Raw genomic sequence first — 209,261 nt, 5'->3', positions numbered from 1 at the left:
TTTTGCTGAGAAAAGTTCTTTGCTTTTTTTTTAATTGAACAACCAAATTTCTCTGGCGATTGGTAGATAGCTTTATCCTCAGGCTGTTTAGATTTTATAGCCACCGCTTTGAGATGGGACCTTATCATGATAGCCTTCCTGAGTCTTTTGTGACATGAGGTTTGTTATTTGCCCTGAGAAATTTGGTTTTCAGTGGAGCATGCCTGTTTACAATATATTAAAGACATTTTCAAACTGATCGTAATTTTCAAAATGTTACTGGAAATGCAATGTTCTAGTTCATATAAAAAATTATTTTTATTAAAATTTTTATAATCTCTATATTTGATAATTTTCGGAGATAATTTCGTGTACTTGGTCTTAAGCACTGCATAAATTAGCCGATGGAAATCACTAAGCCCCGTTTCTACCGTGCCTGAATTTTTAAAAAAAAAAATCTTATTAAGTTTTGAGATTTTTCTAACCCCCCCCCCTCGGCTATTAGGCACCCGAGAGTATGCTCGTCATAATCTCCCGAACATACCTGTAGTTATAAAACCATACAACTCGAAATGAAAACAAAAAATTAAGGACCAGATCAATACAATGATCCTTTACAAGATTGGACTTTGACATGTAAACGTTGTTTGTCCTCACGATTTTTTAAAGCGAATTTCTGTGAATATTTTGGAATTTGAATTGACATTGGTTTTATCCTGTCTGGAAAATCAATCAAATAAACTACCACTGTGCTACGTACATTTCAAAAGAATCCAAATGACTAATTTACGTAACTCACGTTCTAATAGACAGATTGACGTCCTCAGAAAATAATATTCACCCCCTTCTTTACAAACCCGGTGGAGCCATCTCCCAAAATAAGAATTGGCAAAATATCGTCAGCAAACGTTCGGATCTTCACTAAAATATCCACTTCAGTAAAATATCACTGTTTCATAAATTTGTTCACAACAACAACAACAAAAATAGCATTTAAAATATTGACACAAAGAAAACGATTTGATGCCGCGATTCATAAAAATCTTTCTGGTATCACATGACAAAAGTGTCATTTTTTGTAAGCATTATAAGCAAATCCAATATCTCCGATTACTGCAGTGTTTTCAGTTATTACCGAGTTCGTGTAGGTGTATTTTCTGCGATTTAGGCAGTTAGCTTCTGATTTTTTGACTAGACTGAGGACGACGGTAAACAACTTTTATTGTCCTCGATTTAGTGGGCTAAGAATGCGTGTTTTTCCAAATCGCTTCAGTCACTCCGCCGTCCTCAAAAGCGGTCTTGACTGCATATCCAAAATTTCAAAAAAGCGTGCCTAAAATGTTCTAAAGAAATTACACAAATGCGTAAATCAGCAGATATTTGATTTGAAATTACTTTTAAATATTTATGACTGTTATGAACGGTATGCTTAAAAAAATTGACCTAAGGAACATGGCATCAAATTCTGATTAGTCCCGCCGTAAAACAAGCAACAAAGATCATGTTTTTTATTGGGATAAGTGGCTTTCAGACCAGTTAATCCTCACACTAACAAAACAATATTCTTAAGTTACTCAACGGAGACAAACAACCTCAGAAACCTTTCAATTTTTACGCATTTCATGGCTAAGCAAAGCTAAGCTTTACTAATACCTAAACCGACACTTACAAATAGAAATCATCTTGGACCCAACCCAGAGCCGTTGACGACCAATATAAGTATCAAACAATTGTACCTCAATTTGAAATAAATATTTGCGCGCGCGTGCCTCAGAAAGAGCTCTCAGTCAATTAAAATTACACATTTTTTATAAGAACAGACTAAAGGCTTCGTTGGCCAAAACATTGAAAACAAGTTGGGTATACTTCAAGGTTTACAGACTCTAAAATGCCCAATTCCTTAGGAAATTGCACAAAACTACTTAAAAAATGGCGAAATTAAGAATATTTTGAGAACATTTTTAGGCTTAAAACCCAAAAAATCTAGTACATCCAAAAGGCTTCAAAAATTTTTGGATGTTCTTATAAAAAGAAAAACGTGTATGTAAGCTTCTAAGCCCTTTTTCACTTCTGTTAGAGATCAATAAAATAATTATTTATACCTAATTTCAGCAAATATTTACACACGCTTCAAAAAGAGTATACTTACTTAAAACTCGAGTCCGACTTTATTTATTTGAGCAGCATCTAAATAAATAAACGAAGGATCTAAAGTACCGTCACAGGTCTTTATGTTGCAATATTTAACGAGACTCAAATATCTTACAATCCTATTTCATCACTTTAATCACGTGTCAGAGAGTATAACCAATAAGTTTCAATTTTTTCCAGGCAAGTAAAAGCGATGTCCTAAAATTTATGCCGCATTTCGAATGACGGACAAAATTTAGCACTTTGTTAGTTTTTGCGTTTTTAAATTTTGGTGGTAAATGTTACTTCCAATCCAGCGTTTGTATAAAAACCACCTGGACCACGCACTTATGTAGGAAGAGTGGATTCAAAGTTCTGGATTTAAGAGATTCCATTATAGGCTCCAGCTTTACCTTGTTGAGCATAACCAGAGTATCTCAGCTCAGGTCTGTGGGATTCTCCCGTTTTAGTGCAATGGTTCCAAATAATAAAAATTTCAAATAAAATTCCATAAAAAATTATTCTCAATTATAGAGTCACAACAATTTTTCACTTGTTTTTTTTTACCGCGATTGGGCATTAAAAACATTTTCTAAAATTTTATCTTTAAATATGTTAAAATAATGTTGATTTTGAATCAATTATCCAACCTTTATTGCTCCCACAAATCTATGGGGATTCTATTCAGCTTTCATGAAAGTGAATGAAAGTGAATAAAATCTCGCTTCAGCTTTCTTCTGAATTGCAACAAAAAACTGCTTTGACAGGTCAAAACTGTAAACTTCTTATTTTTTGCATGTCAGTCCTTTGGTCAAGACCACCAAAAAAATGTTAAGTTTTTAAGGAAAACTCCAAAATTCTTCTTTTTCCTTCATTAAATCCTACTTTGTGACCATTGGAAAACTAATCATATTTACCCATGCTGGAAATATTCCAGTTGGACCCAACATTGCCCGCAAACAAGGGCTTCGGTTCAGTCCTCCCGCTGAGGTCCGGCGTAATCCAAACCTTCCAGATGCTAAAAATTCCCCGACTTTCAGGTGTCAGATAATATTTTCCACAGCCCACTGTGTAGCCCGAACGGTACAGAAACAAACACAGGGTTTAATTGCCATTTTCAGTATTGACAAAAAAAAAAAACAACAAACTAATAAATACCAATACAGTTGATGCTCTCTAATTCGACGTTCGATAGGCTCCCTTGTTCGATGAAATTTAAAGCCCCCCTCAACAAGAAACTCTCATAAACAACGCTCCCTTATTCGATAAGCTCCCTTATTCGATGAAAATCCAATTACCCTTGAAGACCGAATAAGAGAGCGTTAACTGTATATCTCAAAGAACGACTTGAAAACCTTAACAAAAAGATTGACTTTTTCCCTTATCTCTTTGATTTCGTTTCCAAAGTCTTTCCTGTGGACTTTGAAGGTCTCTAGCACAAAACATGAAAGTATGAAATGAAATGTTTGAAAAACACTCCACTCCAAGTTCATATGAAAATTTCATTTATAAACCATTTCTGATTCTAAAATAATATCTAAGGCTGTTTAAGGATGTCTAAATCAAATCAAGCTGAATGTCAAATCTTCATTCAGCCAAGAAAAAGGATCAATAAACAATTGGCTATCCTGTTTAATAGAATCCCAGCTGGCACAGAACGGTCTTTCAACGTTTATGTAATGTTCACAACGTCCATATAACGTTAGATGAACGTTGAAACAACGTTCTGTGTCAACTGGAATCACATTCATTAGTTTCATTATATATATTTCATTTATATTTCAGATACTAAACTCAAGTGTCACAACATTTTCTTAGCAACGAGAAATGGGTGTCAGTATTAAAAAAATATTTTAACTGCTCGTAGAAAAAACTTTTATTTCTCATCTGCGGTCAGATCACTGTCAACATCTAGCATCATAATATTTCTCCACTAATGAAATAATTCCAATGATAAACAAGACCCTTGAATTTGTCTCTAGCATCCCTCTCACACCTCTATCACGCTTCGCCGCCGCATTAAATAAGAAATACAGTGCTTAGCGATGCTGAAGAGGAGAAAAAAATGTGAATATTTTGAAAATAAACTAAACGACGATGTAACTCTTTCTTTCGTCACATTATATATATATGTAAGCGTTTTATCTATTACTACAAAATCCAAACCTTGAGAAGTCTTAGACAATTTAAGGCTGGCGGTTCTACCCAATTTTACCTGCATAAAATCTCATCTCATTTCTTGACGGCAATTCTTTCTAAAAGTTTCGATGGGTTAGTGATGTTTTCCGAGTAAATTATTTTCTTAAGAGTACAGCATTTGCTTGAGAAAGTTAAGCAGTTTAAAACAACATTTGATTATTTTGAAGGTTAAAAATAGGTTAAGTGGATTTCTAGAGGACCATGGTCAAATTCCTCTTACACTGAATCGCATTTGTATTCAGCCTGGATGGCAATTTTCAAATCAACTACACGTTTTTTTTTATTAGGGGGGGGTTTCAGGGGGTACCCGATTCCGCAATTCCGTCAATTTTTTCCCCAATTTCCGTCAAACCGTCTTAAATTGAACCAAATTTCCGTCACCGAAAATTCCTTTGAAATTCAATATTTTTGTCGAAAATTCCGAAATTCCGAAAATTTTTTTTGCTAAATTCCGTTTTTCCGCAATTTTTTTGCTAAATTCCGTTTTTCCGCACTAAAATTGTCTTATTTTCCGTCTCCGTCAGAGAACCCAATTTCCGTAATTCCGTCTTAATTTTCGCCAAATTCCGCCACTCCGTCCGAAAAAAGGGCCGATTCCGCTCCTCCGCCAACCATGAAACCCCCCCCTTTATTAGAGCACCTAAAATTTGACTGAGCCTGGATGTGCTTATATTTTTAGCAGTTTTCAGCCTAAAATGTTCTTAAATGCGTACTTAATTTTTCAAACTACTCTAAATCGACAATATCATGCAAAATAAAGAGCACTTAAAATTGGTAAAATTCGGACAATACTTGGCTCTCGATTTTAGAAAATCCATCCCTAAGTTTGGTTAAAACTGACTGAAAATTTCTTGTCATTTTTTTCCAAACTGAGACTGGGCATGTTCTTACGATGTTCTTAAATAAACTGGGTTCTAATAAAAAATAAAACGTGTAGTAGAGGGGAATTAGGGATTGACAGGAACATCCCCTACTGACAGACCCAGATCAGGATAAATGTAGCTGTCCAAACTACATATCAATCTCAAAAAGAAATCTTAGCAAGAGAGTGGAATAGGGAGACAATTCTTAAATTGCAAGGACATCATCACTCTCTAACAAAAAGGAGAATTGAAGGTTTTGTTTTTAAATAAGTAAGAGTGATATCGTTTGCTTACTCATCAATTTTAATTTACAAGCTTTTTCACATTGGATTGACACGGATGTGGAGCAAGATGATCAGAATTGATGATCAGGAAGAGGGAAAGAAAATCATCTTTTTGTTTTTATCAGCATAATATAACAATAGGCAGACACTACCCTGAAATGGAATACTGTATGTGTGTGATATGAAACGGAACACTTATGTAAAAATAAAACCTTTAAAACATACAAGTTATTACTCCGATGAAGTTACAATCATCTGTTTACCAAAGTCAAACAAAACAGCACAGTGGGCAAAGTATAATTATCCTCAGGGGACCATTCAAAAAGTACGTACGCTCGAGAGGGGGGAGGGGGAGTACTCCCAAAAGCGTACGAAAGAAGGGGGAGGGGGTCCTTGAGGAGAAGTACGTACGCTTGTAATTTTTCCTAAGCTGTCTTTTTTGAGAGAAAAACGCAATATTTTCACATCAAAAAATTGTTTTTGCGATTGTTATTTTTCATTTCTCCTTTGGTATTTTTGTTCATCTTATAGATTCTTTTAGTTTCTTGAGACTTTGTTATAAATACGATTGGATACCTACATATTCTACTGTTACTAGAATTATTAGGGGGGTGTACTAAAAAGCGTACGTACACTGAAGGGGGGGGGTACATATAAAGCGTACGAAAGCGTACAAGGGGGAGGGGAGTCAAAAACTTACCATTTTCGAGCGTACGTACTTTTTGAATGGTCCCCAGCCTCAAAGTTACACAACAAATATATTAAAAAGCATGATAACTTCCTCACTCTCATCATGTGTTTAAGTAGACGCTAGCATCACTATATTACATGAAGCAAGGTTCTAATGATGTTTGAAATTGTCGCCATTGTTTAGTGAGCCACGACTTATTGGCACTCAGTTAGTATAAAGTCTGTCGTTAATACCAAGTTTATGTATGTGCCTTTTCCTGCAGCGGAGACGGTAAGGTTCTAATTTGTCTACATCTTAAATGACTGAGGACGACGGTATATCAGCACTTTTACCGTCCTTGATTTTGCGGGTCAAAACTGTGGATTATTCATAATCGCTTCAGTCACTTTAACGTTCTCAAAAGTGCAAATACATAAACTCGCTGATGATGCTTCTTTATGACTGTGAGATCACTAGTCTGGAGTCGTCCCTTATGTTAAAAATCAGACACACCGAGTGACTTCACTCATAGAGTACTATCTTCATAATGAAAAGCCTAAGGAAAAATTACACACTTCACTACAGTAAAATAATTAGTGACAATTAAAAGGGCAGCCGATGTAAAACCCCTAATGGAAATGACATCAGCTTTAAACTAATAAACAAAGCAATTAGCAGAAAAAGTTAAGACATACAGATAAGTAAGTAAAACGTCATGTTTTCAACACTCCCACTTGACGTTTTACGTATACAAAATAAAATCTAAATAAATTTCAAATCCGTTAGTCATTAAAGTCATTAAACCTTTTTAACATTAAGTCCCTCTCTAAGTTTTTTCAAATTGAGGTCTTGGGAGTCCTTTGGTTAAAAGGTCAGCAATCATTTCATCAGTAGGGCAATACTCCAAGTCAATTACTTTCTTGCGACAGCATCGCGCACGTGATGAAACTTAATGTCAATGTGGTTTGGTTCTAGAGTGGTGAGTTGGGGTTCTTTGCCAACTCAATAGCTCCTTGATTGTCTTCAAACATTTTTGTTGGATCAGTTTGCTTGAAATCCATACCTTTGAATAAAGTTCGTAACCAAATAACCTCCTGCGTTTGCTTGAGATAAGGCTACATATTCAGCTTCTGTTGTCGAGAGTGCAACGATCGATTGACGCTTGGATTTCCACGATACTGTAGAATTTCCGACTTTGAATACGTAACCAGAGGTGGATTTTCGTGTATCAATTCTCCAGCCCAATCAGCATCTGCAAAACCGTGAAGCAGAATATCTCCTGACTCAGATCCTTCGTAGATCAAGCCATAATCAAGTGTTCCTTTCAAATAACGCAGAACTCTCTTTACGCCAATCCAATGTTGTTTGCCAGGTTTTGACATATGTTGGCTCAAAACTCCCACTGCTGCAGATATGTCTGGGCTGGTACCGATTGATGCATAGGTCAAACATCCGATCGTTGATTGGTAATCCTTTAACTTTACAATCTCCTCATCGTTGGCCAACTTTTCGAACTTCATACTTGGTTCCAGAGGTGTGGCGACTGGTTTGCATTCATTCATATTAAAACGATTAAGCACAGATGAAAGAAATGCATTTTGATCAATAGTCAATCTGCGATTTTTACGATCTCTCTTGACTTGCATGCCAAGGATGAAATGTACCTCACCTTTGTCCTCCATTTCGAAACGTTCCCCGAGTTTCTGTTTCTGTTCTCGAAGAATCTGGATGTTGTTGCAGGCGATAAGTAGATCATCGACGTATACAGCAACGATAAGGGTAAAGGATTTGTCTCCTTCGGTGATTTGTTTTGTGGTAGATACAAGGGTCAGCGTCGTTTCTAGTGAATCCTGATTCTTTAAGGAATTCGTCCATCTTTTCGTTCCAGCATCGGGCAGATTGTTTTAAACCGTAAATGCTTTTTTGCAACTTGCATGCCATATTCGGATTGTCCCTGTTAATGAATCCTTCAGGTTTTTTTTCATGAGATGGTCCTTCCTCAAGATCTCCATTTAAGAACGCTGTCTTTGACGTCCATTGATGCAGTTTCTAAAGTCGAGTTTTCGTTTGTATTGCAAGTACGGAGCGAATTGAATTGTATTTTGCGACAGGTGCGAATACGTCGTTGTAGTCTATTCGGATTTTTTGCGAATATCCTTGTGCTACAAGACGAGCTTTGCATCTTTGAATTTTGCCATCAGCTCCTCTCTTATGTTTGAAAACCCACTTACTTCCTACTAGGTTTTTGTCAGGTGGCATTTCAACCAATTTCCAAGTTTCGTTTTCGATCAATGAATCGTACTCATTTTGGATAGCGTCCTTCCAAAGTTCAGCATTCGGGCTGGACAATGCCTCCTCAATGGTGGTTGGTTCCTCTTCGTCAACTATGGCGATCGATGCCGCATCCATCAGATTCCACCATTCACCAGTCAGGACGTTTAGTCTCTCAGGCGGTCTCCTTGTGCGTACAGGTCTAGCATTTGGGCGATTTTCCGGGTTGTCTTCAGGTTCGTCTGGTTCGGTCGATTCAGGAAAGAATTCAAAGTTTGAATTAGTACCGTCAAACTTTTCGATATCGAAATCCTTTTCCACAAAGGTTACGTCTCGGCTTCGGAACATTTTTCTGGTTTGTGGGTCGTAAAACTTGAATCCATTTTCGTTTGATGGGTAACCGACAAATATACATGAAATCGATTTCTTGTCGACCTTTCCTTTGCGTTTGGTATCTGGAACGTGTACGTAGGACTTACATCCGAAAACTTTCATATTACTCACATCCGGTTTCTTTCGGTGCCATATTTCATAAGGTGTGGTCTCCTTCAAAAATGCTGTTGGACTACGATTCCGGACGTAGCAAGCAGTCGAAATAGCCTCAGCCCAAAATTTAATCGGTTTCTGAGCGTGATGCAACATCGAACGTGCAGTTTCTAAAAGAGTTCGATTCATACGTTCGGCAACTCCGTTCCGTTGAGGAGAATACGGTATAGTCGGTTCACGCGAGATTCCACGGTCGGTGCAAAAACTTGTGAATTCGGTCGACGTATATTCACCACCATTATCAGAACGTAAACGTTGGATAGTTTGGTTCTCTACGTTCAGCCGTTTAACTTTCAGTCCCGTTCGATTCTCGACAAGATTTACAAATTCGGTAAATTTAGCCAACACTTCTGATTTATGCTTCATCATATAAACGGTCGTATATCTGGAGTAATCGTCGATAAACGTAACGAAATACCTGGAACCTCCCACTGAAGGTATGTCCATTGGACCACAAACATCACTGTGAATCAATTCAAGTAATCTCTTTGTGGTGTTCGTCGATTTCTTCGGGAACGGTTGTCGATGTTGCTTCCCCATCGCGCAACCTTCACAGTTTCGATTGACTGTCTCCTTCAAGTCGAAATCAAGGCCGTTGACCATTTCCTTCTTGTTCAGTAATTTTAAGTTGTCGTAGCCGAGATGACCATATCGTTGGTGCCATAAATTGATTTCGTCCATTGCGTTTCCAATATAGCAAGTCTGATCAGAATTTATCGTGTTCAGTTTATAAAGTTTACCGTGTTTCTTTCCGACGCTATAACGTTTTCCTTCGATGGATATTCCGCAAGAGTCTCCCTGGAAATCAACGATATATCCTTTTTCGGTAACAGCCGGTAGGGAAAAAAGCTTGTTTTGGATTTTCGGTACAAAAAAAAAACATCTTTTAAAACAATTTTAACTTTCTCAGTCGTATCCTTAACTGTCAAATGTACATCGCCTTTTCCATAAGAGTATAAAATGCTCTCATCAGCAAGTCTCACTGTTATAGGTTCTTTAAAAGCAACATAATTTTCGATACTTTCTTTTTGGGGCGTCATATGTTGGGTAGCGCCAGAGTCTATCCACCAATTTTCGTCTTCGATTCGATTCGATGATTTTAAAGCGAGTTCGGAATTTGCTTGTACATCAGATACGGCTTCATCTTTTGCGAGTTTGGCTTGACCTTCTTTCCTTTTAAGATCATTTTTCTTCTTGTAACATTCTCGCGCAAAGTGTCCAGTCTTTTTGCAATAGTGACATTTCAAAGTCTTTTTGTCTAGCTTTGAGATCAGAGCTTCAGGTGATGTTGGGCTTTTCTCCGACTTCTTCTCGCTTTCGTGGATTAAACGGTCGCGAACGTAATCCCATGTCAAGTTATCATCCGCGATTGTCTCTAAAGCGGTAATTAGATAATTGTAGTCATCCGGTAAACTGCTGATCAAAAGGATCACAAGATCTTTCTCGGCAATTGCATCGTCGATGGCTTCCAAATGCTCCCCTAACGTTTTGATTTGGTTAATGTGGTTCGGTCATGTCTTGTCCTTTCTCCATCCGTGCGGAGTATAATTTCCGGCGGTAATAAATCTTTTTCGAAAGAGTCTTTTGCTGAAAATGTTTCTCAAGATTTTCCCATGCAGCTGTGGCGGTTGCGGCGGATCGAACATAAATTTGTAAGTTCGTTGCAATCCCGAGACAAATCGCAGCCAGAGCTTGGTTTTCTCGTTTTTTTAAACTTTCGTTTGTCAGCCTCAGTCGCATCTCCATTCAAAGTTTTCTGTACCGTTGACTATATCCCACAAGTCTTTTCCGATTAGATACATTTTCATATTAAACTTCCATGAATGGTAGTTCTCAGTGGTCAATTTTTCAACCTTAAATGAAAAATCTTCAGACGCCATGTTTGTAAAACCAGATTACAAAAATATTCCAGTACTCTAAAAAAACTGTATTGTGTCTGGGCCCATAACCTGTTAAAAATCAGACACACCGAGTGACTTCACTCATAGAGTACTATCTTCATAATGAAAAGCCTAAGGAAAAATTACACACTTCACTACAGTAAAATAATTAGTGACAATTAAAAGGGCAGCCGATGTAAAACCCCTAATGGAAATGACATCAGCTTTAAACTAATAAACAAAGCAATTAGCAGAAAAAGTTAAGACATACAGATAAGTAAGTAAAACGTCATATTTTCAACACCTTATTCATGCTAGACAGTGATATAAGTGATATATGATAATTGTTCTGGGGTATATACTCTCAGGTGCCTTAAAATGGTGCTGAAAAAATTATGCTTCTTCATATCCCCGAAAACTTGATAAATATAGCCATAAATTAGGTGACTTTGAGCAAAACATGGAACTTTTCTTTCGACACCTAAAAATATTTTCAAAAATTAATAAACATAATATAAGGTTCGAGAGTTGGGAAAAAGTCGAAAAATAAACCATGCGGGGATATAATTGTTATCATGTGATGGAACATGAAATTCTGGCCAAAAAGTATACTACAATAAGTCTTATACACAAACACACAAAAAGATATGACCATTTAAAGTTTGAAATCCTCAGAATTTCAAGCTTTATCCGATGATAACAATTATCAGTGTAGAATTCGACTTTAAATATGGTCAATTCTTAGCCTATTTTTAGGGTTAGTAGTTTTGCCTACAAAGTCAGTTTTTTGGCCATTAACTTTTGTCAGGCCTAATCCGCGAACATCCATCTCCATCTCCTTTCAAACCAATCACATGTGGTTGCTTCCCACAAAAGATGCTACCGATCCTAAGGTTCCTGAAGGTTGCCACATTACTTCAAGGGCTGACTGGTAGAAACTGACTGGTTAGAAAGAGACTGCGGAAAAGTCAAACCCTACCTGAAAAATGTCACCCCACCTACATAGGGTTCAACCTGACTTTTTCTGATAATCTGAAAAATCGTCACTATTCCACAGAGGGTGCCAACTATGCCACTACAAAAAAATGGAAATACTCAAATAACTGACGAAATGCATCAAGGAATTTAACGTCAATGTTTTGACGTCAATGATGGGTTCTATGGAGAGGGTTTAGCGCTAAGGGCCCTCAACGGAAACTACAAGTATTTGATCAGGTAAGAAAGCATTTTTTTTGAGCTTAGTAAAAACTCATGACGTATGTATACGTATGCATTTGTTTGAATTGAAATGAGGTTTGTAGTTCGATAAAAATCGAGTAAAATAAAAGTCTTTCTATTGTTTCAGAAAGATCAGAGAGTGGAGCTTGTGGCTAATGGAACAAGGAATCATTGTCATGGAGGAATGAACAACAAGAGCTACAAAACAAATCTTACTATTTTGTTAAAAGTCTTTCTTTTCATTTGATCAGAAGATTTCAATTCCCATAAATAAATGACGTAATGCAATGACGTTGTCTTCAGAATTGAAGCTTTTGATTGGATGAACTAACCACGTGGTATCAATCCCGTCTGGTGATTGGTCGTTGCAGAGGTAGCTGACGAATTTGAAAATCAGTTTCTCAACACTAGTGCCAGTTTCCTGAGAAAAACAAAAAAAATATATTCTAAGTTTGGAATTTAATATACAGTGTAAAGCTATCTTTTTCCAATAACATGGTATAAAATTTTGTCTTTGAAAAAGAAAATTCGAATTCACCAAAAGTAAATGCTAGCCTAAAAATGTAAGCTAGTTTGATTCAGTCACTAGGATAAATCTGATGGTAAGTTGTTAGGGTTCCAAAGCAAACTTAAAATCCGTGAATATAAAAAATATTGAAAGCGCCAAAAATGTTATATTGCCATTAGCCGTGTGTCCTAGCCTTGTGAATACGGGCTTAGTTAACTAGGCTAAGTAAATGCCAGATTGAATGTATTATCGGAATGTTCAGCAGACAGCATATGTTGTAAAAGGTACAGAACTTTGACGTGTATCTTTACAACCTCAAAGTAAAATGCCTCCACCTATCAACCTTTACAATGTAGTTTAAAGTCATGTTAAACCTATTCTCAAGAGCTAAACGTTTCGTGTGTCACAAAAAATAAAGCCAAATAAAGCCTACTTTGTCATCATCCAAGATAAGTCGTTGCTTCATGTGAGCATGAAGTTGATGAAGCGTCGCCATCTTTTTCTCGCTCCCTTTAAATGAAGCTATTCTTGAAAGGAAGTTTGCCAACAAATCTGAATGCTCACCTAAAAGGGGAAAAGTGATACGGTTTTAAAAGTGAGAATTCCAACAAATATATTTTGTTGGACAGATGAAGAATATGTTTAATTCAACTAATGACGTCCCTTCCTCAAAGCGCAGTGGTCCCTAGTAGCGGATTTAAGAATAATGCACCTTTAAATAAACCCTGGAGGCAGTTTCTTAATCCTGGCCAAACAAAAATTTGATCGAAGCTTCTTTGGAAGTGGTACACGCAATGAATTCCCTTGGTGGGTAAAGCTTTGGGTTTATAAAGGTCAGCGTTTGAGAGTGATGGAGTGTATATAGAGAAATACTTCGCATCTATTGTTTCATTTTCAAAACAAAGTTAAAACGCATGCGCGTATTTATAAACTGTTAGTCGTTATTATACACAGTACACAAAGAGGAATGAATACGTAGAGGTCACTTTTCAGCCAGGGTAGTGGATGGTGAAATTTGTCGTTCTTTTTAATGTTGCCTTTCTCCCCCTCACTGACGACAGCGTAACACATTTATTCAATTTGGGAAAAGCTATTGCAAAAAAAGCAATCAACACTTCCAATTGATCTCTGAATTCATGAGTGTCCACTCAAACCAAGATTAAAACTCCAAAAAACTTTCAAAAAGAATCATCTTAAACTTGCCAATCGATTGAATGATCAAAACCAGATATTCCATTTCGATGACGTCGCGATATTCAAGGGTTCTGATCATGACTTCAATCTTCAAGTTCTCGTCAATCTGAAATGAAAAAAAAATTAAGATTCAAAATCGAGCACATAGTATGACCTTTATATACCCTGGCAGACTTTCTCGATCCCAACTAAGCAAAATCTTTGATCGGTGTTTTTTTGGAAATGTTGGTGAAAACATTTTTAAAAAGAAAACTTTATTGACCCATGTCGAGTAGTGCTACCATTAGGGTACCACTTTTCTAACAACTCCGATCAAGATATGGCAGATATAGTTTGGTTTCTTTTCCGGTATATTCATGATATGCACCATTGCAAGTTTTCTCAATGCATCACTTTTTCTATTGTTTAAGTGACGTATTGGGTGGAAAATTCTAAAAGTTCTCAGAAGACTCTCCAGTGGTGCATATCATGAATAAAGGGCAGTGAGTCAGACTCAAAATAGGACTTTGAGTCAGCTCCAAAGTTATCTTGAACCCTCTTATAATTTTTATATGAAATGACCAGACCAAATTCGAATAGTTAGACGTTTGTGTGAAATATTGTTGACCAAATTCTACTACACGCTTTTGAAGTAATCTTTACATCTCCGATCGTGTTCAAAAAAGAATGACATAATTCAACTTTTTAAGTGATGATTTTAAAAAGCCTATAAAATGTGATATTTTGTGGCTACAGTTAAAAAAATTAATTCCCAGGTCCCAAAATGACAAAAAAAATTTTTGCATTTGAAACGAAATTTCTAGTGATCTTCAGTGGCTAGTAATTAGCCTTTAAAGTGTGTGAAAGATTGTGGCTAATTTTTTGAGTGGCTATTTCTACCAACTAATTTCAAAAAGGTGTAGCAACTTCAATTTAAAAGATCAGTCACCCAAATTTTGCAAAGGTTATATTGAATAATAAAGTTTTGAGATTATGTGAAAAAATGAGGGCTATTGATCCTTGAAAGTGAAATAATGTGGTTAATAGACTTAAAATGCACCCAGAGACAAAAGTATTGAATAAAAAAGTATAATCGTGGAATTTGAAATTTTTTGCTTCAGATGATACTTATTGAATGGTTTTGTTTTCATTTTCTAAGGATACAGCATCAGAAATGTGAATTTAAGTGGCTAAATACTCCTTGCAATTGTGATGTTTGACTTGAGGAAAAACGTTTCAACAGGCATTTTACGTACTGACTTTATTCACCATGTAAAAAAGCTGTAATTTTTAAATTTTGGGATATTGTGCTAAATATGTGGCTAATTCCATAGAAACACTTTTTATAATACTTCCTGTATGATTTTGTGTTAAAATGTGTGGTTATTTGCATACTTAGTAACTAGTAGTTTTTCTTCATTTTAAGCCTAATTTATAGATTTTCCCTGTCATTTATTGCCACAATTAATCACATATCAAATTTAAAGAAAGGCATGCAAGGTATCAAAAGAAAGCCAATGAAATTTTCGAAAGTTTCAACAAGGTTATTTTTTTCACTCATGATGTGAAAAAATGTGGGTAGCCTTTTTAACAATCCGGAAATTTTAGCAAGTCTTTTTAGCCACGTAGAATCACAGGGCAACTATTAGTTGATACTTTTGAATTCAGAAAGTGAAAATTTGATCATCAAGCTATAGTCTCATACAATTCAGGTCTTTGGAATTCTTTTGTGAATGGGTGTGGCTACCATTTAAAATAAGGACCTTTTTTCAAAAAAGTGTGAATATTAGCCGCATGATTTCACAAATTAGTAAGTAAATACTTCAAATATGTTCTATTTTTTACTAATTTTTCAAGGGCACCAGATTCATTATTCTCATCACTACTATTTATTTGCTATATTGTTTTTTTAATTACTTAAAAAATATCAATACAGCGAGTTCGAGCCACAATTTTTCACATTTATCACTTGAAATTCTTTCACATAAGTATATCTTAGAAAAATTCAATCTGTGATCTTCAACTTTGAACCAGTTCCAAATGTGGATATTCAATATGTGCTTAATTGAGGCTATTTCAAAAAATGATAGAAAAAGGGTAATATTAGCCTCAAAACTACACATTTTGATAAAAAAGAAATTCCAGTGAATTCCTAGAGTCCTAATCCACAATCCTGTATTTCCCCCTCTCTCATGAAACATTTGCTAAGAAGTTACAAGACATTATCTAAAATCAACAAAAATTGCATTTCTCCAATGTGTCATTCTTTTTTGAACAGAATCCTCCATAAAATTTATGAATGGACAGAGGGCTTTGTTTGAAATAAATGCTAAAATTCTCCAATATGGCCATTTCCTGTTTCTGTAAGGGGCATTTCCAGAAAAAACGTACATATATCGTCTAGAGGGATGTTTAAAGAACTGTGAAAAACTGCCATGTCCATAGGGATAATTTGTATTGCCGAGGGATAAATTTTGTGTCCAGGATGACAATTTGATGAAATTGAAGAAATAATTTATCCTCCACCACCTGACAATGAACAGGAGAGAAGAGCCTTCTAGAAGAGCCAAAGGTATTACAGGTATCACAAAGTATTCTATAACAGACCTTTGAAAGGAGGATATTTTGATCAAGTGATAATTTCTCCAATAATCGAGCAAACAAGTCTTGTGATGTTTCGGTCCAAACCTACAAAATAAATGAATTTTCGTATTGATCAAGGAGAGGATTTTAATCACTCAGAACAGGATTTATTGGATTTGTCTTTCATACTTTGCATGTTGGATAAGATAATGAAAATAGTTATTTAGGTGTGTGGTATTGGCTGGGTGGATGTGTTCGAAATAGCAGTTCTTATACACGGGCAGTGGCAGTACTGGAGCATTTGGTTTTTCCATCATTTGATTTTTAATATTGATTTTGTAGTATATTTTTACTTTTAATTTTAGCTATTTTTTGGGTTCAAACATTTTTTATTGGAATGGTTTTTTCAGTCTTCATCAACAAATCTATATTGCTTCTTCATGTTTAGTATTGAGCGCTAATATGAAAAATGCCGTTGAAACTTTGTAAGCCTTTCCCAGCTGGCACACATCGTTGTTTCGACGTTTTTCTAACGTTCACAGCGTCCATATAACGTTAGAACAACGTTGAAATAACGTTGTGTGCCAGCTGGGTTGTAAACACTAAATGTAATATTTTTGTCCCTAAAAATGCATACCTGTGGAAGTTGTTCAAGTGAAGTGATCATTTTTCGCACTCCTTCGTTGAGGTGAGTGAACGAAGACTGAATAGGTTCTTTCATCTCTGCAACGGAGAGCCAAGATTTCAATACACTCTCCAACATGATGCTCCTATTGTTCTTATTTTTCGTTAAAACAACCAATGGAATCTCTTCTAACAGAATCTTTTGCTTGCTATTGGGTAATACGTGAAGAATGCGTGACACGTGATCAAAAATACGACTCTGGATTGGATAATCGAGACGATTGAATGCCGAAGGTTGAATAAGCGAGGAAAGCCACAACGATAAATCAACACAAGAAGACGCATATGTTAAAACAAAATCAACAACTGCTAGACGAACCTCTTCTGACATACTGGGCTCGTGTAAACGATTCATGACAGGTGTCCAAGAAACAGGTGGTAGTTTCGGACAGCCTGTATCTACAAAAACATCGAGGACAGTTTTGAAGATGTTTGTATCAGAGCTTTCTTCTTTCAGTAAAATTTCAAAAAGGGCAGACAGGTTGCTCTTCTCTCCGATGTACATGTAAGATGATGGTAGTTGACTGGTGAACTTTGAGGACGCATTGGTTGCTAAATGCAGTTCACCGAGTAAGCGAGCACTAATAAGTGAGACCAAGACATCTTTAGAAGTCTCAAGATTCTTGACCACTTTCTTTAAAGCACTTTTCATCTCAGAGGTTTCTGGTGCAGACTGAAAGTCTCCATCACAATGAATATTCAAACAACCCAGGGTCGACAAGACTCCTTTGACCATACCAAGACGGTGTAAAGTTGGTGTTTCTTTTTGGGACATTGATACTTCCCAGGTCTTTAAGAGTTGATTGACTTCCTTCTTGCTGGCGTCGTCACCTTTGCGAAGAACGTGATTATTTAACCAGCCAAGTGATAGATACAAATCTGAAGCCTGGAAAAACAACGCAAAGGCAATAGTACAGCTTCATACTTTATATGAAAGCCTATTGGATGACACCTCAACTTTATAGAAAAGACAACGTTTACAGATAGAGTAATTCAACGTCAGATAGCATGTTTTTAGTAAGTTACACTTTGTTTAAGACTTGAATGAGAGGGAGTCATTTCTACCATTCCGCACCTCCGCCAATCATGAATCCACCCCTATATGCAAAAACATCATGATTCCGGGTCTTGTAATCATTTACGTTTAGCGTGCAAATTTTACGTATATAAACCAAATCTGGATTAACAATACTTTATGGTATTGAAAGGTGAAAATTACCTGAGGTGCAAGTTCAACGTGTTTTTGTAAAATTGCTCGAATTTCAAAAACTTTATTTGTCTTGATGGCTCCAACTCTCTCCAAAGCAACCGTTAGACTCGATAGTCCAAAACAATAACACTGCGCTTGAAGGGCAGTCAATTCCTCCCTCTGAAGATTATTAACTTGCTTTATCAACTGATCAAATTGAGCGAGTATCTCCTCATCGGGTGTTTTCTTGTCGTTCTCATACACCAAAGAGGAGAGCGCTATAAAATATCCAATGATCGCTCCATCTTTCTCGTATTCTTCATCGCCATTTTGAGTGGCAGCTTTCTTTAAGATTTTCATGTATTCCACCATGTTAAATTCTGGGAATGTTGCCATGACACCGGCTGATTGAATTTGTGATAATCGAGACATTAACATGCCGTAACCGATCCCAGTGTAGAAGTGAAGAACTGATGATGTACCTGGGTGAACAAAGGGGGACAAAAATTAAATGCACTTTTTTTTATAAACCAGTAAATTAGTGATGAAGCTCGGCTACTTAAAGGGACATTAAAGTAGTAAAATGTAAACATTGCGCGAATCACGTGTCATTAAAGAGAACAATTAAAATCACGTGTCCAAACCAAACTTGTAAAACAATTGAACAATCAAAATTAGCCATATTTGGTTTGATTTTTTTATTTTGACATGTGACATTTGTTTTGATTTTGTATCCGCTGCATAGTTTGTTTACGAATTTCGCAAGTACTGTTATGTCCCTTTAATATTTGGCTCTTTGAGCCTCAAATTGTTCTAATCCTGTTCTTTTTTTTTTTAAAGCAAGAATTAAAAACTTTCTACACTCAAGAGCTGCAAGAAACCATAGGTTACAAATTCTTCACAAAAACAAACTATTTTACATATACCCTTATTTACAGAATTTGCAACCGAGAAATTTTAGAACAAGCGATATATAAACCCATGGGAAAGTAGTGTTGCGGGTAAAATCTAGTCACTTAGCTAGCTGAAACACATATTTCCTTGAGTTCATAGAAATACTACCATTCGATATTGGAATTAAGAGTTCAAGACCCCCCAGGATTAGGAGAAAGGAAAAAGAATGCTCATACCAGCTTTACTTTGACCAGGACATCTTTCCTTTAAAGTGTTGATCATCTGCAAAATACGACCTGCGTCCAGCGCCAATAGTGGACGAACCATCTCCGAGAGACTGATAGCTGCCGCACAACGTGACACAAATGAGCTAGCAGACGATTTGTCTGAAGACACCTGAAATAGAGAAACGGAGAGAACATCTTTCAAACCGTATGTTCTCCTATCTGCATTTTCATAGGGAAATAAGTTTAACAATTTCTTCGAACAACCGACGGTGAACAACCCAAAGATGTATAGCCGAAGGCTACAGTCAAATCGCCTATAAAAGGATTTAAATCCACGCGATTCGGGTGGTTTTCATACAAACGCTGGATTGGAAGCAGCATTTACCACCAAAATTTGAAAATAGTAGAAAGAAAAGTTAGAAGCCAGACGAAAAACAATCGACTGATTGAACCAGAAGTAGACAATTGAAGTGATAAAGATATATACTGAACCTGTTGGCACCATTGGAATGGTTTCCCATGAATCTTTGCGTTACCATCGAAAACCACGAGGACAGTATCGAAGACTTTCAACATCCAATGACGCATAGAGACGTATTGATGACTTTCTTCTTTCCCCACATTCTCATCCTCCATTGAACTGACAGCGTTGGCAAGCCCCACCAATGCAAAGATGGAGTTTCCTGAGAACGGAAAGAAAAATCAAAGATGATAAAGAAGAAACTTCATTCAGGTGATTCTTACTAAGCTGCTTGTATATCCATACTTCCAGTTTAATTGAAAAACATTATTTTCTATTTTCTCATGACAATAACAAGGCGAAGAGCCCGAAAAATGTTGGGGGGGGGGATAAATGTTTCGAGAGGGACAACTGGACAGTACAAAAGCTTATATATACAAAACTTAAAAATAAAGTTCATCAATTTCACCAACTGTAAGTCATATTACCTTGAACTTTGGGCGTTCCTTTAGCGGCAGTTTTTAATTGGTTAATGATTTGGTCACGTGCCCAATATTTTGCAACACTCACTTCTTCCTCAAAAGACTCTTTGTCTGTGATTTCCCCCTTTTCTAGCTGGATATCCAAGTCTGCTATACGACCCTAAAGAAGAAAGGCAGTAAAAAGAGACTTTAATTATAGGACAAAGCTATACGAATTATGTGTAAAGTTCATATGGTGGAGGTTATTAACTCCTTCAAACCATATAGCGTTTTGAATGAGTTCAACCTCTGTTATTTCCACAAATCTTCAACTGAGATTGTATCAAAAATGTTCAAGATTTCCATAGGATGACGTGTTTCAACAAAAGATTCACAAACCACACGCTTCATATAACACGTAAATTACATGATAACTAAGCCAGATCTTGGTTGGTCCCGATAACAATCCGAAAGTTTTAGAATTCTCTGTTTTTTTCTCGTCTTTTTAATCCAAAAAATTTCAGGTTTTCGGAATCAGCAAACATAAGCGATTTATTCTGTGTTTTTCTGCGACAGGGAAGGGTTAGTAAATTAGCACTTTTACCGACCTCAGTTTTGCGGGTCAGAACTGCGGGTTGTTCTAAATCACTTCAATAACTCCGCTGCCCTAAAAAGTGTAAAAACATAAACTCGCCAGCCCCACCCCACCCAACCCGGCCATACGGTAGACAAAGTAATTATTAAAGTCAAATAAACAAAGTAATATACCTCGATGAAAACTTGATACACTTGATTCATGAAAGATGTCCATAATTTTGATGTGTTGATCACATGAGACCAGTCGTTTGAATTAATGGTGTAGTCTTGAAGTATACTGTTTAGCGTTTGCTTATATCGTTCCATAATAGCTTTCACGTGAATAGGTGATGGCTTGTTAGGGTCCAGACCTCGAATCTTTGGCTCGTAACACGATAAAAGGCTAGCTGTGGAATTAAGATAAATGATAAGAATTTATTAGAAAAATTTATTACAGTATATAGTTCTAATCAATGATGTTGTCCAGGGGCATATCCAATTTATTAGATATTTTGTTTGACGTTTTCTCGAATCAATGCAATGACTAAATATTACGTGTTCTGAAAGAGCTTTCCTGCACTTGTGCTTTTGCAAGATTTCGACCCAGAAAACTAGGAATAAAAGAGAAATAAAACCCCTCTAACCCAAAATCACACCAAGATATTTCAAATCATATTAAATAACTGCCGGTGGACAGGATGGTACTATACGGCTTATAATCAAATTTCGTTCAATAATCTAGACGTACCGGCTAGACCCGGCAAAACTCCAGGTCGAGTTGAACTTTCATAAAGATGACGTAATACATCGGGTACAAATGACGTCATTGATTGTGTTGGCTTCATTAAACTGCGACGTCCAACACCACGGGGGAGTGCATTGATCTCCTCCCTCAAGACTTTCGTTAACAACTTTTTGAAACCTATGATAAAAAGAAGGGGAATGTTAAATGATTGTAAGCTGGTAAAGATTTAATTTTCCAGTTAAGTGTTCCGAGGACTGTTCGATTGTTAAAGACAAGATATTGTCTGGTAGATTAACACCGTCAGTCAATCCCAAATTGAGGAAGATTTTTGTTTTGAAAGTCGATTAAATTTGTATGGTAAAAAGTAGCCCGGGGTCCACTTAAAGCTATTTTTATAGACTGGATGGCGCGATTAAGTGGCCCGGTGGTATATCGTAATATGCTTTTGCTTAGGCGGACTTAAAACTGTCCGCCAGATTTTAGTTGTTCTTTGCAGAGTAAAAATAGGATGAAGCAATGTTTTTATTTGAAAATAAGGGATTGCAAATTGATTAACCTTTACCACGCCGAGGCCGTAAATTTACGTTCTAATATATAGCCGAGGCCGTAAATATACGTTTTTCATGGGGTGTTAAGAAAAGCCGCCCTACCGCCTTAAAGACGCCTTTAAATCCCGGGAAATGTCTCATATGACGGAGAGAAAATGTAAACAAACTATTTTCAATAGTTTGAAACCACCTACTTTCGATTTTAACTGTCAAAACAAACTGGAAAATCAGGCAAAATATTCTTTTGGAAATTATGAGCTCATTGACTGCTGTAACTAACTTTTTATGTTTATTTAGTGGAAAATGGTTTGTTTTATTGGTTGGAAATGTTATGTATTGCTTGTTTGTAGTTTAGTCAGTGTTTGAGGTAAGTTTCTGCCTCCTTATTCTTTAGTATGACGGTACATTAAGGGTGAGGACTGGAGGCTTGTCGGCCGTCATCGACCGTCACCGAAACCCAAGTTAAGGCTTCTGATAAGGCTGCAAAGAGTTTCAAAGTGTATATACTATGTTATTTCTATTGCTTTCATGCTGGTTGATGATAGGATAAGTCATTTTTAGCTGTTTTTAGTGATATTTCCCATAAAAATTACCTCAAGGGGACTCTGCCTTACGTGCCTCTGATTTACGTGGAAATTTTCTCGAAAACCAAGGTTTTCTAAAAATGAATTCTGCCTTTTCTAGTAAAGGTATGATTGTGATTTTTTGGCTAGCAGTTGTAGTTATAATGGTGGAAACAATGAGCCAGAAAATTATGGTATCGCAAATGTTCTCCCCACTTTTTTTTTAATCGGAACTTAAAATTTTGAAAAATATGACAAATTGCGTTTTGAATTTTTTTCAACTCTAAGGCAGAAGACTACTGTGTCACCATTGATAGAGAAAAATCCTTTATTTTAACATTTTTAGAAAGCAGGATAGTTGGGCTTTCCAGAATGGGCTTATTTTTTTGAATCGGTTTAGTAGATCAAAAGTTATGACGGAAAGCGTAAAACTGTCATTTTTCCCAAAAAGACAAGGCGTGCACGGGGTGAAGTTCCCAAAGAGAAGGCGTGGTAAAGGTTAATCATGTTTGTTTCCCATTCTTAATTACATTTTCCACCTCCAAGTACTGTAATTTTTTGTTATTTGGATTTTTAGTGTTTTTCTTTCAAAATGGCGACCTTGTCAAATGCTCCTAGTCTACTTCACTCGACTCAGCGTCATCAAAAATTATCAAAAAGCAAAGCTCAGCTAGAAGTAGACTCTAGTCTAGGTAAGTTGGCAAAAGGTTTTTGACTAATGAAATGAACTTTCATCAAGTTTATGCCCATTATTCAGGCCTTCACAGACAACATATAGATCTTTATACAACATATGTTATTGAAGACTTCGTATTCATTAATTTTCAGGATGAGAGGATTGATTAAAGTATCAAGGTGAGACAAATTTAATTATTATTTTTTATGGGCCGACCGAGACCCAAGGGGGGGGGGTAAGATATGTATGTAGGTTTGTGAGAGAATGAGGTTTTTGCACCTTTTTGACGTTTTATGCCCGTGCAAGACACTGTTTTTCCCACTTTTCAGCCAAAATTTCCAAACTTTGGTATAAATTACGACAATTTAGGATCCTGTGAGGGACATATTTCTTAATTTTGGGACACTATTAGAAACTCAATTACTGTTTTATGTTTTTAACCCCTTTAGGAGACTTTCGAGGGTGTAAAAAAGAGACCCTTATTGCTCGCACATTCCGAAACCCATTTTGCCTAAGTACGAAACAGCACACAAAAGCTTGAGGAACTTTTTCCTAAAAAAGTCCATATTTGTAGAAAATGTCCTCATTTTCCCTACGGATAAATTATTTTGGGTTTTGCACATGACCAATCGTGTGAAATCGACTTGAAAGTCACGTAGGAAACAGGTTATTTTGTAACAGTTTCAAGATCGACCTCAAAGATGGCTTAGGTGACGCCATAAGATGGAAGATCTTTTTGTAAAGTTTCTTTAATCTTGTAAAACAGAGAAAACTATTGGAAAAGATCTCAAAATATTTGGAAACGTATTTCTATGGTCAATTACTCAAGATAAGGGGATGAGGAAATACGAAATTACGTCGACGACATCTCAAATTCATCCCTGATTTCTAAAGAGAGATTCCTTAATTAAAAAATATTTCTGCGTTTTTTATATTATTGTGATAAAAAATAGACGCAAGAAGGGGGATGATTCGTTTGAGGGAATTCTTCAAAAGATAAGTATCATAATAATATGGGAATTGATACCCTGCGAAGATTTTCATGTTTTTTCATTTTTTCATTCAGCGTTTTATTATTTCATCATGTTGGGAAGAAGAAAGCACTTGGGTGGTTTGAAGGTAAGGTTTTCAATGCTTGATTGATTGGTGCAAGGATTTTTAAGAAATTCGTGTTTTTCTACAAAATCCCTTGGATTGGATTAATGTTCACTCCAAATTTAAATCTTTCGCGATTTCGGAAAATTAAATTATCCAAAAGCATAGATGATTTGCAAAATTGAACTCAGTTAAACTTAAAGCTCGCGAATGACCAGAATTGCAAAACAAAGTTACTTTTTTAGAAAACACTCTTTTTTTATAAGAACAATTTGAACCTGAGCCTGGCATTGCTGAATTTTAGTTCAGTTTCATCTACGAATAAGAAAATGGAATACTTTTAAGATCATTATATTGAAAATACCTTTAATATATAGCAATCATTATACTGTAAGCTTACATCGGATCTGATATTTTTAGAAAATTTCCGCTCAAAAGTTTTCAATTCCACGGAAAACATTTGTAAACATTCTATATAGCCACATCTTAAAGTAAAAAGTCATTCACATGTTGCTCTTAGCTAGCCTGCAGAAAAGAATCTTGGGTTTTATAAGGTACAAGATACAGAGGTCATAAAGTGAGATCATACGAAAAAACGAAACAAGAAAACAGAGTGTTGCTCGATATGAATAAACTTGTTTTTATTCATAAGTATAGCATTCTACTTCTAAGCATAGCCAGACTGAGATTTTGGCTTGAAAACAATAGATCTATTGTTATGGAACAATAGAAGTTTAAAGGATATGCCCATGCTTAAGTAAAAAACGTGTATTATTCGGAAAATCCAAGATAAACGAAATCTTGGTAAAACTCAGACAGCTCTTCGGCCAAAATTGGGCAACGCTCAGGTAGAATCTCTTTTAACTAACGAATGGCGCTTCTAATACTACCCATTATTTGGGATGAAGTGTTCCTAACCGATTCAAAAGAATGTTCCAAACACTTGTGGACATTTGTGTATGTCACAGTAGACTTTCGCTATTTGGAACTTCTATTATTCGAATCTTTCTATAATTCCAATCTTTCATGTATTCGAGCAAGTATGATTTCCCATTGGAGTTCGAATAAACGAGGGTCAACTGTAAGTCAACATAATCGGCCTGGAAAAATACTATTGGAAGTTACTTAAATCATAACGTTACATTTAAACCTACTGTTATGCATTTACACGTAACAATACCACAGGCCATCTTGCCAGTATAAGGTTGAAGGCTTTCCTGATGTGCTGAAGAAATTTCATGATAGAAACTAGAAAATTTCGTCCACCATCTGGATAAAAGAAGTATGGGAACGAACGAATAACAAGTAAATATTATCACTAGTCACCTAAAATATATAAATTTTGGGGATTCTGTTCTGATCTTTACACAAAAATACCGCAAAGGGGTAATTTTTCCTGTTTCGAAATGACAATGGTCACGTGGTTTCCCTGTGACCAAGAGCGTTCTACGCTTTTTGTAAACTTTGAGCTTCTTATATCAAATTGGTAAAAGAACATCCGCGACCAAAATTTCTTTTCCCTGCAAAAAGCGCATTAAACTTTCACACTATAAACTAGGCTGCTGGCATCCACTAACGGGTACATGCTCCTATACTACCTGCAGTTTTGTAGAAGTCTGCGATTCAGACTAACTATAAACACGAATAGGAAGGAAATGTCACCTGTAATTAGTTTTTAATTCGAAGTAGAAAGTATCCGTATTTTATTTCCTAAAAAAGATTTCGTAGACGTAAACATACGGCAATTTATTTTGTCGGGTTGTGTAAATCAGAATTTGTACCGAAACGACTTGTACTGGCACCAACTTTAGGTCATTGATCATTTGCTAGGAGTAATTTTAATGACATGTTTTCCGGCTTACAAAGGGTTCCGTGTGGCTTGGCACAATTATTGAAGTAGACAACAACTGAAATTTTCAACAACCGGTTTGCTATTGTCGTTTCTATTTATAAGGAAATACAAAAATAAAAAGTTTATGATGACTTTTTGAGGTTTTTTTTCGGAGGACCTCATTTACATCACTAGACTATTAAAATTTTGTTTGATTTCTAAAATTATTACCTTTGATTTGAAACGAGGCTATCTTTTTGGCCTTGCGTGATAACGAGGCCATCAGGAGAAATGTTGATTTCTTTTTTAGGAAAATCGAAAGAAAACCAGATGGAAATAATTTCGCAATTAAAATGTTGTAATTTTTTCTTGCCTTGCATCCTCTGCTCATTAAATCTTAAAATGAAACATACGAGCAATGTGAAAATGCGGGATTTCCTTTTGCAACGTGTGGCGTGTAAGAGAATTAACGTGTGGTATTCTTGCAAAATAAACAAAAACCATTTACTTTGGACCTTTTATATTAAGAAAGTATATCCAGGTTTTCATTGGTGTCAAAGGATGGTGTTAATAAATTACCAAGGAAAAGACAGTATGTATGTCTGATCATGTTCTTAGTGAAAAAATATCTAAAACGGAAAGATCAGGAGAAGATATTATCTCCCTTGTTTATATTTGAACCTAAATCTTTAGTTTGGCAAAACTTAAAATCAATAAAAATATATCAATCTAGATCTGAATTAAAAAATTCTGAAGCTTAAATGTAAGAAGTGAGTCAGTTGAAGGAAATTTGTTGTTGCCGATCATATCCACAACAAAAATCTCGGGTAACGTTTCCTTCAAATATACGTTTTTTTTCCTTACATGAATATTCATTGTCCTTATACCAAACGGAAATTTCTGAATAAGAAAACTTAATAGATGAAAGTAAAAATGATGAAGCGTAAACTGGTTGTTCACAATAAATGAGAATTTTTGAACTGTCAGGGCGTCAGGAGTATACCAGTATGTATCACATATCTTCCTGCCGTCCAGATTTTAGAATGTTCGATTAATTTTCAAAGCGGAAGAAATAAATGATATATAGAGTAGCCAAGGTAATATTTTCAGCCAACATTAATTTCACATTAATTCTTTTGGCGGTTATTTTATGACGGGAAGAAGTAAGGGCGACAAAAAAATAGAAATATGGCGGAATCGAAAAAAGAACGCCCGGAAAAACAAATTAATTGCCGCTTGACGTTTGTGAGAGAACGCCGGGTAGAGAATTAAGTATATTGCTACTTTGATAAATTTCCTTAAATAGGAAAAATAATCGATAGTGTGATTGCTTTTTTGGTTTGATGGTTGGAAATTTTTGGTAAATCAAAAAAAAATTTCTTTTTAACCCTTCTTAGGGATTTGAAGGTAGGTGGGTGTGTTAAAACTTTCGATTGACATTTTTAAGCTTTGAAGAATTAGGAATCGACTGCTACTCTTAGTTCAGTCCATTGCATAACTGGGAATCTTAAGCTGAGAAACCTGGCAATACATAACAGTCAAGAGTCCAAAGTTCACAAATATGACCAGGATTTGACCCAGCATTTTCACGAAAAAAGTATTAGTGTTAAATATCCTCTTTAACCAAAGGACAAAGGAGGAAGCGAGCGGTTTTTTTTTTTGAGAATCATAACGTTAAACGCTTGCAAACTTATTTCAACCAAACCGCACAGGGTTTAAAAATAAAATCAAAATCTTGTCCATAAAAATATCATGTTTTTGAGATTCCAGAGTGAAGAGAAAAATAAAGAAATGAATGAATAATCTTACATAACTTTTGAAAATTTTTACAGGATTTAAAATCTTCCCTGGCAAAAAAACACAAAAGAGTGTATTCGCCTAGAAATATCTTTTCTTAAAGGAATTGGTTTAATTCGAATACTCGGTCTTCGACTAGGGACTAAAGAGGGGCTTTTAGTCTAGAGCTAGGATTGTTAAAAGAGTAATCCAATTTGACAGGAAGGCTTTCTATGGATCAACGCTGATATCAATTTGAATGTTCTCATAGGGTATAACAAAAAGTGTTTGTTTTCTTTTGGACAGTGTTTTGGTCAGGTCACGCACACCAACCACGTATTAGCTTTGGCCAGGTAGTTTTGAGCCGATAAGATGACAGCCTCAAAGTTGAATAAAGCAGAGCTAGAAATGTAGAATGATATTTTAAGAGGTTAAGCTGACATTCTTAATTTTACAAAAGTTCGTTTTTTTTTTTAATCTAAAGAGAAAAGCGCAAATCAATGATTTCAATGTTGCAATGTTCGAATGAGTTCTTTCAGGTAAGGTAGCTTATTTCTATATATTCACCCTCTCATTAGGCACACAATTTGAGGTTCAACTTTCTTATGGCTAAAGACAGACCCTTCAGATTACTTTCTTAGTTTGGACAAATCAATGATTTTCAAAGTTTTCTCTTGTGTAAGTACCTATTTATAAGTCATGCGCCACAGTAATCACATAGTTTTTCTGGCTTCGACTGTTTGTGAAACTAGAATCTATGGTTTAACGACCGTAGTGCAGTGGTAGAGCATCCGGCTACGGTGCGCAAGGTCGTGAGTTCAACCCCAAAATGGTACTTGATGTCTCTCTGCTTGATGCTCAGCAGTTAAGAGAAGGATCAAGGGTAAGTGGAGAAATCCATAGAGAAAGAGTCGCGCCCTCCCCTAACTTCGTGTAGATAGCTATCGAAAGAGGAGCCTTCGGGTCGCCTCCGACTGCGGTTGCAGTCTTACTTACTATCTATGATGAAGTAAGAAATATGGATGTAGATAGGACTAATCCATAGATTTGTTGCATTAAGTTTGCTACTATTTTAGTTTATGTCCCGGTACCTTAGAATTTCCCCTTTAACAGGTCGCATTTACCGAACCAATCGAACCGGCTTTTTGTTTAATTGGACTCCAAATAAAACCAGTAGTCAATTTAATCGACTTTTTGTCGTTCAATTAATTTCGATTAGCTCAATTTTCGAACTGATCGATTATTGTGTCCTGGAACAAGTAATTAAAAGTCTGTTCACGATAAGTTTGCACTCTTTCTTCTTTTATCTTTTCACAGTGACGACGTTTGAGGATCAAGGATTCACTTCAGTGAAAATGATAGTTAAAGCACTTTTCTACTTTCATTTTTGGATTTTTTTTAAAGATTTTTTTATTTCAAATTTTTCCACTCATTAATATCTTTCCAATGATACCAAATTTGTAAAGATTGAAGAATTCCTTTAAAACTATGGGTAAAAGAAAAAAGAGTGCACACTTATCGTGAACATAGACTTTAACTTGTATTTAACGGACGAGATAAATTTACTTGATGATTAATAGATGCATGAATTTGCTCATCTAGTTCCCTATAATTTGACTCATTTGCAATGCTGACCACAAAATTTGACCACTAAATCATAAATCTGACATTTTTGAGAAATTTGTTGTTTGTATTATCATTTGAAAAATAATTAATCGAGGCGACATTCATTTAATCGAGGCGACATTCATTTAAAATTTCTTGCCTAGAGCCTACCTGTAGAAATTTGATTAATATTGACAGGAGAGATGGAATTTAAGAAGCTGTCTGCGGCAAGTTAAGTTTGTTTTGACTGCCAAATTTTAAACAGTAGAATGCTGTGGATGTCTTCTAATAATTATTCGACTTACGTCGGGAAATTCGCTAATCCATCCCTCACTCTTCAACTCATCATCGTACACGCCAGTCTCTTACCATGGGTACCAAGTTTTCATCAGAGAAAATATTGATATTTATTCGAGCTGTGATACTCACGGTAGCAGTTTCTATATCTCGGTTCCAATCTCTCTCTTCAATGTGCCCAAAAGTCTTGATTTCTCATAGGGCAATTAGAAGCTCGAAAAAATCTTCGGTAAATTTAGTCTCTAGGGTAGTCTAGCAAGCTAGATGACTAATTAAGACATAGTAGAAATAAAGCAAAAAGTAAGGGAGGGAACAATTTTAGTCGTCTAGAAACCTTTGTGCACTATTGTGTCACTATTATATTATACAAACTAAAGTCCGTAACAATAATCGTATCATCATGTAACGCCTATACTACTGTATTACACGCATTATAAATGACTTCAGCCCATCTCAAGTGCAACAATATCCCAAGAACAAATTTTTGAATGAATTTTAAATGAAGTTTAGAACCCGAAGGGCTAGAGTGGAGCTTTTAACCTTTTCCAATCATGAAAAAGTGAATTCTTAGAATTTGCGCCGCATTGGAATAACAGCTTAAATTTACAGCTTTCTTTCTTTGTTTTCACGCATAATATTTCTTACCAGGGAGTTCAGTAGGCTCCAGTGTCTTCAAAAGCGCCACATATCCGTACCCAGGGCAAGCTTCAAGCAAGGGATCGAAAGTTTCATCATCTTTATGTTCTTTCATGGACAACAATTGCTGACAGGTAAGCTCTTGTATCTGAAAAATAAAAGATAGGTGAAAACTCAATAAAACGTTGTTAAATTGCACGAAAAGTTAGTGTCCTCGATATGATAAATAATTGGCGCACGAGAAAAATTAGCACGGGCCTTTTTTCTCGTAGAACGATGATTGAAACTAATGGCGAACCTTTAGAAACCGTATTTTCTTGGGAACTGCCTATTTTTACCAATATATCTAAAGTTATGCGTCATTGGAAGAAACACTTATTTCAATTGTGAAAAAAAACAACTGCTTGTGGTTTGAAGTAAAATGGCGTTTTTAGTATTTTAAGTTTTTCCACTTCCATCTCCTCAGGACAAAGAAGCGTGGGAAGAAGGCTTTATGAGATAAGTTAGATAACTTAAAAAACACAGTATCTCCCGCAAAGCAAGCCTAATATTTTATTGTACCCAAGAAATAGTACTGGGTACGGTGTATTTAGCAACGTTGAAACAACACTTTATATATGTTAAAATCTTAATAATAGCGAGTTTAGGTATCGGAGGATATCGAGGGTGACGTTAGGTGAAGTCGACACAAAACAAAGTCGATAGTTGGTGTATGGCTCTATATCGCCTTTGCCTCAACTAAACGAGATTTACGGCTAATTTCAAAATTCATTGCCATAGACGGTCTGTTGTCATTGTCTTTTCTTATTTGAGATTTTTCTAACTAACCACTGCGATGGAGTGCTGGCGAGAGAGGGGAGACGATGAAAGAAGCGTGCTATTGATAAATCATCGCAGAGGTTCCCGTACGGGAATTTTTTCATCAAACAGACAATGCTCACAGAGTGTTACGAAACAATAAAACGTGACCTAAACAGACGACAGTATTTTGGTGTTTTTACCGTCGTCGAGCAAAATGGACGGCGATTCTTGCGTCAAGTCTACTTTGTTTTATACCGTCTTCTTTGCGTTATCTTGAATACATAAACTCGCTTACATCCATAACAAAGGTCATCGAGACTAAAAATCAAAGCTATTGAAGTTGCGCCAGAATAACAGACACCATTTTTCTCACGGTGACAAAACAACACTTTTACTTGCATTTTCTGTGTGGTCCAACTTATGCAAGGTTAGACTGCAATTTTAACTGAGGTCGGGGAAAATTTGCTTTCATCTGGTTTTCTATACCAAACAGATTTGTAATGGGCTTTCAAAAAGAAATACCCAGAAACAATCGGGGGCTGTCCTAATGAGGGCGGGATGTTTCATTTGGATTGTTCCATTTTTAACAATCATAGTTTTGAAATGTCAATGTTTTTTTCTAAAAACCGCAACATTTTAATGGTCCAATTTTATTTTATTTTTATGACTAATTAAGGTTCAAACATGTGCCGGCAATTTGAATGACGATAGAAAATTGGTCACAAATAAAAAAATAGTAATTTTCTTTTGTTTTTTTTCTTGTCTCTTTCTCTTATTTTTCTTGAAAAGGAAAGGAAGAGTTGTCAGTTGGTATTTGAAATTCGATTGGTTGTGTATAAGGTGATCAATACAATGTACTCGTCTATGTATTCCTGGAAAACTTGGACAGTTGTTAGCTTCCATATCAAGATCAGGTAAAATGTGTTGCATTCAAATTACACTGGTTCCATAGCATGTAACCTTTCTGAGAGAATCTACAAGAACTGGGATTCGATGGTTCATAACCATGGGTGGTTTTAAGTATTGTGTAATCTGATTTAACAGTTTTTGATTTGGTTTGTATATTAGAAAGGGATTTTTGCAGTGAAGGCAATATTTTCACCGACCTTTATATACCCTGGAAGAAGCCATCTTTGGCCTAAGTTTTTTGAAAAGTGGTACCCTAATGGTAAAAACTACTCGATGTAGATCAATTTATAATTCAATGAAATTTCCGTTTCCAAATTTTTTCACCCACATTGAATAGTGCTACCACTTTCAAAAAAACTCAGATCAAAGATTTTGCTTGGCCGGCATCGAGAAACGTTGTTCAGGGTATGTAAAAGGACAACACCAGTACGGAAAAGCTTAGTAAATTTAGCAAGTTAGTAATGTAAACAAACCATCTCGAAATTTTATCTACATCTTGATCAATCTTTTCTCACTAAGCATTTAATGTCTGATCATGGGTATCTTCCAATTATGCTATGCTATATTGAGCTACTTGACATGTACTGGAATGGAAGTCAGGATTTCGTGTGAAAAATTCCAAAACTTAACCTGACAAAGATATTTTGGATTTAGTCTTTAATGTTAATGGTTTTTCAGTTTTATAAATACGATTTTCTTAAAGAGTTCCTCCATTTTCTTCTTAATCTATTGTAAGCCTCGTGGGTTATCGTATATGTAATGAAAAAGAATTTGAGTGATTGCGAACCAGGAAAAAAAACTACATTTCAACCAAATTAAGAATGTTATCCACCAAGGTTTTGTGAACAAGAATTGTTTGTGGTTTATGTATTTTTTATTCATCGATGGTTTTTTTTTCTAATCTTCATTGGTTCATATCCTGGAGAAGAGTCTCGTTAGATTCAATGGGAACAAAAAATTATTTATCATTCTTTTTGGTAACCAAATAATTTCGAAACGTTCACTCTCTCCTTGGTATACTGAAGGTAAAGGTTGGTTTTATCGAATGAATTAACTTCAGGGTTGTAGCGGCTGAAACACACGGAAGTTTAGATCCAGCACAGATATTTTAAAATCTAGAAATTTGTTCAAAGTTTGAATTTCTTTTTTTTGAAATTCTAAATGAAATTTGATTCATTTCAGCAGAAGATTTTTCAATTATCAATTTCAATTTCAATTATCGGTCGATTGTTAAGTGACTTTGCAAAGGAATTTGTTGGGTAAAAAGCTTATCAAACTGAAGAAATTAATTTTGATCCAAAATTTTATCTATTCTTTCATTTAGTATATAGGTGTGAAATTAAGTCTTGCAAAATTGTTCCGGTGGTGGAAAAAATCCTGTCAGAGGATCAAGTTCGGGAAGGTTTTTTTTTCAAATTGGGATTTTTGTTATAAAGTTACCTATGGTTGCTATAAATCTTGTGTTTAGTATTTTGTCTAGGAAAAAAATTTAGCATGTAATAAAAATCCAGGCCAAAGATACTAACTTCGAGTATGTGTAACTTTTTCTTTTTCTACTACTCCTAAAAGCTTGACCTTTTGTTTAAAAATTAAAATCTTTTTTAGTTGCAAGATTCTCTGAAAATTCTCATTTTGCAGTAACAAGATGTTCTCCTGCTGGGGGAAAGAATTGATTGATGCCAAACATAGTGCGCTACATATTGCAAATCAATCATGATATTACAAATCAATTTTTCTATTGTAACAAATTTTTGGCAAAAAAAAAAGCAAAGAGTTATTTGAAGACCAATTGACCTGCTAAAACGAGTCCCTTGGTCTATAGCTTGTCTTATCAAATACATTTTAACTTGCCAACCAAAATTGAAATGTCATGAAAGTTCTTGCTGTTCAAAATTGTATTACACTCAAATGGGATCATAAGTTAACGAAGGGCCCTGATAAGGTTACGAAGGGGTCTTAGATAAATGGACTAATTAGATTGTATAGCGTGTGTATATATTTCGGCCAAGTTATGGGTGTTCTTTGAAAAAGGGGATAATTTAGATAGAGTATCTTGCTGAGGTACCCCTGAAGTCCTCCTTACTCTCTTGTTAGCTTTGTTTATTTAGGTAAATATTTGAGGTTAATCGAACTTCCGAAAGATTGGAGTGTCAGTGCTATATCGAGATAAGCTTTAGCCGTTTGACAAACGATTGAGAAAAGCCCATCTATTTGATATGAAGTACTGAATCCAAAACAGTGAGATTTTTCTTCTTTCCTTAAATACTTGGATTAAATCTCCAAATATTTGAAGCCTTTTCCCAGTGCTTTATTTGATGACAAACTTCTCATAAGATGTGAGTTTAGGATACAACAAAGTCATATAAAAGTAGCATGATTATTCAAAGTGTAAATAAGCTATGTTACCATGCCTCTCTGCTTGATGCTCAGCAATTAGAGAGATCAAGGGTAAGTTTGTGGCAATTAAGGGAGAAGAGTGGCGTCCTCCCCTACCTTCGGGTGGATAGCTATCGATAGAGGAGCGTTCGGGGCGCCTCCGACTGCGGTGGCAGACTTAATTTACTACGAAACCAAGTATGTACCAGGGTTGGCGTCTGTTCCGTTTATTTTAGAACAAGATTGAAAGCAAAGTTTTACAAGTTTGTGTTTGTCTTTTGAGACCGAACGAAAGCCGGAACATCCCTGTAAGCGTCATCAAACGTAACCATCATCATCTCTTACAAATTTTGACGACTGAACTTATACATAAACTCAGTCCTTGACTTCAAACTAGTCATAAGGACTGACGAATTAAGTGGCATCTAAAAAAACAAGAGTCAACAAAATTAGACATGTCCTTTAAAATGGCACTTCATTGGAACAATTGGTGATCGAATAAGCCAGTTTCCTTTCTTGATTCAACTGAACACTGTTTACCCACTCTTAAACATGTTCGTTGGCAAAGAAGCAAAAAACCTGAAATATTTTATTATAAGAATCTAGAATTGATAGGTATGTACCGTGATTCTAAATTAAAAAGTCTCAAAATCAATGGAATACTGTATCTTCGCAACCTTTAGAATAACAGATGATTTACGCAAAACAAATGGCCCTCCCATAAACAGAGGTTCGAACCATTCTGTCAAGGAAACCATCTAATGGTTCCAATAATACGGAAATTCTTATAAAACATAAAACTGAAATTTCTTATAAGACCACATCAAAGCGACAAATCCGTGAAGAGTGCCGCGGGGCCGGTCAAAAGCAATATGTGAAAGGGTTCGTACGAGTTTTATATGATCATTGAGTGGCTTGGTTGGACAACCTCTCTGTACGTTCTATATATGTTGATTCTTGCGTCAAACATTGAACAGCTATAAATAGTTGTGCATGCGTGTGTAGTAAAGTTCATAAAGGTCATATATGTACATTCTTCAACATATCAAGCTTTGTAGTGGTTGCTACAAAGACATTTGGCTTCTATGAAATGTTTTTGTTGACAATTTGCAATTTTTTTTGTCTAGGGGTTTTCAAATCTTTATAGTTTGATATATACTAGAATTCAAGTGATTATCATACTTTGGTAAATCGAGGCAAAGTGAGGTAACTGAAGTTAAAAGGTAATGGAGACAGTTTTTCTAGCTACAACATTATTTGTGTAAACTGTAAAATAATTTTTTGTGCTCTGTAGCTTCAACTCTTAGTCACTATGACAGTGAAAGGAAACCAGTATCACGAAATCCTTCGAAAAAAAAATTAATAAAATCAATTTTGGTACTGAAAAGGGGTCCGAAGGGGGATAAACAGCAGAATCAACAAACAAATATTAATCATTTTATTTACGAGTTGATATCTGTTCACCTGCCTGCAAAGGCGTCCCCTGTTTATACACAATTTTACTAAAGAGTTGTTTCAAAGCATGTCTTTTATCTTTTTTTCATTTCTGTATTTGTTGGAAAAGATAAAAATTAGAGTAGTTTCCGATATATTGCATACGACGGGGGGTCATTGGTGAAGTAGTAGGTCAAAACTGATTTTTTCAAGGCGTGAGGAAATGTGAGGATTAGCCGACCCACGACCCAAGATCATAGTTTTTCAATTTTGTCTTTTTCTACATTCAATAGGTCAAGATGTTCGGTTGAAAGGTAAGCCAAGTTGTCTCAAAGTCATACCAAGGCAGATCAAGAACTAAGTTCTACATTCCAGTAGTGCAGTCCATTAGCATCAAATTATGCAAGTTTCAGAGCAGTGGTTTCCTTCTTCTGAGAAAAAGAACCTGATGTTTTATCTTTGGGTTTTCAGTCGATAACAGGTTCGAGGTTTTTTTATCAGCTAGTGGTCAAAGTTTATGAGGCAATCAGCAGACGTCTGGTTTCCTCTATAATGTAGAGGTCAGGTCATTTTGTTGTATAAAGCAGTATAGAGAAAGGCAGCAATCGGGGCAAAAAGGCGAAAGAGCTGTTCCAATTTGCCAGCCAGGAGAATATTACTAAAAAGTTGACATATTTAGCTTCTCCCGAGCAGCTTTTTCGTCTTTTGCTCTCGGTGGCTGCTTCCGTATAGAGTGGCGCCCTTTTCCGGAAGACTTCAAAAAGCTGGTTAGCGAGCACCTCATTAAAAATCGGGATTTTTCATCTCGTTTCTTAGTTAGTTCCACTTTTTGACGATTTTCGAAAAATAGAAGCCTTCAAGTGTTTTGACGCAAATTCGATTATTTTGCTACTGCAGGAGCTTCGAAAGTTAAAAGTGACGTCAAAATATCGAATATTTAGAGCCCGAAAACCTGGGCTCAAAACATTCGAAAAAGTCGGAAAGTGGAATAGACGTTAATTGCGTAAAAAAAAGCGGTCGACGTCTAGTATAGGCTAAAGGCTGGTGTGTATGAACATGAATGAACTTGCCAAGACAGAATAAGCTGTGAATCTACGTTTTTAAAATTTAGTGTTAGAAATATCTTTTGAGTTCTAGAGCGTGTCAGGAATTTCCTATACGTAGTTGATTGAATATTTTGGTGTCTTCAAAGAAATATCAAAATATATTTGTATTTTTAGTACGGTAGGAGAACTGTGCAGGGTTTAAGGGTGCAATAAAAAGAACTAAGATACGTGTAGGCGTTGCATTTTATCAAAATTAAAAATTAAAATAATCTAGAAAAGTAGAAAAGTAGAAACAAGCAAAATAGAGAGAAGTTCGGTAGCAAAATCATCCGAAAAATAAATTTAAAAATGTGGTGAAAAGGTATCAAGAATACACAACAAAAAGGTCTTTCTCGGGCCTATTCCCCTTCAGTTATTTTCCCCAAAAAATCTGAAGATAAATATTTTCAGTATAACATATGCTTTTCGAGCAAATACAGGATAGTCTCTAGTTAACAAAAGAAAGACCGACTTTTTGAAACTCTCTTTTCCCCAGTCCCATATATTTATCTTTACTTCGAAAATATTTGAAATCTTCATTTATGATGATGTCCAAAAGACATTCAACAAATGTTACAATTTTGAAATCCAATACTCAAGATTTACCCCTTATAAAAAGATATAAATTTCTTCAATATTTAGCCAACTTATTTTGATTTTTGAAAATAATATATCTCTATTATATTATTTTTGAGGCAGATTAAGAAATTGACCAGGTAAAAGAAAAGGAGTGCTTTGTGTTTGACCAGATGGTTGTTCAGTCAATAGAGAAGGAATTGAGGCTGGTCGAAGGAGGGAATGAAAGGAATCCTTTACCACAGTGTAAGATTCTTCTGGTTGAAGGGACATGGGACTTTCCACCGAAATAGTATCGAAGTGAAACCACTCTCCAAAAGGAACAAATTGAAAGTCGTAATAACTTTCTAATCGTAAAGGCTTGGGGACACGAGAAGACTTTTCGCGTTGGTGGGATGGAGCATGTTCCATTGCACCAACGCGAGAAAAACTTCTCGTGTCCCCAGGCCTTAACTCGTTTATTATTAGGCTGATGGAAATTATCCTGATTAGAGTATCTTATTATTGGATTTCAACAATTAAAGACCAAAGGGGTAGAAGGAATATATATCAAACAACTCTTTGGAGGAGAAGTTGATATCTTCAAATGTCTAATTTACGCGTAAAATTTTTTTACCAAAAAGTGACCTAGCGATAAGGAATTTTTCAACACAAAAACTTCGAGAAAATAATCCTCGCTCAAAACTGGTAACGAGAGAATAAGATTTGGAGGTCTCGTCAAACCTCAAAGCAACACGCGATGAAGGGTTAAGGTGAAAAGAGAAAGGAGAGAAAAAAAAGAAATCGAAAAGAACAATAAGATTAAAGGGAAGTAGAAAGAATGAGTGGTCTCAGCCTTTATAAGGGAGTAAAAGTAAGATACAAAATAGAAGAAATGTTAATGGCGAGCGCGAGCAGTGGAAGAGCTCAATTATTCAAATCCATTGATTTTACTTTGGTCCAAATTGTGGTATATAAATTTTGAGTTAATTTTTCAAGAAAATAACATAGGTAGAGGGAAGTGAATAATGGGATATCTTTCTGTTTTTAGGGATTCGATCCGCAATGACGCAGTAAAAATTTGAATATGATTTCTTTATATTTTCAGAAAAAAACGAAAAATTTTAAAAACGAAAACAAGACAAACAAAATTCAAAAATTCAAGATGGTATCCTTCATTGCACCCAACAACACAAGCATGCTTCTACTTACAACATCATCAATATCCCATAATGCAACACACATGACACAAGGTATTACAAAACTTATAAACTTCAAAATTATGCTTCAAAAACAATAAATACCAAAAAAATCAATTCGCTCTGTGCTCAATGAGGACATTATTGTAAGGAATACCTTTATTGACTTTTTTTTAAGAAACCCTTCATTTATAAGGGTAAAAAATACAGTAAATTAGCGAATCAGCATATTTACTTATTTTTCATTATCATTTTCTTTTACAGATGTCGGAGGAATCGACTTGATCGCTATTACCGCCCCAAGCACAGTCATCACCGCCCTTATTATCATTATCAATACTTTTGTACTCGCTTTATTCCTCAGTAAAGCAAAATTAAGAAAATCCACCACGAATAAGATTTTGCTCAGTTTGGTTGTTTCTGACCTGTCAACAGGTGTCATCCTTCTCCTTCACATACTAGCGAGTGTTATTCCGACATTCGCTATCGCCCAAACACCCGCAACTCGATCCGTCCGTATTTGTCTCGATATCATGACGTCATGGATACAACTGGTCACAATGGGGAATCTTGCCTTGATTATTTTTGAACGTTTTATCACATTAATTCACCCGTATAAGCTAGAAATGTTATTGGGCCGAAAACGAATCACGTTGGCAATTCAAACTATATGGGGGATATCTTTACTTATACCGTGCATCCAACTATTCTGGGTGTACCCGTACATGTACCGTACCCCAACCCACGCCGAAGATGAGCAGACGGCGTATATCGATTCCGTATTCTCCGCTTTAACCATTTTCATTTTCGTTCTGATTCCGATGACTGCATTTTTCATCATTTTCATCCGGATGTTCCGGGAAATACAACGCTTCCCGACTATCGAGTTATTTAACAAGAAACAAGAGGAAAGACGCGTTTTGAAAATATTCGCCGTTATGTATCTCTTCTTTGCCATGTTTTCTTTGCCATACTTTTTGGTTCGACTGTTGATGGATCTACAAGAAGCTGGACACTACAAAGTGACTTATTTAACATATTTCATCGTGACACTAATGAAATCCGTGCCACCGCTTTTGAATCCGTTTGTGTACGTTCTCAATAAGCCCGACTTCATCCGAGAGCTCCGACACAAGAAAGACACTCTAACGAATGCCCTTGATAGACATACTCGTTTTTCCTCCTTTATTACGACATCACGGCGACCGAGTAACGACCCGTATGTTAATAAAACACTTCTAAATTTACAAGAAATCAACAACAATAACAGAGAAATTCTACAAGATAGTGATTCAACATCAGCGTTTCATTTAACGTCACGTCGTACGTCGAGCGATACGTCTGACGGATTATCCGTTAATAAGCTAAGTCCAAAACCAACTTTTATTTTGGTAACAAGCACATCATCACCTTCCGAAGTTAAGCTGGGAAACTTCTTGTAAAATAATTGACTTTTATTGATACTTAATATGTAAAATAGTGAAGTCTCTCAGGGTTAAGTCTTTGAGTCAAATATAATATTGGTACTGTCGTAAAGAAACCCAAACCAAGAAATTACACCAGATTTTTAGGCATTTATATAAAATCGCTTCCTAAAAAAGTCTTTTTCATGTAATTGTGGGAATTTCAAAGCAGTAAAATTAAATCTTTATTTTATTTATATCATTGTAAGAATTATGTTCATTTATGCACGAACACTCTTTGTAAATATCCATAAAATCATAATATTATTTATCAAGCAAAGAAAAACTGCTTTAAAATGAAAAGAACATAGAGTTTCTTCCAAACGTGAGTAACATTCGACTGTGTTGAGGTCTTCTAGTAGATAAAACAGGAGGATTTTTGAATAATTAAAGTTTAAAGGGAGAGAATTTAAGATTCGCGATTAACTGGAGAGGTTTCCACCTTTTTGAATCTTTAAACAATTTTCTTTCGTGGTGTTAGCGACGAGAGGTAACGTCTATAATCAAAACGATAAGTATGGGAAGGGATAAATACCCCTTCTCACAGACTCGGTGGGATTTTGTCAGCTAGTGGGGATAAAAATAACGGACCAAAACTCGGTGGGGATTGATATTCCCATGTTTTTTATGTCTGGGGATTTGAATTACATTGTTTTCTAGCCAGAAAATTCGATGGGGATGGAAAAAATAGCGCTATATTTTGCAGTCAGGATTTGCTTATCTGATTATTTTTAGCGGGACAAAAATAAGAGTATAACTCTTCACTGGAGACGATATTTTGGTCAATTTTTCCAGTGGGAACTTTCTTCATGTTACCAATCTGGTCCTTCAGTTAAGTTTCGCTTTTCCAAAATAAAACATAAAAACAAGTTTCGAAAGCTTAAAATTCTCGTGGGCTTGAAAAAAGACGGCTTTACTAGTAAACATGGAATACAATCCATCAAAAACTTACATGGGTAAATAAGAAAAAGGTGGAAACTGATGAAGAAAACAAGCCAAGTAAGACAAAGAAATACCAAGCGCATTCATTGGCTTTAAGTAGAAACCATGTCATTATAATCAGAGTTATTCCCTTTGAGAGTGGTTTCGACATGGAAGCAAAAAAATTACTGGCAAAAAAGAGTGCACGCTTTAAGCCAATGGACTGAAATCGGATTTCAAGGTTGATAAGGTTAGTTGGTTTAACTTCAAGGTTTACAAGGTCCGTAAACAACACATACTACCTGACAATCTGTAGTATGTATCAATTTTTGAAGAAAAAAGGCTTACCTGTTTTGGAAGATACTTGACTTTTTGCAATGAAGGACTGAAATGTGATAATGCACCGTATGAAAAACTGCTTGTTGTTCCACCCTGAAAAGATTTGCTTACAGTTAATTCAGGCCAACTGTTATCAAACATGATTGACAAACCGAAAATAAATGGTAAAAATTTGCTGTATCAATGTTCGGGCTTTGGAATCTTTTGGCGTATTTCGCACGATTTTTGCAAAACCTTTTTGTATCAATTTTCACTAATGAAGTATTTCATTAAAAAAAAACTTCACACGTATTTTTTCATGATCTTTTGAATTTTCGAGCACACTAACATATCACACATAATTTCCGTACTAAATGGCACACTTTTTCCAGCATCAGCGGCCTATTGCACGAAATATCAGTGTGCAAAATCTACAGTGCAGTCTCTATAACTCGAACACTGACAGGGAACACAAACTTGTTCGAATTAAGGAAATTTTGAGTTATGGAGTAAGGTTTATAAAGCATTGTTAATTGAAGGGACGAGAAAACTTGTCTGAGACATTCGAGTTATAAAGGTTCGTGTATGAGATGTTTATGGGACGTGAAAAACATGTTTTTCGGATACAAAGTAATCTTAGGGGAGAGGGTTTAAAAAAATTGGAGATGCTACTGTAGTGCCTTTATGGGACGTGAAAAACATGTTTTTCAGATACAAAGTAATCTTAGGGGAGAGGGTTTAAAAAAATTGGAGATGCTACTGTAGTGCCTTTATGGGACGTGAAAAACATGTTTTTCGGATACAAAGTAATCTTAGGGGAGAGGGTTTAAAAAAATTGGAGATGCTACTGTAGTGCCTTTATGGGACGTGAAAAACATGTTTTCGGATACAAAGTAATCTTAGGGGAGAGGGTTTAAAAAAATTGGAGATGCTACTGTAGTGCCTTTATGGGACGTGAAAAACATGTTTTTCGGATACAAAGTAATCTTAGGGGAGAGGGTTTAAAAAAAATTGGAGATGCTACTGTAGTGCCTTTATGGGACGTGAAAAACATGTTTTTCGGATACAAAGTAATCTTAGGGGAGAGGGTTTAAAAAAATTGGAGATGCTACTGTAGTGCCTTTATGGGACGTGAAAAACATGTTTTTTCGGATACAAAGTAATCTTAGGGGAGAGGGTTTAAAAAAATTGGAGATGCTACTGTAGTGCCTTTATGGGACGTGAAAAACATGTTTTTCGGATACAAAGTAATCTTAGGGGAGAGGGTTAAAAAATTGGATGCTACGTGCCTTTATGGGACGTGAAAACATGTTTTTCGGATACAAAGTAATCTTAGGGGAGGGTTTAAAAAAATTGGAGATGCTACTGTAGTGCCTTTATGGGACGTGAAAAAGCATGTTTTTCGGATACAAAGTAATCTTAGGGGAGAGGGTTTAAAAAAATTGGAGATGCTACTGTAGTGCCTTTATGGGACGTGAAAAGCATGTTTTTCGGATACAAAGTAATCTTGGGGAGAGGGTTTAAAAAAATTGGAGATGCTACTGTAGTTGCCTTTATGGGACGTGAAAAACATGTTTTTCGGATACAAAGTAATCTTAGGGGAGAGGGTTTAAAAAAATTTGGAGATTGCTACTGTAGTGCCTTTATGGACGTGAAAAACATGTTTTTCGGATACAAAGTAATCTTAGGGGAGAGGGTTTTTTTAAAAAAATGGAGATGCTACTGTAGTGCCTTTATGGGACGTGAAAACATGTTTTTCGGGATACAAAGTAATCTTAGGGGAGAGGGTTTTAAAAAAATTGGAGATGCTACTGTAGTGCCTTTATGGACGTGAAAAACATGTTTTTCGGATACAAAAGTAATCTTAGGGGGAGAGGGTTTAAAAAAAATTGGAGATGCTACTGTAGTGGCCTTTATGGGACGTGAAAAACATGTTTTCGGATACAAAGTAATCTTAGGGGAGAGGGTTTTAAAAAAATTGGAGATGCTACTGTAGTGCCTTTCTGGGACGTGAAAACATGTTTTTCGGATACAAAGTAATCTTAGGGGAGAGGGTTTTTAAAAAATTGGGAGATGCTACTGTAGTGCCTTTATGGGACGTGAAAAACATGTTTTTCGGATACAAAGTAATCTTAGGGGAGAGGTTTAAAAAAATTGGAGATGCTACTGTAGTGCCTTTATGGGACGTGAAAACATTTTTTCGGATACAAGTATCTTGGGTTAAAAAAATTGGAGATGCCTACTGTAGTGCCTTTATGGACGTGAAAAGCATGTTTTTCGGATACAAAGTCATCTTAGGGAGAGGGTTTTTAAAAAAATTTGGAGATGCTACTGTAGTGCCTTTATGGGACGTGAAAAGCATGTTTTTCGGATACAAAGTAATCTTAGGGGAGAGGGTTTAAAAAAATTGGAGATGCTACTGTAGTGCCTTTATGGGACGTGAAAAACTGTTTTTCGGATACAAAGTAATCTTAGGGAGAGGGTTTAACAAAAATTGGACGATGCTACTGTAGTTGCCTTTATGGGACGTGAAAAAGCATGTTTTTCGGATACAAAGTACTCTTAGGGGAGAGGGTTTAAAAAAATTGGAGATGCTACTGTAGTGCCTTTATGGGGACGTGAAAAACCATGTTTTTCGGATACAAAGTAATCTTAGGGGAGAGGGTTTAAAAAAATTGGAGATGCTACTGTAGTGCCTTTATGGGACGTGAAAAACATGTTTTTCGGATACAAAGTAATCTTAGGGGAGAGGGTTTAAAAAAATTGGAGATGCTACTGTAGTGCCTTTAGGGACGTGAAAACATGTTTTTCGGATACAAAGTAATCTTAGGGGAGAGGGTTTTTAAAAAAATTGGAGATGCTACTGTAGTGCCTTTTATGGGACGTGAAAAACATGTTTTTCGGATACAAAGTAATCTTAGGGGAGAGGGTTTTAAAAAATTTTGGATGATGCTACTGTAGTGCCTTTATGGGACGTGAAAAAATGTTTTCGGATACAAAGTAATCTTAGGGTGAGGGTTTAAAAAAATTGGAGATGCTACTGTAGTGCCTTTATGGGAGTGAAAACATGTTTTTCGGATACAAAAGTAATTAGGGGAGAGGTTTAAAAAAATGGGAGATGCTACTGTAGTGCCTTTATGGGACGTGAAAACATGTTTTCGGATACAAAGTAATCTTAGGGGAGAGGTTTAAAAAATTGGAGATGCTACTGTAGTTGCCTTTATGGGACGTGAAAAACATGTTTTTCGGATACAAAGTAATCTTAGGGGAGAGGGTTTAAAAAAATTGGAGATGCTACTGTAGTGCCTTTATGGGACGTGAAAAGCATGTTTTTCGGATACAAAGTAATCTTAGGGGAGAGGGTTTTAAAAAAATTGGAGATGCTACTGTAGGCCTTTATGGGACGTGAAAAAGCATGTTTTTCGGATACAAGTAATCTTAGGGGAGAGGGTTTAAAAAAATTGGAGATGCTACTGTAGTGCCTTTATGGGACGTGAAAAGCATGTTTTTCGGATACAAAGTAATCTTAGGGGAGAGGGTTTAAAAAAATTGGAGATGCTACTGTAGTGCCTTTATGGGACGTGAAAAACTGTTTTTCGGATACAAAGTAATCTTAGGGGAGAGGGTTTAAAAAAATTGGGAGATGCTCCTGTAGTGCCTTTATGGGACGTGAAAAATGTTTTTCGGATACAAAGTAATCTTAGGGGGGAGGGTTTAAAAAATTGGAGATGCTACTGTAGTGCCTTATGGGACGTGAAAACATGTTTTTCGGATACAAAGTAATCTTAGGGGAGAGGGTTTAAAAAAATTGGAGATGCTACTGTAGTGCCTTTATGGGACGTGAAAAACATGTTTTTCGGATACAAAGTAATCTTAGGGGAGAGGGTTTAAAAAAATTGGAGATGCTACTGTAGTGCCTTTATGGGACGTGAAAACATGTTTTTCGGATATACAAAGTAATCTTAGGGGAGAGGGTTTAAAAAAATTGGAGATGCTACTGTAGTGCCTTTATGGGACGTGAAAAACATGTTTTTCGGATACAAAGTAATCTTAGGGGAGAGGTTTTAAAAAAATTGGGAGATGAGATGCTACTGTAGTGCCTTTATGGACGTGAAAAACATGTTTTTCGGATACAAAGTAATTTGGGGGAGGGTTTTAAAAAAAATTGGAGATGCTACTGTAGTGCCTTTATGGGACGTGAAAACATGTTTTTTTATACAAAGTAATTTAGGGGAGAGGGTTTTTAAAAAAATTGGAGATGCTACTGTAGTGCCTTTATGGGACGTGAAAAACATGTTTTTCGGATACAAAGTAATCTTAGGGGAGGGTTTAAAAAAATTGAGATTGCTACTGTAGTGCCTTTATGGGACGTGAAAAACATGTTTTCGGATACAAAGTACTCTTAGGGGAGAGGGTTTAAAAATTGGAGATGCTACTGTAGTGCCTTTATGGGAGAAAAAGCAGTTTTTCGGATACAAAGTAATCTTAGGGGAGAGGGTTTTAAAAAAATTGGAGATGCTACTGTAGTTGCCTTTATGGGACGTGAAAACATGTTTTTCGGATACAAGTAATCTTAGGGGGAGGGTTTAAAAAATTGGATGACTGTAGTGCCTTTATGGGACGTGAAAAAACATGTTTTTCGGATACAAGTAATCTTAGGGGAGGGTTTAAAAAAAATTGAACTGTAGTGCCTTTATGGGACGGGAGAAAAAAAAAGCATGTTTTTCGGATACAAAGTAATCTTAGGGGAGAGGGTTTAAAAAAATTGGAGATGCTACTGTAGTGCCTTTATGGGACGTGAAAAACATGTTTTTCGGATACAAAGTAATCTTAGGGGAGAGGGTTTAAAAAAATTGAGAGATGCTACTGTAGTGCCTTTATGGGACGTGAAAACATGTTTTCGGATACAAAGTAATCTTAGGGGAGAGGGTTAAAAAAATTGGAGAAGATGCTATGTAGTGCCTTTATGGGACGTGAAAAACCATGTTTTCGGATACAAAGTAATCTTAGGGGGAGGGTTTTAAAAAAATTGAGAGATGCTACTGTAGTGCCTTTATGGGACGTGAAAAACATGTTTTTCGGATACAAAGTAATCTTAGGGGAGAGGGTTGAAAACATTTTTAAATTATAATAAGCAGAGGGGGTTCTTATGCTCGAGGAGAAATCAATAAACGGGAGGATGGTAACTGAGTGAAAGAAGATTTATAATTTCTCACCTCACTTTGCGCGATAAACCACAAATACTCAACAACTTCACATTGAAAATCCTAAAAAAGTGGATAAGACAGTGTAGCTTTAAATACTAATGAAATATGGCATGTGTTTTAAAATTACTAGAATGATTCTGTCGAAGTCAAAGAACCCGATTGATAAAGTTTCACTAAAAGGAACCTTTTAAAAGTAGGAGTGGGCTATACAGGGTCATTTTCATTTTTTTCGTCAAATCATGTCAAACTAAATCTTCTTTAGCTCCGTATGGCATATCTAGGCAGGATCAAAAAGAATTTTTGAGATATTTCAAATATAAAAACTGTAGGAGCACCTTTTCTGGCCCCCTATTAGACTCATATAAAGTATGATCCCCAATTTGACCTGGAAACCTTAAAAATCATTCAATTTTGCTGCAATTTGGTACAAGTCTTCCTTGAATAACAATAATAACATTTTGTCAGAATTATTTAAAAAATTTCATTATCGGACGTTTTAGGGCGTGGCCAAACCCCCAAAAGATAAAAAGGATTGGGTAGCTCTAGAAAACTTTGGAATGATATTTTTGCCCTAAAGTTTTGCATACCTACCCTTATCTATCTTGACGAATCCTGATAATATTTCCCAATTTTTGCCTGCGTAAAGCCTTTGGGCTACGTCCAAAATGTCCAAAATTATATTTCTCGAATAAATGTTTTGATATACTTTATTTCTGTCCCTGAGAAATGAATAATTTGGGTAGTTGGGTAGATGGAAAAAGATTGATTTGAGGGCACAAGCCTTAGTCTACAAAACACACATTTTCTTTCTTCATTTTTGTTCAAAAATTCTATTTGATCCTGTCTACACTTATAATTTACACCTCAAAAAAATTATAGTTTGACATTTTTTGAAAAATCACCCAGTATAGCCCACTCCTATTAAAAGGTGATTTCTTAATTTCATACAATTTGTTATCTTCATTACAGGACAAGGTACAAGAATAAAGCGTTAAGGTTAAATAAAAACAAGGCATTAAATTTAGATATTTCAGATATTCTTTTTACAATATAGAAAGTAGGCACGTCTCTAACTTTGTAATATAGTATCTCAAAGTTTTAGCCCGCACGGCGCTGCGGCGGCGGCGGGGGGAGGGGGGCTGGATAGAAGATTGTTATTGCTTTCCCTTAAGAATGACATGCAAGTAAACGGCAAGAGATACATTAAAATGATGTTCTTTAATATATGTAAAGCTATTATTTGCACAATAATCGTTTCCACCTACACACAAGTATAATCTTTAGGCACGAAAGCAAAGTTTTCAAATCGTTAAATTTCATTCCTCTCGCCAACTTTTGTACAGTACAACCAGTCTCTTTGGTATATGCTCAAATACAGGGTGTCCCTAATTAAAGTATCGAGTTTGAACATGCGATTGAGTAGAAAAGTTTGTGTGCGTTATCGCTAAAATATAAGAACGTTCTCCATTACACAGGCTTATTACAAAAGGTAGTTACAACGTATAAATTAATCGTAATGACAAAGAAAAAAGAGGGAGAGCTTAAAATACAATTTTGTGAACACGCACATAAAACTTTCTACTCATAGTTGTGTTTCGACTCGATACTTTAATTAGGGACACCCTGTACAAACCTACCTTACATATAATTTAGGTATGTTAAAACATAATGAGAATTCTTCAACTAGAATAGCAATTTCTTAATCATTAAACCATGAAGGTAATAAAGATAGATGGAGAGTCAATGCCTTTTGTTCTATTCTGATTTATCATCGGAAACAAACAGCTGTTTGGTTGCTTTGGGAATAAGATGATTAATTTTGGGTATACTCGTAGGAATATTTAAGATGAATGAAAAGACATTACATTTTTAACAAGTATATTAAAATATAATAGCCTTGTCATGAAAAATTGAAAAAAACTTCACATAATAAGCACAATACTCCAAACTTCTAGGGGAAGCTGCCCATAAAGCCATCGATAGATTTTAAAAAAATTACGTGTTACGATTAGGAACCTTGTATCGATCATTTTGTCAGAGTATGAAAACCGCTGCCCACTTTGACGTGGAGATTTTAAGATAAGAAACTTTCAATGATAATGTGATGCGACTCTTAATGTTCGCAAAATGCCAGCCCAAAAATATATCCTTATGAAGTTAATATATTCTTTTATCCTTAAATCAGTTGAAACTATTTCGAATCGCATTTTAACTAAGATTTCTCGCAAAATTAAGTTTTTCAAAATAAACGGACCAGCCTCTTTCTGTTCTTATAAAGTTATAAATTGATGTTTTTTGCTTCCAATGATGGTACATCAAAGAAAAGCCGCTTTGAAATACAACGAGGTGGTTAACCAGTCTGATTTCCTCTGATTTCATATGAGATTTAATTACCTGATCGGCCGCTAATCCACTTTTGAACAACCGGGCCAGTTCAACTGAGGTTTAAAAAGAAAACACTTACAATTCTGATCTCACCATAAATGTGTGCAATAGCATCAGAGAAGGAACAAAGACTTCTGTTGATCATCTCGTTCTTCTTGGGTTGTACCTTCAAAATGATGGCTTTCCAAATCGTTTGAATGTCAATCACCTGGAACGAGAGTTATTTCTCAGTTAAAGTCTCTCTAAAGCTAAGTCAAATGTGCGCAACCGGCTTAGACAGGAAACCCGTCCTGTATATTTATAATCTGATGTATAAAGGACGTGTATGACCTGTGAGTAGCCCATACCATGCTATATATTTCGCCATCAGTATATAAAATAAGAAATCATAGCATGGAACTCCAGGCTACAACCCGCTGGGCTCAACTTCAGTAGCTTCAAATAAAACAAGTGATACTTTTATGGACCTACCTGGTTATGCATTTTACACATATATAATTGATATCTACGTTAGCATAAACGTTAAACTATGGCGCGCCAAAAGGCTTTTTAATACTAACTTTTTTTTATAATATCAACTTTCTTTTATAATACTAAATTTTTTTTATAATACCAACTTTCACTTTTATAATACCAACTTTCATTTTTATAGTATCAACTTTTTTTTATAATACCAACTTTTTATTATAATACAAACTTTCATTTTTATAATATCAGATTTTTTTTTAAATAGCAACTTTTTTTTATAATACCAACTTTTTTTATAATATCAACTTTTTTTTATAACACTAACTTTCATTTTTATAATATCAATTTTTTTGGTCTCGCTTAGTCAATTTTCTTTTTTCACCATGTAGACAGGCCTTTACAGTTTTTCACCATGTAGACGGGCCTTTACAGTTCTTCACTGGAAAATCTACATGAGGCACATGGTCATGGATGTCCTGTCCTTGACTTGCCTGTTGGCTGCTTGGGTAAAGGGTAAGTTGAGTAAACGCTGAGTTGAGTAAAGTAGACGAGAAGGCACTTTCGATTTCAAGCGCAACTTTTTGTCGTTTCCATGGAAACTTTGAATTTCTGCTGAAAAGGGTCTGGATCGGTTGATGGATTTTGGTTGGCAACAAATAGGCCATTTCACACTCGAAATGAATCATGGGTAATCAGGACTGGTTGCGCTCTAGTAACGACTTCCGGTTGGCTAGACGCAAAAATCTTTAATTTTTTTCAAAACTTTGGACCAATAATAAGTCGTCATCAGCGCGCAGTGGCCCTGATTACCCATTACGCTTTGCGACTGTGAAATAGCATCATCCCAGTCTATCAAAAAACCTTAAGTGGTCTCCAGGCTAGGTGTAATCACGCTAAGACTCTTTCTACACTTGATCGATTATACACGCATAGTAAGCGAGACAAAAATTGGTGTTATGAAAACTAAAAAAAAAGTTGGTACTATAAAAAAAAAGTTGGTATTATAATAAAAAAAGTTGGTATTATAAAAAAAAGTTAGTATTATAAAAAAAAAGTTGGTATTATAAAAAAAAAGTTGATATTATAAAAAAAAAGTTGGTATTATAAAAAAAGTAAAAAAAGTTAGTATATAAAAAAAAGTTAGTATTAAAAAGCCTTTTGGCGCGCCATATTAAACAATCATTCAGAACACAAATAGTGACGATTTATTAACATTTAGTCGTTTGTTTCTTATTAAAAAAAACGTTTAGAAACCAAAATTTCATGCTCTTGAAATATTCTTTCATATTCAAGACTTCGTGAGCATAAAAAGACATTTATCTCATCAAAAAATTGAGTAATTTGGCTAGATAAACATGCGTTTTTTAAAACAAATAATTTTTTTTGTAAAAATCAGCTGGAGCCATCTTTTACCTATGATGATACCCTACTTTCATGCAAAAAATCAGAAAAAATTAATGATCCAATTTTTCACAAAGTCTAAAAAACCCGTTTTTTAACCGTTTTTCGGCCCAAATTTGCCCAAAAATTTTTTTTTTCGAAAATCGGGCTCCGTCAAATTTTGGCCACCACCGTTTTGCACCTTTGTACCAAAGATCAAATGATTCCTATGATTTAATCTCGAGAAAAGCTGGTAACGAACGGACGGACGGACGAACGGACAGAGTTGAATTTATAGGACCCCCACCCCACCGGGGTAGGTCCAAAAACTTATGTCCTTATGTCACCAAATCAATTATTATTGGAAAAATTAATAGTGCCAGACCCGAAAAATCAAAAATTTCCCAAAAACGAATTCGGCGACTTTTATCCCAAAAAACACCAAATCTGTAACTGGGTTATAGTTTGAATGAAACCAAGTGTTAAGCCCTTAAAGTCGACTAAAAATAATGAAAATAGGCTAAAATTGAAGATTTAATTCAATACAAAGTGGCATTATGTCAATTATTTCAGAAACAAATTCGGCAACTTTTATCGAAAAATACGCCAAATCTGTAACTGGGTTATAGTTTGAATGAAACCAAATGTTAATCCCTTAAAGTCAACTAAAAGTGTTGAAAATAGACTGAAATTGAAGATTCAATTCAATATAAACAACTCAAAATAATCTTTTTTTTAAATTATGCCAAAAACAAAATCGGCGACTTTTTCTAAAAATGATTCAGAACTGTAACCAGGCTATAGCTTCAATGCAACCAAATGGTAAGCCCTTAAAGAGAAATAAAAATGTTGAAAATACACTGAAAAATACGCCAAATCTGTAACTTGGCTAAAGTTTGAATGCAATCATATGTTAAACTCTTAAAAACAACTATAAATCTTGAAAATAGACTGGAATTGAAGATTTAATTCAATATAACCCATCTCAAAATGATCTTTCATCAAATTATGCCAAAAATGAAATTGGCGACTTTTATTTAAAAATAAGCCAAATCTCGTAACTGAGCATTAGCTTCAATGCAACAAAATGTTAAACCCTTAAAGACGACTAAATATGTTGAAAATAGACTAAAATTTAATATTTAATTCAAAATAAACAATCCCAAAGTGACATATTATCAAATTATTTCAAAAACAAATTCGGCAACTTTTATCGAAAAATACGCCAAATCTGTAACTGGGTCATAGCATCGATGCAGCCTAGTGTTAAGCCCTTAAAGTCGACTAAAAATAGACTAAATTGACTGAAATTGAAGATTTAATTCAATATAAAACTATCTCAAAATGATCTTTCATCAAATTATGCCAAAAACGAAATCGGCGACTATTATCTAAAAATAGGCCAAATCTGTAACTGAGCAATAGCTTCAATGCAACAAAATATTTAGCCATTAAAGTTAACTAAAAACGTTGAAAATAGATTAAAATTGAAGATTTTGTTTATAATAAATAATGCCGAAATGATGTTTTATTAAATCAGGCCATTTGGTGACGTTCAGCGCAAAAAACGCCAAATCTTACATTTTAATCATCACAATTTCGGATCACTGCTGATTTTTTTCGAAAGTCGGGCTTTATCAGATTTTAATACTACTACAGTTTGCAAAAAATCAGGAAAAAATATCTAGTCAATCGATTTAAATGCTCATTTTCCCTAAAAAAAGACAAAAGGAAATCTCCCCAAAAAGAGAATCTAATTTTTACGGTCAAAAAATCAAATGAAGCAATTTCACACGTCCAAAAAACCACCCTTTTAGGCATTTTTTTGGCCCAAATTTGCCCAACAATCTTTTATTTCGAAAATCGGGCTCCATCAGATTTCAAACATTAACGTTTTACATCATTGTGCAAAAAATAAGAAAAAAATACCATGACAATAAAAATACCAAGCCAATCACGAGAAATGCTTATTTTCCTTAAAAATTACAAAAGAAAATTCCCCAAATAAGAAAATCCGAATTTTACGGCTAAAAAAATTTTCCGGAAAAAACAGCTTCGGCCACTTTTTAGAGAACCTTGTCCTTTATCTTTATGCAAAAAATCATAAAAAGCTGATGAAGCAATTTCACAAAGTCCAAAAAACGTAATTTTTATCGAAAATCGGGCTCTGTCACTTTTTCGGTACTGTCATTTTGCATCCCTATGCAAAAATCAGAACAAAATATTGAACCAATCCCGAGAAAAGCTGGTAACAGACAAACGAACGGACGAGCGAACGAAAAAAGGTTTAATAAAAGAACCCCCGAGGTAGATCCAAGAATCATGACATAAGAAAACTTAAAAGTAAACCTTCTTGTATTGTTTCTGAGGGTTTCTGACACCATCAGTTAAAGGTAATGAGAATGAGAGTGCACTGGGTACAAGGTTGCGAAAAACCTTAGTTTGGAATACACTCTAAAATCAAATATTGTGTACCTTGGCGAGACATAACAAACGTAGAGATTCAATGACCAGAGACAAAGAGGAGGAGACACATTCCATCTTTTCCACCTGCAATGGAGAGACTTCAACTTGAACCAAACTCTCCATCATGTTGCTTAAAAGAACGACTAAGTCCTGACCGTATTGTTCAGGCCTAAAATAAAAAAAGACAACTTCCTCAAAAATTGAGGTTTCATGCAAAACCAACACAAAGAGGTTAAGATATGGCATGGATAATTTTCCAACGATGACGATATTTTGGCCAATATTTCCAGTGAGAAGAGGTCCCAGTGGGTCTGTGAGAAGAGGGTGTTTAATAATCTATTTATCATAATTATATATACTTTTCCTTATTTTAGAAAGGATATTAGATACTGTTCGACATCGTTCGATAAATGAGATCGACTTGTGAGACTGTATGACATGATAATGTTACCTCTTTTGAAGCCATCACATCACGGAAAGATTTCGTTAACATTCACGATGGTGATTTTTAGGGGTTTCACGCCAAATAAAACATTAAACTGTAACTGATGATACGTCTTTACTTACTTCAGTTGACAGATTTCCGAGATAGAAGTAGCTTTGGAGAGCATTAAATCAAACCATATTTGAGAATGTGGGGTATCGCTGATGGTCTTGTTTAGCATTTGTAATAAGTATGGAAAAATTCGTCGCTAGAAAACAAAGAATTGTATTAACTATTTGAAAGGAGAACGCATAACTTTTTCCAATTTTGAAAAGAAAAAACAAATTTTCCGTCGACCTTGATTTTCTTAGAAAAGATTTCCCGTTGACAAACTCGGAAAGAATCATTTTTTTTAGAAGAAAGAACTGCTGCAAAACTAATCCCCAGAGGCTACACAAGGATGATGACATTCCCAAACGTATGGGAATACGTTTACGTACGTTCCTTTACCACTTGTGATATAAAATTCTGAGAGAGGTTTCATACTAAAGTGTTGACTGTCAGCCATCTTAGAGTTAGAAGTACCACACTATCTACCTGTCTTTTCCAGAGACTTGTCATCAAACGAATAGATGTCGGTAACAACTCATTGTTGGTCGATATAAGTGTCAATAACTTCAATACTGGTGAAATAGTCATCTGAAAGAGAGAAATTGATTGCGATTTGAAAAAAGTCGTAGTCTTTTTAAATAAATTACGCTAAAAAGTTTGTTACTTAAGAATTAAGAATTAATCAAAATGGGCAATTTTGAAAATAGAGGCCCAGCTTTATATTAATTTTTCTTAGGTTTTGGACAAAGCTAAGTCTCAAGTTCGTGCAAAACTGTTACTTTTGTTTACCTTTCCAACTGCAAGTTTGGGGACAGTGAAGAGGATGGGAATTTTCATGTTGATGAATTTCTTGTTGTTCAAACAATACATAAACAATGGGAAAAGGTAGGGAACCTGAAAGGGAAATCAAAATTGATATAAAAGATTTTCTAACACAGAATGTCACGAACAGAACTTGGGTCCTTTGAGCATTCTATAGACTCTGTTTGAGAGCAATATCAGCTTCTCCACTCCCCACAAGCGACCCTAAGCATAGCTCCACATTTAGTGTTTTGAGAACTCTAGTGACAACAGCGGCCTATGCTTGCTTACCCAAGCCACATTGACGAGTCCTGAATTCTCAAAATTAGTGTCTGAGAAAACTTGCTTAACTTGACTTAAAAATTTGAGCTTGGCCCATTTCTTGTAGTGGAGAAGGATCTTAATATCTGCAAGGGAAAATGAATAATCTATAAATTCTGAGTTAGCAAAGTAAAAATGTCTTATCTTTGTCAGACACTAATTGACTTTTTGTTTCGATGTCAGCGATATGCGACCTACCAGTACAGAATTCAGTTTGCATTGTTCATTCAAAGCATCTAAACACTTCTCGACAACTGTTTGATTTCCATGGCTCTTCAGTAGAATGGCAACAATTATGTAGATAATGTTATTTGCCAGAGGTTCTTTTGACTCGCTTACGTCTGTTAACCAGTTAAGAGCAGAAGAATCACAGCTAAAATACATGAAATAATATCTCTAAATAAAAAAAACCTATGAATTGGCATTCACGTCGTAAGCATAGAGAAGGGAGCTGAAAAATCTTGGAAAGACTTTTTTTCTTACATTTCAAGAAATATCATTTCCAAATAGTCAATTTTATTTAAATTTTCAGCTAGGTTTGTAACTTTCGAAAGTCATGTGCTAATCATCAGTCATAAATAAAACTTAACAGATTCAGGTATCTACATTGTTTCATCGTTGTTAGACAAGCAAAACAATTATTGCCATAGTGGAATGAAACCAAAAAACAGTTCAAACCTCAACAAGGTCGACATCATTGTTGTTGTATAAGCACCAATATTCATAATTTCACTATTGGTCTTTTCAGCTTTCTCAGCTGTGTTTAGGTCAACCTGTGAGAGAAATATTTTTAAAACAAAAACGTTAGAAATTCAGAAAATTAAGCAGCTCAAAAAAAAAGTCGTACAATGTTAAAGATGAATTATTTGAAATGTTATTTTATTAAAATAAGTAAGATGACGGGAGAAGAATCTCGAAACGTAGCCAAACGTAAATCTCGTGATCCAAGCCATGATCAACTTCCAATATCAATATCACAATATCAATATTTATATCGATGAACTCAAACTTAGTTGAATAGGTAACACCATTAAACCTAGACCGGGGTCCACTTAAAGCTTTTTGATAGACTGGATGGCGCGATTAAGTGGCCCGGTAGTATATGGTAATATGCTTTTGCTTAACAGTACGAAGCAATGTTTTTATTTGAGAATAAGGGATTGCAAACCTGTTATTGATGTTTGTTTTTCATTTTTGATTACATCTTTCAACTCCAAGTAGTTTTTTTGTTATTTGGATTTTTTCTTTTTCAGAATGGCGACCTCGCCAAACGCTCCTAGTTTACTTCACTGGACTCAGCGTCATAAAAAAATATCAAAAAGCAAAGTTCAGCCAGAAGTAGACTCTAGTCTACATTAAACCTTACCTTTGAATATTCCACGCTTGCTAGATTTTCAACATTAATCAAAATATTTGACGCCAATGATTTTAATTTGGGCTGTTTCGTTTCATTATCGGAAAGTATTTGGAGTAATGGCAGCATCAACATCAGGCCACACTGTTGGCTGTGGTGTAGGTCATCGCTTTGGAGAAGGTCAGGTAAAACTGACAGAACTATAAATCGAATAAGCTAGTTTAGAGTAGCAGGTTAATGTTAACAGGGCTGAAACATAAGAAACGTCTGACATTTTATGATTTGGTGTGGAGTTTTTTCAATACATGATATTGAGGTCCAACTGCTAAGATTGCAAAATTACCTTTGTTTTTCTTCAATGTTACATTCAAAATCTGGCAATAAATATCATTATCGACGACTGTTGTGTGAAACCAAATGAGATTAGCTTCCGTGGTCCAAAGGCCATTTATTTAAAACTTTGTCATCTTATATTGACTTCTGTTCAACAAAAGGAATAAGTTCTTACCAATCTCAAGGAGAGATAGTTTTGCATCATCACCAAAAACATCAGTCAATAACAAACTGCATGCTATGATTACATTCTTCTTCAAATGCAGTGGGAGAGGCTGCAATCAAAAAGATAACAGATATAAATAAACATAGAAAGTATCTGAATAAGTGCAAGATAGTAAACGTAAATTATGATTGGAAGAGAAAGAAAATAACAATGCTTTCGTTGCCAGGAATCGTCTCCTCGTTTGATTGCAACCTGGTACCAGCAGCAGAAATATAGAGGCAATTTCAAAAATCACTACCTGAGATTGGATTAATATCTTGAGAAGATTCAAAGATTGCTCCAAATGGTTTGATTGGTTTGTTTTCACACAGTTCCATAGCATCGAGAGAAGGACACTGATCAACATTTCCCCAAGCTCTGGACCTTTAAAATGAAAAAAAATAATACCAATTTTGTTGAAATGTAAAATTAATGTCATGGAAATATTATTAATACTGAAACCAATACATTTAGAAATTCGGAAGACTTTTCTGTGTGTTGATAAGAAATAGTAATGAAGAGATTTACTTCAAAATAATAGCTTACCTTTGATTTTTTGGTCCAAATACCATATTGCCATATGAACAGTGACTTTCAAATATTCTGTTGAAATCACCTTACAATTTATCTAGTTTTGAAAATAAAGAGAAAAATATTTCAAGAAATTGATAAACTTGAAGTTATAGTCCAAGGTTTTCCCAAATAAATGTATGGCTTCAAAACCTGCTGTTTGAAGAGTTGTTTATTTGAAAAGTTTATTTCCAGTTATTTCAAAAATAGAAGAGTAAATTGATTCTAGTGCTCACGAAAATTCACCTCGGACAGATCAATAAAGCAAGCTTTTGTCAAATTTGAAATGCAACATCAAAAAGCTTGTAAACACAATTATATATCTAAATAATTTTCATTTGACTGAGTGTGTACCTTATCGTTCAAACAATTAAGAAGTATTTTGAATACAATGGGTTTTGATTTTCTTTTTAACTGGATGATGGATTCTGTTTGGAGAAGCATCAAAGTGAAGTTCATGCAGTGTTGAGGCTTTGATACAACGTAAACAAAGAATGGTTGCAATGCATTTAGCACTCTTTCAACGTCACTAAACAGTAAAAGTTACAAATAAGGCATATCAATTTATATACAATACAATTAATAGTCTTTACAATGATACAAAATTACTTATAAGAAAAAGTAACCTTCCTAAAAAGTGGAAGTTGACTAGGAAATAAATCTAGGCAATCACAATTACACAATGACATATAGCTAAATTTATAACTGCAAGTTTTAAAATATAATTCAATTAATCATTATTTACTACCTTGTAATCTTAAAGGCCTTGGAAGACTTATCTTTACATGCCCAGTTCCATTTTACAGTAATTTAGAGTTTCAATTTTCCTTCATTGTCAAGGAAAGAATCATTGCTCTCCAGGTTTTTGTTCATGTGAGTCTCAGAACCATCCTGATAGTACATTGTCTGGTAGACCTTCCCACACCCAGCATTAGAGAATGGTATTCAATTCCCTTGCAATGTTTTTGAAAAGTAAAGAATTAAACAATATATAAATCCATAAAAAATTGGATCCAAAAGTATTTCACACATAATCATAACATACCACCTTGTCGAATGGGATTTTTCTAAGGTGTCAATAATAAACTTCTGAATTTCATCAAAAAAAGCAGTTGTGTTGATGGCTTGATTAGAAAATATCCTTGTCAATGTTGTAAGTGTGGTCATACTAAAAAAGAAAAAGTTTGAAAATGAATTCATAGATCTATGTTTTTAAAGCCAGATTAACGATATTTAAATTGAGTCTCAACGTTATGAAAAGAGAGCTTGCAGAAACACTGCAGTTGTTAAAACACTCATTAAAACAAAATAGCATGGTTATGAAGACCATTTTAGAACACTTGGACATTAGAAATGGTGAATAAGATTTGAAGCAGATGTTCTACATTATTGATGGAACAAGTAAATATTTTGCATTGCTTTTGCACGATTTCTGACGATTTGCTAAAACAGCTTCATATTCTTAGCTTCAACGAATTTTAAAAAGATTTGTCTCTAAAAGCTAACAATTTACCAAATGAATATTATTAAATTATGTCTCAAAGTCAAAGTAAATCTGAAGACGAAACAAAATAGGCAGTATGCAACACTGTGGTTTTGGGCTGGTTGGTATCAAATAATTATCAAAATCGAACTGACCTGTTTTTTTCTTGTAGAAGAATCATCAAAATCTCTCCGATGAAGTTTTTGATTGGCCTAGATGTAAAAAGGGGAAAATGGTCAAAGGATTAAACTGGAGCCAAACAATAATTAAAGTTTGAAAAATTCCAGCTCATTTTCCTGATATAAAAAACATAGATTCAAACATTGAAAATAGGATTTTATTATCTAATACTTGAATTGGTTTAATCTTACTTGCTTAATGCACTTAAAGTCATTGCTGATGAGATTAAAACTGCTGGTGAGAGGACATTTTGATAGACCAAATCAAGTAACAAGCCACTGCAGATCTTTCCAATATTAAGGTTTTCATTACCCATAAGGGTGAGCAAGATATGTAACGACTGACATTCCTGAAAATGAAAACATTTTTTAAAGCAGCTAATAAATTTTAAGTAGTTCTTTTATTGGGAATCTTGACCTTTGGTTTGCTAGATAAAAGATGAGACTGAAAGTGGATAAAATCAAAAATACCAGTATTACAAATAATATTTACTAGAAACAAAATCTTTACCTTTCCTGTAACAGGGGACAGCGGGGCTCCGATTTTCTTTGAAAATTTCACAACATCATTGTAAAACTTTCTCAAAATCTGTAACAAAATAATTATAAGTAATAAAAACCTTCTGAAAAATGTATGTTCATTATCAATTAGGCAATTACTTTTTAATTTTCTGGTTTACGGAATTGCCGACGTTTTTTTTGCAAAAATAAAATTAAAATAAAATTGAAATTCATAGAAATTTTATTTATTTTTGCACTTCCGATTCTGTTTAATCTGCCATGAAATGGATTTATTTTAGAAAACTTCATTTTATAAGAGCAGGAAAGGAAGATAAAAGGGTATAAAAACAGTTATCTCTTTTTCCCAATATGCTTCCTCCAATGGCGCTCAACACAATTTTCCGGGTTGGTCTAAAAAGCAGGGTAGCCAATTGGGGTAGCCAATTGGGCTAGGTTGTGGGGTACCTAAATATTTTACAGACCAGGGAGCACGAATCTGATTGATACTTAGATTGATCATGTATGATTACAAAGATAAACAAAGATATAAATTACCACGTGTTAATGCACGAGGAGTAAGAAATAGAGCTTCATTATAATAGAGCTATTTCAAAAGACTTTTTGTACCTATTATAAGCTGCCACATTAAAAAAATTTGAAAGGAATTAATTTTTTGAAACATCTAAACATGATATAAATTAAACAATAGATTCAATAACAAAGGATTGTTAAGATATGACAAGATTAGAGATCATATGGCCCAAAGGCAATTCCAAAGCTATTATCATCGAATTACAGCTTCACGGAAATAACATAAATTCTAAATCTAAAATATTAAAAACTGTTTTGTATATATTTTTGATTCGGGTCTGTAAATTTTCAAACGAAGCCAAGAAGGAAGACGCCTGGTCTCTTGAGAAGTAACAAAGTTCAGTACCTTTGGAAAAAAGGCTATTGTAGCTGAACTTCGAAAGGAATCTTAAATTTTATTACATGGAATCATTAACAAGATGTTGTATAGTTATTTCCGCATGAAAACAGGTTTCAGATTTCAAAAGTTTAGGCAAAAAGAGGTACCCCATAACCTAGCCCAATTGGCTACCCCATTGGCTACCCTGCTTTTTAGACCAACCCCAATTTTCCAGCTGAAAAACTTTCTTTGATTTTCTGCTGTGTATGTAAGTTTCCTCAAAACACATTTTATTTTCTCCAACATTAAAGTTTGAAAACAACAATTTTATCTTTATTTTTTTTCCATCCTCCGCTCCAAAAGATCATCTCCAAATGTCCGTAAACCAGAAAATAAAAAAGTACTTGCCTTAGGTCAAAATAAGTAAATCGTTCAAAGAAAATCTCTCACCTCTCAGCATCTCTTAAAAAATAAAAAAGCTAAATATGAAAAATTTATCCAAAATTTGGAAGGATTTTGAGTAACCATACCAACAAGGAGTACCTAGCATGAAGGTCTTTGTATAGAAAAATCTTTTCATGTTTGACATGCTAGCAAATCTCTACCTTCCAACTATCCCTATTTCTAAGAAAGTGTGAAGGAATTAGCTGAGCTGGGGGTGTTGTTATTAAACCAACTTACTGTATAGTTTAGACTAATTGATCATTTCTAAGAATGTCAAATGAGAATATAATCAATAAATTAACCTGTTGTTGGGTACCAATATGATTAAAGTTGAGCTTTTCTGCTAGATCTTCTGATATTGCAACATCGTTTGGGATAGAACCCATTGTACACTTTAAAACATAAAGCAACTGTTTATTGTAAATTATAATATTTGTAGTTGAGGTTTGATTGGAGCTTCAGTTGCAAGGCTTATAGTTTATTGGAACAATGTTAAATTTTCTAGCAATCTGGTCTGAATGTATATAAAACTTAAAATATAGTCATCTGGGGTAATTACGGGACGATTTAAACGGGACAAATTATTTGGGCATTACTCTGAAAAAAGTATGACCTTTATATACAAGATCTAATACTTTTCCTTGAAATTCAGTAGATGTTCCTAAAATTTATTTTAAAGGTGTCCCTTAAATACCCCGCATTTTGGGGTAATTAAGGGACACCCTTGGGAAAATCTGGGACAGATAAGATGTGACTCCCCAAGCGATTTTAAGTACCTGAAAAGACCGACCCAGACCGATCGGCCAAAAAGCGGTAGAAAAGCGGCTTTTTAGCAGCCTAGATTTTACTTTTACTGATCCCAACCTCTTTTTCTATCGGCTGTGGATCGACCACTCTCGTTTCACTTTGAAGCGGCTTTCTAAGCGGCCAGTCGCTGCCGATCGGGCTAAAGGCCGGTAAAAAGAGCGGTCAATGAGTTTGCCGGCAACGAAAGAAACAAAATAAACTTTTTGGAAGCTTAATTGACAAACAATATCCAAAAGTTTTTCCCCAGGGATTTACCACCTTTTTCTGAGTTCTTCCTTTCTTTCTTTCTTGCTTTCATTCATAAAGATAAATTAAAGACCTGAATTATGTTACCTTTTAATAAAATTAGACAACTGTAATAAGTTCTGAAGTAAGGCCGTTCCTTGCCTTTGCTTTGTGGTCTTCATTTTGATTTTACTCTTTCGTTTTAACGAAAAGACTCCCTGCCCCAATACGACTTCCTCTAACTGTATTTTCCTCGTAAAAAAAGACACCCCTGCCTCAGTTTGACCTCTTCTATAATTATTGTGTCTCCTCTCTGACTAAGCACATGCCCCTGTCTCAATTTGACCTTTGTGACCTCCTCAAATTTTGATTTCTCTCGTAACAGAAAGGCACCCCTGTCTCTCTTTGACCTCCTTTATATTCTCGATAGTTCATGTGACCTTCGAAACTTTAAGCGACCCCTACTTCAGTTTGACCCGCCTGTTTAACCCTCTTCTATTTTACCAACTTTGTTCTTTATTTTCTATACCATTTGCTTACAGTCTTCTTTCCTCCTAACCAAAACAATATAGAATAAAAATTAACTATCTTACCTTTGTTCTATGTCTTTGACGAAAGTGCTCAGTCTATTTACTCAACAAAGTAAATTAATCTCACTTTGTAGCTAACAATAACTGGTTTTTTAAAAGTCCCACTGTATATAAACAAAAAAGATAAAACGCATCACTGCTTTTCAAACTTTTTTCTTCTTCTTTCTTTTTGTTTTGATTTAAAAAAAGTCTAGCCACAACATTCTTTAAAATTTCGAATGTTTTTTGTCTTTATTCGAACGTTTTGAAGAGATTCGAATGTTATGATAAACATTCGAATGTTATGTTAAACATTCGAATGTTATGATAAACATTCGAATGTCAATATTCTTGACATTCTCGACCGTCAATAAAAAGTAAAGACACCAGATAATAAAACTTTTTGCAGTCATACATAAAGGCGGCAAACGAAAACAGATTAAAAGCGGCCAGCAAAAACAGCAAACTGGTAACTTGGCCGATTTGGACGCTTTCTGTAGCGGACTTTCAACGGCCTTTAATATGGCACGAACGGCCTAGGGGCGGAAAAACCCGGTCACGGACCGATAAAAGAAAGTACGGTCTTTGGGCTGATCGGCTTTTCATGTACTCTTAGGTTCCAAATAAACGGGGGGGTTCGAATAAACGGGGGGGTTGGAAAATTTTCTAGATTTTAATAGACGGGGGAGGGCCTAATTGCCGGGGGGGTTGGAAATTGTATTTCTGAAACCCAAAAATAAGGTAAAAATAGGCTAAAATCAAGCTATTTAGAGCAAAATAAGGGGCCTTCTCTTTGACAGCTGAAAATATTCTTAGAGATTAATAAACGGGGGGGTCCTAATAAGGTCCGGGGGGCTGGAAAATTTTCGAAAAATTAACAAGCGGGGGGGGGCCGTTTATTTGGAACCTAAGAGTACATACATAAAATCGCTTGGGGAGTCACAAAAGTTATTGAAAAATCCAGATAGCTTTCCAAAAGATCATGATATTTGAGGTTTTGCATCTATTTGATGACTTCAAATCAAAATGCTAATCATTAAAGGACTTTCAACAAAATTAATGACAGTGTCCCACTTTTACCCCAGCTTTTTTCCCATTTGGGGGTAATAAAAATTTCTATCGGTAATATTTGTATATATAGAGCAATCTAGATGAAACTGTTGTTGAAACATCAAAGGTATAATGTTAGAACAATCTAACTAGACATTTTCTAGCAGCTAGAATCTCCAAAACCATCTTCATCTGAATTCAAATTTATTATAATAATAACACCGTTTTTGGGGGTGTCCTGTATTTACCCCTTTATTTTAACTATAGATCGTGTTCAAAAATAAAGGCCTGTTTTGTGACATTTTCAAAGTGGCTGATAATTATGTTAATAAAATGAGTATTTTTGGTGGCTAACAGTTTATTTTTTCACCAAGGATAAGTAGAATGATTAACCTTTCCAATTGTTTTGGAGCGAAATTAAGTGGCTTACTGGGTTACAAGATATTTCAAGATAAGCTATGAGTCGTTTATGTGGCTGACAACACTGGTGGCCTACAAAACCAACCAGTCTCAGAATGTTGCTCTTTTATCTGTTTTGAGATAATATGATACCTCTAGTTACCGATTCAAGTGTCATTTTCAAACAAACCATTTCCTCCTTTGAGGTGGCTGACAAAACACTTATTTGGACATATTTGGACCTGGAGCCACACATTTTACTCATTTTAGCATTTTTTTCATCAAAATATGTTTTTTTGTGTAAATACCGATCATAATATAAAATTTCAACGTTATATCTGAAATATTCCCCAAGGTATTCAAGAAATACTATATTTTTTTCAATTTTTGAGTTCACTAAATGTCACACTATTTTTGAACATGATCTATACCGTAATTACTCCAGATGATTTTAAGAATATTTTTTTCTCTTGACCATTGTAGTACCCACTTAGTCGATATTGCTTGGGGTTCAACAAACAGGGAGTGACACAAATAATTGACAAGGTAAGGTTTAGTTCTTACAACTATTTCTTTATCTTCATGAAAGATGTCTACACTCTCTGCCAAGCTTGCAACTAAGAGGCTTTTGCAGGGTAGGTCACTACAACCATAACAAAGGGGACACTAAACAAAAGAAGACTCAAGAGACATATGAAAACTAAAAGACTCTACAGAGAATACTACTGAGGGACACTATTAAACCAAATGTACAAGAAATGGCTTTTTTGCACCATTTTTAGCAATGTTTCCATTTTGAGCTGTAACTTATGAAAAGACATGTCTCTTGACTTCCAATATTGTTTGTCAGTAAGATAATAGTTCCAAAATTTAGATTGGGAAGGTCCTGTTGATCTAGCTTATCATGGTAGTGAGATAGATGTGCTGAGACACTTAGGTACCGTGAGTGGTCCTAAATCCAACAGCCCTTTCTTTTAATTTATTTTTCATTACATAACAAAATTATTAAAAATATATAAACATTTTTAAAATATATTTTTGATTAAAGAAGCTCTATTCCTGGTTGGTTTTATCGAGCACTCTTTGAATATGATCTCACCTTATTTGATTGAACATTTTAAACTAATTTACAATGTGTTATAAACGCAATCTGTACTTAGGTGGCCGCATCTTTTTGATTAGCTAGACTATAAGGCGGTCTCCTTCCATATATTTTTTGTGCATATCATCACTTGTATCTTTTCTGTAGTGTTAAATGGTAAATAAATAAATACTTACTACTTACTTACTACTACTACTGCCCTGCCTAAATCTGATGGGGTCTTTCAAAGATACAAACTAGAATAAAAACAAGCCTTTCGCTGTGACGCAATGAAGATACCAAAGTGTCAACTAAACTGAGAGATTTGATGCACTGAACCAATTGAACTAAAACATTAATTGCTTCTTAGGCGTCAATCACATATAAGTTGTGTTCGTTTCATTTCCAGCCCCAAAAAGTGAGTTGGACGGTCGGTCGGCACTAAAATTGTCGAAAAAGTGCGCTCTGAACCTAGGCAGTCGGTCAGCACTAGAAACATTGGAAAAATGCGCTCTGAACATAGGTTTTTTTTCATAGCAATTATTTCTGGGGTCAGATTTAGGCAGGGCTGTCAGATTTAGGACCACTCACGGTAGGTTCTACACCTGCAAAGACATACATTCTCCCATTTACTTTGAGTGTCATGGTATACCTTGAAGTCGGGTAACTTGCATCAGTGGAGGGAAACTTGCATAGCCATCAATTGACTGACCAATCAAAGCAGCAAAATTTCAAAACAAATGAACTACGCAGATCCATTTATTTGAGGGCTATGCATGTTTGCCCCACTGATGCAAGTTACCCGATCTCAGGGTACTATTTTGTTTTTGATTCTCAATATGGACTCATAGTTTGACCTATTATACATCATAAATAAATGCAAAGACAGGTTTTCAATACCTACTGTCTACTAGAAAAATCCAGGAGCATATATAAGACACATAAAATTGTGCACAGTACTACTTTTAAAGCAGACACCTCAGATCACAGATGCCCCTGACCCCCTGTCTGTCTTCTAAAAAATGTCCATAGGACCAAATTCAAACCAAAAGCAGATGTTGTTTTCTAGATTGTGATCAAATAAGAGAGAGATAACCCTGACTTCTTGTGTGCCAAGTACGCACACAATTGTACTAATTGTACTAATAACTTGTACTAATTGCCTGCTCTGCTTTGCATGCCAGGCATCAGCCAGGTCAGGACAGAGGGCTGCTGGTGCTGAAACAAATGGCCAGATGGTGTCAATCGAACGAATCGAACGCCAAATCAATCCAACGCAATTGAACGCAATCGAATAATTGCAATTCGATTGTCGAACGCAATCGAATCGCAATCGAATATTACCCAGGATTTACTGTTTGATTGCTTCGATTACGTTCAATTGTATTCGATTACGTTCGATTGATTCAATTGTGTATTAGATTTTATTTGCTTTGGTACCGGCCGCCCACGCTAAAAAGCTCTAACAGAGTGATCTAATTTGATTTAATCGTAATCAAACTCATTGAACATAATCGTAATCAAACATTAATTCAATGTAATTGACAATCAATCGAACCAATCGAACATAGTCAACTCAACTATCAATCGAACATTGCTCGAACGCAATCGAACACAATCGAATATTACCCAGTTCGATTAAATAAATTAATCGAACTCTAAGATTTTTTAAAAGATTGTGAGTGTTCGATCAAGTTCGATCAATGGGTTTCGGTTCGATCAGTTGTTCGATAAACCAATTTTGTTCGACAAGTTTGTGCTGCTCCGCCACCGTATATTAGCTTCTTTTCAAAGCAAAATTCGGAATGTAAATCGGGAAATTACTTCCGATAACGGATTCCATACTTTTTCTGTATCCTTTTAGCGCCAGAAGAAGCGGTTTGCCTGTGTGGAATCCATGCAACATAGTTCGCACCCCCCCCTTTATAAAGGGGGGGGGTAGCGATGTTCAGAAAATCTCAGAAAGCCGGGGGGTAAGAGAATTTTTTCTAGAAAGGGGGAAGTTTTTTTAGAAAGGGGGGGGTTCATCTAGAAAGGGGGGGTAATGTCAGTGGTATGTTTTTTTTTGTGTTTTCCCAAATTAGAAGTTTTATTTTTAATTTACAATGCAACGTCTTCTTTATTAATTGTTTAGTATGTTTGAAACATTCGATTCAAAATGATTCTATTTTTTTCGCAATGCAGTGTGTTCTATTTTCTTTTGTAGGATTTTAAAATTTTGAGGGGGGTAGCATCAAATTTTAAAAGGGGGAAGAACCTAGGGTAGGGGGGGGTAGCTCTAGGGTAGGGGGGGTAGTGACCCCCTTCCGAACTATGTGCAAAAGCCACGCCGAAGATATTTTGAGGATCAAGAAGGTTACACCCAATTGAGGACATTCTCACGCCGAATATATTTGGCGTACTGTGCATGAATTCCAGACTGGGCGGTTTGTTGGGGCGGGCGTAGTATTCCGCCACTCGGCCGCGCGCGAAATCGCAACAGAGGGGCTAGGGACTTTTTTTCCGGATAGACAAATATCCGGGTACAATAAACATCAAGCTGTTAAGTCCGGGAACTGTCGAAATTGGCAATCGCGTACCAGGACAAAGATTTTGCAAGCGAGGGCGGGAAGATAGAGGATTTTAATATCATCGAACTAATCGAACTTTTTACTGACCGAACTAATCGAACTGCTGTTGCTTCAAAAATTGTGAGTGTTCGATTAATTTTTTTAATCTAAATTTAATTGTTCGATGGAGTTCGATTAGTTCGATTGTTCGATTGGTTCGACAAGTTTGATTGATATCGATCACGACACCCTGGACACCGCCGTACATTACGCGGTGGAGTCCGGTGGTATTTTAGGCTAGATCGAAAACACCGTAAAACACCACCGTACAGAATCCCACCATACACGGAATTGCCACCGTACGATTGCCCGGTGGATGTACGCATGGATGTACGCACTTCCCACCGTACAATGTACGTTCATTCATTCACGTACATTCATTTATTTACTTCTTTATTTTTCTGCTGATTCAGCATTTCATCGTTAAAAAAATTGCTGTTTTCGGCAATAATTTCCGAAAAGAGCAATAATTGCAGTTTTTATCTTAAACACCCGACTGGTCCGGTTGGCAAACGATATCATCCACCGCACCAGGATGCATCCTCTCTTATTTTACCCCTATTTTCTACTTTCCTATCTTCTATCCTGATTTTCTGACTTTCTCTAGTGTTTCTAACTGTTTTCTAAGTATTTTTCTGAAATTTGCCCGTACCGGTGAAACAGGTCTCCGACCCCGGCTCGAACCACCAAATACAAGCAACCTTGGTTTACAAACCCAATGCCTAACCGCTAGCGCCAACGAGACACGGCAGAATACTGTCATTCACAAATACTTATAGTGTGTAATTTACAGACCTTTATTAAGAAAGCTCCCAACCCTACCGGTGCCCCTACAAGGATCCCTACGGGATCCTAAGTTAGGTCACAGGGTACGGATGCCCCTAAGAAGGCCTTCGGCCTTATATTGTGACTCTCGAGCTCCAACCCTAACCCTAACTGATAATAACCGAACCCCCGTCTAGGTCCGTAGATTGAAAAACTTCACTTGCATCCTGGTGGATGATATCGTCTGCCAACCGACTGGTCCAGGCAGGGTCGTGTTATCGATCGGGTCTGGCCTAATCTAATTATTGAGTCTCAGAATAAATTCAGGCAAGACAGTGCTTAAATTAGATACAAGCATGAACTTAACTTACCAATACTACTGCTTTGACAGTCTTTTCAAATCTAAACTTGGTATATTCACTGGTATTCACTTCCATTGACTTTCTTTGAAAAAAAAATGAAAATGTTGAACGATGAAATCGAAAGTGAAACTAATATTTTCGCGCTCTGTTGTTCCCAGTTCGCTCAAAACTGGATACCGACTCATTGATTTTAGAAATTCTTATTTCCAGAAAAGATGATATATTTGCCTGAATTCTCTAGCCCAAAATTACGAAATGTACTGAAATATAAGTAAAGACAACTCAAATAGCTTTATCTAAAAACTAAAAGATGTCAAATTTGCCATTTAGCTATAAGAAAAAAACTTTGATGTGGTAGCTGAGCATCATTCGGACCATTACAAAATTGATTCGATAAATATTTTGTCATCGCTTAAAATCACTTTGAGCTTGAAGCCTTTAAAATCAGGACCGAAATATCTGGCTAGGATGAATGCTGAACTTGTTGATAATAAGGATAAGACTTAGGTCTGTAGATTTTCTTAGAATTAAAGAATGCGTTTAACGGATGTTACCTACGAAGCTTCACTAGAAACAAATCACAACAACGAAAATATGACTTCTTTAAGCTGGAATGAATACTGTGTGTTTTGAAAGATGTTTGTTGTGAAGGGAAACTGACAATGAATTCATTAATTGAAAATGGCTGCTCCAGAGGATAATGATCATTTAATACCAGGTTTCTATTTTTAATGCACTATTTTTTTTTTTCAAGTACTTTCGACAACATGCTAATTTTTCATTTCTTTTGTCTTTCTTTCCCTAAAAAGTTTTATTCATATTAGTCATAGCATAGGCAATGGTCATTTGCAAATCACAAGTAGGGAAAATATTGAATCTACCCTTTGATTGCGGTTACTGTGATAGCCTGATTGGGTTCTTTCTTTCCGTCAGTCAGGCACATCCCCAGACGATGTCGATGTCAATCGAACAGAATCGAACGAAAATTCCAATCGAACGCAATCGAATGATTGCGATTCGATTGCCGAACACAATCGAATATCAATCAAACATCAAATTCTGGGTAAAATTCGATTACGTTCGATTGATATTTCGATTACGTTCGATTGATATTCGATTACGTTCGATTGATATTCGATTGTCATTTCGATTGATGTTCGATTAGGTTCGATTGATATTACGTTTGACAGGTGGTCGATTTAATTAGATTCCAATTTACCTCAATATTCCTTTCAATTTCGAGCGCCTCTTATCCAGACCCCCGCGCTCGATAGGATCGATCATCGGAACGGCTCGATGACGGATCGATATGTGATCGATGGATTACTTATCGATCCGGATAGGAGATCGATGGAAGATTCAGCCATTAAAAAGTCTTGAGTATCGATCCTTCGTTGATCCATTATCGAGCTAGTATTTCAATCGAGTATATCGATTCGTCATCGATCGTTAATCGATTCGTCATCGATCGTTAATCGATTCGTCATCGATCGTTAATCGATTCGTCATCGATCATTAATCGATTCGTCATCGATCATTAATCGAGTATGCATCGATTATAAATCGATTATAAATCGAGCTAGGGCTCAGGTGAAATTCCGTAATCTAAACCTTCCAGCAGATGTTGAAAGTTTCCCCGACCTTTTCCCAGAGCTTTCTTAGCGTGTCGGAAGAAAATTTCTACATCGGGTGCCAGATAAGTACCGATAAGTAAATCCGGTTTGACGCCATTAGATCGATTAATCAATATAAAAACGGTTGATATTTTGATTGGATCGATAGAGGTGTCGATAGGTAATCGATAGGTATCGATAGGTGTCGATAGGTAATCGATAGGTGTCGATAGGTAATCGATAGGCGTCGATAGGTAATCGATAGGTGTCGATAGATAATCGTTAGCAAGAAAGATCGATTATTATTATTATTAGAGCTCGATTTTTAGAAAGAGTCGATAGGGTTGATAAGATCGATAAAAGATCGATGATAGATCGATGATAGATCGATAACTAATCATAAGCTTAAAAAAATCTTGAGTATCGATCCTCTATCGATCTCCTATCCGGATCGATAAGTAATCCATCGATCACATATCGATCCGTCATCGAGCCGTTCCGATGATCGATCCTATCGAGCGCGGGGGTCTGGTCTTATTAGGGAGGTTAAGTATCGATACAATAGGTAAATCAACGCAACGAACGGGCTTTGACACACAACCTGCAGTAAACATGTGGGCCTGCATGACCTGCATTTTCTAGAATCCAGGCTAAGATGATTTATATCATCTCGTTTAACTCTTCAAATGTTGAACGAGAATCAACGTTAACCAACAGAATCAATTAGTCGAACCAGTCGAATGCATAATATAAGCCAACCGAACGTTAGTCGAACACAATCGAATCAATCGAATCCAGGCACTAATCGAACGCAATCGAATCAATTGAGAAAATTGCGGTAATATTCAATTGGCATTCGATTACGTTCAGCAATCGAATTTCAATCATTCGATTGCGTTCGATTGCGTTCAATTGATTCGGCGTTCGATTCGTTCGATTGGCATCGTCTGGACATCCTGGCAAATGAACCGGGTGAGCATTTGCATGGGGTATTCGCCACCCAGTGTAAATGAGATAGGACGTCTCAGGCTAAAAGCGTGAAAATGAATAAAAATGAACTTCAAACTGAAAAAGGGAAAAAATAAAAGGAAGAAAACTGGGAACTTTATTTTTTCGTTAAAAGTTTCTTCAATCTTCAAAGACAAAATTGACCCATGGAAAAAAAAATTTCATCTATGCAGTTCTTTGAAATGAAGCAAAATATTTCCAACCCGGTTCAATTAAACTGGGTATTCGGCGCTATTACGTCACTTTCATTTTCGACCCCGTTCATTTGCCAATGGTCGCAAGTGAAAAATACCCCGTTCATTTGCCAGGATGTGCCTGACTGTCCGTGAATGGTCCTAAGAAGGCGAGGCCGAGAGGGGAATTTTATGTTCTGTTTAGGCGAGGGGAATTTAATGTTCTGTTTACCGTCGCGTTGCAAAAAATATTTGATGCGGCAAAATTTCATTATTCATTATTCATTATTCCTACCTGGTGCTTCCCATCTCCAACGAAGTTGAATTCCACCGTGAAATCGAGCTGCTTTCACTTTCGGAATCAAAATGACATGCGCGAAAATTCAAACGTGTTCGAGACGCGTCTCTAAAACGCGAATTTCTACAACACCCTTTTAGCCGCCCACTGCTTAAAAAAATACCTGCCCCATTCGCGGACGTGATTGGAACCATTTTTTTACTTGAGGCGCACATTTTGTTAGCGAAGATGTTATTTTTTATTCACTTTGAGTGTTTTGGATAGCTTGGCACAGGATGCTGGCAGTTGACGGTAAACAGAACATCAAATTCCCCTTGCCTTACCGTCGACCGCCCGTCGAGTAAGAGTTTGGCCATAACGAATAATTGCAATTCGATTGTCGAACGCAATCGAATCGCAATCGAATCGCAATCGAATATTACCCAGGATTTGCCGTTCGATTGCTTCGATCACGTTCAATTGTATTCGATTATGTTCGATTGATTTAGATATTATTCGCTTTCGTACAATACTTAATAAGCGCTCGGCCGCCCACGCTAAAAAGCTCTAACAGAGTGATCCAATTTAATTTAATCGCAATCAAACTCATCAAACATAATTGTAATCGAACCAATAGAACATAGTCAACTGTTAATCGAACCAATCTAACCTTATTCGAACGCAATCGAACACAATCGAATATTACCCGGAAATTGGCCGTTCGATTGGGATTCGATAAGCAAATCACAATTATTCGATCGCGTTCGATTACGTTCGATTGGTTCGATTGCGATTTTTGTTCGAAGTTGTTTGATTGACACCGTCTGGCTTTACGTCTTGCCTATCCAAAAGAAAAGTACAAAAAGTTATTCAATTCTTTCTTGGAAAAAGTCCTTTTTAAGGATCTTAGGTTTACTCCCCGGCATTAAGACAAAGATGTTATGAAATTTCAACCTTTTTTTCACAAGATAAGAAAAAGAAATATGTTATATTCATTGGCACTCTGCTGGCTTTTTAAGCTCAAAAGTTAGAGGTTAGCAAGATTTTTGAGAAATCGCAAAGTTTTGTTTACAAAATTGAAACATCCACGATGGCTTGTAGAAATATGCTCTCCATCCGTGTTGCTCCATTTTTCAATCTCACCATTCTGGTCTGTAAAATGCATAATTTTGAGAAAAAAATAAATAAATAAAAACTTTATCTCAGGAACCTTCCTACCAAGTTTCAATGCTGCAGCATTAATAGAAATAAAATTAAATTAATAAAAGTGTGTTTTTTGACATAACACACAGATTTTTTGTTTTAAAACTATGATTTTTTCAAAAACCTTCAAAAATTGTTCTTAATAAAAGTGGTATTTTCATGAGATAAAAATTTTTATATCTCACAAACGGCTTGACCAATTTTGATGTTAATGACCCCTCATTTTTTTTCTTTTTTGAAGCTCTTTCAAATGAACATACTCTCAACAGGTAGAAAAGGTCCCTACTTTAATCAAATACTCTTAAATTCTTCAAAATATATAAAGTTCGATTAAGTTCGACTAAAGAAATCGAACTTAATCGAACTTTTTTACAAATCAAAATAGACCTTAAAATATAATAGTTTAATAATAGCTTTTATTGGACCTAACCCGGTGGAGGTCCTATAAATTAACCTTTGTCCGTTCGTTCGTCTGTTCGTTCGTTCGTTCGTCTGTTCGTTCGTTCGTTCGTTCGTTCGTTCGTTCGTTCGTTTGTTCGTTCGTTATTAGCTTTCCTCATGATTGGCTCGTTAGTTTTTTCTGATTTTTTGCACAAAGATGCATAACTATAAACCCTCGAATGTGACGGAGCCCGATTTTCAAAAAAAAAATTTTGGGGCAAATTTGGGCCAAAAAACGGCTAAAAAACTGGTTTTTTGGACTTTGTGAAAAATTAGGTCGTTAATTTTTTCTGATTTCTTGCATGAAAGTAGGTAAAAGATGGCTTAAGCAAATTTTTGCAAAAAAATTTTGTTGGCTCAAAAAACGCATGTTTATCTGTAAGAATCACTATTAATAAGCATACATCAATGTTCTTGGTTAAATTACTCAATTTTTTTATGAGATAGATGTTTTTTTGCTCATTAAGTTAATATTTCAGGAGTATGAAATGACGTTTTTTTAATAAGAAACAAACGACTAATTTTAATAGATCGTCACTATTTGTGTTCTGAATGATTGTTTAATGGTCACGCTCACGTAAATCAATTTTATATGTGTTAAATGCATAACCAGGTAGGTCCATAAAAGTATCACTTGTTATTAATGATACACCCATGCTACCCATACGCTCCATCTCATAAATTATTCAAATTGGCAAAACTTAACTTTTGAATAATGTTATTGTACACAACATGATATTGTATTTCTTCACCACAAATATAAAGAGAGTGTTTGTTTATTATACGAATGGCGCCCTGTCAAGTGCTAACCAATTCATCCCAAAACTAGTTAAAGCGATTGTCTTGTATTCAATTGAAGTTCCTCGTAGAAACACTCGCGAATTAGACCCCACTTGTAGAGTCCTACATTTTATTTACACGATAGGTTCCATTTGGAAGATTATTTATTTTAAAATCATTCTAAATCTTTCCAATTCACCCCGTCTTTAAATAAGGTATATATATTCATAGAACTCAACGAAAATGCTTTTTAGTATATAAAAAAAACAAAGCTCAATGATATTCATGGATTTCCATATTATATAATAATTTGATATTTTTGATTTCAAATTTATTAGCAGAATTTCTGTTGAAGCTGTCGAACTTGGCCAAACAGAATTTTTGTCGAATTTTCATTTGTTGAACGTTTTTGTCGTTGAACTTTGTTGAAAGAAGTTTTTGCCGACTTTGTCAAACCTTTCTTGTTTTCAACTTTGTCAAACGTAGATTTTAATTGAATTTGTTAAAAAAAATTTTGCTGTCAAACTTTGTCGAAAAGATTACTAAGTTTTTTTAAGATTGCAAAAAAATGCCACATAGAAGAATTCACTATGTCAATAGAGCAGTAAAAAATAAACTTTCTTATTTTTCCATTTCTTTGCAAAAGTTCCAGAAAGGAAAATAAAGGAATAATAATGATAATTGAATACTCACACTTATCAAGTGTTTGATTATTCACAGATATAATCGATTGATTAACAATTCAATTGGCAAGTTTGCTAAATTGTGTGTGTAAAGAGGGTGTACGTGGGTTGCATGGGTCAAAAAATCTTTTGTGCGGGTCAATTTTTTTTGTGGGTCAAATTTTTTGCGTTGGTCAATTTTTCATGTTAGTCAATTTTTTTACATGGGTTAATTTTTTTTGCATGTATTAGTATAGTTATTGAAAAACGTTTGCAGCAGGTATTTCACCTCATCAAATTAATTTGCAAGTTGGAAGCAAAAAGAGGATTGGTTCTTGGTGATCAGACGACTTGCTGCAACAGAATTCCTGAGTTAGAATACTTCAATTTGAAGATGAAAATGCCCAATATTAGACCTTTGGGCAAACGTGACGGTCTATTTAATAACAAATTACTACAGCATACATCCATTACTTGCCTTCCTTTTGACAAATATAATATATACAGGATAATTTTGTCTCCAGGTAACTAACCGTTGTCTCGTTAATTCACAGTTAGATGGCATTACCATTGAAAAAAATTATTTTTTTAGAAACTGGTGCAGTATTTACATTTGGTAGAAGTCGGTTTGCTGATAATTTAGCAAACAAATTTTGGATAAAGAATGATAAGTGTGTAAAGATAGCATGTGGTGACCAACATTCTGCTGTTGTTACAGGTGAGTCCAGCACTATCTTTATTTATAAAATTTCTCCTTATGATTTATGTACATTTCGCACTCCACACTGTATAGACAGTTTTGAAAAGAACTAAACAACTGCCTAAATTTGGAGTGATTTTATTTGCTTTTAAACTTTTCTATCTTTAAACCCTATTAGCCCCAAGCTTTTTTGACTTAATTGTATCCCCAGGGGGGGTAGAATCTACCACCCTCGATTATTTTCGATCTAGAAGAGCTACGGCCATGAAATTTGGTACAGATGTTCTCCATCATGATACAATTTTCCAGGAAGAAAAAAAAATTGATGACGTCATTCAAAAACTGATGACGTCATCACAAAATTTCCACCTGTCGGAAAAAAGCCCAAATATATGGTTTACAAAAATGTCTATTACAGACGAACCAATAAAGATATTTCGATTCTGTTTGAAGATTCTGAAAGGTAAAAGACTGTTCTTTAACATAATTGCCGGTTTTGCAATTTCCAATATTTCTTAAAATCTATGCTGAAGATGAGTAAAATTTTCAAAATTTGATGACGTCATAAATGATGACGTCATCATTTTCAAAAATTTTCTTTAGATTTTTTAAATTTGTATTATCAATGCCTAACACGTGTCAAAATTTGAAAATGATTGAATAAATAGTTTAGAAGTTATCAGCACTTTAAAATTTTGAGTTTTAAGGATTTTAGCTGGGTTTTATGTCATGTTTCACAATAAAGTCATAAAACCTGATCTGGACAACCTATGACCCTAAAATTTTGTACAAGTACTCTTAATAAGATTTTATTAAAAGTCAGAAAGTTTCAAGTCGTTTGAAAAATTTTTCTCCGAGATATAAACAAAAGAACTCCAGCGTGGTAGATTCTACCCCCCCCCCTGGGGCTAATAGGGTTTAAATGGATAACATGCGGGGTTCCGTTCAGATTTTTTGAAAAATAAGGGGCATTTATGGTGTCAAAGGTGATTGTATATTGCTTGTAAATTGTTGTTCTAAAGATATGATCAATTAAAGAGAATGTGTCAAGAAAGGTGGACACATACTTACCTTAAACAGCTTACTTTTTTGATTTTGAGGTACAAAAGGTTGTTGTTACTCGCTAAGGATTTTTGGAAATCCCTAAATGTTTATTTTGAAAAGATATTTGTGCAGTGGTAAGAATTACTTATAGTAGATAATATTATATGTTGGTGAATTTGAATTTAATTTTAAATTAAAACAAAACTTTCTTTTCTTTGTAGAACGTGGCAGAGTTTATGTATTTGGAAATAATGAGTGGGGACAATTGGGGTTAGGACACACTAAGGCAAGCAATAAACCATCTTTTATCAAAGGTAAACCGATTTTTCATGCATGGAAACACATCACTTGGGTGGATTTCCAGATCTTATTGTAAAGATCAGTACCTTAAAGGAAGAAATTTTGGCGAGAATTTAATTTGGCGGGTGGCCGAAAAAGTTTTTTTAGAGGGAATTTAATTTGGCAGTTAACTTGAAAAATTAAATTTGGCAGGAATTTAATTTGGCGGATGAAGGATATTTTTGTCCAAAAAACGCCATTAAAAAAGGAAAAACCTGCTTTAAAGCCTGGAATAGCACACATTTGGGGGAGTAAATAGAGCAATTTAAATTTGGCGGGAATTTCATTTGGCAGATGACAGAAAAAAATAAATATGGTAGGAACTTATTTTCCTCCTAAAATCTGCCAAATTAAGTTCCCGTCAGTTCCCGCCAAAATTTCTTCCCTTAAGGTATGCTTTTCATGATGTTTGAGGCTTTTTGGACGAATTATTATTTTTATGATTTTATTAAAATAAAATTTGATTGTCATTTTTTTAGTTTTGAAGCCAGAGAAATGTTTATCAGTATCATGTGGAAGAAGTCACACTTTGCTTTATACTCGTGAGTGAAAAATTATTGTAAACGTCTTCAATTAAAATTCAAATTTAGCCTCAAATATCAACATTAACTAAGCTTAGCCTTGATTGTACCTTTTAAGCCATTGGATGTATAATTCAAACCAGGTTCAAACACATAATATGAGACAATCAATAATCTAGGTGTTTTATGTTTTTGGTACTTGTCTCAAACTTAGTTGCTTTACTGTGTACTTTTAAATTTCTCTTAGAATCAGGGAAACTTTTTAGTTTGGGTGGAAACGAAGATGGCCAACTTGGACACGGTGACCGAAATGTAAGTAATTTCTTTTTTCAAGTCGCAGGGAGGATTATTCTTTTGTAAGCTCGGGTGAGCATTTTCTTTTTTATTTTGTTTGCCCACTCGAGAGAATGCTTTTTAACTTTTAGGAAACATATACATCATGTAGATTGTTGTAAGTATAGTGATATTGGGAGTATTCACATATTTCTTTTTAATTTTCTTTTTAGAATGAGACTTCACCCAAACAAGTTGAAGAATTAGAATCAGTCAAATTGAAAGAAATCTCTTGTGGAGCAAATCATTCTGCTGCTCTGACAGGTTTTTGATAACTCCTTTCTCTTTAATTCAAACTTTTTTAATTGCACATCAAAGAGTTAAAAAGCGTACCTCCCTGGACTTCTTTCAAACCCCCAGGCTGTCATACCTCTCTATTATAGACTCTTTCAATTTTGAAATGGCCAGTTCTTTTATCATCATAATATGATGAACATTTTTGAACCTATGATATTGATATTGTAAAGTTTTCGCCTTTGATTTTCAAAAAAGAACTTTTTGCAAAAAAATCATCTTGAACTGTGAAATTTTATTCCTTTATATTGTACAAACTTTTGAGATTTTCTTTTTTGCTTTCGGAAAAAAAACTATTGAGGTAATTTTGATATTGAAGTGAACATATTTTGACACTTTTGTTTCTTATATAAAACTCTATTCCCCTTTCAATGTATTACTGAGCCAGAATTTACTGACTAAAAGATACCTCTGATTAGGTCAAGAAATTTATGGAACACAACTACCTTATCCGCCAGATAACAGGCGACAGACAACAGATAACCAACCACTGCTCAAATTTGAACTCATACCAATTAGGGCTGTAATCTCAAAACATTTTGAAATGGTAAATAAAGTCAAGATAAACTAATTTTGTATGAATGTCCTAGCTTGTGAATCAAATCGATTTTTTCACGAAATTTTGGAAGTTGAGCAAAATCATCTTTTAAACATAGTTTAATCCACCAAAGTTGAGTAAAAAGGGTGAAGACGCTGCCTTAAGGTCAAAAAATGCAATAATTCAACTATTTATAATATCATCCCCTTCTGACACAGGCCCTTACTGCACCTCGTCATCGACGTCTTCGACATTCTTCTAATCAGTGCTAATGTACATTTTTTCTAAAGTTATTCTCTCCCAACAAAATATTAAATTGGTATTCCTAATGAAAATAATTGATAATAATTAAGATACAGTAGAGTTTATTCTGATCTTTAGTTTCAGGGAAAGCGTACACTTGGGGGTTGAATACAGAGGGGCAATGTGGTTGTGGTGAAGAAGATGAAATTTCCATACCAACAGAAATCGAATGGGACCAAAAGATTGTCTCCATTTCATGTGGATATTATCACACAGCTTTTGTTACAGGTGAAAGTCGTACTTGGTTAAAAAAAATTCTAAACTTTTATCCGTATTGGATAAAGCTATTGTTACAATTAATTTGATGTCTAAAACGGCCAAAAAATGACCAAAAATAGCCAAAATAGACTTGTTTCACAGGGCTGTAACATTTTATTTAAGAAAGATTATGTTAAATTTGAAGTAAACGAGTTTCAAATTATTCTAAGAAGTGCCTTGCCTTGTTTTTTAAACCAGTGGAGCATTCTGTATTTTTTTCATCGTCATTTTTCTTTTTCAATTTTCGATATTTTTTTCAAATTTCAACCTATTAGACAATTCTCTTCTATCATATCTTTCCAACGATGTATATTTTTTAAACATAGCATAAATGGGTGCTAAACGAATTGTTAACAAAGTAAAGATTCTATTTGAGATGGATATAAATTTTTCAGTCTGTTTTATTACAACCAATGGACAATGGCAATAGGACAATAGCATCTAGTCTATGATGGACTAGATTTTCAAATTTCAACTACAGTTGACGCTCTTTAATTCGACGTTCTACTATTCGATAGGCTTCCTTATTCGATGAAATGTAAATTCCCTGTCAACATGAAACTCTCATAAACGACGCTCCCTTATTCGATAAGCTCTCTTATTCGATGAAAATCCAATTCTCCTTGAAGATCGAATAAGAGAGCGTCAACTGTATTTATTTGATAAGATGAAATCAGAGAAGTTAACTCAAAACTAATCTAAGTTTAACCATTGCTAATATTTAATTCAATTTTAGGGAATGGTATGCTTTACACATTTGGAGAAGATGAGACTGGGAAACTAGGCTTGAAAGAAAATCAGTTATCAAACACCAGGCTCCCACAGGCTGTAGAGAAAGCACATGGTGATGGGTATATCAAAGTAGCCTGTGGTGCAAGACATACTGTAGCCATCACACAGAAAGGCAAATGTTTTTCTTGGGGTATGGTACATTGTTTGATCTTTTACCCATGGAGATTTCTCTTGTCTTGTGACCTGCATTTCTATTGGCTTTTCTTAAGAATTTTCCTTTATTACCGAGTGAACCCAGTATCCGAGTATCTCTGGTATAACGCTTTCATCCAAAGTGCTTCATACAGCATGAAGTCTCACATTGAATTTATGATCATCAAGTTGTAGTAGCTTTCAGGTGTCGTTTACTCACTAATTTGTAATTTCCAGGTGATGGGAGTCATGGTCAGTTAGGCCATGGTACATTTGTTCAGGAAGTGGCCACACCCAAATGTATCGAGTTGTTGGTCGATCAAAAGATTGTTGAAATTTCGTGTGGTGAAAGTCACACGGCTGTCGTATCAGGTCGAAATTCATTTTGTTTATATCCCATTCTGGATTTATTTTCGCGATTTCTTCAATGTCATGGAAAATGCAATAAGAACAACGAAACTTGGCTCATTAGACCTACTTACGCGTACAAACTTTCGCGAGCAGAATCTTTCGCGATTTTCGCGAATTTTGGCCCTTTTCGCGAAAGTAAATGTCTTTAAAAATTCTAGGAAGGGCCATTCGCGAAAGTTTATGCTCGCGAAAAATTCTTGACAAAATAGAAAATCTGTAAAACTTAAAACTTTGAATAAAATGTAACTTTTATGGCACTTTTTAGCCTGCTAAAAGACGGACAAAATGTTTCAAGCCAATCCAAGAAGTATTTTTCCCTCTCTAAGCCATTTTTTCCTGTGAAAATTCTCAATTTTACGTCTTGATTCGTGAAAGTTTATGCTCGCGAAAAATATTTTTCTGTTAAATTCGCGAAAGTAAATGTCGTGAATTTCGCGATTTCTCGTCCTCGCGAAAGTTTGTACGCCTAAAGTAACTAATATAGTCTAAAGATGAGATATCAGACACTCTTATATCACACGTGTCACATTGAAGTTCTATTGTTTTCGAACAGGACTTGAAGATTAAAACCTTGAATATTATGGCTTTAAGAACAATTAGCCGGTTAAGGTTAGAAGTTACACCGTTAAGGACAATAAATGGAATCTTTGAGCTCCATTTCATTGTTCATCGGACGATCTCTCTTTTTTAAACACACTTTAAGTAATATTTTGACGTGGTGCTTTTGCTTTACCTTTTAGAGAGTGGAAAGATATTTACGTTCGGTGACGGTCGTCACGGAAAGCTCGGTCAAGGGGACGAGTGCTTTTCCAATCTCTTCAAACCGACTCTCATTACACGCTTCAAAGGTTTCCACGTCACTCAAGTCTCTTGTGGGGGATGTCACATGTTAGTGAGTGCTGTACGTAGGGAAAATGCTGATGAAGATGAAGGAGAAGATGAGACTGACTCCTTAGCTAGTTCGATGGTCTCGAGACGTAGTATACAAGATGCGAATATGACATTGAAACCAGGTGCTATGACATTCCCGACCGTCTCTAAAAGAGATAAAAGAAGAATGAAAGACGAAGAAGGAGTAAGACATGTTTTCATTTTTTTGAAATTTATTCCCGAGTTTTGTGAAATCGGATTTATTCTTAGTAACTTTGCTGTCCTTTTATTCTAATTTTCTCCTAACTTGGTTCTGGGTCAGTCAATCAAAAAGATGATAGTCCGACGGGATGGAATCAAGCCGAAGCTTTCGATGACTTTTAAGTTTATTCAATTGAACGTTCTTTTTTCATTGAAGCTTATCAAACTGAACGCTCTTTTTTTATCTTTATCATTTTCATCACATGAGCCTTTTCCACAAATTTTCTAATTATCATTTCAGGGTTTGAACCAATCATTGAATTTAAACCAATCACTAAACAATTCGATGAACATGGCACAATTAAGTAAAACTGTTCCACAACTACCTTCCTCGCTGGATAAAAGTCGATTACCAAAGATTCCGGGAATGTCTCCAAGTAAGTCAACAAACATTTAATATATGATTATTTTTTTTGCTAAAATCAGGTATTTAAACATAACCTAATTCAACAACGAAATATCACTGTTTTTATTTCAGTCCTTAACACTTATAAGATTATCTATGATGAAATTGGCCAACAAATTTTAAGAACATGCTAAGAATATCACCAACATGGAATTCGGCAAAAGAGCCTAAAAATGTCATCTTTAAATAATCACATTTCGATCATAACCTAAGAATACCGTAAGAATATTATTTTAGAATGATTTTCCACCAAAAGGTATATTTTTAACCATGATGTAATGAGAAATACCAATCTTATGCGTGCGTTAAAAAAAGCGTGTAACAATTATTATTATTTTTATTATTTTTGACATTTTCAGGACCAAACAAAGAGGGTCAGGATATGCCACCTGTGGTAATTACCCATTATTTTCTCTTTCTACTTTCTAACGAAAACCAAACAACCATATCAGATGGTCTTATTTTGATTAAACCAAAGTTGCCTATTGATGATACTGTTGTAAGGAAGTCTGTATTGAATACATTTTTTTTGTACCGTTTAAAAAAAACTAGCCTAGGTTACTACTGATTATCCATGCGAAGTTTGAAGACCTTAGCATAAGTAGAAAAGGCTACGTCACATTTTCAATTTCAGGCCAGTTATCTTTTTTTTGAAACACTCGGTACTTTGAATTTAATTTTTCTTTCTCATCTTAGCCTGCAAGACGAAATTTGGATAATGGAGCGCCAATACCTGCAAAAAGAAACTTAAAACCGTTGAACAACGAAAAAAGCTCTGAACCTACGAACGATGTGCAAATGAAACAGAATAAAAGACTTGTTGCTGAAATCAGTTTTTCGCGTAACGCTCCACCGCCTCGTAAAAAAGTTGAACCTCCGAAACGGGAGGACTTGAATAGCAATAACGAGGAATTAGTTCGTAAAAACAACCAAAAGAATCGTAAAAAGGACCTTTCTGAAGAGGAGGATAGTGAATATGATAGTGTCGAGGAAAATGTAAATAAGCATAAAAAAGAACGGACTAGTAAACTAAAATCTTTGAAACAAAGGAAAGGGAAGAGTTTTGAGGACAGTGAAGAGGAGGAAAGTGACGAAAATTCTTCCAAACAACCTTCGAGTAAAGCATCCGTTAAAAATTCGAAAAAATCGAAATCTCTCGATAATGAGAGTTTCGACGATGACGAGGATGATGATGAAAGTGAGTTTGAGGAAAACTCGAAAGCGAGTAAGAATAGAAGTACGAAGAAAAATGATAAACTCCCTGCTATAAAGAAAAGACCTCTACCCCCGTCTTTAAAAGATGATGACGTCAGTGATTATGAGAGCGGTGAAGAGGAGAGTGAGGAGAGCGGCGAAGAGGAGGAGATGTTGCTGCATCAGAAGAGTAAGAAGAAGGACGACGAAACGAAAAATAAAGGAAAAAGTGTAGGGAAAGTGAAAGAAATACAAGTGAAGAAAACAACGCTGAAGAAAGTTCAAGAAGAAGAAGATGACAATGATGATGATGATGACGAGGAAGAGGTACCTTAAGTGGATTAATGTTTGCGTGGACTTTAATCGTGAATTGAGAAAAAATTGTCGCGTGGACAAAATTTCGCCCAATTTCTTTCATTCTCCTGGGGGTTTGGGCCAAAATTCGGATTTTAAGTTTCTCGCGAGAACAAATTTACACGAAAATGGCCGAGACTGTGCAATTTAAGCCTCCACCTGATCTTAATTAAACTAACTTACTTTCAAACGGATTTCAGTGTCATATCGCTTTTCAAGGGGAAATTCTAACTAAATTAATTTTTTTATTTAGTTCATTTTCAGTCTCGCATATTAAATTATTAAGGGTGGTAACGATCGGGAAGTTTTCCCTATGGGAGATGATGAATCCTTACTTTTATTGCGATATTTATATATATTATAATGTGCTTATGAAGCGAAGATAGGGAATTCTTTTGTTTTCACCATTCTGCAACAGTTCTTATTGATGTTATCTGGTACTCGATGTAGAAATTTTCTTCCGACACGCTAAAGCTCTGAAGGTCGGGAAAATTATAAACATCTGGAACCTTTGGATTACGGAATTTCTCCTGACCGTGTTCGTAAAATTTAGAAAGAGTCTGGGGACGGTAAAAAGTTACTAGTGCCCCGAACAAAGAGTACACATGCAAAAAAAATTTCCCGTGCGATTTCTAAATAGTGCTCCGAACTGAAAAATGTAAACAAAGCAGGACGGGAACTAAAAATTTATTGAGAGTGGCTCTAAACCCAAACCCAATTACAGTTCAATTTATAGCAATAAAATGCGAATTCTTTGCTGCTACTAGAATAAATAAGTTTGTCTCCTCACATCGAATGACAATTTCACCTATTCAAGATCTTTTACTGCCTAAAAAAAGTAAACAAGCAATGTCACGAACCAAACAATTAGAAGAGAGTGGCCATGAGCCAAATTTCCCTCAATCTAGTCCAATTTATACAGCAATATGTGAACTTTTTGCTATTTCCAAAATCACTAAGCTTGCCTCAACACACCAAATGAAAATTACACCTGCACTAGATCTTTCACTACCTGAAATATGCATGTCAGCCTCTAAAAATAGAGTTTGGCGAAACAGGCAAAGATGGTCCTATTACCAAAAAATAAAAGCTTTTTCCCCAAGAGACTGATACAATATATGGGAACCTCCCTCCAACTTTGTTATTGGTAAAGGAGGATTCTGGCTTTTCTAAATAAACAACACACAGGTCATGATCAACAAGTTTGTTGATGTCGGTTGGGGTTGGGCGGTCCGCTGCTGCTCTGCATGATGGAGGGCGGTCGACAGGCTCTAAAGGTCTAAATTGGAATGCAGCAGTTTAAAATTCCAGCATAAAAATTATTGGTAAAACTAAACAAAACATACCTGATATGCTTTCTTTGATTTGGCCTTTGAAAATATAACCAGTCAACCACCAAAAACAAATAAATAACAAAAGATAATAATCATGCAATGTCAAGCATTTTTAACTTGGTGCACTTACTAAGAAATTACACTAGGTACTAAATATAATACTGAAAAAGTAATGAAACTGTCAAGTTTCAATAAATCCACCAAAATAAACCAAAAACAGCCAACAATCGAAGGTTTGAATATTTCTCAAGCCTTCTCGCAGGCAGCAGAGATTTTCATGCTAAATTCAGTCGGGTGCAACCGATAGTCAAGCAAAAAGTGTAAGGACGGCTAGACACGACTGTGATGCGGTACATCAAACGATGACTACTATAGGTCTCCGATGGTATATTGGTCCGCTCCTTTAGAGCTTTAGCGTGGGCGGCCGCCAATACGCCATCGGAATATCAGATAATTATTGATGTTTTTCTTTGTATAGGACGAAGAAGATGAGGAAGAAACTGAAGATGAGGATGAAGATGATGAAGTAAGAACATTTTCTTTTGTTCTGTCTTTGTATAGCTAGATTTTGGTTAAGTTGTTAAACATTTTCTTTTTGAAAGGTGGCTTTTGGCATTCAGTAACATTTCTGAATTGCTTTCTTCATATCCTTCTGTCTGCCTGTCTATTTGTAGATCGAATAACAACGTTGTTTTTCTTTGTTGCGGTGTCGATGAATCAAGAGCAAAACAAAAAAAAAAGTTTGTTTCCATTATCATTTATCTTTAAATTACAACTTGAAAAATCTTAGGATGACGAAGAAGAAGAGGATACAAAAACAAAATCCAAAAAGAAAAAAGTTGACGAAAAATCTTCCAAGAAGAAAAATAACACTAAAGACGGTAAGGATCTCAGTTCTCTTTATAAGCATTACATCATTCAGAATCATCATTGCATTTTTAATTTCACAAATGTGTTGCCAATGGGTTTTCAAATTTAAGGGTTGTTTGTGCATCTGAAGTTTGTCTGGAATCATTGAATGCAGAATTTCTGTTTCTTCTCTTCTTCAGGTAAAAAGAAAGACAAAAAGAAGAAAACTGAGGAAGATGATGAAGAAGAAGACGAAGAGGTTTGGGTTTGAGAAACTTTATTCCATTGTTTTTCTTTCTCCGAGCCACCCTAAACGGGATGGACAAATCCTTTGAATTTATTCATCGTCCGGGTCTGATCAATTAGATTCCATAACTCGCACGGGGAACTACACGTTTTTTTGTTGTTTTTTTTAAACTAGTTTTACCAAGCAGCCTCAATGTTTTTTAAGAAATCGGCCTTTTGAGCCTTAAATGTTTCTTACATGTTTCTAAACTTTTTGACAAGGAATGCGGGTGAAGGAAAAAAGCTCTCATGCGGCCGGCCGGAAAAATTTTTTTTTTCTATTTTTGATAACTTAAGATCATTGAAATAGAACTTTAAAGATAACTTTTATTTACAAACAGTATGAAGTAAGCCCTGAATACTAATGCATCAACTAACTAACGAACAAAACTTTATTTACAAGTGGGAATATCTAACCAAACGACGTTTGATAGCGGTCAACTTGATTTTGAATTTCAATTTAATTTTTGGCTAATCAGCCTCAACATGTTTCTTAGATGTTTCTTAGTTTTTAGGCATTCTGAGCCTCATGTTACATTACATAAAAGTGTGTTTCTTAAAAAAAACGTGTAATATTTCAAATTGAGGAGATTCAAGTTAAAGAGACTCCTTTAAAGGGATTCGTTAACTTATGGTCGCATAGTTAGGCTTCGTAAAACTTTTTATGGCCCAACATAAAATCCTGTCCATTCAAGGGCAGTTTAGACGAAATTTGACATCAACCGTACTAAAAAAACTGATGATAAAACTGGCATGAATTTCAGGTCTAAATGGATGTATTTCTTTGTATTTTTTAGTAAGAGACATTCGTAATGTACTTTTTTGCTCAGAATTCCATGCTCTATCCCATGGTATCAATTATTTGTGACGAATTCAACTTTTCACCCATTTTTTCTCTTACTGCTTACCTATAACGTGAGGCCTTTGGCCATAAAAAAATTCCTGGCATAGCTCGCGGAGCCCCTCTCAATAAAAGTCTCAAATACATTTTTCTTTTGAATTCGTGATATGAATCGTTGCAAATATCTTGCATCACGGACCCAACAGCTAATTGGTTATAAGTGACGTAAAATCAGTCAATATATTACTTTCAACCAATCACATGTTGGGTTCGTATGACATTGCAATGGTTCATATTATGAATAGGCCAGAATTCGACACCATAAATTCATAAATTGTTGTAACGGGTCTTAGAGAATGCCCACTTACTATAGTATAATAATATTAATAAAGATTTACAGGTTTGCAGGCCACCGTGAAGACACATGGGCCTCTATAAACCGCTCGTACTTTTTACAATGATCTTTTTGAAATAGAGTTTTTTTCGTTGGCTCCCCCGGACTTTCCATTCTGTGTTGTCTTCCTTGATTTTAGCATTCATTTTTTCGGCTTCTTACACCATTCTTTAATTATCTGTCTTTCATTTTTGGTCAAATCCTCTGTCACTCGGTAAGGAAAGCCTTTTTCTTTTGTTATTGCTTGCAACACTGTGCAATAGTATTTCTTTCCTAAATAAGGACGAGGATGAAGATGAAGATGAAGATGAAGATGAAGATGAAGATCTTGACGAAGTGGATGGAAAGAAGAACAAGAGAAGCAAAGCAAAGAAAGACAAAGAGACGACAGGTAAGGGGAAGAAGAATTCCAAAGATAAGAAGAAGAAAAAGAAAAACGTAGATGGAGAAGAAGAAGAAGAAGAAGAAGAAGAAGAAGAAGAAGAAGAAGAAGAAGAAGAAGAAGAAGAAGAAGAAGATGAGGATGAGGAGAAAGAAAAACCTGACGAAGAAACGAAAGAAGAACCGAAAAAAGGAGGATTTGTAAGTTGTTTATATCGTATTCAAGGTTATAGCTGTGGTTCTCTATTTCTCACATTCTGTTTTGTTAAAGCTTCATACTGAACTCCTGTCACAGTGGTGATTAATTTTAGAGAGGGGGTATTCTTAATGCGGTTGTTAAGTTACTCTAGTGTAGTATAGTTTGTAAGTGTAAATTTGAAACGAAAAGAGATTATAAAAATTTGAGGTTGGGTAAACTTAAGTCTAACGCACTTCTCAAAACCTTTCCATTTCTTGTAATTTCAGTTCGGCTTCTTCAGACGTAACAAAAAGAAACCGGAACCAGTCTCGGATTCAAAAGACAAGAAATCGGAGAAAACGGATCCAGATGACAAGGACAAAGAAGGAGAGGAACCAACAAACCAGTCGAACTCTAAAGCTTGTGTTATTTTATAACATCAAATTACGTGAAGATCCTATTGATGGATTTGATGGTTTTAATGCGGTGGTTGAGCTTCGGATCAAGTGACATGTATGAGGAACCTGGTGAGAGTTTCTTGTAGAGATACAAATGTTATATTGCAATCCTATAGCCACTAGTTTGTGTACCTGGTATATTGTGTATTGTTAAGAGATTCATCATCAGTGACATTATGCGATAAACACTGTCTTATCAGACAAACTTGTGACTCTTAATTGTAATGTGTAGGCAATTTTAATAGTTGTACATATAAAAGAACGATTTTTCTAGATATTTCAATTTTATCCTTACTTTCAAAATAAAAACAATAGATTTATGTTATGTAAAACAGGTGAGTGTCATTACCGTTTTATAGCGACGCTGATTTTTTATCGAGACTTAGATTAGATTTGTATATGTGATTACATGATAACGAGTGCAATTCGAGAATAATTGCACGAGTGATTTTTTTGTTATTAATTTTCCGAGTCCGAAAGGACGAGGAAAATTTGAAACAAAAAAAATCACGAGTGCAATTTTCGAATTGTACCAGTTATTATGTGATTACGAGCTAATTGCACAATTTTTTCACTACTTTTTCCCCGTCAGGAAAATAAATTACACTGAAAGTTTTACATTTTTCTCTTCTCTTTATGTTTTTCTTTCATTGTTTGCTTAAAGATTTTCTTTCTCAAAAAATGAATTTCGAATGTAATTAAAACGTTCGATAAAAAATGTAAGAAAAAACATTAAAATCAATTTTGTAAACATTGGCGCGTCAGTGAAGAGTGTGATTAACGATTAATTGCTCTCTACAGGATACAATTAACGATTAATTGCTCTCTTTGAAGGCGCGCTAAAGAAGAAAAAATAACTCATCGTGCGATTAGATATTGAAATCATAACAAGCAGAACTCGAGGGAAGAATTGACTTCATTTGCGTATCATACTTTTCAGTTTCTTCTTATCTTGAAAATGAATTTTTAACATGTGAATATAAGATAAATCTGTCAGATATTTTGATATTACAATTTACTTTTTAAGAAGAATATACTGTAATTTTCAACTTATGAAAATATGATACTATATTCCATATCTGTGATACTGTCCAATTAAAGGTCTTTGTTTAGCAAGAAATGAGCCCGCTCGAAATAAATACCGTCAACTGCTCTAACTTGGGACGATTGGTCGAAACATGGGACTGGCTGATATCTGGCCTGTCAATACTATTGAATCTCTTTGACAACAAATTTGTTTTGATAACTCCACCAAGTTTATCAATCATACTTCTTCGTTCCTCTTAGAGTGCACAGACACTCGCGTGTGTTCCACTACGGATTTTTTTTCATATTTTGATTTAAAAGGATACTCGGTGCGAAAGAGAAATTGTGTATTTTTTAATACGCCGTTCATTAACTCAAATCAAATGACTTCGGAGGTTCGGTGAAATGGTGGCCGAATTGCCGTCCCATGTTTTGTCAGATAGTCCCAAGTGTTAGAGCAGTTGACGGTAGGTAGTAACTTTGTTGAAACTAATTCGATTAGTTCTTGATTTTTTTCTTAATCTTACTTGTCCAAATCTTTTGGCCCCAAAACGAGCATCTAGCTACAAATTTTCATTTTATTCTTATAAAACCTACATACCTAGTTTTTTGTTTGTTTGTTTTTCACTTTGGTATATTGCTTTTTGTGATTAGTGTAATGATTTTTCAAACCAGTGTAAATTATTCGAATGAAATTGATGAAATAATAAATATATGAATAGATTTATAAATTTACGCTCTTCCTTGTTAAAAATTTGTACCAAAGCCCCCTTGATAAGTTGTAGGAAAATGTCCGCCATTGTAGATTTCGGGATTTGGCGATAACTAATATGTCCCTCGATTCTAAACCGTATCTGTACTAACTCGACTTCTTATCATTTTCTTCTGGTAGCTACGCAATAACCCTTTTTCAATTTTATGAAATACAATTACCATTTTCGCGTCAGTGCATCTTCGATCCTAGAACATCATCATTGTGGAGAAAATATTCCAATGTATTGTCCTATGGTGAAGATAAGAGATCTTACCTCGAGAAAAGAAGTGTTGAGAGTATATATGTATTTTTGGGGTTGCATGTTGTACTCTGCTCCCCGTCATTCTGTAATAATACCAGGATTGTTGCTCTCGAGTTCACTATTCCATGATGAACTACAATCCAGGTCATAATATTTGAAAAAAAGAAAACATTTCCACAAACAGTTTAGAGGCGTTCTAACTTAGGTTAGAAAGGTAGAGTTTTAACTTTCAAGATCAAAAAGTTCACAATATAGCCTAGAATCTATAAACCCCTCCCAAATTGAAATAGTCGATTACATTTAATAAATAGCCCAAAAGCGACTTTCTCGCCCCAACTTTAAATTTCTAAAATCGAGGAATGTTGTCAAAACGGTCTCCCTAGTGACAATGATAATACGCCGAAAGCCAGTGCATCGTGTGAAAATTATTGAGTTCCTTGCTAGGTAATATATAAAGGATTAGCCTATCACACTTTGCACTCCGGCGCAAAACACTTGAAAAATAAGTTTCCGAAAATGCAATTAGTTCAACAAAAAAAATCAGAAGTTATGAATTTTTTGTTGTTAAAAACATTTCCAGAGGTTCTAAGAGTTTAGTCAACCTTTGTGTTTTAAGTTATCTTGTTAAAAATTGGAAAGTTTCATCTCCCCTTAGAATTTTCTTTCGATGAGTTCTAAGCATATAGTACCTGGGTGGTGTAACCCCCCCCTTGGTAAAAAATAGAGTTAAAGTAAAGTCCTACACAGCAAAACAAGAATTCTTCAAATTTTGGAGAAGTTATTTTTGATCTGTTTGATAATGAAGTTTCCAACTTCAAGAGACGAAAGAAATGGTTAGACTGTTAACCGAGTCGAACGGAAAGACTAAATGTTTTGAAATGTTTAAATATTTTTTGTAGTTTATTGCTGGCTTTCGAATAAAGAGGCACTCAAAGGTTCTCGCTGTCAAATTACTCATACTCGGTATGTACTTCCGTAGTTTGAGAAGAGATTTTGTTACTTTTTCTAAAGAACGCGTCATCTCTATTACTTCAAATAACCAATTAGTGAAGTCTCTTGTAAAAACTACAGCCCATCCCAGCCTTCGGGACCCCTTTTCAGCACTTATCCGATAGTTAGCCTGATTGGTCAACCTTGAGAACAAGACAAAGAGAAGTACGTTTCACAATGTTGCAACCAGGTTGACACATAGGTAGGCAAGTAGGATATTATATACTGTACACTGTTCACGCCAGCCAAAGACCAAATGCTCAAACAAAACAAATATGTGTGTTTCAATGTGTTCTGAACCTTTTGAGAAAGATAAGTAGGAGTGGAAAATAGGAAGGAATGGAAGATTGAAACACGGCATGTTCGTCAAGCTTCAAGTCAAGCTTCCAATATTCTATGGTATGGAAATTTGGAGTGAAAATAGTCAATAAGCAGACCAAGATTTTATTTGCTATTATAATATTGTTTCAACGATAGTAATATATACACAAAATGTTTGAAGTAGATTTGGAATCGGACTACACGCGTCTCGCGGATATATAGCGAGCGTTCTTATTGGAAGGTTCGAAATAATTGAACCATGTAAACACCTGAAGCAAATAGAGTTACTCAACTCCTCTCGACATTAGTGCATTATTAGCCTAGTTTTTAAAATGATTCGTTTGTTCGAGTGCTGGAAATAACTCTCTAAAACAGAAGGGAATAGCTTCTAAATGTGTCCCGTGGTATTTTAATATTATTCTTGAAACGACCCAAAAATGATTTCACTCATCTCGAAAATTGTGCATTAAAGACGCGTGTAGCCCAAAAAGTAAGTCCGGGAGGGGTCAATCTGTCGAGTCGCACAAAAACTGCGACAAAAAAATTAATGTACAATTTCAATTGGGATTTCTAGCAAAAATGACAATAGCAATAATATAATAATAGTACTAAAAATAGACTCTAATTGAGAAAGTAATATTTTGTGAACCAACAAAGTGATGAAAGGAGGAACTTCGACAAATGAGTTACAACGAACACAATTCAAAATGTTAGCTAAGTATTTGAGAAAAAAAAAACGGAAAGAGATTTGGCAAACGAAAAACAGAACAAAGAATCAGAAAATAATCTCCTTATATATATGGTGGATGAAACTATGAACCCAACTACAGTTGAGTCTCGATAAGAAGTACTACGGTAACGGATGAGAAGTGCACAAATAAGTAGTACCATTTTTAAAGGGTCAAGCTAGAGTTTTTACAAGTTCTTTGATGACTCTGTTGGTCGTTAAATGTTGAGACAAACGATTTTATTACTTTTTCTAAAGAACGCGTCATCCCTATTGTTAAAAAATAACCAATCAGTTAAGCATCTTGTAAAAACTCCAGCTTATCCCTTTTTAAACGATCCCCATAGAGTACTTCATATGAGAATTTTGTTTTGACAACTGTATTTGGCATTTTATTTTCTTACCGATAAACTATTAATTCTAATAAGCTGATGAAAATTTGTATGTGAAATCGGCCTAACAGCCCAGGCAAATCGGCTGCAAAAGTAAAAAGAAACAACATAGAAAATGAAAAAAAAAACTAAAAAAGAAACAAAAAAATATAACTCTGTGTAAGAAAATCTTTACAGTTCATTTTTATAATAGTCTTAGAAAGAAGACCCCTTAAAGTTTTCTGTAAAATTTATACAATAAAAAACCTAAGCATTACGTTAAAGTTAAGGGGCGCAATATCGATAGTGAAGAGAGCATTTTTCAAAAGAAACTCTTCCATTCTTGTAAAATTTCACGATCTAACCATTTCGAACTCGTCGATCATGCGAACAAAATTTAATCCGATTTTTCGTAAGAAATGTCTCAAGACTCTAACCACATTCAAAAACATATCTACCAACAACATAAACACCTTGAAATTGTTTTGGTCAGTCTTAAGCGTGATGAGCTAGTGATTCACATAATGGCACATAATAATAAGGAACTTCTGTTTTCATAACCCAATCAAAAACGGGTTGTAGTATTTATGGCTTCCACTAAATCACTACATTCCAAAGCCAAACAATCTGGGTAAAGCAGACTAGCCTTGAGGCGAACAAGGCCTTACTAGCCTGTTGATAGTGTACCGTCACACGGTTGTTAGGGACAACGACGACATCGCCAATAACGACAACAACAACACAAATATATAAAAAGGATAAAATCATTTCAAAATATTTTTCAAATTCAGCATTTTATACGATTTGTGTGTGTGTTTTGTAGGGTGACTAGGTCACGAGTTTGTGGCGTTATAACGGGCGGTTAAATTGTCTTGTTGTCCATCAAGAAAGTCCCATATGAGTATCGTATCATCGTGAGAACTACTTATTATCTGGAACTCATCGAATTGTAAACGAAATACTCTGCCAGTATGCTCCTGAAAAGAGAAAAACGGAGAAATGTGATGAAGAGCCAGTATTTTCTCTGAAAAAGGGACAGTTACCGTGGATGAGCTAAATGAGCTAAATCAGGGCGGTACGCGAGAAAGAAAATTTATTTTTTGATTTTTCTAACCTCTCTATTTATTAATCTTGAAAATAAATTCAGTAAAAAAGCTAATTCCCTTTGTTTAATGTATACTTTTCAAAGGACGTAGTCAGCGTTCGCAAATATGCCAACAATTACAAATTACTTTCTTACCATAAGTGTTCGAATACACAAAGCATTTGGAGGTTTCCTGGTATCTAACGCTGCTTGCAAGTCCCACACTTTGATTTTACCGTCATACGCTCCACTCACTATGTGTTTGTTATTGAATCGAATACATCTGAAAAAGGAAAAGAAACCATCAGTTAGATTCGACCTTTTTGCCCAGTTCATAGTAAGTCTTTTTATTATGATGGCGCAACAAAAAACCTGTATAACTGAAAACATATTCTGAAAAAAAATATTACTATACTAGCGTTACTACACTGCGTTGTCATTATCACATAAACTTTTGAGGGGCAAAAATCTGGACTGCTGCTTCTTAAAGGGGTTGAAATTAGATTTTATTAAAGAGTCTCCTATACCCCAATTTGCCTAAAATTCATGCAAGTGGTCAATCGTTAGATGAGAAAATCACTTTACTTGTAAAGTCAAAAATGAATCACGAAAAAAGGTACCTGACTAATTCTTCGTGTCCTTCCAGTGTTCGTAAACAATTTCCCATCTCGATATCCCATAATCGGATAGTAAAATCGGATGAACCGCTCACCACTAAAGTACCCCGATATTGAAGACATGCGATACCACGTCGGTGGCCACTCAACGTTCGAACGAACTCGCACGTGCTCGTGTTCCACACCTGTCAAAAAAGCAAACTTATTTCAAGTATTTGTAAGAAAATTAAACGTGTAAGCCGAACAATTGGCTTGTCTTAATTATCTTTCCAACTACGTTAAGGGAAGAACATTTGGCGGAAAGAAAATTTGGCGGATTTGGCCAAAATTCCAAATGTGAGCTATTTCAGTTCTTAAAGCAGGTTTTTTTTCTTTAATAGGTTATTTTTGGCTAAAATTATCCTTCATCTGCCATATTAAATTCCCGTCAAATTAAATTTTTCAGGCCATCCCCTAAATTAAAATCCCTCTGAAAAAACTTTTTCAACCATCCGCTAAGATTTCTACCTTTAGGGTAATGAGAAGACAAATTACTGTTAATATAAATTCCAGGCCAGAAAATGACGAAAAGTGACAGAGGGTTTATCTATAGTCGAGAAGTCGTTTTCCTTGAAAATGCGCCGCGTCACCGTCATTCTATCAGGGATCAAACAGGATGAAAATATAGAATTGTAGAACTGCAAGTGTAGGAAGACATTTCAAAAAATATTTGAGTTTGAGATATTTTTCAAAATTAGTACAGAAACAAGTGATACTTTTATGGACCTACCTGGTTATGCATTTAACACATATATAATTGATATCTACGTGAGCATGAACGTTAAACAATCATTCAGAACACAAATAGTGACGATTTATTAAAATTAGTCGTTTGTTTCTTATTAAAAAAAAATGTTTAGAAACCAAAATTTCATGCTCTTGAAATATTCTTTCATATTCAAGACTTCGTGAGCATTAAAAGACATTTATCTCATCAAAAAATTGTTTTTCGGCCCAAATTTTTTTCTCGAAAATCGGGCTCCGTCAGGGGGGGGGGGTCAGTACTAAAATGTAAGACATACATGAGTACTAAAAGGATTTTTGCTAATTTTTGACATACCCCCACCTATTTTTCGAAAATGTTATTTTAGTACACATGTACTAAAATTATTTTGAGTAATTTAACATAGATACCACCCATTTTTTGCCCTTTTACGGGTTTAAATTTACCAAAATGGGGTCATTGTTACAAACCCAGTCGAATTTAGCGCATCAATCTGCAAAATAATGTAATTTTATTACTAAACTGTGCTAAACTGTACATAAAAATATTTTCAAAAAATATTTAAAAAATTGGAAAAATTCTGAAAAAATTTCTGAAGATTTTTTCGAAAATTCCTGAAAAAAAAAAATCAAATTTTTTCCAAAATTGTTAAAAAAATGCTCCATTTTGGCTGATTTTAGAACAAAATACTAAGATTTTTCAAAAATTTCTTTAAAAAACCACCCTTTTTGGTATTTTAGTACACATGGTACTAAAATTATTTTTGAGCTTTTTTGCAGTACCACCACGTCACTAAATGTCATGATGTCTGAGATTTTAGTACCGACCCCCCCTGGCTCCGTCAAATTTTGGCCACCACCGTTTTGCACCTTTGTACCAAAGATCAAATGATTCCTATGATTTAATCTCGAGAAAAGCTGGTAACGAACGAACGAACGGACGGACGGACGAACGGACATAGGTGAATTTATAGGACCTCCACCCCACCGGGGTAGGTCCAACAAGGAGTGATTGACCACAAATTTTTGTGAGGAGTTTTACTAGGATTTCAAGCGATTATAGTTGGTCTAGTGAATGATTGGCAATATAACGAAATCAGAATTGCTAGCCCATAGCTGTAGTTTGAATGAAAAAGATTGCAGCCATTTTAAATGAACAATCGAGTTCAAATAGAAATTGTTGCCGCCGCACAAAAATTTCAAAATGTTGAATTTAGATTCTCTTGACGTTAAATAATTGATGTGTTATCTATACATAGTGTTTTGATTGTTGACGCGGGAAACTAAATATACCCCTTGATTCAGTTTTGCTTCCCTTTTTACTACTGAAAACAATATTTTTAGTAACATCCCACGATATGAATATTTTAAAATACAAAATGTTTGTTCCTTGCACCTTTTTCGAAGCAAATGAACAGTTCCTGTCAAAGTGAAATATGTCCCTGTTTTTCGAAATGAAAGTAAAAATTCTTCTTTGGTGGCGAGAAATTTTACAAACTATTTAATTTTGAAATATATTATTCAAAATAAAAAGAAAAGCCATCGAAAAAAAAAATTTTGAGTGCGAAAGTAAATTCTTTCAGCAAAAGTTTGGGCTTTTCCTTATCACACTATAATTCATCATCGTAAAAAAACTCGCATCAGAATTTGATTACTCCCCGATCGACGTCGGATATCTAGACCCATTACCGTCATTCCTCTGATAATCATTTCGGCGCACTAATACTAGAAGAGAATAAATTAAAAAGTTGGTTCTTCCATCGCATAACGATTAGAGAAAATTAGTAGTCTATCCGCACTTGGAGGTTGAGGGTATCAAAGCTAACATTTTACAGCCTTTCTGCTCAAGTGCGTGTTTATGGTGAGTATCAATCACTCCCTGAACTTGTCCGAAAAAAATAGATTCTTACCTTGATAGTTCGATCACCGGACGCAGAGACAATATATTTGTCATCGAAATCCACAACATTGACAGCTGCACGATGACCGACTAGCACCCTTCGCAATGAAATATCCGTCGGCGAATTCAGATCCCAGACAGCGATTGATCGATCTTTTGAACACGTGATCATGATACCATCTTGAAATCGTAAATGTAGAACAGCCTCACAATGGTGGATTAAAGTGTTCAACATTTCACCTGTGTTGACGTCCCAAATCCTACATAGAAAGAAATCATACATTAAATGTACTGTAAAACGTGGTTCTATCTACTGTATAGCTTCAAGGGAAACAAGTCGGTGCGTTTACTTCTAGTAGGGTGTAAAAGAGGGATTATTAATTCATGCTTGTACTTTGTAACCAATGCAACAGCCTAAAAATTTGAAAGGGTAAAGTAGAAGCCAAGGCAGTGTATAATCTATAAACTTAATCATAGTCAGTTTAAAAGGGCGAATTACAAACTTTCAAATAATCACATACCGGACAGTAGCATCACTTGAACCAGTAACAATAATCCTGTAATCGTATTGGAGACATAATACTGAGCCTGTGTGTCCGTGTAATACTTGTGTACAGTCTAGTGATTTTCGATTCCACAACTGAAGGAAAGTTAGAAAAGTCAAGGTTGAGTTTGGAAGAGTATTGTAAAGAGGACTTGATTCTTTGAAAAGAGAAACTTCACCGGGCAATATTTTCATGGGGATAAATTTGGGCAACCTGTACAAAAAAATATTGTCACTAACCCTTACAAATTTATTGAGTGAAGGTTTTAAGACTCTTGCCTTAAATCCCGTGAAGGAAATGTCCACCTATACAGATATTTGGGAGATTCCGTGAGCACGGGAAGGCAAGACGAGCTGGAGAGTCAGGAAATAAAATTGGTGTGTTTATGTGGTAGAAAAAAATTTAACCACAATTTCCAGGACATAGAATTAAAGTGACCGTGGAAAGAGATAAATAATATTTGTATAAATGAACAAGATCTGTCTACGTATTATTTTTGTCTGATTGGATTCTGTTTCAAAGCAAATTCGATTTCGAACTGATGATGATGATAATAACAATCTTATTTAGAGACAAAAAAGAAACCACAAAGATGCTGTGATTCTCATAAACTACAGTGTTTCGAGAACAGCTCATTTCTAATTGGGATAGAAAAAGCTATTTAGAAAATTAGGCTAAGTAGAGGATTAAAACGTAATGACATCGTTTTTTTCTTCGTTTGCTTTGGATTTCTATACACAGAGCGCTATAATGATATATCTGAAAAAAAACATACAGTATTTCTCAAAAAATAGTGACTGGTAGAAAGAAGAGCTTCACTGAAAATACAATTTTCGTTTTTAAATTTTCCATTTAGAATAAAAACACAAGAAAAATGTCAAGCTCGCGTGACAATATATTTAAGATTTTTAAAATTGTTTATCAAAACTTAGCCTTGACCTATAGCAGCAGTGAGGCGGGTTTAAACTAAGTCAGCATTCAAAAGTTTAGAGTAATCTGGAATAACAAAATGTTCTAGAATCAATATGAAAGATGAAAGGTAGCATTTCTGACCTCCGCCGGCACGATTTTCCCATATATTTAATACTTATTATAGTTGACCTACGATAGCTAAGTTCAAATCGGGAAAAAACATTTCTAGACTTAACGAGGTTCGAAAATGTCCGAACCGTTTTCGAAAAAAACCAAAATATTTTACCTTGATGGTATTATCTCGAAGTCCACTAACGATCTTGTCATCATCGTACTGCAAACAATAAACACCTTTGATATTCTCACTGCGACAATGAATCTTCAACAAGCCGTGTTTTCCACATCGCCAATTCGATTCCAGTCTCTGTAAAAAGAAACGCGATAAAATAATGGAGTTAGGCCGGAATCGTTGTGAAAAAGGTATCAATAAAAGTCTACTAAAGATTTCGAACAAGTTTGATTCGATAATCGAACTTCGATCGAATCCATCGATTTAAATAATGCTCAAATTAGAAAGTTTGCCAATTGATCGGCTTCAGATATAACACCCCTGTGTCACAGACCCGCTGGGGCTCCAGCCACACTGGAAAATTTGGCAAAAATTCCGTCCCTGGTGGGAAAGATACCCTAGAATTTCAGCCCAACTGAGAAATTGACTTTGATTTCATCCCCATTAAAAACTCATTGTTTAGAAATTGCACTCCCAAACCATCCCACTGGATTTTTTAACCTTGTAACAATAAGAATTTTTATCCCCATCGAGATTTCAATCGAAACTTTTATCCCCGCTGTAGGAAAAAGTTTCACCGGAGCTGTGAGACAGATATAACGTTGTAATATATTGTGTTATGTAAGAATACTGTTAACAATTTTGAAATTTTGCGCCAAGGCATAAATCAAGCTTGTTTGTTGAGAATTTGATACTAAAAAAAAGTTGTATGAATTATGAGAAATTCAAGCTGTGCCTGGAATGAGTCATCAAACCATGTCTCGCAGCAAAGTGTGTTTATTTAAAATGGACGATTAAACCACTTAAATTTGTTAAAGGTTAAATTCAAAGTGCTTGAAAAGTAGAAATGTTGTTTTTAGAAGAATGGGTTTCAGGGTATACAAAATGAGATTAACTTACGTTTATATCTGCAACAATTTTAGGATATAAAGTGCGAAAATATACATGATCAGTTTTTTGTGAAGGTTTGCGTAGAGAATCAATCCAGCCCCGTCGTTCGCCTAAACCACACCACAATGAATCGTGCATCACTTTACGTTGTATTAATTTTTTCCATAACATACCGTCCGCTATAACGCGACGCCATTCTCTACAAACAAGTTCTGCAGACCGTAACGATTTATCGTCTAAGTATGATAATATCTTCTCTGCCACTGGTTCTAAGCCTTTTCCTGAAACATAATAATACAATAAATAAAGTGATTTATTTCTTTACGCTTTTCGATACCATTTACACACAATATTGTTGATCCAGCGTCAGCGACGATAACACTTTTAGGTTATAATATTTTCAAGTATTCTCGTTAAAGGAGGTGTTGTGATTTCAGACTTTAAATGGATCAAAATATACCTAAGGCAGGATAGACCTCTAGCTCTGGCTTAGCTTTATATTGACACTGTTTTATCTGAAACGAATTTCTAAATAAACTCGTTGGCAAGGTAAATACGAGATATGTATTTTATATTTAGAGAGATTGAAAAACCTTTCGAGTTAGACAAAGAAATAACTTCCAACTGAGCTAAAATTGACATGTTAAAAACGTCAGCCAAATTAAATATGTTGTTTAAAGAGGATCAGAAATAACAGTTATAAAAGATTAAGAAAGAGCTACACAGCATCTTAACACATGGTATAGAGAGACAATCAAATGACTGATGAGTTCAAACAGAAAATTTACAAAAAAACATTTACACCAGGCAAAGAGTTTTTACTATGATATGATCAATAAATGAAAAGAAAGAAAAGTCAAAACTTTGAGAAGATTACATTCATTGTAAAATAGTAAGTTAAAATCCTCAAAATCGACTTGAAAGTAAAAAAAGGCTAAGGCTCTCTCAAGTAGACATAGAATCTTTGAATGACATGAGTAGCCAACTAAAATAATCCATATCCTGACACATTATCAAAGAAAAATCGAACAACATAAATTTAACACACGAGGTGAACTGAAAAACTAGAATTAACTCAAGGGAATTAACGTTGTTAAAACGAGTCAAGTTTATTAAATAAAGCTTTTTCACATAATGCTAAAAGGTTATTGATATTCCGTTTATTAGTGTAGTTTTCCAAGTTTTGTAACATGAACAATTTTAAAATTATTAAACTTTTTCAAGCTTGCTGAACAGCAAAATTTTTTAAATAAGTTTCTGGAGATTTTAGGTAACGATTAAAAACTAAAAACAATAAATATCTATCAAGTAAAATCATGTGCATTATGCAAATTCAAATTAAAATATATAAATAAATGTCTATGAAACAGTAAAAAGTGGCCTTATAAAATTTGGACCCTAAGCGCCTGAAATCTAAAAAAAAATTCGAAATAAGGCTGAGCAGAAGAAGAAGTTCTCATTAAACTTTTACCAAAAGTTTATTTACTACAATTAGTTTTAGCCATTAAACATTTCTGGTTGTGAGAATTCATGAATGAGCCTTACTTTTTTCGGGATATATGCGAAGGTGCAAAATACAGGCTAAAGAAGTGCAGAACCTGGGGGCTTTTAATGTTTACCCTTTTAAACCTTCAGATTCATGCAAAAAACTATGAGATTTTGCTTCACGATGCAAAACAGCACAACCCTCCATCATAAAGTTAAAAAATGCCTCCCTATTATTCTCTGAACATTTTTATACTCTCTCTCTCGCACACACAGAGGCTATAGTGTAGACATTCCACAAAATCTTAAAAATTGAGACCGTTCTTTTCATACAACCATCTGTATGCTGAGCCTAACAGTACAAACATAACCAGTAAGGTTGTAAAGTGAAATAATGTCATATACCCTGATGGTTGTGCATGTACTTTCTAGCTTAGAGGGATAGACATTTGAATAGCAAAATCACTAAAGATATAACTTGAGCCCTTCAAAAACGATAAGCTATAGGTTAGTTGCTAAGCTATTGGTGTGATTATGTGACTATTATATTTTTTGGGTAATTATTTAAGCTAGAAAATCTTGAAAAAAAAGGTCTATTGGTTGATTGTGCGTAATTCCATTGATTCCCTTTGATTGAAAGCATCCTGCCAAATAACTAGTGTAAAAAATGATATCGCTCAGTGCAAAAACAAATTGCCAGATATTGTTAGATTGACTTTATTTGGATACTGGTTCATTCAGTTAGTTGAATAATAATCCTATTATTCATATCTCCAAAAAAGAGTGTCAGAATTAGATGAGGGATGTCGATCAATTTAGGAATTTCATTGTAAAACCAGACAATCTCAAAATCAAACAGAATCAGCAATCATATCAATCAAATTTGAGCGCAATGCATGATTGAAATTTGTTTGCGAAACACAATCAAATATCAATTAAATTTTACCTAGTAATTTTCAGATTCATTTTCAGAGATTGGATTGCTTTTGATAATGTTTGATGTTCAGATCAATTATTTCTATTTCTTTTTTCATTTCTATAAATTTATTTGCATCAGCCTAAAAAAGCAAATATTGCAAATAATACAATAGACCTTTTGTAGGATGCAGCGTCATGTTAAATAAACCTTTCCAAGCAAATGCAACGGTGCAGAACAAATTACTACATACTACAGCATACATTGCCTACCCTCAGCCAGTACAAACAAGATAATAGTAATCAGCTATCTTGTAGAAGACAAATAAATTAAATTTTTTTTAAGTTGATTTTGCTACCAGTAGAGTGTCCACACACTTGCACACACCCAGATAAGAAGTACATACACAATGGCTAGGCTATTTGACTTTGTAACCTAATGTTTTTATGTGTACTTCTAAGCTCGGCGCACAGAGGATTATTGTAATTTAAAATCTAATGTCAACACTCTAACACCTTCTTTCAGTGCGGCTAGAACTTCAATATGCCTTGGTTAGAAAAAGCTATACCTGTTTTCTTTTCTCTTTACAGAATCAACAAGCCATCAACATCAACAAATTCCACACATTTCCTCATCAGAAACTTTTAAATTATCTGCTATTATGACTTTCTTGAAGCCGTTCTGAAATTAACCAATCAGGTTATCAGATTCCTATGGGAGTTCTTTTCAGTGATTTGTAAAATAGCTACTCTCAGGTACCTAATAGCCGTGGGGATTGGAATAAGCGAGGGGGTCGGAAAAAATCTCAAAACTTAATAAGCGGGGGTTGGAATAAAAATGTCCTGGGTGGAAAATTTTTGAAAAGGTGGCTAACAGCTGAACTAGGACAAAAGAGGGAACTTTCAAAAACATTGTCCCAAAAATCAATAAGCGGGGGGGGGGGTGGAATAGGAATGTCCTAGGTTGAAAATTTTTGAAAAATTAATAAGCAGAGGGGGGGGCGGCTATTAGGTACCCGAGAGTAAGTTGCCAAAAACATTTTTTCTGGGGGTTTGAGCAAAAAACAGAACTGCCATCATTTGCTTTTTACTTAGCCCTATATTTAAGTTTGGGCTAAAAAATACTTAAATAAATAAGTTGATTATATTCAATATACTACCGTCAACTACTGTAACTTTGGGACTATCTGACAAAACATGGGACGACAATTCGGCCACCATTTCACCGAACCTCCAAAGTCATTTGATTTGAGTTAATGAACGGCCTTTTTAAAAAATACACGATTTATCTTTCGCACAGAGTAGGCTTTTAAATCAAAATATGAAAAAACCCGTAGTAGAACACACGCGAGTGTCTGTGCACTCTAAGACGAGTGTCTGTGCACTCTAAGAAGAATGAAGAAGCATGATTGATAAACTTGGTGGACTTATCAAAACAAATTTTTTGTCAAAGAGATTTAACAGTAAGTGAAAATACAGGCCAGATATCAACCAGTCCCATGTTTCGACCAATCGCCCTAAGTTAGAGCAGTTGACGATATTTGTATCTCTATAAAATGAGATAGTTTATTATTAGTAACACCCCCATATTTCATTTGGAACCTTCTATCGTGGGCACAAAATAGGCAAAATCTAAGTAGCGCCCTCGGCGAGAACGCAAGCTAATCAGTTTCTCAAGGGGGAAACGAAGTAGCCTGGGAATCCATGCTATGATTTCTTCTTTGATAAACTGATGGCGAAATGTATAGCATGGTACAGGCTGAGAGTTTGAATTTACCAGATCCTAATAACGGTTGAAAACATAGCCAATCAAACTTTGTTATGATCAAACGTTTTTATTTGACGTCAGTTAGTCAACACGCATTTTGTGCAGTTCTTCAAAAATGGTTGAAATTTAGCAAAATCAAAAACATGAACGAAAAAACCGACAAAAAGCAAGAAAAACAACCATTTGAAGAAGCTATACAAAACCAAACATGCACTCCCACCTCCTGCTCAGATGATGATGACCAAAACCGTCTAAAATGCCGAAAATGCCACCGCATGGTACACTACGAGTGCACACAATTACCGCTTTATCAGCTGCAAATTTTTGCCAACACTTATAACGAACAATATCTATGTCAGAATTGCGTGCGGATAACACGATCTCTAATGAGTAAAATAGGTGAGAACTCGTATCATATGATGCAGAGGGAGATTGAGAAGAAGGACGACGTCATTAAAAAGCTCAAAAACCAGCTAGCCAAGAACCGCAGCCTTAAGAACGATATCGAAAACATCTTAACCAATAAGATGGCTGACTTTGAAATAAAAACCAAGCAGATTATAAAAGAAGAAATAAAGCAAACGACAAATTACATAGAGAAAACATCAGAAAAAACATACGCTGAAATAACTAAGAAACACAAGGATAATTTCAAATCAGCAGTGAGAGAACACCAACAAGAAAACAAGAATGAAGAAAGAGACATCGAATCAAGAAAACGAAATATTATTATACATGGAATGGTGGAATTAGAGGTAGACAACAAAGAGGAACAACAGGAACAAGACAATATAGATATTGAAGGTATACTAGGTAACATTGGCGTTCAAGATATCAAACCGTCCCACCATCATCGCATTGGACAAAACCGAAAAGGGCTACATTGGCGTCCAATCAAGTTGATCTTAAAAAGTATAGAGGAAAAAGAACGGATAATGCAAAATCTGCATAAGCTGAAACGATTCAATGAAATTGGTGGCTTTAGCATCACAGACGACTTCACCATCAACGAAAGAAAAATTATTAAAGATATGTGCCAAAAGGCGAAAAAAATGAATTCAAAAAATGACGATTTCGTCTGGCATGTAAGAGGAAGCCCTAGAACAAACCTTCGCCTAGTTCAAAAACCTAGGACAAAGACCAAAATAACGTCTTCTCTTCTGTCCATATCTTCACGACTGGACGACAGATGAAGAACTAGACAATTTATAAATCTAAAATTATTTCGTAGAGGTCGATAGACCTGTGAAATATAATTCTATGAATAAATGTTTTTACTGGTCACAATTTTGTTTTTTATTTTAGTAACTGAGGACAGCGCTAAATTCGAATTTCCCACTGTAAAAAATGTGAGTCCAATATTGGACTCACAGCTGCTCGAGCCCGTCTTGTGTACATCAAATTATAAAAAAACACACGACGGGTCTCCTGTCTAGAAACGAAGGGATTGATATTCCTTGAAGGAAGAACGTCAGAAAAAAACCGATTGACCAAAAGATGAATTTTGTTGTTGAAAATCGATCCTGTGAAAAGGAAGAAATTTCTACAATTACGGTTTTTTGGGAATGCTGAAAAACTCTAATCTTGATCTTCCTTTACAGTAAGGCAAAGAGGTTGGGAGATTTGGGTTTGCGAGGCAAAAATTGCTAAAAAGCTGGTAAAATTGTAATCCTCAAATATATTGACGTTCCAGCCGCACTGTCTTTAGAGATATGATCTTTTTACTTTCCAATCTCTAAAATAGGTGTCTGAATTAGATGAGGGATGTATGATGATGTATGATATATATAATAATCATCCTGTTCCATTGAGATTGTCTAAATTAAATTCCAACAAATATCAGTCAGATAAAAAAACAGAAACAAAGATGTATGATACAGTAGTGCATGGTGTATAAAATCATGTATAAATAAATCTTATGATTTATCTTATGATTTATCAAGAATTAACTCTTATTTACCTGGCAATACTGAAATAAAGTCTCTTTGTAGCATTGGTTTTAGAAAGGTATTTATATGTCCATGTTGAAAATGTGTCATGCGTAATAATATGTCCTCTATAAAATCTATTTGGTCTTCCGTTGACCAGCCATCAAAAACCCTAAAGCAATTCTTTTTTTCTTCTTCATACTGTTCATTGCTAACACTATTTAAATTTGAATTGTTCGTCCTTATATCTGCTAAATTTGTCATTGGTGGTAGAGTGTTGCTTTCAATTGGGTAAATATCCATGTCAGATGAATTATAACCAGAAGGTATTTCGTACTCCATTTCCTCGTAATAAATGTCTTTTAAACTAAAGTTAATTCAAATCTCTAACAATGTAACAATAAATCTAAGGTTCCAAATATCCAGCAAGGTTCAAACATACATATTTGCTTTCTTCTCCAATGTATTTATCAAGTATAATGTCAAAGTACTCTCAGTTTCTTTCTTGAATATTCACCTTTTTGTGATGATGTTTTAAATGGCCGGCAATATCAACATAAAAATTTGTCTATCTGACGTCATAGAGGTTGTTTTAAGGGGGTTTGCGTACATTGATTAAACTTTACTTTCATTAAGTTGGACACCGAAATAATTAAAAAAACAAGTAGAATATTATCTTTTTAAGGTTGAAATGACTAAAATATAAGTATAAGGGCTTTGAAATCTTATAAAGTTGTGTGTTAGAAGAAAAAAACATCGTGTTAGAACCCCCTCAAATTTCACAACTTAGTTTCTAGACCTCTAAACAGAAGTAAACAGTTCTGAACGCCGTTCCAGACGCGACGATATATATACGACATAGATTTCCGTCGCACTTGGGTGTCGGACTAAAACGTCGTGTTCTTGACTTATTCTATAAGAACAATAATCAACAAGGCTAGTTTAAAAATAAGAACAATTTAAGACAAGGAAAAGGCTGAGCCTGGAGTTGCTGAATTTCGTACAATCTTAGGGTCAAAAAGTAAGTAATAGGCTGACAGGTCTTGACAGGTTCTTACATGATTTGGTATAAAAATATACAGAAATTGTCGCATCAAATCAGATTTCATGTGCAAATTAATTCTCTTCTTCCTGTAAATTAGATCATAGATATATATTTTGGCGGAAGGCTAGATAAAATGGTGGTCAGAAAAAATGTTGGCATTTCAGGGTATCTTAGCGCCCTGTAGATAAAGTTCGGCTCGGGTAAGCGAGAATGACATTTTCCGGCTTTCTTTCTACTTTAATTCGGAAGGCAATGATGGTTTCAGGCTATATTCCCAGCCTAATATTAAACCCAGAGTTAAAGCACTTAAAAACAACGTTTGAAAATCTGGGAAATTCTTTAAAAAAAATTGCAATTGCAATCTAAAACCAGAGCAGCCTCTTGTACCAATTTTGATTCTACTAATGGACGTGACACAACCGTGAGTGCTATCAGAATCATAAAAAAACGAACTAACAGACTGGATACGAGTTTGCCATAATTATAGCTTATGCAGAGAGATTTGAATTTACGGCGAATAAAAGATATATTTTTGGCCCAAAATCATATATAACATAAGTTTTTTCCAAACGGAAAAAAGGTCCCCTAATAGAATCGGAACTTTTACTTCGGAAAAACTATCGAAAAGTAGTATGTATGGACAGCAGGAAAATCCTACAAAATTCCTCTTCTTGAGAATACAATGGTCCCATTTCAGCAGTCTCCAATTGATTTCATTGATGGACGAGTTCAAGGAGCTGGATATGAGTTCAAATTAAATGAAAAATTCCAAACTTTGTTTTATTAAAGTAAAATTTATTTTGGTAAAACCTAACTATCAAAGATTATATACAATTAAATCGCAAAATTGAATGAAAATATTGAAGCTTTATCTGGTTCGAAGAATATTTTTGGTTACATGAAAGTCGAATTACACGATTTTTCATAAGAATGTTCTCTCTCTATGAGAATATTCTTAATAACATTGGCCAAAAAATTGAGAATATACATTGCCAAATAATTGGAACCTCAGAATTCTATTTTTAGAGCATTTTTAAATGTAAATTGTCAATCATCCCCCAGTAAGGCTCAAAACTTTCACAAAAGTGCTACCTTCAGGATGTGTAATACATCAACGACTTATTATGAAGAAGTCGCTGATTACTGAACTAAAGTTGAAAGAAGATTTTGATCCTAACCTAAGAGTACCGTAAGAAGATTTAGAGGGAGTCTTCTTTATCAACTTTAAAGCAAAAAAAAAAACATAACTTATTAGATAGAAACTATCTATTTGAAGTCTCTCTTCGCAAACGTTTATCTTTCTGTGGTGTAGCGACACGGGTGGCTTTACGTTTACCGGCAACTGCCGCCACAGACGTTCTTTTGGTAGTAGATTCGTCGTCTTTTTTCAGTTCGGCGATGACGTAGTTGAGCGCAGAGGGTTTCGGGTGTATGGTGAGGAAATCAGAGATATATTCGAGGCGAAGAACCCACAATCCATCGTCTTGAAATTGTTGGCAATTCAACTCATATTTCTCTGCAAGTCGTGGATCTGAAAAACAAAATTCAATCAAAAGGAAGGCTTAATTGAAAGGTAAAGGGTGAAGCAGGATGGAAATAACAAAGACAATGAGCGTTATGTTTCATCCACATTTACTTCACATTTAGTTTTAGAATTCCAAAGACGGTAAGAACTATGAAACTTTAGGGTTTAAAGGCAAACATAGTCTCTTAACCAAAGTTGCTTCAATAATGAAAGCAGCTCAAAAAGCTCCAAAATTTGCCGTGACTTGATTTCTAACGCAATAGGTCAGAGTGCTGACCGAAAGCCATTAGTACAATTCAATCAGGAAATCAATCATTTTTTTAATTTACAACTAAAACTTCCCGTTCTATTAATTAAATTCATCATTAGCTTCTCCATTATCACATGAAACCTCTCCGAAAATAAACAACATGCACGTTCCGTCGAAATCCACGTCTAGGGACCGTTCAAGAAATAACTATCTGATTCGCAGACCTCTTTAGATATAACATACTATACTGTACTGTAAGAAACTTTTTCGTTAGAGGATGGACAGAAGCCTAAGAAAATACAAAAAGCGGAGACGAATCTCTATACAATCCGGTCTGTACTTTATCAACATGGAACAAATTTATTTGTTAAATCTGTTTTTGATCGAAAAATGTCTGAATGTGGTTAAACAAAATGGATATCTTATCATGTGCATTCGACAGCTTTTTAGGCAGTTAAAACATCGATTCTAAGAAGGCCCATTTGCATGACCTATTGCCCATCAATTATAATGACAGCGAGTTTGGATGCAGAGTCAACCTTTAACCGTTCATTTTGAATCTGATTAGGAGTTTCTGTTACACAAAGAATAAAGTGTTTATAACGTCATCGAGTGTCTAATTCGTGGATTTCGCAGTCAAAACAAACTACACATTTTTTTATAAGAACATCCAAAACTCTTGAAGCCTTCGGATGTTCTTGAGTTTTAGGCCTAAAATGTTCTTAGAATGTTCTTAATTTCACCATTTTGTGAGTATTTTTGTGCAATTTCCTAAGAAATTGCGTGTTTTAGAGTCCATGAAGCCTTAAAATGTTCGTAGCTTGTTCTTAATATTTTGGCCATCGAAGTCTTATGTTCTTATGTAATTTATTTTTATAAATAAAACGTGTAAACAAACAAAATCAGATCTGAAATCCGAGAAGAGAAAAGTAACTGTTTCAGTTTGGAATAGAGGCTGTTTGTGATAGAGAAATATTAAGATAATATGATTGAAAGAAGGAAAGTATAAAAAACATGCGCTTTCAAATTCACCCCCGGTTCAATCAGAGCTTTTTTATACTGTATTTGACGTCACATCACTTGACTCGAGGTTAAGAGAGGTTTTGTAAGAACAACAGATTCTTCCAAATAGTTGATTGCATTCTTAAAATGGTTTAAATTTATAGGTCATTCGGCAAAATAAATTCTCGCCAAATTTAAGTTTCTTTCAGTTTAGTCTCTATTTCTCCTAAAACCCTTTTTATCTCTTTTTTCAGCTAAAATATTGAACAAAAATGGGTTGTTCGCCAAAATTAATTCTCGCCAAATTTAGAAATTTTATTAAATTGCCAAAATAAATTCCGCCAAATTGCACCAAAATTGGCGAGTGGGCTCATTCGCCAAAATTTCTTCTCTTAAGGTACATCACAATCAATCAAAGTACATCAACAATCTTATAAAAAATGGTTAAAAGAGGAAAGGGTAGATCGGCGGTTAATGAAATCTGATACAAGCCAAGTGGTGAACAGAGAGAATGAAAGAAAAATTGTAGATAAGGGGTCATTAAAAACCGATAAAAGGTTTATATATGGGATTAATCGAAAACAGTTAGACCGAATTGTGGATTTCTAATCAACATCCAGGGTCATTGGTTAAGCTTATTTGTCAATGACAAAAGTTAAGTATATAAGTAAGAAGCTTATCACGTTGAAAATTTGAGTGATGTATAATTCAAGATCGTGACAGAATTAATAGCGCCCCGCAACACGAACGTCATAATTATTACTTTTCACTTTTTTTGACATTTGTACGAGTTGCAATCCCACAATTCAATGTGGCTCAATTAAAGATACGTGCAAGTTGTTATATATATTTTGTTAAATGATGCGATTAACGTGCAAAAGAGATAAACGCAAAGGTTGATGAGACTGGAACTCAATACATCGAGAGTAATGACTATGTCAAAAATAAAATCTATTTTCAGATTCGGCGCGGTTTTTGCATCATTATTATGGGCCGAACTCAGTGCTCTGTACCAGATAGCCTGGATATCCAAGCTCAAAATTTTAGAAAAAACAAAATTTACCTCAACATACAAAGTTCTAAAATTATAGAGCTTGGTCTCCCTAAAGAATGAAAGTGAAAACCCATGTTTCCTAGCCAACCCAGGGCAGCAAAACAGAAATTAATAAAAAGCAGTCTCACAAGATCTAAAACTATTTAAAACATCCAAAGATTACACCAAAGTCCATAAAAAAGTTTGCATGCATTATCATGACCAACCATGTTTTCTTGGAAAATGAACTTGGCTCTGTTTTCTTCTTTTTCATGTTTTCATGTAACAGAAAGCCCTATCTTCACTTCACTTGCTTTAGAATTTATTATTTTTGCTCCACGCCGTGTAGATTGGCCCTTACGGTTTTAGCGAAGTGAGCGCAAGCAAGCGGACTGCATTCTCTTAAAGAGAATGCAAATCGCTCTAGGGAGACCAGGCTGTAAACCAGAACATAAAATATCAAAAACTAGACTGTGAAATAGTTTACAGCCTGGATATCCAGGCTATGTACCATAGTGTACCTCGCGTATAAAAGTGTAACTTAGCTGGGTACGGAATTGATTTCAAAATCTCCGTAGATATCGGGTCTGATACAGACAAAGTTCATAGTGTCTGTAAAAAAAACTGAAGATGATCTAAACAAATAAATTCATACGTGATAACGAGTTTTAAAAGTAATGACATACATGTTTTTCAAAGATAAAAAACTATATAAGAGCATAAGGCTTGATGGCCAAAGTATTTAGAACAAGTTAAGAACATTTGGGCCTCTAAAACATCAAATTCTTTAAGTAATTACAAAAAAAGTGAAACAACGGTGAACATCTTTGGGCTTTAAACTCAAAAAGTTCATCTGAAAAATAAACGAAGTTATTGAAAACGACTAATGAGCGAAGGATGCACAAATCGACAATGCTTGCGCAGCATCATATATGTCTCATCCCTCAATGAGCTGTTCCATTTAATCTCCATACAGGGGTACTGGGGTGGACGAACTTTTTCATACCAAACTAAAATTCTTCAAAATGTAGATGCTCCTTGGGAAAAGACAAAGTTTGCAAATCCCTTGGAAAAATTCTTATTCAAACCTGAAATTCAGGGTGGACTCAAATCAGCATTTTACTTCCTGGAAGTTTCAGAATAGCTTTTTATCTGGAAATCTTCTTCTGATTACCCCCTGGAAATCCTCCTCTGATTACCCCCTGGAAATCTTCCTCTGATTACCCCCTGGAAATGTTTGTCCGCCCCCCCCTGTATGGATCTAAAATGGAATAGCCCAATAACAACACGTGCTAAAGATCAAAGGTTTCAATCAACATAATGGGATCTTTTTATCGACAAGCATGGTATGATATGAAAACGTCTTAGCATCATAAGTCAAATATCACTAATTTATGATATCGATGACGTCATTGATTACGAAAACCTTAATTGAAGTAACATGAATGAATCATTAGACTCAGCGAATGAAAATTACAGGAAGTCATTAATTAATTGATCTTGGATCGTGGTTGCGATGGGAGAAAAATGACTGAAGAAAAAAGACTGAAAGATGGTAAAAAAGAGGAATTACTTTCCCAAAAATGCTGAAATCCGCTGGTACATAAAATGTTAATGTCGTGTAAGAATTGAGTTTTTGATATCATACAGCAATGCTATCCCTTGAATTAAGTGCAAATGTCATCAGAAATTGAAATATGGACGAAAAAATTGGTCTTTGGAGAGATTTTTTGAAAGATTTCCATTAAATTAGCAATTCTATACACAAATTCATAAACGATACAGCTGATACTTCAGGGCATTGGTATTGTACTTCAAACTATACACATTGTTAAAAAACAAAAATTGAAAAATTAGAGTCTGTCTCAATATCATCTGCAGCGGAGACAAAACAGGCTAAAAATTTTGATAGAATAGCGGTTTGTACTCGTCAAAAAGATATTCCAGAGTGTTGAAGTTTAAAGCTTACCCGTCAGAAAAAGATGTGTTGCACCTTCTTTATTTTCAAAGGGTGGTCTTGTGGCCAATATACACCCTCCGCCCGCTTCGACAATTCGTTTAACGCCCGGCACTTTGGATGTTTCGATACACATCAACACGTTCCATCCTTTGAAAATGTTGAATTTCGGATCTTCAAGACGTTTTTCGATTAATTCCATTCGTAAACGTTTCCCAGACGATTCGAATTGTTGTAATTCTAGGTCAGCACCCCACTCATGATCTTCCTCGTCCACAAAGCGACCAGCTTCCCGGCTAGCTTCCAAGTAGGATTTATGCAAGATCCATTTTCCACTGGAAACGGCTGCTAGATATTTCTCACTCCTAAACGTAAATAAATTTGTAGTTCTCTCAAGGAATGACATCTTTTCCATTTTTTGATGGTTTTTCCTTTCTATTTCATTTATTGTTGCAAAGATATGAGCCGAGTTTAAAAGAAGAAAACAGTGAAGGTAGAGCTTGAATCTAGCCTTTACCAGACTAGCCTAACTAGCAATTTTGATCACTATGAGGGCGGGGATTAACAATTAAGCATAGTAAAGATTATTTTAGATTTTCATTTCCATCATCGTTTCTGTTTTACTTTTTCAAACGAAACCTCGAATAAAAATACTCTTTCTTTTACCTTGTGGGCGCGTTGACGATAACGTGTGAGCACTGCGTGGAAAAATATTGAACATCAAGAAATTCACCGCCCAACTGCTCAACCACCGCCCCATATTCAATCTTCTCCTGAACTGTTAATCCTGAGAAAAGGAATCGATATTTTCCGTCGGTTTGTTTTTGTTTCGTCTCTTTATCTTCATCTTCACTTTGTAATAAGTTTGTCGGTTTATTGGACGATGTGTCGGCTTTGTTGGATGACGTGGCGGTTTTCGTACCGACTTTTGTTTTGTATTCTGCACTATCTTTCTTTGAATTCACCTGAGGAAAAAAAGCAAGCTAGAGCCAACCAAGGAACAACAAACGGTGATAGTTTTTCAAAATAAGGAATATAATGAAATCAACATAAAAGGGCTTGCGGAACGAGCGTTCTGTTTTCGCAAAGCGAAGAAATTTCAAAATGTATAAGAAATCAACGACTCCATTATTAATAGAGAATTTAAAAAACAAACTAATAAGAACTTTACAATTCACCAAGAATTTATCGCCAGTGAGTCATAACAATAATGTCAAAGAAGAGGATGTTGGAAAAATTAAAAGACTGATAAAAAGTCATTTGTTTATACTCGATTTTGTAATACTTTTGTAGCAGTTTCAAAAAATCTTCCTGGAAAAAGTATAAAGATATCTGCTCAATACAACTTTTCGCATGGACTTAATAACATCACAATCACCCAATATTTGATAGCGTATTATGATCTTTTTCGTAGTAAAAGCGTTTACTCAAATACGTTGAACCGTGTATTGACAACATGACAAAAAAAATCATTGTTCGGCTGAATGTAAAGTTTAACCATTACATGACATTTCCAATAAAATTATAAAGTCTAAATGTTAAATTATTTCGAAATCCAAATGTTGCTTTAAATCTGACTTGACTGTTGCAGATATTTGGTTTGATCTCAAGCCATAAAAATAGTTTTCAATGAGATCAATTGATGTAATAGGAATGGTTACTCCAATCAATTGTCACAAAAATGTGCCATGCAGTATGGATGCCACAAGGTAAACAACCATCTGTCAGACCATTTATCGAAAATTTCAGTTGACAACAAAAAAAACAGCCACACACATTATTGTCACATTAGCAAGTGGATGGTAGGACAGCTCTCCTCTCCCAGAGGAAGTGGTAAAAAACCTCAAGAATGATACTCGAGTAAAATTTACAATAAGTACGAACAGCAGCAACGCTATTTTACAAGCAAATGATGCCTTCCAGCTTAAAAAATCAGCAGGATCATGCCTTGACAAAAATCGCCATTTTTGTTTCGCACAGTCTGTTCCTCTAAAGGATCCTGCATTGTAACACGCATGCGTAATTTGTCGTTCTTTTAGACCACATGTAGTTATTTCCCGTGATAAACAAAGAGGAATGAATCTCTAGGGGTGGTACAGTCACTTTCGGTCGGGGTTGTGGACGGCGAAATATGTCGTTTTTTATGAAATTTGTCGTTCTTTTTGTCTATTTTTAGAAATGCAGGATTCTTTAGTTAAACCCCCTCGCAAGTGTGCAAAAGTGAAAGTAGCAGCAACGACAAAAAAAACAAACATCTCGCACTTGATTGGATAGTCAAACTCGATATAATTTTAAAAACACTTTTATTTTATAAAAAAAAGAAAAGTCTACTTTGCTCGGGGTTTCTTCGTGAGCCAAATCGGTAGCATTTCTCGAACATATACCGGGTGACCCACGAAAAAGTTCAGACGTTTCTCGACGTCTTGAGGCCGAACAAATGTCCCAAAGTGCTTGGAGTTTTGATATTTAGAAAGTAGATATCCCAACTTAAAATTTGAGCCATCACTTTTTAAATTTGACCAACTTGTTCTCTACTTATGAGCTTTTAAAGTCAAAATTCACTTTTCGGAAAGTGTAAAAAACACGTAAAAAAGGGGTATCAAATTTGGTATTTTTAGACGTTTTTGATATACAGTTTTTGAAAATAATCTGAAAAATCTACAAAAGCGCCAATTTTTATAAAAACTAATCTTGTTTTAAACAAGGTGTTTTTATTAATTATTAATGTCATAAAATTCGTTAAATAAGTCAATTTGTAAGTGATTTTCTAATTGACTGCATAAATTTAATACCTCGTTTTTACGTGTTTTTTACACTTTCCGAAAAGTGAATTTTGACTTTAAAAGCTCATAAGTAGAGAACAAATTGGTCAAATTTAAAAAGTGATAGGTCAAATTTTAAGTTAGGATATCTACTTTCTCAATATCAAAACTCCAAGCACTTTGGGACATTTTTTCGGCCTCAAGATGTCTGGAAACGTCTGAACTTTTTCGTGGGTCACCCGGTACAAATTTACGTCCCGCGTACGCAGATCTTGCCAAAGGATGCGGAACGCGCGTTTGAGCGCGCTGCGCGCGCTCAAACGCACGTTCCGCAAATATATTTCTGCCAAAAGTGGTCTAAATTGAAATATCTTTCAGCAGAAAGAAGAAATGTTTGCGACTTTAAGAATGTTTCAAAGCCTCACAGGCCTTCTTTTCTGGCATTTCTTCCCCGAAGGCATTTTGGAAAAGTTAATTTTCACCATTTTAAGAGATCGTTGGTTAAACATTTTTTTGCTAAGAAAAGCCGAAATTCCGAAATAAGGGAAAAAAGAAAGTAACATTGGATGCAGGTATACAAAAGTCACATGGCACAATATCTGGAGATTAAACATGTTTATCATATCAAGTAAACATGATCTTTGTTTTGATACAAACATGACACGCTATCAAATAACTGACATAAAAATGAGCACTTTTTTAATTAGAACTATGAAAAAAGTTTAGGCTGATGGCTAGTAACTGTTCTAGTTTCGTAGAACATCAAGTGTTGTTATTATTAAGCTCTAAATTAAATGGCGATAAACATATACCTCTGTAACCTAACCCTGTTTCACAGACCTCAACGAAACCACGAGGCGACTTTGTCACGAGACAAAGAATCAAAAGATTCCAGAACGAGATTGACGGGTTTTTACCGGTTTTTTTTTACATCAAACGTGTTTGCTTGAGAAAAACATTATCTCAAGTGCTACAGAAACGTTGATGTATGTCCAATAAAAAGGGTATAACATTGAAGTTTTTGTAGTACAGTAATTCAGTTTGTCTAACACAATGAAGATTGGGTACCTCTCCAAAGATTTGATTTGGTTTTTGATACGGATTTTAATCCTTGGTAATAGTTTATAACATTTCATTGCTTTAACCCTATTCATACTAGGCTTTTAGTGGCGATTCAAAACTAGGGGGGGGGGCTTTTCCACTTAACTTTTGATCTAGTGAGTCTTTTTGGATGAAATTTGGCACACAAGATCCCTGTCACATAAGGTAACTTTTGACAAAATTTTTTTTTTGATGACGTCATTCATCATGCCCAAAGTGAGCAAAAACCAAAAATTTCCTTTGTTCTTATAAATAGCTATTGTATTCTAACAAGGGCTTTAGAAAAAAGTTGCCTGAGTTTAAAATTGGCCAGTACACTGACTTGGTACCCTCCTGTTTTGGTAAAAAAAATAACGCAATTAAGGTTGTTTAAGGCTTAAAATAGCACACATTTGGGGTATGATTACAATAATTTAAATTTGGCGGGAATTTAATTTTTACTTTCCGCCAACATTTCTTCCCTTAAGGTATTTTCCTTTGAACTTCGCCATGAAAGTTTTTATTATTCTTTTCGCCAGCTCCCTTCAAAAACATATTCAGTGCTCCGACGCTGAACCTTGCTGTTTAAACTTAGCTTTTTAATATCAATGTCATGTTAGTTAAAAGGAACTTTAAGGTTTAGCACTTCAAAATCTTACAACACCAACTAAAAGGGAACGGAATAAACGGTAACTTGGCTTCTCCGAAAACAAGGAAGAACTTGTCTTTCTAAAGTAAAAAACAAACTCAAGAATTCATTCTATTTCCATTTTAGATTTGAGACCAGGACTCTCAGCAAGGGAGATTTACGTTTCTTTAAACAAACAAAGCGATGATATTTCCACGTGTGGAACGAAGTGGCAACCGTGTCGAACCATCAAATTCACCATCAAGAATATCTCAAAGGCTTTGGATACCATTCTATTAGATTCTGGTTACACTTTCTATCCTGACCAGTCCATCGAGATCGACAAGGAGCTCAACATAACCTCTTACAATGGAAATCATACAGGACATGAGAGGGCTTCCATTCTATTCCGTGAAAATTTCAATGAAGGATTCATGATAAGAGATAGTACTAGTATTCAAAATCTTGATGTAACGTGGAGGTTTACCTCAATCATTTTCAATCTTCAAGCGGGAAAATTTTTCACAGTAGAAAGCTGCTTGATTATCATAAGTTCATATCTGCTCATAACGGGGTGGAGAGATATGGAAAAAGTTACTTTCGAAAAAGTTAAATTCAGTAACGTTACTTTTAAAGGTTCTTTTTCGAATCCACAAGTGAAAAAGACGAATAGGCAAAACAACTCGGCTACCAAGAGAAGCTCTCATAAAGAAAATTTATCCACCCCTTCGCTTAGATCAATAAATATAAACTACACCAATTGTCGGTTTCTAAACACTTTATTAATGATCTCAGCTCCCTTGTCAAGTTCGAATAGGCCTAATTTAACAATTTCGGAGTGTCACTTTGAACATGCTGATACGAGGTTTCCTGCTATTAATAACACAGTTATTTACTTCGCCAGCAATCTTGTGCGTAAATCATATATGGGGTGGATGTATATCGGAAACATTTATGTAGAGAATTGTCATTTCCTCGAATCTTATGAACCCAGTGTTATTCTAGACGTAGTATTTTTTGATGGTCCATATGAGCTAAATATTGACAATTGTACATTCGAGAATACTACGTATGGCGCTGTTCACGTTGAGAATGGTGATATCACGATCAATAATTCTCGTTTTATGAACAACATTTTTATTCCGATCAAACGATTTTCGGGCACGGTATACGCACCATCATTATCAGTAACAACAGACAGCCTGACAATCATGAATAGTGAGTTCATAAATAATACCGCTCCTAGCAACCTAGGTGCGTCAGTGCAAGCAAAAAATATATATGATGAAAATGGTAGAAACGTTAAAATTTCCATTTTAAATACTACTATCATATCAGGAAAATACCCAGTGTCGAGCGATGACACACCAATAAGTATTCAGATCGCTGGTTATATTACACCAGCATTTCTATTTGATGAAACTTCAATAGTAAAATGTTCGACAGGACAGTACCTCCGATACTATCGAGTAGAGGGTAGCATTGGACTAACAGTACATTGCATCACTTGTAATACATCTTCATATAACGCAAAAGATATATCATTTTTAAAGGCCAAAGGTGGAATTTCCGATCTTCAGTTCTACTCACGTGATATTACTTGTTTCAAATGTCCGTACGAAGCTTTGTGTTATGATGGCGCTATTCGCAGTAAAGGCAACTACTGGGGATTATCTGATAACTCTGGCAAAGTGACATTCTATCCTTGTCCACCATTGTATTGTTGCTCGTCCTTGGAAGGGTGTGGATCATACAACACTTGTGCTAAGAATCGTGTTGGTACACTTTGTGGTGATTGCCAGGAAGGACATGTTTTATCATTTTTCAATCACAATGAATGCATCGATAAATCATTATGTGAATATTCGTGGACAGTTTGGTGCGGATATATCCTTGCTGTCGCTATCTTGTGTTTATTTTTTTTGTACAATGAGGACGTTTGGCGATTCTTTAGATCAAAAACAGCTCAAGACCACAACAAACAGAATGTGGAAGATCTTGATGAAATTTACGAAAACGATACTCAAACTCCCTTATTGAGACAAAAGCCGATGGAAAATTCTTCATCAAAGCAACTGACTGGTGTCATTAAAATCACATTTTTCTTCTACCAATCAGCATCGATCATCCGTATTTTAGCCTCTGCGAAAACGTACTATAACATGCCGAACATTTTGACCTTTTTGGTATCCTTTTTCGACATCAGGTTGGAGATCACAAGTGATGTATTGAAAGTTTGTCCACTCTTTACATCGAACTTTCTGGTAATAGATGCTTTTAAATCCAGTTTACCGATAACATGTCTAGCAGCTCTGTTGCTCATGATGTTAGCCTGCGTAATGACCAGAATCTATTATACTAAAAGGAGATCTGATAATGAAGTAGACTTTGGAAAATCGTTTTTACGCCGTTTGAAAGGAGCTTATGTAAACATTCTATTGCTCGGCTATTCCAGCATCTCGATCTTTTGTTTACGGGGTATCCATTGCATTGATATTGATGGAGAAGAGCGCCTCAATGCCCAAGCTTCCGTGAAATGTTACACCGGTTGGCAATACCTCATCATGGTCGTGATTGGCTTATGGGTTATTCCTTTCCCACTCGTCTTATACGCTGCTTGCCGGGCGCTCCGCTCATATCGTATTTCAACGAACGAGTTCCTTCTGGTCCTTACTTTACCACCGTCGTCCGTCTACTACATGTGGTTGAGATCACGCATCTTCACTCAATATCATTTTATCTTTGACCAACAAACCATTCAAGAGAAAGACCGAATCTTAGAAGTCTTGAACGGTCCCTTCAAAGTCAACTCGAAAAATGAAGAATGTCGTTTAATTTGGGAGCCAGTATTAATATACCGTCGATTACTACTGATCGTTGTCACAACCTTTATAACATCGCCTGTCGTTAAATTATATCCAGTCGGTTTGGCGTTCTTTGTATTTGTGGTGCACGATTCGTTGGAGAAACCATACGCTGACTCAAAACTTAATTTCATCCAAATGGTTTCACATTTGATCCTTTGTCTTTTGACAATGTTTAATATGTTCTGGGCACTGACCAATAATGTTGATGTACTGCAGAATCAAATGTTCTACATTCTCGGTGAAGTGCTTTTGATTGTGGAAGGGATGATGTTGGCTTCCCCTTTTGTTATTTTGGTCTTTTATTTGATTTATAAATCAATTTTGAGCATTAGAAAATGCTGCAGTAGGCAGTAAGTTTTTAAGGGCTCTTTACTATTTTTTGTCAATTTTACACAGCAAAAAATGTTGATTTTTTAAACTTCCATAATGTTTATTAATATATACCTGTAGGCAAAAACAGCCATTGAATGATTCCTGATTTACCACGGCTATGATACCACGGTAGAATTTTTTTTTTCAAATTTAGCTTTCAAAGTTTGATTTTTTATTGACAATCGACAACGATTACCAAAGAAATGTATTGAAATAGATCTATTGTCGATTTCATGAGCAAATATTATGACTCAAAGTAATTAAGAAAATCATTAAAAAAGGAAAAACATTCAAACGTTCGATTATGAGAGTGCTTTATAATTATGTGAATCGTTCGACTATATATATAATTCAGGTTTTGTTTTTGCCTCTAGTTATATAATAATAAGAAAATTTTCAATAGAAAAGTTATTAACAAATGTTTAGACAACACAATCTTAAAATAATTATCAAAATCAACTAAATTAAATCTTCCATTTTTATGTTCTGTGGGAGAATTAACTACGATTGATTAATTACTTGTGTCCCGTGTTCGGGTAGTACGTGGGTCCAAAGAATATCTCGTGGGTAGTTCGTGAGTTTAGGATTTTTTAAAAACCTCGTGTGTAGTTCGTTAGTCCAAAAAAAAACCGTGCATTGTTCGTTGGTCACAAACCCGGGGGGGGGGCAGTCTGATTTTGGACTGACGGTATGCGCGGGCTAAAAATTGGCGTTCAAAATCGCACCCTCACAGTGCAGTGGTTTTTCCCGAAAAATACACCCTTACAGTGCATTTTTCGCCAAGTTGAATACCCTTACAGTGCAGTCTAGCTTTTTTCCCTGAGGTGATTGAAATCCCTTTAAAAAACTTTGACTGGACAATTTCATTTTTGTTAGAATTTAGAAATTCGTACCCTTACAGTGCAGGCGGCAAAAAACCCACCCTTACAGTGCATTTCGGATGCCTTGAAAAACACACCCTTAGTGCCCGCACATGCCCGTCAGTCATTTTGCTTGGCTGCCCCCCCCCCCAGGTCACAAATAAGTGAAAAAGAAATATAAATTTTGTTTATATGTTTGGCAGTAGAATATTCTTTTAAAATATGTTCATTCTTTTGAGTTTTGATTTGTCTTATCAACCTTGGTCTTATATATTCTTAGCTAAAGAGTTCAGCTTCAACTGCCCGCATAGAATCTCATTTTTTATGCAAACATTGTACAAGGAAGATTTTCTCCGAATTATCTTGCAACTAGATTGCAAAAAGGCTTCAATGTGTGACTCGGACTTTATACCATTGTTTTGAGACCACTATCCGAGAGAGCTCGTTAGCTCCTGATTACATTAAATTATTATTCACTTCTTCTACTAATTTACTTTTTAGTGAATTTGAGAGAATTATAATTCATAAGATTTAATTTGTCTTTTTCTTCTGGTCTGTAAGATTTATTGTGAAATCAATTTTTAATGCGTCGACATTTTTTGGATTCGCGAACTACCTACGAATTTTTTTTAATTTTAATTTTTTTTTTAATTTTAATTTTTTTTAAAGATTTAACGTAAATAATCACACTCGAGAATTCCTAAGGGGAAATATTTCTTCAGTGAGCCAGGAGGAAATATTCAATTTCATTTTCTCTTTATTAATAAAATTATTCAAACAGGTTTTTATGTTAAAAATATGACGTTTATTAGATCCTTTTTATTTTCAGGAAAATTGACATGTAAACAACGTAAGGGTAAATTGTGCCCGATTTTTATTGCTGAATAAAAAAGTTCTTTCATCCTAATATCCAGTGTACTGCGTATAGATTTTTGAAGGGTTATTCAAGAATAAAAAATGACAAGGAATAGTGAACAAAAAAACTGAAAACTGGGCTTACCGCCTCGTCTGTCTTTTGTTTTGCCTCTGTGGTTGTCGAAGGTGTTTGTTTGAATTTGTGGAAGTTGATAGGGTGATCAAAACTTTCAATATCTTGACTCGGGCTCGCATCTTTCAGTTGCGCCAGGATCCTTTCACGGGCCGCGCGTTCAGTTGGGTCATCATAAGTAATGGTGTGGGCCTGTGATTGTTCACTGGCTATGTCCAGGTGTGCTTGATTTGTATTATGTCCGATGTTCGAGTTTGAAGATTCTGAGCAACTTTTCTGTAAACAAAGAAACTTATTCGAAAACTGGGTGCACCAGAAAGAAAGTTTATCAGTTTTACAAGATATTGAGGACTTTTGGATAGAACGGATTCTTTTTATATTGTATAGAGAACAGCCTAACTTTAAATTTATTTTGGAAATAAAACTTAAAAATTGATTCAGCGAATCAAAAAGTATGTTGAAAAACTGAAAAAGTCAACTTACTTAAAAATAAAAAAATCAATTAAAAACAGAAAACAAAATGTTTTAAAATAAAAAGGCGTGGTTGATTTAAAATTCAGACTGTGGTAAAGAGATGCCAGCCAAAAATTGTGTGAGGTTTTAAAAATTTCAAAAAATGGTAAAAAAACTGATTTTGGTCATAACTTTTAAAGAATTTATTTTTTTCAAGTGAAATTTTACATCAACATAAGAAAAACCGTGTAGAACAACCCTAGTAGTTTAGAATACATAAATAAGCTATTTTGGTGGCTGCATTAGTGTTTTTAACCATAAGCACTGAATGTCAGCCATCATATTACTCCTTTGTATTTAAAAAAAATTAATCTGATACTTCAATAGTAGATAGATTTTGCTATCTAGTGAATATTAAATGTACATGAATTATCCAGATATAAGATGCATTTTGACACTGACCAATTTCTAAGTTTTAAAAATCACTATGAAAGCCACCATTTTGGTCAAATTAAAAAAAAATTCACACAATGTCACCTCCTTGACCTAATTTTGAACAAAAGAAAACAAAAATATATAAAATGTACTAATTGGTGGCTTACAAGACCTTTTGTTCAATTTTTAACCGATAATTATCGATTAATTTTTTTCAGAATAATTTTTTGCATCAATTCAGCTAATCAAAATTATGGAATAATCTTCTGAATAATCTTTTGAAAAAATGGAGAAGCTTTGGTGGCTGACAAGATGACAAAGCAATAAACATTGAAACAATAAACTATGAAAAGTCTTCTTACTATCCATCCATTCATTCATTTATTCAATTCGCAATTTTTAGAGCAAACTATTGCTTAAAAATAAGCACTATGTCAGCCACCAAAAGAACTAATATTATGTCAATGAAAACATTACGATAACGAAATTATAATGTATCTGACATATGACAAAACATGAATTTAAAGCTGGTATAAATATCTGCTTTCAAAATGTGATACTGCAACCATTTTGTCTAATTGAAGCCGCCATATGTACTCAAACATGCCGCTATTTGGCATTTGTCAGCCACCAAATCCTCCAAACACTTTGTAAAAACTGTATTACTACAAAAAAAGACATCTTTCATTGCTCATAAACAGTATCTCCTTTGTTTCATAAACTACACTGAAACCCTAACTTTTAAAAAGTTAATTGAAAGCCACCAAATAGTCCCAATAACTAACAAAACAAGAAAATATTAGTCTAAAGACATGGAACTATAATGATGAAAAAATATATGACCAAAATAAGATAGTTTGAATTTAAACAGCATGTTTGTCTTGTCAGCCACTTTTTTGTTCCCTTAATAACCTGTCAGCCACCAAAAAATTACATTTACCATAATAATGATCTGCCTGTAAGCCATTTCGATACTAAAAACGGTATTTTTACTGCAATTTATCAATAGACAGCCCATCAAGTAGTTAAAACACTAAGTGTAAGTCGCCAGGTTTGAAGCCACCAAAATGACTCACAGTTTAGACTCTGTTTTCTGATGATATTGTCAGCCACTTTTTATGTAAGTTATATCACCATAAAGCCAGATAATTTATCTTAACCACGAATTTAGTTTAAAATGTCAGCCACCATTCGGTCTCATTTTATGAGCAAAAAGGTGGCTGATTTTTCAAACCTCACATTTAGGGGGGGTATTTTTGACTGGCATCAAGAACAAAATGTTTTCTTGCTAATTAGCCCACCTAAAAAATGACTCACATCGATGGAGGGATAGAGATGAAATCAATACCTGAGAAGAATTTCTACTTCGAAGTCGTTTGTTAAAGGAGAGACTTGCTGCTTCGCTTTTGGGCGTGGCATCGATGCTTCGGTTGTCTGTTGCTGTTTTTCGACGACTTCGCCGTACACGTGGTTGCTGGTAAATTGAAATAAAAAATACCAAAGTCAATTCAATTTACATCATAACAGATGAAAAATAGAGTTAAAAGATACAATAGGCTTTCTTCTATTATTCAAATTCGAGTAATTCCCAGACCTATATTATGAACAGGTGAATAATCCGAAGTAGAGAACATTCAAACTGTGTCATATTTTTGACGTGTGTCCCTATGGCCTTGATGTCCCTTAGCAAGATATATAAAAGTACAGAGCCAAAAATTCAATGGATAATGGAGTAATCCAGGGGATAGTGTGGTCCCGGGGGGGAGTACTACCCTTGTCGACCGACGGGGGTGCTCCGCTGAGGTTCGAAAAATGGACCCTACGTGGGACTCGAAATTTGCGAAAAAGTGGACCCTGAATGGGACTGAAATTCCAAAATTTTCTCAAATTTTCTACTTTTTCCCCAAAATTTCCAAAAAAAGGCACCCTACGAGGGACTGATTTTTCTATTTTGGTGTTTTTGCGACCCTACCTGGGACTCGTGGAGGTTAGAAAAGGTACCCTGACCAGCGGAGCATCCCCGTAACCCATCTTGCCCTAGTACCCCCCCCCCCCCGGGAGTGTGGTAGCTTTCTCTAGATAGTCATCTATTGGAAAGAAAACTTCGGGTCTCTTTCGCAAAATTTAACTAAAGAGATTTAAAAGGTGTACGAAATTCATAGTAAGGTAGATTTACTTTAGATGCTTCCATTAATTCTTCCAATTTCTTTTGCATGTTTTGTTGTAAGATATTTTGCGCTAAGTTATCCTTTTCTTTCGGCGTGTCGTTTGCTTTGGAATGCGTCTGATCGTCTGTGTTGACTATCAAAGATTTATTGTTGTTTGGAGATTTGACAAGTTGCAGTGTTTCAGGTTTGCCAGTTTTGGGAGTGTCGCTTCTTGGTGAAGTTTTCTGTGCTGCTACCTGAAATATCGTCGCATTAAGGCATTAAGTCTATTTTTTGGAAAATTGAGTTATGACCATACCAATGCTTTACACCCCATTTTTATCGTTTTTTTGGCTTAAATCCATCAAAAATATTTCAAATGTTCATTTAAAGTCGATTTTATCAAAACAACAAAAATGAGCTTTTTTATTTTGATGCGACGAAATATACAATGCAACGCCTCTAAATTTTCTGAAAGTTGGATCAATTTAAGAAGGTTGTCCGTTGTTTACGAGCCAGCTTTTACAAGTAGTAATACGAACCTTAGGATTTTGTTTTTTTAATTATCAAATGAAATGTTTATCATAATAACAAGAATTCCAAGTAAACAACCCTTACAGGTGATTTGAGAACTTTTTCGACCGTTCGCGAAACATCTAAAGACATGCGAGGATTATAGGTAATCGGGTATTCATTCTCATTGACTCTTTCTCCATTTTCATAACAGGCTTTTAACCAGTGTGGAGAAACGAGATATTTCCCATCATCCTTTGCTTGAACGTAATCTTTTGAGGAATCATTCGCTCGTCCCTGTTGAAAAACATTATGAGAAATGAAAGAAAAATTAGTCGTTTGTTTCTTATAAAAACCCGTTTAGAAACCAAAATTTCATGCTCTATAAATATTCTTTCATATTCAAGACTTCGTGAGCAAAAAAAACATCGATCTCATCAAAATATTGAGTAATTTGGCTAAGAACATTGATTATTTGTTTATTAATAGTGATTCTTATAGATAAAAAGATGCGTTTTTTGAGCTGAAAATTTCGTTTTTTACAAAAATCTGCTTGAGCCATCTTTTACCTACTTTCATTCAAAAAAATTAGAAAAAATTAATGATCCAATTTTTTAAAGTCCAAAAAACCCGTTTTATAGCCGTTTTTTGGCCCAAATTTGCCCAAAACATTGTTTTTCGAAAATTGGGCTCCGTCACATTCGAGGGTTTATAGTTATGCATCTTTGTGCAAAAAAACTAATGAGCCAATCTCGAGAAAAGCTGGTAACTAACGAACGAACATACAACGATTAATTTATAGGACCTCCACCAGGGTAGGTCCAAAATAGAAAGTATATGAAGGGAAAATGCAAAGGATGTACATGAAAAGTCTGTTAAACAATCTCAGGATGCATTGCCTATATAAAAAGAAAAATATGAAGCTAAAAAAAACCTCGAGTTTTCAGTTACACTTACGGCAAATGACATTAATTCAGGCCGGTAAAATATGCCTTTTGAAAGTTTTACTTGAATTTTTCAAAAAGAGATCTGCCTTATCATATTGACATCAAGGAACATTCAGACTTTTTAACAACACTTAAATCAATTATGTGAACAAGTCATAAAATACATTCCAAAGAAAATTTGAAAACAAACAAACCTGATGAATGAAATGTGTGCAAGTGCTGTCATATAAAGCCTTGGTATCTCCTCCCAACTCACGCACCATGTTATAGAGTTGCGCTTGTTGTGAAAATAACTTACGACTGGCTACACATACAACGTCCTGAAGAATCCCTTCACTATGAAGCTGGTAAAATAAACGAGAAATTAATTTATTGGAAATTTTTAAGCCCGACTACTCCGCCCTCTACTATCCAATGTTTTAAGGCACCTAAGAAGAGTACGAAGCGTGAACGCCTATTAAAGTTCAAAAGAATCGCTTACAGTCTGCACGAGTGGTAAGGGAATATACTAACTAGGATGGAAGGAACTCCCGTTGAATAATAGTTTTGCCAATACATCGAAACCGCCCCTTTTCAATCAAATTGTGAGAAAGGAGCCAACTATTAGAACTCTACCGGTAAATTATCAGACATCAAACTCTCTATATGGGATTACAGTATAAGTTGAAAATATCTATGGTATACGTATAGATAAATTAAAATAAATAAAAGATAATATAAAGAGGCAAACCTTTTTTGTGAAACTTTCATCGATAGCTTTCCGTTGCTCCTCGGGTACTTCTCGGTCGACAGCCCGTTGTAGAGCCTCCGTAAACTGAACGTCAAACGGCAGACTACCACGACTCTTACGGCTACTTTTACGACGTAAATCTTGCGAATTTACAGCAGGGGACTGCATGCCGTCAAGTGCTTCACCAAAATCAAAAGAGAAACGCGATTTATTCAGCGCAAATTTCGGACTCTTGAAATCTGCCGGTATTTCGAAACCATTATTGTTTTCTTTGTTTTGGGGGATAAGTTTGGCGGGACATGTCGGCGCTTCTCCAACGCCCGATTTGCTATGTTGTGCAATCATGGTGTTGAAGGAAGCAAAATCTGTTTCTTGGCGTTTTCCGGAGTAAATATCTTTGAGGGTGGCGTTTTGTGCTGCAGTCTCAGTATTATTAATTTCATCAGAAGTTTTTGTTGTTTCAGACTTTGAAGCCGTTTTGGGAGGGGCGTGCTGCGTTTCATCAACAGATATACTGGGCCTGGTCACAGAGTCAAACCCTTCCATAATTGAAGCACCCCGGTTGCTGAGGTCGAATGAAACTAAGTTTTGTTCGTTATTGGTAGGTTGCTTTGGATTTTGAACTGTTTTATGATCAGTAGTTACTTGTTGAGGCAGATTCTCGATGCGACTCAAATTAGCGCCCGCGTTACATTCTTTTAAGGAGAAGTCAGCTTCAGGTAACATGCGACCAGCTTTCAAAGATTCGACTAACCATTCTTTCGAAACACACGGCATTTTCCATTTTACAGAAGCATCGTACTTGGAGCCTTCGGGTTTAGAGAGAATGAGATGGGTGCTGGCTTTCAATTCGACGCCTGACCGCACGCTGTTTTTACGAACGAAGAAATCTTGCGTTACAGCACCTGTAGGAAGACAGAAAATTATTGATTACCAACCGAACTTACAGTGATTATAGCATAATTTTTATTCTCGTAGGAACTTTACACAACGATTAATTTTTTTAATTGAACTTTAATCGTTCGATTTAGTTCCATTGTTCGATTGGTTCGACAAATCCGATTGATCAGGTCTGGACTTAACAGTGAGAAATAACATTAATTACATAGAAAAAAATTTGCACAAATTGATATTATTTTATTGAGCTCTATGAATTTTTAGACAAAAATGGTTCTTTTTTAGCTTCGTTAAGACGGAAATCCGCCTGAGACGGAAGAATAATTATATTTAAAAAAATCTTGGCTCAATATCACCAGTGCTCCATAAACGATATCGAATATTATACCTAGTGCTTCGGCAAAGTGGAAGAGATGAGCTTTCTTCATGATGCTGTACTGGCTGACCGTCACCACGCAACCTTCTAATAATCGTGTGAGATTCTTGGGGACGAAATGAGGGCGGTAGAGGAAACATTCCTTGGCGTTTTGTATTTCTTCGTAATCGTAACACGTCTCCAACCAACAGATTGTTAACTGTAAAATCGATATAAATAAAATAACATGAAAGGCCATGCTCACACGTTTCGAATTCGCATCATTCCTGTGTGGTTATTATTGTCACGGAAAGGTTTAACAGTTTTACTAAATTACGTAACTTCCGTTACCTTAAAGGAAGAAATTTTGGCGGGAATTTAACTTGGCGGATGGCCAAAAAGGCCATTCATTTTGATTAAGTGACTATTCTATATGGAAAATTTATGTTTTCCAATGCTCAATTTTTTCTTTAAATTCTAAAAGGTCATTTAAGATGTCAAAGTTCCTGGGGGAGGTTTTGGTCAGAAAAGCTAGACCTGTCCACAAAAAATACTAAACAATGAAAAGCTCAAATTGTTACACATCACGCTTCTCGCTTTTTTTCACGCAGAGTAGATGCCAACAGCATGTCCGACCCATGGATCATTTTGTTGACCGGACACAATTTCGGACATTTTTTTAAGGATTCGAAGACGTTTTACTATACATTTACATGTATAACTACAGATGATGAAAGTTAGATAGCAATGAGGAGAAAATTGAAAACAATCAGTCAGAAAATATAACGTTTAGGGGGAAAAGAAATAGAAAGCTCCAGTAGCAAAAATCAGTTTTATAGAAAATAATCATGAGTGATGGTGGGCATTGTTTTCAATAATATTTTTGTGTGAAAAAAAAACAAAGAAATATTAGGAAAAAGTCCAATAAAAATTTCCGGCGTATTTTCGGCATTGCTAATACGCATTGTGTTTTGTGCGAAAAATCAGAAAAAAGAAATGTTGAAATCTCGAGAAAATGTCAAAACGATTTTTCCGGCATATTTCCGGCATTTTCGGCCGGAAAAGAACATTTTTTGAAAATCAGGCTCTGTCACATTTCATTAAAAAATATAAAGTACAGCTCGAGAAATTCAAGAAAAACCATTTTTCCGGAAATTCTCGGCTGTTCCGGCGATTTTTAGAAAGTTCCGGCTACAATCAAGATTGATGGTGGTCATTATTTACTTTAAATAATGTTTTTGTGTGAAAAAAAAGAAATATTAGGAAAAAGTTCAATGAATATCGGCAAAAACGGCGATTTCCGACATATTTCCGGCATTTTCGACTGGAAAAAAATTTTCTCAAAAATTGGACTCAGCCATGTTTGAGCATTACTAATACGCATCTTTGAGCAAAAAATCTGAAAAAACTAATAATGAAATCTCGAAAAAATGCCAAAAAACGGTTTTTCCGGCTTATTCCCGTTATTTTTTCCGAAAATTGGGCTCCGTCACATTTCGGGCATTACCATTTTGCATCTTTGTGGCAAAAATCAGGAAAAACTAATGAGCCAATCTCGAGAAAAGTTAATAATGAACGAACGAGCATCAGTTAATTTATAGGACCTCCACCGGGGTAGGCTCAAAAAGGTAAAGTCTAAGACTAGCAAACGTCGGTTAAATTGTTAAAAAAAGTATGATACCTCTTTTGGGTGAACTTCTCTCTTCTTATGATAAACAAGAGGAACAATGATGTGATCACAATCTTCCACAGAATTGGTAATACTTCCACCAGACATTTCGATCATGCTATTGACAGCCTCCTCTTCGTTGAAATATTTGACACAGAATTTCATGTCACGAAGAAAGGGCGTCATAGTTTCATCTTCCATGCTAGCCGTTCGATCGTTGTCGATCAGAGTTGCTGTTTGATCGTTGTCTAAAAATCAACATAATTTTTTCAGTATACCCTTTTTATATATCAGACAGTAATATTTTCTTAAGACTCAGCTATTTTTGTTTTGCTTTTTGAAACTTTGAGCTTTGTAAAGAACAGAAAAAGCACCCCCGCATAGTACGAATAGGGTTAAGGAAAATCATAATGATTAAAGAAGCTTTAGAGCCTGTTAGAGCGGTCCCCATTAGAACAAGGCTAAGGTTTTCCTTAAGACGAATGGCGAAGAGCCATATTGAGCGGTCCTAAAGTATCTAATAGAGGGGTTGGGAAAATATTTGCCACCATAAGGGGAGAGGGGTGCAAATTTTTTGAAATCACAGAACGATTCAAAATGAAGTAATTAAAAAGTTTCTTCAAATCAAAGTGGTTTAGCTAAAAAAACGCCAAGAGTCAATCTAATGCGCCTCGGACATAACACTCGAAATGAAACTCGAAATATGATTTAATTTCCCAAAATGATAGGACACAGCAAAATCAATGTGTAAATAAAAACTTATTTTAAATCTATACTTCCCCAACCTGTAACAGTGAGATTACTGACAGAGAGTCTGAACTGATTGGCTAGATGTCCAGGTTGATTGATAGCAGTGCTCTCGTGGTGATTTCTTGACATATACTGATCTGCAAGTTTCAGGTCATCAGTCACATCTTCTTCGAATCTAGAGTTGGTGGTCATTGAAATTGACGTTCTAGAGATGGAGCTTGTTGATGATTTGGATGGCAGATTTGATGGTTTGGCGAATACTTCGTCTGGACCTTGAGTGACATCGCCTCCTTTCTCTATGACAGTCATTACAGAGTAACCTGAAACAAAAATCAAGTGTTTGTAAAGTGTCATAGATAATGGGCGCTAGGCCATAGAAAGAATCATTTTTTCTGCTAGTTAAGGGCACAAAAGTCAGAAAAGAACGATATAAATTTGATCAAAAACCACGGGGTTAATTGGAAAAAGAAATCAAAGAAACTGTTTGTCAAAATCAATAATAGGTTAAGATTAAAACTAAATCAATAAAAACATCAAATGTAGCTCTAGTTATATATTATTAAAATCAAACAAACCTTTTTCGTCCATTATTTCACCACTTTTGAAAGAATCGAGGAGCCAGGTGGGTGACACAACATGAGGGAAAGAGCCATCAGTATCAAGTAAAAACTTCTTTACCAATTCACTCACATTCTCCCATACTACAACATGTGTGACAGATTCTTTTAGTTCAAATGAACGCATCCCACCTCCATTGTTAATAATTTTCCGGCAAACATCTGCAACAGGGCCTTGTTCTCCAGCCACAAATATCTCACAACCATCCAAATAATAATTGCCACAATCCTGTATGGTCAAGTCGTGCACATTTAATGAGTCTGTTTTGATAAATTTAAAGACAATTTTAAAATATTCATTTTCACAATTGTTTTCTTCGTTACTATTTTTGGTGCTTCTCATCTTACGACTTTTGGCAGCTACTTCAGCTGCTTTCACTGAAGTAGAGCTACTACTTGATCCTTTAGCACGACTTGCATACAACATTGTTGATTTATTTGTAAGCGATGATCTATTTGGAAGAGTATCTTCTATTTCATTTCTAGTCGTCAAATTTCCACTTCTAGTCATCATGGTAGAATCTGGCTCTGGTTCTACTTTATATGGCTCTTCAGGAAGCCAATGTCCTTGTTTTATACAATCAAAAAACCAGTCAGGAAGTACGCAATGTAATTTCCACTGCTTTGCATACGTGTATTTTGTACCTGTTGCACTCTTTACTAATAAATGTGTGCACGTCTTCATGTTGAGTTCACCTGAATAAACAGATCCATGCTCACTAGACAGAGCTTTAATAACTTCACGTTGACTTGCATCCAGTCCTGACACACAGATGGTACATCCTTTAAAAACTGGTAGAATATGCTTCTTTAGTATTTCTTCTGAATTAGCTACAATATGTTCAAAATTAGATATTTTCCAACAATGTTTGATCCAACTTGGAGACACTATAGGTATATGTTGGTTCGCAGCAACAATGTACTTTTTTGAGCCCACTTCGTTTGCAATTAGATGAGTTACAGCTGATGTGAAATCAGCGGTCACTTCCCCTCCCATGTATTCTACTAAAGTATACAATTCTTTGCGATCTGATTTTTTCATACTGCTACAACATGCCATTACACCTTCCATAGCAATATTACAAACAGGATAAAGAAGCTTTGGGACAGCTTTCTCAAGCATTAAACATGATACCACGCACTGAGGGCCGATGATACGAAAACCACTTTCCTTGAGCTTTTCAAATACTTTCCCTTCAAAAGGAAAACAAACATAAATAGCCTGTGATGACAAAGGCTTGCTTTCAAGGAGTTTCTTTATTTCTCCAGCATCCTTGATGATTTCAACGTCAATCTCACTTGATGTTGACTTTTCAATTGCTTTACCAATTATTCCAAGGTCTCGCTCTGCATTTGGTCCACTTGAAAATCGTAAAAACTTGAGTGTCGGCCCCATATTTATTTGATTATTTGATGAGCTGTAAAGAGAAAGAAATAAAAGGTTTGTAATGTTCATAATAATACAAAGAATTGAGCAGTTGGCAGAAAAAAGCAAGCGACCTTTAAATTTTATCTGGTATTGTAGTATACTAGCCGTCCTGGCGTCATCCTAGACGACTCTTTACCATGATAATTATAGCTCGCTTTTCTGTAATTATTGAAAATTAAATGTATTTCTTACTTGTGAGAAATGTGTAAATGATTTCTTATTTTTTCAAGGAAAATCAACTACAATATTTTCTTGTTTAATGAATGGAACATTGATTAAAACATTTTCCTGTATTTTCCAAGGAAAATTATGTATGTCTTATATTTTCAAAGAAAAATTAGATAAAACATATTTCTTGTATTTGGTAATGGAAACAACCTAAAGCAAATTAAAAAAAAAGCAAATTTTTCAAGGAAAATCGAGGATACAATTTCTTGTATTTTCAAAGGAAAAAATTACATTAGATAATTCTAATGTTTCAAGAAAATTGTCTAAAGCAATTTTTTTCTACTTCACCAGGTTGTTTTTCAAGAAAAATCGCTTTCTGACTGATAAAAAGGTGAACAATGATAGGGTAGTTTTGCAAGCAGATCGAATCGAAACTGCCATTTTTTTATCTAATGGCAAGGAAAGAAGAATTTGCATTGCTAAAAACGACCACAAGAGTAACTTGAAAACGTATTTATATGATATGAGAAGTTCAGCCATCGTGGGCAGACATTCTTTGAAAGAATTTGCATAGCTTTGAAAAATAGAAAATAAGTAATTTCAACATTAAAATTTGAGAGACTTCTGTTTGACAGAAATTTAGAAAAAATAAAAAAACAACTTTCCCAAAGGCAGTATAGCCCTAACTCTTTATACAAAATTTACTGGAAACTTTATTTGATTTGTCAAAGTTTCAGAAATGAAAATAAAAAAATACTGCGTGTTTTGTTTTAAAGTTTTTAAAATAGTAAGGCTTTTGGACTGCAAATTTATTTTGATGGAATTTGTTGGAATGTTTACAAGGTTCTTAACAGAAAATTCTCTGTTTGCTTGATATAATTTTATTTTGCTACATCTGACAAATGAATGTTAGGATGGTTTGCTCAAAATTGTTCCGAAATAAAAATGACACGGTTCTCCAATGTATTAAGCTGACTGTGAGATGAGTAAACTTTTTTTGCCCGAAAATAGTGTAATGGAGTTGTTTTGCTGGAACAAGCAAAAAAAATTCCAGCTGATTATCTTACACGGGAATTAATTTCGATTGTGTTCAAAATTTTCCCTACCCGATGCAGCTTTGCAATAAATGTAATGTTTAAACATTAAATGTGCCTTTCTTGACAAATTTACATACCTTTTTTTGCATTTTTCTGTTAGCATGATATTTAGAATTAATTCAGAAACAAAAAAAATTTGTCCCGTACGCGACAACTCCAATTGCACTGCTTAAAATATCATGAGGAAAAAATTCTTCTCAAAATTTGTTTTTCTTTCTTTCACAAAACTACCTATGTGTCATGTTTTTTAGACACTTTTATCTGAAAAGAAATTAATTTTTTAACTAAATTTGCGCTGAGAAGCTCATCTTGTTGAAGAAATCCCTTGTCCCATACTCGACGAACTGAAATACTCAAAATTATTAATATTTTGTATTCCGTTTAGTTACTCTTATGTATGTATAAAAGGCACTAAAAGTTTTAGCATATGTATATTTCTTTTTCGGGATATATATTTCACACTTTGTGTGTTGCGTACAGGACAAAATTAGGATTTCCATTTGTCCCGTGCGCAACAAAATTTCATTTTCAGGTTGGCATAATATCATGAATAGATTGAATATACTTAAATTTGAGGGGGGATTTTGTTTGACAGAACTTAAGAAAAGCTCAAAAAACCTCTTTCCCTAAGGAAACACAGGCAAAAACCTGTTTGTTTACCTCCAGAAGAGACCAAACGGTGGAGAGCATCAAAATAATGCGCGCGCATTAGTTTTACGAATTACGGGAATAGTGTTTCGAATCAATTGAATGTAATATCAAACATAATTGTTACAATCGAACGGCAAATCCTGAAATTTCATGAAAAAATAACCCGGCGCTTTTTAATGAAATTAACATTTTCAAAAACTTTGAGAAATTGCCTAAAATTTGAGCCATAGATGAAAAAATTTGAGCCAAGCCAACCTTGAAAACTAATTTGAAGATCAACTTCCCAAGAAAAAGATCTACGGGGGAGGCGGAACCCACCTAGATCCGCGCACTGCCGGATAGGCTATCTCCCGGAAATTTTGCCGGACCTCAAACAATGACCCATTTACATGTGCGTAATTGTTTTTACTTTAGCGTATAAACAAGGCCTTAAAAATCGAAGCACTGTCTCGGGAATTGAATGACAAATTTTGGTTGGTTGGTTTTGGCTGCTGCACGTATTATTTGGTTTCCAACTTTCAAGTTTTAATATTGTCTTGCGAACTTGATTCAGGTAACTCTCATCCTTGTTGTTGAAATGTATCCTGTAGATGACTGATCTACTAACTCCAGAAGATTTTTCAAGTTTTAATTTTTTTTTCAAAATCTTTCCTATCTTGTAGAGCTTTGAAAAAGAAAGAAAATGAGGGGTCATAGGCCTCCAGAGGATTAGTGGTTGTAAAGATATTCAAATTTTAGTGTCAAAAATTTGACTAAAAATGTCAAAAAAAAGGTTAGGAAAATAGCTTGGAAAAATTTGAAAAATGTGTCAAAAAAGAAAAAAAAGAAATTTTCCAGTCATGCTTCTTAAATTTTGCATATCTCTTTTTCTAATGTAGCTAGAGACCTGAAATTTGGAGGGAGAATTCTTTGATGGTGCTAGAATATTATTATATTAAAATATTTGTAAAATATTTAGTATATTTATCAAAATAACGAAAGATATATCTTTTTTTGAAAAAAGAAGACATTGCATTGTTTTATTTTTGTTTTTGAAGAAAATAGCTTGGAAAAGGTTGAAATGAGTCAAAAAAGGTGGTAGGTAGGACCCATTTTCAAGGGGCCTCTGGAAATGGAGGAACAAAAACTTATGAGTAAAGAATAAGTTTTTCTGAAAGGAGAAGCCCCAAATGAAAAGAAAATCTATTTCGGCAGAAATAAAAACTTTTTTTTGGGACATTCCCATGGTAAAGAAGCAAAAAAGTGAAAAAAACTACATGAAAATGAAAGAACTAGAATTAGCGATTGTGATTTTTGAATTCCTCACCCTTTTTCTGATAAACATACAAAGTTTCAGCCTCCAAATACATTTTCCTCCGTTTCCAGACACATTTATTTTTTGATAGTTGCAAATTTTTTTTCTCCCGTCGGCAAACAATTTTCAAAATGTTGCAAAACGTTCGGCATTTTGCTAATTTGCCGTCTAGCCCGTGTCCACAGTGTTATATACCGCTGGAAAGCTAAGATCACGGACTTTCATTTAGTAAAAACCGGAACGCTTTAGCATACATAGAAGAAAAGTTCCAAGGGTTCAAAGTTCACGGAAAAATGAAACATTTGGTTTGACGTCAACGAAAGTTGCATGACTTCTGGAGTCGCTAACTGATCTCTGATGTGATGATGTTTTTTCTGAAAGCTAGATTTCCTAGTGTGACTAACTGTCAATTGATTTGGCATTTGATACATTCGATTCACGATTGACACCGTCTGGGGATGAGAGGAAATTATGTAAATTCATGCAACTTTTGGTTACCCCAAATTTGGGGTAGCTCTTGGACAAGAATTTCATACACAGAATAGACCTTTTTTCAAAGAGGCCACCCTGTTGAATAATTATGTAGTCCAGCAGAAAAACAATGATAAAACCATGCATAATTATTACAATAGGTATGCATGATAAAGTAATTATGCATGGCTCTACCATTGTTTTTATGGCTGGACTACATAAGACATAATTATTATTCAACATGATGTCCTCTTTGAAAAAAGGTCTATACACATCCCCTATCAAAATAAATCCTGACGGATCAAACGGATACAAAGAAAAAGATGGAAAAAAATTACTTACCAAGAAAGCTGAATATATAATGATATATGAAAATTATTAATACAAACACAAACAAAAACAAAACTGCAAAACTTTTGGTCTCTTGAAAAAATTCTTCTTGTTCTGCCAATTTTCGCGGGTCTTTAACTAGAAAGTTTTGCCGGTATCCGAATATTTTGTAAACAAAAGATGGCGCAGTCTTTTTTATGACGTAATCATCAAAGCATCATCCTTCGACCGTTAGGTCGGAAATACCGAGTATCTCTCTTTCCACAGCTCACGGTCTGACATAACTGTTTTCAGTTCTTCTAACTCTAGCCCTGTTTCCCACCTCAAATTGTCGAGGAAAGTTCGCTTCCTTGAGCGTCTAGGACCAGTAGGGCACCACAATAAGATATCTGAAATGATTTCAGATTTTGCTCTGAAACAATGGCCGGAGAAAGTTAGCCTCCTGGAAAAAAGAACAGAAGAGATTCTAGGGAGACCTTGGTAGATTTGGGCGAGGTTGGGATGATCTCTCCAATCAAGATTTTGAACCCTTTTTAGGAGATTGGTATAACACCCATCAAGACTTTTCTCCATAGATTTTGTCATGGTCCAGGTTTCAGAACCATAAAGAAGAAGAATGGGCTCCACAAGACACTTGAAAATTTTCAGCTTGAGGTTATTGTCAAGATCACATTGCCAGATTTTGTTGAGCTTATTACAAGCTTTTCCACGCAAGTGCTTTCCTGGTTTTAAAGTCGCTATCAGAACTGTTGATAAGAGAGCCTAAGTAGTTGAAATCGATTACTTTTTTAATGTCAACACCTTTCAAAGAAAATAAAGGGAGAAAGTTTTCAGAGGAGCAAAGATATTCTGTTTTTTTCTCGTTACAGTAAAGACCGACCTGACTTGCTGCAGTTTCTAAAGAATGGAGTAGAATTTCGAGATTTTGAATACTTTCTGCAACAAGTGCGAGGTCATCAGCAAAATCCAGATCAGTCACAAACAAGCCAGGGTCACGTGTGCCCTGGGGCGTTTTAATTTGAATTCCCTTTTTGTTAAAAGTATCAACAGAAATTCTTAAAACATAATCCAAAACAACTATAAAAAGAAAAGGAGCAAAGAGTGTCTCCTTGAAGAACTCCTGCTTGAATATTAAAAATATCTGTATCCCCATCAGGCGATACAACCTTTGCTTTGGAAGAAGTATACAATGCTTGAATAGCATTTATAATTTTCTCAGGGATACCATAGAGACCTAGAATTTGAAACATTTTTTCTCGACTGATCGAGTCGAAGGCCTTTTTGAAATCAACAAAACATATAAAAGCATCTTTATTGAGTTTACTCATTTCTTCCAGAATTCGTCTGATAGATAAAATTTGAGAGAGTGTGCTCCTGCCCTTCCGGAAACCGTTTTGGTTTCTCCTAAGAAGGGGGTCAAGAATAGGAACAATACGGTTAAATAAAAGTTTGTTATAAATTTTTGCGGCAATTGGCATCAAGGTGATACCTCTGTAGTTTGAGGCTAAGGTCAGATCACCTTTTTTGGGAACTGGAATGATACCCCCTGTTAACCATGCAGAAGGTGGCACAAAATCGTTAAATGTATGGTTACAAAACTCTAGAAGGAGGTCAAGAAAAATAGGGTCTTTCCATAGAACTGTGGGTATATTGTCTAGACCGGAAGATTTATTGATAGAAAATGATTTTAAAGCTATTTTAAGTTCATCCCCAGTAAAAGACTCTGTTGAAATGTGCAAGAGATCAAAGACTTGGTTCAGAGGAAGTTGGTCAGGTCCGAGAAGTGGGGGATTTCCAAGCAGTGACTTGAAATGAGCAAGCCAATTCTCTTTTCTTTTCTCTGGAGATCCTCCTTTGAGCTGGATCGATGGATGATCCTTGCGCCCTGACAGTTCATTGATTGTCTTCCAAGCAGCTGAGTGTTGATTGGAAAAATGAAGATGTGAAATAGAGTCAATTTTACCTTGAATAAAAGATGCTTCAGCTGTTAAATAAGCTTCATCTAAATATTTTTGGGCGTCGGCAAGGCGTTTTGAGGTTCTTCTGGTTGCGCGAGATAGGTGCCTTGCTTTGACTTTATCGTATTCATTGCGTGCTGCGATGACAAGATCATTTTCAGACAGATGTGTTCTTTTGGTTTTAACTTTTTTGGGCAAAAGAGGAGAGACAGACATGTTCATTTGCGTCTACCAAAGTTTGGTATTTCTCTTCAAATTTGTGATCGGGACGAGAGAGGAGGTCAAATCTATTTTTCACTTCAACCGCATAAATAGAGCGAAGATTAGAACTTGTATAAACTTGTTGCCAATCAATAGATTTCAGAGGGTTGGGTTTGCATTTTTTAGAAGATCTCAAACTTAGACAAATGTGTGCAGAAACGACTCTGTGGTCTGAGCCAACAGAAGAAAAAGAAAAATATGATTGAGCATTTCTGACACTGTTTTTCCATTTATTTCGGACAAGGACATAGTCTATTTGGGATTTAGTTCCAGAGGGATGTTGGAAAGTCCAAAGCTTTATTAGTATTTTTCATAAAAAGTGTATTTGTAGCAACAAGCTGATGTTGTAACATAAAATCAAAGAGTTTATTACCATTTCTATTTGTCGATTTATGGTATGAAAATTTTACATTATCATTCCCTAACTGGGCATTAAAGTCGCCAGCTAATATAAGAAAGTTATGCGCAGGAATAGAAAGGATAGTTTGAGAAAGAATGGAATAGAAACTATCGACATCAACCTGTTCAGAGACATTAGTTGGACTGTAACAAGCTACAAAGGTTATTTTAGGGTTGCTATTAAATTCGGCAACAATAATTCGATTTGAAATTTTACGGAGAGATAAAAGATTTTCTGCTGCTCTAGAAGAGAGTAGCATACCAATACCCCCGATTGTTGTTCCCTGGGAATTTTTCCATGCTGAGGCGGTTACAAGCTTGTTTTTACCAAGATTTGAGTGGAGGAATTCAATGTCTTTGTGTAGAAATCTATGCTCTTGAATACTGAGCACATCGATTTGGAATTTGGAAAAACACGAAAGAAGCTCTTGTTTTCTACTAAACAAGATAGAGAGCGCACGTTGAAAGTGCTAAAAATGGCTGGATGTTTGCAAACTAGTAGTCTTTGTGTTTTAGGTTTTGTTACAGACTCAATCCTATCACCGTCAACTCTCTCTGGTGAGTTTGGAGAAGACGGTTCATTGGTTTCGCGGGAAACAAGGTTTAAGTTTGAAACTGAGAAAGCAGGGGCTTTAACCCTGGTGCTGTTTAAAGAGTTATTCATGGTATTTCTATCGATAGCTAAATGTTTCTAATGCTCCGCGCCACTGGATACATCATAGGGAGAATGACAGTAAATACTGTCTAAAGAGGTCAACCACCCCATGAGGCAAAAATAAAACACTGCAAGAAGCCAACCTATGCAGAGTCTGCAGTACCCAACTAACTTGGGCAAAATCCCTTTAGCCTGGAGGCCAAACGGACAGATAGGAGAACCATACTAACGGTTTCTTGTTAAATGCTTCTACCACTATTCACTTTACCTGCAAAAAAGTGAGATTTAATGGTTTTCTCCAGGTTTTACAGTAATCCTTCTGTTTTGTGGAACGAAATTTAATGTTAAAACTTGATAAAATACAGTATTTGCGTGATAAAAAGTGAATTCGCAGTTATATAGTTAAAAAAATAAGTTTGTATGTACAGGTTGAAATATACGGTTACTATTCACAGTCAAAAGTCTTAGTCAAATGAATCTGACTGAACTTTTGAAGATTGGCTCTGCAGGGCAAGGGCGCCAGACTTCCAGAAGGAAGTCATCCTTGGGGAAGACTTAAGTAGTCAACCCGCATACCCTAATCAAATCAGGTTTATCAAAGCAGGTTTCCGCGCCCAACGCCCAACGCCCCCTCCTTTTTTAGTTAGGGCGATGATTTAGCTTGGGCCGATGCTTGCTGCTATAATAAGCGGCCATAAGTTCTAAAATCAGTCTCAGAAATCGCATAATGGACAAAAAAATTTGAGACGGTGCGGGATCGATCCAAATGTTTGTCACGTGTTTAGAAGATGGGAGGAGAAAATAGGCTTCGTTTCTTCATTTTCATTTCCCACCCATTCCCCAGAGTTTCGTATCTAGTCTTCGGGTCTTTCAAATCAATTGCCATTACCTACCACACATTGCTAATGCATAAAATAATTTTCCTCTCAATATTTCTAAACGATGATTTAATCAAAAAGGGAGCCTGGAAATTGCTGCGCTACAGCCATGGTCGAATTATATACAGAAATATATATATTGAGATTTTCGTGTAATTTAACGGTGGTAAGTACAATCATGGTCGAAATATATTGACATTTTAGTGTATTTCAACGTTTTTCAGAATTTAAAGTTTGCGTACACTTGCGTCGTACACAGGAGGGGGTACTAAATTTTTGACATTTCAGCGAGTACGTACTTTTCGTGGCTCCAAGGCTATATTGCCAGCCTATTGGAACAATGTTGAAGGTTAAAACTATACTTTGAAACCGTAGTTGATAACAGTTACACAGATTATTTGCGGTGTTTAAAATTTTGCAGGAATTTCCCTTTGTCTCAATAATATTTTATTTTTGTCCATGATATTGTAGATCTGTTCTGCCTATAGGGGCCGTCCACATAGTACGTACGCACTAAAATGTCGAAAATCGGATACCCCCTCCCCCACTGTACGCAAGCGTACGCAAATGGCTATACCCCCCGCTGGTAAGTACGTACTTTTCATCCACACCCCCCCCCTCAGTTGAAGAAAATTTCGAATTCAAATCGTTTGGTTAAGACCTTTATTTCATACATGAAACTCAATGTTTATTAAGAAACTTTTTCTTTTCCTTGACTTGATGCGTATATAAAACGTAAAAATCGACAAAAAAAACAAGCAAAAAAGGGCTATGAAATTTTTTCTCTGCGTATGTACACTTTCCTTTGACCCCTCCCCTCCCCCCGTACGCAAGCATACGCTTTTGAGAAGACTCACTCCCCCCTTAGTGCATACGTACTATGTGGACGTATACTTTTTACAGTCTTTCTAAAAAGGTTCGAAATGTCCCTCTTTTTGGTACTCATTTTTTATTTGGAACGAACTTTATCTAACGGTTGGATACATACTTTGTTTGCTATAACTAGAGTGTTTCATAATCATAAAGCGCTGAAGATTGTATCACATTTGTATGATGTTGAAGCTGAGCATGGCTAAGGAAAACATCAGTAAACTTTGAATACTGTTTTTTTCTCTCAAACTTTTGGTAAACTTTATACAAGAGTTTTTCATCTTTCCTGGTCTAGGGTCTGTACTTTCCATCCTCGATTCGTACTATCAGTCTACAGTGTTATTTATGTAACAGCTGAATGGTATTGGTAGTAGTAAGGGAATGAGAAAATGAGATAGAAAGTTATAAAATTTATATCAGTTATATTTGTAAAGCAACAACGAAAAGAAAAAATTATGACGAAGGGTTCAAAGTTGATTCCAATTCATCGTTTTCCTTCAGCTCCTGAAAAAAAGAGAACATTCGAAAATCACCGGATATTCGAAGAATTCTTACTTGATGAATGGGAAAGAGATGAGCAGATATTTCTAAGATTTCTAAGCAGGTACCGAAAAATCCTCCTCCAGTTTTTTCGGCCTCCTGAAAAAGTTTTAATCTGAAAAAGCTCTATGACAAGAAAATTAATAAATTGTCATCTTGAAAAGAAACCTCACCTTGATGATGTCAAGTCCACCAACGAATTCACCGTTTACATAAATTTGTGGAAAAGTCGGCCAGTTTGAGAACGTCTTCAAACCTTGTCGTACCTGTGAGAAAAGGGAAGCAGTAATAAGACCACGTTCACACACTAGAGTTTCGCTTCGCTGCAAAACAAAATGAAATCCATAATATTGGTTGAGTTCAACTTTTATGTTACTTCTAACCAGTAAAAACGGAACCGTTGCCTGTAATTATGGTTAGGACTAGATGATCTGTAATTTTCAATTTACAGGCGCAAAATTACAGTCTGAAGACAAATCACGCTTTTACTCGAAATTTTTACGTGCTTGACATTTATTTCTGATTGGTTCGAATTTATTGACACTAATAAAGTTATCAGCTGTAAGTTGTAAACTAAGTAAAATGGAAATAAAATCACGTGCACTTTTTCAAGTAATCACATGTTTTGACTGCATTTATGTAATTTTACAACCCGCGTATTGTCCTACGTATTTGAGGAAGTATCCGTATTATGAATAAAATACAAGACCAAGTGAAATTTAAATCGGAAAAGGTTCTTGAGAACAAATAATGACCTATAAATGGGCCATATAAATTAACATTTCAGCCTAAAGCACGTATCAGTCTTTTCGGTCTAACTAAGTAAGTAAAGGCTATTATTTTTCTACAACAGAACACTACCTCTTCGTCTTGTAGAATATCAAACGTTTGGAAATCCAAGCTGTGAAGAGATATTTAAATTATTAAAAATGTTAATAACAATTTTGAATTAGATCAGATCAAAACTCACAAAGTAGCTAGGTATATGGTATAATAAAGCGATATTTTCAGTATAAAAGAAAACATGAACACTTATATTTAGGTTATGCTACTTGGTGAAATTTCTTTACATCATCAGTGCAATAATTCCTCCATAAAACATTAGATAGGTAGATAATACGTAGTTAATGAAAAAAACCCTTACTTTAAAGGTTGCATTATTTCCATTAGTGCTCGACTGAATTTACATTTCGGCGCCTGTGTGAAAATAGATAGTTAGTAGTAGTTTTTCATTAAATCATACCCTATTTTTTTTCTCATCATCTAGAAAAAAATATTCTCCAGGCAAGCTTGGAATGAAGTATTTATTTAGGTACTCTTCCAGTTTTGAAGTTTTCGAAGAAGCTATAGTATTAAAACACATCAAAAGGGGAGAATCAGCCATTAGCCATCAGAACCCTCATACAAAATGTCTAATGTGTCTATTGTGATTCACTCTTTCCACCACAAAATGAAAGTTAAGAGATGTTCGAGTATTTGAATGGTGGAAGTACTAATCCAAAAGAGATGAGTTTACTGTCTAAGACATACCTCACGATTGCCTTTCATAAAAATCATCAATTTGTGTTGTTTTGTTAATGTCTCCAACCTTTAAAAATAATTCATTTTAGCTCATTTTAGCAATGGTACCCAAATTTGTTATAATAGGCAACAACTTCCTAAAGTTATAAAGTTCATGGATATAAGTTAGGTAAGTTTGTAAGTAAGTAAGTATTTATTTACCATTTAACACTACAGAAAAGATACAAGTGATGATATGCACAAAAAATATATGGAAGGAGACCTTATAGTCTAGCTAATCAAAAAGATGCGGCCACATAAAAATGTAGACAAGAAGAACAAAATGTTACCTTTTATTGAGGTCTTCTGGTTTAGGTAGCATATCTTTGAATTCGCCATTCTCTATCAGTTCCTAAAGTTTAAATCACATAAAATATCGAGTTTATTGAATATCATCATTAGCATGGCTGTCTGTAAAAATATTTTCGTCTCACTTTAAGGTTTATTTCTTAGGGTAAAAAACGGGATACTAAGATGATAAAACAAACCTTTATAATATCCAATCCGCCAAGAAGTTCCCCGTTGACGTAAAATTGTGGATAAGTTGGCCAATCTGAATATGTTTTTAGTCCTGAGGAAAAAGATGAAATCTATTTCAGTATTTTGATGTTCAAATAATTTAAAGGAGGAAAAGTTTATCACGGAGATGAATTGGATAACCTCAAGGTCTGTAGAAAATAGTGAAAACCTTCGCAATTAGCTGTTTTGATTGCAACTTTTTGAAAAATGTTATTAGGAAATGTGCAGGGTAGAAGATTAGAAATCACAAACCTTGTCGAACTTCATTATCAGACAGAATATCAAAGCTTCCAAACTTCACTTCTTGTTCTTGCAATATTTGAATCACTTGTCGACTGAAGCCTGTTGTTGTAGTGGAACAAGAAAAAATAATTATTTTGGAAAAACATTTTTCTCGTCAATTCTTTTGTTTAAAATGCCGAATGATAGGATAATAAAGGAAACCGTGAATAGTAAACAGTAGTAACAATCTCTCTCTAATTCGATTTTCATCAAATGAGGGAGTGTATCGAATAGCAAAGCGTCGTTTAAGAGGGTTTCTTGTTGACGGTGACTTTCAATATTATCGAATAATGGGACGTATCGAATAATAGAACGTCGAATAAGAGAGCGTCAACTGTATAATACTTTTACGGTTTTATTGTAGAAGACAAAGACCCTAAAGCTAAAGATTGGAAACCAAATTTATCGAAAATGAACAATCACGATGAAAGGTAAACTCACTTGAGACTGGACAATTTGTCATCATATCTACTATTGGTGCAAAGAAGCACCTAGAAAAGCAATCGAACACTTGAAACGTTTTATAAAAACGAGTACCGTCGTTTCGGCTAAGACTCCATTTGCTAAACTAAGATTCCGCTGCCATTCTCCAGAAGTCTGGTTGGTTAAAAAAAAACGAGCTTCTGTAAGTTGACCAGTTTCCTTATTCAACACAAGCTTATTTCCGTACTTCTTTCCCCCAGAAAGGACAGTGGAAAAAAACCCGAAATCTTAATCCAGGAAGTGGAGTCTTAGCCTCAACGACGCTATAGATAAAAACATCAACACCTACCACATTTCGGTTCTGATGGGTTTCCTTTCATGAACAACATACAAGGACGAGCGTTGATCAATTTCTTCAGTTTCTCATTGATATTCTGTAAAGAAATGGTATTTCAATTATCTAGATGATGTTTAACATACCATACCATATCGGGGAAAAAAATGTCGGGGTCTTTTTCATCGGGGAAAAATTTCGTCACCTAGAGGCATTCTCCTCACTCCCCCCCGACATTTTTTCCCCGAAAAGGTAATATGTATGTTTCTACATTAAAATATTATCATGAAAAAATACTCAGTTAGATATGAAGCATAAAATATTATCTTCGTAAATATCATAAAAATTATAGAAAACTGCTAAAAAACTCAAAGTGAATGTTGCAAATCTGAACAATATATGATTCACTGTAAACTCATGGTGATTGGGTGCTATAACTAAACCCTTACATGCATAATTTTACTTGCTGCAAATAATCGGTACATACCTCAGTTTTATCAGGTTGTATGGTAGGTGCAATATGAGAGGTTGCGTAATGTTTGACAGCTGAAGATAATTTCGCTGCATCAGCACCTTCCACTTTTGTCAATACCTTTTGTTCCTAAAGATATGTTAAACAAAACATTGCTTTTTCTAAAGGACCTTATGACAATTATTACTGAAACACACTGAAACAGCTGGTTTTGAAAAATTAAAAGCTATGAAACATCTAAAAGTAATAATATGATTTTAAATACCTTAAGGGAAGAAATTTTCGCAGAATTTAATTTCGCGGTTCACAGCTCAAAACTCACAAGTTTCACGGAATTTAATTTGGCGGTTGATGTGAATTCTTTGCTTAAAAAATAGCCTATTTTTCCCTAAAAAGACCAATTTTAGACGTGATTTTTTAAATCCTGAGAATCCATATTCATGTTTCGCGGATTTGTCAAAAAACTAGGACATTAAATTCCGCGAAAATTTCTTCCCTTAAGGTAGTTATTGATTTTATTCCAGACTGAGCTAATATTCTCAAAGCAACTGGCCGTGTAAGCTATACTTCTTAACACTTCTTTTAAATCTAATAATATACACAAACCTTTAGGAGAACGAATGAAGGGACACTTTCGATTTCATAATGCAATGTTACTTTCTCCACCTCCTCAGCTTCGACCTGTGAAAATAAAAGAGAAATAAATCGCACTGAAAAAGTTCCTTGTAGTAAGGGTCTACTTAGTTTAACTAGCATTTGTAATAAAAAAGTTGGTAGCTAAATTATCAGGCTCTAGACTATAATGATAATGTTAGATAGAGCCTTCGATTCAAAGCAGTATCAACAAAGGGGTTTATAGGTTAGGTACTTAATGCGAATAGAAACTTGAAAGTTAGTTAGTTGCTAAAATTTGTTCCGACAGTAATAGAAGTTTGATGAACCAGATCTTCTTCTAATGATATTCATTTAGTGAAAGGCGAAACTTTCTTTACCCTAAGGAAAATAGTATGCGTGTATTCTTTAGCCAGTTCTTCCAACACTTCATTCATTTGTTTACATTCTTTTGCCCAATCTGCTTCGAAATGCAGAACCACCAACTGACCATGGCTATGGAAAAAAGCAAATTAATACCAAAATTTTTCCACAATATTACACCAATATTGACGGTTGTTACATTTTGATACTTTTGTCTTTTTAAATCTCAAACTATAATAATAAAAACTGTAAATTCTATACTTCTTGTAAAATATTCTTACACATACCTAGCTGCTTTTTGAACGAGCATTTTGAACGCCGTCTCATCTTTACAAATTGGAATTGTCATCCTGATTGTTTCTCAGAGTATTCTCTTGTTGTTTTTCGTTTTTAAAAGATTTTTTTTTACCTTAAAAAAATAAATAGAATTTGAAGAAAAAGTTCGTAGATTGATTTTGACATACATGTTGTTTTTACTTAATATATTATACGAAATGTGGAAGGCTGTGAAAAGTCATGATGGTGAAGTGAATTGTGACGTCATGATTTGTACAACCGAGCAATGAAAAATGAAAAAACGTATTTAATGATTATTCGAGTGAAGTAACACTCCCTTACAATGCTAACAATGAGTATTTTGTTTAATCTAGCTCCTTAATACCCGGCCAAGTGAAAATTATCTAAAAAATATTTTCTTTAATTTGAAAATAACACTATTATACAATAAATCAAGATACTAAAATTTCAATCACTCTCAAGATCTAAATTTAATTGATATTTAAAAGATAGTCCAAAAAATAAAATTACCAAATATTCTAACCACGCTACATTATTTTACATATTCTACTTTTTGTGGCTAAAAAGTGTTACAGCTTAACCTACCCATAATGCCGTCGACCTTTTTTCAGAAAGACAATTTTAAGAAAATTTACAATAAAAAGAATCAAAATTCCATTAAAAAAAATTTCTTGACAAAATTAACAAATAAAACCAAAACCAAAATAAAAATACTGAAAATTAACACAATTGGTCATAATATCACGAATCAGTCTCCAAAATTGTAGCATGACACATCGGACATTTATTCTGAACGTTCAGCCATTTTTTCAAACAAAACATATGAAAAAGATGATTACAAGGCGTCACTCTTGCACTTTTCAGTTCTTCCAAGCAAATAGGACAAACATCTCTGGTTTCTGCCAGTCTTTCAGTAGATGCTTGAGGCAAAATGTTTAATTTTTGGTTGACTTTTCTACGCAATCTTACACTGCGCCAACCATCTTTGAGTGAGAGATAAACATTGACATACAGGTGCAGAACAACCATTACAACTTGGAATACTGTCCATTTAGAAGATGTGTCCAAAACACGATAACCAAGTACAATAACAATCAATATAAACTCAAAAGTCCTGCATGTTCCTTTGATATAGTAAACACAATCATCTAAATGTTCCCAAGTGCCCCCTTGGTACGAGTCATACATGTACATCAAATATAAAAGCAATCCACAAGTTATTTGAGCCACTGTAATAACATTAGGTATCGAAAATGGTAACTTCCCTCTTAAACGATACAAATAAGTCCCCATGTAGGCAGCTGCTACTAACAGCGTCAAACAAAACGTTACAAGTTGGAAGTGTCTTTTCTTGCTGTAAGTGATCGCACCATTAAGCGACAATAAGTAAGGTTCAATGACTTCAAAAATAGACCTTATAATACCAGACACCAAGAGTAGCATGATCAATTCAAAAAATACAATCCTCTTTGAAGCGTTCATTGATGTTAGATTTGTGTATAAACTGAGCACCAGAAATCCCACGCTTTCTCGTAATCCAGACGGTCTGTATTGACCTTCATCGATCATCGTGTGGTCGTCTTTAACAAATTGCTGTACCACATTCAAAAGGATTTTAACAGCATGTTGGACAACATAACATAATGATACGATTTTGATGAATGAATTGCATGCATAAGACGCGCATGCTAGAATGAACGATGCATGAAACTGCTCTTCCACGAAAATTGTGAATACAATCATTTGATAGTTCCATATGATAAACCAGTAAATCGACAGAACAAAATTCAGTTGTAATCTTCTCCATTGTAAATAGAACAAGACTAAGGAGCCATACATTCGATACCGAAACAAATTCATTCTTATCTGATGTTCAACCAGCTCTTTCAGTTGAATAGTCATTTTATAACATGTTTGTAAGATAATGAATATTGCAACGCCGAAAGCAGCGCTTTCAAAGAAAGAAGCATCTCGATGGTTTTTGTTGATATGCCTTGCATAGAGTGGGATCAATGCAGCTACCATGAGGACTGGTTTTATAGATCGGAATGATAATGCATACAATATGATGGAAATAGAGTAAATGAACCAAGAAACAAGTAATGGTTGCAGTGGAAAATATGACGAATAAGGGTTGAGTAGCTCTATGAAAGACATTTCGTTTTCAGTAACGAATGGAGACTTCCAAATGTTTACATAGAGAACAACTGTCAAATGAAACAAAAACACTCCAAAGTAATACATGGTGAAGAGCTGACTGTTTGTTGAATGTAACACAATGACAAGACATATCACCCCTGAAAGAAAAAATGATATAGATGCAAAAAAAGATTAGTAAATCAATTTGAGACACATTTAATAATATGATATATAACGAAAACCAACTACCAACTACTACCAACTACTACCTTCACATAACATCCCCATTTTTGGAAAACAGCATTCTATGTCAAAACACCAAACTATTCTTATCAGCGATCAAAACCCAACTTGCTAACCATTGGGCTTTCAAGACACTGCAAGAATTTGTAAATTAAGCCAAGGTATAAAACGGCAAATTTAGTGTATTGCACAAGTTAGATTTATGTTATGATTTCAAATTTTTAAATGATGCTATATCTAATACCCATGAAAACACCCAGGGAGAATACACCATCGATTGGGTGTTTGACTAGCTTGTTTGTATCAGGTTTGTAAGCTAAGCTGAATAAAGTTGGATCCCCACAGAGAAAGAAGGGAGCCTAAATAGGTTTTGATAATTTCAAATAAATTTTTGCGAAGATTTTACTTCTTTCCCTTATAATAGTGTTTGGCTCCGACCCAGTAAAAAATTTAGGGAATTAAAAAAACTTACAAAATCCTTGTGTCATCAGAGCACAATACCAAGGCATCAAGTTTGTCAAATAATCATACATGAATGAAAAACTGTAATCCAACAAGAATATGATTGGGATTCGCAGCAACATCTGAACCCAGTTAGCGTTTGCCATCTTTCACTATAATATAATAAAATAGTTTCTCACTTTTTGAAGTAAATCTCAAGTTCTATGAGTTAGAAAAGAATGAATTATCATCTATTGGAATGAGGAAAGATAAACCCAAAAAAATTTGTTGGTAAGTCTTCCATTTATTTTGCAATTCATTCCTTGGCCCGACCACATTTTTTTAAAAACCTTAACCCTATTCATACTAGGCTTTTAGAGGCGGTTGAAAACTAGGGGGGGGGGTGTTCCTGTACCACCCCTTAACTTTTGATCTAGTGTGTCTTTTTGGATGAAATTTAGCAAACAAGATCCTTGTCATATAGCATAGGTAATTTTTTATCTAAATTTTTGATCTCAGGTGATATTAAAAAATACAGTGTTTGCACCCAGTATTAGAATTTTGGTATTTGGAAGGTAAATTGGGTAAAATGTTGAGAAAATGTTGAGATTAGACGAGTTTACAGTAGGTAGTATAACAAGGTATTTTTCCAGGGTTGGACTCTCCCACTTGATACAATCAATAACTTTCTCCAACTGATGACCAATCAATAATGCCTGCTATCAATTGATCGATTATTTTATCCATTGGCTCTAAGATGATTGATAGACAATTTTAACCCTAATACTTTATAGCATGTGGCACAGGAAAATTTGCAGCGTTATTGTGTGCTAATTTTGGAGAGTGTTAGCGTGCCAAATTGAAAAAAACTTATTTATAAGTAATTTCTCATTTTCAACTGGTTTTACTTGCATCCAATGAAGTATAGAGTAATTATTTATGCCATAGACTGTCATGTTGGCCTAAAAGAGTAAATATTTGATTGCCTATTGATTATCAGAAACCAATCGATATCCAATTGGTTGGAAAGTTATTCATTGGGGTGGGGGAGTCAGGTATGCAATTTCTCATAAGCGATTTTAAAAGTATATACTTGAAAATTGGACTGGTCTTGGAATGGTATTCAAACAGTCTAGTAGGGGTTAAATCTTTGCTTTGGATCGGCCTTCAGACCTTAGAGAATCCAACTTTGAACGGTACGTCATACCAGGTCCAGTTAAATCTTGACCCTCAAATGATTCTAAACAAATTGTTAATCGTGTAAATAGGTGCTTTGGAAAATGAATATACATATTTCTTGATGGATAAAAAACCTTTGTGTCTTTGTCTTACAATCAATTTAATGCCCGTACTTTTTGCCTTTTTTCAACTTTTTTGAAAAGTAATGGTTTAGCATGTAGACCATAACTTTTGATTCAGTTGACCAAATTTGACAAATGACCCCTCATAATTTAAGTTTATCCTTTCTCTTCCCAATGCACACTGATTGATTCTTTAGCAGTTGATAAAACCTGAGAAAATTCACTTCAAAGATGACTTTTTTCTGGGACACCTGGTATAAATTTCCTACTTTGAAAACTTTTTTCCTGTTTGACATTTTTTTGGAAATTATTAAATGTTTCCCACAATATGTGAAATTTAGTGGGTACTGGGCATCGCACTCCGGTTTACTTTAATGGGATAACCTTTCGCAGGGATTAAATTTCCCGGATTTCGCGGATTTGGGTGTCATCCGCGAAAATCTGCGAAATTAAGTCCCATTGGAAATTTGGAAGGGCCTCTTCCGCGAAATATTTCTAAACAAAACTCAAATATATGTCAGATAAATACTATTTGAATGGTTACTTGCATCAAAGAAGCGCTAATAATGTGTATTTCAACAACCAACATGCATGATTTGGCAGTAAAAGCCACAAAATTGTGAAAATATTGCCACCCAATAGTGCCACCCGCGAAATTAAGTCCACACGAAATTTAATATCCGCGAAAGTTTATCCCATAAAAGTAGCTGTTGCTAAACGCATTTAAAGTCCTTTGGATGTTGGGAAGGTGGCTTTAAAACATGATGAAATCAAAATTAAAGGGAAGAATTTTCTTCTAAGTGTGACTCTATCCCTCCCGGGTGATGTATCTTTTAACAATATTTTGAAAAAGATTTTTAAATTGTGGCAAAAATGATCAGAAAAGGTGTCGTTCAAATTACACCATACACACAGCAATGTCTGAGACGGCTCTGCAATTATATTTTTTTCTCGCTTCGCTCACTTTACATTTGCCGTAGTTCTTGATGATTAGGAAAACTTTGATGTCAAGTAAGGGGGAGTGAAATTATAGACATGACACAAGATTCTTTGAAAAAAGGCAGCCAGGGAGGGGGTACTTAGGGAAGAGAAGGGTACGGGAATGTGCCACTCTTAAGAGTGCCTTTTTTGAAACATGGCAGTCCCTGTATAGATTGGAAAAATCAGAAAATCAAACTTCAGTCCCACTAAGAGTCGGAAAAATAGGAAAATTTTAACTTTTTGCCCCCAGAAGGATAGAAATTTGATCAAAGTAGTCCCAATAAGGAAAGTAAAATTCACAAAATTTACCTTGTTTCTTCTCCCTTCTTCTTGTCCTACTTACTAAGGGTCAGAGGGCCAAAAGTCGGACGGCACACCCCCGTCATCTCGCAACCATAGCTCCCCCCGGTAGGCAGCTGGGACACAAAGACAAAAAAACGTGATAGCGCAATTTTATGTTGCTTTTTATAAAACCTTTGTCATAACTTTTCAAATTCAATAATGAGTTACTTAGATTTACAGCAAAATAATTATCCACATAGATGTTTATAGGTCTCTTTTTACGAGGAAAGAACTTTTGTTTTTACCGCCTTTTGAATTTATTTTTAATATTGCTGTTATTCTAACAAACTTGTCCTGTAATTCTTATATTTTATTTCATATTTGTTCTTTTTCTATAACAGATTTTGTTCAAAAGATTTTGTTTTGTTTTGAAAAGACGCCAGGGAACCATGATTCATGTGCGCATTCATAAAGACCCCAAAACGGCATCAGAGACGTAAGACGCGAGTCTTCTGATGTAGAACATGATGCACGACTAGCATCAGGATAGGGAGTGGTGTGCACATAACTTAAACCTATAACTATTTGCCGATGTCCTGACAACTGATGTCCTAATGACCAGTATCGCCAGGATCAATGCAATCCTGTATTATGTGCACACAATAAGGGTGAAAATGAAAAAAGGAGACCTAGAAAACGAAGGTTAATGGTAAGGCATAGGAGCCGAAATAAGCCCAAAATAGACGAGGTGAAGAACACCAAAATAATAGAATATCAATCTAAGGTAAAAGGTAAATAAATGAAATGTAGAATTTAATAAAAATCAATTGCTTATATACTTTAAACAAATTGCCAAAAACTAAGGCAGCAACAGAAACCATACCAAGAAGTAAAATACAGAAAATTGGCAAAAAAATCTGACACAAAAATTGATGAAATATATAGACTTGCGTCTTATGTCTCTGACGCCGTTTTGGGATCTTTATGAATGCGCAAAAACGCGTTTGTTAACCTCCTGCAAAAAATTTAAACACTGCGGTGGAGCGCACATTTTCTTGGGCCATTTCTGAGTCTGAATTACGGGAAAAGTGTATTTGCTCTCAATCAAAATACATTGAATGGTCAAATTTGGAAAAATGTGAGGTTTTCTGCCCCTGACAGTTAGTGGAAGTACTTTGATTTGTGAAGTGTCTTTACATCACATAGAACAAAAGAAAATAGCAAAAGAACCCCCCGTCTGACGACGTCAGTACAGTGTAGCTGGAACCTCTATATTCCAGGATTAGAAAAAGCTATACCTGTTATCTTTTTTCTTTAAAGAATCAACAAGCCATAAACATCGATAAATTACACACATTTCCTCAGAAACTTTTAGAATTATCTGCCATTATGACTTTCTTGAAGCAGTTTCGAAATTAACCAATTGGGTTATGTATCGGAATTCCTATGGGAGTTCTTTTCCGAGATTTGTAAAATAGCCGTAAATATTTGTAAAAAGTCGGCAAAAAAACTTTTCCCAGGGGTTTGAGGAAAAAACAGAGCTGCTTTCATTTGTTCTTTATGTAACCATATATTTAAATTTGCGTTCAAAAATACTTTAATAAATAACTTATTATGTATTAATATTCAATATACTATTTGTATCTCTCAGAAAATAAACACTTACAGTTATTAGTAACACTTTATTAGTTTATCATTTGGAATACCTGTATTTTGATCATTCTATCGTGGGCGCAAAATAGGGCCGAAACTAAGTAGCACCCTCAGTGCAAGATTTCCGCATCATCTTTATTTGCCTGCGCGAGAATGTGAGCTAATCATTTTTTCTTGCGCGCTCAAGGGGAAAAGGAAAGTGATCGATATTCTTTGAAGGAAAAACGTCAGAAACAAACCTAAAGACCAAAAGATGTATTTTGTTGTTGAGAATGGATCCAGTGACGATGAAAAAATTTCTGCTATGCATTTTTTCGGAACGCTGAAAAACTCTGATTTTGATCTTCCTTAAGGTAAAGAGGTTGCAAGATTTGGGTTAGCGAGGCAAAAATTGCTAAAAAGCTGGTAAAATCGTAATCCTCAAAAATCGAAGTTCTAGTGAGGTCAGGTAGCACATAAAAATGTAAGAATACTTCAGATGGTGATTAAAGCATGAAATTTGGCACAGATGATCCTTAGAGGGTCTGAAACTTAATTTTAAACAGTAACACCAAATTTGGTCAACTAGTTCCGTTATTACGGGATTTTAGGTTTTGGCTGGAAAGGCTTATGATGACGTCATCACAAAACTTTAAACCTTCATAACTTTTGATAGGAAGATTTTGAAGGCATGTTTTATACCTTGATTTTCATCAGCATTTCATGCTCTTTCCGCTGATGCCATCAGATTTTAAATATTTTCAAAAAAATAAATTTTTGCTAAGCCACTTGATGACGTCATCTGGCAGGTGGCCAGGTGGCAAAATTTGGTGTTACTGTTTAAAGTTAAGTTTTAGACCCTCTAAGGATCATCTGTGCCAAATGTCATGCTTTAATCACCATCTGAAGTATTTTTGTGCTAACAGACCTCACTATTCAAGCTTCACTGCAGTACAGTCAAGTATCAATATTTGAGGTATTACGAAAATCGCTATTTTTTATGGATTTTTGCAGTAAGCGCTTTTGTTTTTAACATAAGGTCTTAGCAACAGATACCCTGGGCATAGTTACGGGGCATTGAGAAAAAAACCTAACATAGAATTTCAAAAAGATTCACACTATCATATTTTGCATTACAATACAAAATACACCTGTTCTATGCTGGTTTTTTATCTTGGTGTTTTGTAGGCTTAATTATATCGTCATTCAAAGTAAATAAAAAATAAAAGATAAAGACTTACAGCCAATCAGAATTTGTTAGCGAGCGGTATTCATCCAATCAGAATCGGGTGACACAAAAGGGAAAGTGAAAGATAAGGCGGAAATATAAATATATTCTTTTTTCGACGTGATTTGCATATATTAGAACAGAAAGAAATGAAATATTTTGTTGAGATCGCCTAAATTTATCAAAAAAATATGCATTTCAACATTAATCTTGAAATCTCTTTTATTGTTAAGTATCCCCGGGGCTCAACACCGAAAGGCGATTTATGGAAATGGGAATCCTCATATCAAGTAAAGCATCTTCAGCTGAAAATTTCATTCTTCCCCATAAATGCAAAAAGGAAAAACGAAGAAGCTTTTGTTTTCTGATCGCCTTTTAAATCTGCCATGAGATGAAGTGTTATAAAATTCTTTACAGAAAAGAAAGACACATTCTCCTACAAAGAGGCTTCATAAAAATGATGTAGAAAAAAGTTGTTAAAAAGTATGTCATTTTATATCTTAACAATTTCGTAAATTACGTCGCAACCACGGAGCACTGACTTTTACTTTTATGACTTGTTCTCAATGAATCGTTTGGTTTTGGTACTGTGAACATATACACATATGCTTAAAATCAAGGTATATACTTCCACTAACTGCCTGAGATTGAAATTTGATCGAAATCTGCCCTGCCCCTCAAAAAAGAGCACTGTCTGCCCTAGAGATCTCAATGGTTTCTGTCATATTCTGCAAAAAATGGTGTCCGGTCACACCGTCCGTAAAAGTGAAAACCAGACAGTGTCAATCAAACATATCGAACGCCGAATCAATTGAACGCAATCAAACACAATTGAATAATTGCGATTTGGTTGCCGAGCGCAATCGAATCGCAATCGAATATTACCCAGAATTTGCCGTTCGATTGCTTCGATTACGTTCGATTGCATCATTTGATTGATTCAATTGTATTCAATTTTCTTACGACCCACGGCATGGCCCGAACATGTTCAGGCCTGTTCGGACCATGCTCAGGCCACAAAAAAGTATTATTGAATCGGCCCGAACATTTTGTTCGGACCATGTTCGGGCCATGTATTTACAATTTAATTTTATTTACCTTTCCTGGTTTATCATCATCCATTGTTAAATATTTTCATTAGAATAATTCAAAGTTCCAAATACCAGTTTGATTCACAAAGTTGTATAACAGTACAAAAAACGATCCAGAAAAATTCTGCTTTGAATAGGAGAAGACCACGAGAAAAGGGAACGGGATAAAGAATAAAAAGAAGACCATACTGTATTATATAAGATTCAAATCATTCTTTTTAATAATTTTCCTAACTTAACAGTTAGTCACACTAGCGTCCCGCCAAAATGCCTATCAAAGATTAATGCTGCGAAAGCGCTATATCGTTTACTTGACTCTCAAGTAAAAAAATGCGCCGCAAAACTTCTAAAGGGATTCATGAAAAAATAACCCGGCGCTTTTTAATGAAATTAACATTTTCAAAAACTTTGAGAAATTGCCTAAAATTTGAGCCATAGATGAAAAAATTTGAGCCAAGCCAACCTTGAAAACTAATTTGAAGATCAACTTCACAAGAAAAAGATCTACGGGGGAGGCGGAACCCACCTAGATCCGCGCACCGCCGGATAGGCTATTTCCCGTAAATTTTGCCGGACCTCAAACAATGACCCTTTTACATGTGCGGGATTATTTTTACTTTAGCGTATAAACAAGGCCTTAAAAATCGAAACGCTGTCTCGGGAATTGAATGACAAAATTTGGTTGGTTGATATTTGGCTGCTGCACGTTTTATTTTGTTTCAAACTTTCAAGTTTTAATTAATTGTCTTGCAAACTTGATTCAGGTAACTCTCATCCTTGTTGTGCAAATACATCCTGTAGATGACTGATGTTGTTTTTTCTGAAAGCTAGATTTCCTAGTGTGACTAACTGCTTAATTGGAAAATAGATGATTAACTTTTATTTGAACAATATATATTTGAATAAAGATGAAGATTTTTAAATTTGTTTGCTATAAAAATAAGGAATTTAAAATATAAATATTGGGTCCTGAAATTACACGCGCGATCGTAGCAAGTTTTCGAAAATCTAGCCCGAACATGGTCCGAAACTGCGCGGGCCTGCGCGGGCCATTTTTAAAAAGTATAGACCTTTTTTCAAAGAGGATGTCCTGTTGAATAATTATGTACTCCAGCCATAAAAACAATGATAGAGCCATGCATAATTACTGTATCATGCATGGTTTTATCATTGTTTTTCTGCTGGACTACATAATTATTCAACAGGGTGGCCTCTTTGAAAAAAGGTCTATTAATCAAGAGGCCCGAACATGTTTGGGCCATGCCGTGGGTCGTATTTTATTCACTCTAGTATATACGCACAGTACTTACGACACTCGGCCGTCCGGCCGTCCCACGCTAAAAAAGCTCTAAAGGAGTGATCAAATTTAATTTAATCGCAAACAAACTTATCGAACATAATCGTAATCAAACATAATCAAAGTTCAATCGAAGGTAATTTACAATCAATCGAACCAATCGAACATGATAGTTGATTATCAATCGAACCACCAATCGAACGTTATTTGAACGCAATCGAGCACAATCGAAGATTACCCAAGAATCAGCTGTTCGCAATCATTCGATCGCGTTTGATTACGTTCGATTGGGTCGATTGCGATTTCCGTTCGAAGTTGTTCGATTGACACACCGTCTGGTGGTGTGAAAAGTACACAAACCCTCGACCCCCTGCCCTCAAACTCTTCCTTCATAAAAAACATTATAGAAAAATTAAGAAGGAACCTCTCAGTATGTTTGGATCGATATCTAACACTGTCTCCACCAACTTCCGAAGCCAAAACTGTCCAGGTGCTAGTTGAAGAACAAAGTTTTAAAAAAATCACGAGAAGAATTTAGTCGCCATTTTGTTTTGCTTTCGCTTTAGCTGAATAGCACGGTTAACCTAAATAAAAAAGCTTGGGAGGTAATATCCGTACTAAATCTTAGCTCATACTTTATCTCCATTATATTGATTTGTTCGATTCGCGTGTTAAAATGGTGCGCCGAAAGTGCCAAAATGTTCATTCGGACGACCATTTTGGATTTGATGTAGAGCAGAGGTGCTGCATCTTCTAAAGTTTATTTTGAATTTGTTCGCACAATTGATCCGAAGATGCCAGTCCAAGTTTCACCACTTATCAGAGTAAGACAATTCTAACTTTTAAACATTTTTCAGGTTTCATTTCAATTTATTTGACTTATATATATAATATATTCCAGTTTGGAAAACGATGCAATGGGCCATTCCAGTTTTTATTCGTTACCCCCCAATGGACGACATGGAATTTCCGTAGCAAATTGCTTTCAAGAAAGTTCGGAATTTCCGTAACAAATTTACAAAATACCTATCAAAACTATGGAATTCCGTTACTGTAACCTAAAAAAATCATGGAATTCCAATACTTTAATGCAAAATTAAGTAAAATTCATGGAATTCCGATACTCTCTCTTTAAAGTTTGCCTGGAATTCCGTGCCAAAATTTATTTCAAAAATTGATGTCATCCATTAGGGGGTAATTTTTTTTTTCTGGAATGGCCCAATATCAGTCAGGCACATCCTGGCAAATGAACGGGGTGAGCATTTGCATGGGGTATTCGTCACCCAGTGTAAATGAGATCGTACATCTCAGGCTAAAAGCGTGAAAATGAATAAAAATGAGATTCAAACTGAAAATGCGAAAAAAGGAAGAAAACTGGGAACTTTATTTTTTCGTTAAAAGTTTCTTCAATCTTCGAAGACAAAATTGACCCATGGAAAAAAAAATTTCATCTATGCAGTTCTTTGAAATGAAGCAAAATATTTCCAACCCGGTTCAATTGTGTGGGGTATTCAGTGCTATTACATCACTTTTGTTTTCGACCCCTCTTGCATTTGCCACCAATCGCAAGTGAAAAAATACCCTGTTCATTTGCCAGGATGTGCCTGACTGAATATCGTCCATGTCAGTCAGTTAGTCACACTAGGAAATCTAGCTTTCAGAAAAAACAACATCAGTCATCTACAGGATGTATTTGCAACAACAAGGATGAGAGTTAGATATTTGTGAGTGCTGCCTAAGTTGGTCTAATGTCGACATCTCTCTTCTGATTTCGACACCCTTCTTTATAGATAGGAATAAAAGGAAGGTCAAAATCACTGATAGACTAAAGAATTTTCCTCTCATCGCGCTAATCAAAGTCAATCAGCGTTTCTGACCCTCCTCAGTTTCTATTGTTCCTATCTCTAAAGAAGGGTGTCGAAATTAGAAGACGGATGTCGACATTAGAGCAACTTACAGTAGTCATCTGCGTTCTGGGTGGGGCAATTACGTAGAGAGCTGCCACTCGAAATTTCAAACTTAGTTTTCAAATTCAAAACCTATGCCATTTGAAAGCCAATATCATGAGAGAAAAATGAGTGGTCATTTACCTGGAAAAAAGTTTTGGTTTTGTGATACTGTATATCAATTTGAAGTTCCAATGTTACAACCCCTTTGGTAACACAAGTAAATTCTCTTTACAGTATGTGGCCCCCAAAACGGCAATCAAATTTGAAATTTCTCTCAAATCTAGAGGAAAAGAGATTTTACAAAAATTTTTGCTGCATGAAAACCTTTAACATCTCTACTTTATTTCCTGGAAGTTCTTTTTCAAAATTTTCAATTTCAACAATATTTTTCAATCGCTTAAAGATATGTAGCTTTTTTCTAATGGCCCCCAAAACGGAGGTTTTAAATTTTAGCGATTTCTCGAGATATCTTTAAGATATGAATACAAAATTTTGACCATAGTTTTGAAATATGATTTAGAGGGTTTTGGGCATAAATTTATTTGATAAAATTTTTACAGTGTACCCCTGGTTGTCAAAATGCAGGTTTGAGGCCCCCAAAACGGAGGTGTAGTTAAAATCAAATTATTAAGCCCAGTGATAATAGGGGGAAAAACTATGAACATATTTGTGTTTTTCCTTAAATTTACGACCTGATGGACGTAAAATTTATGATTTTTATGAAATATTTCAAGATTTTCGATATTGCAAAGTCCAAACTGAAAATTTAGAAATTTTCAAAATGACAATTTTGATTTAACAACATCTTAATCAAGTTTTTGGAAACAAATCTCTTTTGAAAATAGTTCCATTCATGCATGGAATAAGCTGTGAAAATTTTAGAAAAAAAGCTTAACTGAAACTGAAAATATTAAAAGCTTTAAAGATATTTTTCTCCTATATTTTGCAAAAAAATGACAGAATTTGCCGATTCAGCGAAAAATTTTATATATAATGTTAATTTTTTGTTATAAACTATTAACTCAAGGTGATAGGAATAGAATTCCAAGATTTTTTGCTTTTTCTCACATTTAGAATTTTCGGTTTTGTCAATGCTGATTCTAGGGCTCCAAAATACTGGTTGTCCTTCAAGATGCTATATCTTTTACCCAGCCTCTAAAGTCACAGATTTATTTGCATTTTCTGAATGGCATTAGGTGTAGAAAGTTTCCTATACCCCGTTTTCATAACTTATTTTCAATATCCAAGGAGCTAGAGTGAGTTATATGCAATTTTTATCTAATTTTGGTGTTAAAATATTTCCTTTAGACGCAAATATGTTGTTTCGAATCTGTCTCAAACCAGCAAAAACATGCTCATTTTTAAGTATAACCATCATTCTTTCAAAATAAACAAAAATCGTTTAATTCTGATAAATCTACAAGTCAGAATCTTCATTTTAATGAAAACCTCCGTTTTGGGGGCCGTCTCCGTTTTGGGGGCCATATACTGTAGTTTAAAAAAAGATTTGATGATCTTAGCTACTTTCTACTGCTTTCTACGGTAAGATATTTCACCCCAAACTTTATTTTACTGAAATTGCAAAATTGTTACCGTGTGAGGCGCGACCCTTCGGCCGCCTTATTACAGGACAGTTAAAATAAAGGGGTAAATACGGGACACCCCTAAAAATGATTTTATTATTATAAATTTGGATTCAGACAGTTAGTCACACTAGCATCCCGCCAAAATGCATATCAAAGATTAATGCTGCAAAAGCGCTATATCATTTACTTGACTCGCAAGCAAATAAATGCGTTGCATAACTTCTAAAGGGATTCATGAAAAAATAACCCAGCACTTTTTAATGAAATTAACATTTTCAAAAACTATGAGAAATTGGTTAAAATTTGAGCCATAGATGAAAAAATTTGAGCAAAGCCAATCCTTGGAAACTAATTGAAGATAAACTTCTCAAGAAAAAGATCTACAGGGAGACTGAACCCACCTAGATCCGCGCACCGCCAGATAGGCTATTTCCCGGAAATTTTGCCAGACCTCAAACACTAACCCATTTAGTACCATTTACATGTGCAAAATTATTTTTACTTTAGCGTATTAACAAGGCCTTAAGAATCGTAGCGCTGTCTCGGGAATTGAATGACAAAATTCGGTTGGTTGATGCTGCACTTTCGCAATCGGGCATTTTGTATAATTTTAAGTTTTCAAGTTTTAATTACAGTATATTCTCTTAGGATATTGAACTTGATTCAGGTAACTCTCATCCTTGTTGTTCCAAATACATCCTGTAGATGACTGATGTTGTTTCTTCTGAAAGCTTGATTTCCTAGTGTGACTAAATGTCAGACGGAGAGGATTTTGGAGATTTTGGAGTCATTCTAGCTGGCTGCTAGAAAATGTCTAGTTAGATTATTCTAACATTTGATGTTTCAACAAAAGTTTTACATGTCACCATAAACATCAATTTTCGTAGTTTAAGAAGGAACTTTTCAGGCTTTAGTGTCAGGAAGAGCTGCAATCACTTTGATTATATTTTGACTTTATTCTGAGATCAAGAAGATACTATGGTCTCATTATCAAACAAGGCACCTTATCTCTAAAAAGTGTGTCCCATATTTATCCTGTAGTTAATATTGGGGTATGGGACACGAAAGTTTCAGTTTGAAGTGTTTATTTTTTTTATAAGAAAACTACAAACTTCATTGTCTTTCAAAACCTGCAAATTAGGTTTGCATCTAAATATACTTTAGTTGGTCTAGATTGCTCTATACAAATATTACTGATTGAAGTGTCCTGTTATTACCCCCAAAGGGAAAAAAGCTGGGGTAAAAATGGGACACTGTCACTAATCTTGTTGAAAACGCAAGTCCTTTAAATGATAGCACTTGGATTTCAAGTCATCAAGTGGATGCAAAGAAAACCTCAAATATCATGACCTTTTGGAAAGATTATCTCAATTTTTCAATAACATTTTATGCCTGTCCCATATTTTCCTCAAGAATGTCCCGTAATTACCCCAAAATGCGTACTGTAGTACTTACGGGATACCTTTATAATGAATTTTACGAAAATTTACTAAATTTTACCTCAGCTAGAGAAAGTTCTAAAATTATAGAGCTTGGTTCACCTAGAAATCAGGTGAACCCTGTTGACCAGATTTTCCTGCATGAATCCCATGGCTGCAAATAAATGTATGCACATAATGACATAATTTCAAGATTGTACCCCAGCAGTGATCCATCCAAATAATTAGGCGAAGTTCATGTTTTGATAGTGTGCTGTGTTTTCACTCGTTCGCAAATGTAGGAAATAAATTAAATCGTGTATCGTCGTGCAAGGTACTGAGAGTCCACGGGTGCCAAAACGAAGGGCTCTTCCCAAGGGTTGAAAGAAAATCGTTCAAAAGTCTCACAGGAAAGTGTGTTAAAGTCAAAGGAAAGTGTGTTAAAGTCAAAGGAAAGTGTGTAAAGTCAAAGGAAAGTGTGTAAAGTCAAAGGAAAGTGTGTTAAAGTCAAAGGAAAGTGTGTTAAAGTCAAAGGAAAGTGTGTTAAAGTCAAAGGAAAGTGTGTTAAAGTCAAAGGAAAGTGTGTTAAAGTCAAGGAAGTGTTTTAAAGTCAAGGAAAGTGTGTTAAAGTCAAAGGAAAAAGTGTGTTAAAAGTCAAAGGAAAGTGTGTTAAAGTCAAAGGAAAGTGTGTTAAAGTCAAAGGAAAGTGTGTTAAAGTCAAAGGAAAGTGTGTTAAAGTCAAAGGAAAGTGTGTTAAAGTCAAAGGAAAGTGTGTAAAGTCAAAGGAAAGTGTGTAAAGTCAAAGGAAAGTGTGTTAAAGTCAAAGGAAAGTGTGTTAAAGTCAAAGGAAAGTGTGTTAAAGTCAAAGGAAAGTGTGTTAAAGTCAAAGGAAAGTGTGTTAAAGTCAAAGGAAAGTGTGTTAAAGTCAAAGGAAAGTCAAAGGAAAGTGTGTAAAGTCAAAGAAAATCGTTCAAAAGTCTCACAGGAAAGTGTGTTAAAGTCAAAGGATTAGCATTGTAAAAACCAATTCTTTCTAAAAGGGAGCTAAAAGCGCTAATTTTACAAAAAAGGGAATGTGAGGAAAAAAGTCATCAGAAAAGATCTTGAGTGCACACAGCAAAATAACTTGATGAAAACGACTTGTGAAAGTTCTAAAGTTTGGCAGAAGATCATAGGAAGGAAGGCTGACTTTTTTTCATACCCCTGATAAAAAAATTATAAATCTCTTCTCTTTTCCAGGGTGCCAGATGGTCCGCTTTGCTCATCGGAGTGGCCTATGGGACTGTACACAATCGTAAGTACCTCTACAAAGTGTTTGTGTGTATGTTATAGGAAATTTGTCGTTTCTTTATGAAAAATCGTTATTCAAGCTCCCAAAGTTTAGAATTTTAAGTCGTTTCGATTGTTTTACAAGGTTACATCAATTTTTAAAATTGGGAGACATTTTTTTTGCTATGTACCCTTTTTTCCATCTGAAAGCCTTGGTATTTTTTTGATTCATGATTTTTCATAATCGAATGATATCCGAATATAAAACCGAGATCTCTTGTCGCTCTTGGCTCAATGTTGTTTTGATCATACAACTATGATCATTTTTCTACCGAGGGGGTTAATTTAAAAAATCGTACAATTACTAAAAATTGACAAAAAGAACGACAAATTTCATAAATAACGACAAATTTCATAAATAACGACAAATTTCATAAATAACGACAAATTTCACCGTTCACAACCCCGAGCTGGTTAGTTTGTACACCCCTACGAATTCATTCTTCTTTGTTTATTACAAAGACTAAGTACTATGGTTTAAAAAAAATAACGTCAAATTACGCATGCAAGATCCTTTAAAACAACAGACTGTTTATTCAGCACGAAATCGAACACAATATAACAATAGGAGGACCCGGCGTGGTGTAAAACATGTGCCTGATATGAAACGCGAACACTGATGTAAAACTAAAACCTTCAGGAGTACGTTAAGTTTCCAATATTTTAAGAAAAGTTAAATCTTTTTCATTTATTTGTTTTACTACCTCGTAGGAACCATCGCTAACACAAGAAGAGAAGAATTGGCTATCCAAGCCATCAAAGATAAGGAAGCAGCCGAATTGAAAGCTGCGAGAAAAGCTGCTGAGGAAGCAGGTAGGTTATGGCTGGGAGAGTGAATTATATTTTTGTCAGAAAAGATCATAGAGTATCAAAGCCTTGAGATAAGAAGCAGCAAGCAGCAGGGATTCAAAACAGTGTAATTAGTGGGGTTGTCTAGCATAATTTAAGGGAAAAAAATAAGATCCAGCTGAAACTTTCTCCAGACCTTCTCTATAGGATGGTTATGCCTCAGGAAAAATTCCCCTAAAATCCCACTGGTGGAACATCCTTTTTTTGGGACATTTCTTTTTTCCCCAGGCAAAACCCTAAGGGCAAAATTTTTTGAAAATTTCAAACTCATTTTCAGACATTATCAAGTATACCATTCGAAAGCTCTCGAAAAACTATATAGAAGACTTTTAAACGGGTATAGCCGATTTCATTACCTAAGTCAAGATAATTCACGCAGAAGATGCTATATATGGTCAATTTTAGACCAAAATAACCAAAATGTGGCGAAAAGTGGAGCTTGCGCATGAAATATCTTGAGTTAGGTAAGGAAATCGGCTATACCCGTTTAAAAGTCTTCTATATAGTTTTTCGAGAGCTTTCGAATGGTATACTTGATAATGTCTAAAAATGAGTTTGAAATTTTCAAAAAATTTCGCCCTTAGGATTTTGCCTGGGGAAAAAAGAAATGTCCCAAAAAAAGGATGTTCCACCAGTGGGATTTTAGGGGAATTTTTTCTGAGGCATAACCATCCTATAGAGAAGGTCTGGAGAAAGTTTCAGCTGGATCTTATTCTTTTCCTACAAACAGCCTATATTTTTGTAACACGACCACACTAAATTCTTTTTAGAAACTAACTCTTCCTTTTTGGACCTACCCCGGTGGAGGTCCTATAAATTAACCTTTGTCCGTTCGTTCGTTCGTTCGTTCGTTTGTTATTAGCTTTCCTTATGATTGGCTCGTTAGTTTTTTCTGATTTTTTGCACAAAGATGCATAACTAAAAACCCTCGAATGTGACGGAGCCCGATTTTCAAAAAAACAATTTTTTGGGCAAATTTGGGCCAAAAAACGGCTAAAAAACGGGTTTTTTGGACTTTGTGAAAAATTAGGTCGTTAATTTTTTCTGATTTTTTGCATGAAAGTAGGGTACCATCGTAAGTAAATGATGGCTTAAGCAGATTTTTGCAAAAAAATTTTGTTGGCTCAAAAAACGCATGTTTATCTATAAGAATCACTATTAACAAGCATACATCAATGTTCTTAGTCAAATTACTCAATTTTTTTATGAGATAGATGTTTTTTTTGCTCATGAGGGCATACTTTTAAAGAATATGTGTGTTTCGACATGAAATTTTGGTTGCTTGGCGTGTTTTTATAAAAAAGTTGGCCAAATTCGATATTTTATTATAAGCACATTATCAATTACTTAGGTATTAGCTTTTCTCGAGATTGGCTCTTTCATTCTTTACGATTATTTGAACAAAGATGAATAACTATAAACCCTCGAATGTGACGGAGCCCGATTTTCAAAAAAAGAATTTTTGGGCAAATTTGGGCCAAAAAACGGCTAAAAATGGGTTTTTTGGACTTTGTGAAAAATTGGATCATTAATTTTTTCTGATTTTTTGCAGGAAAGTAAGGTACCATCATAGCTAAAAGATGGTTCAAGCAGATTTTTGCAAAAAAATTTAGTTGCCTCAAAAAACGCATGTTTATCTATAAGAATCACTATTACTAAGCATGCATCAATGTTCTTAGTCAGATTACTCAATTTTTTTTTATGAGATAGATGTGTATTTTTCTCATGCGGGCTAACTTTTAAAGAATGTATGTGTTTAGACATGAAATTTTGGTTGTTTGGCTTGTTTTTATAGAAAAACTGGCCAAATTCTATTATTTTTTATGAGCACACTATCAATAACTTAGGTATTAGCTTTTCTAGAGATTGGCTCTTTTATTCTTTATGATTTTTCTCACAAAGATACATGACTATAAACCCTCGAATGTGACGGAGCTCGATTTAAAAAAAAAAAATTTGGGGTAAATTTCAGCTAAAAAACGGCTAAAAAAAGGGTTTTTTGGACTTGTTATTTTCTGACTTTTTGCATGAAAGTAGGTAAAAGATGACTCAAGCAGATTTTTGTAAAAAAAGAATTTTTCAGCTCAAAAAACGCAAATTTATCTATAACAATCACTATTAATAAGCATACATCAATGTTCTTAAAATTACTGAATTTTTTGATGAGAGTTTTTTTGCTCTCGAAGTCTTGAATATGAAAGAATATTTCAAGAGCATGAAATTTTGGTTTCTAAACGTGTTTTTTTATAAGAAACAAACAACTAATTTTAATAGATCGTCACTATTTGTGTTCTGAATGATTGTTTAATGGTCACGCTTATGTAGATATCAATTACATAAAGATTAAGAAACGTTTTATTTCTTTTCAATACTTAAAGTTTCTTGATTACGCATTCATCAGTTGATTAGAAAAAGATATCAACTATATATGTGTTAAATGCATAACCAGGTAGGTCCATAAAAGTATCACTTGTTTTTTTTTTTTTTAGCTCCAAGCATCTTGCAATAGGTTGGCGTCACACCTGATGTTGATATCATGTAATTACTATATTTCACAATGTGTTTTTTAAAAATATACAAAAATTAAAATTCATATGAAGATAATTATTATTGAATCCCTTTATTTCGAACAAACGATATTTACAAAATTAATTAAGTAATACTACTTTTCGAATTCAGATTGAGTTAACCTAAGGTCATAAGTTAATTCACAAACTTTGTTGTGATTAAATGAAAAAGACGTTTCGCTCAACCTTTCGGTCCGATGCTCATCAAAAAATATTTTAAATTAGGAAAATTAGTGGGCTTTTTATTTGAAAAAAAAAATGTTATTCTACAAATTATTCAATGGTTTACGCTTATTTCATACATAAGCCAACAGATAGATCACAATTGTCAAACAGAAGGTGACCAAGTCATTTTTCATATGGTTTGTATTGGCGCTGTTGGACCTTGACTTTCCTGTGTTGAAAGCATACCAGATATATTTCTCGTTCACCTCTTCGTTGCACAAGTTCGTTGAGCAGCATGATGTCTAAGAAAGAAAATAAGACAAACATTCGATCAAAAAAGGTAAAATCTTTATTTCAGCTGTTACTTAGCGACCTCGTGCCTTGACTCATGTTTAACCCTTTGTGCCCCCTTTTTTTTCTCATAAATGACGCTTTTTTGAAAGAGTAATAACAATGAAGGAATAACATGTCAACACGTGAAGCAAATTTAAAGTATGATAGCTCAAAATTTAAGTTAGCCTTTCCTCTTTCTGATTGTGAAAAAGTTAGATTTATATTATAACATTTTTAGTTATTTCACAACCTCACGTCAAACTTGTACTTTTTTTTTGAAACACACGGTATATGTTTTTAAAATTTTAGCATTTTTTGAGCATTTTTGTGTATTTTGATAAGAAAATTTGAAGCCTCGTGTTTAATATACTTCGCTTTTATAATTTCTTACCCTGCATGTATTAGGAATGACGTTTTTGACATTTTTACAATGAGAATCGCAAATATCCAGTGTCGGGTTTGAACACTTCTTCACAAATCGAGGCCGTTGACCTCCATTATGGTTTTCTCTGTATGACATTGTTAAGCATCTTGATCCAGAGACACACTCCTTTTGCATTTCTTCCAGTTCTTGTTCAAGCTTACAAACTTTTGGATCGCCCAATGTAGAACAAGTGTAACACTTCAAAGCCTCAACATCTGAAAAAGAAAGGTATCATTAAAGTTACTTTCATTTTGAGGAAATTTATCGATATATAGGCCATCTTTAATGAAGGTATATTTATCAAGAATTGCTATAACAAGGACTGGGAAAGTTTGATTGTTTTAGATCAAAAAATAAAATAGGTATCTCTCGATTGCTCCCTTACCTTGGCTGATGCATCCGAAAACTAGAATGCTGATAAAAAGTATTTTGTCTGTCATTTTCAACTGGAAGTTAAGTTTAAAAATTTCTTGCGATTTTTTATTAACTTGCTGTACTGTAGCTGCTTTGACCAAGAACCAATTGATGTTCTTTTCGTTAAAAGCTAAAACTACTCGACATATTTTTCATCTTATTTTCTTATATCTTTGAAAATATTTTTAACTTATTTCAATTCAAAAAATCTTTTGTAAAGGATTAGTCAATAATTTATTATCAAGTTTACAGGGATTCTAAAACAAATTGATGGTTGAAAATATTCCCTCGTTTTCTCCTTAATATGAGTAATCAGAAAACGTTTTTTCTTTCTGATAGTATGTTTGAGATGATAATACCATGTTTAAAGAAGCCTACTTGGTCAATCCTTCTTTCATTAGGTCTATTTTTAGTCTAAAGACAGCCTTAGGTTCTTGGCAATAGGTCAGTTTTAAGCTCTGAACGAAGGAGATACGACGTAGCCAAATCAAGAATATTCTGAGCTTAAGGAGAGGAGACAAGATTGGACCTAATTGCTATCAAACCGGTTTTTAATAATTGATTAATTAAGAAAACCGTGTCTCACAATTCCTTTCTCGAAAGCCTATCTAAATTGGCTCACAAAGACATTACAATGATTGACTAACTGAGTAGCTGCTGCGAAAAACCGTTGATTTTGTACCGAATTGTTTTCTTTTGAGAATATAATACGAAAATTAGTGTTTTTACGCACCAAAGTCGTTATTGCACTAACCGCCTTTGGCTTGTTTTTAATTTATTTTAGTCCAAACTTGGATTTGAAGGATCTCTTTTCGTAAAGCTGTCCACGCGATGTGCGCCACTTCTCTCCCTTTATTATAGAGAGAGTACAATAACATTTTCGATATGATCATGCTTGGAGGTTAAGATCTTATTCAAATACTCTACTTTGCCCTTGAAATTTGCCTGTCATTGATTTTGTAAAACATTGGGATATCCAGTATAATATGGCAAAGAAAAGCCACATTTTTGAGAAACTTGTGCTTTAACTAGCATTTTATATATTAAAGTTGTGTTGTCGTCTACTGTCTCATTAAAAAGCATGAGTTTTGATCATCTTTGTTTTATTTTGTTCTCTGCTTTATGCTCAAATGTCGGTCTTGCTATGCTCAAGCTCTTTAAAGGTCTCAAACTTAAAAAAAATTAATTTTTTGAAAAATTAATCTGTATTTGAAGGTGGTTAAAATATTAGTCTCGATGGCAGATTTAAATCCGTTTAAACTCCTGCTAGGTTATCTAAAGCCTTGGTTAATCTCAATGTTGGTAATAATTAATGGTGGTTAAGCAATTTTCCAGGGGGCATTTCCTAGAATTCAGGTAAAAAAGTCCCATTTTATGACATTCAAACGTCAATGTGTTTTTGAGAAACTCGTCAAAAATATTTGTTGAATAAATAAACCCATTCTAAGGTTTTGCAGGTTAATCCCTTTCTAGTTGTAGACAGTAGTAGGACTCTCCTTAATTGGCTTAAATTCCAAATAGTTCTTCAATTCTCCTTTACCAGGTCAACTTTCGAGGAACTAAACTAAAAGAACATCGAATGAGCTTTTTATTCAGACGTTTTCTGATTACTCATATTAAGGAGAAAACGAGGGAATATTTTCAACCATCAATTTGTTTTAGAATCCCTGTAAACTTGATAATAAATTATTGACTAATCTTTTACAAAAGAATTTTTGAATTAAAATAAGTTTAATATTTTTGAAGATGTACGAAATTAAGAAGAAAAATATGTCGAGTAGTTTTATTAGTGTTTAACGAAAAGAGCAACGGTTTTGTGGAAGTGAAACTTTTTACAGACAAAATGGACAATCAGAAAGTACAGGAGCTTTTCAAAATGATTATGTGGTTGGCAATTGTCACAGGTTTGTATATTTTATTGGAAGTCAATTTCTCCTGTAAGATTGGAGATTGAAAGATATTCGGGAGATTTGGGGTGTGAATTTAAGCGAATTACACTGCGATTTCGTAAACATTTTTTGGAATTTTCAGAAAAGTGTGCGAGATTTACTAGAACCACATAAAAGCTTATTCCGAGGCCTAGACTTGTGACTTTATTTAATTTACTCAAACCATACGCTCTACATTATAGATGCTTTAACAATCGAATGTTACGACTGTTCTGGAACTCACGCGTATTGTAACAATTCAAGAAAAACAATAGCTTGTGATGGACCACAGTATTCCTGCTTATTGAGTTCTAGCACTACCCGTGTTCGAGTCATAAAGAATGGTTTGTTAGATTATGAGGTTTTGACAAGCGTTACCAAGGCCTGTGGTGTGGAGACACGGTCCTCTTACTGTAAAGATAAGCAAGACATGGACCCCAACATGCTTCTATGTCAGGTAAGGATGTGGAGTAATCATATAGTGGCCTTCTCCCATTCGTTTTTTGTTAGTTCTAATAACGCTCATACGCCCCTGTAGTAGGGGGAATTTTGTTCGATTTTTTGGAATCGCTTGACTGTTTTGTTAGAAGCACTTGTTATACATTTTTGGAAAGCTAAGGGGTAGGGGAATCGAAATTAATATGTTTCCAATTTTTTTTCGGACACTTTGGTGTGATTTTCGGACAAATATGACAGTCTCAGGCAAAAATCATAGGGTTAAAAATTAATGAAAATTTTAGCTCGAGAAAACGGAGACCTGTTGTATATTTTTGGAAAGCTCTCAAAAAAATAAGATTAGAGATATATTGCAAGTATAGGTGATTTCTGTACCTAACTCGAGATATTAACCCTTGAAAACCGTGTTTTTCAGCCAGAAACAGCTATTTTGTCCAGTTTTTGCGCTTTTTGAAGCTCAATATCTCGAGTTAGGTACTGAAATCACTTATACTTGCAATATATCTCTAATCCTAATTTTTTGAGAGCTTTCCAAAAATATACAACAGGTCTCCGTTTTCTCGAGCTAAAATTTTCATTAATTTTTAACCCTATGATTTTTGCCTGAGACCGTCATATTTGTCCGAAAATCACACCAAAGTGTCCGAAAAAAAATTGGAAACATATTAATTTCGATTCCCCTACCCCTAAGCTTTCCAAAAATGTATAACAAGTGCTTCTAACAAAACAGTCGAGCGATTTTACAAAATGCCCTCTACTACTGTCTCAGTGACTTGGTGTGAATTTTCAAGTCATAAAGAAAGAGTCTAGGTAATGTTCTAGTTGGTGAGTTGGGGAGTTGGGGAGTTGCTAGTTTCGAGTTGGGGAGTTCGTAAAACTTTACGATGACCGAAAATTTTCTAATTTAAACAAATGAAGCCCAAAAGTACAAACATATTATTTACTTTAAGATCATGAAAATGGTAAGGTGCTGGCTAGCAAAGCCAAAATACTAAGTACTGTTATGTGATTGTCATAATGCTGACAACATGACACGTTCTTGTAAAAATATTGACAAAATCTTTAAATACAATGATTGTCAAACAAATTCCCCAAAAAATATTGATCATACTGCAAGTGATGCTTATTGTATAAAAGGATATAAGTTGACAGTCATCTTAGCCTCAAAAAATTCTTAGAGATAGCTTATAGGGCTTATAGAGCTAGAAAAATAATGACACTTTCTTTTGTCATTTTATCATTGAAATTGACACTTTTTAATAAAAATTTTGATCACATTATAAAATACAATGGTTCTAAAGTCACTTTAATCAAGAATTATATTTATACTCAATGTGATGCAGAAAATATAAATGGATATGACTTGACAGTAGAAAATAGCTCTCCATGCTCTCAGCGCACGTGTTTAAGGCAATAAGCATATTACAGGTGGCATATGTATTATACGTATTATATGTGTTATATATTACTCTCATATTACATTTACTTTCAAAATCGTACTTTTGATGTATGTTATTCTTTTTCAGTAGCCGGTAATTTTTAACTCCCCAACTCGAAACTAGCAACTCCCTAACTCGCGACTAGAATAGTTTCCAAACTTTTAAAGAAATGGGTGTAAGATTTAGTTATTTGACAGCACTCGTTATCCAATGAGAAAGGCCAAAGTCTTTTGGTTGATCTTCAATCTTTCTAAGGAGCTCAAAAAGTGATATTTCGAGAAAACTAAAAAAAAAATTTGACCAGATATGTGTATTTAGTCAAATAAATGATGTTTCTTAGTTCTCTGGTGTTCCAACGACTTGTCAAGGTTCCACAGTGATGGCGTTTTAAGATTTTAAATTCATTCATATGGAAATGCTGATCAGCGCCCAATTCGATAATAAAATGGTTTTTTCTTCCTCATTTTTTCATTCTCATTTTGTCCCTGTTTTCTTAATATTTTTTAAATCTGCTCTATTTGCTAATATTCTGCTCTTGATTCTCCTTTCATCCAACATAATACCGCTATCAAATTCGATCATTTCCGCTGTATAGGGTATATGGATGGCAAAGATGAAAATGACACACATCATTTTATCTATTTCTAGACGAATTGGTGTTACAAAGATTTTTGCAATTTCGATTTGAAGGATATCAACAAGGGAGCTAAAACACAGTCTAATCAAGTTGACCCTTATGGCTGGCATAAAACGTCAGGAGCAGCGCCGATTAAAAAGTATTCCCGCATTCTGGTTTGGTTTTTGTCAGTGGTTTTACTGTTACTTTACTTTTGAATTAACTGGGACGGTTTTGTACGTCACTATTCTATTAAATATTGTCCGTCGAATTATACACCGATTTAGTCTTCTATTATCCAGAGGTGCTTAGAACAATGGCAAGCATGACTCAGTTGTAATTTAATAGACTCTTTGGTACAAGACATTAGCGAGGTTAAGTAAATCGGCAAAATCACGACAAAGAACGAAAATTTAACAGGCTAGTGAGTTTCAACCAATAAAATTTCGTATTTTCACTAGCCTATTAAATTGTTCGTCCTTCGTCGTGATTATCCTGGTATGGTTAACCTCAGTATTAACGGAAAATACACACTGACAGTGCATCTATTCATTCAGGGGGTCATGTACAGTATATCAAAGCATTATTTTATACTAGAAATTTAAATGTCGGGAAAATTTAGAATAATTAGTTTCCAAGGTAAGATTTATTTATTATGTCTTCAATAAACTTTAATTAAACGTTTATTCGATAGAGAAATAAATTTCTGTAGAAAAAAAATAAAAAATGATATTTTTGTGAAAATTCCACCGTTTGGCTATAACGATATCAATTTACAAATATATATCCAAATTGCTTTGAAAAACTTCCCTTTTTGCTGATTTTTCTACGAAAATTCTTCGAAAATCAAGTCAAACTTATATTACAAGAGTCAAATTGCCTGAAATTATGACAAAAAATTTTGTGAGGAAATTTCTTTGAAATGTCAGGTGACTTGAGTTTGGTGTTTTAGTGTTTACCAAGTAACATTTTCCTTCACTTTTTCATTACAAAGATCGTTTATGCAGCATGATATCACAGCAGGATACACTTAAAGGGAGTTCATACCATATTATGGTTATTACATAACCATGTTTTAGAGACCATCGGCAAAAGAAGCAACAGCATACAGCAATAGCTCGCTGATCATCCCATCCATTCGTTTTCCTCAAAGAATTATCCGCATCTTGCTATCAGCTATGAGAAAGCATCAAAAGTATCCAAAATAAAAGCGCTGTCATCAAGCTCTGCTTGGAAGCTAGTGCCGGGGGCTTTGTGGACAAGGAAGCAGAAAAATGCTTGCACAACAGTTAGAAACGCTTGAGAAAGTCTGAAAATCAACATAGAAGATAGAAAAGTACCGTAGATTAGTCTATTAGACTATTATATTATCGACAGCGTCCTTTAAGCTTGACAAAGTTTAGAAGCATGTAAGAAACATTTAGGGCTCAAAAGGCCGATTTCTTAAGAAACATTGAGGCTGCTTGGTGAAACTAGTTTCTTAAAAAAAAAACGTAATTTTTCAGATTTTCAGAAGCTCCACAAAGGCGATGGTGCCTTGCTATTCAGGAAGGATGCTACATTTTACATAAAAAAATATTTTAAATTCTGAACAATGATTTTATAAATTAGTGTCAGAGTACTGCAGTATGGATTGCATCAGTTGATTGACGTGGCTATATTCACTTTCGCCCCAGGTGTTCTCTGCATTCATCTCATTTTCTCATCTCCTCGGGCCCAAGTTGTAGACTCTGTGGCTCTGTCTTGACTTAATTCCCGCTTTCACCATGATACCTTTTGTAAAATTTAATTTTAAATTAATTTCCCACCAGCTTTCAGATGTAAATATGGGACTTTTCTCGTGCTGATAAAAGGGGTATCATGCCTCCATCGAATGCAATTTAGTGGGACAATGCCTTTTCTTGCGTAATAGAAACTAAGAAATAAATTAATCACGATCTTTTTCATTACGTTAATACCAACAGATTATTTTCTTAAATGAGGTTTATATCTTAAAACATTGAAATGAAAATGAGACGTTTGGCTTGGTAGGCTAAACGCAGTGTTAGGATAGCAAAATGAGCGATTGAGCAGTGTTCTTAGGCCTGTAGTAGGGTTCAGAACGCCCAATGAACAAATTTGAGTCACCACGTTTGGCTTGGTAGGTTAAACGCGGTGATCATATAGCAAAATGAGCGATTGAGCGGTGTTCTTAGGCGTGTAGTAGGGGTCAGAAGGCCCAATAAACAAATTTGAGTCACCGCGTTTGGCTTGGTAGGCTAAACGCGGTGATCATATAGCAAAATGAGCAATTGAGCGGTGTTCTTAGGCGTGTAGTAGGGTTCAGAAGGCCCAATAAACAAATTTGAGTCACCGCGTTTGGCTTGGTAGGTTAAACACGGTGATCGGATAGCAAAATGAGCAATTGAGCGGTGTTCTTAGGCCTGTAGTAGGGGTCAGAAGGCCCAATAAACGAATTTGAGTCACCGCGTTTGGCTTGGTAGGTTAAACGCAGTGATCGGATAACAAAATGAGCGATTGACCGGTGTTCTTAGGCGTGTAGTAGGGCTCAGAACGCCCGATAAACAAATTTGAGTCACCGCGTTTGGCTTGGTAGGTTAAACGCGGTGATCGGATAGCAAAATGAGCGATTGAGCGGTGTTCTTAGGCGTGTAGTAGGGTTCAGAACGCCCGATAAACAAATTTGAGTCACTGCGTTTGGCTTGGTAGGTTAAACGCGGTGATCGGATAGCAAAATGAGCGATTGAGCGGTGTTCTTAGGCCTGTAGTAGGGGTCAGAAGGCCCAATAAACAAATTTGAGTCACCGCGTTTGGCTTGGTAGGCTAAACGCGGTGATCATATAGCAAAATGAGCAATTGAGCGGTGTTCTTAGGCGTGTAGTAGGGTTCAGAAGGCCCAATAAACAAATTTGAGTCACCGAATTTGGCTTGGTAGGCTAAACACGGTGATCGGATAGCAAAATGAGCAATTGAGCGGTGTTCTTAGGCCTGTAGTAGGGTTCAGAAGGCCCGATAAACAAATTTGAGTCACCGCGTTTGGCTTGGTAGGCTAAACGCGGTGATCGGATAACAAAATGAGCGATTGAGCGGTGTTCTTAGGCCTGTAGTAGGGGTCAGAAGGCCCGATAAACAAATTTGAGTCACCGCGTTTGGCTTGGTAGGCTAAAAGCGGAGTTAGGATAGCAAAATGAGCGATTGAGCAGTGTTCTTAGGTCTGTAGTAGGGGTCAGAAGGCCTGATAAACAAATTTGAGTCACCGCGTTTGGCTTGGTAGGCTAAACGCGGTGATCGGATAGCAAAATGAGAAATTGAGCAGTGTTCTTAGGCCTGTAGTAGGGGTCAGAAGGCCTGATAAACAAATTTGATTCACCGTGTTTGGCTTGGTAGGCTAAATGTGGTGATCGGATAGCAAAATGAGCGATTGAGCAGTGTTCTTAGGCCTGTAGTAGGGGTCAGAAGGCCTGATAAACAAATTTGACTCATCGCGTTTGGCTTGGTAGGCTAAACGCGGTGATCGGATAGCAAAATGAGAAATTGAGCAGTGTTCTTAGGCCTGTAGTAGGGGTCAGAAGGCCCGATAAACAAATTTGAGTCACCGCGTTTGGCTTGGTAGGTTAAACGCGGTGATCGGATAGCAAAATGAGCGATTGAGCAGTGTTCTTAGGCCTGTAGTAGGGGTCAGAAGGCCTGATAAACTAATTTGAGTCACCGCGTTGGCTTGGTAGGCTAAACGCGGTGATCGGATAGCAAAATGAGAAATTCAGCAGTGTTCTTAGGCCTGTAGTAGGGGTCAGAAGGCCCGATAAACAAATTTGAGTCACCGCGTTTGGCTTGGTAGGCTAAAAGCGGAGTTAGGATAGCAAAATGAGCGATTGAGCAGTGTTCTTAGGCCTGTAGTAGGGGTCAGAAGGCCCGATAAAGAAATTTGAGTCACTGCGTTTGGCTTGGTAGGCTAAACGCGGTGATCGGATAGCAAAATGAGAAATTGAGCGGTGTTCTTAGGCCTGTAGTAGGGGTAAAAAGGCCCGATAAACATATTTGAGTCAGCGCGTTTGGCTTGATAGGCTAAACGCGGTGATCGAATAGCAAAATGAGCGATTGGGCAGTGTTCTTAGGCCTGTAGTAGGGGTCAGAAGGCCTGATAAACAAATTTGAGTCACCGCGTTTGGCTTGGTAGGCTAAACGCGGTGATCGGATAGCAAAATGAGAAATTGAGCAGTGTTCTTAGGCCTGTAGTAGGGGTCAGAAGGCCGATAAACAAATTGATTCACCGTGTTTGACTTGGTAGGCTAAATGTGGTGATCGGATAGCAAAATGAGCGATTGAGCATGTTTCTAAGGCCTGTAGTAGGGGTCAGAAGGCCTGATAAACAAATTTGAGTCACCGCGTTTGGCTTGGCAGGCTAAACGCGGTGATCGGATAGCAAAATGAGCGATTGAGCAGTGTTTTTCTTAGGCCTGTAGTAGGGGTTCAGAAGGCCCGATAAACAATTTGAGTCCCGCGTTTGGCTTTGGTAGGCTAAACGCGGTGATCGGATAGCAAAATGAGCGATTGACCGGTGTTCTAAGGCCTGTAGTAGGGGTCAGAAGGCCTGATAAACAAATTTGAGTCACCGCGTTTGGCTTGGCAGGCTAAACGCGGTGATCGGATAGCAAAATGAGAAATTCAGCAGTGTTCTTAGGCATGTAGTAGGTCAGAAGGCCCGATAAACAAATTTGAGTCACCGCGTTTGGCTTGGTAGGCTAAAAGCGGAGTTAGGATAGCAAAATGAGCGATTGAGCAGTGTTCTTAGGCCTGTAGTAGGGGTCAGAAGGCCCGATAAAGAAATTTGAGTCACTGCGTTTGGCTTGGTAGGCTAAACGCGGTGATCGGATAGCAAAATGAGAAATTGAGCGGTGTTCTTAGGCCTGTAGTAGGGGTAAAAAGGCCCGATAAATATATTTGAGTCAGCGCGTTTGGCTTGGTAGGCTAAACGCGGTGATCGAATAGCAAAATGAGCGATTGGGCAGTGTTCTTAGGCCTGTAGTAGGGGTCAGAAGGCCTGATAAACAAATTTGAGTCACCGCGTTTGGCTTGGTAGGCCAAACGCGGTGATCGAATAGCAAAATGAGCGATTGGGCAGTGTTCTTAGGCCTATAATAGGGGTCAGAAGGCCCGATAAACAAACTTGAGTCAGCGCATTTGGCTTTGTAGGCTTAACGTGGTGATTGGATAGCAAAATGAGTGATTGAGTAGTGTTCTTAGGCCTGTAGTAGGGGTCAGAAGGCCCGATAAAGAAATTTGAGTCACTGCGTTTGGCTTGGTAGGCTAAACGCAGTGATCGGATAGCAAAATGAGAAATTGAGCAGTGTTCTTAGGCCTGTAGTAGGGGTCAGAAGGCCTGATAAAGAAATTTGAGTCACTGCGTTTGCCTTGGTAGGCTAAACAGAGTGATCGGATAGCAAAATGAGTGATTGAGCGGTGTTCTTAGGCCTGTAGTAGGGTTCAGAAGGCCCAATAAATAAATTGAGTCAATGCGTTTGCCTTGGTAGGCTAAACACGGTGATCGGATAGCAAAATGAGCGATTGAGCGGTGTTCTTGGGCCTGTAGTAGGGGTCAGAAGGCCCGATAAAGAAATTTGAGTCACTGCGTTTGGCTTGGTAGGCTAAACGCTGTGTTAGGATAGCAAAATGAGCGATTGAGCAGTGTTTTTAGGCCTGTAGTAGGGGTCAGAAGGCCTGATAAACAAATTTGAGTCACCGCGTTTGGCTCAATACGTTGATGGTGGTATGACCTAAGCAACCAATGGCTGGTTTGCTGCACTTTCAAATGACGTGTTCATCTTTCCAATCGTTTTCCAGCCGTCGATATAGTTGGCATGCCGTTTCTTGCACGGTGAAATTGTCAGGATGGCCGAGTGGTTAAGGCGTTGGACTTAAGTAACCAATGGACGAATGTCCGTGTGGGTTTGAACTCCACTTCTGACAGAAATTGGCCCCTCCTTCACCGTAAGGATAAACCTTATCAACTGACCATAAAAATTCAAAATGAAGCTTCGTTCGTTCCCTCTCCTACGCCATCTAGCAAAGGGACATCGTCAATACGTTGATGGTGGTATGACCTAAGCAACCAATGGCTGGTTTGCTGCACTTTCAAATGATGTGTTTATCTTTCCAATCGTTTTCCAGCCGTCGATATAGTTGGCATGTCGTTTCTTGCACGGTGAAATTGTCAGGATGGCCGAGTGGTTAAGGCGTTGGACTTAAGTTCCAATGGACGAATGTCCGCGTGGGTTCGAACCCCACTTCTGACAGAGATTGGCCCGTCCTTCGCCGTAAGGATAAACCTTATCAACTGCACATAAAAATTCAAAATGAAGCTTCGTTCGTTCCCTCTCCTACGCCATCTAGCAAAGGGACATCGTCAATACGTTGATGGTGGTATGACCTAAGCAACCAATGGCTGGTTTGCTGCACTTTCAAATGATGTGTTTATCTTTCCAATCGTTTTCCAGCCGTCGATATAGTTGGCATGTCGTTTCTTGCACGGTGAAATTGTCAGGATGGCCGAGTGGTTAAGGCGTTGGACTTAAGTTCCAATGGACGAATGTCCGCGTGGGTTCGAACCCCACTTCTGACAGAGATTGGTCCGTCTTCGCCGTAAGGATAAACCTTATCAACTGCACATAAAAATTCAAAATGAAGCTTCGTTCGTTCCCTCTCCTACGCCATCTAGCAAAGGGACATCGTCAATACGTTGATGGTGGTATGACCTAAGCAACCAATGGCTGGTTTGCTGCACTTTCAAATGATGTGTTTATCTTTCCAATCGTTTTCCAGCCGTCGATATAGTTGGCATGTCGTTTCTTGCACGGTGAAATTGTCAGGATGGCCGAGTGGTTAAGGCGTTGGACTTAAGTTCCAATGGACGAATGTCCGCGTGGGTTCGAACCCCACTTCTGACAGAGATTGGCCCGTCCTTCGCCGTAAGGATAAACCTTATCAACTGCACATAAAAATTCAAAATGAAGCTTCGTTCGTTCCCTCTCCTACGCCATCTAGCAAAGGGACATCGTCAATACGTTGATGGTGGTATGACCTAAGCAACCAATGGCTGGTTTGCTGCACTTTCAAATGATGTGTTTATCTTTCCAATCGTTTTCCAGCCGTCGATATAGTTGGCATGTCGTTTCTTGCACGGTGAAATTGTCAGGATGGCCGAGTGGTTAAGGCGTTGGACTTAAGTTCCAATGGACGAATGTCCGCGTGGGTTCGAACCCCACTTCTGACAGAGATTGGCCCGTCCTTCGCCGTAAGGATAAACCTTATCAACTGCACATAAAAATTCAAAATGAAGCTTCGTTCGTTCCCTCTCCTACGCCATCTAGCAAAGGGACATCGTCAATACGTTGATGGTGGTATGACCTAAGCAACCAATGGCTGGTTTGCTGCACTTTCAAATGATGTGTTTATCTTTCCAATCGTTTTCCAGCCGTCGATATAGTTGGCATGTCGTTTCTTGCACGGTGAAATTGTCAGGATGGCCGAGTGGTTAAGGCGTTGGACTTAAGTTCCAATGGACGAATGTCCGCGTGGGTTCGAACCCCACTTCTGACAGAGATTGGTCCGTCCTTCGCCGTAAGGATAAACCTTATCAACTGCACATAAAAATTCAAAATGAAGCTTCGTTCGTTCCCTCTCCTACGCCATCTAGCAAAGGGACATCGTCAATACGTTGATGGTGGTATGACCTAAGCAACCAATGGCTGGTTTGCTGCACTTTCAAATGATGTGTTTATCTTTCCAATCGTTTTCCAGCCGTCGATATAGTTGGCATGTCGTTTCTTGCACGGTGAAATTGTCAGGATGGCCGAGTGGTTAAGGCGTTGGACTTAAGTTCCAATGGACGAATGTCCGCGTGGGTTCGAACCCCACTTCTGACAGAGATTGGTCCGTCCTTCGCCGTAAGGATAAACCTTATCAACTGCACATAAAAATTCAAAATGAAGCTTCGTTCGTTCCCTCTCCTACGCCATCTAGCAAAGGGACATCGTCAATACGTTGATGGTGGTATGACCTAAGCAACCAATGGCTGGTTTGCTGCACTTTCAAATGATGTGTTTATCTTTCCAATCGTTTTCCAGCCGTCGATATAGTTGGCATGTCGTTTCTTGCACGGTGAAATTGTCAGGATGGCCGAGTGGTTAAGGCGTTGGACTTAAGTTCCAATGGACGAATGTCCGCGTGGGTTCGAACCCCACTTCTGACAGAGATTGGTCCGTCCTTCGCCGTAAGGATAAACCTTATCAACTGCACATAAAAATTCAAAATGAAGCTTCGTTCGTTCCCTCTCCTACGCCATCTAGCAAAGGGACATCGTCAATACGTTGATGGTGGTATGACCTAAGCAACCAATGGCTGGTTTGCTGCACTTTCAAATGATGTGTTTATCTTTCCAATCGTTTTCCAGCCGTCGATATAGTTGGCATGTCGTTTCTTGCACGGTGAAATTGTCAGGATGGCCGAGTGGTTAAGGCGTTGGACTTAAGTTCCAATGGACGAATGTCCGCGTGGGTTCGAACCCCACTTCTGACAGAGATTGGTCCGTCCTTCGCCGTAAGGATAAACCTTATCAACTGCACATAAAAATTCAAAATGAAGCTTCGTTCGTTCCCTCTCCTACGCCATCTAGCAAAGGGACATCGTCAATACGTTGATGGTGGTATGACCTAAGCAACCAATGGCTGGTTTGCTGCACTTTCAAATGATGTGTTTATCTTTCCAATCGTTTTCCAGCCGTCGATATAGTTGGCATGTCGTTTCTTGCACGGTGAAATTGTCAGGATGGCCGAGTGGTTAAGGCGTTGGACTTAAGTTCCAATGGACGAATGTCCGCGTGGGTTCGAACCCCACTTCTGACAGAGATTGGTCCGTCCTTCGCCGTAAGGATAAACCTTATCAACTGCACATAAAAATTCAAAATGAAGCTTCGTTCGTTCCCTCTCCTACGCCATCTAGCAAAGGGACATCGTCAATACGTTGATGGTGGTATGACCTAAGCAACCAATGGCTGGTTTGCTGCACTTTCAAATGATGTGTTTATCTTTCCAATCGTTTTCCAGCCGTCGATATAGTTGGCATGTCGTTTCTTGCACGGTGAAATTGTCAGGATGGCCGAGTGGTTAAGGCGTTGGACTTAAGTTCCAATGGACGAATGTCCGCGTGGGTTCGAACCCCACTTCTGACAGAGATTGGTCCGTCCTTCGCCGTAAGGATAAACCTTATCAACTGCACATAAAAATTCAAAATGAAGCTTCGTTCGTTCCCTCTCCTACGCCATCTAGCAAAGGGACATCGTCAATACGTTGATGGTGGTATGACCTAAGCAACCAATGGCTGGTTTGCTGCACTTTCAAATGATGTGTTTATCTTTCCAATCGTTTTCCAGCCGTCGATATAGTTGGCATGTCGTTTCTTGCACGGTGAAATTGTCAGGATGGCCGAGTGGTTAAGGCGTTGGACTTAAGTTCCAATGGACGAATGTCCGCGTGGGTTCGAACCCCACTTCTGACAGAGATTGGTCCGTCCTTCGCCGTAAGGATAAACCTTATCAACTGCACATAAAAATTCAAAATGAAGCTTCGTTCGTTCCCTCTCCTACGCCATCTAGCAAAGGGACATCGTCAATACGTTGATGGTGGTATGACCTAAGCAACCAATGGCTGGTTTGCTGCACTTTCAAATGATGTGTTTATCTTTCCAATCGTTTTCCAGCCGTCGATATAGTTGGCATGTCGTTTCTTGCACGGTGAAATTGTCAGGATGGCCGAGTGGTTAAGGCGTTGGACTTAAGTTCCAATGGACGAATGTCCGCGTGGGTTCGAACCCCACTTCTGACAGAGATTGGTCCGTCCTTCGCCGTAAGGATAAACCTTATCAACTGCACATAAAAATTCAAAATGAAGCTTCGTTCGTTCCCTCTCCTACGCCATCTAGCAAAGGGACATCGTCAATACGTTGATGGTGGTATGACCTAAGCAACCAATGGCTGGTTTGCTGCACTTTCAAATGATGTGTTTATCTTTCCAATCGTTTTCCAGCCGTCGATATAGTTGGCATGTCGTTTCTTGCACGGTGAAATTGTCAGGATGGCCGAGTGGTTAAGGCGTTGGACTTAAGTTCCAATGGACGAATGTCCGCGTGGGTTCGAACCCCACTTCTGACAGAGATTGGTCCGTCCTTCGCCGTAAGGATAAACCTTATCAACTGCACATAAAAATTCAAAATGAAGCTTCGTTCGTTCCCTCTCCTACGCCATCTAGCAAAGGGACATCGTCAATACGTTGATGGTGGTATGACCTAAGCAACCAATGGCTGGTTTGCTGCACTTTCAAATGATGTGTTTATCTTTCCAATCGTTTTCCAGCCGTCGATATAGTTGGCATGTCGTTTCTTGCACGGTGAAATTGTCAGGATGGCCGAGTGGTTAAGGCGTTGGACTTAAGTTCCAATGGACGAATGTCCGCGTGGGTTCGAACCCCACTTCTGACAGAGATTGGTCCGTCCTTCGCCGTAAGGATAAACCTTATCAACTGCACATAAAAATTCAAAATGAAGCTTCGTTCGTTCCCTCTCCTACGCCATCTAGCAAAGGGACATCGTCAATACGTTGATGGTGGTATGACCTAAGCAACCAATGGCTGGTTTGCTGCACTTTCAAATGATGTGTTTATCTTTCCAATCGTTTTCCAGCCGTCGATATAGTTGGCATGTCGTTTCTTGCACGGTGAAATTGTCAGGATGGCCGAGTGGTTAAGGCGTTGGACTTAAGTTCCAATGGACGAATGTCCGCGTGGGTTCGAACCCCACTTCTGACAGAGATTGGTCCGTCCTTCGCCGTAAGGATAAACCTTATCAACTGCACATAAAAATTCAAAATGAAGCTTCGTTCGTTCCCTCTCCTACGCCATCTAGCAAAGGGACATCGTCAATACGTTGATGGTGGTATGACCTAAGCAACCAATGGCTGGTTTGCTGCACTTTCAAATGATGTGTTTATCTTTCCAATCGTTTTCCAGCCGTCGATATAGTTGGCATGTCGTTTCTTGCACGGTGAAATTGTCAGGATGGCCGAGTGGTTAAGGCGTTGGACTTAAGTTCCAATGGACGAATGTCCGCGTGGGTTCGAACCCCACTTCTGACAGAGATTGGTCCGTCCTTCGCCGTAAGGATAAACCTTATCAACTGCACATAAAAATTCAAAATGAAGCTTCGTTCGTTCCCTCTCCTACGCCATCTAGCAAAGGGACATCGTCAATACGTTGATGGTGGTATGACCTAAGCAACCAATGGCTGGTTTGCTGCACTTTCAAATGATGTGTTTATCTTTCCAATCGTTTTCCAGCCGTCGATATAGTTGGCATGTCGTTTCTTGCACGGTGAAATTGTCAGGATGGCCGAGTGGTTAAGGCGTTGGACTTAAGTTCCAATGGACGAATGTCCGCGTGGGTTCGAACCCCACTTCTGACAGAGATTGGTCCGTCCTTCGCCGTAAGGATAAACCTTATCAACTGCACATAAAAATTCAAAATGAAGCTTCGTTCGTTCCCTCTCCTACGCCATCTAGCAAAGGGACATCGTCAATACGTTGATGGTGGTATGACCTAAGCAACCAATGGCTGGTTTGCTGCACTTTCAAATGATGTGTTTATCTTTCCAATCGTTTTCCAGCCGTCGATATAGTTGGCATGTCGTTTCTTGCACGGTGAAATTGTCAGGATGGCCGAGTGGTTAAGGCGTTGGACTTAAGTTCCAATGGACGAATGTCCGCGTGGGTTCGAACCCCACTTCTGACAGAGATTGGTCCGTCCTTCGCCGTAAGGATAAACCTTATCAACTGCACATAAAAATTCAAAATGAAGCTTCGTTCGTTCCCTCTCCTACGCCATCTAGCAAAGGGACATCGTCAATACGTTGATGGTGGTATGACCTAAGCAACCAATGGCTGGTTTGCTGCACTTTCAAATGATGTGTTTATCTTTCCAATCGTTTTCCAGCCGTCGATATAGTTGGCATGTCGTTTCTTGCACGGTGAAATTGTCAGGATGGCCGAGTGGTTAAGGCGTTGGACTTAAGTTCCAATGGACGAATGTCCGCGTGGGTTCGAACCCCACTTCTGACAGAGATTGGTCCGTCCTTCGCCGTAAGGATAAACCTTATCAACTGCACATAAAAATTCAAAATGAAGCTTCGTTCGTTCCCTCTCCTACGCCATCTAGCAAAGGGACATCGTCAATACGTTGATGGTGGTATGACCTAAGCAACCAATGGCTGGTTTGCTGCACTTTCAAATGATGTGTTTATCTTTCCAATCGTTTTCCAGCCGTCGATATAGTTGGCATGTCGTTTCTTGCACGGTGAAATTGTCAGGATGGCCGAGTGGTTAAGGCGTTGGACTTAAGTTCCAATGGACGAATGTCCGCGTGGGTTCGAACCCCACTTCTGACAGAGATTGGTCCGTCCTTCGCCGTAAGGATAAACCTTATCAACTGCACATAAAAATTCAAAATGAAGCTTCGTTCGTTCCCTCTCCTACGCCATCTAGCAAAGGGACATCGTCAATACGTTGATGGTGGTATGACCTAAGCAACCAATGGCTGGTTTGCTGCACTTTCAAATGATGTGTTTATCTTTCCAATCGTTTTCCAGCCGTCGATATAGTTGGCATGTCGTTTCTTGCACGGTGAAATTGTCAGGATGGCCGAGTGGTTAAGGCGTTGGACTTAAGTTCCAATGGACGAATGTCCGCGTGGGTTCGAACCCCACTTCTGACAGAGATTGGTCCGTCCTTCGCCGTAAGGATAAACCTTATCAACTGCACATAAAAATTCAAAATGAAGCTTCGTTCGTTCCCTCTCCTACGCCATCTAGCAAAGGGACATCGTCAATACGTTGATGGTGGTATGACCTAAGCAACCAATGGCTGGTTTGCTGCACTTTCAAATGATGTGTTTATCTTTCCAATCGTTTTCCAGCCGTCGATATAGTTGGCATGTCGTTTCTTGCACGGTGAAATTGTCAGGATGGCCGAGTGGTTAAGGCGTTGGACTTAAGTTCCAATGGACGAATGTCCGCGTGGGTTCGAACCCCACTTCTGACAGAGATTGGTCCGTCCTTCGCCGTAAGGATAAACCTTATCAACTGCACATAAAAATTCAAAATGAAGCTTCGTTCGTTCCCTCTCCTACGCCATCTAGCAAAGGGACATCGTCAATACGTTGATGGTGGTATGACCTAAGCAACCAATGGCTGGTTTGCTGCACTTTCAAATGATGTGTTTATCTTTCCAATCGTTTTCCAGCCGTCGATATAGTTGGCATGTCGTTTCTTGCACGGTGAAATTGTCAGGATGGCCGAGTGGTTAAGGCGTTGGACTTAAGTTCCAATGGACGAATGTCCGCGTGGGTTCGAACCCCACTTCTGACAGAGATTGGTCCGTCCTTCGCCGTAAGGATAAACCTTATCAACTGCACATAAAAATTCAAAATGAAGCTTCGTTCGTTCCCTCTCCTACGCCATCTAGCAAAGGGACATCGTCAATACGTTGATGGTGGTATGACCTAAGCAACCAATGGCTGGTTTGCTGCACTTTCAAATGATGTGTTTATCTTTCCAATCGTTTTCCAGCCGTCGATATAGTTGGCATGTCGTTTCTTGCACGGTGAAATTGTCAGGATGGCCGAGTGGTTAAGGCGTTGGACTTAAGTTCCAATGGACGAATGTCCGCGTGGGTTCGAACCCCACTTCTGACAGAGATTGGTCCGTCCTTCGCCGTAAGGATAAACCTTATCAACTGCACATAAAAATTCAAAATGAAGCTTCGTTCGTTCCCTCTCCTACGCCATCTAGCAAAGGGACATCGTCAATACGTTGATGGTGGTATGACCTAAGCAACCAATGGCTGGTTTGCTGCACTTTCAAATGATGTGTTTATCTTTCCAATCGTTTTCCAGCCGTCGATATAGTTGGCATGTCGTTTCTTGCACGGTGAAATTGTCAGGATGGCCGAGTGGTTAAGGCGTTGGACTTAAGTTCCAATGGACGAATGTCCGCGTGGGTTCGAACCCCACTTCTGACAGAGATTGGCCGTCCTTCGCCGTAAGGATAAACCTTATCAACTGCACATAAAAATTCAAAATGAAGCTTCGTTCGTTCCCTCTCCTACGCCATCTAGCAAAGGGACATCGTCAATACGTTGATGGTGGTATGACCTAAGCAACCAATGGCTGGTTTGCTGCACTTTCAAATGATGTGTTTATCTTTCCAATCGTTTTCCAGCCGTCGATATAGTTGGCATGTCGTTTCTTGCACGGTGAAATTGTCAGGATGGCCGAGTGGTTAAGGCGTTGGACTTAAGTTCCAATGGACGAATGTCCGCGTGGGTTCGAACCCCACTTCTGACAGAGATTGGCCCGTCCTTCGCCGTAAGGATAAACCTTATCAACTGCACATAAAAATTCAAAATGAAGCTTCGTTCGTTCCCTCTCCTACGCCATCTAGCAAAGGGACATCGTCAATACGTTGATGGTGGTATGACCTAAGCAACCAATGGCTGGTTTGCTGCACTTTCAAATGATGTGTTTATCTTTCCAATCGTTTTCCAGCCGTCGATATAGTTGGCATGTCGTTTCTTGCACGGTGAAATTGTCAGGATGGCCGAGTGGTTAAGGCGTTGGACTTAAGTTCCAATGGACGAATGTCCGCGTGGGTTCGAACCCCACTTCTGACAGAGATTGGTCCGTCCTTCGCCGTAAGGATAAACCTTATCAACTGCACATAAAAATTCAAAATGAAGCTTCGTTCGTTCCCTCTCCTACGCCATCTAGCAAAGGGACATCGTCAATACGTTGATGGTGGTATGACCTAAGCAACCAATGGCTGGTTTGCTGCACTTTCAAATGATGTGTTTATCTTTCCAATCGTTTTCCAGCCGTCGATATAGTTGGCATGTCGTTTCTTGCACGGTGAAATTGTCAGGATGGCCGAGTGGTTAAGGCGTTGGACTTAAGTTCCAATGGACGAATGTCCGCGTGGGTTCGAACCCCACTTCTGACAGAGATTGGCCCGTCCTTCGCCGTAAGGATAAACCTTATCAACTGCACATAAAAATTCAAAATGAAGCTTCGTTCGTTCCCTCTCCTACGCCATCTAGCAAAGGGACATCGTCAATACGTTGATGGTGGTATGACCTAAGCAACCAATGGCTGGTTTGCTGCACTTTCAAATGATGTGTTTATCTTTCCAATCGTTTTCCAGCCGTCGATATAGTTGGCATGTCGTTTCTTGCACGGTGAAATTGTCAGGATGGCCGAGTGGTTAAGGCGTTGGACTTAAGTTCCAATGGACGAATGTCCGCGTGGGTTCGAACCCCACTTCTGACAGAGATTGGTCCGTCCTTCGCCGTAAGGATAAACCTTATCAACTGCACATAAAAATTCAAAATGAAGCTTCGTTCGTTCCCTCTCCTACGCCATCTAGCAAAGGGACATCGTCAATACGTTGATGGTGGTATGACCTAAGCAACCAATGGCTGGTTTGCTGCACTTTCAAATGATGTGTTTATCTTTCCAATCGTTTTCCAGCCGTCGATATAGTTGGCATGTCGTTTCTTGCACGGTGAAATTGTCAGGATGGCCGAGTGGTTAAGGCGTTGGACTTAAGTTCCAATGGACGAATGTCCGCGTGGGTTCGAACCCCACTTCTGACAGAGATTGGTCCGTCCTTCGCCGTAAGGATAAACCTTATCAACTGCACATAAAAATTCAAAATGAAGCTTCGTTCGTTCCCTCTCCTACGCCATCTAGCAAAGGGACATCGTCAATACGTTGATGGTGGTATGACCTAAGCAACCAATGGCTGGTTTGCTGCACTTTCAAATGATGTGTTTATCTTTCCAATCGTTTTCCAGCCGTCGATATAGTTGGCATGTCGTTTCTTGCACGGTGAAATTGTCAGGATGGCCGAGTGGTTAAGGCGTTGGACTTAAGTTCCAATGGACGAATGTCCGCGTGGGTTCGAACCCCACTTCTGACAGAGATTGGTCCGTCCTTCGCCGTAAGGATAAACCTTATCAACTGCACATAAAAATTCAAAATGAAGCTTCGTTCGTTCCCTCTCCTACGCCATCTAGCAAAGGGACATCGTCAATACGTTGATGGTGGTATGACCTAAGCAACCAATGGCTGGTTTGCTGCACTTTCAAATGATGTGTTTATCTTTCCAATCGTTTTCCAGCCGTCGATATAGTTGGCATGTCGTTTCTTGCACGGTGAAATTGTCAGGATGGCCGAGTGGTTAAGGCGTTGGACTTAAGTTCCAATGGACGAATGTCCGCGTGGGTTCGAACCCCACTTCTGACAGAGATTGGTCCGTCCTTCGCCGTAAGGATAAACCTTATCAACTGCACATAAAAATTCAAAATGAAGCTTCGTTCGTTCCCTCTCCTACGCCATCTAGCAAAGGGACATCGTCAATACGTTGATGGTGGTATGACCTAAGCAACCAATGGCTGGTTTGCTGCACTTTCAAATGATGTGTTTATCTTTCCAATCGTTTTCCAGCCGTCGATATAGTTGGCATGTCGTTTCTTGCACGGTGAAATTGTCAGGATGGCCGAGTGGTTAAGGCGTTGGACTTAAGTTCCAATGGACGAATGTCCGCGTGGGTTCGAACCCCACTTCTGACAGAGATTGGTCCGTCCTTCGCCGTAAGGATAAACCTTATCAACTGCACATAAAAATTCAAAATGAAGCTTCGTTCGTTCCCTCTCCTACGCCATCTAGCAAAGGGACATCGTCAATACGTTGATGGTGGTATGACCTAAGCAACCAATGGCTGGTTTGCTGCACTTTCAAATGATGTGTTTATCTTTCCAATCGTTTTCCAGCCGTCGATATAGTTGGCATGTCGTTTCTTGCACGGTGAAATTGTCAGGATGGCCGAGTGGTTAAGGCGTTGGACTTAAGTTCCAATGGACGAATGTCCGCGTGGGTTCGAACCCCACTTCTGACAGAGATTGGTCCGTCCTTCGCCGTAAGGATAAACCTTATCAACTGCACATAAAAATTCAAAATGAAGCTTCGTTCGTTCCCTCTCCTACGCCATCTAGCAAAGGGACATCGTCAATACGTTGATGGTGGTATGACCTAAGCAACCAATGGCTGGTTTGCTGCACTTTCAAATGATGTGTTTATCTTTCCAATCGTTTTCCAGCCGTCGATATAGTTGGCATGTCGTTTCTTGCACGGTGAAATTGTCAGGATGGCCGAGTGGTTAAGGCGTTGGACTTAAGTTCCAATGGACGAATGTCCGCGTGGGTTCGAACCCCACTTCTGACAGAGATTGGTCCGTCTTTCGCCGTAAGGATAAACCTTATCAACTGCACATAAAAATTCAAAATGAAGCTTCGTTCGTTCCCTCTCCTACGCCATCTAGCAAAGGGACATCGTCAATACGTTGATGGTGGTATGACCTAAGCAACCAATGGCTGGTTTGCTGCACTTTCAAATGATGTGTTTATCTTTCCAATCGTTTTCCAGCCGTCGATATAGTTGGCATGTCGTTTCTTGCACGGTGAAATTGTCAGGATGGCCGAGTGGTTAAGGCGTTGGACTTAAGTTCCAATGGACGAATGTCCGCGTGGGTTCGAACCCCACTTCTGACAGAGATTGGTCCGTCCTTCGCCGTAAGGATAAACCTTATCAACTGCACATAAAAATTCAAAATGAAGCTTCGTTCGTTCCCTCTCCTACGCCATCTAGCAAAGGGACATCGTCAATACGTTGATGGTGGTATGACCTAAGCAACCAATGGCTGGTTTGCTGCACTTTCAAATGATGTGTTTATCTTTCCAATCGTTTTCCAGCCGTCGATATTGTTGGCATGTCGTTTCTTGCACGGTGAAATTGTCAGGATGGCCGAGTGGTTAAGGCGTTGGACTTAAGTTCTGTTATGTTCAGAAATAAGAGTAAAAGCATGTGCTTTCATGACGCCATCTTGGACTATTCTAGCTCCTTCGATATACTATATACAATCCTATACGCGTACGCTACTAAATATAATACAGTTCGCGTACATAACAAATAGACATAACATCTCTCCCCCACTACAAATAGCAAGTAGATAGAGGTCAAAAATAAAGTTAAAGCTTAAGCTAAACATTTCAATATCTCCCCTAATTGGAAAAAGTTCATAAATCATAAATCATAACAGCTTCAACAAATGTCAACATTTTGAAGTTCGTAAATTGTTCTGTAAAATATCAAAACACTTCAAGTTTTTTTTTTTTTAATGTTCATGTAAGTTCGTAATTAGATAGCCACTTTGGAGCTTGTTTTACACGTTGTGGTCTTGGAATAAAAAGAGGTTCTGGGTCATTGTCCTCTTCATTGTATGGGATTGTTGCATCAGATGATGTTGAGTCGTTAACTGCAACATTCTCGTTTTCGTTGGGACTTTCTGCTGTCGGTTGAACATCAACTGTACCGGAAAAGTAGTCATCATCAGAGGAACTACAACTGTTACTAGTAGTTGTTTTGGATTTAAGATGAGTTTGCAATACTGGACGTTTGTATTGCTTCGATTGGTTGGCTGAGCGCATGATTTGCTTTGCGCCTTGCTGAATTATTAAACTGTTGCCTTTAACTTTAACAACGGTTCCTGGATTAGTGTTCCATTTAGGTGTGGTTTTATTTCTCTTGCTAGTAACATTCGTTGTGAGAACTTCATTCCCAACTTTAAATTCGTGCGGCTTTGCTTTGTGTTTGAGGTCATAGTGATGTCTGACAAGAATCTTTTTGTTTTGATCCCGTTGACAGACCAATTTGCTGGATGCGGACGGTTTTGATTTCTTGTTGTTTGGGATTTTGTCGCGAATTACTCGTCCAAACATAAGCTCTGCTGGAGTTTTGCCGGTTGTGGCATGTGGCGTGGTGCGGTAGGACAGGAGGAAGTTATCAAGTGCTTGTCTCCAGTTCTGTCCTTCTGCGATTGATGCTTGAATCGTTTTCTTAAGGTTTCGGTTGAATCGTTCAACTTCCCCGTTGGCCATCGGATGATAGGGTGTGACTTTGCGATGCTTAACATTGAATTCCTTCAATAGTTTCCGAAATTCAGTGTGTTTCCGAAATTGAGGACCGTTGTCGGTAACAATACAATCCGGTGCACCATATCTACAAAACAATTTTCTTAATTTCGTAGCAATGGACTTTGACGAAACGTTGTGAAGTAATTCCACTTCTGGGTATTTTGAATAATAATCTACACAAACGAGAAGGTTTTCACCTGTTGGGAACGGTCCAACAAGATCACATCCGAGCAATAACCACGATTCATCTGGAATTTTTGTTGTTGCCAGCGGAGTTGGTTTGGGTAGCGGTCCAACTACTTGGCATCCATGGCATGATTTGATAAATTCTTCAACATCAGGACCCATTCCTGGCCACCATGTCTTAACACGCAATCTTTGCTTGGTACGGACGATACCCTGGTGGCCCTCGTGAGCGATTTGAATGATGTGTTGCCTTAACGATTTTGGAATGAAGATTCTGTCATTGAACATGACAACGTTGTTGACAATGGAGAAACTGTGACGCATAGTGAAGTACTGGCATTTTGGTGACATTTTATCGTTAGTGATGAAATCTATGATACTCTTGATGTCTGGGTCCTTGTGTTGCTCGTGAGCAATGGTTTCAGCTGAAACAGATTGTGGTAAGGTATGTTCATACACATAATTAACAAAATCCTCTGTCACATTACGTTTAACAGTTATATGTTTATCATGATTAGACCGGGATAAATAATCAGCTCCATTGAATTTTCCCGGCTGATATACCATTTTGAAATTGTATGGCATGGCTTTGATAACAAGATTCTCAATGCGGGGTGTGATTGATTTCATTGGGGATGAGAAATGGGTACCAGTGGTTTGTGATCAGTTTTAATAGTAAAATAAAGTCCGTAGAGGTATAATCGAAAACGTTCGAGGGCATAAGTAACTGCAAGACACTCACGTTCTAGTGGGCTATATCTTCTCTCCACTGGTGATAATGATCTACTTGCATAGCTGACTGGTCTCCATGTCCCATTCTTCTGTTTCTGCATGAGGACTGCACCAAGACCAACACAAGAAGCATCAGTTGATATTTCTGTCTCTGCATTCACATCAAAGTAAGCAAGTGTTTCACTGTCAAGTAAAAGTTCCTTCAAACTGTCGAATGTACTTTGATGAACGGAGGTCCATTCCCATGGAACGTCCTTTTTTAGTAGATTTCTCAGTGGCTCGGTGACGGTAGCAAAATTTGGGAGAAATTTGGAACAGTACGTAATCATCCCAAGAAGCTTCGAAGTTCTTTTATGTTTGTTGGAGGTAGGAGGTTAACGATGGATCGAACTTTTTCTTCATCTGGTGATACACCAAATTGGGATAATTTGTGTCCCATGTAAAGCAGTTCTGTTTTTAGAAAGTTACACTTTTTTGGGTTAACTGTAAGATTTTTGGTGCGCAGTCTCTTCGAATACTGCCTCTGTTCTTGAAATTAGCTCTTCTTCAGTTCTGCCGCCAATAATAATGTCATCTGAAATGTTTTTAACTCCTGGGAGACCAGTGAGTGCTAATTCAATTTCACGTTGGTAGATCTCTGCTGCAGATGACATTCCGAAAAGAAGGCGAGTGTACCGAAATATACCACGATGAGTAGCAAATGCTGTAAGTTCTCTGCTCGCTTTATCTAGTTCGATTTGATGATAACCTTTGTTTAGATCAAGTTTGGTGAACAGTTTACAGCCGTTGAATTCGTGCAATAATTCATCAAGAGTTGGGATTTGATATGGTTCCCGTATGATAGCAGTGTTAGCAGCTCTCATGTCCACACACAAACGTATATTGCTAGAGTTCGGCTTTGGGACAGGTACGATTGGATTGACCCATGATGGTGGATCTGATACTGGTTCAATTACACCTAACTCGAGAAGACGATCTAGTTCTGTGTCCACTTCCTTTCGCATTAATATTGGAAGCCGTCGAGGTTTCTGTGCAACTGGTTGAATAGATGGGTCAGTCTTAATGTTCAATGAAACACCTTTTAATTTACCCAAGCCTTGAAATCGATCACTATATTCGGTAATAATGTCATTCATCTTTGAAGAATTAGCAGTAATGTTATTAACTCTTTCTGTAGTGGTAGTTGTTGCAACTGGATCAGGTCCGACACGAAGTAGGTTCAATTCAATTGACGAGTCATATCCAAGGATAGTAACAGATGGGTGAGGATTGATGATAAATCGGGCATTTATTTCAGAGTTCCCTGCCCTGATTTTTACATAACAACATTCTTCAAATGGAATTGGAGCATTAAACGATTTAGCTTGCCCCTTGTATGGAAAACGTTTGGGTTCAAAGTTCATTTTGGTTAGAGTTTCTTGACTGATAATGTTTAAATCGCTTCCACTATCAATCAACATTTCAACTGTAATGTTATTCATTTTGATTGGAAAGATACGATGACGTTTATTTGCGGAATGCGATGGGTTGTCAATTGCTAATACGAATTCATCATCAGAGGATGAATCTTCAACTGCGATGTAACGTATCGTTGGGTTATCTTGCTGGTTAGGGTTTTGTTTTGACTGACATACTGTTTTTAAGTGTCCCTTTTTTCCACAATTGAAACATGTCTTGTCTTTGGCGATTCTGCATTCAGATGCTAAGTGATCACTTCCACAACGATAACATGTTAGTTTTCTGGTAGTATGTGGTGTTTTCGATATTCTACTTTTAGGATAACGTGGTGGTCGACGGTCAGAAATTCTGTTGACGTTGTCTCCATCGCCATCATCGGATTCCTCCTCAACAGGTTTATTATGTTGATGCGGTTTGTCAGTGTCATATTTGACGGATTGGTGATCAGCGGTTTCTAAGACAAGAGCAATTTCTAACAATTTGTCTAAAGATAGGTTATGTTCTTTCAATAATCGTTTTCTCAATTTCTTTGAGTTGCATCCACCGATTACTTGGTCGACGATTTCATCCTGCGTATCATGAAACTCACATGTTGAAGCAAGCTGTCGGAGCCTTGACACATATTGTCCAGTTGATTCAGTGTTATTCTGTGAACAAGACCGAAATACATGACGTTCATATCGCTTGTTTTGTTTTGGTATAAAATGGTTGTCCAACTTTTTAACAGTTTTTGTGTATTCTGTAGGGTTATTTGGTATCTCAATTTCTGGTAAAGTGTTATGCAGTTCTATCATGGCTTCACCAGCGCAATGTAATAACAAAGCTTTCTTTTGATTGTCATCATTAATACCAGCAGCAATAAGGTAAACCTCAAAACTTTGTTTCCATTTTTTCCAGTTGGCACCCAGATTCGTAGGGTCACCATGGATATTGAAGCCTTTTGGTGCCGAAATATCAATTGCTTTTGCCATCTCGAAGAAATATAAACATCCAATCTGGATCGTATGGCAGTAGAAGAAGAATAGCAGCGAAAATCCTGCTCTAGCAGCGCCAAATGTTATGTTCAGAAATAAGAGTAAAAGCATGTGCTTTCATGACGCCATCTTGGAATATTCTAGCTCCTTCGATATACTATATACAATCCTATACGCGTACGCTACTAAATATAATACCGTTCGCGTACATTAACAAATAGACATAACAGTAAGAAAAAATCAAAAGAGTCACCTTTTGGCTTTGTTCCATACAGCTTCATCATAGTTGATTGGCTAAAACAGGCACAATTTTGCTTCAGCATTTCCTCCTCTTTCCTCTTTTGTGCATCTGCCTTTTTCTCGGAAAGGACAAGTAAAGTGTGTAATATTTCCATCTTGGTCATTTTAACAGGTGCAGAAATATAACCCGAATTGTAAAACTACCGGTATACAAGAAATCGGGGAAAGTTTTGGTACTCTACCTTATAGAGAGAGGAAGTAATCCTCGCGAATGTTTATCACATTAAAGTATAAGCTGAATACTGTTTTTCATGGACTGTCATTATCATTCAATTGTTATTCATTTTAGATTTAAAAATGAGTACACCAACAAAAAACAAAAACTTGACAGAGAAACTGTGACGTTTCAAATTAAAAATCTTAGTAACGTCATAACTTCTCCCAAAAAAATAGAACTGGATCCACAAAATAGTTCGAAATTGCTGCCGTTACCGAGAATGAAAGTAAACGTGGTGTTTCTTTTTTCATACCACTGCATTCAAAATTATTGGAATCTAATGATGATAACACTAAAGCAATTACAATGGCTAATGTAATATCAAAAGAATCAGAATTCAAACTGGATGCTGATACTAAAGTGGTTGAAAATCTCAAATTGGCCGAACCATTTGCCCAAAAACATGAATCAATGGAAAGCATTGAAAGTGTGATTTTCAATTTAGAAACCGATTCATTCACATCTGTCAAGGGAAAGATTATAAACATTGATGTAAAAAAAACTACCAAATCCACACTTCATTTGTATACGATCAACGATAACTCCAATTCCATTCAGTTGGTATCATTCAACGCCTTGGCAGTTGAGAAAAATAAATAGTATATCACTTTTAACGTAAAGGTTACTAGTTTTGCACAGAGAAGGCAATTGGAATGGAATTTATGCTCATCAATAATGGAAACTACCTCTTTAAAATTCAAAGCAAGTGCCACAAGTCAAGATAACCCAAAGAATGTATCAGTTCAATCCATTGATAAAATTGACGAGGTGAAATGTCTGAGTAATATCACCTGAAATTATTGATCAAAATGGTATTTACACTTGCGAATTTTGCCACAAAATGTCTGCTCAAACAATTCCCCGCAAAGGATGGTTTTTACATGCGAAGATCTTAGCACGAAAAATATTGAGGACTTTTTCATAGAAAAAGATATTGCTGATAAAATTGGTGGAACAAAGGTAATTTTACTTCAAAAGGATTTTACCATTACTGTTCAAAACGAAATGGTTACTGGTGTGACTAAGTACACTAACAAAGAAAACTAATGTAACATTTACCCCCATTTTTGTTTGCTTTTGTTTGTCCCCCTCCCCATTGGATCAATATTGATTGACACAATGCCGTACGTATTGGAAGTGCAACAAACTTTTGTGAATATCTACCTGGTTATCCCTTGATTTTGGGTTGAATACGTACCGTATCTATCCCTATGATAAAATTACACAGTTTTGAGTAGAAATAAAGTTATGGTAATACAGCACTGACAATTAAATTTCTCCAAAAAACATTTTCTTTCAAATAATGAAATATTAAAAGCCTTCTTACGACATTTAAAAATGATTAAATTTTTTCACCATGCATGTTTTACTCAATTCTAGTAATTTTTCCAAAACTTATACTTACGTAGAGGGAATATAGCAGAATTTATGGAGAAAATTAAGAATTCTCAGTTTGGCAACGAAAATTTCTCAAATGTACTGTACTATCACTTAAAACATTTACATATTTTTAAATTGCCAGATTAGTGTCGCAAGAAAACTCTAAAAAAAATTAGCCATAAATCTTCAAGTGTGAAGTTAATTTTTAAGTTCACACATACTTACAATTTACAGAAAAATGGGTGATATGTCACATGTTCAACAACCCATTTTTTCCACAGCTCACTTGTTCAACAAATTCTTGTCAAATTGGATGTCGAACAAGTGGGTTGTGGAACAAATGGGTGTCGAACTAATAACTGTCGAACAAGTGGGATTTCCCCAAAATTATAGTTGTACGTAGATGAAAATTTGTCAGATTTATATTACGGTGAAAATTCTCAGTTTGACAACAAAAATCTCTCGTATAGGTAACTTTGATTTACATAATTATAATATTATAGTAAGATAAGTGTGGCAAGAAAAATTTAGCCATAAATCTTAAAGTGTAAGGTTAATTTTTCAGCATTTTTGGTGTGACGAGAAAATTCTTCAGCACATAGCCACAATCTATAGAAAAATGTCAAAATTTACAATAATTCTCTTCTTACGATAAAAATACTGCATTTTTCTAAAATTATGAATACGAGTACTCAAAAACTATTCTGTCACCATATAAATTCTGGATTTTCTATCAGCGCTGTCTTATCACAGCACTAAATTCTGCAAATTTCAATTTTTCACAAATTAAATTTGTGCATGTCAGATGTTACATTTTTCATGACAGACTGAAATACTTAATTATTTCAACATGACATCTTAACTAGCAAAAGGTCTATCTATTTAATTTTCTATGCGTACGTGTAATTTTCCTGTGCTTGGCTGGTACGTTACATGCTGACAGTCAGGACAGGTTGTTTTTTGTAGCAGTGAGTCTGTTGAAGAGGGTCAGGCTGTCAGACACAGCAGCCTGACAGTAATGACATTGAGAGTGATGAGAGGGAGAATCTTTGGAGTTTCTTTAAACTAACCAGGAACTGCATCTTATGTTGACTAAAACTTTTGGTACGGCTTGAAAACCTGTTTCAGGTTATCGTGAGATATTAAAAGTGTCAGAATTATTGATTTTTATGATATGTTATTATTCTAAAAATAGTGTCAAAAGTTTTTCAAAAAGATTATATTGCTGTGTTCCAACCGGAGTAGGACATCATTCGATGCCCGGCTTTGGATAGCCCGGAGTACGGCTCGGGATACTATATTGTTCAACTCCGATCAGCTGAAGAACTCCACCGTAGATGCCAAGTAAATCGAAAGTGAAAGTTGTTTTGGAGCTCCAGTTATTTTATAATGGAAAAAAGAAGACACAGATGACATAGATAGAGGACAGGCTGGAAAGTTTTGACCTTTTGAACACCAGTTTATCTTATAGCATGATTTTGTGTATAATCAGTGGTGTTACATAACAAACAGCAGATTTGTCATATTTTCGAGCTTGTACATAATTTACAACCTGATTGATGATGGTTGGCTATGTTATGATGCATCATTATCATTAACATCACTGTTCCTATCCTACTCATCATTTTCAATTGCTGTGTTGGTTGGATGTGAAATATGTAACGTAATATGAGTGTGCTTGTTTGGTTGTTTGGATCCGTCCTCATTCATACATGGAAACTAGGAAGAGGTGGTATGGACTATAGTTGGTCTTTATATCATCCTTTGAATTCAAGGAACATTTGATATGTAATGTATGGGCCGAACTTTGATATATATAATTGAGGCAGTAACAGTATACCAAAATGAAAGTCTACTGTCTAGTCGGTCTGGTGACTTAATAATTGTTATAGCAAGGATCCATCATATCTGTTTTCTTTAGCAAAAACGGGTTTCATTTCCCATCCTATAGAGTTTGTCCAGGCACCAGGGGATGCCAATCAAGCTGTTTGATTACCGAACTAATCAAACTCGTCTGACAAAAATTGGACCAAGAAATTTCAGTAAAGTTTCAATGATTGTTCGATTGATCTGTTAATTTTCTATCGCAATTCGATTATAGTTCAATAGGTTCGATAGGTTCAATAGTAGTTCGATAACAATAGGTTTGATCGTAGTTCGATTCGGTTCAGTGTAATCGAACACATATCCTTTGATTAAGTTCGATGGTTCAATTAAGAAAACCGGTTCGATAGGGTTCAGTTGGCATCCCCTGGGTTTATCTCTAGCCCCTTAAGAAATTTTAACTCCATGATTTCAGTCTTTTTGTGCTGTTAAAGATTTATTCAACAGTGGCGTTGTTTATGCTCACCAGGGTTTGCGCTCATCAGTTAGTGCTTACAGCCTGAAGTTATAAAATATTTTTGTCTTCTTATATTGTGTACCTTTTGATCAAAGAATGGGAAACGAAGACGGGTTTGAAATTTTCCTACATATGCAGGCGATTTTTTACTAAGGATTGGTCCGCACACGCCCATGAATGAATGTTTCTAATCGAAAACTTCTTTAAATTAGAGCAATGAGATATTTTCAAAGTTATCCTGTAAATTTAATTTGATTCTTATTTATAAATAATTCATATTTTTATGTTCTAGCACAAGGTCATGGAATCGGATCTAGAGAGACATCAAAATCTTTTTAGTGAATGGCTACAAGAAAATTTGAAAAATAATTCCACACTCTTGACGAGAGAAGAGTACAGCAATATAGTGGCCGCTTGGTTGCTGAAAAAAATGGGGAAGATCTTCAAATTTCAAGAAAAATAAAAAGAAGGATAAAAAGTAACGGGTTCATGGTAATAACAATCAAACCATTTTTTGAAAATAAGCTGTATAAAGATACTGGAAAAGGTGAAGACAATAATAGAGTAAGTTCACTTATAACGAATTTCAAAATTATTTACATGAAAATCAAATGTTTTTAGGATTTTCGATCTTATTTGTATCGGATCTACACTTTTAAAAATGATTGAATAATTACTGTACATTGCTTAGGTAAAATATGAAGGTAATCTTAGTTGTACAATTGTACAATGTAAAATTATTTACATACTACGGCATTTATCAAGTCTATATTTTGAGGAATTCTTTTATATTATGCATAACTAACTGAGCGATATTTTCCTAGCATTCTTCCCATAGAACAAAGCTTTATGAATTCCAAATTTAAAATACACTCCTATTTTCAAGGAAAAGTGTAACCCATTAAGTCAAGAATTTATGGATCGTTACAAGATTATTGCCAAAGCTGAGGAAGCCTATGAAATCATCAGGGCAAAACACTGCGAATCGACACTTCATTCTGGAGTTGTTAAAACCTACAAAGAGGTTTGCCAATTGTTTTATTTGGGTTGACAAGTTTTATTACCTTAACATTGATTTAATAACAACCAGTATTATTTAGACAAAGAAATTTTGCAGTCTCAAACAAAATTAGTCAAATTTCTGTATCAAATTTATCTACTTTTAAATGTAAAAACTTTAATCCAAAAACGTTCACTATTTACAATACAATAAGAATTTGTAAGCTTAAATCTGTTTTAATATTGCTCATGGTTTCTAGATAAAAAAAATCTTATGGTAACATATCCCGTGATGTTGTGTCTGCTTGGATTCAACGCTGTTCTATATGTAACTTGGCAGCTACTCAATTTAATAAGGCACCAATGAGGCCAATAATTCCTAAAGGTTTCCTGGAGAGACTTCAAGTAAGAAACTTTGCCAGTAATAGTGAACCTCATTAATAAAAGACTGGAATCTAATTGGTTTTTGTGGGTAGAATGTCTTTCTTTATTGTGTGACCCAAATATGAATGACTTATAAATAGGCCCACTTTTAACACAAATACATTAGAAGCAATTTTGTACAACTGTACAATTAAAATTATATTCTTACGTCAGTTTAATGAAAAAAAAATTCAGTAGCCACAAACTTCAAGAACTTAGAAGCATTTTTACATACTATATTACATACTATATTATAACACTTTTTCAGATTGATTTGATTGATACGCAGTCAAGACCATCCCGGTATCTATAAGTTTATTGGCCATGTTACTGATTGTTTTTCAAAATTTCGTGTCATCTTCCCCCTTCACTCCAAACATGCTGAAACTGTCGTTAATCAGTTGAATCCGCAAGTATTTGCATACTTTGGATTACCAACCATCCTTCACAGCGACAACGGTACTGAATTTGTCAATGACCTTATTCATGCAACAATAATTATTTGGCCTGGTATTTGCTCAATTGTCAATGGAGGTGTTCGTCACAGTCAATCACAAGGTCTTGTTGAACAAGGTAACGCGACTATAGAACGGATGATTTCATCCAAAGCAGCTGAAACTGGAAATGACAATTGGCACACCTGGCTTCCACAAATTCAGTGTATGTGTTTTCTTATGAGGTTATGTATGAATTTTCATAACACATCCCAAAAAAGACAAAGGAGTTTTAACAAATCTTTTCTGACTGAAATTTTTCCTCGTAGGCCTGAATTGATGTCCCTTCAAATGGCAATTTTATTAATCACTAGTTGCTTGCATTGTAGAGAACAATTGATCATTAATAACACTCTTTGATGTCAATATTTTTACACCATGTTATCATATACCTATTCTGTGATGTCTATTACTCTTATTTTTCATTGTAATTCAGTTGCAATGAATACATCATTTGTTAGAAGTACAAAGAAAACTCCATATGAGATTGTTTTTGGTCAAAATCCCAATATTGTTTTGCCATCATTAAATAATACATCCGGACACGTTGCTGTTGAAGATGTCAAAGATATCGTCCAGGAAGACTTTGATGATAGTGATATTGACTTTGAACTGGCAGATGAAAGATTCCGAAGCATGAAAACTCATTGTAAATACCTCGCAACTTATTTGAATTATTCAATTGTCAAAGATTGTTCAAGCCAGTAATTATCTGGCAGGTTTTACTGAGTGGTGCAAGAAACCTAAAAATTCATCTAATGGTCAAAATCAGCCTGCTCACAGCTGACACAGTATCATTTTCAATATTTTGTCTGCAAAAAAAACAAGGTTTTTGTGAACCCCAAAAAAACACTTGAAAATTACAAAAATTGTGGTGCAAAAAATTATTAGGTCATTGAAAATCAAGATGCCAGATACACAGATTACTCTAGCCTATAAGGTTTCTCACACTTCTGAAATAATTATTGATAAATTTGCCTGTAATTTGGATGAAAATTTTTTTTACATCAACAACATCCACTTATCTTTTTAGATACCACAGTCAAGAACGCGCCAGATACTTCGAAGAGACCAATCCCTAAGCCCTGAGACCGGCTGGTTCATCTCTACCTCAGAGTAAGAACGGTGTGGTATTTTGATTTCATATTTGTCAATCTCCTGAATAATCATTAATGAGTTATGTGTTAGTTAAACTCTAATTTACTAGACTCTTTTGTCTCTTTAGAAACCACAGTCATGAACGTACCCGCCCGATATTTCCAAGAGACCAATTCCTAAACCCAGGCCGACTGGTTCATCTCTTCCTCAGAGCAATGTCAATTGAAGAAATACATGATCAGGAAATCGGGTTTGCGCGAGACCCGAGGTTGAGATTTTTTCTATTTTGGTCACGTGATCAAAACGCATGGGTAAAAGTCGGCGGAGAAGGAGGAGGCGAAGGTGCTACTTTAGGACTGAAACTTGTAATTATTTCAATTATTATAATTTATTAACATACTTTCGGACGAAAATAATTAGTCACCCAAACAACAACAAAAACAAAACATTTTTTTCCAAATATCAAAACAAACAATTTTCTTTCAAATAGAAAAAAATGGTGAAGGTGAATGGAGATGGATGTGTCTTCCCTGGCTGTCCTGTCTATCGTGGTTCTCCCCAATATAAAGGAGTAGGTTTGTTCAAGCTTCCTTCAGGCCAATTGATGCTGAGTGGAAGAAAAATTTGGTGGATGTGATAAAAAAATATCGTGTTATTGACAGTGATTTAAAAAAGAGAATTGAGAGATCTAAAGTTTGGATATGTGGGAAGCATTACAAAGATTCAGACTTTGAGTTTACATTAAGTGGAGTGAGAAAACCAAAGTTAAATGCCTTGCCTACGATCAATCTTCCTGAAAAATCTCATGAAAAAAGTGTAACTACTCCTCGAAGGGTACTTGTTCGTGTGCCTCCACGACCTGTTGCAGACCCAACTCCGGTTGTACCAGTGGTTGAAGAAGAAACTGATGTTGAGGTTGTTGTATTTGAAACTTATGAGGATTTCAAGAGTAAATGTTCGAAGTGGAAACTTTCTAATTGGAAGGTTGTTTTCACTGGTGAGCAATGCTTTCTCACTTTTGAGCTTGAGGATTCCAAGTTTTCCATACCAAAACTTGAAATCATTATAAACTCATCTCTTGATTTCACAGTGAGGGTATATGGTTGGTATTTGCCTGATGACCACAATGTTTACAAACAGCATAACCGGTCCATCAGAAAGATCTTATTAACTGACTTCTGCTCAGATATTTTGAAATTAGAACTTTGTAAAGCTGTTTCTTCTGCCACTGCTCCAAAGTCAACATTGCATGCTATCCCTCTTAAATATGACAAAGAAGTTCAAGTTCCGTCAGAGATTCGTTATAGAAGTGATGTTTGCGAAGTTCTAGTTGCAGGCAGTAGAGAAATGTGAAATTTGTAATTCCTCAGAAAAGAAGAAAGATGTAAAAGACAAAAGTAACCTCACTCCAGCTTCAAAGTTTGCACCACTATCAAAGACGAACCCGCAGAAAGTCATCTTAGCCCTGCAACAAGAAAGAGCACTAACAAAGAAGCTAACGATTGATATTGAACACCTCAAAAATGAAATGGAGTCTAAAGGTATTGCTGTTTCGTCTGGTATGGCTGATGATATCAATGCTATTATGAAAAACCAAAGTGAAGATTCTTCGCCTTTCATGAAGCTTTTTTGGCGCGAGCAGAAAAACTGTCTTCTCAGGGAAACTATGTTTACCATCCCATGATGATACGCTTTTGTCTGTCTTTAGCTTCAAAGTCAGCCAAGGCTTACGATGAGTTGCGAGATTCCAAAGTTTTAGTCTTGCCAAGCAGAAGAACTCTCCGTGACTACAAAAATGCCATTCGACCAACCGTTGGGTTCAATCATGAAGTTGTTCAAGAACTGGTAGATTTGACAAAAGATTTTGAAGGCCACCAAAAGAACATCACATTGTCTTTTGATGAAGTGAAAGTCCAAGAAGACCTTGTTTTTGATAAGCACACTGGGAACTTATCGGTTTTGTTGATCTTGGGGACCCTGATATTAACTACTCTACTTTTAAAGAATCAGATACTGTTGCAACTCATGTCTTGTCTTTTATGTGCGTGGTATATCAACAGATCTTAAGTTCAGCTTCGCTTACTTTGCCACTGGTGGTGCCACAGGCTCTCAATTGATGTTACTTTTTTTNCAGAGATCCCACTGGCATTTTTGAAAAAACATGCATGAAAAAATGCCAAAAAGAGCAGAAAGAAATGCTAAATAATGCTAATTTTAAATGGAAAAACATGAAAAACATGCTAAAAAGTAGAGTTATTAATCAACGAAGTCCCCGTGTTTCCCGTACCTAAAAACAGTGATGTAGACATGATGAGAAATCGATTAACAATTTTACCTTAGTTTCCCTGAATTTTCTGACTAATTTAGGTATATACTGTATAACTCGTACAGCTTGTACGATACAACACTCATACAACAGTGTCAACAGTCTCTTTTTGCAAATTATGCTCTGGTGAAAATTGCCTCAATATCACAAACATAATTACAAATCATTTCACTTGGAATTTATTAATCAATCAAAGGCTGCAATTTAAAATGTAGCCCACCATGGTTGGACAATAGGAAAAGTTTATGATTTTCAAGATGCAAAAAAAGTGTCTTTTCAAGGGTGGAAAACTAAATAGAAGATAACTAATTGAAATGTAGGAACAATATAAACAAGACGACTTGAAGTCGAAAATTTCGCCAAATATTTGCAAAAAGTATGATAAAATGCTGGCTCTGAAAAAGCTGTTAAGAAAATTACGAGGTGGATTTGAAAAAAAGGTTTAGGTCGAGTCATGAGAAATGATTCGGACACGGTCATTTTTTATGATGAATAAGCCAGGCTGAGCTATATTAAAACTGCTGCAACCAGTAGTCCCCTGTCTACCTTGTAAGAACTAATTACCTAAAAGTATATCCCCAGCTATCAAAAGTTATTGATTTGATTTTTATAAAGTATATGCTTATAAGAAAAACAAATATGCACATATTGTGCCATTCCTTTGTTTACTTTGTAAGAACTAATTACCGAAGGGTATATGGCTGTCTATCAAGAGTTATTGATTGATTCTTAAAGTATATGCTTATAAGAAAAATAAATATGCTCAAATTGTGCGTCATCCCTTGTTTACTTTGTAAAAACTAATTACCGAAAGATATATGGCTGTCTATCAAGAGTATTTATTAGATTTTCTAAAGTATGCTTATAAGAAAAATAAACCAACATTCTATTGTGCACTGTCCCTGTTTACTTTGTAAGAACTAATTCCGAAAGGTATATCACCGTTTTTCAAGAGTTATTGATTAGATTCTTATAAGGTAGATGCCTATATGATAAAATAAACTGTTCCCGCATTTTGTGCCATCCTTTGTTTACTCTGTATGAACTAATATCCAAAAGGTATATTGTCCCAATCATTTGACTACGCTTCTCAACCAAATCCTCTTTATTTTAAACGCATAATAACCCATCTCTGTTTTTCATTTACGCATGTCAAGTAGAACATTCATAAGAAAAATAATAAAAGAATAAAGTGTTTGTTTAAAGTACAATGAAGATAAGCAAATAATATTAATGATATTTGAATTGTTTCAAAAATGTAAGTTTTACATTTATTATTTTTCTTTTTGAAAAAAAAACGACCACAATATTTATACATGGTGAGTGTGACCGAGGAAAGGTAGAAAAACAAATTAAATTTAGTGAGCTCATCCACCGTATCGAGTACTTTCGAATTTTCTAATTTTTTTTCCGAGGACACTGCCGCCGCAGAAAGGCTATCGTAATACTTTCGCTAAGCGAAATTAATAAGAATCAGAAAAATGTGTATTATAAGGCAAATTTTAGCTTAGGGAGCCCTGTTCCTGAAAAAACCAAGGTTGGCCCCAAAGGAGAAATATTTAAAAATCATGTATATCCAGACACTAGAATACAAGCTATAATGCAAGAGACATTTTAAAAATTGGTGCTTTAAAAAAACCCTGTGTTTTGCCGAGGTCATGGACCTGTCCAAACCCTGGAAGAATAATGAGGTGGTTCAGTGACATGTAGTCTTGACAAAACTTCCAAATATTGGCTACTTGTTTTATAAAGTAGAGCTTGAACGGAGAAAAACAGTGTGCAGAGGGATCTAAACCCCCTATTTTTATTTCATCCCCCTATATGTGTATCCCCCTATTTAAAAAAAAATTCGAGCCCGTGCTATTGACAGCAGCAGTCCACCATTCATTCAAAACCGAAAACATTGAAATTTGTATTAAAAATTATATGAAAAAAAGAGTTTAACATGGTGCCGCAGGCAAAGATTTAGTTATCTACACTGGTTTTTTAGTTGTCCCATACCAAATATCTAAATCAATATAAATATGACAGATTTTTTGACCAAAAGTTGTTATCCCCCCTATTTTTACTTGACCCCCCCCCTAAAATCTTAAACCCCCCATTTTTTTCGGGAAATCTCCTAACCTCGCTATAGAGCATTGGAAAAGATGGATCTCCCTGCCTGACACATCCTTGTTTTAACATTTCTGTCAATGGTATTTATTAAAAACTTAAGATGATATTTAACGTTGCCCACCATCAGTCTGTGCCACTAACTCGATCGGGAAGATTCTTCCAAAATGGGAAGATTCTTCCGAAATGGGAAGAACCTTCCCGAACGGGAAATTAACTTGACTCCCGAACGGGAAGATCTTCCCGCTTTTTTACTTACCTAGGACTTTTAAATCGGGTTGAAACTTCCCGTTTGGGAAGTTAACGTAGTTTTTTCAAAATTAAACCAAATTTCCACGGTAAAGTTAATTTTTCTTTCGGTGAAAAATCTTAAAATTTGATGCTTTATCAGCTCCAAAATGTTTCAACTTTCGCCGGTCATCGTAAAGTTTCGCCAAAGATTCNNNATTCCCGCTTTTTTACTTACCTAGGACTTTTCGATCGGGTTGAAACTTCCCGTTTGGGAAGTTAACGCAGTTTTTTCAAAATTAAACCAAATTTCCACGGTAAAGTAAAGTTTAAGTAAAATTTGATGCTTTATCAGCTCCAAAATGTTTCAACTTTCGCCGGTCATTTTTTTTTTTTTTTTTTTTTTTTTTTTTCGTAGTAGTATTTGCATTGATAAAGAGATATAAAAATTGTACATGGTAATGTTGCTAAAAATAGAGATAAGGGAAAAAAATTCCTAAACTAAAAACATTCGCAGGAGTTAGAAGAAGACATTACTGCCTTTTCACCTATCCCCTTGAAGCGAAGTTTATTTATTTACAGTCTAAATAAAGCGAGAAAATTGAGAGATATTAAAGAGTATATATGTATATATGAAAATGAGAAAAAAGAAAAAATAGAGATATATGTAATAGATCAGACGTTATTGCCCCGCAGGGGCTTTTGTTGCTTCACGTAGCGGACCTGCTCGCCAGAAAAATATTCAGATTCAGATTCATGTTTCGTCCGATTCTGAGCGGGCCGCGCGCGGTTAAAAAATGTTCGCG

General features: G+C 35.9%; 10 protein-coding genes, 1 long non-coding RNA gene and 36 other non-coding genes across 52 annotated transcripts; 41 read left to right on the top strand and 6 right to left on the bottom strand.

The window, feature by feature from the left end:
- Positions 1 to 12,252: 12,252 nt before the first annotated feature.
- Positions 12,253 to 69,116, bottom strand: LOC136823432 (focadhesin-like). 4 transcript variants are annotated; one of them, XM_067079616.1, is made up of 32 exons: positions 69,047 to 69,116; positions 61,473 to 61,562; positions 59,827 to 59,904; positions 59,508 to 59,665; positions 59,292 to 59,348; positions 58,699 to 58,821; positions 58,008 to 58,182; positions 57,630 to 57,711; positions 57,343 to 57,467; positions 57,054 to 57,153; positions 56,558 to 56,745; positions 55,870 to 55,964; positions 55,390 to 55,564; positions 54,859 to 54,963; positions 54,556 to 54,657; positions 54,102 to 54,226; positions 53,544 to 53,703; positions 49,300 to 49,428; positions 46,845 to 46,895; positions 41,659 to 41,742; positions 30,577 to 30,715; positions 21,544 to 21,717; positions 20,988 to 21,202; positions 20,247 to 20,400; positions 19,791 to 19,981; positions 19,308 to 19,467; positions 18,208 to 18,659; positions 16,942 to 17,874; positions 16,329 to 16,409; positions 13,752 to 13,848; positions 12,982 to 13,112; positions 12,253 to 12,461 (listed from the first exon to the last, which is right to left on the bottom strand). In XM_067079616.1, exons 1-32 carry the CDS (start codon positions 69,110 to 69,112, stop codon positions 12,288 to 12,290), a joined length of 5,169 nt encoding a protein of 1,722 aa, XP_066935717.1. In that variant the 5' UTR covers positions 69,113 to 69,116; the 3' UTR covers positions 12,253 to 12,287. The 4 variants fall into 4 exon arrangements, with proteins under 4 accessions (XP_066935717.1, XP_066935735.1, XP_066935726.1 ...); XM_067079634.1 differs by having other exon boundaries at positions 12,257 to 12,461; positions 57,343 to 57,461; XM_067079625.1 differs by having other exon boundaries at positions 12,257 to 12,461; positions 58,702 to 58,821.
- Positions 38,840 to 40,682, top strand: LOC136823483 (D(5)-like dopamine receptor). The gene is made up of 2 exons (XM_067079675.1): positions 38,840 to 38,980; positions 39,191 to 40,682. The coding sequence occupies exons 1-2, from the start codon at positions 38,893 to 38,895 to the stop codon at positions 40,366 to 40,368; spliced, it is 1,266 nt and encodes a 421-aa protein (XP_066935776.1). The 5' UTR covers positions 38,840 to 38,892; the 3' UTR covers positions 40,369 to 40,682.
- A 285-nt stretch (positions 69,117 to 69,401) lies between the features above and the next one.
- Positions 69,402 to 88,727, top strand: LOC136823359 (X-linked retinitis pigmentosa GTPase regulator-like). The gene is made up of 18 exons (XM_067079533.1): positions 69,402 to 69,755; positions 75,787 to 75,912; positions 77,160 to 77,252; positions 77,757 to 77,819; positions 78,046 to 78,110; positions 78,305 to 78,395; positions 79,345 to 79,494; positions 80,261 to 80,446; positions 80,686 to 80,820; positions 81,600 to 81,934; positions 82,232 to 82,367; positions 82,756 to 82,790; positions 83,093 to 83,917; positions 85,757 to 85,804; positions 86,069 to 86,159; positions 86,328 to 86,386; positions 87,930 to 88,229; positions 88,494 to 88,727. The coding sequence occupies exons 1-18, from the start codon at positions 69,719 to 69,721 to the stop codon at positions 88,641 to 88,643; spliced, it is 2,925 nt and encodes a 974-aa protein (XP_066935634.1). The 5' UTR covers positions 69,402 to 69,718; the 3' UTR covers positions 88,644 to 88,727.
- Positions 88,728 to 93,865: 5,138 nt separating this feature from the next.
- On the bottom strand, positions 93,866 to 106,750 carry LOC136823348 (beta-TrCP-like). Its single transcript, XM_067079529.1, has 8 exons — positions 106,244 to 106,750; positions 100,125 to 100,396; positions 99,222 to 99,359; positions 98,000 to 98,118; positions 97,489 to 97,738; positions 94,820 to 95,001; positions 94,356 to 94,482; positions 93,866 to 94,092 (listed from the first exon to the last, which is right to left on the bottom strand). The coding sequence occupies exons 1-8, from the start codon at positions 106,551 to 106,553 to the stop codon at positions 93,949 to 93,951; spliced, it is 1,542 nt and encodes a 513-aa protein (XP_066935630.1). The 5' UTR covers positions 106,554 to 106,750; the 3' UTR covers positions 93,866 to 93,948.
- A 1,280-nt stretch (positions 106,751 to 108,030) lies between these two features.
- On the bottom strand, positions 108,031 to 137,720 carry LOC136823292 (DNA topoisomerase 2-binding protein 1-like). 2 transcript variants are annotated; one of them, XM_067079475.1, is made up of 14 exons: positions 137,546 to 137,720; positions 132,052 to 133,511; positions 131,512 to 131,796; positions 130,739 to 130,974; positions 129,091 to 129,277; positions 127,806 to 128,710; positions 127,270 to 127,419; positions 126,234 to 126,425; positions 125,645 to 125,872; positions 124,817 to 124,942; positions 122,593 to 122,856; positions 113,690 to 113,988; positions 113,036 to 113,388; positions 108,031 to 108,787 (listed from the first exon to the last, which is right to left on the bottom strand). In XM_067079475.1, exons 2-14 carry the CDS (start codon positions 133,487 to 133,489, stop codon positions 108,519 to 108,521), a joined length of 4,932 nt encoding a protein of 1,643 aa, XP_066935576.1. In that variant the 5' UTR covers positions 133,490 to 133,511; positions 137,546 to 137,720; the 3' UTR covers positions 108,031 to 108,518. The 2 variants fall into 2 exon arrangements, with proteins under 2 accessions (XP_066935576.1, XP_066935584.1); XM_067079483.1 differs by having other exon boundaries at positions 137,618 to 137,642.
- On the top strand, positions 116,767 to 121,253 carry LOC136823308 (uncharacterized). Its single transcript, XM_067079494.1, has 2 exons — positions 116,767 to 116,899; positions 117,641 to 121,253. The coding sequence occupies exons 1-2, from the start codon at positions 116,839 to 116,841 to the stop codon at positions 120,712 to 120,714; spliced, it is 3,135 nt and encodes a 1,044-aa protein (XP_066935595.1). The 5' UTR covers positions 116,767 to 116,838; the 3' UTR covers positions 120,715 to 121,253.
- A 5,236-nt stretch (positions 137,721 to 142,956) lies between the features above and the next one.
- On the bottom strand, positions 142,957 to 148,068 carry LOC136823281 (glutaredoxin-3-like). The gene is made up of 13 exons (XM_067079464.1): positions 147,947 to 148,068; positions 147,677 to 147,791; positions 147,291 to 147,365; positions 146,700 to 146,813; positions 146,228 to 146,312; positions 145,426 to 145,515; positions 145,143 to 145,225; positions 144,945 to 145,006; positions 144,625 to 144,682; positions 144,239 to 144,291; positions 143,956 to 143,995; positions 143,268 to 143,360; positions 142,957 to 143,058 (listed from the first exon to the last, which is right to left on the bottom strand). Exons 1-13 carry the CDS (start codon positions 148,006 to 148,008, stop codon positions 143,008 to 143,010), a joined length of 981 nt encoding a protein of 326 aa, XP_066935565.1. The 5' UTR covers positions 148,009 to 148,068; the 3' UTR covers positions 142,957 to 143,007.
- Positions 148,069 to 148,338: 270 nt separating this feature from the next.
- On the bottom strand, positions 148,339 to 159,186 carry LOC136823319 (RING finger protein 145-like). Of its 2 annotated transcripts, none has more exons than XM_067079508.1 (3): positions 156,217 to 156,532; positions 150,811 to 150,952; positions 148,339 to 150,253 (listed from the first exon to the last, which is right to left on the bottom strand). In XM_067079508.1, the coding sequence occupies exons 2-3, from the start codon at positions 150,944 to 150,946 to the stop codon at positions 148,698 to 148,700; spliced, it is 1,692 nt and encodes a 563-aa protein (XP_066935609.1). In that variant the 5' UTR covers positions 150,947 to 150,952; positions 156,217 to 156,532; the 3' UTR covers positions 148,339 to 148,697. The 2 variants fall into 2 exon arrangements, with proteins under 2 accessions (XP_066935609.1, XP_066935604.1); XM_067079503.1 differs by lacking the exon at positions 156,217 to 156,532 and adding an exon at positions 159,016 to 159,186 and having other exon boundaries at positions 148,377 to 150,253.
- Positions 159,187 to 159,276: 90 nt separating this feature from the next.
- Positions 159,277 to 168,315, top strand: LOC136823342 (uncharacterized). The gene is made up of 4 exons (XR_010849007.1): positions 159,277 to 159,415; positions 164,784 to 164,838; positions 165,585 to 165,686; positions 168,212 to 168,315. It is a non-coding gene; the product is annotated as an uncharacterized lncRNA (long non-coding RNA).
- LOC136823334 (uncharacterized) lies at positions 168,251 to 169,778 on the bottom strand. The gene is made up of 3 exons (XM_067079515.1): positions 169,597 to 169,778; positions 169,179 to 169,426; positions 168,251 to 168,756 (listed from the first exon to the last, which is right to left on the bottom strand). Exons 1-3 carry the CDS (start codon positions 169,649 to 169,651, stop codon positions 168,586 to 168,588), a joined length of 474 nt encoding a protein of 157 aa, XP_066935616.1. The 5' UTR covers positions 169,652 to 169,778; the 3' UTR covers positions 168,251 to 168,585.
- Positions 169,779 to 171,388: 1,610 nt separating this feature from the next.
- Positions 171,389 to 174,748, top strand: LOC136823144 (uncharacterized). Its single transcript, XM_067079364.1, has 3 exons — positions 171,389 to 171,529; positions 171,757 to 172,010; positions 174,097 to 174,748. Exons 1-3 carry the CDS (start codon positions 171,469 to 171,471, stop codon positions 174,280 to 174,282), a joined length of 501 nt encoding a protein of 166 aa, XP_066935465.1. The 5' UTR covers positions 171,389 to 171,468; the 3' UTR covers positions 174,283 to 174,748.
- Positions 174,749 to 180,274: 5,526 nt separating this feature from the next.
- On the top strand, positions 180,275 to 180,357 carry Trnal-uaa (transfer RNA leucine (anticodon UAA)). Its single transcript has one exon. It is a non-coding gene; the product is annotated as a tRNA-Leu (tRNA).
- A 243-nt stretch (positions 180,358 to 180,600) lies between these two features.
- Positions 180,601 to 180,683, top strand: Trnal-uaa (transfer RNA leucine (anticodon UAA)). The gene has a single exon. It is a non-coding gene; the product is annotated as a tRNA-Leu (tRNA).
- A 242-nt stretch (positions 180,684 to 180,925) lies between these two features.
- Trnal-uaa (transfer RNA leucine (anticodon UAA)) lies at positions 180,926 to 181,008 on the top strand. The gene has a single exon. It is a non-coding gene; the product is annotated as a tRNA-Leu (tRNA).
- Positions 181,009 to 181,251: 243 nt separating this feature from the next.
- Trnal-uaa (transfer RNA leucine (anticodon UAA)) lies at positions 181,252 to 181,334 on the top strand. The gene has a single exon. It is a non-coding gene; the product is annotated as a tRNA-Leu (tRNA).
- Positions 181,335 to 181,577: 243 nt separating this feature from the next.
- Trnal-uaa (transfer RNA leucine (anticodon UAA)) lies at positions 181,578 to 181,660 on the top strand. The gene has a single exon. It is a non-coding gene; the product is annotated as a tRNA-Leu (tRNA).
- Positions 181,661 to 181,903: 243 nt separating this feature from the next.
- Trnal-uaa (transfer RNA leucine (anticodon UAA)) lies at positions 181,904 to 181,986 on the top strand. Its single transcript has one exon. It is a non-coding gene; the product is annotated as a tRNA-Leu (tRNA).
- Positions 181,987 to 182,229: 243 nt separating this feature from the next.
- Trnal-uaa (transfer RNA leucine (anticodon UAA)) lies at positions 182,230 to 182,312 on the top strand. The gene has a single exon. It is a non-coding gene; the product is annotated as a tRNA-Leu (tRNA).
- Positions 182,313 to 182,555: 243 nt separating this feature from the next.
- Trnal-uaa (transfer RNA leucine (anticodon UAA)) lies at positions 182,556 to 182,638 on the top strand. Its single transcript has one exon. It is a non-coding gene; the product is annotated as a tRNA-Leu (tRNA).
- Positions 182,639 to 182,881: 243 nt separating this feature from the next.
- Trnal-uaa (transfer RNA leucine (anticodon UAA)) lies at positions 182,882 to 182,964 on the top strand. The gene has a single exon. It is a non-coding gene; the product is annotated as a tRNA-Leu (tRNA).
- A 243-nt stretch (positions 182,965 to 183,207) lies between these two features.
- Positions 183,208 to 183,290, top strand: Trnal-uaa (transfer RNA leucine (anticodon UAA)). The gene has a single exon. It is a non-coding gene; the product is annotated as a tRNA-Leu (tRNA).
- A 243-nt stretch (positions 183,291 to 183,533) lies between these two features.
- Trnal-uaa (transfer RNA leucine (anticodon UAA)) lies at positions 183,534 to 183,616 on the top strand. The gene has a single exon. It is a non-coding gene; the product is annotated as a tRNA-Leu (tRNA).
- Positions 183,617 to 183,859: 243 nt separating this feature from the next.
- Trnal-uaa (transfer RNA leucine (anticodon UAA)) lies at positions 183,860 to 183,942 on the top strand. Its single transcript has one exon. It is a non-coding gene; the product is annotated as a tRNA-Leu (tRNA).
- A 243-nt stretch (positions 183,943 to 184,185) lies between these two features.
- Positions 184,186 to 184,268, top strand: Trnal-uaa (transfer RNA leucine (anticodon UAA)). Its single transcript has one exon. It is a non-coding gene; the product is annotated as a tRNA-Leu (tRNA).
- Positions 184,269 to 184,511: 243 nt separating this feature from the next.
- Positions 184,512 to 184,594, top strand: Trnal-uaa (transfer RNA leucine (anticodon UAA)). The gene has a single exon. It is a non-coding gene; the product is annotated as a tRNA-Leu (tRNA).
- Positions 184,595 to 184,837: 243 nt separating this feature from the next.
- Trnal-uaa (transfer RNA leucine (anticodon UAA)) lies at positions 184,838 to 184,920 on the top strand. Its single transcript has one exon. It is a non-coding gene; the product is annotated as a tRNA-Leu (tRNA).
- A 243-nt stretch (positions 184,921 to 185,163) lies between these two features.
- Trnal-uaa (transfer RNA leucine (anticodon UAA)) lies at positions 185,164 to 185,246 on the top strand. Its single transcript has one exon. It is a non-coding gene; the product is annotated as a tRNA-Leu (tRNA).
- A 243-nt stretch (positions 185,247 to 185,489) lies between these two features.
- Trnal-uaa (transfer RNA leucine (anticodon UAA)) lies at positions 185,490 to 185,572 on the top strand. The gene has a single exon. It is a non-coding gene; the product is annotated as a tRNA-Leu (tRNA).
- Positions 185,573 to 185,815: 243 nt separating this feature from the next.
- On the top strand, positions 185,816 to 185,898 carry Trnal-uaa (transfer RNA leucine (anticodon UAA)). Its single transcript has one exon. It is a non-coding gene; the product is annotated as a tRNA-Leu (tRNA).
- A 243-nt stretch (positions 185,899 to 186,141) lies between these two features.
- Positions 186,142 to 186,224, top strand: Trnal-uaa (transfer RNA leucine (anticodon UAA)). The gene has a single exon. It is a non-coding gene; the product is annotated as a tRNA-Leu (tRNA).
- Positions 186,225 to 186,467: 243 nt separating this feature from the next.
- On the top strand, positions 186,468 to 186,550 carry Trnal-uaa (transfer RNA leucine (anticodon UAA)). The gene has a single exon. It is a non-coding gene; the product is annotated as a tRNA-Leu (tRNA).
- A 243-nt stretch (positions 186,551 to 186,793) lies between these two features.
- Trnal-uaa (transfer RNA leucine (anticodon UAA)) lies at positions 186,794 to 186,876 on the top strand. The gene has a single exon. It is a non-coding gene; the product is annotated as a tRNA-Leu (tRNA).
- A 243-nt stretch (positions 186,877 to 187,119) lies between these two features.
- On the top strand, positions 187,120 to 187,202 carry Trnal-uaa (transfer RNA leucine (anticodon UAA)). The gene has a single exon. It is a non-coding gene; the product is annotated as a tRNA-Leu (tRNA).
- A 243-nt stretch (positions 187,203 to 187,445) lies between these two features.
- Trnal-uaa (transfer RNA leucine (anticodon UAA)) lies at positions 187,446 to 187,528 on the top strand. Its single transcript has one exon. It is a non-coding gene; the product is annotated as a tRNA-Leu (tRNA).
- Positions 187,529 to 187,771: 243 nt separating this feature from the next.
- Trnal-uaa (transfer RNA leucine (anticodon UAA)) lies at positions 187,772 to 187,854 on the top strand. The gene has a single exon. It is a non-coding gene; the product is annotated as a tRNA-Leu (tRNA).
- A 243-nt stretch (positions 187,855 to 188,097) lies between these two features.
- On the top strand, positions 188,098 to 188,180 carry Trnal-uaa (transfer RNA leucine (anticodon UAA)). Its single transcript has one exon. It is a non-coding gene; the product is annotated as a tRNA-Leu (tRNA).
- A 242-nt stretch (positions 188,181 to 188,422) lies between these two features.
- Positions 188,423 to 188,505, top strand: Trnal-uaa (transfer RNA leucine (anticodon UAA)). Its single transcript has one exon. It is a non-coding gene; the product is annotated as a tRNA-Leu (tRNA).
- A 243-nt stretch (positions 188,506 to 188,748) lies between these two features.
- Positions 188,749 to 188,831, top strand: Trnal-uaa (transfer RNA leucine (anticodon UAA)). The gene has a single exon. It is a non-coding gene; the product is annotated as a tRNA-Leu (tRNA).
- Positions 188,832 to 189,074: 243 nt separating this feature from the next.
- On the top strand, positions 189,075 to 189,157 carry Trnal-uaa (transfer RNA leucine (anticodon UAA)). The gene has a single exon. It is a non-coding gene; the product is annotated as a tRNA-Leu (tRNA).
- A 243-nt stretch (positions 189,158 to 189,400) lies between these two features.
- Positions 189,401 to 189,483, top strand: Trnal-uaa (transfer RNA leucine (anticodon UAA)). The gene has a single exon. It is a non-coding gene; the product is annotated as a tRNA-Leu (tRNA).
- Positions 189,484 to 189,726: 243 nt separating this feature from the next.
- On the top strand, positions 189,727 to 189,809 carry Trnal-uaa (transfer RNA leucine (anticodon UAA)). The gene has a single exon. It is a non-coding gene; the product is annotated as a tRNA-Leu (tRNA).
- Positions 189,810 to 190,052: 243 nt separating this feature from the next.
- Trnal-uaa (transfer RNA leucine (anticodon UAA)) lies at positions 190,053 to 190,135 on the top strand. The gene has a single exon. It is a non-coding gene; the product is annotated as a tRNA-Leu (tRNA).
- A 243-nt stretch (positions 190,136 to 190,378) lies between these two features.
- Positions 190,379 to 190,461, top strand: Trnal-uaa (transfer RNA leucine (anticodon UAA)). Its single transcript has one exon. It is a non-coding gene; the product is annotated as a tRNA-Leu (tRNA).
- A 243-nt stretch (positions 190,462 to 190,704) lies between these two features.
- Trnal-uaa (transfer RNA leucine (anticodon UAA)) lies at positions 190,705 to 190,787 on the top strand. Its single transcript has one exon. It is a non-coding gene; the product is annotated as a tRNA-Leu (tRNA).
- Positions 190,788 to 191,030: 243 nt separating this feature from the next.
- Trnal-uaa (transfer RNA leucine (anticodon UAA)) lies at positions 191,031 to 191,113 on the top strand. Its single transcript has one exon. It is a non-coding gene; the product is annotated as a tRNA-Leu (tRNA).
- Positions 191,114 to 191,356: 243 nt separating this feature from the next.
- On the top strand, positions 191,357 to 191,439 carry Trnal-uaa (transfer RNA leucine (anticodon UAA)). Its single transcript has one exon. It is a non-coding gene; the product is annotated as a tRNA-Leu (tRNA).
- Positions 191,440 to 191,682: 243 nt separating this feature from the next.
- On the top strand, positions 191,683 to 191,765 carry Trnal-uaa (transfer RNA leucine (anticodon UAA)). Its single transcript has one exon. It is a non-coding gene; the product is annotated as a tRNA-Leu (tRNA).
- The last annotated feature ends 17,496 nt before the right edge of the window (positions 191,766 to 209,261 follow it).

This window comes from Clytia hemisphaerica, unplaced genomic scaffold (assembly GCF_902728285.1).
Source record: "Clytia hemisphaerica strain Z4C2 unplaced genomic scaffold, Clytia hemisphaerica genome assembly, whole genome shotgun sequence".
Lineage (NCBI taxonomy): Eukaryota > Metazoa > Cnidaria > Hydrozoa > Leptothecata > Clytiidae > Clytia > Clytia hemisphaerica.
Note: the sequence above shows the minus strand (reverse complement) of the source record. Positions and strands in the feature narration are given on the sequence as shown.

What these genes read in the sequence shown, in the direction of transcription:
- LOC136823483 (XM_067079675.1), top strand. Translation starts at nt 38,893, where the DNA reads ATGGTATCCTTCATTGCACCCAACAACACAAGCATGCTTCTACTTACA. An exon ending in TGCAACACACATGACACAAG is followed by an intron (nt 38,981 to 39,190) that starts GTATTACAAAAC and finishes TTTCTTTTACAG; the next exon opens with ATGTCGGAGGAATCGACTTG.
- LOC136823432 (XM_067079616.1), bottom strand. Translation starts at nt 69,112, where the DNA reads ATGGAAGTGAATACCAGTGAATATACCAAGTTTAGATTTGAAAAGACT. An exon ending in TTTGGACCAAAAAATCAAAG is followed by an intron (nt 57,468 to 57,629) that starts GTAAGCTATTAT and finishes TTCATTTTAAAG; the next exon opens with GTCCAGAGCTTGGGGAAATG. An exon ending in CAAGTCTCTGGAAAAGACAG is followed by an intron (nt 54,227 to 54,555) that starts GTAGATAGTGTG and finishes TTTGTTTTCTAG; the next exon opens with CGACGAATTTTTCCATACTT.
- LOC136823359 (XM_067079533.1), top strand. Translation starts at nt 69,719, where the DNA reads ATGGCTGCTCCAGAGGATAATGATCATTTAATACCAG. An exon ending in AGGCAAATGTTTTTCTTGGG is followed by an intron (nt 80,447 to 80,685) that starts GTATGGTACATT and finishes TGTAATTTCCAG; the next exon opens with GTGATGGGAGTCATGGTCAG. An exon ending in TCACACGGCTGTCGTATCAG is followed by an intron (nt 80,821 to 81,599) that starts GTCGAAATTCAT and finishes TTTACCTTTTAG; the next exon opens with AGAGTGGAAAGATATTTACG.
- LOC136823348 (XM_067079529.1), bottom strand. Translation starts at nt 106,553, where the DNA reads ATGGAGTACGAAATACCTTCTGGTTATAATTCATCTGACATGGATATT. An exon ending in TCAAGTGATGCTACTGTCCG is followed by an intron (nt 97,739 to 97,999) that starts GTATGTGATTAT and finishes CTTTCTATGTAG; the next exon opens with GATTTGGGACGTCAACACAG. An exon ending in CCGGTGATCGAACTATCAAG is followed by an intron (nt 95,002 to 97,488) that starts GTAAGAATCTAT and finishes CTTTTTTGACAG; the next exon opens with GTGTGGAACACGAGCACGTG.
- LOC136823308 (XM_067079494.1), top strand. Translation starts at nt 116,839, where the DNA reads ATGAAGATTGGGTACCTCTCCAAAGATTTGATTTGGTTTTTGATACGG. An exon ending in GATACGGATTTTAATCCTTG is followed by an intron (nt 116,900 to 117,640) that starts GTAATAGTTTAT and finishes TTTCCATTTTAG; the next exon opens with ATTTGAGACCAGGACTCTCA.
- LOC136823292 (XM_067079475.1), bottom strand. Translation starts at nt 133,489, where the DNA reads ATGGGGCCGACACTCAAGTTTTTACGATTTTCAAGTGGACCAAATGCA. An exon ending in TGAAATAATGGACGAAAAAG is followed by an intron (nt 131,797 to 132,051) that starts GTTTGTTTGATT and finishes TTTTTGTTTCAG; the next exon opens with GTTACTCTGTAATGACTGTC. An exon ending in CAGTAATCTCACTGTTACAG is followed by an intron (nt 130,975 to 131,511) that starts GTTGGGGAAGTA and finishes GTTGATTTTTAG; the next exon opens with ACAACGATCAAACAGCAACT.
- LOC136823281 (XM_067079464.1), bottom strand. Translation starts at nt 148,008, where the DNA reads ATGACAATTCCAATTTGTAAAGATGAGACGGCGTTCAAAATGCTCGTT. An exon ending in CCCATCAGAACCGAAATGTG is followed by an intron (nt 145,516 to 146,227) that starts GTAGGTGTTGAT and finishes CTACAACAACAG; the next exon opens with GCTTCAGTCGACAAGTGATT. An exon ending in ATATTCTACAAGACGAAGAG is followed by an intron (nt 143,361 to 143,955) that starts GTAGTGTTCTGT and finishes CTTTTCTCACAG; the next exon opens with GTACGACAAGGTTTGAAGAC.
- LOC136823319 (XM_067079503.1), bottom strand. Translation starts at nt 150,946, where the DNA reads ATGGCAAACGCTAACTGGGTTCAGATGTTGCTGCGAATCCCAATCATA. An exon ending in TCTGATGACACAAGGATTTT is followed by an intron (nt 150,254 to 150,810) that starts GTAAGTTTTTTT and finishes TTTTTCTTTCAG; the next exon opens with GGGTGATATGTCTTGTCATT.
- LOC136823334 (XM_067079515.1), bottom strand. Translation starts at nt 169,651, where the DNA reads ATGACAGACAAAATACTTTTTATCAGCATTCTAGTTTTCGGATGCATC. An exon ending in TTTCGGATGCATCAGCCAAG is followed by an intron (nt 169,427 to 169,596) that starts GTAAGGGAGCAA and finishes TTTCTTTTTCAG; the next exon opens with ATGTTGAGGCTTTGAAGTGT. An exon ending in TCATTCCTAATACATGCAGG is followed by an intron (nt 168,757 to 169,178) that starts GTAAGAAATTAT and finishes TTTCTTTCTTAG; the next exon opens with ACATCATGCTGCTCAACGAA.
- LOC136823144 (XM_067079364.1), top strand. Translation starts at nt 171,469, where the DNA reads ATGGACAATCAGAAAGTACAGGAGCTTTTCAAAATGATTATGTGGTTG. An exon ending in GTGGTTGGCAATTGTCACAG is followed by an intron (nt 171,530 to 171,756) that starts GTTTGTATATTT and finishes TCTACATTATAG; the next exon opens with ATGCTTTAACAATCGAATGT. An exon ending in CCAACATGCTTCTATGTCAG is followed by an intron (nt 172,011 to 174,096) that starts GTAAGGATGTGG and finishes ATCTATTTCTAG; the next exon opens with ACGAATTGGTGTTACAAAGA.